This window comes from Pelodiscus sinensis, chromosome 6 (assembly GCF_052426305.1).
Source record: "Pelodiscus sinensis isolate ZL-2025 chromosome 6, ASM5242630v1, whole genome shotgun sequence".
NCBI lineage: Eukaryota > Metazoa > Chordata > Testudines > Trionychidae > Pelodiscus > Pelodiscus sinensis.
Window position 1 is genome coordinate 25,621,887 of NC_143057.1, and position 250,680 is coordinate 25,872,566.

Here is a 250,680-nt window from a genome sequence, read left to right on the forward strand (position 1 = left end):
GACTACTGGGCTGTCTACACTGGCTCTTTTCCGGAACAGTGTTCCGGAATAAGGACTTATGCCCGAGTGGGAGCAGAATAGTTTTTCCGGAATAGCGGCTGATTTTGTACAGTAGAGCATCGTTGCTTTTCCAGAAATTCAAGGGCCAGTGTAGACAGCTCGCAGCTTATTCCGGAAAAGCGGCTGATTTTCCGGAATAAGTGGCCCAGTGTAGACACAGCCAAGTCTTATAACTTGCTTCTATAGTGTCTGGTGTTGGGTGTATTGAGAGGGATAGGAGTTGGGCTGCAAGAAATGGTGTTGAGAGAGGAGCTATATCAAGGATCAAGAGTTAATGTGGTATTAATGCCTAGAATGTAAAAAGTTTTGGAGGTAAAAGTAGGATTGAGACGAGAGAGTATGTTTAGTTCACTACTTTTCATTCTTGTTATGGAGTTAATTGGCAGTAGAACGGAGCTTGTGAAGACCCAGAGAAAAATGTGTGCCGATGATCTGGCCCTTTTGTCTCATAAGAAAGAGGAATTGGTACACATGGCATCTGTCAGATTCTGCAGCAGAGTCAGTCTCCAGGCAACCTAACAAATTCATCTGGGCTACAGTAGGCTGCCTGAAAGGCTGCACCACCTGATTGGCTGGAACAATCCGCAACAACTCAGCATTTGCTCAGAGCTGCAGTAGTTCCTGCTACATCTCGCTTGCCTTATTCCAGATAACCTAGTTCTGACTCTTGGCTCTGATTCTTGAGTTCTAACCCCTGGCTCTTATATCAGAGTTGGACCCAATAACCTGACCAGAGTTCTGGCTATCAACTCCTGTACTAAACATTAGGTCTGACTCCTACTCTGACTAGTTACTAGTCATTCTCAACCTTTTTTTTTTATAAAGTACCCCCTTTAAAAAAAATTAAAAGTACTCCCCAGTACCTCCAATTTTCAGACACACAATTTTTTTCTACCATTGCAACACATTTGTTTAAACAACTTAATTGTAGCCTGGCTGGCGATGAAATTGTTGGGTGAAAAAGTGCAAAAATAACAAAGCTGTAAAACTTAAAAAAATAGTTTTCTCCAAATTTCAGTTGTTGATGTACTCCCCCCAGTCTTCTTTTGAGTACCCCGAAGGGTACTCGTACCACTGATTGAGAAACACTGGACTAGTAGGCATGATTGCCCACTTCCCGGTCATGTGAGAGTATGTGAGTGGACATCTATTTGAAAAGCAAGGTTCAAAGGAAAACACAAAAAACCCTGATATTACACAAGTGTGACAGGGTGGCCCAGCCCTGCACTGGCCAAGGGGGAAGCCTGCTGGGATATGCAGGCCCTGCCCCCACAGCAGTGCTGGGTGGGCTCCAACTGCGGGCCAGGTATAAAGGCCAGGGAGACCGCTCATTTGCTGCTGGCCTCTGGGGAGGGAGGAGCTCCTGCCCCACCTCTGGAGCCACAGCCAGACCAGACGCTGGAGCCACGGAACCTGCCGCCAGAGCAAGAGCCCCTGAACCAGCTGCCCTCACCGCTGCTGTCCCCAGACCAAGCGCGACCACAACGCCGACCCTGAAGGGCAACCCGCCCTGCCACAGTGGACAACCCCGGCGCCGCTGCCACAGATGTGGAGCCTAGCACCGTCACAGCTGCTACCAGCACCGCTTCTGCAGGTGGGGTCTCAGCCGGACCGGGGGCTGGGGTAGGAAGTGACGGGGCAGGGAACTCCCGGTGGGCTTGGTGCGTTTCGGGGAGAACTCCCCAACGAACCAGTGGTGGGAAGCACCCACCACTAATAGGGGCCTGGGTTGGGGTCTGGTGGAGAGGGAGGGCCCGGACTCCCCTACCCCAGAGCCTGGACTAGGCCTCAGGGCCTGCAGTGATTATGGACTAGGCCTCTGGCCTGCAGTTTGCTGGGGACTAGGCTGCGAGGCCCATGGGGGCAAAGGCCCGACCCCAGGGCTGAACGGTGCAGGGCAGGACACTCCGCAACAGCAGGTAAGGAAGAAGAGCTGTTGATTGAAGTTTCACACAAGCTGAGTTAGAAGGATGAATTTCTATTCATGGGAACTTCACTTAGTGCCACTGTTGAGAGTTCTGGAGATTTGAAAGAGGATCCCACTGCACATGGATGGTAGTAGGGGAGATGGCAGGAGTGCTTGGAACTGCAATTAAATAAAACAAAAGAAAGTATATGCTGCCTGTGTTTGATCCTGTTTGCTCTATAATTTGGGAACAATGAGTCTTAGAGAGATGGAAGACAAAAAGACCTGGATGAGGGGATGGAATTCACCTTCAACAAGTTTGCAGATGACACTAAGCCGAGGGAGAGTAGGGATAGGGATATGCTGGAGGGTAAGGATAGGATCCAGAGTGACCTAGACAAATTGGAGGGTTGGGTCAAAAGAAATCTGATGAGGTTGAACAAGGACAAGTGCAGAGTCCTGCCCTTTGGTCAGAAGAATCCAAAGCACTGCTACATGCTGGGGACCAACTGGATGTAATGGGGCGGAGTGACTGTGCCCCTCCCTGAGCCTTGGTGGGCAGCACTTGGCTCTAGTGACCACCTGACCAGAAGCCAGGAGGCGGGGCCAGAGATATAAAAGGCCTGCAGAGAGGCCAGTGCGAGCCCAGAGATAGAAGGAGCCAGAAGTCTCTCCTATGCACCCAAAAGAGGAGCTCAAGCCAGGATAGGTGGAGGACTGGCATTGACAGCTGGGGCCCCAACTGGACAATGGACTAAAGGGACTGCTGCCTGGCTGGGGGTTTAAGAGCTACAAAGCCCAGAAGACCTGTACTGAACACAGGTACTAACTGAGGGGGAGAAGGGAAGAAGCCCAGGGGTAGCTGACCATCGTTTGGCTGGGCCAGAATCGGGGCGGTGTGTTGCAGAGCGGATCCCCCCGACCCAGTAGCAGACTGCTCTGCTGCTACTAGGGCCCTGGGCTGGGACGCAGTAGAGTGGGTTGCCCTGTGTCCCCTCTGCCACCCTACTCTTGGGTGGCAGTCTTCCCCCTCGGCTGGTACAGGTACAAAGCCTGCACCTGCCGGCCCCCCCACCTGAGCAAGGGGACCTGCTGGGTGTGCATATTAAGACTGCTGAACTGTTTATTTGCCTGCTGCCCCACTCTGTGCAAGGGCTTGGCTTCTGAACTCTTTGCTTGCGGCCCTGCCCCAAACTGAGGTTTGGACCACTGAACTCTTTGCCTGTTGCCCTGTCTAAAACTGAGACTTAGGGTTCTGAACTCTTTACCTGTTTGCTGCCCTACCTTAAACTGTGTGCCTGGGCGCAGAACTGTTTGTTTACCGTCCTGCCCTCACCAGGGGCCTGGGCTCTGGACCCGTTATTGACCTTCCACCAGCCCTGCAGAGCTGAAGACCACAGTTAGTTCCCCAAGAAACTAAGCAGGGAGTAGTGGGGCGGAGTGGCTTCCCATTGACCCTGAGGGGGAGGCTCCCCTCCCCAAGCCCTACTGGTTTACACTGAATAAACAACGGTTAGGCAAAAAGGGCCTGGGGATTGCAGTGGATGAGAAGGTGGATATGAATCAACAGTGTGCCCTTGTAAGCAGGAAGGCTAATGGCATATCAGGGTGTATTAGGGGAGTGTTGCGAGCAGATCTAGGGAACTGATTATATCCCTTTATTCAACACTGGTGAGGTCACGTGGAGTATGGCATCAAATTCTGGGCTCTCCATTACAGAAAGAATGTGGACATATTGGAGAGTCCAGCGGAGAGCAACAAAAATGATTAGGGGGCTGGATACACATGACCTATAAGGAGAGGCTGAGGGATTTGGGTTTCTTTAGTCTGCAAAAGAGAAGAGTGAGGGGGGATTTGATAGTAGCCTTCAACTACCTGAAGGGGGATTCCAAAGAGGATGGAGAAAGGCTGTTTTCAGTGGTGACAGATGACAGAATGATGATCAATGTCGTCTCATGGGAAATCTAGGTTGGATATTAGGAAAAACTAGGAGGGTGATGATGAACTGGAATGGGTTATCTAGGGAGGTAGTGGAATAGAGGGTTTTATGTCCCAGCATGACAAAGGCCTGGCTGGGATGGTTTAGTAAGGGTTGCTCCTGCTTTTAGCAGGTAGTTGGACTCGGTGACCTCCTGAGGTCTCTTCCAACCCTCTGCTTCTAAGAAAATATACAGAAGATAATGGCACGCTACCAGAGGGTAGACAGAAGGTGAATGAAAGCAGTCAGGAGGAACATGAACATGCAACTTCCGGTAACAAGGGTGAAGAGAGGGCACAATAGAAGTCAGTTGTTCATATGATAGGAATGGAAGAATGAAGGCCATCAGAGAAAGTATTGAAGAAAAGACTGAAGATGTGATGGAAAGACACAGTCAAGAAATGTCTGTGGAGAATAGGACAAGAACTCTGAGATCATTGGAAGAAGTGGTAAAAAATTATGGGTTTCTCCAACCCCACATAAAAGGGGTTGAGGAGTGAAATGATTAATGGTAGTGAAGGCAGTACAAGAACCTATAATAGATCACAAATAGGGTATTTTTTCACATATTTGCTATCTTATGCTACTGGTCTAAAAGGATTCAGGCTCAGCAGGCATATTTCAATATAGATCCATTGACTTTAATGGAACTACACAGACTACACCAACTGAAGATCTGGCCCAAGTACTGCAGAGGCATGTGAACGTGGGAAATAATTAATCTAAAATGTATAAGTTTGGAATCCATTTGAATTTTAGGTCAGAGTTCTGTTCTTCCCTCTGCCTCGAATAAAATCCAAGATGATACTAACAAATGATTCTTTACAAATATCTCATATATAAAATATATGTGCTCATAGAGACAATCCTGGCAGTTCTGATAAACTCATTACTCAGAGAAACCTCCCAGGAATATTGCTGCAGGATAAGACCAAAAATACCTGCATTATTTTGCTGAACAAAGTAGAATCTACTCTTGGGCTCTTGTAAGCTAATGAGGCTGTGGTGAAGACTGGAGTTAAACCTATACAAAAATAATGAAGATCAGTTCATGGTGGACTAGTCATGGCCAAATTAGGTAATGAAATAATATACCGGTAGGAAATAAATGGGGCATGCCTTTCTGATGCACGCAAGCTGGTGCCCCTTTTCACATCACCCCCAATGAAGGGGAGTGGTAGTTATTAAAACATTAATTAATAAAAAGACTAATCTGCATGCATAAGAATTCTAAAACACCTATATCATTTTTAAACCTAAAAGAAAGTATTTGCAATTGGTGGCAACCCAGGATTTTAATGTGTGTAAGGTAAAAATGGATTTTTTTCTTTAGATATTTCGCTGTTTCATAAAAATCAAATATAAGAATCTTTCTCCCTTCCCTCACTTTATGCAAACCCTAAAGGAATGATTTGATGTGGGACACTAGATGGGGAGGGTTCTGAGTAAGTACTGTCAGTTCTTTTCCAGGTAGTCTGACTGTTAGGATGTCTCATATTCTGTGTCTAATGGATTAACATATTTGAAGTTCAGAAGGCATTTTCCCCCAGATCAGATTGAAAGAGACCATGGATTTAGGGATTTTTTTTCCTTCTGCAGCATGTGTCACTACTATAGTAAATGGTGGGTTTTCTTAAACTTGAAATCTTTACATCATGGTCTAGGGACTGCAGTAACTTATCCAAAGTTTATGGGGCTATTACAGAAATGGGTGGGTATGATCTGTATGTCTGTGATATGCAGGAAGTCAGATGAGATGAATGCTATGGTCTCTCTTGGCCTTCATATTTGAGTCTGGTTCTATCAACAAAGGACAGAAGCAAACTCTAGCTAATGTATTACAAATGGTATCAGTATTTTCCACAGAACCACAATTCTGATAGTACCTAGAAATTAATATTGTCCATGTCATTCTGTGCTATTCAACTACCGATCTAATAAGCAGTCTTGGGTTATACTAGTCTTGCACAAATAGGGGGAAAATATCCCTTTTGTCAGTTTTCTGGTCCCGCAATAACAGTTAACTCAGGAATGCTATTCCCAGCTCTGTTCTGACATCAAAGCAACACTTGTACTGAGAGTGCAAAACTGAAGATATTTTGGTGTGATAATCACCAACCACTTAATTAACAAGGTAAAATTCCTCTGAGACAAAGTCAAGGAGCTATCTAAAAGGAAGTGGTTTGCTACATGCAAAAAGTTGTGCTAATTTTAGCTCCATTAAAAACAGTTTTGATTTTTTTTTAAATAGCAACTGGTCTGCCAAACTGAAAAGGACAAAACTTGTGAGGAGATCTTATTTGAAGTTTCTAAAAGGTTATTACAAATGCAAACTTAAAAAAAATACATATTTAACTGCAAACTCATCTTTTTTAAATTATTAAAAAATGTGATGGCTTAGTTTTCAGTATTTATGTCATTTTCCCCCCAGCCCCAATTTGCGCAGTTTAAACAGTGAAGCTAGTCTGGCCAGTTTCTTTTTCAGGCTATAAAGGATTTCACTTTTCTATTGCTTTTCCCTTGCAAAAAAATGCTCTGTCCTAGGTTTCTAAGCGTATTGAAGAATGCATTCTTTGCTTGTTTTTAACAAGTCTTTTAAAGATTTAAAACTTTCTGAAAATTTAGATACATGGTTTTAATTCATTTTACTTCTTTAATATATTTTATTTTTGATACTCCTTTTAAAATCAGTTAACTACTTAATAGCTTTGAAAAGTATACACTTTGACCCTGCAGCTCTTCCTCCTATGAGGCCATATCTTAGGGTATGTCTACACTACAGCACTAATTCGAACTAACTTAATTCGAATTAGTTAATTCAATCTAAGATAATTCGAATTAGTGCATCTAGACCTAAAAACTAGTTCGAATTAGCATTTTGCTAATTCGAACTAGCATGTCCACATTGAGTGGACCCTGAACCGAGGTTAAGGATGGCTGGAAGCAGTGCCAGCAGGGCATCAGATTAGGACTTAGAGCGTGGAGCTGCTGTCTCAGGCTAGCAGAGGGCTGTGCTTAAAGGGTCCCGACCCCCACCCCGGACAGACAGTTCTCAGGGGTTCCCCGCCTGCAAAGCAGTCCTGTCTTGGAGTGCCCCAATTTGAGGACCCACCGCAGTCCTCCCCATCAGGGGCTCGTACCCCATTCCTCCCTCACCTTCTTCCACTTACCCCTCCCTAGCCTCCCTTCCTGATGTACAAAATAAAGGACACGTGTGTTCAAAAATAGAAACTCTCTAAAAGGAGGTGGGAGAGGGGAAGAGAGAGGGTGGGAGAGGGGAGGGCAACTAAAATGATCAGGGGTTTGGAACAGGTCCCATATGAAGAGAGGCTAAAGAGACTGGGACTTCTCAGCTTAGAAAAGAGGAGACTGAGGGGGGATATGATAGAGGTCTATAAAAGCATGAGTGGTGTAGAGAGGGTGCATAAAGAAAAGTTCTTCATTAGTTCCCATAATAGAAGGACTAGAGGACACCAAATGAAATGAATGGGTAGCAGGCTTCAAACTAGTAACAGAAAGTTCTTCTTCACAAAGCAAATAATCAACCTGTGGAACTCCTTGCTTCAGGAGGCTGTGAAGGCTAGAACTAGAACAGAGCTTAAAGAGAAGTTAGATAAATTCATGGAGGTTGGGTCCATGGAATGCTATTAGCCAGGGGGTAGAAATGGTGTCCCTGCCCAAAGTTTGTGGAAGGCTGGAGATGGATGGCACGAGACAAATGGCTTGGTCATTCTTTCGGTCCATCCCCTCCAGGGTTCCTAGTGTTGGCCACTGTCGGCAGACAGGCTACTGGGCTAGATGGATCTTTGGTCTGACCCAGTATGGCCATTTTAAGCTCAGGGTCGGGGGTCTCACTGGACCACCCTGATTTTCATGCAAACCTGCTCCAGGGTGGCCAGGCTGGCAGCTATCCTGCCCTAGACGGCGACTTTCCTGTGCCTAGTGCGGACATCGTGGATGTGGTCCACGATCTCCACACTAGACCAGGTGGGTGCCTGCCTCTTGCGGACCCGGGCAGGCTCCCGGGAGCTGCCAGCCTGGTCCCGGGAAGAGGCGGAGGGCTGGGTGGCAGCGGGTGGCTGGTTCGTGCCGTGCCAGATGCAGGGTCTGCTGGCTGGGTGCTGGCAGGCTTGCACCTGGCACGGGCACCGTAGCCAGACCGTGCCCCTTTAAAGGCTCCGGGGCCGGGAGGGGGGCAGACGAGTTTCCCTGGTGGTGCCCAGAGTGGCCACCAGGGTAAGCTGAGGAGGGCTAGCTTCCCACTAGTTCGAATTAAGTGGCCACACAGCCCTTAATTCGAACTGCTTAATTCGAACTAGGCGTTAGTCCTCGTGGAATGAGGTTTACCTAGTTCGTATTAAGCACTCTGCTAGTTCGAATTAAGTTCGAACTAGCGGTTTGTATGTGTAGCGCCTATGAAAGTTAATTCGAACTAATGTCTGTTAGTTCGAATTAACTTTGTAGTGTAGACATACCCTTAGCTATCTTTCTTGACTTAAATCAGGGGGAAATAATACAAATGGCTTCATCATTGCTAAGAGCACTCACAGCTTGCCACTCTAGGCTTGAGCAAAACTTAAAGATTAATATGACATAGCTACATCAGGAAGGACTGTGAAAACCTGCATCTCAAACTGACTGAGCAATGCTGTCCTACCCCCCATTGCGGAGGTACCTATGTCAAAGGCAGAAAACTTCGGTCAATATAGCTAACTTAATTTAGGGAAGTGACGGCTCAAAACACAATACTAAACCCTCCTCTGAGTGTCATCTAACTTCACATCTTGGGGTAATGCCATCATAGCTATGATATCACAGATGCATCTGTAGAGTCTCAGCTTCACAGTAGCAATGTATTGCCGCCAGTAAACGCAATGCAATTCCCTATCCACTGCTCTCAAATACCTCTGTTACAGTCTTCTAATGATGATTGTTGCAATCTTTGATGTGTTCTTGTTTATTGGCCTTTTAGCCAGGACAAAGTTGGTTCCTTACATTGCCCTTGCATTCTGATTGTTAAATCAGACAACAATGTTTTGTGTGTTTCTTGTGTAATATAATTGTTTAACTTCTCCTGGAAACTAGTTGCTTTCTTAGGTATCTGAGTGGTTGCAGGGAAGCAGGCATGAATCTTATTTGGAATAGCCCTCAGCCTCAGCCATTCCAGGTGGAGTTGGGGATTGATGTACGGTGACCATATTTTCTGAAACAAAAGGAGGGCACATTAGCCATATCCCTGGCCTCACTGGCCACACCCCCTAATCCCTTAGGCCACACCCACCTGTCACAAAGTCCCACCCCTGGAGGTAGTACTTCCGGGGTTAAGATGGACACGTGACTGGAAATAAACGGTGTCATGTGACCCCTCTAAGAACTCTTCCCACTGTCCTCTGCCGATTAGGAATATGTTTGTGCCACATAGAACTGACCTGACAGCAGATTGGACCAATCAAAGGGAGTTTCAGGGCAGGTGATTGGTCCAGAAGTGGGTCATGTTACCCCTCTAAGAACTCCTCTCACCACCCTTTAGCATTTGGGATAGGGTTGGGCCCCGAAGGAGACACTGCTGTGCTGAGTGAAGGTGCTGTTCTGAGTGAAGGTAACACAGCAGAGCACAGGCTATCCAATAAGTTTCTGGACTGCATTGGAGACAACTTTCTGTTTCAGAAGGTTGAAAAAGCTACCCGAGGAGAAGCTGTTCTGGATTTGATTTTAACAAATAGGGAAGAACTAGTTGAGAACTTGAAAGTGGAAGACAGTATAGGGGACAGTGATCATGAAATAATAGAGTTCATGATCTTAAGGAAAGGTAGAAGGGAGACCAGCACAATTGAGGTAATGGATTTCAGGAAGGCAGATTTTGATAAGCTCAGAGAACTTGTAGGTAAGGTCCCATGGGAAGCAAGACCTGAAGGGAAAAACAACTGAGGAAAGCTGGAAGTATTTCAAAGGGACGTTGTTAAGGGCCCAAAAGCAAACAATTCCGCTGTGTAGGAAAGATAGAAAATATGGCAAAAGACCAGCTTGGCTTAACAAGGAGATCTTGCATGATCTCAAAATAAAAAAGGAGTCATATAAAAAATGGAAACTAGGACAAATAACAAAGGATGAATATAGGCAAGCAACACGGGAATACAGGGGCAAGATTAGAAAGGCAAAGGCACAAAATGAGATCAACTAGCTACAGGCATAAAGGGAAACAAGAAGACCTTTTATAAATAAATTAAAAGCAAGAGGAAGACCAAGGAAAGGGTAGGCCCACTGCTCAGTGAGGAGGGAGAAGCAGTAACAGGAAACTTGGAAATGGCGGAGATGCTCAATGACTTCTTTGTTTCGGTCTTCACCGAGAAGTCTGGAGGTATGCCTAACGTAGTGAATACAAGCAGAGAGAGGGTAAGTTTAGAAGATAGGATACATAAAGAACAAGTTAAAAATCACTTAGGAAAGTTAGATGTCAGCAAGTCACCAGGTCCTGATGAAATGCATCCCAGGATACTCATGGAGCTGATAGAGGAGGTATCTGAGCCTTTAGCTATGAATCTTTGAAAAATCATGGAAGACAGGGGAGATTCCAGAAGACTGGAAAAGGGCAAATATTGTGCCCATCTATAAAAAGGGGAATAAGAACAACCCAGGAAACTACAGACCGGTCAGTTTAATGTCTGTCCCAGGGAAGATAATGGAGCAGGTAATTAAGGAAATCATATGCAAACACTTGGAGGGTAATAAAGTGATAGGGAATAGCCAGCATGGGTTTGTGAAGAACAAGTCATGCCAAACTAATCTGATAGCTTTCTTTGGTAGGATAACGAACCTTGTGGATAAGGGAGAAGCGGTGGATGTCATATACCTAGACTTTAGTAAGGCATTTGATACGGACTCGCATGATATTCTTATTGATAAACTAGGCAAATATAACTTAGATAGGGCCACGATAAGGTGGGTGCATAATTGGCTGGATAACCGTAGTCAGAGAGTTGTTGTTAACGGTGCTAAATCCTGCTGGAAAGGGATAACAGTGGTGGTTCTGATGTAGATATTGGGATAGAGAGTACACTTACTAAGTTTGCAGATGATACCAAACTGGGTGGGGTTGCAACTTCTTTGGAGGATAGGGACATAATTCAAAATGACCTTAGCAAGTTAGAGAAATGGTCAGAGGTAAACAGGATGAAGTTTAGTAAAGAGAAATGCAAAGTGCTCCACTTAGGAAGGAACAATCAGTTCCATACATACAATATGGGAAGCGACTATCTAGGAAGGAGCATGGCGGAAAGGGATCTAGGGGTCATAGTGGACCACAAGTTGAATATGAGTCAACAGTGTGATGCTGTTGCAAAAAAAGCAAATATGATTCTAGGTTGTATCAACAGGTGTATTGTAAGCAAAACTCGTGAAATCATTCTGCCTCTCTACTCTGCACTAGTTAGGCCTTAGCTGGAGTACTGTGTCCAGTTCTGGGCGCCACATTTCAAGAAAGATGTGGAGAAATTGGAAAGGGTACAGAGAAGAGCGACGAGAATGATTAAAGGTCTAGAGAACATGACCTATGAAGCCAGGCTTCATGAACTGGGCTTGTTTAGTTTGGAAAAAAGAAGATTAAGGGGGGACATGATAGCGGTTTTCAAATATCTAAAAGGGTGTCACAAGGAGGAAGGAGAAAATTTGTTCCTCTTGGTTTCTGAGGACAGGACAAGGAGTAATGGGCTTAAAGTGCAGCAAGAGAGGTTTAGATTGGCCATTAGGAAAAAATTCCTAACTGTCAGGGTAGTCAAATATTGGAATAAATTGCCAAGGGAGGTGGTGGAATCTCCCTCTCTGGAGATATTTAAGAACAGGTTAGATAGACATCTGTCAGGGATGGTGTAGACGGAGCTTGGTCCTGCCTTGAGGGCAGGGGGCTGGACTCGATGACCTCTCGAGGTCCCTTCCAGTCCTAAGATTCTATGATGTACTGTGTGTGGGGGGACATGGTTTATATTGTAGTGCTGAGTGAGTGTGTGTGTGTGCGCGTGTGTGTGTGTGTGTGTGTGTGTGTGTGTGTGTGTGTGTGTGTGGAGATGGTGGTGGCACTTTGTATTGGGAGAGGGTGTGTGGAGATGAAGTGTGCATAGGTAGGGTGTGTGAGGAGGTGGGTGTGCTGGTGGTGCTGTGCCTAGGATGATGGAGTGAGTGTGCTGGAGAAACTCCATGTAGTGGCAGGGTGTGTGGAAGTGGCACTAGATGGGCAGGATATGTGTGGTAACACTGGGCACAGGAACAGGATGTGTGAGCAGGCTCTGGTGGGCACAACAGGGTGTGGGGAGGAGTGGGTGTAGCACTGTGGGCAGGGGCAAAGAGTGTGGGCGTGGTGCTGGGCGCTACGGCAGTGTGTGTGGTGGCACTGTGTGCTGGGGCAGAGTATGTGCTGGTGCTGGTGGCTCTGTGCGTAGAAGCAAGGGGTTGTTGTGGGGAGCTGGTGCAGTCTGTTGTTCCTAGTCCCAGCGGTAATAATGTGTGGAGGTTTCAGTTTGCCATGTACAGTGCAGATCCGTTAATCAGATGGTTAGAGGCTGCCTCAGCCTGGCTGAGGACAAATCCTACCAGCCCTGAACCCCTAGTTACAGGCTGGTCATGCTCCAGGCCAGACGACCAGGAGGGTCCTAATCACCGGGGCCGCTCACCTCACGTAGGCGTCGTTGAGCATGGGGCACCTCTTGCCAGGCGGCAGCTCGCTGGGCCCCCCAGAACACACCTGGGGCTGGGCTCGTGCTGCAACCATGTCTCCTGCCACCACACAAACCCCGTCACTGCCTTGCCTGTGCATCACTGGACCCTGTGGGACGAGCCAGCTCCAGCCCCACCCCTCTGCTCAGGTTCTGACGTGCCGCCTCCAGAACCCACAGCAGCCACAGACTCTCAGCACTTTCTGGAGGCATTTCGCTTTGTTCCCATTGGCCAAACTCTGTGCACCACCCATTCCCTTCCCCAAGCTGGGATGAAGTCCCTGCAAGGCGTTCCCCTTTATTCCCATTGGTCAGATTCTGACCAATGGGAGCAAAGGGGAAGGACTCCAGGAAGTGCTGCAAGGCCGTCCCAGACGGGAAATGGCAGCATGTGCAAGCCGCATTGGTGGGGAACTGTGCGGCTTTCTCCCCTACCCACTGATTCCTGGGACATTTCAATACTCTATAAGACCAGCAGGACAGGCCATTTAAAATCATGACTGTCTTGGATTTTCCGGGACATATGGTCAGAGTAGGGTTGATGGTACGTGGATGGGAGTGGGACAGTCTGAAGCCCCAGATTGTTTTAATCATTCTTGTCTGTTCCACCCACCCATTTGATATTTCTAGCATGACTAATTTGTATCCCATGACTACCCTTAACTGCCCTCCTCTGAGCTGGGGAGCGATACAATATTCTTTATCTCAAGCTCACACAATTGGCCTGGAGCACCAACCAGGCCTTTGAAAGGAGGCTAGGGTGAGTGGCATATGAGAAACTGCTGTCAAGTTTGGGGTTAGTTATCCTAGCAGTGAGTCAACCAGCCGTTTGAATTCAGAATGAGAGAAGGGGAATGCTGGCAGTAAGGTTGTGCTAAGGCAGGCTCCCTACCTGTTCTGATTCACATCAGTCCCGGAAGTGGCTGGCACATCCCTGCAGCCCCTGAGAGTGTGGGCCAGGCAGCTCCTCATGCTGCCCCAACTCCGAATGCCAACTCCACAGCTACCAGTGGCCAGGAACAATGGCTAATGGGAACCGTGGGGATTGTTCCTGTAGGTAGGGCATTCGGGGGGGCCAACAGCCTCACTAGCCTCTGTGCAAGGTGGAGGGGCCAGTTTTGTGCTCCCAGAAGGGTGGGGCCTCAGGCAGGAGGCACGGGGATAAGCCTGCCAGCCCTCAGTGCTTCTCGGACCATGCTACACTCCCTCCCACTCTCACAATGACCTGGAGTATGCCGCATTTCACTCTGGCAGCGATTTAAAGGGCCTGGGGCTCTGGCTGCTATCGCGAGTCCTGGTCCCTTTTAAATTGCGAGGCTCCAGGGCAACTGCTTCCTTTTCTCCCCCTGTCAGTGGGCTTGGGGGCAGCACATAGAGCTGTGTCTCTCCCCCAGGAGCCAGACATGCTAGCCTCTTCTGGGAGTACCATAGGTCCAGGGCAAGCTGGGAGACTGCCTTACCCTGCTGCACCACCACTCAGGAGTCACCTGAGGTAAGCATGAACTGATTGGAGCCTGTTTGCCTTAAACCCTAATGCTCCCCAACCTCTGCCCCAGTCCCGAGTCCTCTCCAGTACCCAATCTCCTTCCCAGAGCCTGCACTCACAGCCTCTCCTGAATCGCAATACCTTGCAGCATCCCAGAGCCCCCTCCCGGATCCAAATTCCCTCCCAGAGCTTGCAACCGCTCTTGAACCCCTACCGCAGCTTCAGCCCAGAGTTTCTTCCCACACTCGTAACCCCTCAGGCCCAGCCCAGAGCCTGTACACCTCCAACACCCCAACCCACTGCCTCAGCCCAGTGAAAGTGAGGGAGAGTGGGGCAGACAGAGTGATGGAGAGGGCAGGGCTAGGTGTCAAGAAAGCAGAAGGCAAGGGTGTTGGGGTTTGTTTGATTAGATAGTTGCCAGCTCTATTTTTGTTTGCATGTTGGAAGGAGAAGGGACTAGGAAGGAGAGACTTATCTTTGAGAGAGTTTGCAGAGGACATGAGTTAATTTTAAAGGATTAAACTAAAATACTTATGTAGAATTGAGAATGAGATTTTCCTACTCTGTGTGGGTGTGTCTATTATGCACCCTTACCTCGAAATCAGCTACGCAATTTGAGCTATGCAAATTGCATGGTGAATTTTGAAGTAATTTCAAAATAGTTTATTTCATAATTTTATGCTGTATATACAGTGCCAAATTTCAAAATAAAGTGCTATTCCAAAATGTCCCTTAGCACTCATGGAATGAGGGTTGCAGGGATGCTGGAATAGCATGCCCGTTATTTCTAAGTCAATGCTCAAAGGTGTGGAATAGCTATTTTGGGATACTCCCTGTATCCCAAAATAGCATTGCAGTCTAGATGTAGCATATGAGGGTTATTCTTTAGAGGCTCAATCTTCTGCTGCACTCTGGAGGGATTTTTTTTTTTTTTTTTTTAGTTTTCAATAAGAGATGAGCAAAGCCCCATAAGATTCTGTTTTGGTTTATTACTGTATTCTGTACAAGTTCTTCTACTATGTCCATCATAGTAGAACTTATATCCTCACAGATCTGACTTTTGCATTACAATTAATTGTGTGCTTGTGCTCGGTGGTGGTTACTAGTGAAATATTCTGAAGGAGGCTAATTCTTGTGCGAGATTTTAAAAAGGGCCCTAAAACGGCTAAGTATCTTTGAAGGGAAATGCTATTCTGATTGGAAGGAATTTCCAGCCCAGGTTTCTTCAGTAGCATTTTCAGGTGCAGAAAAGACAGGAGGGGAGGTGACTGAGCACATTTCTCCATGTCACATTCATTTAGTTACATAAAGAAAGGTGCTGGCAGGCCCAGAAGAACAATTTTCAGGGATGCATCTCGTGTGCATGTGTGAGAGGAGGAATAAAATGCTGTCTAGATGGTTGACAGCTCCACAGCAATGATGTTGAATGCGGCTTGCATTTAGGCTTAGCTTTTGTTTTGTTCCTGACAAATTGCACAGACGAAAAGCCCAATCCTGTGGGGTTCTGAGCCTCCTCAGAACTCAACAGTATGAATAGGCACTGAGGGAACACAGTATTCTGAGTGATCAACGTTGGAATTTGAATGGAAGTTTTGGAAGAAAATGTTATGTTATCTTTGGAGAGGTAACAGTTGATTTTTAATGTTGAGTCTGTCTCATTACTGACCAATGGCCACGCAGGGTTGTAGTGAGTACTGTGGATCCTGGCCACCTGAGGTCATGAAAGATCCCATGACACCTTTTGGAAGAGCACCAGTAATAGTTTCCATAGCAAGAATGGTGGGATGGAAAAACAAAAAGAGAATAATTCTCAAATATTTTTGTGTATACAGGCAGTCCCCGACTTACGCAGATCCGACTTATGTTGGATCCGCACTTACGAACGGGGCTTTCTCGCCCCGGAGCTTGCAGGCAGCAGTCCGCCACCTCGACCTCCGGGGCGAGAAAAGCTGCTCCTGAGTCTCCAGCAGACCAGGGGCACCGGGAGCAAAGCCGCAGCGGCGGCGGGTCCCGCGCCAGAGCAAAGCCTCAGAGGCGCGGCACTCCGCCGCTGCGGCTTTGCTCCCTGTGTCCCTGGTCTGCTGGGGGGGAGAGGGCGCGCAGCTAGTGTGCCCCCCCCCCCCAGCAGACCAGGCTTTTGTTGTGGACCCTGGGGCAGAGCAGCTGGGGCGCTGCCGGTTGGTCCCGCAGCACCGCTCTGGGCACTACTGGACCAACCCGGCAGCACCCCAACTGCTCTGCCCCAGGCGTCCTGATTCAGCCGCTGCTGGTCAGTTTCAGCAGCGGCTGAATCAGGACACCTGGGGCAGAGAATCTGGGGTGCTGCTGGGTTGGTCCAGTAGCGCCGAGGAGCAGCGCTACTGGAGCAGCGCTACTGGAGCAACCCAGCTGCTCTGTCCCAGGCGTCCCCAAGTCAGTCGCTGCTGAAACTGACCAGCGCTGACTACAGGAAACCCGAGACACAGTTGCTCTGCCCCGGGTTTCCTGGAATCAGCTGCTGATCAGTTTCAGCAGCAGCTGACTTGGGGACTTGGGGTTCTTAAGTTGAATCTGTGTGTAATTCAGAACTGGCGGTCAGTTTCAGCAGCGGCTGAATCTTGACGCCAGTTCCGACTTACATACAGATTCAACTTAAGAACAAACCTACAGTCCCTATCTTGTAGTAACCCGGGGATGGCCTGTAGTCTTTTATTTTCTAACCAGCTCTAGTGATCGCTTTGGTACCTGGAAAAACTGCAGTTCAGTTAATTTCATTGAGTTTTACACTCACTGCTTTTTGCCTTAAACTGCTTTTTTGTTGCAATGTTGTAGGTAAGCAGTGTTGCTATTCACTACTTAACAGCTGTTCTGTGTGGGTGGTGGGTGAAATGATCTCTGTATATCCCTTACCTTCCCTACAGGGATGTTGTAAGGCTTAATTCAATTAGTTTTGCAAAGCTCTTTTGAGATCTTGAATTAAAGGCATTACAGATGTCTCGAATACTGTGTGAATTTTTCCATTCTTCATAGAACAAATTTGCATTGTGACCTTCTGTAGAAATAGAGGGGTTAGCAAAAAATTAACATAGTTGCTAATGCTGGCACAGCTCCATCCTTGATAGGTCAGGTATTAACAAGACTCCTGTGGTTAGAGGAGTCTTCTCACTTAGACCTGCTCTGATCAGTGTTAGCCAGTATACTGTTAACACCCACAGTGTCCATGGGAGCTTTGTCTATTCTATTGCTCCCATCATTGTTATGAAAGAGAAAGATGCCCTGGTTTGGGAGAGGGTAGGAAGCTTCCATCAAAGAACATAAAGCCCAGTCCTTACACAGCTCAGGAGGAGCAGCAATACAGGAGGCTTTGAGTCATGCTTGAACTAGTCTGTATTACACTGATCACTCAGCACCGGTTAGAGCAGCCAGTTCCTCCTCCAAGTGTGTAAAAATGCAGACCTTGATCCATGATTTTTCCAGGGATGAGGTGAGGCTGACCACTCTGTAATTCTCCAGATTCTCCTTCCATTTTTTTAAGATGGGCATTACATTTGTCTTATTCTAATCATACTTCAATGCACATGGAAAACAATTTATCACAATCCTCCTAATAATGCCTTTAATATATTTGAAGACTGTTCTCAGGTCCCCCTGCAATCTTTTCGTATCAATATCAAACATACATAGTATTTTAAACCTTACCTCATAAGCTATGTTTTCTATATCTTTTATCATTAATACATCACATGGGCAATATAAATAGATCATGTTGGCTGGGTCTAATCCACCAGCTGTATTTTTGACACCCTTGAGGTAGGGTTTGCCATGATTAGATAAGACATTTTTAAAACACGAATTGGTTGTTTGGAGGTGGGGGAGGGGGAGCTGGCTATATAGAGCTATACAGAGTAGATTTTACAACATGCTTGGGTTAAAAAACTGCTGTAAGTCCATCTCTTTGGTAACACTACTTTCACTTTCAAATTTTAAAGTAAAGTATATGTTTAAAAAAGTCTCTACAAAGCACTTACTTGTAAAATGCTGCTTTGCTTGGTTTTTCATCACTGAGAGTCATACCTTCAGCAGCATCACTCACTACACACTCACCATTTTATATCCAGGCCATTTATTAAGTGAAATCGTGTTTGATAAAAGAAATAAACCTGTTTGTGGAATAGATTTAGTGTACACCAAGGTGATGAATTAGAGGTGTCCAAACTCTCCAGTGTGTTCTATATTTCCTTGCCATTTAACACATTTCTTTGCAGGAGGAGAGGGGGAGCCAACAAACAAGAAATATTACTTTCCTCTTCCATCCTTATGAAAGCAAATTGAATCCAAATGAGAAATGTGATTCATAGATTAAGAAAATGCTGAACTTTTCTTTTAATTTTTATTTTTTTTGCTCTCCTATTTATGGACAACACATCCAGCAACACTAGTTTGTGCTTCAATGATTTTCTTCACCCTTCAGTTTTTCCAAAATATTAAAATTAATAATTCACAATTGATTAAGTGGATTATTTTCAAAATTAGACATGGACTGCAACTCATGACCATGACATCTAAGTTTAATTCCCAGGTTCGCTAGGGACTTCCTGGGTGAAAAATATTAGAACTGGAGAGCACTCAAAGTTTTGGCAAAGTTTTCAAAGGTTTATGACTCCTAATTAGGCATCAGAATAAATTGACAGATTTATCAATCTCATTGGATTATAAAATCATCAGAAAATTGGGCCATACTTTTATAGTAGGAATTTCTGGATAGTTAGGTATTTGCAGATGCTGGGCCCTCATATAACTGGCCTTCAGCTCTTTGAAAATCGAGTCCCAAATGTAGGGGCTTCAATATCCCATCTGCACAATAGGTTCATTAATATTTCCTTTCATCTACATTTGGTGAACTTGTTCCTCTAGGCTGAAAAAACTTTAATAAGTAGGGGCTGTCTCTTGTTATATATTTGTATCTAGCAAAATCAGGTTCTCATCTCAATGACTCTTGCTACTTTAATACAAGGACATATTTAAACAATTGATAGCAACTCTACAAATATCTATGGTGATTCAGAATTGACTACTCTTAAAATTAAACTGTTTTGGTTGTAAAATCAAGCCTATAAATGAAGAAACTTTCATTAAAGTTGACGTTGTCCAAGCAGCCCTAACTTGAACATGATGAACATCCTGTATATTCTATGGCAATACTAAGAACATAATATATCAAATGGCTTATACATAAAACAGAATAGGAAAAGTATCTCATATGCATCATTGTCAGAGCAATCTTAGAATTACCTGGCTTTTTAGTAAAAGTGGACAAATTCAGCGTTATATTTTCAGCATTGTATTTTCCACAAATATTCATTTGAATTTCAAATTGTATTGGCTTTTCTAGTGTACATTCCTTATTTACTCACTATCCATGGATGTTCTAGTGAATGAGTTACTCTCAGAACCATTTTCAAAATCATGACTTTTAAGAGAAATTTGGAGAGTATTAATGGAAAATGATTTTTTAATTAGTACACTGAGTATCAGAAACATACCTCTGAGAGCGACATTTTTAATATTAGACTAATGCTAAAACTTCTTTACATTTAAGTTTTTAAAGTTTGAAAGAAACAAGAACCTCTGGAATTAATCAGTTTATAATTTACTTCTAATACACTGGCAGAATCTGCAAATCCCTTGCTCCACATCTATTCATCTGAACACATGCCATTTTCTATTGCATTCACCTCCATAAGGTGCCTTGAAATACTTTAACCCCACAAGTAGTTCTCTGGGGGCTTTTCATTATTTGACCCAAGGTATAGTTTAACTCCTAACTTTAATCTTTTGCATTTCCTTCCTGGAGTTCATCTTGGGAGAGTCACCAACAGTATGTGAGCCTGGAGGAGAAGACTAATGACAGAGACTTGATACCAGTTGATGGGAGGGGGAGAGCGGGGGGAATGAAAAGATGGAATCATTTGAAGGAATTCTGAGCAATACTGGAAGCAAACTAGGAAAGGAAAACTGAGAAGAGAATGATGATCACTACTTAATTATTTTGTGTATTGCTGATGTATTAGGCACAGTTCTCAATTTGCATTCATTGAAAAAGATTGTGCACATAGTTCCACCAGAGACTTCAATTTGTATAGAATGAATTTTGTCTGTCTTCATGGTGTATTACAATTTTGCATGCTTAGGAGTTCTAAAATTGCACCCATTCGCTACCAGATAGATGCTGTAGACCATTCATTATGTGGGCACCAGACCAACCGTCTCACACTCTCAGCCTGTGGGCCATGCTCCACTGGAGCAGTTGCACAATCTGGCCCAGGAGTCCTGGCGGGCTGTCTGTGCATGGTGCAGCAGCAGTGGTCGGGCCCTCCTTGGAGCTGTGTCCTTGGCAGATGAGGGTGTCATGGAGGAGAGAAGGCAGGGACAGTGATAGGAAGGAATGTGGTTTGAGGAACAGGTAGCTCTCCACCCACACCCCAGATTATACAACTGCTCTGGCTGGGGATGGCCAATAGGCCAGGAGTTTAAGACCCCTGTGTTAAACAAATGATTATACATGCATATTGGATGCATAGGAAAACCACTTCTCCCTAAGTACCTTCCCATAAATTGGGGGTATTTCTGGGGTTAGAACAGTATGTTTCTCTGTTCCACCGAGTCTTCCCTACATAGATAATACTTTGATTAGTTTACATTTGCCCAGCTGCATTAGAATCTGCTGTTATTTCCCCCTGACAATTACAATGTGCAATTGCAACTGTCACTCATCCCACTCTTTTATCCTTTTACAGGGATTTCAGTATGAGAGTGTGGGCATGCCTAAGTGTTACGCACATATAACTCTGGGGAGCTCTCTGCTTGCATGCATTTGTATTCTATTTCCACTCATTATATCCCTCAGAGATTTGGAAATATAACGCTCTAGCCCCCCAGTGTTATGCCAGAGGCCAAACTTTGGCTGTAGTTGAGGCATACTTTGGAAAAGAGTAACTTACAGTGGAAAGGTGAGATGCCATAAGAAAATTCCACTCTTTTGTTACAGGTTAAGTAGTCAATCTGTTGCTTTCCCTTCTAGGCTCAGTTGTTTCTTTCTGTTAATTTCTCTACTTACTGTAATTTAATCTTGTCTTGGACTTTAGCAATACATATGTGCACTATAGCATTGTTGAGGGAAAGAATTGGTACCTTATTTATTGTCCTGGCTCCTGCTCCTTCAGTCACAAATGAAGGAGTCATGGTCGCATCACAAATTTCTCTCCAGCTTTCTTGGATATATTTTAATGTAAAGAATCCCTTTGTGTTTCTTTTTTCTGTGGAAGAAAACATGCAGCCCATCAAAAATAGGACTACGTAGCACTTTAAAGACTAACAAGATGGTTTACTGTATTAGGTGATGAGCTTTCGTGGGCCAGACCCACTTCCTCAGATCAAATAGTGGAAGAAAATTGGCACAACCATATATACCAAAGGATACAATTAAAAAAATGAACACATATGAAAAGGACAAATCAAATTTCAGAACAGAAGGGGAATGAGGGGGGGGAGGTAAATGTCTGTGAGCTAATGATATTAGAGGTGATAATTGGGGAAGCTATTGTCGTACCTCGGTGTTTTCGTACCTCGGTACCTTCGGTGGTCTGGACTGTCAGTGTCAGTGTCGTCTGGTCAGGGTTGTCCTGGCACGCTTCTGACAGGACCTCTACTCCGTTGTTAAACTTTTGGCTGCGTGCGTAACAATCGGTACTCCCTTTATCTAGAGTGTTAGACCCCATGCACTTGGGTCAACACAAGAGATCTCTGAGAGGCCCCGGAAACGACAGATGCAGGCAAGGTTTGAAATCAGTCGAGCAGGTTTATTGTCAAATGCGAAGCTCTACCAGTTGGTAACAGAGATCAGTACAATGTTACACCACTGGGCACTATGGCCCGCGTTGACAAGGTACCAACACCGGGCAGGCCTATTGCCATATATCAGATATTAACAGCACTTAGTCAAAGTTAAGCTACTGTGCATTCTGTAAGTTTAGGCAATGACACCTGCTGTTCAGGTGCCTAGTGCACCCCCCCCCCCCCAAGGTCGGCTGGAGAGCACCCTCTGCGGTGTCCTTTTATAGACAGGTACAAACAACTTACATCATTTCTTTAGATACCAGGTTACCACCCTCTGTTGCCTAGTTACCACCCCTCACCTTACGGAAGGGGGGGCTTACTTACTATCCTTCATGCTGTCAATTTCGACCCAGTCCTGAACCTAGGTCGGTATGTGCATTAGTTTTTAGGGAGTTTTTGTACCAAGACATTTCTTATTAAGATGTTCCATTACTCCCCTTTGGCTTACAGTCTGTACCCAGTGCCTCCCTGTGTCCTTCCATGCTCAACCTAACTTACACAATCACACAGTTATCAATAGGGCCTCTTTCTTAGCTCCTGTTACTGAACCAAAGTCTTGCTCACTAGATTGCAGGCCTGTTGCTGTTTTCATGTTACAGGCCTCTGTTTAGGCCTGCTGACTCCATGTTACTGACCCTCAATTTACTACAGCTATCTTTGTAATGGGTAAAATAATTAATGTCTTTGTTTAGACCTAGGCGTAAAGTGTTTAATTTAAGCATGAATGACAGTTCAGAGGATTCTCTTTCAAGTCTGGTGTTAAAAGGTCTTTGAAGCAGGATGCAGGTAATCAAGTCATTGAGACAATGCCCTTTCTGGTTGAAATGGCAAGAAACTGTTTTTAGTTTGTGATCCTGTCTAATATCTGTTTTGTGGGCATTGATTCTTTGGCGAAGTGTCCGAGACATTTGTCCAATGTACATAGCATACGGACACTTTCGGCACATGATAGCATAAATTATATTTCTGGATGAGCAGGAATATGTGTTCTTGATCTTATAACTCAATTGGTTGGGTCCAATAATGGTATCAGCAGAATGAATATGTGGACAAAGCTGGCAATGGGGTTTGTTGCAAGGGAAGGTTACAGGGTTGGTATTAGTGTGGTATGTCCTGTGGTTGTTGGTAAGAATCATCTTGAGGTTAGGTAGTTGTCTATAGTAGACTATTGGTCTGTCTCTCACAGCCTCTCGGAGTTTAGTATCCTGTTCTAGTTTAGGTTGTAGTTTATTGATAATGTGTTGGACAGGTTTAAGTTGGGGGCTGTAGGTGATGACAAGTGGTGTTCTATTGTTGGTTTTCTTGGGTCTGTCTTGAAGTAGATGGTTTCTGGGTGCTTGTCTGGCTCTGTCAATTTGTTTTTTTATTTCTCCAGGTGAGTAGTTGAGGTTTATAAATGCTTGGTAGAGATCCTGAAGTTTCTGGTCTCTGTCAGTGGGATTAGAGCAGATGTGGTTGTATCGAAGGGCTTGGCTATAGACGATGGATCGTATGGTGTGTTCTGGATGGGAGCTGGAGGCATGTAGGTAACTGTAGGAGTCTGTGCGTTTTCTGTAGAGAGTGGTGTCTAATTTTCCATTGGTGATTTGTACTGTGGTGTCCAGGAAATGGATCTCTCACGTAGAATGTCCAGGCTGAGAATGATGATGGGGTGTAGGTTGTTAAAATCTCTGTGGAATGTCTCCAGTGTTTCTTGGCCATGAGTCCAGATCATAAAGATGTCATTGATGTAGCGTAGGTAGAGAAGGGATAAAAGGGGGCAGGAGCTGAGGAAACGTCGTTCTAAGTCAGCCATAAAGATGTCAGCGTACTGTGGGGCCATGCGTGTACCCATGGCTGTGCCACTGATCTGGAGGTATAAGTTGTTCTCAAACTGGAAATAATTGTGGGTGAGGACAAAGTTATATAGGTCTGCTGTCAGACTGACAGTGGTGTCCTCTGGGATAGTGTTTCTAATTGCTTGTAATCCGCTTTCATGTGGGATGTTGGTGTAAAGAGCTTCCACATCCATGGTGGCAAGGATGGTGTTATCGGGGGGGTTATCGATGTTTTGTAGTTTCCTTAGGAAGTCAGTAGTATCTTGGAGATAGCTGGGGGTGTTGGTAGCGTAGGGTTTGAGAAGAGAGTCTACATAATTGGATAAACCAGTAGTAAGCATGCCGATACCTGAGATGATGGGACATCTGGGGTGTCCAGGTTTATGGATTTTGGGAAGCAGATAGAACAATCCTGGTCGGGGTTCAGAAGGTGTTTCTGTGTGGATTTGTTCCTGAGTAGCTGTAGGGAGGCTTTTAAGGAGACAGTGTAGTTTCTTTTGGTATTCCGAGGTGGGATCAGAGGAGAAAGGTTTGTAAAATATGGTGTTGGAGAGTTGTCTGGATGCCTCTTGGTTCTAGTCGGCCTTATTCATAATGAACACAGAATCCCCTTTGTCAGCTGGTTTGATTATAATGTCCAGGTTGTTTTTGAGACTCTGGATGGTATAGCGTTCAGCATGGCTGAGATTGTGTGTTGCTTGTTGTCATTTGTGAATGTCAGTCTGTGCATTGTTGCAGAAGCTTTGTATATAGAAATCCAGATTGTAATTCCGACCGTCAGGGGGAGTCCAAATAGAATTATTTTTTCTTTGGTGTTGCTGGGGGGATCTGGTAGGTCAGATTGATGTTCATTGGTGGTTTGGAAATATTCTCGGAGGCGGAGGCGGCGAAAAAAAGCCTCAAGGTCACCACAAAAATAGTGGTAGCTGGGCTTTACACAGGCGTAGTGTCTTCACATGTTCTGCATTTGAGGTAGTTTTAGCAGAAACGTATCAAATGTACACCACATACAAGCTAGCATTCAAAGTAGTTAAATGGCCCCTCCCCTCATAGTAATGAAGAACCCTGCTCTGCTCCCTATAGAATTTCTCTTATAGGATGCAAATGCTATTTTAACAATTTGTTCAAGTTTAATTTACTATTAATTAGGTCTGAGGCCAACTTCTGTGTTTCTACTTTGATAATATGTTTTTATTTGGGTCCGACTGAAGCAATTTTTTTTGTCAGTTCTAAAGATACTGAGCATTAAATCACATTGTTTGAATAAGCTTTCTGTCCCACAAATCGTTAATTCCCTGTTTCCCTTTTTTATTGTTATGAAGGCCGGGGTTTTCATTGCGGTTTCAAATACAAAGACAGAGGTATTGTTTCATTTCAGATTACTTTCATGGTGTGTTTTTTGTCTTTGACTCTGCTAACCTGGAATGGGGAAGAAGAGTGAAATTAGATATTTCCCCTTCATCCTCTAACTACAATAAAAAGTCTATGGGTGGGAGGAATAGGTCAGCAGCTGTGGCACATCAATGAACTTTAGACCTTGTTGTTTTTGAAGAGAGACTTTATACTGACACTATATTTCTATATATCAAATGTTTATTTCCAAGGATGTTGTCTGATTTAGTCCCCTAATCTTCTCATGTTTCATGTCAAAATTATGTAGGTCAGAAATGCAGAACCCTGCATTAATTGAAAGTTAATTGTGTACGCTAAAAGAAGAACCCAACAACATTTTAATTTGCGTGTGCATATGTTCCTCCTCCCAATTTTGAGTCTTTATCAGACATTGGGCCCTACATTTGGGCTTTGGCAAATCGAGAGTTACATTTGCTTAAGTTACATAAGCAAAATGCATGCTAACCAATGCTGTAACACAACTTGTAAGATGGAATTAATTTTTCTGGTAGCTGGCAATAGGAATTTTGGTATTTTTCATTAAATATATATCACTCCTTGAAACACACCTAATACAATAACCTGTGAAAGAAATGCAGGGACTCTGCCCCTCACAACTGTACATTTAAGAGGTCTTCATTGTATTGACCAGCATGTCAGATGCTTAATCCTTTTAATGAAGTGAACTGTCTTTGAAAGGGTAGCAATTGATTTTTTTAAGGAGCGTAGAAGGCTACAGAATGTTTTGAATTATTTAAAATATATATTGTAAAGCAGCAAAAGGGCAAGCTTGAAAAGGGATGTGGTTATAGCAAAGGATGCTGCTGCAGGATAATGCCACTGCTTGTTGGTGTTGGAGACAGCAGTGGTGAGAGAGAATTATTTTATTCAGCAGAGTTGCCCACTGATTTTTGCTACCAGTCTACCACTGAGGTCAAATTATTGTCTTTTTTTTGTTTTTTTTGCGCACAGAGACTTTGAAGAAAAGCAATTTTCACTCTTTTTACTTGAAAGGGAATATTTTTTTTAAAAAGTGTCATCTTAGTCTAGGGATATGTTGTTTTTGTTATGATTGGCTGACATTTAAAAATAGTGTTTTACATATTTCCTTTTGGATGCTTCAAAATCATCTTTCACTGATGCTTACCATGCATAAAGTAGGGGAGGGAAAGCAATCCTTCCCCAGGCCAGAAAAAATATGCAAACAAAGACTGATGGAGTGAGGAATTTTAAGTATTGTTGGGAAAATGGGAAGGAACATCTGCACCAAAACATGGAATCTTTTTTATCTGTTTTCACCAGAAAGTGAACCAGAAGTCAGTTTCCATGTGAGTTATTTTTTCCTACAGAGAAGCACAATTGTTCTCCTCACCCCCCAGGAGTATTGTGTTTTCAAAATCCCAGACTAATCCTTTCCTTCCAAAGGAATATTCCTTTCAGGTGACTGATGAATGGAGGCATCCATCAGCTTTTAAGTCATTGACAAGCAGACATCTAACAGAGGCAATGTGTAAAGCAGCATTATAGGAGAGCTGACCATTTGAGTACAGTTTGTGTCATTGCTGATAATTAGCTGTTACAGCTCAGTGACATGCAGTATTGTTCAGTTCCTAAAGGTATTTCACTCTTATAAAATTATTTCCAGATGTGTATCTACCATGTGCCCATGGCATTATCCTTACCTGTCCCCCTGGAAAGAAGGAATGCCACACACAAACAAGGGACAGACCTACAGACTAAGCTCAACAGCAGAAGAGGCTCTTTGCATTCTCAGTGGTATAGAGAGCTCTGAATTCTCCTTAGAGCTCTGTACTCTCCTAACTGACAGGATAGCATGTGTATTCTGCAGTGAGTGCCACGGTGCTCTTTCCTGTTCTCTCGTAAGAAATGCAACACACTCTTGACTGAAACGAAACACGTCACAATATAACATAACTTTTGTAGAAATGTGTTTTCATGTCAGTGAGGAAGCATTTTATATACCCTATGGGCAATGTATCACTATATTGAGAACTACAGAATCACGGCTGTTAAAATATGAAGAATAGAGGTAAGTTGCCAATACAGTCACAACACTAACCTTTGCAGCCTTTTGATTTGACCAGAAAGTATTAACAGAGTTTCTTATCAAACGTCAAGTAAGTACAGTATTTGTTCCCCCATTCCTCGCCAAAACAACTTCATTCCTCATATAGAAATAACTTGTTAACTGATAAAACTGATAAAGCAACTGATACACATGAGTTACAAACTGCAATTAAAATTCAGTAACTTCTTGATGAAAGATGGCAATTGTTCAGTGGGAAACAGACATAGAAGATGACTGTAGAGAACATGAAGTGAAGAATAAAGTATAATCCTTTTGCAAATGCAAACAATCCTCATTTTGTTGATTGTCTTTGAAAAGTCATGGAAGATGGGAGGAAAAATGGAAAATATAGTGCCCATCTATAAAAGGGGAAATAAGAACAACCTGGGGTATTGCAAACCAGTTATCTTAACTGTAGTACATGGAAAGATATTGGAGCAAATAATCTAGCAATAAATTTGCAAACACCTAGAATATAATGTCATAAATAACAGTAGGCATAGGGTTTTTTTTTTTTTTCAAGAACCATTCCTGTCAAACCAAATTAATAGCTTTCTTTGACAGACTAACAAGTCATGCAGCTAGATGGAAGTGATAGGTGTGGTATATCTTGAATTTAGTAAGGTTTTTTATTCTGTCTTACATGACCTTCTCATAAACAAACTAGGGAAATCCAACCTAGTGGGTGCAGGCCTGGTTGGAAAACCATTTCTAGATGGAATTACATATCAAGGAGGGTTCCACAGGGATCCATTCTAGTTCTGTTCTGTTCATTATCTTCATTGGTGATTTAGATAATGGCTGAGAGAGTGCACTTATATAGTTTGTGGACAATACCAAGCTGGAAGAGTATTTTGGGGGAAAAGATTAAAATTCAAAATAATCTGGAAAAACTGGAGAAACTGGTTGAAGTCAACAGGATGAAATTCAATAAGGACAAATGCCAAGTACTCCTCTTACCAGCAACAATCACTTGTGTACTTACAAATGGGAAATGACTGCCTAGGAAGCAGTACTGCAGAAAAGAAACTGGGGAACAACAGTGGACCACAAGCTAATGTGAATGAACACTATTGCTAAAAATACAAATATCTTCTGGGATATATTCGTAGGAGTATTGTGAACAAAACATGAGAAGTAAATTTTGCTCTACTGTGCACTGATTATGCCTCATCCGGGAGTACTTGGTCCATTTCTGGGAACCACATTTCAGGCAAGATATAGAGAAATTGAAGAAAGTGTACAAAAGAACAACAACGCTGATGAAAGAGCTAGAAAATTTGACCTATGTAGGAAGATTGAAAAACACAGGCTGCTTTAGTCTGGAGAAGAAAAGACTGAGAGGAGACACGATAATAGTTCTCAAGTAAAAAAAAGGTTGTTATAAGGAGGAAGGAGAAAAAAATATTCTCCTTTAATTTTGATAAGACGACAACCAATGGGCTTAAATCGCAGCAAGGGCAGTTTAGGATAGACATCAGGAAAAAACTTCTTGAGTGATTAAACAGTAGAATAAATGGAGAAATTTAGGAGCTTCCCTCCCTTTGCCAGGCAGCATCATTCCTTACAAAACATGAGCAGGAGACACAGTAGATATCAGTCCTAAAGTTTTGTGTGTTCTCATTGCCTAAAGATACAAAGGAAAAGGTTAGTAAAGGAATATGTGGGTGCATTTACCCCACTGTTAAAGGAAAAGCAGTAGAAATGGGATCAAATTGCATAAAAGAAAAAGATGACAAACCCCAAGAGCTCAAACTCTTCATTTGAAGCCTTTTGCATTTGAGTATAATTTAAAGAGGAGCTCCAAGAGTTATATTTTGTTCCTCGGGTATGACGACTTAATAGTGAGGATTTATGCTGAATCTAGTGGGATAGCCGGGTTAAGATATGAAAGAGAATTTAGTCAGAGTACAGGAGAAGCGACTGATTTATTCTGGGATAAAAATAGACCAGGAACTTTGACTGGAGGTATGTCTCTTTATTGCCTTGCCCAGCTGGCATTCTCAGGCAGCAGATTGCCAATGTCTAAATTTGCTTTTCAAAATACAGATATAAAAGGTATTGTGTAATTTGCATAATGATGGGAAACACTTTTGTTGCCAAAGTAGGCCAAACACTGCTGCAAAGATATGTGTGGGTCATGATAGTGCTATTTCTTTTTCTGGAAGCCAAAGATGGTTCCAACAGAGTTTTAGAAAAGGGGTCTTCTAAGACCCAGTGCTTCAGGAGATGTCACAGGGAGTGGCCGTAACCATGGAAAAGGCTCCTTCTTCAATTAAGGCGCGGGGCATAGAATTTGTCATTGAACTATCACAGCAAAAAGACGCAACATATTTATGGTATGGATATTTGGCCTGTTTTTAAATCCAATATGACGGCATGAGGTGCCAAACATAGGCAGAGAATTTGAAGTCCACTGCAGGCTTTCAGAATATAGAAAAGGTAGAGATGCTCTTGGAAGTTCCAGTGCTAGAATTGCACATGTCTCCACTGAGTGTATTAACGAACAGGGCAAAGGAGGAATATAGGCATGTCGACCACCTGCCCTTACCCCTGAGGCTCAGGCCTGCTGTTCACATATGGTGATGGCTGCTTCCTGACAAGGGTTCAATTCAGCTTAGTACTGCGTGGGGGAGGGGAGGGGAGAGAACTTGTGCTTGCTGCAGTCTTGACCCAGGTAAATTTGGTCCTTGTTCTTCCAGGTTAGAGGCAGTGACATCAACAGCTGTGGAAGCCTGTGCCAGGTGCAGGCCTTAGGACACTGGAAATCCAAGTGTTACAAGACTTACATCCACACCAAAGGAAAGACGGCAGATGATGGCAAAATGTCGTTAACTCAGTGTGTGTGTTTGTTTCAGAAGCTACCCTGAATATGTGCACTGTTTGGATTTGTGGGCACTGGTAGTGCATTGGGCTCACGAGCAGTCAGGATGGCAGCTGGAGCTTAGCTGGGCTTCAAGGCTGAAGAACAGCTTATGCTAATTCTGCACTCAGTGACAGTCAAGGGCTGAAAGCAGGTACAGCGCAGGTGGACAAGGCTGAAAAGAAAGAAAATGAGGTGACCAACATATTCCTGGAGAAAGGAGAATCAGTGATATAGCATAGGGATGTCGATTACAATTAGTTAGTCTTCAGGGATGATAGCAAATATCTGTCAGATGGAGGTGCTGACACATGGGTATGTCAAGCATGGACTAAGTGCTGTGATGTGAATCAAGGAGGTGTGACTGGGTAAGTAGGTAAGTTGCTACGCAACAGTCCATCAAGGCCTGTAGGGATGCTCAGCGTTACAGCAGAGAGCGAGGCCTCTTCCCTAGCCCCAAAGCTGCCACCATCTGGGAAAAGTGCCTCTACAGCTGTCCCAGAGCTGCCACTGCGAGGCAGAGGTGCCTCTACCCTAGCCCTGGATTTGCTGCAGCTAAGTAGAGGAATTTCTGACCCAGCCCCAATTCCAGCTCTGGAGCTGCCATGGTAGGGGGATAGGTGCTTCTCCCTTCCCCCGCTCCCAGCCCATGTGCTGCTGTGTGAAGAGAGGGCTGAGCATATCTTCTCTCCCTGCTGCAGCTTCAGGGAAGTCTACGCCCCAGACTTTCATCCCAGCCCCACTTCAGAGCCCACTTTCCCAACCAGACCTTCCCCCTGTATCACAATATTCTGCCCTAGCCCTGAGCCCTCTCCCACACTCTGAAACCCTCAGCCCCACCCTGCCACACATCACCTCCCTATCGGTGCATATAACAAAATTCATTCTGCACACATGTGGAAATGAGAGGAAACCCTGATGGGGAGGTTTCGTGCTATTCACTGGTGGCCCCAGTAACTGGTTTCCAGTGTAATTACAGGAATAAAATGAGTGGTTCCCACAGTAGAAGACCTGTATTCTAGCTGTTAGACCTTGGGCTCAAGCAGCAGGGTGAGACCAAGGTCCTCACCCTGTGTCCTCCTTTTAGAGGAAAGGATGACAGGTGCTGAGCCTAACTACTGGATTCAGCTCTCTTTTAAAGTCCTATCAGGCATTTTGAGTGGTATTGTAGGGAACCTTGTAACCTGGTACTCCAAAAAAATAAAATTTCTGGCTCAGGAGAGTGTGATGATGGTAGTGCCTCTTCCCTATATTTAATAAAAGTTGTGAACTGTCACGTAGTTCCATGCATTTGTCCATCCTCATTTTGATGCTGTGTCGACAGTACATGGAAACATTTGACGACGATAGACGTTTAGAAGCGTAAGGATGCTTATATGCCCAGTAATTACTCCATCTGGATTGTTCGTCAATGCCTCTCCCTTTTGGAACCTTGCTCAAAGGAATACACGTACTTAGCTACACTAAGGAAATTTGCAGCAAACACCACTGAACAGTATCAGTCACAAGGCAAACAAATTCATTTGTACATCGATTGTTCATCAGACAGATCCTGCAGCTGTGGTATATTCATTCAGTGCTGTAATGGAGAGAGTAATGACAGTGGTCAAAGATACTAATGCTTTATCAAGGAAAATGTTACCTGAAGTAGATGATACAAAGATAAAAGATCTTTTGCTTGGTATCAAAGCATCTCGAAAAATAACATCCATCTTGAGACAGTGGACAGGGCACACTACAGAAATGAAAATTAATAGAGATGGCACCAAGACATGAACACTCTTCAAGTTGTGTTGGGAACAGGCTTTAACACCTGCCCACACTTATGAATGTATTATTTTAAGGAACATTGTGCTCTTCAAATCAAAGCACTTACAAAAGACCCCATAAAGATTCTCCAAGTTCATTTTTAAACTTTATGGACATGAATGATTATTGTGTAACAAGACATAAACTTCAGGGGGAAACTCTTAGTAGGCTGCAAATTGACTCATCTGGCAATGTAAACAGGACAACTGAGATTTGAGGGTCTCCTTCAAAGTTCCCCCAAAAGATCTGTTTATCCCATAAGAAGTTGTGTGTGCTGTTATGTCAATACTAGCCAATTAGCCAGTCATAAGACTGGATTTTCAGGTCTCTCCTGAGCCTCCCGTCTCTCACTCAGTCTTTCTTTTTCTCTCTCCTCCTCCTACTGCCTCCCCCCCATCTCTCTCAGCTCTCCTCCACCTCCTGCCTCTCTCTCTCTCTTTCTCTTCTCCTGCCTCTCACTTGGGGGACCGCAGAGCCCAAACAGACATTTAGGCTCTGCACTCCCCGTCCTGCATGGGGAGCACAGAGCCCAAACGGTCGCTTGCGCCACTTGCTCCCACACGGCAGCCTGGCTGAGCAGCGCAGAAAGCAGCCAAGCACCACGGTGGGAGGTGAAGGGGGGCGGGGCGGTGACATTCAGAACAGGGGACGGGGCCTGGAGCCTCTATCACGCCACACGTCACCGTCTCTCCCCCCTTCCCCTCCCACTGTGGCGCTCGGCTGACTTCTGCATTGCTCAGTCAGGCCGCCGCAGGGGAGGAAGCGGAGCAAGCAGCCGTTTGGGCCCCGCACTCCCCATGCAGCAGAGGGAACAGCCGGCATTTCAGCAACAGCACCCCCCCCAGAGGGAACAGCCAGCGTTTCAGGCAACAGAGCCCCCCAGAAGGAACAGCCAGCATTTCAGCGTTACAGACTCTCAGGCATTGGGCTACTATCTATCTATCTATCTATCTATCTATCTGACTAGCCAATTAGCCCATCATAAGACAGGATTTTCAAGTCTCTCCTCCACATTGGTCTTTTCTCCTGAGCCTCCAGTCTCTCATTCCGTCTCTCTCTCTCAGCTCTCCTCTGCCTCCTGCCTCTCACTCGGGGGACCGTGGAGCCCAAATGGCTGTTTGGGCTCCTCACTCCCCATGCTACATGTAGGGCACGGAGGCCAAACGGTTGCTTGTGCTGCTTGCTCCCACGCGGCGGCCTGGCTGAGCAGCGCAGAAGTCAGCCAAATGCCATGGCGGGAGGCGAAAGGGGGTGGGGCGATGATGTTCATGGCCAGGGGGCGAGGCCTGGAGCTGCTGTCATGTCGCACATCACCGCCCCGCCCCCCTTCGCCTCCCACCGTGGTGCTCAGCTGACTTCTGCACCACTCGGCCAGGCTGCTGCGGGGGAGGAAGCGGCGCAAGCGGCCGCTTGGACACCGCACTCTCTATGCAGCACAGGCTGCCCAGGGGGAACAGCCAGCATTTCAGGCAACAGCGGCCCCCAGATGGAACAGCCAGCATTTCGGCGGTACAAGACTCTCTTACACTGGGCTACTATATATATGATGCAAACTTTAGAGTAAACTGTATCAGCAGTACCCAAACTCTAAGAATCCATGAACCACATTTACAAAAATGCCAAATCTCATAAACCCCATTCTAAAAATGAATATTTCCAGAATTTTCTCACTTGCTTGAGCATAAATTATAAAATCAGTTATCTGAAAATATAAAATATTTTATGATATGGTTATTACACAAAAATTATTATTACATTATTATTTATCATTACATTATTAATTTGAGAGAGGCAACACTCTTCCAAGATTTTACTTTTCTAGTTCATTTCACTGTGAATAAGCCTGTTATAGGACAAGAGTTCTATATGTTTCATCAAGGAATATCAGATACGAAGCAGCATGAAGGTATTTAATAAGTCAGTTTATATAAAAGTTCCTCCTAACTTACACATTCGGACCTTGAGCAATCCAGGCAAACACACACCTACAAGAAAGTTTATACTTATTCTTCATAATAATTATTTAAAAAATCCAGAAGCTTATTTAATATTACAAATAGCCACTTCCCTTTCCATTTCTCTTTAAGGACTATTGATATTTAAATCTCCTCACTGTGATGAATGTGCTTGCTATGGTCTGCACAGCTCTTGGAAGTTGGGAACCACTGGAGAAAGACTAAGTCCCATGTCTGGTTCAACATTGAATCTGTTTCTGTATTTGTTTTTCAGATGTGCATATGAGGAAAATGCTTTTTCTCATAAGTATGTTGTTAAAAATGGTAAAAAAGGTGGTACCTTTTTCTGCCAGCAGGGGATAGTTCTTAGTTCTAAACTAAGCCAAATGTTGATCAGTGAGAGACTTCTTTGAAATTCCTTTTCAATTTGTGGTCAGAAGAGATCTTGATCAATTTCACTTTTTTTCAGTATTTGATATCTGCTTTAAGAAAGTGGTATCATCAAAGGTGCTGTGAATCTAATCATTATTGCATGACATATCTGAAAAATATTCCCTCAACATGGTGCAAAGTCTCTTCAGGTATTTGGTTATATTTGTTTTAGTTCACTGATCCAACCAAAGTTAATGATCTACCAGGAGGTGATAAAGAGTATGAAACATTCAATTTGGTTGCTTTCCAAACACATTTCCCAGAACTTCAGCTTCTTTATCATGGTTTCCCCTTGCATGTTGAAAACCGTTACTTTGAGGTTTTGATGAGTTAAAATTTGGTCATTAATCCTGAAGAAAATATATGCGAAATAATGTTGGCCCAGGAGCCTGACATGATTTTCCATACAGCTGGCAAGTTGAAAAGAGTGGATGTTGAAAGAAAACCTCAAACAAGCATATAAGGATTTTGCTCTGTTAGAGCCATCAAACTTTGGTACGTCAACAGAAACTTACCCAATTCTTCACAAACTAGATGAAATATTGTGGAATTTTTTGCTTGTGATTTTATGAAATTCACCATTTTCACTGCATTATCAAGCACTTCTTTCCTTCAGGCATGTGTTTTGCCAGGAAGTCTTATCTCTGGCTAGGAGTAACTGAGGGACAGCACTGCCACTGCATTTACAATGACCTTGGTTCTGGGTTGGCACTCAAATACTTCCACTGTTATGGAATTTTGTCTGAGGATCCACTGTTAGATTTCACAAACCATTGTGGGTTTGCAAACCACAGTTTGGGAACTACTGGGATGTACGTATGTGTGAGCTACTGAGTTGCTGCATAGAGGTGACTCTTTAATAGATTATATTGTTTTTGTTTTACTTTGTATTGATGTTTAATCTGACAAAACTTGAGTTCATTTTGAAAACTTTAACTATATATTTGTGGTAAATTACAGGTCAAGAAAGTTATAGTTTTGTGTCTCTTTCCTGATTTAGATGACTGAATAATCAATCGCACATGAACCAGGGCACTGATCTTCTTTGAATGCAAACATATCCATTTTTGAAACTTCCATGAAAACAAAAACTAATCCATGCAACTGATGATAAATAGCAAACAAAAGGGGATCAAAACATGAATGAGATAAGCAGCCATTCAAAAATTCAAATGGATTTTTGTGAATACTGTTTTTCCCTCATTATTCAACTAGCTTTATTCCTTATTTGGACAGAACGCCCCTATTAGGTCCCTTATACAAACTGCTAGGATGAATTGTGCCTACAGATCTATTTTAAAAAGTCTAAAAACTGGTGAGCCTGTCAGCTTTCTTTTTAATTTGATTTGGGCAAGAAATAGTAGAAGAGATGCCTTTCCTTGTAACTTCTGTGTATTTCAGCCTTTAGTTGCATCCAGAAAGAAGTAGTAAACGGGTTATTAAATTGGCAAAATAAACAGTGTTTCTACTTACACTTGTAATCAATATGGTCTGGGGGAGAAAGATGTTCGATCTCCTGAAAAAAATTTTTATTTCATAGAGGTAGATGTTGCCTGTCTAATATACAATAGCTTCCCTGCCCCTCCTTGGAATTAGGCTATCAAAAGAATCATTGTCAATAAACCCATTATAAGCAACTGCTACATATATATAAAAACTTAGTTACCTAATACTCTCAGGTCTATGCTTCCAGCAGAGAATCATGTAATGCATTACCCTTGACACCAAATCTTTGTTACTCTTTGCAAACTTCCATCCTGAGCTGACAAGCTCTGTTGTTTGAAGACATGTATTGTGTTCTTTTCTGTTGAAGCTAAATCAGTTAGGCTAACTTTTTTGGACTTTATTTCAAGGTTCACTTCAACCCTTCAGTTATGTTTGAGTTGTTTCATTCAAACCAGTTCACCTGTGTCCATGCCAGATTTTTCATTGAAAACATTTTCAGGTGAAACTAAAAGATTCATGTGAATTTGTTACAAGGCAGAGTTTTGGAATTTTGCTGCTTTTTCCACAATTGTAAAGTGTTACATTGCTTATATCCCCGCAAAGTGCTTTTTTTAGAAATATATGAACACTACCTTTCACTTAAATGAGTAAAAACACTTCCAAAATTGATTTGAAATTCTAAAAATATTGATAAGTGATGAAACTGCATCTAGCTTTGCAGGTTAGATTACTTTTGAGACCAGAACTCTTGTATCTATCTAGGGCCCATCACTATGGGATAATCTGGTTAAATCCTCTAGGTAGTACCACATTCCAGCAGTTAATGGTGATAACCAGTGAAAACTGTGATTAACAGAAAGAGACAACCCATGTTATCTGTGCCATAGAGTTTAGTCTATCATTCTGACTGCAAAGACTTATGCATGTGCTTATTTATCTACGCGCTGAATAGAAGCCTCTGGAAGTTTAGGGACCACTTGCTGTGTAAAGTACACAGGTTCTCACACAAGTGTTTGTCACACATTTTATTTGTTTGAATTGTACAGCTCACCTGGATGTGGAATCCACCAATGAGACTATGTAACAATAGTACCATTAGAAAATCTAGAGCTTATTGTTGGAATTTAATTTAACAGATAAAAAGACTGAATATGGAATCATGCCGTAGCTGTCAGGGCTGGTGTGGCTCTTAACTTTTTGCTAGTGGCCTAATTATTGGTTAGGGTCTGATGTATTGTGGAAGTGCACGAAGTAATTCCCTAGCCTAATTTTCTTCAATCACTATTTCCTTTTGGGTCAAGCAGAATAAATTGCCACTACATAAGTCCCTGATGTGCCCAATATAGTTTCACACCTCTTTGGTTTCTTTCCAGTATACAATGGTTTTATCTTTCTCAACTGATTTATTAGGCAAGTTTCTCCAGAACCTATTACTGGGTTAATGTCTGAGAGAACCCATTTTCTCTGCATCAGCATATGTTGAGCAATGAAGCACAAAATTTGCAAATGGTTCCATAATTTCAGTACACAAATATAAACTGCTTTTAGCTTTTATGTATTGTCTTCCCCTTTCTTGCACAGGATATTTGATTGCATTTCTTAGCTCTAATTGAGAGGAGAAGAATAAAAACAAAGATTTTATTTTGAATGAATGATGATTTTCTATTACCAGAATTATCTTGAATAATAGGAACTACAGAACAAAGCAGGCAGAAATAGGGATTCCTGGTGGGAATTCTTCATAATAGAAATGTTTTTAAAAAAAAATAATTAAATGAGATGGTGACTTAAATGCCACTAGGAAAATATGCACTGAGTATTTCAAGTATAATTAGTTTTCTGAAAGCTTGCCTCTATTTTTGATTTCCGTTAATGCAGTAACACTGTCCAGTTAGACATGGTCTTTAAAGCAATTATAATACTTTAATTGTACAAAATTAGTAGATCTAATTATACTAATACCACTATATGTGGGGAGTACCATCAGTTTTAGCTACTACTGTATTTGTATTTAGTTTATTTACTTATCTTTCTGCCCTGTACTTCTAAGAACAATGACCTCTTGAATGTCTCCAGTACAACAACCAGAAAAATTTTTTCCCGTTACAACTAGAAAATTGAATATTCACTGTGACTTAGTGCAAGACTGTATACATGAACCATAGTGTGTTTTTGAACATAGTACAGTATTCTATGTCTCTCGTAAACACACAAACAAAATCATGTAATTGGCCTTGCTATTGGCTTTAGAAGATACTTAGGAGACCCACGGTTACAGTTTTCCCACTATTGCTAAGCTGCAACATGAAAGTGTACGTTTTAGAAGATTCTTGTTCTTTATGATTTTAAGAATACTCTGATAAAATTGCAATAAAAAGGTTTTCATTTTGCAAAAGAAAGGAACTGTTTGGTATATGGCATTGTGAAGAAACACCATGTTATCACAATGAAATCTGATTAAGCTTCTAAAGTTTATTTTATTTTAAAGCCATTTACTTAAATCATGGGTCTACAAGAGTCTAAAGGGAGGAAACTTTATCTTCATCTCAAAAAGAAGCAACAGAAATCATTGGTTGCAATGGGGTGGAGGGAGAAATGAGAGTCAGAGTTTTGGGGTCAGGAAAAAGAACACAGGCAGAAAGCAGTCAAGTTAACAAAGAAAAGAGAGAGGCTGCAGATGAGAAGGCTAAGTTTGAAATAAAATAATCCAAAGAGAGAGAGAGATGAAAAGAAGAGGGGAAATGAAAGAAAGCATTCCTGCAAATTGAATTTGTATTAACAGATGCTGAAAGGGATCAAATAAAATAGGATGCAAGATATTTTCAAAATACAACACGGTCTGTAAGAAAATCAGAAAAAAGTAGTTTCTTACCTTTAATAATTCTTGTCTATACCAGTATGTTTGTTATCTGTTGTTTCATACAAGCCATGTTTGAAGTGGAATTACTGACATGGCCAAACTCTTATCAACACCACTTAAGAAAAGGCTTCATCTTTACTAGGAAGTCAGAATAGCAATTCAGCAGCAGCAGCAACACTCAAGAGTTTTTACCATTTGTGTTGCTTATCCCTGTCCTGAACAAGGTTAGGTGACACTTCTCTGTGCTTCATTAGCAATTACTATTACTAGCTGAGAGTGACCAAACATGCTGGTGTAGACACAGCTGCTACAAGAGTCTCCTGGGTTCTGAATCAGTGCAAAATGAGGTTTACTCCTAACTGTGCGGGCACTGGTTCAGATGCTCTCATTGCTAACATCCATTTCACAGTGTAGGCAAGTCAGACCTGCCACTGTTTCCAACTCGCAGCTTTCTATTGTAGCAAAGGGATAGAAGCAAAAATGAGCATCTCTATTGGCAGACTGAAGATCATGGGGAAGTTTTATTTCACCTGGATTGGTATAGCCATTTCATTATATATTGGTATTTATGGCCTTAGCTGCACAGAAGGGATACTCCACCCTAACAGTAAGCAGTATATTAGTGTAGGATAACAGTAGTTGTCTGCAGTATGCCTGTGTATGGAGATGGGAGGGAGGTTTGTTGCTGACTTGCAAATGGTATTGTGTTCTGCTAAGACTCAGTATGAAGCGTACAGAATCTAAACTTGACTGTGGCTGTGTTTAGCAGGTACGAAGGATTCACAAAGGTTCTCTGTAGTCAGATTGTATCATTAAGGTGCTAGTTGTGCTGGGAACAAAGCAGTTCATCACCATCCAAGGTAGAGCTTGGGGAATTATGCCTCAGAAGGCCTGTGTGGTTGTGTAATTGCATCTGTGCTGACCCCAGAATATTAAACAGACAAGGTGATTGAGAGATCTTTTATTGGACTTTCACATTTTTTTGTTTCTCTTGCCTACTGAAGTTGTGCGAGTAAAAGATATTACCTCACCCATCTTGTCTCTCATAATCAATGTACCTTTTAGGGGGAATATATAGCTAATTTGTAGCCTGCCTTCCTGGTGTCGTGTGAGATGTGAGGTTACAGTATCACTTTGCCCTCTACCCTCAGGTATATGTGCAATACAGAAGCAGTCATGGGGTTGAAATCCCTAAGTTCTGGGATGTTATTATAATTAGCCTTTGTGCAAGATGTATAATCAGAGAAGCTGGATCTTTCCTCTTCTCCCCCATCTTGGAACCAGACACAGTCTGCCCTTTAGCTTTGCCAGTCCCTTTTCTGCAGGAGGCAATTCCAGTATATTTGGATAAGCACTGTACAAACATCTGAACTTCTGGATATTTAACCAATCTGTAACTTTTGAGTTTCTCCTGGCATTAAGCTGATCAAAGACTATTAATAGTTTGCCTGTGCAAAGAGATATGGATAAAGAGAAACTGAAACAGAACTTCAGTGGCATTTAAAACCATTACATGGGTTTTTTAAATACTTTTATTTTGTCCTCTATTTAGTGTTTTACTGTCTTCTGCATTGTGTGGTTGTGGATGGGAAATTTGATAAAGCAAAGAGAAAGTACTGGTGATCTCACAAATGGGTTTTCTTATCCAGTGCTATTGAATGAAGAAGCTCAGATAAGATTTGGATAAATTGTATTTATCCAAACCAAACTCAACTGCCACAGCTTTTGACTGCTTAATTTCCCTGTAATTAGTTAATAGCATGATTTTGCTATCATTCCAATAATTTCAATTAACAAATTAACATTTTGAGGCCATTTCCCGTTTGGTAATGATTCATCCTGTAACTTGAACTTACAACCTTTCAATGGTTTTATAGACCTGAAAAGCTATTATTATTGATTTTTTTCTTCATCTTGGAAGTGAATAATTACTACAGTCAAACCACTAACATCAGGTGTAACAGGACAGTATTGTTGACTCAACTGGCCTTTCATTCACATGTGAATGAAAAAATTAACATTCTTAGGAGAAGCTGAAGCCTAAAGAAAAGTAAAGCAGAGCATCTCAGAATATTCTGACACTAATTTGGAAAATAGTTTCTGAAGGAAAGACTCAGTATTTAGTTTTCACTCTCTTAAATGATTGAGCAAGGTAATATGCCCCCTCACCAACATTCTAGCCTCGAATCTGCATCATTTTAGTTCCTTGGGATCATGCTTTGCAATTCATGGTTCAATGGGTGGGAGGAGTTGTAATCCTGTATTGGGCAATGCTGTAAATTTAGAACTCAGGAAAACATTTAAGCACACCTTAAAATCACCTCCATAGAAGAAAAAAATCAGGAGCATAAAACTAACCATGTATTTAAGTATTTTCCTAAATAGGTGCCTTTTACTGAATCAGGGCCTAACTAGCTGACAGACATGTACTCTCAGGCAGGTGCTCCAGCTGTTTTAAATAGATGCTAAAAGCAAACTCTGTTTCTGTCGCGCAAGCTTGTTCTTAATACACTTTTATCTCCCTTTCTCTCACTAGAAAAGCTATTGTGATGTTGTTTTGGATGAAAAACACCATGTTGGGATAGGACTTCCATCAGATCATGGGCTGCATAAAAAGGTAAGTGTAGCTTAGGGCTGGTTTGACAAGAGTGGTTAATGCCTTAATGGAGGCTTATGCTTAAGTTCAATCAACTCGATGTAGCATTGCTATACGTACATTACAAAAAAAAAAACCCCAAAAATCTGAAGCTCAACTGTGTTTTATAATAAATGTTGAATTAATAAAATGCTTTTCCAAAACTGTACACGGTATTCTAAATAAGCCAAGTAAAAGATGGCTAAAAAAATTCCAACCATAAGAAATCAGCATCTTTCACTAAATTACCCCTCATTATTTGTTTCAATTTCTTAAGCTTCTATCTATCCCAACAGAGATATCCAGTTGAAAAATTTCACCTGCTTTTAACTGGCAAGACAGACAATGAGTTTATTACTGGATGGGGTCCTCCAAAAGACACCCACAGAGACCACCAGAAGACTTAAAATGGAATCTACCAAAACTACCATTATGCTATCACTCTAGCTTTAGGAAACACTCACCAGATGAAACTGTACACAACAGGCTGGGAGATGAAGAAATGAGTATACCTATGGATATCCCAAAGACACATGGGTGCGTCTAGACAGGCACGATTTTGCGCAAAAGCAGCCGATTTTGCTCAAAAACTTGCCAGCTGTCTACACTGGCTGTTTGAATTTGTGCAAAAGCACTGACTTTGTAATGTACAAAATCAGTGCTTCTTGCGCAAATACTTTCACGCTCCCGCTCAGGAAAAATCCCTTTTCCGCAAGAATACTTGCGCAAGAGGGCCAGGGTAGACAGAGAAGAACTGTTTTGCGCAAAAAAGCCCCGATGGCTAAAATGGCGATCAGGCCTTTCTTGCGCAAAATTGCGTCTAGACTGGCCATGGATGTTTTTGTGCAAAAGCACTTTTTGTGCAAAAGCATCCGTGCCAATCCAGATGTGCTTTTGCAGAAATACTTTTAACGGAAAAACTTTTCAGTTAAAAGTATTTCCGCAAAATCATGCCAGTCTAGACATAAGCACAAGAGGGACCCAAAATAAGTTGAATATAACCTTAATTTACAACTTTTCAGGTTTCAACATGTCATCTTGATGTCCTTTTCTCACAGAATTACAACTCACAATTTCACTGAGTCTTATGATACTCTGTGGTAAACAAATAATGATTTCATTTCTGCCATGAAATTCATGAATTTCACATTTAATCAAAATAGTTGACATTTCCCATTTCTTCCAATGAAAATTAAGTCAGAAGCTTCAGGGGAGAGCCGAGTTAGTCTGTTACAGAAAAAAACAACAAATGGTCTGGTAGCACTTTATAGATGTTGGGATTTTGTGGTTCCTAGAGAGTCAGGTGCTGGGCAGAATCAAGGGTCTTTGATACTTCAATTCAATTCAACAAGACTTTATTCAATGTGCAAAAAGGGAGAGCCCCGGTACTAAAATCAGCCAGAGACCCTCAAGCAAGGAGCCCCTCCCCTTGCTGTTTTATAGCACATGGCAGTTACATCACAGGTTACATAAGTTATAGAACACAAACTTCTAAACCAATCATATTCAACCTTTCCATATATGGCTTTGTTTGTCACATGCTTGTACTTCTCCACTCCACATGTTGAGTTCACCTCCCTTCCCTTGGCCTTTTCTAGACTGTTCCTAGCGTGGTGAGCCACAGCATGCTTCTTAATGCATATCTACTTTCCAAACCACATTTTGTTTAAAATGAACACATGCATACCCTTCATAGACTAACAAAACATGTAGATGGTATCAGGAGCTTTCATGATACCACAGCCCACTTCTTCAAATGACCAGATTTATGAGTAGTTAAAATAATAATCATTTTCCTTTTTGCCTCTGCATATTGAAGCAACACTACCCCAAGAAAAATGGTCACAATTTCTCATTTCAAGTGGGATTAAAGTCATGCTGTTTTGAGGGAAGTTGGTTTGCCCTCTGTGGCTTAGGAAACTAGTCAGTCAGCAAGCTATAATGACATAGGAATGTGAGGTAGAGGAGGTGTGAAGGTGAACAGATGCCTGGGGATGGTGTTGTGGAACACACACTAGCCAAGCCTATCTCTGTTCCTTCCCCTTCTTTGACTCAAAGACAGTAACTGCCTACTGCTACTAGCTAATGGATATTGTTCTTAGGTTGTTGTGATACAACTGAAGGACTGTGCTTTCAGACTAGACATCTTGGGTTCATTGTCACTAAGAACCCAAGTGGGGGGTTGTCACACATGATAGAGACTGAAAGTGTATTGGGGAACATGGGTTACAGCAGGAAACTGAGGCGGATCCTGATGAATAGGGATAAAAGACTTCTTCATAGATTTCAAAGCCAAAAGGGAACACTGTGATACTCTAATCTACATCCTATATAACACAGGACATAGAATGTATCCAAAATAATTCCCAGAACATACCTTCTAGGAAAACCATAAAATCCAACCTTGATGTAAAAAATGCCAGTGATGGAAAATCACTCCTTACTTCTTGGCAGTTTGTTCCAGCAGTTATACATCTGCACAGTTAAAAATGTACACCTTATTTCCAGGCTCAATTTGTCAACCTTTAGCCTGTAGATTTTCGTATATGTTATATCTTTCTCTGCGACACTGAAAATAACATAGTTAAATATTTGTTCTCCATGTAGGTACTTACAGACTTAATCTTCTCTTTGTCAAACTAAATAGATGGACCCCTTTGAGACTCACCATATGGTGTGTTTTCTATCCCTTAATCATTCTCATAACTCTTTTTTGAATCATCTCCAATTCATCAACTTCCTTTTTCAATTATGGACACCAGAACCACACACAGTATTTCATCAGTGGTCACAATAATGATAAATTCTGAGGAACATGTTAGGATAAGGAAAGAAAAATATTGAGGAAGTACACTTTCTGTTATGGGAATGGTGAAAAGATATAGATAGGATGGGAATAAGTGAAGATGATGGAGCAAGAGAGTGGCAGTCATTTCCAACCCAAGCATTAACAGAGGTTAAATGGAATCCTTTACATGGCAAGCTGGAAGGCTTACAAGTTTGTATGGGCATTTAAGATTGAGTTTTGGACTTGAACTGATCACATACAAATTGAAGAAAGATGTCTTTCCGCTAAAGGCTCAGTCTGTACAGAGCAGATAAAAATATAAGATCTCATAATGTAATTACATTTATAATTGCATTAAAATGAGAATTTTAAGCAAAACTGATGATTTTAGGGGTCTTTCATGTTTTTTTTTAAATACTCAAGGTTGGCAGTACTAATATAATTTTGTTATGCTGAATTATTTGGGAAAGTTATGAGCATGTGAAAATAAATTCTGTAGTTGATGTTTGAATGTAACTTTAATTATAGCTTCAAAGACCCAGAAATGCTATTTTGAATACATACACATGTGCATGTGAATAAGAGAGCAAGACAAACCGAATACAAACTATCGATATACATGGAAGTATTGTTAGAATCTCAGCTTCAGCACCTAATTCCCTGAAATCTATTTGCAATCAAAACTCTACTTCATCACTTGTGTTTTAACGTTATTCAGAACAAAAAGATCAGTTTATCAAATTCTACCTTCTGAAAACAGAAGACGTTGCTCAGGGTTCTCTGTTATATTATATTGGTATATCAGAGCTGACATGCCTGTACTAATAATCTGGGCCCTATAATTAGCAATCATTTATTACAAGCTGAAGAAACCATATAGCAGATTTACAATCCCAAAGGACTTAATTGTAAACTGTGGCTAGTGTTGTTTTATTATTGCAATAAATATAATCTATTGACTGTGATTTTATTATAGTTTGTAAAGAAAGAAATTGAGTGTCTCTTTCATTTTCTTCTGGACTTAGGGCATTTGCTGTCAGTCTTATTTTCTGGTACCATTAAAACTGAAAATAAAGCACAATAAAGTGTAGTTAAATGCATTTCTTCCTATCAGATGTGAAACTAGCAATGTGCAAGCAATTTGTGATATTTAAGATTAAATATGTTAATTTATTATGAATCTGCAATGTCCTTTTTCATTAATATACTTATAAACATATGGTTGCCTTTGTTTGTGGTGTCAGTTGGGTTGGGTGGGCAATACTTAGGCACAATATAAGACACTTATTCATTCTTAAAGGGTCTTTATTCACAGTTGAGCCAAAGCAGCTGGTGGAGGGCTAGAGAGCACTGAAGTCACCCAAATCTCTGGATATTGCTTTCCTCTGCACCATCTGTGTCCTGTTAAATATTCTTGATTTTTGCCAAGCTTGGGACAATTTATACATTAAAATAGTTACTCAAAATCAGATCCAGGAAGCTTCAGGGGGGAAAAATGGTATTAAACCGCACAACACTTATACATTAATCATTCACTTTGGAATAAAAAGTTCAAGTTCTGCCACGGTGAAGTGTTGAGACAAGCGGAAGGGGAATTCTTTTTCCAAAACACTTCATCCTCCCCATAGAAGAGCATCATCTCCTGCTTTCTTCAGTGTTGCCTGTGTCATTTTGTGGAGAGGGATGGCCTACAAAGGAGCTACAGAGTCAGTCCTGGTGACAAATACTTATTCATCTAATGCATACTCTGGAAGAATAAGGCTAGTTCCTCTAGTAGCGTCACATTTTAGTGTCTTGTACCTGATTACATGTTAAAGTAATACAGATTATTTTACAAAAGCATTACTATATGCAGGGGCAGATGACTGTTTTGCGGGGCCCCGGGCAGCGTAACTCCGCGGGGCCCCCCCTTTGCCATGGTGCATGCGCCGTGACGCCATGTGCATGCGCGGTGGTGCCACGGCGCATGCGCGGGGCTTTTTTAAGCGCGGGGCCCAGGGCGGCCGCCCCGTTCGCCCTGCCCTATATCCGCCCCTGACTATATACAGTTCAGAATCTTTGAGCACCTTAGCATGCTATAGCTGTCAGACTAGCATTTAAATTATTACATTTGGATAGTAAAGGTCTAGCCTTCAGAATATTGGCTTTAGTATAAACTGGCACTGTTACATCATGGTAATGGCTTCTCATCCTATGACATCAAGGCAAGTGTTTGAGGTCTAGCCTTCAGAATATTGGCTTTAGTATAAACTGGCACTGTTACATCATGGTAATGGCTTCTCATCCTATGACATCAAGGCAAGTGTTTGAGGTCTAGCCTTCAGAATATTGGCTTTAGTATAAACTGGCACTGTTACATCATGGTAATGGCTTCTCATCCTATGACATCAAGGCAAGTGTTTGAGCTGAAATTTTCAATTACCTGCATTTAGCAGTGTTTAAAAAAATACACCTCTTGATCTTTAACACAGAGGGATTTAAAAGCAAACAAAAATACTACTCTGGATCATTTTTATAATCCTTCATTTCCCCATCCTCCGGTTTCTGTTTTGCACACAAGATGCTGTAAACTCATGTGCCTGTTGAACATGGGATGACCCATAAATTGGAATCTTTAGGAATGCTCTGAACAATATGAGCTAACAAGCATATGGAACTATTGGCGTAACAAGATTGTAGTCTCACAAATATGTGGGCTTTTCTTACATAGTTATACCAAACTATTAAGAGAGAGCTTCTGCTTCCCCTTACTCATGCTTTATAAGGATTTCCATTAATTCCAATTAGATTAACCACATAACAAGATGATACTTGGCATGAGTAGGGGTGGCAGGTTAAATCCTTTAGAGACAATCTCATACAGCAATGTTTTGACATAATGCATGTATTTATTCCCAACATTTAGAAATGTCCTGACATAAGATTTCATTTTTGTTCCATTGTTAGGAGTCAATAGCAAAGTTTGGAGCTGAATCCAAATCCAGAATTGTAACATTTAAAATTAAATCATTTGAACCTGTTCTAATCAAAGTATGTTTTTGATCAGTGGTAAATTGGCTTTTATCAGGAAAAATATTTAGGGCCAGATCCTCATCTTGTAGAAAAGTCTGCTGAAGCATAGACCAGATGTGGAAATTCAAACCTTATCCTCAATGACACAGCAATGAATTTTCACAGATTACATTGTCAAAATTTAAGAATTCTTGTTGTGATGAAATATGTGCTTTTCCATATGAAGAATAATCTATTTATTATTTGGAATCTATATGAGGTGATGATCTGTAACTTCCTTGCATCTTGTAAATGACAGGCTGGATAAGCATATGGTTGTTACTAAGCAACCTTAATTGGATTCTGAAATCAAGCTTTTTTGTAATATTTCTAAGAATTGGATAAAATATTTCCTGCTGTAAATCCATTGACTTCAGTAGAGTTTTACCAAAGATAAATTTGGTCCAATGTGTGTCTGTGCACTTTCTTTACTAGGTTTACCAATAACAATTTACCCAAAGTGAAAATGCAAGTCTTGTAGCATTAGTACAAATACTGTAATGACTTCAGAAAATATAATTGCTTAACTGGTCATGAAATTTATTAAAAGCTACCTTCAGATTAGCCAGAGATGATAGCCTGTGTGTTTTGAAATTGGAGTCACAAAAGGGAAAAAATGAATAGCATATATTTTTAAATAGCAAGTGCAGAATTACTCATATTGCTTTCCAACAGTCAAGCAGGATTGTCACAGGTGGCGCCAATGCTTCATGTCAAGTGTTATATCAGAATTCAATAGAATGACACCATTATTTCATCATTGGGACTCAACCACCTAAATTAAATTGGACCTGTCAACTGCTCTGATTAGGTGATGATGGCTAATTTTCCAAAACTGTTCATAAGTCAGCAGATATTTATTGAAGAATTAGGATGCGCTATGAATACCATCTCTGAAATAAAATCATGCCAAGACCTCTAGTCTTATATGTTTTGCTGCATGAAATTGCACTGTTAATGTGAATTCATTCATGATTAATGGTCACAATATTTTCTAATACCTGATGAATACAGAAACAGTTTCTGCATCATTAATTCACTTGGACATCAATAAGGCTTAACATGAAGAAACTATTAATACCTTATAATTGCCTAGCATTCATGTGCCAGCTATTAAGCTATTACATATAAGTAATATCAACACTGTTTCCTGTTGTATAGCGTAGGTTTAGGTGCTTCTAAGTCCAAAGTATTTTTCTATTTTGTCTCAGTGCAAATATGAATGAAAAGATAAAGAAATATTATTTTACAGGACTATTCTATTTACAATTACAATTAATGTCTTTCATAGCACTGGTAATAGAAGAGGAACAGCTGTAGGGCTATTCTAGAAGTACTTACAGGGTTAGATTCACCAGTAGAATAAGTGGGCACACTCCACTGAAATTGCAGCAACTGTCTTTTAGAGTTGGCCAAATAACTGAATAGTTGATTCACTTGGTATTCTGGGGGGAAAAAATTGCATGGGATCAAACTAAAAACTAATTTTCTCATAATTTTCACTGAATCAACAAGTGAAAGAAAATTTTGTTTGGGGGGTTAAATGCTTTGAAAAAAAATTAAAATACTTTTTTTTAACTCTTTAATAACGTGTTTCAAGTATCCTGTAGTGTAGAGAAGGCTTAAGTAAATCATGTGAATTTAGCTGTATACTGTGTCCACCTTCCTAGGTTTTTATACCATCGCCATTGTTCTATTGTTCTCTGAAGTGCCTCAGAGAAGATGTTTAAGAACTCAGTTCAGGATTCAGATGTCAAACTACAGTAAGTTTGAAAGTTAGGTTTGCGGCTGTTCCACCAAGTAACTGTCACAACCACCTGTGATTATAAAGTTGAGGACAATATCCAGGCTAAATCTCTCCCTGTCTTACGTCCTGTCTGTGTCTTGCCCAATTTTCACATTCTGTGATTAATTATTTTATTCTTTCATCACAGTACACCTAAACACCTGTGGTATTGATCCTGGCAGGGGGAGAAAGGAGCAGTTCTGTGTGCTGCTGCTTCCCCTTCTCCACAACTGGGGGAAGAGCAGTACAACAATGTGCTTCCCCTGAGTCTTTCCCCTGATGCTCCCATAGCAGTGGGAAACAGTGCCTGGTACTGATGGGCTGTGGCACCACGTATCCTCCCAGGAGTGGGGCACCTATCCCACTCATGCCCAAACCCTGCGTCACACACCCTGTTTCCTAGGGTTGCTGGATTAAAGAGGTTCAAGTGTACTAATGAAGTCAATATTTTGGTTTGTTTTTTCACATTAACCTTTGTCTATGACCAATCATTTCTAATTTTATCAGGTTGCTAAAAGGGTTGAGGAGTGTATGGACTGGCATTCAAACTTTTTCCCACTTGCCATAAAGTGTGGTATTTTGTTTTTATAAAGTGGCTGTAAAAATGGTACAATGTGTCTTGTTTTTCTGCATTCATTACCATCATTGACTTCTATTAACACCTTTGTAAATTAACACTTTTTTAAATAATTATCAGCAACTGCAACTCATCCTCTTTCTGAAAATCAAGCTGAGTTTACTGTCTCATACTTCATTGCAACACTAAAGATTCTGGGATTAGAATTTAGCTGGCAGTTTTTGATAATGCATGGAACACAAACATGTGCATCTAATTCGTCCACTGCTTCATTGGTTCAGCATTGCTTATAATAGCAAAACATTTTGTTAGTAAATTAAGCAACTATGACAACATACACAGAAGTACGTCTGTGCAATAAAAAGTTTAAATATTTTTGCACTAACTTTTCAAACTCTAACAGTCAGTTCAATAAGCAGAATGTGTACTATAAAAGATTGCTCAGAAAATATTGGATGGAGATTTGGGTATTCCAGAGTCTCTCATAACACATTTCTACAGTATAGTGATCATTTGCCAGTGAGCTAAACTGAGCCAATCGGACACAGGCACAAGATACCAGGTTGCACATACTCATCCAGCAATTGCACTAGCCCAAAATAACAACATCTCAGCTCCCAAAAGTGAAATGAAGTTAATAAAAAAAAGTCCTCTGGCAAAACACTTTCATTAGCTACCATAGCTCTCAAACTTTCAAAGAAGAATTTTTTGGGCCTTTTTGAAAAATCTCCAACTAAGCAGCAGCTTGACCTGAAAGAAAAAGAGAACAGGAGAATAAATATCTTCCATGCCCCTTGTACATTTGTTATTTGATAAGAGCTGAGAGATTCTGAAATATATTTACCAGTCTCCAATGGAGGAGACAAGAGCCAGTTATTAACATTAAACTGTAGAACAATCCCCACCCTAATTTCTTTAAGGTGAAGGAATGGGAACCAGGAATGAAATGGACACCAGTTGTATAGGACTGCAGGGCCTGGTTTACACTAGGGAATAAGTTAGAATTAAGATATGCAACTTCAGCTTAATTGCATCGCTTAAATTGAAGTATCTTAACTCAAGTTTTGGCACCATCCATACTGTGGAAAGTCGAAGGGAGAACACGCTCCCTTCGATTTCCTTTGCTCCTTATGGAAGCAGGACTATAGGCATCGACTGGAGTTCCCCTCTGTTTGAATTAGTGTGTCTTCACTAGACCTGCTAATTTGAACTCTGAAAGATCAACTGTGGCTGCTTTGATCTTTTATCGGTAGTGTAGACACGGTCTAAGTGTTTCCTGGCACCATAACTGTGTAATTAATAGTAGAGGACTCCAGACTGGTTACAGTCAATTTTTTAAAAACTCTTTAATCAAAGTGGCTGTCCCTTTTAAGGAGAGTGGTCACCACATGAGGGGCAGAGACTCACCTCCTCTTCAAGACACAGCCACTGTTTGACATTCGGGAATCAGATGAATAACACGAATAGTATTTAGAACATACAGAAGTTATTGGTAATCTCAGAAATAGCTTGATGCTGAATTTTTCCCAGCAGAGGCTAGTCCATGCAATCAGAGTGATTAATTGAGGCTAAGCAAATTAGTAATACAAGTTGTCTAATTCCATAGTTTTGTCTGAACAGACCTGAAAGTTTTCTTTGTCAAATCTGAACTGATGATATTACGTTTGTGCTGTATTGTCATAATTGTTACTTGCCACTGTTTATTACAATGTATCTAATATATCTTTAATATGAAAAAACAGGATGGCAAAGCCAGGGATTCATAGGGTTGCCCTTCCCTGTCCCTTCTCTGAGGCCACACCCCACTTCTTCTATCCCTCTCCCTGCTTGGTTCTATCTCTTCCACCCTCATTCACTTTCATGAGGATTAGGCAAGGGATTGGGGTGAAGGTTCTGGAGTGGGGTCAAAGAGACTGGATGGCAATAGGGGCTCTGGGCTAAGCCTGGGACAGAGGTTTTGGGGGGGAAGGAGGAGTGCAGGGTCTGGGAAGGTGCTAGGGTATAGGAGGGAGCTCAAAGCTGGGGCAGAAGGTTCAGGGTGCAAGAAGGGCTCAGGGCTGGGACAGGGTTTGGAGTGCAGTGGTGGTGGAGGGCAGGGTCTTAGGGCTGGGGCAGGGAGTTGAGTTGCGATGAAGAGGGGTGTGGGCTCTGAGGCTATGTCTAGACTGCAGGCTTCTTTCGAAAGAGGCTCTTTCGAAAGCATCTTTCGAAAGAGCCTCTTTCGAAAGAGAGCGTCTAGACTGCACGGAGAAATTTCGAAAAAGCGGCTTGCTTTTTCGAAAGAAAGCATCCAGTGAGTCTGGATGCTCTCTTTTGAAGAAGCCCTATTTACATTGAAGAACGCCTTCTTTCGAAAGAGGAACTTTCGAAAGAAGGCGTTCTTCCTCGTAAATTGAGGTTTACCGCCATCGAAAGAAAAGCTGTGTTCTTTCGAATTAATTTCGAAAGAACGCGGCTTGAGTCTGGACACAGGGGAAGTTTTTTCTGGAAAAGGCTACTTTTCCCGAAAAAAACCCTGAGTCTGGACACAGCCTGAATGGATGGCTCCTGGTTTGTGGCACAGAGGGGCTAAGGCAGTCTCCCTACCTGACTTGGTTCCCCTTAGCCCCTAGGAGCAGCCAGAATGTCTCCTTGGCATGCCCCTGACCTGCAGGCACTGCTCCTGCCCACTGGCACCACCACCACAGATCATATTGACTGAGTTGTTGGCCAGTGGGAGCTTCAGAATCAACACAGAAGGCTGGGACAGCATGCAAAAACCCCTACTCCCTGCCCTACACCCCCTGTCATGTGGCCACAGGGATGTGCTGTCTGCTTCTGGCCATTGTGTGGAACCAGGGCAGGCAGGGAATCTGCTTTAGCCCTGCTGCATTGCAGGACTCTTAGTGATTTAAAATCTCCTGTATTATTTTCAGTAATCTCCAGGAGACTAAGCCTGATTCCGGGAGCCTCCTTCTGAAACCTGGAACGTTTTGCAGCCTTAGTGACACATCTTCTCTTTGGGTGCATCTACACAGCACCCTAAATTCGAAATAAGATACACAGTTTGCGCTACACAAATTGCGCATTTTATTTTGATTGAATTTCAAAATAGGCTATTTTGAAATTTGGCACACCTGCACAGTGCCAAATTTTGAAATGACGTACTATTTCAAAACATCCCTTAACCCTCATGGAGTGAGGGTTGCTGTGATGCTGAAATAGCGCACCCGTTATTTCAAAAAATATTTTGTCGTAACAGGTGGCTTGTTAAGCTGCAGGGTAGCTATTTTGGGATACCTCCAGGTTTTTCTGCACAGTTTCCACAGCTTTTCGACATATTGTTTTCAGGTGCTTTTGTTTTCACTTGTCTTCAGGTATCAATCTTATTGCTACTTCAGTGGTGACACACGTACAATCGATCTCCAATATCTCTTGGTAATGATGGTATTCATTTCTTTTTGGCTGCACTGTGTGACCAAAAGGTCTTGGGTTGAGATGGTTCTGGGTCAAAAGATACAGAGGATTTTTCTGAGGCAGATTGTATGGAATGAAGACAGTTTGGACATGTCATACTTTGTCATTCCCTGGCAATCTGCACTATAAAGTAGTTTTGGAAATACACAGCACTGATAGATCTTACATTTGGTTGTGGTGCTGGACTATATTTAAGTTCCTGGGCGTGTTCCTGGCTTTACTGATTCTGTTCTGGGTATCCTGGCTTCTCCTGGCTCTAGGTGCTATCCAATGATGTAAATGTTTCTACATTGGTGAAAACATGATCCTCTGTGTGTACAGGTGATGGTGAGGCAATATTAAATATTATGACTATGTATGATTGTGGTTGATTTTCAGTGCAATTTGTTCGCTTAATGTGTTGAGTTGACTTGTTTGTTCTTGCATGTGATGTTTGCTATGTGAAAGAAGAGAGAGATCTAGTCATAAATATTAAATAAAACTATCCACACTAAACAAAACATTCACTTCCCTCCCCCAAGACCTTTTTTACCCTTTTCCCAATGCTTTAATCTCTTGTACCAAGTTTCTCCCAGGCTGCAGTCCTAGTTCTCCCACTGAGCCATAGGATATCATTACAGGTTTCTCTGAGACTATAGCTATCCATCTACTCCTGCAGGAAATTCATATAATTCAGTCCCCAGATTCTCTCTCTCCCCCCCACCCCAATCCCACTCCCTTCTCTACCTCCCAGAGATGGGTGCTCTATAATGGGACTGAAATTTCCCCAAATTCCAGCCTCAAAAGGGCTATGGTCCGGTAACAGTCATGTTGGACTGTTCATATGCCTGAAGGAGCAGCTCCTGTTACATCATCCATGACATAAGTTGACTCCAGTGCAGCTAGATATATACATAATGAGAAAGAAGCAAAGGTGAAAAATAGGGCTCAGTAAAGAGATTGGTGAAAAATGCATGACTGCACTCAGCCTGATTATACTTGAGGTATTTGTCTAAGGGAGATGATAACTCCGTTAGACAAGTCAGATGGAGCAGGGCAGGGAAGAAAGTCAAGCTTATTTTTTGTTTTATTATAGTGTTACTAGAAGACTTATCCAGTGCTACTCAGGTCTTTCAGGAAAGGACTTTGGGGATGTGGGGTAGGGTGCTGGAATTAGGGTTAGGAGCATGTTCTCTTTCCCCCACCCCCCTAGCACTTCTCCCAGCCCACCTAGGGCATGTTCTCTTCCTTCCAGCCCTCCCCCCCCCCCACAGCCATCCCCCAAGCCTGCCTGGGCCCTGTTTTTCCCCCTCCCAGGCCATCCCCAGGCTGCCTGGGGCCTGTTTTCTCCCCCACTCCCAGCACTATGGCCAAGGGCTGGGAGAGAAGGAAAAGGGTTTGGGGCAAGAGGGCTATTTACCAGTGTGCTAGGAGGCAAAATGGTGGAACCCCAGCCCTCCTGGTCACTCTCTTGGTGGATACTTACAGGATAGCTTTCTCCTGTGGGCTGTCAGTCCCCAGTCGCCATTCTCATATCACATCCCTTCAAACAGCAGATCCTCCCCTTGCATGTTATGGAAAACTGTCCTTTTCCCAGATCTTCCAGTTCTCCTGGCACAACCAAACCTTGTCCTTGCTTTCAGTTAGAAGAAGAAACTGCATACCAAATTTGGTGGCCCTGTCACTTACAATGTAAGAGGAGATCTTAAACACACAGGCTCACAGACAGACACATTCTAATAGAGCGAGAGAGAATACTGCTGCAGCTGAATATAAATAATCAGATATTTATGTAAGTAATGAATAAGTGTTAGACTAGATTTGTAGATTTAAGTGATATATAAGGAGGTTTACACCACATGAGTATGGGATTAATATCCGTGTATCACTGATGACTATGTATTAACTATATATGTAAGCTAAGGCTGTATCACAAGGTCTAGAAGCCCTACGTCTCTAAGATATGTAGCTTGGCTATAGAAAAGCCTCAGGCCTATAAAAGATTAGCATGACTGACTGACTGACAAAGAGAATTCTGTCCCAGTAAGATGTAAGTTACAGAAAGATCAGTTTAAGTGCTGATGTTTCGAAAACTACGCAGCAATAAAGTGTAAAATGTGTTGCAGTGTCTCAGTTAATATTGTAAGATGACCGGCAACAGCTTGGGTGATTTTGCAAAGACAGCAAATTATCATAATAACTCATTCATATAAATGCTAATGAATACAAGAGAAACTAAGGAGTTAGCTTATGAAAAACAAGGAATTTTGAAATTAGCGGAGTGTAGCCGTGCAGGTAGGGAACAGGGCTCAGGAGATAAAACTGTTATTTATAAAATAAAGAGTGAGTAGTAGCATAATATACTATAAAGTCTATTCCATGGTCTGAGTGTGGGAAGGAGAGGCCAGAGTGACAAGCCATAGTGAATCAAATGACAGTGGGCATAATGATAGGCACCTCAAGGTCTAGCAGGAAATGGAAGTAAGATTACTCCTTTATTACCTGTTGTATTGTAGGGTTTCTGATATTGTTTCTGTGTAGTACAATTAATAATGAAAGCATGGTTGAGAACTTATACATACCTCAGCTGTTCCTTGTGTTCTAGAGTCTCTAAAATTAATGATTCTTACCCCTCTAATGATGATACCATAGGTTTTAGGAGGTCAAATGCTTAACATGGTTTAATTCAGAAATTCATAAGGCTACATAGGCCTTTACATGCAGATGGTGAGAAAAGATCTCTGAGATACAAAGTTTCCAAACCTGCAGTGCCTAGCATGCTCCTGATGCTATACACAACTTTAAATTATATCAAGTATTGGCCACATTAAGGCAATATGGGGCTTTTGGCACATCATGACCAGGGCCTCTTGCAAACCACTTCTGTGGCACTATCTTCTGTGCCATAACATTTCTTACAAATCAGAGCCTGGATTACCATTTGGCATAATAGGGCAGGAACATCCCTTCTTTCTTAGAAAGGCAGAAGCAGCACAAGGGTGAGAATCAGGGCTAAAAACTTGCTTTTGATGTGGAAGGTAAACAGAAACCAGTGAGAAGATTTTGTTATGGGAGTGGCAGAGTGAGAAAGGTGGCAGAAGATGGCAACGTGTTGGACAGCGTGGAGGATAGAATGAATGGTAAAAGGCTGGTCAGGAAGAAGAGAAAAGTTCAAGAACCAAGGCAGGAGAGGGTCATATTCAGATTCCTAAGACTAATGTACCACTGGAGGTGGGCTGGAAAAAAAAAACCTAGCTGAATTGAAAACTATTTTTTGAGTCCACCTGGAATAGAAATAATCACATAAATAATGTCCAGGCAGTGCTGTTTGCCTTGCAAATATAGTTGTTTTAAAGTTATTCTACTGTATATTAGGTCTGATCAAACATCATCTTAGTATAAATTTTATTTCACATTCTCACAAGCCACTAGTGTACAGGGCACAAACACAAATTTGTATAGGAAATATACAGATCAGTATTTTATCACCCAAAAAATTCAGACATCACTGAATCATTCATGTTGACATAGGTTAGACATTATTTTAACAAATTAACATGCTTACAGCTTTCACTCAATAATACATCCCCAAATGGCATCATGTTGTGATCTTTTTCCAATAAGATTTCCTGAAGCTCTATTTGAAGTGCATTATTAGATATACATACATACACCAACATGACCTCCCACACAGAAAGCAACTTTGATATCATTGCTTCTTTAAATGACACTGTCAGATATTCAATAATTAGTAAACACAGTAATCTGTGACACATAAGCAACACATTTTCCAACACTACAAAGTTCATCTTTTTGCCTAATGTTTCCACCTTCCATTAATAGACTTTATAGTCACTTTTTGAATTTGTCAGCTATAGGACCTGCAATGCTAGAGGTTTTTTGTGTTTTCTTTTTAATTTATTTTTGTAGAACCTACCACATTCACCATCTATATTTCAGGTAAGATAAATTGTAATCTTGTTTTTTTCCCAGTGAACAACTGAAATTAGCTTGAGAGCTGGAAAGGCTAGTTTCTTTTCAATGTTTTATTTAATTGTCTTGCTAAATTTAAGGGTTGGCATTTCTAGCAGACATTATATAAAATGATAGAGTATTTTTCCAAAATAACTATTGCTGAAATCTCCACAGTCCATTATTACCTTAAGGGAAAGATGCTTTACAGTCTTGTCAACCAATTTTTGAGCCACAGTCTCATTGGGGTAAATCAATATAGCTCTGTTTACTTCAGTGGAGCTTTGCTGGTTTACATGTGATGAGGATCTGTCTCAGATCATTTTGTATTCCCATTGCATGGATTTAAGGCATCAGTTCTCAAATTCCAGACTACAGACCACTAGTGGTTTGCGGGTGCCTTCCAGGTGGTCTGTGTCTCAAGCTTATCCCTCCCTCCCTTCCCTCACAGCAAGGAGCCTATTCTGATGCTCCAGCATTGTGCCCCTTCCCTGCATGGTTGGAACATCAATGCTGGCTTTCCGCTGGGAGAGGGCTTCCTGCTGGTGGGCGGAGAAGAAAGCTCCGAGCCTACCTGCCAGATTCGGTTCATGGGAGAGAAGCAGAGCTAGAAGCATCTCCACGTGCTTCCCCTTTCCCACCTGTGGCTGGGAGAACAGCAGCCCATGAACATGTTGCCCGGAGGCTGTTCCTAGGACATGTTGCTGGGAATGATTCAGGGCATGAGAGCAAGTAAATTCCCCTCCCCCGACCCCCATGCTCAGACCCCGCACTCACACCCTGCTTCTGAACCACCCTCCACCGAGACCCTGTACCTCCATCCCATTCCTGCATCCTCCCTCCTGGCTACACACGCTACCCTCACCCTGCTCCTGTACCCTCTCTCCTGGCTACCCACTGCACCTTCCCTTGCTCTTGCCCCCTTCCTCTGGCCAGATACCCTACTCCCAGCCTGCTCCTGCACCCCAGTTCCTGCCCAAATCCTGCACTCCCATCCCTACCCCACTAGCTGACATCCCTGTCCCACACACTGAACCACTCATTTTTGTCCCCACCCTGGAGTCTAGGGGAATCCACAAAATCCACTAACCCCAGAAAAGTAAATATGGCCTATGGGAAGTCCTGAACCTCACTCCACCCTGCCCCTCCCCCTCATCCTGTGGGGCTGGAGCACCAGAGGAATGAGGGGTCTCCGTTGAGAACCGCATCAGTGAGGATTGGTGGTTTTTGGAGGAGATTTTTTGCTTCACACTTCTGTGGTCCCCAACAGATTTTTCTGTGGGTCAGTGGCTCCTGACCCAAAAAAGGCTCCCCACCTCTGCCATAAATAAAGACAATGTTGAAAGCTTTTGTGTTGGACTATAAATATTTTACTTTATTTACAATGAAGTTTGATAAATTAACATGCAAAAGTTAAAATGCTTGATCTGTTCAATAATTTAAATTAAACTGTTCTCCCAGCTGCCACACTAGCAAAATGGCTGAGGCATAACTATGTAATTAATGTCGCGTTTCCATTAGCAACTGATGGTCTGCGGAAAAGTTTGCATTGAGCCAGCTGTGCCATCGACCAAAATGTTTGAGAACCACTGGTTTAATGGGAATTACTGATAGTTTCTATTGCAAATGCTGACATTGTACCTATTACTCTTTTTACTGAAATGTGATTGGAACTATATGTTGCATCTTATCATATTGGTTATTTATATGCATTATGGAAAAAAGTTGGGAGGAAAGCAATTTGAAACTGGTAACTAAAAAAACGACAAATCTTGTTTCTCCTTAAAGAATCCTGGAAGATCATGGGGGAATGGATTTCAAATGGAATTACACTGATCTTTAGCTCTGAATCCCGTTTTGAAAGAGGGTCTCAGTTTAAGTGGCTCTAAACTTACCACTTCAATTTTATGCATATATACTGCATGCACAATCTTAGATCTTGTGCCAAAAATTAATGGCTCACTTTACAGTTGCAATAGTGGCTGTAAAACCCAGCCTTTGGCCCATGCTAGAGAATCCACAGACACTCTAAAACAAGACAGTGGTCCAAACTACTGTAGTAGTTTAGTAAGCTTCAATGCATTTGTGCTTATGCAAGCCAGAGAATCATAGGTTGTGAATGGCCAGCAACGATTAATGGTAAAATTAACTATTACTGTTTGTCAGCCGACGGTCAGGGCAGTGTGTGTGTGTATGCTTCCGAGAAAAGGTTTAACGTCCGTGTCTTTACTGCTAGGACCGGGGTCCCGTCGCAGAGGGTGGCCAGCAGGCCAACAGACGCCCCGTTATATAGGAAGAGCTTATTACACCTTAGATTTTAACTGCTAGAACACAAAGTTCCTTCGCAGCGGGCAGCCTGGGAAAGGCTGGAAAGGTGCCCCAACGGATCTTGTCACCTGGGAGTGACACAGATCCAAACGCCCAAGCTCTCCCTATGTCTGTCCCTTTATGACCGGCTGAAGTTCTTTTAAATTGTGCTTGGTTCTGTTACAGCAACTGAAGGAGTCAGGTTAAAGCTTAAACAGTTACAGGTTTATTAAAAGACTTATAAAAGCATATGGTTACAATGGCTATTGCTCTATTTCTTAAATGCTAACAAATACAGATTTTAAAAATGGTTACAAAGAAAATAAAGATAGAAAATAGAAATAATGGTACCAAGTGACAGCTTAATCTTTAAAGAGCTCTAAGTCTATGTATATATATACTTAAACAAAGGACCACATCCAGGTACAATTTTTACCCCTTTCTGTGCCTCTCGACTCCAGCGTGTCAGGCCAGGGCCGGTCTCTCAATTCCTAGGAAAGACGAATACGAGGTGGGCGTCCCCTTGGAACCTCGGGAGATCAAACACCAAACCCGACCAGCAGATAGATGGTAGATTGACACTCAGAGAAAATGCGCTGCTGGACCTATCTTTATACCCCTGGGGGCCCGTATTCTCTTTCTTATCTAAGATGCCAAATTGTACTGGTCCGTTTTGTGGCGCCAGTTCTTACAAGCAAGTTTCAAGTTAATTTACACTTGCAAAAGAGATAACTAAATTGTGAGCACTAGACATTTTTTACTGGGCGAGAGATTCCTCCCCCCGCGGATGGATGTGTGTTCGTATCAATATGGGTTTCAGTCAAGGGCACTCCTTGGCAGCCTCTTGGTCAGCAATTGGCGTATCTCTGTTTACAGCCATTCATGGTCACACAGCCTGGGCCTTCTGCTCTGTGTGCCCTGTATGCTCCAGGCAAGCAAAAATGGATGTTACAAGGGGGGGTTCCTGTCTGGCTACACTGTTCAAGGAAAAAAGATGAGGAAAGGACAAACAACAGATACACTTTTTCATTCTAGACACCAAACGATTCACAGCACTTTATAGGAAAAGGATGTTACCATTTTAGAACTATGGGACAATACATACATTAATCAGACCCAGGACCATATCAAGAACTTTTTCTTATTATTAGATCTCAACATATTTTATGTAATTTTGGAAATAAAAATAATAAAATATACAAAGATGAAATTCCAGAAAAGAATATGTAGGGTGGAACAAAGCATGTGCTGTGATAGACTATATAATAGGAATTTTTTGAATATTCCTAATAAAATAAAATGAATCATAAAATAATAAGGTTCCACTTAGTCATAATAATTGTATCTGACTCAAAATGATTAACAATGTGACTGTATTTCTGCTTCATTAATACTTAATAAGATCAAGTGAAGGGGTGTCATAAGGAGGAGGGAGAAAACTTGTTCATCTTGGCCTCTGGGGATAGAATAAGAAGCAATGGGCTTAAACTGCAGCAAGGGAGGTTTAGGTTGGACATTAGGAAAAAGTTCCTAACTGTCAGGGTAGTCAAACATTGGAATAAATTGCCCAGGGAGGTTGTGGAATCTCCATCTCTGGAGATATTTAAGAGTAGGTTAGATAAATGTCTATCAGGGATGGTCTAGACAGTACTTGGTCCTGACATGAGGACATGAGTCCTCAGACTCGATGACCTGAGGTCCTTTCCAGTCCTAGAATTCTATGGTATTCAGAATCATCCTAACTGAAACCAAGACACTTCCATTCAACCCATAATTATCCATATTTTGGCAAGAATAAAATGACTATTTCTGCACCAAGTATAAAGACCCTTACCCTTTTAGCAGCCTCGAAGTAGGGAGGTGAGGAGAAAACTCTCTCATGCACACACATACAGAATAGTCTTCCTGTTTAGGCAGCCTCCTGTCAATAACATGGCCTCAAATGATGGAAGAAGTACTTCAAGTTCTGTGGCAGCATGGGCTGTGCAGCTCTTTAATGAGACCCACCTGACCCTACTGGCTGGCAGAGAGCTGCTATTCGGTCTTCAGTAGGGAGCTGCTGCTGTAGCTGAGAGAGAAGTGTCCCTCCCCCAGCCAGACAGCTGCATGCGTGGCAGCCCTGAGCCCCTGGGCAGGGCTCATTAAGCAGCTGTGGAGACAAGTGTTCTCCTTTCTTTCTTTAAAAAGGCTGATTATCCTCACACTGCAGGTGTCACACCCGTTTTCCATGGTTCAGTCCTAGTGTGTAAAAACACTTTGTTCTGCACCAAAATATCAGAAACAGCCTTTAAAATCTATTAGCTTTCTGAAAAGGACTGAATTTCATTGCTTGCTGTAGTTACCCCTACTTCACATGCAAACGTTCCCACTTCTGCTCTAGATAATAGTGGAGGGCCAGACATTTTGGCCTTTTATCTGGGATGAGAAATAAATTGGTAATACCCTCCCCCTACCCCCCAAACCTAGAACTTAACTCAGATGGAGATTTTGTAGAGACTTGAGGGGAAAGGTAGCTCTTTTTATTTTTTCCAACTTTTGCTCCTCTTAGATCTAAGTAGGAGCAAAGATAGAGTTAAATATTTTGTGAGAGCCTGTTCCTGAAGCCATTTATAACCTGAACAGAAGCTGCAAATCTCTTATGAGAAATCTCACAAGAACATTCACTTTGAGACTCCTAGTCTAACTGTGCACAACCAAGCAGTTTGATGAATATTTAATCTTTAGGGTTCTTAACTGTAGCAACTTAGGTATCTCTCCTTGTATTTTGATATGAGACTGTTGTTCTACGAATTCTGAGGATGGGCTGTAATATTCTCCCATGAGTGTTAAAAGTGGATGAAAACAGTTTTTCACAGGTTTTGCCAGTAGTGCAAATGTTTTTGTCACTGCATAGTTCTACCATTGGGTACCTTTATAGATGTGAGAGAAATTCAAAGAAGCAAAGGATTTGAAACCCGCACCTGAACTAAATCAAGGGTGTTAACAAAAAACAGCAAGAGCTGTGGAAAACTTCTCTGAAGACGAAATTCTCCTCTATGCAGAGGGCCAACATAAGACCAGTGGGCCATTTAAATAAAACCTCTTCTAAGAATATAAATGGTACTAAATGGTGAATCGGTGGTGCTGGATCTCAACAGAGGGTTAAATTTTGCCCCCAGTGAGGAAGCTCTGCTTTGTTTAAATCTCTCCAAGTTCACCACTTTGCATCTGAAGCTTGCTCCTGCTCCCTTTGACATGAAGGGAAAGCTCCATTGACTTCAATTGCGTCACGATAGCATGAGGCAATACATCTAGTTGCATTTGTGCATATGAGAGAGCAAGAGAATGTCTATCCTTTCCTGGGTTCCTCCTGCATTTTAGATGTTTTTACCATGCTTCCTAATTTAAGAGCAGGTTGGTTATGGTGGCTTTTACTCAGGGGACGAGCCCTTTTTGCAAGACTCATTTGCGTGCCTGTCACAACTACAGTGTCTGCAACTGGGATATGTAGGGTATCCTCCCTCTGTGGCTATGTCTACACAGCAGGCTTCTTGCTCAACAAAAACTTCTTGCGCAAGAGAACGTCCACACTGCAAAAGCGCATCATAAAAGCTATGTGCTTTTGCGCAAGAGTGTATGCAGACTGCATAGACGCGCTCTCAAAAGAAAGCACTGATTGCTATCCACAGAATGGCTACCAGGCACCTGTGCTTTTTCCTCTTTCCTGTTTTGCTACAAAAAAACCCCTCTTGCCTGTCCCTACACACCTTTTTGCTCAAGAACTCTTACGCAAAAAAGGACTTATTCCTCATAGAAGGAGGAATACCTACACCAGAAAAACCCCTCTGTTCTGTCATTTTACTTGTGCAAAAATGCACTTGAGGTGTGGACGCTCCATGAGATTTTGCACAAAAATGGCCGTTTTTGCACTAAAATTCTGTAGTGTAGACATAGCCTGTGAACCCAGGCGTGCTGGAACAATTTGTACAGTGGGGTGATGAGAACCATTGAACCAAAATGTAAGCCTTTTATGTAATTCAAGAAAGGGGGTGTGGCAGCAACCTCATCACTTCTAGTTCCAACAGCTCTGATACACACTGCTCCAAAGGAGAAAATATGAAGGGTGTGTGATCTAGAATGATGCAACTGGCACACTCCCTCTGGATATGAGGAAAGCTTGGGGAAGGAATGTGGCTTATGGGCACAGTTTGATGCTCAATATTTAGTGGGTCTGTTACATAAAAACTCAGTATGTTAAAGCCATGTTAATTATTCCCTTTTTGAGCTTTCACTTAGATATAATTATCCTGTTAAACAATACTATTGGCAAAACTACTGGCAAAGAAAATACTGTTTCTAAATAAAATGTACCTTTAGGGATAACCGAGTATATACCTAGAACTGTAATCATGTCTAAAACAATTCCAATTGGACTTTTATCCGAAGTGCTATTGTGTTAAAATGAGGGAATGAATTACCTGATCTTTTTTTAATGTTTTTATTTTTCCAGTGTAGTTAAAGCTTCATGTTTATATTCAGGAAACTCGCCTGGTACCCAAGAAAAATAACATTCTTTTGTTTAAAAGAGGAAGTGGGATTTTGCCTGTTTGGCTGCCTTTGAATAGAACAGATTGCCTGTCTTTTTGAAGATTGCACACAGGCTAATGGGCTTTACATCAAAATTGTTTACCTTTTTTTTTTAAATCAACCTTGCCAATATTTTATGGATTGCATCATTTTGAAGGGGGTGTTGTTTATTTTGCACATACGTGGTTGTTTTTACTTTTAAAGTTGTTGTTTTTATGTGATTTTAACAGTATTGATATTTTGCAATTAAAGGGTATGAATGATGTATACTGACACCATTTGGCTAGATGTTTTCTCTCCCCTACAGGGGAGCAGGCTCCAGATATTAGCGGTTTCAGCATATAGCTCAAATACTGATGATCTTAGGCCTTGTTGTTCTGGTTTAAGAATCTCTTCTCACATAGCTGCTGATGTAGTTCATCCAAGGAATACATGGACCATTTTTCCAGCATATGGTCCATAGCAACTTTTCTCTACCCATCTGGTACAGGTGTCCAAACCATTTCACATGGCTTCCTTCCAAATTCTGCTCAGATGTAAAGTCAAGTTTGTTAACGTCACCTGACGAATGGAATTCAGTTTCTTTTCCTTTCCTCTCTTTTTTCAACAAGAACATCATACAAATACAGACAAAGATTAGGCAAATAATTATCTTATTTTTTGCTAGATTTACCAAAGGGTTTAAGTGCCTGACTGCTGCTTCAGGCACCAAAGTCCAACATTTAGATACTACTGGCATTCACAAGATTCTTGTTCAGCTGCTTCCTAAAGTTCCTAGGCATCCACGTTTCCACAGTTAAAATCCCACATAAATGTCATCTGCTGAGCATGTATCCAGCAATTTAAATCCTAACACTGCCCAGCAGCTTTGCATGCAAGTCACGCCTAAGCTTCAGGGGGGTTCATAAATTAGGTATTCCTTGCCTCTTTTGCCTTTGAGATCTGATCCAGTTTTCAGCACGTTGACATGTATAGAAAATGACCAGAGAAGGATGGTTGTGATTGTGACAGGTTCTGTGACAGAGTTCCCCTTCAGACTGTCACCTGATGTGAAGAAATATCATTGAGCCCTCTTACCTATTCTCTAGGGCACCCTTCCACTGTGTCCTGCTGAGCCTAGGAGCCCTAGTTATCCTCTGTAAATTAAAAGAAATATTTAAAAATCACCATCTGTGATATTTGAAGTAGATGAAAAATGCAGCCCCTATTATGAATGATTGGCACTCCTTTGATCAACTAAGAGATGGGATGTCCATCTCACTGGTGTTTACACAAAGTGACATGAGAGAGCAGGGTGGTTAAGGAAAATCTTGTCATTTTACAACCCCCGCCCCCAAGGATTATGATACAACAATATCCATAAGAACTTTAAGGGTGGGTTTGAGTGGGGGGAGCTCAAGACAGGAGGATGATGGGTTGTGGGAGGTTTCAGGGAAGGGGGTGAGAATGTGGGGGGTACAGGAGTCAAGTCAGGGGCTTGTGGATGTATGGGGCTCAGGGCAGGGGGTGTGTGGGATGCAGGAGTCAGAGTGAGGGGTGCAAGGAGGGGCTCAGGGCAGGGGGGCTGAAGCCTCCTCCCCAGATTCATACCAGGAGGTTGCATGCTCTTCCCCTTCCTGTCCCTGTCAGGAAGTAAGAAGAAAGTGCATAGCTCACCTGCTCCCTGCCCTGCTCAGGGAGAGTAAGAGAAATTCAACAAACTGTACACTTTCCCCTTCCCATCAGGGAGTGAGGGGAACAGCAAGCAACATCTTGGTAGGAATCCTACAGAGGGAGCTGCATCTCCCTTAGCCTTCTCTAATTGGAGCTTGGGGGAGGCTGGAGACTGGGGCAGTCCTGGACTGGGGGAGGAGAGGTGGCCCGAATGAGCTCCTTTCACCTGCGTGGCTGCCTGCAGAAGAGCCATGGGATTCAGGATGGGAGTGCATCCCACCCCCTTTTGCAGTTGAGCACCCTTGCTGGCTGGCTCCTTTGTATTGGAGTAGTGCACTAACTCACTTTCATAAAGCATCATAAGCTTCAGCTACAGTTGGGCATTATATTCCATTTGCCAAGAAAAGTGAGTTACTGTTTTTCATCTTAACATTCTTTAGGATGACTGCAAAAGAGCAGACGTGACCACGGGGACGGAGCAGACTTACACTGTCTATGGACAATGGATCCTGGACAATGTTCCCTCTAATTTTTTCCACACAAGTATGGAATACATTTTATGTGCACTGAGGCATGTGTGGATGTGCAACAATAGAAACACATGCTGCCAGCTGTGGGCACTTCCGTCACTCTTCTAATCAGCTGGGAAGCATTTGAATCTTTCCTGGGTGGCTGCCCAAGCACGCAGCTTACAGGGAACACTGGTCCTGGGCCTCATATACAATTCAGGTGGCATTTACCATTTGTTTATGCCACCTCTACAAGAAGGATCTGCTTCCAAGGACAACGTTCTGCACAGAAACCCAAAAAATTAAATCCACTAGTTACACAAGGTATCTTCTAAAGAGGTATCAACTAAAATTGGATATTCCTATGTGTATATAGCATATCTTTTTTTTAGCAAAATCAAAGTGTACAAAAATACAATATATATTTTTTAAAAGTGCTAATTAATTCTCATCCATTAAAGCCTAGCCTAGAGCTTCATAACCAACACACAAAGAGAGATGTAGAACTGCTTCATGATCATGTTTTCTCACCCTCCCTAAGTTTTAAAAATTAAATGTGCAGTCTCTTTTGATAGTTTTGGCAACTTTGACTTAAAATGATTCCATGCCTCCTGCACATGCTCTAATTCCACTATTTTTAAAAATCTAATCTTTTGAAATCCCAGGGGAACCTCCGGTAGCTTTTTTTCCAAATTGATTTTGACCCAAACAGACTTTCCTGTCTATTCCTTCACTTCTAATTGCTTTACAGTCTATCTCATTTTTAATGTACTCCACTACCCTTACCTTTAATTCTGTCTTTCCTGAACAAGCACCCAGATTTAAAAAGTGAGAGCTCTATCTCCACATTTTATTTTTTTTATTTTCCATCTCTGGTAATACCTCTGCTTTTTGATCGCTCATTCTAATGGAGCTGTGAAGAATGGGAAAAATTATCTTGTCTTTCTGTAGGACTTCTGACTCAACCCATCCAGTATGAAAACTATGGGTCTGAGGGAGGCCTAAACTATTACAGCATCCTCCATTTTCTTTGTGGGCCCAATATTTATATTTCTAGTTGCTCTGAAACAGGACATTTTCTTGGTTTTCCTAGTCACATGTGAATAAGGACTTAGCTCAACAAAGCAGCTTTGTAGCACTATCTCAGACTGGCTAGTTGACTGGTTCTTCAGGATTGTAACCACTCCCTGCCTGCCATAACTGGAAATTCTGATTACTGCCCCTATGAAGCTGCATTTAGTAAAACCCATTATAATGGATCTGTGGTCTTTCTAGCTAGAAGAAACAAAAAATAAGGTAAAAGTCTTCTCCATCTAAATGTTGTAGATTCTTTCTAAATAACATAGATACAGTCTTGCCTTCCCAACCACCTTGCTATTACTCTCATCCAGGCTTTCACCTTCTATCTTAATCACTACAGCATCTTTTCCCCTGACCTTGACACATTTAACCTTGATCCACTAGTATCTATTCAGAACACTACTGCAAAGATCAGTCTCCTAATCCATTACTTTCACTATGCCATCTTTCTTTTTGAATCCTGCTGCTGCTTGCCCTTCACTGTCACGTCAAACATAAGCTACTTGTCTCCACCTTCATGGCTTATCCCTACCCTACTATCTTTTCTTACTTGCTATCAAGATGTGAGCTTTCACATCCAGTCAACCTATGATGCCAGCCTTCATTATAACAAGTACTTTTGCACTTTTCCCCTTGCTGCCCCTAACACTGGGGAGAAGTTTCCTCTAAACATCCACAAAACGAATACATTAGCCCTCTTCAAAACAAATGCATTAGCCCGCTTCAAAACCATACGTATAGTTTTCCTGTTCCGTGTTTCCTGTGAAAAACTTGACAACAGTTAAGCTATTAGTGTACTGAGACCTCTGACCAATACTGTCTTGTTGTTTCTTTGTACTCCCACATATATGTATTACTATTGTTCTTAGATGATAAAATCTTGGGAGCAGAGACTGGTTTTGTTTTTCTGTTTTCTCCACACCTTTCACAATGCGATCCTGATCCATGATTAGTGCTCCCAGATGCTACAGCAATATGACTAATAATAATATAAGCTATGGTAAACATGCAATAAATACCTTTTCTCCAAGGCTGGTGCAAATGAGAGTAGAACTGGTTCAGACAAAATCACTAATTGTGGCAATATCATGCCATGTCAATGCTGGCAGATAAAATTGACAATTACGTAGCTGGAGTCGACCTATCTTGCATTGATTTTCTGGGGAGGTCCCACAGCAGGAGGTTGATGAGAGAAATGATCCTGTTAACTTCCCTTATTCCTTGTGATTGCTGTCAGATTTCAATTTAGCAGGTCTTTACTAGACAGCCTAAATTGAGCGCCAGAATATCGATCACTGCAGCATCCATTTCTGTGGTAGTGAAGACAAGCCCTAAGAAACTGGCCTTCTGGAACAGAGAAATGTTATTCATGTGCTAGTTCTTTCCTCTTTTAGCTGTGTTGTCTGTTGCATTTTAATTTTGTTTTTAGCATGTGACCTCATGGGAAGACTTCTGATGTTTTATGGCATGTTCTAAAGCATTTTGGAAATTTTGGTGATTAACCTCTTTTATGCTGTTTGTATAATCTGTAATGTATTGAGATTCACCCCCTGGGGGAAAAAAACCCAGGCAAGTAGATCCAGCTTAAGAAAGAAGATTTCAGAGTGGCACGTAGGCCCTGTGCTATTTCTATGAATTTCACATCCTATTGCCTTTATTTTATCAATACATTTTCCTATTTGCTTTGTGATGAGACTATTTGTATTTCAAAACCAGAAGATCTCTTGATGGAAAGAGCCTCTTCATTTTTATTTCTAATGTTTCCACATTGAGGATATATATTTTAAGCTGAGACTGGCATTCTAATGGTCTTTTATTTTGCTCCAAACACTGCTAGATTTCAATGCTAGATGTGAACTCTCCTAATGTTTTAGGTAGTTGAAAAAAACATACACTTCTTTTTTATGAGATGTGTCCTAAATTTCCAAATTACCACATTCAGTTGGACACTATGCCTTAAAGAAGATGTATACTTTTTGCTGCAGAGGAGAGTTTTGTATTTAAACTGATCTAATTGAAAATATTCTTGATCAAGCTACCTACCCAATTTATTAAAATAACTCTTTCCATTACTAGTGCCAGAAACTAATGATAAAGTCCCAATTAATGATAATTAGATAAAATCCTCTAACTTTAATAACTCATTAGGAAGTCACCCCATGAAATCCACGAGACTTCTTTTAAGTTCCATGTCAATGCAGCTAGCACTAAGGCTAGAATAGCAATAGCAGTAAAATCATGGGCAACTTGCTCATGACCTTAGGTATGTACTCAAGATTAGCGCACATTCCTGTGACAAGCTAAATCAAAGATAGCTATCGTAGATCTATTTATTCTTTGGTCCCCTGTCCCCCGATTGAAATATAAACATACACTGAGGGTGGGAAACTTGGACCCTTTGTCTCTTTTTCTGTTCATGGAAGATTCACAAGCAGATTGTGAAGACCTCACGCTTATTCATTATCCAAAAATATTTGAATGGTGTTGTTATGACTCTATAATTTGAGAACTGATTAAGTATTTGAAAATCCAGAGGTGTTGTTTGTTTAAGATTGGTTATATGAGTAATATGGTGTTGCATCCATTTCGTGATTTGCCGAAAGTGCAAGCACTTCCTATGTAGGTACATCATGCATCTATTTTTATTTCTACAAATAGTTTTGCTACTGAATATTCACTCTTTCAGATATTTGTGCCAGTCAATCACAAGAGCTCAAACGTTTGTGGAAAGCAAAAACAAAAAAAGGAACCAAGTGAATTCATTTACAAATTGTGACAAATATTAATGGGAAAATATTGTATTTCCCCCTTATCTCTATGGAAACATATGTTGGCAATTTTTTATTTTCTTCCAGAGTATGAGCCTTCCTATTTCCTGCTAGTTTGAACTCAGTTTACTCAGGTATACTGATCAATTATATCAAGATGAGTGAATTCCCCCTTCTTTTTAATCAATGTAACTACTTGGGGTCACTTTCTTGGATTCTTTGTAAATGAAATTATTTTTCCAAGTCTAGTAAAGACAATATGTGCTAATATTCAAAAGTAATTTAAAGGCTTTGCTTGTGTTTTTATCTTTTCTTTATTCAATTCCAATGAACCTTACTGCAAATAGGTTTAGATTCTATATTTACTTCATACCTCAGGACAGAGAGCGTAAGATGCATAATATCTCTATCGTAGATTGCTGGTTTGACCTTGTCTGACGGTATGATAAGTAGCTAACTAAAGATTATTGGAGCTACACACTTCTAAAACCCTGACTCTATATTTTTAATATACCTGAAAATGTGATCATAATGATTTCACTATAGATATTTACAATAGGAAATTGGATCAATTTGCTTTTTTCATTTTAAAGGAGACGCAATATTTTTCTGTACTGTAGCTTTTTTTAGGAATGATGGATGTGTGTGTTATTAAACATGTCTTTCTGCTGAGTAGAATATCTAAGCAACTCCCAAGCTTCCTGGACCCAAGTTTCTAGGTAATATGAAACAAACAAAATCTAATCCTACCTGCCATTTTGTTCCATTCACTTATTACAAAACCAATTGCAGCCAAAAGAATGGAAGATTCTACTTCAATTTCAGCAATGATGCAAATAATTATGTATGTTGCACTTTGTGGTTAAAGGGAAAAATTATGCAATTTCTATAACATTCTGCCTTCAAGGGTAAATTACATGCAAAATAGGTCTGTGTTTTTGGGAGGAAGTGGATGAAATGTAACAGAAAATGAAACCAACACAAAGTCCCTCCCTAGACTTCCTAGCCACAAAACATGTGCATGCGTTGACTTGAAATTAATTGATTTGAAAACACTTCTTATCTTATTCCCCTCACCATCATCTACACCCCTGCAGTGGTAAATTCAGATTGGAATTAGCAGGTGCTGTGAATGAGAAACCACGGTAAAAAAACATATCTAAATTCAGGAAATGTAATATTCATTTGCAGTGCGAGATGGCTCTGAGAGTGCTCATTGCAATTTTGATTGTCATATCTGAAAAGACAGTCCCTCTCAAAATGGCTGTGGGATGACTGCAGATGGAATATTTTGCACTCAGATCTAGATAATACATTTCCAGAAAGATGCTGACAAATCAGAGAATGTCCTATGAAAGGCAATATAAATTATGAGTGTCTTTATGAGGCGAGCTTGAAAAAAATTAAAGGGGCATAGTGTACTTTAAAAATAAAGGATAAACATAAAAAATACTTGAATTGTTTTAACACCACGAAGAGGGGGATTCTATAGCATGATACACAGGTGTATTACAAGAAGAGGATATGTTTTAACATTTTTAGAAGGAAAAATTAGGCAATAGATCAGTAAGACTTCCTGATCAGACATGTGTTTTTGTCTGGTGTTGTCTTTCATGGGTGATCCCCTGCTGTCTCCTAGCCGTTCTCAGTATCTCTGAGAGCTACAGGAATTTAACCCTCCATAATAAGGGAAGGCTGTCAATGGCTGATTCCCAGGGGTGTGGCATCCTTAATTAAGCATACCTATAACAGTATGATCACACACACTAGAAATCCTTTTTAACAACCTTAATGGGTTTATTTTTTTTCATTTTTGTTTCTTCCCCTTTATGTATTCTGGTTGGGATTTTAACACTTCATGTGTCCCTTTGATCACCAGAAATACTAATAAAACTCAGTGGAAATTTTTGATTATTTAATACGTCTTATTTATCAATACATTACAATACATATTACTGGGTGCTATCCTATTATGGTTAGCCACAGCCTATGCTTTAGTCTGTTGACAATGAATGTATGTCACTTATGCTGACAGACTCTTGTTTCTATGCAACACAACAAGGAGTTGCAACTTCAAGGAATCTGCTCACTTTCACATTCAAAATTTTTGTAAAATCTTCAAAAAGCGAGACTTTTGTTGTCTGTCAAAGCTCTGACATAAACAATAATCAACATGGTATCAGAATATAAAAGAAACCTAAGTGGCTCTGCATTTAAAAGAGGCTAAGGTGTTTATTGAATTCTGAAGACAGAAAGCTCATTATTTTCAAGTTTACACAAAAAAAGTCTCAATTATCACCTACTGTTATATCCATTTTAATTCTCAATTGACAACACAAAACTATCTCATTCAAGTGGTGCTATAAAACAGTAAGTCATCAAAATGGAAGAGAATTCCATAATGTTAAAGCCAATCATTCCTTCTGCAAGCTCTGTGACTTTATTTTAACATATTTACTACACTTTAAAATGTGCATCCCTTTTTGTCATTCCCGAGCAATTTGACTCTCTTTTTAAAAACAGATAAATGTAAAAAGGTGCTGTTATAAAGTCAATTGATGACTTTGTCACATTTTTCCATACTTCAAATCAGTTATTTATGGTATTTTGAAATGAATACAGGTCCATAGGAAAATACTAAACTAAGTTGCTAATCGGGCAAAAGTGGTGAATAGTTTTTCAATGCCAGGTAAGCCAGAGTCAGAGGGGTTAACTTTTTCAGCAATCTTCCCAACTTGAAATACTGAAAGAGAAATCACTGTTAGAATTAGGAGTAAAAGCATGGCATGCTGTTTAAACTAGCTTCTGTATTACCTACTTAAAACCACCAGCATTTTCCATGAACAAAGTGTACCCATATTTGTGTACTTGAAAAGCACATGTGGTTTAAGTCAAAATATTAACAACTAACTACTTCAGGCTCAGTATAATAAACTGGTTCCTTCCAGTTTGTGTCCTTCCATGACACAAAGCATGTAGAAAAATAAGTGCCTGTCATTTACAGAAATGTCATATTCCACTGTTCAAAGGAAACCTACAAGATGGCTTCCAGATAATGCAGATTGTTCAGAGCAGTGGGAAGAAATCAGTTACACTTTGGTTTTCTTTCAGAAGATTTCAGGACTTACTGGAGATGGAAAACATTACTACTGTCAGAACTCAGCTTAATCCAGACACTGATTAGACTGTCAATCTGAAAAAAAAAATCATTTGGCAGAATGGTCTTATCCTACCTTGATCAAGCAAAAGCTAGTGATTATGAAACTTGTACTCTCTGGTGCTTCTCTCATAGGAAAAAAAATCTACATATTTAAGGCCTGATCTGTGCTAATGCTTTAAATGAAGTAGCATAACTTAGATTTATTTATGTTAAGTTAGGTAAATTGAAGTTAACATAACTCAGGTTGTCTAGCAGGTCTACACCATGCTATGTGAATGGGAAATGGTTTCCTGTCAACATAGCTTCTACTTCTCAGAGAGGTGGGATATGGGAGAGTGCTGGCTGCTTTACCATCAACTCAGCATGTCTTAATCAACCTACTATATAGACACCACTGCACTGATCGCAACTGTGTCAAACTAGCCAGTAGTAAAAACTTGGCCTTAGTTTGTGGGCATAACCTATTGGGGTTTTTCTTGGCTTTCTCATATTTGTGCGAAAAAGACCAGGGTCAGACTATAAATAAGAGGCTGAGCATTTGATGCTCAGACCTAATGCTAGTAAAGAAAATATAAAATTAATAAAAAATAAATTGACAAATGACAGAGAAATAATTAACTCCAACTTGTAGCTAATCATCAAGTCACAATATAAATAGCAAAAAGTAAAAAAAATTAAATATAGATAGTCATTCTCCAAATTTTTGTGATTAATCAATATCAGTTTTGCTTACAAAGGAACTTGCATAATAAAGAAAGCTGAAAGCTTTAATTCCATTGGAAGTTTTGCACTGAACTTTGTGATGCAGTAGGTTTAATGCTTTGTTCATCTTAAATATCGCTATTTTGTACTTTTACATAAAGTATACTTAAAAACAAAACCTGCTTTACAGAGAGAAGTGTAAACATGAAAATCCTTTACTTTGTACATTACTGTCAGTATACCACTAGTAAATATTAGAAGCATGTTAAAAAACATGTCAAAGAGAATGAAATAATTTCATTCTGAAGGTATTTGCTTCAAGTTGCACTTGTGCGTATATTATAGAAATGCACTCGGGAGGGCCAAATGCTTACACACCCCCAGGCAAGGTGTATGGAGGAGTCTGGCCCCATAATCTGAGAAGGTTTGGGGACTCAGGTGGAAGGGGCTGGGTTGCGGCAGCCAGCCCTCAGTGCTGCCTGAATCATGACACTAGACTCCTCCTTCAAGCCCCCAGAGCCACTCTGAACCATGCTCCAACAGCAATTTAAGGAGGCAATTTAAAGCAACAGTAGCAGGAATGGCAGCTGAGGGTCCCATGTCCCTTTGAATCACCAGGTGAAAGCACAATTGCCTCCTTTGTTCCCCTGTCACTCGTCGGCAAGCCTGAATACGCTGATTATACTCTGCTATAGTAAGATTTCTTTCATTTCTAAACTAACTCCCCCTTTGTTTGTTTTTTTCCAGTCACTCAGAACTTTCTTCAAGTTTTACCATGTAGTAGAAATGGGGAGGAGATGTTAGAGCAAAAGCTGTTCATGCATGAAAACAGCAAAATAAATAAATAGTTTGGGGAATTTTTTGAGTATTTCTATTGCTGCTCAAAACTATAGGTTTGAAAATTGACATTTAGTAAGGGAATTACTTTCTTTGAAGATCAGCACAAAGTTTTCTTCCAGAGAAAAATGGCTTTGATTTCACTGAGCTGTGAATATTCACAAATAGCATGGGATGTGATTTTCAGATGTGCTTATTATTGCCTTAACTCTTCTATTGAAATTATTGATAAAATTATTTACAATGGGAGCAAATTTAACCCATTACTGAGAGTTCCTGTATATATATACAGGAGATGCAATTACAATTTAAAAGGCTGCATAGCAGTAGATAATTTTGTTTCACATTAGAATTTAGTTTGCTTCAAAAAAAGTCAAAATTACAAACAAAATAAAGCTCTGAACAAATTGAAACATCTTTGACATAACTTCATCTATAATAGTATGGTTTGCTGTCTTCCACAGCAATAAGAGAAAGATATGTTGAAGCGTGTGACCCTGGGCAACATATCATAAAGAGAGACAGTGCTTTTGCTTTACTGCAGGCTGATCTAATATTATATTACAATAGTGTTTACTGTATCATAGAATATAGGTACTTTACATCTGCAACCAATGTATCTTTTTTCCCAGTCTTTAATATTTCAGACTCTATTTTTGTCTTTCTTCCTTATTGTAGCTCTTATTAATATGAAATACGGAAGAGAGAGAAAACAAACTAAAATGGAGAATATTGTCGATGAGAGGCAAGGTAAGTGAGGTAAAACCTTTTATTGGGCCAATTTCTGTTGGTGAGAGAAACAAGCTCTCAAGAAGAATTGCTCTATGTAACTTGAAAGCTTATTTCTCTTACCATTGAAGTTGATCCAATAAAATATATTACCTTGCCCACTTTGTATCTCTAATATCTTGGGACCAGGATGGCTACCACAACACAGTATGCAACACAATAGATGGCCAGGCATCCTATAATGAATTGCTATAAAAACTGTGGATATCTAGAATTTCACACTACGCTGTCAGATTGGATGAGATCTTTTGCATTAGATGTCCAGAAAATTGCCAATCTCTGCTCAGTAAGGCAAAAGTAATACTGAAATATGTAGTGAAGATAACTCTCAGTGGTCTTATGGCAGCACGGGGTATATCAGAAGCCTGTTTTGTCATTGCACATCAGAAATCGCAATTGCATGGATATGTGCTATTTTATTTACCTGCCCCAAATGGTGTAGTAGTGACACGTTTTTGCAATGCCAGATAAACCAGGGTCAGAGGCTTGATTCACTTTGATAAACATATTAATTTATTGTGTATTTGTCAAAAAGGGCCTATCCACATACCATGATAACAGACCAAAATGCAATAAAATTGCATCCAGAGGCCAAAACTGGTAAATCAATTTTGGAAAGGTATATCATAGCTTGATTTACATTAGCTGTCACCGTAATCAGTCTGCAATACAGAAAAAGGGTTAGCTCCATCTCTGCCTCCTGTTCACTGACGATTAGGTTCATCGCTGAAAAGGGGAATCAGCTAATGTGTTACTTCTATCTTCTTGCCTGCTTTTTAGTAATTAAACTGTTTATATTACTACTAAATTTTGATGGTGCTTACCAAAACCTCAGGGGGTGAAGTTGTTTGAGTAACTCAGGATCAGTCCTTCTGAGTTCAACATAGCCAATGAAGCTCATCTCTGAGAGAAAAAAAGGGCTTTTATCTTTAATGAACAACACTATCATCCAGCTTCTCATCTCATGTCTTGAGTAGTGCAACATCCTTCTCTTGGTCACGGGAAATGAATTCATATGCTTTCAAAATGCTTCTGCTAAAATCATTTCTCCAGCCCAGGGGTGGGCAAAAGAGCTTCTGTGGACTGGATCCTGCCCCACTAAGTGAGTTGATCTGGCCCATGGAGGTCCTGCCGCTCTCCCGCCCCCTGTCCAATCAAGGAGTAGGGATGGGGGAGCGCGCAGCACTTAAGTCAGCCCTGACAGTTGACTCTAAAGCCCACATGCCAGAGGGCAGGGAGCAAGAGACTCGGAGTGAGAGAGGGCAGGGAATGAGAGGGCAGGATCTGGGAGCAAGGGGAAGTGCACAAAGTCTCTTCCCACCCTGCAAAGGGCTTGGCCCTTAGAATCATTTGCCAGCTGCTGCTCGACTGGCGGGTGACTCTAAGCGCCGTGCTCCCTTGCAGGGTGGGGGCAGACTTTGAGTGCTCCACCCAGAGCCTGATTGACCTGCAGTGGCAGAGGGGGAGAGAGTACAAAGTCTCCTCCAACTTCCAGGGGCATGGGCACTTAGAGGGAACCACCAGCTATTCAGAACTTCATGCTCTCCTCTACCCCCAGACCAGTCAAGGTCTGTGGGTGGGGAAGCATGGATGTGTCCTTCCACCTGAGGCCCCGCCCCTTCCAGGGCAGCCTGGGGCAACTTCAAAAATTTCCGAAGTGGCCCTCAATCAAAAATTATTGCTCACCCCTGACCTAGCTTATTCTTTTGAAGATGTCACCACTGTCTTTGCATTCCTCCACTGATTCCATTTTCTCTACTACAGCAAACTCTCTGTATTTAATTTCAAGACCTTTCATGACCTATCTATCATTCAATACTGAGCTGCCACCTCCTGCCTATGATTTCAAACAAACACTTTTGTGCTTTCTCCTATGCTGTCCCACATGCTTGGGAGATGCCGCTCATAAACATCCATAAAGCTATATCATCCACCTTTAAATCCCCACTATCAATTCTTTTGTGCTGTGACACCTACCAAACCAAAGCAAAGCACAAAACAAACAAAATAAAAAAAAATAGGTGGCTGATGTGCTCAGTCTGACCACTGCCATATATGCTGATATATATTATGAATTTTTTTTAATCTATCAGATGTCTCTTGCCGTAAACTGAGATTGAAAGCCTCCCCAGATAGGGACTGGTGTTTTTTTTTTTCCTGTTTGTACATCACTTTAGTACAGTGAAGTCCCCAGTCCATGGCTAGGAATTCAAGATGCCATGGTAATACCAGTAATGACAAGAACCACCTTTGTTTGCTTCCAAAGGGATTCTCAATAATTCATGCCTGTGCAAAAAAAATCTATGCATCCTCAAATCCCACATAAGCCTTGCTTTGAGATCTTACATGGGACTTGGTAATCCAGCTAAAGTCAATGAGAGTATTTAATTGCTCTTCAAAAGATTTTGGATCCAGCACCAAATACCAGAATGACTTTATGACTTTGTGGTGCTTCAGGAATCAATTGAAAGAAAGTGTACATGTTCAAAGGAGCTGCAGCTGCCATCGAATGTATAAACAATCTGAAAATAGTAACAGCAAAAATCAAGTATGTAGGTACAAAGAGGATGGGGGCATAAAAATAAAAGCCTTTTAGTTGAATTGACACAAAAGAATAGGTCATACTGTACAACATTTGAAAATTTCTGAGCTCACAGAAAATAAGGCAACTTTGACTAGTACAGTTCTAGTTCCAAAAAATAATTGTATTAGTTATCTATAAATGTGGTTGAAAATATCCAGCAGCACCAAAATATAGTATGCATTCTTCCCTTCATGGACAAGGTAAGTTACAAGAGTGTAATTCTTTCCTTGCAAACATTTTGAATGTTTAGATCCTTCAGTTAAATAAGTCCACAGCAAGTGATAGAGCCTGTGGTATAAATTATAATGAATATGGACTCCCTTTGAGATGCAAAATAATAACCATCACAGGCCTTTTAAAAGAAGATGTCAGAAGCTTCAAATCACAAGAGATTCATCATTTTCTGTCAAGTAAGAACAATGCTATTTGAATTGTTTGAAGGAGGCTCTTACTACAGCAAGGGAAACACTGGGAAATGTGACTGAACTGTTGTGCAAGCCCATCAGGGAAAAACAGAGTTCTACCAAGAATAATTTTTACCAGATATCTCTCAAATCCTTTCTTCATCTCACAGATTATTAAGAAGTAAGGAGAAAAGACGATTGACAACAAGGTGATTTAGGTCTTCTGTTTGACACCATGCATTTTTCACTCAACCAAATAAGTAATGAAGTACCCTGCAGCAGATTTCTCCATATCAGATTTTAATATATAGAGATGACAGTGATCCCATTGTTGCTTTCTTTGCATTGAGGCTACCGTAAAGTGAAACCAAATAGTCTATCCCTTTCAGTTCTTAGCAGCAAAACTCTGACACACACATACGTCTACTCAGACAAGTCCCATCTTGATTTTTCGTATTGAAAACTCTTTCTGAGTTAAACCATGAATTAAATGACAATATTTATTCTTCCCGTAGCTTCTATATGATTAATCATGAAATACAGAATGTGGGATTGCTTAAAAAAAAAAAAAAAAAACCACCTCCAAATCATTGGGAGTGAAAACATGTAATTTTATGAGCCGTTGAAAGACTGCACACACTGCATGTAGTTTCTTTTACCTATCCATTTCTCTTCTGTATGGGCTGTCACACATCCCTTAAAGGATTAAGGTCTGATATTCACACCAAATACTGGAATTTTAAGTCTATCCTTTTTATGATACTTCAAAAGCAACTCAACATGATTTGGTTTGATTAATGCCTGGCAGTATTTTGAAAGTATGTACCAAAGGGAATACTAAGAGATAATCATAGGAATCAAGAGTTCATGTTACCTTATTTCAGTTGAGCTACCAGTAAAGGAACTGCCATTGACAAGGGTGTTTAACTAGAAATTGGGGAACAAATACTATATTTTATAGGGAATTTGAGATCTTAGAATGAGCAGTTTTTTCACAGTGTTTACATCACAAATTATATGTAAATACTTTTCATTCTGAAAGAATTGCCTGGTGATTTTTTTTTTTATTTGGTGATTTAATCATGTGCTTTTTGCAGGAACAGACAATAACCTGAATAATTTTTTTTCATCATTTAAAGAGAGCTTGTCAGGATTGAAATATAAAATTGTAGACTCACAGCAACCGTGACCTGCTTTGCAGATGAACACATGTACAGTCGACAGTTCCTATATTTGGTTTGCCTGTTTCATTTATGGAAGGAGGCTGAACAAAAAGCAGAAGTCTTACATAATCTACCAATCTGAAATATATAAGATCATGAAGAAACACAGTGATGTTAAGTTTCCGAGAAACCTGAAATTGTTGGTACATGGGGCGGTGGATGAACTGTATCTCTTATATTGGTTCAGGGGGTATTGCAACTAAAACAAACTCACAGGTTTACTTGGAGCTATGTCTTAGCCAAAATTAAACTCCATGAAAATAAATTATTTCATCATCCATAATAGTTCTCAGAGATGTCATCATTGGACGATTGTACTTTGTGAACCAAATTCTGATTGGTTCCTCACATGGATGCATGATGTAGAGAGAAATAAGGATCCTCTCTGTAGCCCCATGTGTACACCCATACAATGGTCAGATACAATTAAGAGCTTGTATTGCCTGTTCATCTTCTATTTTCTCTGGGATGGGAGGGGTCATAGAATCATAGAACACTAGAACTGGAAGAGATCTCGTGGGGTCATCGAGTCCAGTCTCCTGCCCTCATGGCAACACCCAGTACCATCTTAACCATAGCTGATAGATGTCTATCCAACCTGCTCTTAAATAACTCCAGAGATGGAGATTCCACAACCTTCCTAGGCAACTTATTGCAGTGTTTAACCAACCTGTCAGTTAGGAATTTTTTCCTAAAGTCCAGCCTAAACCTCCCGTGCTGCAGTTTAAGCCCATTGCTTCTTGTCCTATTATTAGAGACTAAGTAGAACGATTTTTCTTCCTCCTCCTCCTAACACCCTTTTAAATACCTGAAAACCGCTATCAAGTCCCTTCTTAGTCTTCTCCTTTCCAAAATAAACAAGCCCAATTCTTTCCGTCTTCCTTTATAGATCATGTTCTCTAGACCTTGAATAGTTCTTGTGTCTCTTCTCTGGACTTTCTCCAATTTCTCCACATCGTTCTTGAAATGTGGTGCCCAGAATTGGACATAATACCCCAATTGAAGCCTAATCAGCGCAGAGTAGAGCAGAAGGATGACTTCTCGTGTCTTCTCCACTATGACCCCTAGATCCATTTCTGCAATACTCCTTCCTAGACAATTGCTTCTCATTCTGTACGTGTGAGACTGATCATTCCTTCAAAATTGGAGTACTTTGCATTTGTCCTTATTAAACTTCATCCTATTTACTTCAGACCATTTCTCCAGGTTGTTCAGATCATTTTGAATTATGACCCTATCCTCCAAAGCGGTTGTAACCCCTCTCAGCTTCATATAACCTCAAACTTAATAAGCATACTCTCTATGCCAATATCTAAATCGTTGATGAAGATATTGAGTAGAACCAGTCCCAAAACAGACCCATGCAGAACCCCACTTGTTATGCCCTTCCAGCAGTATTGAGAACCATTAATAACTACTCTCTGAGAATGGTTATCCAGCCAGTTATGCACCCACCTTATAGTAACCCCATCTCAGTTGTATTTGCCTAGATTATTGATCAGAAGATCATGAGAGACGGTATCAAATGCTTTGCTGAAGTCTAGGTATACCACGTCCACTGCTTCTCCCTTATCCACAAGACTTGTTATCCTATCAAAGAAAGCTATCAGATTGGTTTGACATGATTTCTCCTTTACAAATCCAAGCTGGCTGTTACCTATCACCTTATTATCTTCCAGGTGTTTGCAGATGAATTCCTTAACTACTTGCTCCATTATCTTTGCTGGCACAGAAGTCAAACTGACTGGTCTGTAGTTTTGTGGGTTGTTCTTATTTCCCTTTTTATAGATGGGCATTATATTTGCCCTTTTCCAGTCTTCTGGAATCTCTTCCATCTCCTATGATTTTTCAAAGATAACTAAAGGCTCAGATACCTCGTCTATCAGCTCATTGAGTGTATTCTAGGATGCATTTAATCAGGCCCTGGTGACTTGTAGATGTCTAACTTTTCTAAGTGATTATTAACTTGTTTTTTATTGTATCTTCTAAACTTACCCCCATCCCACTAGCATTCACTATGTTAGGCATTCCTTTATCATCAAACTTCTTTGTTTCGGTCTTCACCAAGAAGTCATTAAAAGCACCTATGCAATTTCCAGGTTTCCTGTTACAGTTTCTCCCTTCTCACTGAGCAGTGGGCCTATCCTTTCCCTGGTCTTCCTCTTGCTTCTAATATATTTATAGAATGTCTTCTTGTTTCCTTTTGTCTGTAGCTAGTTTGAACTTGTTTGTGCCTGATAACTCTTGCTATTGTGGAATCTTCAAATGTGACTATTTTTGGGAAATTGGTAAAGAAATCCATTATTATTAGGTGATCGTTTCTTTCTTAACACATGAATTCCAGCTTTATCCCACATAATTGCAAGCTGATCATATGGTATTACTGGTTGTTTCTGCTGGGAATCTCTTTACTTCTGATGGGTTCCAAGTCTTTTTTTATCACTCTGCTTTTGTGGCCAGAATATAATTCTGTAACTCTCCTTTTGGATTCAGTGATTTCCAGGTGCTCTGTGTGCATTCATCAAAATATTTTTCTTTTCATCACCATGGGAACCATGGTCAGTGCTCCCTTTTAAGACTCCTGAGATCATTGGAAGTTTATTCTTCTGGTAAGAATTGGCAAATTGGAAGGTTTTGTTTTTTTCTACTTTACTTGTAGCACTGCTTGCATCTTTAGCTGTTTCTGTCTCCAGTTCATCCCATATGCCTGGTGCTACTGGAAATTACACTTTTATCATGCTCATATACATGTTTACTGCTTGTTCCAAATCATCAAGCTGTGTATTATTAAATGGAGCATATGCTCTGCCATTAACAAGTGGCACATGGGTTGGAACTCCAGGATCAACTCATACTTTTGTGTATTCCAAAGTAGTCTCTATATCTTTAATAGTCCTTCTCTAGTCCCTTTTTTTCTGCATTGCAATCAGGGGTTTGGGTTCAGTTTCTGTGTTGAAGCACAAAGCACAAAGAAAGTAAAAAAAAAATCTTGTAATCCATATACTGGACCTTGTTGTTTTTTCTGTTTGTACATACATCATCTCTACAGCTGTCACAGTCCTAGATGCATGAGAGACTGGCAACTAATCAGTTCCATGACACTGTAAAAGAACTGCTTCCAGGCCACTTTTGAGGCATCTGTGGAGATTTTGATGCCATTCAATTGGTCAAAATAATTTCAGCACTGGAATTGGTGTCAGAATGTGTCTTAAATCAATGAGCTCTCTTTTATGCTTGGCATCCATGACTGTTCACTGACCTTGTGGAGGAGATGTTTTAAGTGAGTTGTGCAAGATGTATACTTAGGTGTGAATTTCTGATATAATTCAATGTATCTAGCAGCCTTTGAATTCCATTTTAATCTTCTGATCTTGTCATGTTCAGTATTGCTTGAATCTTTGATTCATCTTGTGAGGTTCCTGGGAGGTCAGTCTCTCTCCCAAGTATGCTTTTTCCATTGTTTTGATATTGACGTTTTACTTCATTCCGTTTAAGATTATTAGCTCTCTCAATATCCAGTACCCTCATCAGAGATTCCTGATGTTCAGTTGCAGTCCTCCACACAAATTTTATCATGTCATCAGTGTACACTATCACACCTGTTAGGCCTTCTAGCATTAGGATCATTGCATAGTGAAATATTTTGGAACCCAAACATATTCCAAAAAGCAGTTCTTGGGAGTTAATATCTTTCAAATGGTGTGTTGAAAGTTCAGATCTTGGAACTGTAGGGGATCTGCCAGAATATAATCAGAATATCTAATCTACTGAAGAATGTATCTTGTGGCATCTCAGAGAGTATTTCACTTGTTGTGGACATGTGAACAGGTTGTCTTTGTTACGTTTTTGTTCTCCTATATCCTTGTCAATCTACTCTTTTTTTCTCTATGTAGTTAAGGAGTAAATCCAGTTCATTAGTGGTTCTAATTTCTGAATTATACCATTTACTTTCATGTTTTTCAGCTCTTCTCTTAGCTTCCTTCTTAAGGCTTGTCGAACTTTTCATATAGCATGTTCCACAGGTTCTGATCTTCTCTTAAACGAGCCATGTATGTTACTAGAAGGCATCCATATATTCAGAATATATTTTCATATTATAATAGTTTCCTAATTGGTTCCATGTTGTCTTTCTGTTTCTCTATACATGTTTGTTTTGTTTTTCCTTCATATTTATGTTGCTGTGCACTCTTTCAACAATGGAATTGTTCCTTACTTATAATCTTTCATACACATTTTTGACTCTTCCACTCTTACTTTTCTTTGTTTCAGTGTCTGTTGTAATGTTTACTTGTACCCCGGTGTTTATCTTGCATGTCACATAGGTGCCATTTGTGTATATTTTGATTAACAAATCTGACTTTTGCAGCCTTTTCCATTCTTGTGCTTACAAATAGCTTTTCCTTTTCAACAGAGTATTCCCTTTCTGCACTTAATACATACATTTTACTGCTTTCTCTGGACATTTTAGCATAATAATTGGGTTTATTACAGTTTCTTCTTATTTGCTTGCAAGCTGGGCATTTCCTATACCTGTGCTGGTTTCCACATATCTGGGACTGGTTTTTACTTTTATATGTCTGTACTTGGCCAATTTAATTTGTTAACTTTTCTTTTGCTAATATAGCTATGCTGCTCACAGTCATAAACTCTGTGGCTTTCTGTAGGCTTTTGTGCTTTTGATTGTTCCACTGCTTCACATAACATATGGCCCTTTCTAGTTTCAGGTCCATCTCCCTTCCTAACCATTTCAGACTTTTTTTTTTTATTGTTACACTCCAGGACAATCTGGTCTTTAACGTGAGAATCTTTTTATATTCCATATTGATATTTTAAGTTTATGACAAACTTCTACAATTTTTCCTCTTCATTCATTCCTCTTCCCCTCATAAATAACTCTTTTTTCAAGGGGGACATAATGCTCATCATACATTCTCATTGTTTCTTTAAAGCTTTTCTCTCTTTTCCAACCACCACCATCTGTATGGAATGCATTGCATACATCTGGGGCATCGGCGTCCGTTACAAACAGCAGACTCTTTTGCCCATCCTTCAGGTTATTTGCCCCGTGTCTGTCATATACAACTCTGTTAGGCATTTCGATCCTTTCCAGACGTAGTCAAAATTGTTTGGTGGGGAGTTATGTTCAGTTGCACAGAATCTGTAGCAGCTGTTGCAACCTTATGTCACACTCAGTCTTCTGTGTCTACCACTTCTGGGACCGCTGACAAAAAGATTGCTGTCAGTGGCACTGAAATTATTTTTACAGGAAGGTGCTGAACTGGAGTGACAGGCACTGTGGTCAACTCTCCCAGATTAGACAGACAGGATGCCATTGCTGGTCCAGGAGAGTTGGTAACCTAGCCAAAGCTGGAGGCAGTTCTGGAGCCCCGGTTTAAGGCCAGGAGCAGAGTCCATGCCATGGCAGGCCCCCAAGCAGCAGTGGAGCCTCCAGAATGAGTGGCCTGGACCTGGTGACAGAAAGCTGCAGAACCCATGGGGAGGGAAGGCGGCGAGATACTGGGGTGTGGTGAGGCTGGTGGGATCTCAGAGGGGCTGTCTGGAAGCTTGGAGTCGAGGCTGGCACAGCTGGCAGCAAGTCAGCAATAAGACCAGTCCTAGGCCTGAGGAAGCTGTGTTCAAAACTTCTACTTCCCATGAGATGACTGATGTAGGAATAAATCCTGCTATGTACAGCCATGAGATAAAACATTTCCTGCTACTCTGCAGCTACACTTATGACTGCCCTTTTCTAGGCTTTCTTGTTTTTACTGTGACAAGAAGTCATGGTTCCAGGCAACCTAAGATTGTATTTAGAATATATAGGAAGACTTGCATCTCTACACTTCCTAGAGCAGGCCTTCTGATGGGGCTCTGGGTTGGACAAAGGGGGGCAATTGTCCTGGGCCCCTTTCAGTCGCCACTGGAGCACCACTATGTGCAGCTCTGAGGGTAGTGGGAAGTGCAGACACCTCCACACACTTTGCCCTGAGGCCTGTCATGGCTGTCCGTCCCACTGTCCTAGAAGACTTATTCCATAGCATAATACTTCCCTCACTCATAACCATATTGTGAGGATCACATCCATTAATGATTGTGATCTGCTGAAATGCTTCAGTGATAAGGAGAATGAGAGCATCTTTATATGTAAATCTGCCTGTTTCAGTCTTTGTATGGAAAAAGTTTATTAATGAAACATCCCCAAGAACTTCCTGCTGCCAGAATTTTGCATACAATTTTGTGTAAATTGTGGATTGGAAAAGACTGATGCTATTCTGTAGAAGGATGACAAAGCACATCTTAAGTAAAATGGGGACTAGAAAACAGCAACCAAACTTTTCCTAGGCTTCCTGTAGTGAGACATATCGGAAAATAGCTTGTCAAAAATTAAAGTTGTGATGCCAAAATTCTATAGTGAATTTAACCAAAAAATTGTTTTCTATATGGCTAGAGATGATTCATAATCTCTCACAAAATTTGAATAAATCTAAGATAAATTTCAATATGTTAGCTCCAAAAGACAGCATCGAGACCATTGTGCTTTTTATTTATTTATTTGAAAAGTAAGCTAATGGCATTAAAACAATCTAACACTAAGGGTGTGTCTAGACTACATGCCTCCTTCGACGGAGGCATGTAGATTAGCCAGATCGGAAGAGGGAAATGAAGCCGCGATTAAAATAATCGCGGCTTCATTTAAATTTAAATGGCTGCCCCGATCTGCCGATCAGCTGTTTGTCGGCAGATCGGGGCAGTCTGGACGCGATGCGCCGACAAAGAAGCCTTTCTTCATCGGCACAGGTAAACCTGGTTTCACGAGGCTTACCTGTGCCGATGAAGAAAGGCTTCTTTGTCGGCGCATCGCGTCCAGACTGCCCCGATCTGCCGACAAACAGCTGATCGGCAGATCGGGGCAGCCATTTAAATTTAAATGAAGCCGCGATTATTTTAATCGCGGCTTCATTTCCCTCTTCCGATCTGGCTAATCTACATGCCTCCGTCGAAGGAGGCATGTAGTCTAGACACACCCTAAGCCTACTCTTCCTAGTAGCTACGTCTACACTGCAGGCTTCTTGCATAAGAACTGTTTTGCACAAGAGTTCTTGCACAAAAGGTCTTGTACAAGAGCACGTCCACACTGCTATGTGCTTTTTGTGCAAGAGCGTCCATGGCAGTGTGGATGCTCTCTTGTGCAAGAAAGCTCTGATGGTCATTTTAGCCATAGGGGTTTCTTGTCCAAGAAACTGCAGTAGCCTGTTCACACTGCCTTCTTGCTCAAGAGCTCTTGCACTAGAAGGCTTATTTCTCATGGGGAGAGGAATAACTCTTGCGCAAGAAGCCCTCTTTTCTGATGATTTACTGTAAATTTACTTGTGCAAGAACATGCGTGCAGTGTAGACATTCTGCAAGTTTTTGCACAAAAAGCCTGTGGTGTAGATGTAGCCTATATGTTCTACCTCCACTATGAAGCAGAGAAACATTCTGCCGTGGACTTCTGTAAAGTGTGTCAATTTCCAGTTTGTGTGTTTTCTATTTTCAGTGCACAATCTACTCGAGAAAGCATTGATTTGAAAACAAAAATGTTCTCCATCAGCTAAGGATCCTGAAAATAAGGCAGATAATATACTTCCTTGTGAACATGCTTAGGAACAAGAATAAAAAAGGAGGAGGACATCCTTTGTTCTCTCAAACGTAACTATGAGGAACTCAAAGACAAAACATTTTACTGAATCTGTACCTTGCTAATTGAACCTTTACGTAGATGTTGTATCGTGAGTAGAGCTGTGTGAAATTATTGTGAAACTTGTCCCTTTTCCATTTCAGATGGAAAAAAATAATTTCCACCCAAAGGAATTTGCATCCATTCTGCCCAAGAAACTTTTCTTCATACAGAAACTGCTTTTTATTTTTTCCATAACAGAACACACATCCAATTGGTGATAGGCTGGTAGATCCAGGGGAGATGACAGTCTCTGCAAGCCCCCAAGTGAAGTGTGAGGGGCTGGCTCCACACACTCCTGGAATGGGCAGGTCCTCAGCAGAAGGTGCAGGTCTGGGTGCAGTCATCTTTCCATGTCATCCATTGTGCGGTGCGCCCCACCAGCCCTCTGTGCCACATGCAACATGAAGCCTGGAGCACTGGCAGCTATTTAAAGAGCCCGGGACCCCAGTTGCCGCTACTGCCTCAGTAGCAGCAGCAATGCCCATGAGCTCTGGGCCCTCTTGAATCACCGGGTCCAGGGCAACTGCTGTCTTTGCCTCTTCCCCCCATTGGAGGACCCAGGTAGAACTGAAAGTCAAATTAATATTTCTCGGAGTTATCTTCAGAGTGTTAGTTCATTTTCTTCTGATCCTTGCATTGGGGTTGAAGTGTTCCTCCATGCTCAGATCTCAGCTGCCCAACATGCAAACAGGGTTCAGTGAGCTCCATGGAACAGCTCTTTCCTATTCATGGTACCCCATGGAGAGTCCTACTTCGGGATCAATGTAGAGGGCAGATAGACTAGGGGTTCAGGAGTTGGAGGGTGCTGGGGCATGAAGGGTCCTAGAAGACATGCACCTTTCCTCTCCCAGTTCTAGGGGTTTACCAAACTAAAAATTATACTGCCCAGAATGTATTCATTCACTTCTTGAGAGCTGTATTTTTTCTTACCCCTTCTGATTTAAATGAATTCAGGCAAGAACAAGTAAGCTACTCAGTCTTCTTGTTGATCAGCACATTGCTACACTGAGAATTCTACTTTTAGAAATAGTGCTGTTGAATATAGTGCTTGTGGAACCTGCCAGATTGTGACATACTTGAAGGCTGAAATCCTCTGTATACATAGAAGCTTGAGGCACCACTTGTGGGGGTGGTAAGATAGTTGAGTTTTTATGTCATACATTTGTCTACATGTTAATATGCCAGTGACTGCCAACTTCACAAGTTTTGTGACATTCACGGGGACTAGGAATACCTTCTCTTCTTTTTGAAAAGTGGCATTTTATTTTGTTCTAGATTGCCACCAAGAATGGACAGAAGAAACCTTAGTTTAACAATTTAGGAGAACAGTTATACGTCTGAGCACTTCAGTCCCATATGTCCATACCACAATGGTTCAAGCAGTCCATACCAGAATGATACAATCCCCCGCCTCTCATTTTCAAATATTACTGTCTTACTGTCTTCAGCAGCTCTGTTAATTATAATGGAAAAAAATTAGAAGACACGGTGGGAAGAAAATAAAAAATAAGAAAATTAAAATGCAGCTTTCAGGCTAAAGTTTCAAGTAAGCATCTCTAAATTTTTGACCAGTTGTACAAATGGAACTTTGCTCGTGATGGGCAACTGAGCATTATATTTGCTTTAGAAGAGGCTGATACTATAGGCTGAAAATATAGGTTGATCTATATTAGTCCATTCATGGGTGATTCCATTTCCAATGTCAGTTGTTACACTTTCTAATGTAGTGATGAATTTCATTATATATTACAATATAGTTACAGTACACAGTATTGTTGTTCTAGCCATGTCGGTCCCAAGATACTAGTGAGACAAGGTAGGTGAACTAGTGTGTTTCACTGATCAACTTCTGTTTGTGAGAAACACAAGTTTTCAAGCTTACACAGGGTTTGTTTTCTGGTCTTGGAAGTGTGTGTAGCTATGACTCTTGAGCTCGTTTCTCATACCTGAAAAAAATGGCTTGGTGTAAGCTCAAAAGCTTCTCTCTTAACAATATAATTTTGTCTAGTAAAAGATATTACTTCATCCACCTTGTGTTTCTAATGTAATTACAGTGTAGTTACAATATAGTTATACATTGTGACACATTAATTTGTGATAAATATATGTAACTTGATGGTTAGCTAAATGACTAAAATATTTGCCAGTATAAACACTATCAAGTTTATACACTTGCATGCTAAAATATATATGCCTTACAAATATCATCAAGGGAGAAGTAATAAGGAATTCAACCATGTAGACAATCTTTAGATTCTATTAATTAGAGTTAATCAGTTACCGAAAACAAAACAAAATTGTAATTGCAATGTAAGTATGTTGTAATTAATCACTATGTTACAAAGTGTAACTATCACGTACAATTACAAATTTTAAAGGAACATAGAATGTATCCCTAAAGAGGTGACCTCATTCTAACCTAGTTCATCATGAGAGAATCTGAGGGTCTCCCCCACACTGAGTAGTGATATTTACATACAGTACTAATATCTAAGCACAACATCTAACCTTATATTAGATTATAATGAGAGTTTTAGTGGTTTTCTTTATGTAAAAGAAATGAGCAGAAGAGCTGTTGCAGAATAAGTTATTCTCCAAGGGCTATTCTGATCAATTTATCTATTTTAATTTTTGATTCTTGGCCATTTGGGTTCAAATTTATCTTTTAATATCTTAAATTGCAAAGCTATTTTTGTGGATTGATTAGTTGTCTAGCAAGCACTCCCTGACTATGTCTAGACTACAGGGTTTTTTCAAAAAAAGTGGCCTTTTTTGAAAAAACATCACTTGCATCTAGACTGCTGCCCGTTCTTTCAAAATTAAATCAAAAGAATTTGGTAGATTTTTCGACAGTGGTAAACCTCATTTTACGAGGAAGAACGCAAACAGAGCTTTCTCGAAAGAAAGCATCCAGATTGCCTGGGTGCTCTCTTTAGAAAAAGCAGATCGCTTTTTCGAAAAAAGTGGTGGCTGTCTAGATGATCTCTTTTGAAAGAAGCTTTTTCCAAGGATTATTTCAAAAAAGCTTCTTTTGAAATAACTGTGTAGTCTAGACCTAACCCATGAGTAAGCAATGGTGTTGCTACAGACTCTAAGATTGTGCACATCCCATGCAGTCTGTAGGGGGAAACCCCTTCAGTGCAGTAGCCCCTTCTCAGGGGTTCATTCTCTGTTGGGATTTAAACCCATCCACCTCCTGGGACTGCACCTCTCTGAGCCTCGAGGACACTGTCTTTCACCATGGGCTCCTCAGGGAGACCCCTCTCTCTAAACACCCAGGGCCTCCTCTCCCAGAGTGAAAAATGCAAGGTGATTTTCTAGACTGGAGAGACTTGCATCCAGCTTAAAAGAGGAGAGTTTATTGAGCATAGGAACTCTCAGGGCCTGTAGGCTTGGACTCCCTCACCACTGCACATGTGAGTCTCCTCTAAATCCAGGTGGGTTCTGCCTGATCCCTCTGCCCTGACCACAAGCCACTTCCTTCAGACCGAGCATCCACTATCCCTCCCTGTTCAACTCATTAAACAAGCAACACCCAGGGACACTGATTGTCACCCCCTCTGCATGTAATCCCTTCAAGCCCATCCCACCCCCCAAAAAAATCCCTCCACTTTGTCACAGGCATAACTTGCGCCAAAATGCAACTGGTATTTTTCCTGACCAAACAGCAATAGAACAGATACTGGAACAGAAATTAACGTGATATGACATGTTTCTGAGAACTCGGGGATCTTCTGGTCTCTTGCTATTACTTATTTGAAGCAATCATGATTTAAGTCATAGCCAAAGGACTTGAGAAGGCTGCAGTAATTGCAATATATTTAAAATGAAATAACTTTTACATACATTAATGTTCTACCATGGCAAAAAAAAGAATAGTTAAATAATCAAAAGAGCACTCTATCAGTGTTAGGCAGTTCACCCAATGAAATGAAAACTTCACCATGCTCCTTTTATATGCATTACTTCAGAGTAATGTTCCTTGGTTCCTCCATGGAGTTTGGCATGACATGGGACATGCAGTCCTATAGCTATTTGCTAGTTATAATTAATTCTGCTATAAGTGTTTCTCATGGACTTCCAAATCATCTGATTTACCACGCAAAATAGTAATATGCAAAAAAGCCATGTTAAATTAATAGTGAATGTATGCAACAGAATTAATCCCTGGGCAGGTTTATTTTTTTTAAACAAGTGAGAAAATCATCATATGCAACAATGACTTCCACTGATGATGCACAGTAGATTTACTTGTGTATTCCCTTAACAAATCTAATAATAATTACACATACTGTGCAATACACAGTTTTACCTGTGAGGCATTCATTCAGTCATTCCCTAGTGCAGCCTTTCAGCATGGTATTTGTTTGAAATGGATTTTTACTATGAAAAAGTTTTAAAGGGCAGGATGAAGAAGAGCTGTTTCAGCAAAAACATTTAGTCTTCTGTCAGCTTCTCAGACACTTGAGGAGTCTCACGGTACTGAGTTTTATGAACGGATAAAAGGGATAACAGAACTGGGGTACGTCGTTGCTGACAGTTCCTCACTCACATGTGTATAATACTTCTTATTTCCTGTGCTCTACCCTTGCCAATGTGGAAATGATCAATAACTGCAACAATTACTCTTCCTGTTGTGTTTAACCTCATCAAAGTGCTTTTTATTATGTGTTTTTTTAAAGACCAAAAAAAAAGGGGGCCCAACCAAACCTTACTTTTCTTCATCAGTGAAAGGACAGGATGCTATCTGTGAAATCCCACCTAGTTAGCAACACATAAAAAAAAAACATTTTCACACCATCAACATATTTTAAAACTCGCAGGCTTCTCTTTGCTCCATATTCTACATTATATAAATATTTAAATGTTCATTTAGTGCTGTTGAAAGGTGCCAGATTGACAGTCTTGGAGCAACAATGACTTCAATGGAGCTGTGCCAATTTCTACCAGATGAAAACTTTCCCCAAGATATCTAATAGCTAGAAAAGAATTCAAAGAAGGACTTTCAGCATTTAAGATACTGTTTCATGACAGCCTGTCCAGTATTAAATGCAAAAGATTTATCAGCACCATTCTTTTGGTTATGGCTTTTCTAGGCATTAATGCATGGATAAGAGCTTTGCTTAATTAGTGATAAAAGAGATACGATGCTCAAGCAATTAGATGTAAGGGCTCAAGCATTAGTTTTACTTTCCTATCTGACATGGCAAGTCTACGTGTTCCAGGGCTATGGATTGTCAAGCCTAGAAGTGCCTGAGCTCAGTCCTGGCAAAACCCTGGCACAAATTAAACATCAAGTAAGAATCTAGACCAGTTATTGATTATACTAAAAATACCAACACACTGAAATAAAGCCGTGTTCAGTCTAAAGCCAGGTCTACACTAGACCCAACAGCTTGGCTTAATGTACGCAACTTACCTTAAACTGAGCTTGGCAGTGTCCCCAAAGCAGGAGGCCAATAAGAGCAAATACTCTTGTCCAGTTCCTTGCCTCCTTGCAAGAGCAGAGGAACCAGACACTGGCAAAGATACCTTCTGAGTTTGATTTAGTGAGTCTTAACTAGACTCATTAAATCAAACTCTGGAAAATTGATTACAACAGCATTGATATTTCATGGAATGAAGACATGACCAAGAAAGCACATGTAAAATTCAGAGGTACTTAAAAATAAAAGCCTGAACTTTTCTCTGATGTTAATGTTGAAACCTGAATTGACTTCAGTGGAAACAAGATTGGAATCCATTACCTAAAAACCGAACACCTTCATACAGACAGACAATATCATAACATTTTTTGTACTGTTGAAATAAGTTAAAAGTGGTCCAGATATGAACAGAATGTCCTACAACAGCAGCACAAAAAGGATCTAATACTTTTGGCTGTTGCTGTGTGAACTGGTAGACAGAATTCAAATGGGAAGTACCCTACAGTAAAATAAATATCTCGTCACACATTGATCTATTAGTATGGTTGTTAATCTTTGTGGGGGAACATTCTGGAAGTTGTGTTCTTATTTTATAGTTCTTCAGTGTATCTCCTTTGTAAACAATACTATAGCATGCAACTGGTTACTGACAAGCTAATGAATTAAAAAGAAAATGTATACCTGCATGTAATTAAATTAGATGTGATGAAAATTGTAGAGGTTAATGCATACCGAGGTGTGCCGGTAGTTTGGAATAGGAAGCCTAGTCCAAACTACCTAGTTCGAGCCCCGTGTAGCCGCGCTGCACGGGGTTCAAACCAGCGGGGTTTTAAAAATGGCGGCTCCCCGCTTATGCAAATGAAGCCCGGGAAATTCAAATCCTGGGCTTCATTTGCAAGTGCGGTATGCCTACATTACCCTCCTAGTTCGAAGTAGGAGGGTAGTGTAGACATACCCTAAGAGCTAAGACGACCAAATGTACTATGCATAACTTATCATAACTTAAAGTATTGTAAGGGTTTAGTTGCATGGAGTGAGCGGGGTGGGTGAAACTCACTCTTCTGATTCATACAAGAATGCATAAAAGTATTCCTCCTCAATGATACAAGCTAGGACCAGAAAATGTGATATGCAACTTCCTCTTATAACTTAAAGAAAGGACAACAAATGGTCTGGTAGCACTTTATAGACTAGCAAAACATGTAGAATTATAATAGAGATGTAGCCGTGTTAGTCTGGTCTTGCTGAAAAAAAAGACAGGACTATGTAGCACTTTAAAGACTAACAAGATGGTTTATTAGATGATGAGCTTTCGTGGGCCAGACCCACTTCCTTAGATCAAATTGTGGAAGAAAATTGGCATGACCATATATACCATGTTTTAACAAAACATGTAGATGGTATCATGCGCTTTCATGGACACAGCCCATTTCTTCAGTTGATCGGAATTAGAGTTTAGGATGTGCAGACCCAAAATAAATAGGAGAGGAGAAGGGAAGAGAGGAGGGAAAAAAGGAAAGGGGAGTGGGAGACAGGGAGCTAAAGGGAATCAGTAAGTATCTGAAGATTGGGTAGGTAAAATGAAGGAGATAAGAATCAAAGTCAATTGATAGTATCCTTCCTGATTTAGGAGTCTACATAAAGAGCTATTTGCACCTTCAATGGCTGTTAAGGTGTTAGTGCCCCAACCAACTTTCATTACGATTGAGTCCATTAGCATGCGAATTGAGTTTGCATCTCTGTGGATCTGGCTAGTAGAACTGGTTTGTGACAAGACAGCTACTTGAAGATCTTTTAAACAGTGATTCAGAAGACTGAAGTGTTCCCCAATAGGTTTCTGTATGTTTCCTTTATGTATATCTGATTTGTGTCCATTGATTCTTTCCCGCAGATACTGTCCAGTTTGTCCAATATATATAGCTGTAGGGCATTGCTGGCATTTGATGGCATAGATCAAATTACCGGATGAGCAGACAAATGGCCCTTTGATTTGGTAGCTTATGTTGCTGACTCTAGTGATGAATTTACCAATATAGATATGTGGGCAGAGTTGGCATTGTTTTTGGTTGTAGGGCTGGGTTCCTGGATGCTTATGATGTGGTTATGTGGCATGGTTACCACAAAGAATTTGTTTCAGGTTGGGGGATTGTCTGTAAGTGAGAAAAGGCTTTTCTCCCAAGGCCTCTGAGAGTGAGGGATCATGTTCCAAAATCAAGTTCCGAACCCACAGATAGACAATCACCTACAGGATCTTTACAGAGCATTCCTAAAACTGAAATACCCACCTGGAGAAGTGAAAAAACAAACTGACAGAGCCAAAGAAGTACCCAGACACAAACTACTTCAAGACAGACCCAAAATAGAAAATAACAGAACTGCTCTTGTTGTTACCTATAGTCCACAACTCAGACCCCTCCAGCACATTATACACAATCTACAACCCATCTTGGAACATGATCCCTCACTCTCACAGGCCATGGGAGAAAAGACTATTCTTGCTTACACACATCTACATGTTTTGTTAGTCTATAAAGTGCTACCAGAGAATTTGTTGGTTGTTTTTTTTTTTTTTTTTTTTTTTTTTTGCAGACTAACTCAGCTACCCCCTGAAGCTAAAGAAAGGGGTTTGGTTGTGTGGGGGGGGGGGGAGGAGGGGAGGGCAGGAGGTGAAATAAAACCCCATAGAAATAGAAAGATTCACAAGGCAGGTGAGAGGTGTCCCCCCCACCTCAAATCTGGGACTGCCTTAGCCCCAGAGCTCCAAACCAAAGGTGCCATTTATGGAGGGAAAGGTCGCCTTCATATGGAAACATTGCTGGCTCTTTACCATCATTCCCTGACAAATGGTAAGTGCACAGTTTGCTGCATTCCTCACTCTGGCTGTGGATTGCAGAGGGCAGATGAACTTGGGTCTGCCCTTGCTAGGGGATATGCCCCCTCTCCACTGGCTGTGCCCGCTGGAGCTGCAGGGGCCATGGAGAGGCATTTCTGACCTGCTGTGGTGAGAGAGGGCTGGGGAAGTCCTCTGTAACCTGCATACTGAATCCCTCATCCTCAGCCCCACCTCAGAGCAATGGTTCAAATGAAGAAAAACAAAAACTTATTGAGTTAAGGACCCAAGCAATGTCAGGTAAATGTTTTAGTTATAAGCAAAGTGTGAGAAGTTAGGCTAACTAAATGCTTTATGTTCTCACCATTCTGTTCACCCGTGCCAACTATCCCATAACACATTACAGAGCAAATAGGAAACATGTCCAAGGTAAAATACATTAATGTTCTGCCATGGTACAGGCTGGGAAAGTACCTTCACGGACATGTGATGTAGTATCTGAAAGAGAGGGAAGAAAGGTTCAGACCAAGTTAAGGATTTCGGACAGTTGTGGTTTGGAATTTAATGATGTAAGTTTTGTAACTCATAAAATCATCCCATTCCATCACTAGCTGAAATGTGTATCTTTGAAGCACAATTTCTGTGCAAGGTCACCATGCTACAAGAATTTGATTCTCAGGAGGAGGGTATGTATGTCTGTTTCTTGTGATTATAGAATCATAGAATCCTTGGGCTGGAAGAGATCTCAGGAGTTCATTGAGTCCAATCCTCTGCCCAAAGCAGGACCAATTCTAAATAAATCATCCCAACCAGGGCTTTGTCAGGCTGGGACTTAAAAACCCCTAGGGATGGAGATTCCACCACCTCCCTAGGTAACCCATTCCAGTGCTTCAACACATTGCTAGTGAAATAGTTTAACCTAATATCCAACCTAGACCTCCCCCACTGGATCTTGAGACCATTGTCCCTTGTTTTGCCATCTGTCACTACTGAGAACAGCCTCTCTATCCTCTTTGGAACCTCCCTTCAGGTAGTTAAAGGCTGCTATCAAATCCCCTCTCACTCTTCTCTTCTGCAGACTAAATAAGCCCAAATCCCTCAGCCTTTCCTCATAGGTCATGTGCTCCAGCTCCCTAATCATTTTGGTTGCTCTCCGCTGGACCCTCTCCAATGCGTCTGCATCTTTTCTGTAGTGGGGAGGGGGGGCCTAGAACTGGACGGAATACTCCAGATGTGGCCTCACCAGAGCCGAATAAAGGGGAATAATCACTCCTCTAGATCTGCAGGCAATGCTCCTCCTAATGCACCCTAATATACCATGTATTTCTTTGTCTCTAGACAATATAAATGGGCAAGTAGGGTCTTACGCCATTCCTTTTCTAATCAATGCCAAAACTCCCATTTGATTTTAATAAGAACAGATCTGCAGGTGTAGCCCTTTGTGAATAATGGCTATCTCCTCTTGGTCCACAGAGACTCCATCTGCTGGTCAAAATACCAAACTAAAATATCTCTTCATATTACATTACAGTCATAAAACAATGAACTGTAATATATTTTGCCACGATTTCAAAAGATTTAAGGACAGCTTTGTAACATTACTAGGTATTACATAGAAACAGAATCTCCCCACACTAGCAGCTCAGCTCTGGATGTCATGTGGCAGGCAAAGTCTTGATTCATGGGAAAGTGCCTGGTCACCTCTTGTCATGTGACTGCCACAGAATCACAGAAGTCATTTTCCTCTAAAACTGAACAAAGTACTTTATTGACTATGGAATATGGAAAAAAAAATTTTTTTGCCTAAATATGTTCTTTTTTTCCTATCTCTAATTTTTCTCTCTGCTTCACTGTGGAACTTAGTCATAGAATCTTCAGAGCAACGGCGGGGCCAGTGGGGCAAGCAGCCTGCCCCAGCCAGGACAGGGCTAGGACTGATGCCCCAAAGGGGCTGGTGGCAGTGCAGGACCTTGAGCTAGGCAAATTGTGTATAGCTTATTTCATAATTTGGTGCTGTCTACACAGTGCCAAATTTTGAAATAACCCGCTATTCCAGAACATCCCTTACTCCTCGTGGAATGAGGTTTACATGGACATCAGAATAGTGAACCTGTTATATTTCAAAATGGGCTTGCTGTGAAGACGTGGGATAGCTATTTTGAGATACTCTGGTATCCCAAAATAACATTAAAGTGTAGACATAGCCCAACAGATGTTGGTGTGATAAAATACGTTACCGCACACTCCTGGTCTTGCCATCTCCTCCTAATTTTGTTTGTCAGTAACTGAATTGCTATGTGCAGTATTCTTTGTGGAAAGGCTTGTGATATATTTTATAACAGAGAAGGAAGGAGAAAGATTATAGAAGTGAGGATTTGTATGATATTCTGTTAACTAATCATTTTCATACTATTTGGCTATGGCTACACTGCTCCCATTTTACACAAAAAATATGCAAATGAGGTAAAGTGGGGAATATCACATGCCTCATTTGCATAATTAATGAGACTCTGTTTTTGTGCAAGAGGAGGCTTTTGTGCAAAAAGGAGCCATCTGCACAGCTCCTTTTTGTGCAAAACCCTCCTCTTGCGCAAGAGCTGTTCTTCCTGAAAAAAAATGCGGAAGAAAGGCTCTTGAGCAAGAGGGGGGGTTTGCACAAAAACTGAGCCTCATTAATTATGCAAATGAGGCACAGCAATATTCCATGCTTCACCTCATTTGCATATTTGCACAAAATGGGGGCTGTGTAGAGAGCCTAGATGTGTTATCGTAGTCTTCGTTAATCATAAGATACTTTAGATCCCTCCAGATAGGTACCAATATCAATTTCTATATAGGTTGGAGGACCTCTGGTCCTCTTGGTCCTTTGTTTCCTGGTAGATTTTTAGACAACTCAGAGGCTTGCAGTGAGCCTCCCCCCACCCCTTCCCAATGTGTTTCAGTTCTTTTAGAGGCAAGGGTTCCCTGCTTAATGATCCCTTTTCATCATCAGCCAGTCACTAGCTTGCAGGGTCCAGAAGTCCCTTTTTTCCTGGTGGCAGCCAACAGAGCATGGTGAGGGCTGGGGGGGAACCCAGTCCCACAAACCTCTGTCTGTCTGTACTTCCTCCTCTGCTGCAGTCCATGCCTCTTCTCCTTCCCTCTCCTTGCCTGAGGGGAAACCTTTCATAATGGACCAGCAGACCCTAACTGGCTGCAGGTGTCCCACTAGCCTGCTGCTGCAGGGCTCTTAGGATGTGTCTACACTACAAAGTTAATTCGAACTAACGGATGTTAGTTCGAATTAACTTTGATAGGTGCTACACTAGCGCTCCGCTAGTTTGAACTTAATTCGAACTAGCGGAGCGCTTAGTTCGAACTAGGTAAACCTCATTCTACAAGGACTAAGCCTAGTTCGAACTTACTAGTTCGAATTAAGGGGTGTGTAGCCCCTTAATTCGAACTAGTGGGAGGCTAGCCCTCCCCAGCTTTCCCTGGTGGCCACTCTGGTCAACACCAGGGAAACTCTATTGCCCCCCTTCCGGCCCCGGCCCCCTTAAAGGGGCACAGGCTGTCTACGATGCCCGTGCCAGGTGCAAGCCTGCCAGCACCCAGCTAGCAGACCCTGCACCTGGCACAGCTCGAGCCAGCCACCCGATGCCACCCAGCCCTCCCTCTCTTCCTGGGACCAGGCTGGCGGCTACCGGGAGCTTGCCCGGGACCGCAAGAGGCGGGCACCTGCCTGGTCTAGTGCAGACATCGTGGACCTCGTCCACGACCTCCGTACTAGGCATAGGAAAGTGGTCATCTAGAGCAGGAGAGCTGCCAGCCTGGCCACCCAGGAGCAGGTGTGCATGAAAACAAAGGTGGTCCACTGAGACCCCCGGCCCTGAGCCCTGAGCTTGCAGTGGCCGTACTGGGTCAGACCAAAGGTCCATCTAGCCCAGTAGCCTGTCTGCCAACAGCAGCCAACCCTAGGGACCCTGGAGGGGATGGACCAAAGACAGTGACCAAGCCATTTGTCTCGTGCCATCCCTCTCCAGACTTCCACAAACTTTGGGCAGGGACACCACTCCTACCCCCTGGCTAATACCACTCCATGGACCCAACCTCCATCACTTTATCTCACTTCTCTTTAAACTCTGTTCTCGTTCTAGCCTTCACAGCCTCCTGCAGCAAGGAGTTCCACAGGTTGACTCTTTGCTTTGTGAAAAACAACTTTCTGTTACTAGTTTGAAGCCTGCTACCCATTCCTTTCCTTTGGTGTCCTCTAGTCCTTCTATTATGGGAACTAATGAAGAACTTTTCTGTATGCACCCTCTCCACCCCACTCATGCTTTTATAGACCTCTATCCTATCCCCCCTCAGTCTCCTCTTTTCTAAACTGAAAAGTCCCAATCTCTTTAGCCTCTCTTCATATGGGTCCTGTTCCAAACCTCTTTATTTTGTACATCAGGAAGGGGGTTTAGGGAAGGAGGTGAGGGAGGAATGGGGTACGTGCCCCCGATGGGGAGGACTGTGCTGGCTCTGCCGGCTTCTGGGGGCGAAGCTGTCCTGAAGCCCCCCAATTACCCCCTCTCCCCAGATGGCAGCCTGCGGCAAGTGCAGCCAGTCTGATGGCCGAGTGCTGTGATGTGCCCAGTGTGGGCACTCAGGGCACTCCAAGCCAGGACTGCTTTGCAAGCAGGGAACCCTTGAGAACTGTCTGTCCGGGGTGGGTGTCGGGACCCTTTAAGCAGAGCCCTCGGCTAGCCTGAGGCAGCAGCTCCACACTCTAAGTCCTCGTCTGATGCCCTGCCGGCACTGCTTCCAGACATCCTTAACCCCGGTTCAGGATCCAGTTAATGTGGACATGCTAGTTCGAATTAACACAACGCTAATTCAAACTAGTTTTTTAGTCTGGATCCGTTAGTTCGAATTAGCTTAGTTCGAATGAACTAATTCGAACTAAGTTAGTTCGAATTAGCGCTGTAGTGTAGACATACCCCTAGAGTCCCAGGGGCCTGCCTAACTTAATTGTTGGAAGGAGTCTCTGGCAGCCTACGCAGGAACCTGGTAACCCAACTGCCCTTTATAGCTGCCCTCCATCATACTACCGCAGCCTATTTGCCTTTGGTCTGCCACAATAGTAAATACATTTTTTTGTTTAGCTTGTTAAGACAGTCGTTAATACTTGCGCTTAATGTAGATGTTCTTTGTTGACTGTAACTTATTTTTTTTCCTCCTCTCACACCAGCAACAAAACTAATAATAAACTGAACTCTGGGGGTTATTTATAATTAAACTTTGGGATTAGCTTGTGAACTATGAGGAAGCTATAGTTAGGGCAGTTTTCCCTTTTCTAAAGAAACAAGCTGCTGCCTGGGAAGGTCCTAACCCATAGTTGTTGACTGAGAGTAGAATAAAAAATTAACCTGTCAAAAAAGGAAAACAGCAGCAAAAAACGGCCCTGGCAACAATCTATTTGCTATGCTGGCTCAATATATTCTTATTGCAGACCACAGTGACCTTAGTGAAGAATGATCTTTAACGGTTTCTCTGACACTTCACCAGATCTGAGCTTTAACTAGGGAGGAGGATATTACTGATTTAGATTCCAAAATATTCAGTCAGTCCGTTTCACTCTGCATTACCCTGCATATACTGTATCTAATCTGTTACTTTGGAAGGGCCTGCAGCTGCTGTTAAGTGATTTATCTCAAGTAACCTCTGTGCTATGACAGCTCTGAGATAGGAGATAGTCCCAGTAGTGATAAGAGCAGCCACACAGTACAAAGCGCAGAACTGCACTAAGCTGGGTTTCCCAAATAAAATTTGTGATGCCATAATTAGTCGTTTCTTACACTATACTCATTAAGGGAACAATGCAGCTTTGAATGCTTTGCTGGGATAACTGTTATCTTGAGCACGGGTGCAAATTTTGTACTCAGAGAGAGAAGAGTTTATTTTATTCTATAACTAAAAACCTACCATTCAAAAGTAGTGGATTGTGTTATGAAATTTATTCTTTACATTTTTAAGATCTCCAGCTGTATTTTAACAGCAGTAATCTGAGATAATGTCTTAGGAGCTAAAGTTCCGTAATCCTTGAATATTTTGTAAAAATACCCAGAATAAATTCTGCATATACCTCTGTCTAAGCAATAAATTACTTGCTAATGATATTATTTTTCAAATTAAATATTCAAGCAAACAAAAAGGGAAAAAATCAAATAAAAGTCCTGCCGTATATTGAGAGTAAATGGAGTTTGTAGTTGAGTAAGAAGTGGGGAAACACAAAAAGTTAACAGACAATTATTTAAGGTGGTCAGATTTTTTTTTCTTGTGGACAATTTTGACTTTTTTGTAAAAGTCTGAAAATTTTAGGCTGAAATAATTAACAGTTTATTTCAAACATGCCACTACAGTGCCTTATAAGAGACTGGGCTCTCATTTCCCCCTATAAGAATAGGCCCCTGGCCAGATTCTATATTATATGATGCAACGTGATTTTCCCTCTTGATGAATCGCCATACTCTCAGAGGATCTTCCTGACCAGGAAGCATCATGGACATTTAATCTAAATGGGGATCCTTACCCATAGAGATGAATGCAGATGTGAGGCATCACTCAATTGCAATTCCAATGAGACACCAAATGCCATTTTCAAATAAAAATATTTGATCTTTGGTGGAAAATCAAAATGTTTTGAGACATTCTGTTTGCTAAAAAATAAAACCTGTCCATGGAAAGTGGACACCCTTTGCAAAAATAAATGGATAAAAATAAAATTGTCAATCAAAAATAATCTTGTCTAACTTTTCAACCAGTCCTATGCATTAATTATCATCAAAATTCCGATAAAGTTGCCTTTGTTGCTGCTGTTCAAGCAAAGACATCTGACACAGTAGCTACTGAGTGACTCTACTACCATTCTAGAGCTAGAAGGGAGTGGAAGACTCATTTATCCAATGGTTAGCCAAGTTAAGTGGCTAAACATCAAACTTTACATAATTAGAATTATGGTGTCACATTAACCCTTTATCTTCCATGCCTGAGACCTGCATAAGGAAGGTGGTGGAACTTTTAATGAAAATGAAGGCTCTGTGCTATGTTTAAAAGTTGTGTTGTTCTCTGATGTCCCATCAACAGCACCAATTTCTATCTAAAGATTTGGCTTAAATTTGGTGATGACCTGTGTCAACAAGCATCCAGAAAGAAATAGTACATGTAAGTAAAACATCCCAAACCAATTCTCTTTTCAATGGGAGTTAGCCACCTACCTCCTATTTGGTCTTTTGACAATCTCCTCTACTATTTATGTCACAGGCTGTGTTGTTTTAATGTGTGTTTATAATCAAAACCAGAATCCAAATATGTATACCTTTTTTTCCTCCCTAATTTAAAAAGGTGAAGGACTGTAAAGTTTGGAGTTGAATCTAAACTTTTCTAAAATTATGGGAGGGGAGGTCAGATCTGGACTTTTGCTATGGATCCATCTTTTCTTCTAGGAAAAATATAATATCATATTCAGGCATTTTGCTGTGTTACCAAAAAATTCAATAGTCTTTTATCCACTTAAAGTAACTGAAATTTTCTCTTTTCTTTTATGTTTCTTTCCTGGCCATAAAAGATCTCTCACTCCCATATGTACTCTTGTTCATCTCTCACTGTAGCTGTAACTGTACTTGTACATCTGGCAAATTTAGCATTCTTCCAAACCAATATGTGGATTACTCAGTAAAGGGCAATGAAAGACATCATACCTGACCCACATTACCCTATAGATTATGTGTGTATCATTTCTGCAATGCACCTTGCATACATCTGCCAGCCACGGGTCTTTACATCTCAAGTCCAGTCTGAAATAGCCTCCCTTGTGTAGGAACATGTTCACCTTTATACATATTTTACCATCTACTCTTGTTTTAGCTGAACCTAGATGATCTTCTGACACTGACTGATTTTAAAATACCTTTGTCTATCAAATTCCCAAAGCTTCCAAGAACAGAGAAACGGGGATATCTTTAAAAAAGGCAGAAACCATTTGTGAGCATGTTAGCAGTAAGTGTCACAAGGAGCCAAGTGAATCTTTTCCAGGTACTTCAATGCAGTTTTGTTTCCATACTATGTTTATACTGTACTTTAAAGAAGGTTACTGACATTTTGAGCATGAATGGGAATGCATTTCCTAGTCTAGGCTCCAATGTCGCATTTTGATCTATGTGGATGAACAGCAAAGCTCATGTGAAACATAATAGAGGATGAGAACATTAGAAACTTCCGATTTATATTATAAATTTGAGTATCTTAACTAGGCAAGCCACAACAGAAGTAATCTAATTTTAAAGTGAAACTGACTTTTTCTGTTTATCCTTTCCTGTTTCTAAATATATATAAAATAAATAAATAAATAAAAGCAGAATTAGAAGTTTCTAGTTGTCACTTCCCTTTCTTTGCTGCTGGAGGACCTGGGTTTTACTGTAGCAACAAAGTGTGATGGCACATCAGGCTATAATATGAGCTGCTTTTTCTTCCACCCTGTATGAGGGAATGCTGAGTCTTGCTGTCTGAAACTCAGCATCACTTCCCAACATTAGTGGGGGTGGGAAAGATGAGGGAAATATGCAGCTCAAATTACAACTTTGGATATAATGGGCAGAAACATTTTTAAAATGTTGTTTTGCAATTCACATTTAATACACATTACCCTCAATTTAAAGCCACAGAGGGAAGTAATTAAAATTTAATAAGAGAGACAGTTGTTAAACAAATGTTTTGTGCCCCCCCCTTTAGAATATTATAGCAAGGAGAAGACAAGTTTAAAATGTATATTCTTCACATTATATATCAGTCCCTCTCCCTCTCCCTCCTTACAATCTTGCAGGAAACATTGTTACAAATGTTTTTAGGTAAACTGTTGGTTCAGCAAGTTTAAATTGAAAACCACAGGAAAATAAACCACCAATAAATGTAACTAATACAGAGAAGTGCAATGTCTAATTCTGTGGTACAAACCTGAAAGCATATTCCTTCCGTCACATTAGGAGCATAGTCTGCCCTTGAAAACTCATTTGAAACATGGCCAGAGAAATAAAAATCAAAAGACTCCCTTCCCGGCCTTTGTATTATTCTGTTTTTTTCTCCTTAAGTTGCACTTTTTTTAATATCTAGAGGTACCTTCAGTAATTAAAGAATTATTTAGCATATTTACTACATATCATACTGATGAAATCATTAATGTGGTCTGGGAAAGGCTTTTGCTCAGTCTAGCATCATGAGTATTCTACAAAATAATCTAGGTGTTCTTGCTAGCACACAATAATTTGATTTCCTCACCAACAGTGGGCCGAAAAGAAGGTGGGGGTCAGTGCCTGAACAATAGGCATCAAGAATCAGCTATCCTATTGTTGGTTACTGTCACGCCACGTTAACAAACGGGCTGCAGTTCATAGTTGCCTGACTCTGTTGAACATTGGCTGTATGTGAGGGCTATTTATAGATGCAGGGTGGAGACAGAATCCCTCCTTCCTTCATCCTTCTCATATAGCTCAGACAAGCTCAGGGATCATGGTGTCTTCTAGTAAAAGGTACCTGCAGGTATGCATATAGTACTATGGTTTGTTACACAGAGTTAAAAAGGTAACCAGTGGCCTTTTCTGTGATTTATTTCCTTGTGTGCCAAAAAGGCTATGTATTTGCAATATTAGTATTAATTATATTGGGTGCTAACAATCAGAGCTTCTCACTGTTTGCATATTATCAGGAGTGATTTGCCAGGCTTCTACAGTTTTGAATATCTCTAGCCTTTTTAAATCAATGAACCCATCTAGTTCCATGGCACTACCTCCCCCAGAACTTGGACACTAGCCTTCTGGTTAAAAGTGCAATATACTCTTATTCATCGTAGATCTTACCTACTGGCCTTGTACGGAATCTGTTCAAAACTGAAACGAAGTAGATTCTTCTGACTGTATTATGGAAGCTATCATCCAGAAGCCTTATGTGAGCCATCGTGAATATAAACTAATCACAGATCATCTTTGGCTACTGTGCATGATGTCTTAAGAAAGAAAAATTTCCCAAAGAGAGAGTGACAGTTACTGACAGCAAGCAGGTCTCCAGTGAAAAAATAAGCAGTAATATACAGTCTGACCAATTTAAAATAAATGGTGTGAATCTTCTGATTCATCAGAGGAATCAATAAACTGGTTTCCTGTTGCCACAGTGTCTGGCTATAGCCAGGTATCCATGGTGTGGGCAAGTTTCTGAAAAAAACAATTTAGCTATTAATAGAATCAAACTGGATATTCTCTATGGCTACGTCTACACTGGCCCCTTTTCCGGAAGGGGCATGTAAATTTCACCTATCGTAGTAGGGAAATCCGCGGGGGATTTAAATATCCCCCGCGGCATTTAAATAAAAATGTCCGCCGCTTTTTTCCGGCTTTTAGAAAAGCCGGAAAAGAGCGTCTACACTGGCCCCGATCCTCCGGAAAAAGCGCCCTTTTCCGGAGGCTCTTATCCCTCTTCAAAGTAGGAATAAGAGCCTCCGGAAAAGGGCGCTTTTTCCGGAGGATCGGGGCCAGTGTAGACGCTCTTTTCCGGCTTTTCTAAAAGCCGGAAAAAAGCGGCGGACATTTTTATTTAAATGCCACGGGGGATATTTAAATCCCCCGCGGATTTCCCTACTACGATAGGTGAAATTTACATGCCCCTTCCGGAAAAGGGGCCAGTGTAGACGTAGCCTATCAGATTATGTAGCATAGGAGATTACAATTCAGGAACTACAGACGCATCCAATGTGGGTGTAAACAAGAAGGAGCTGACATATATAAAAACAATGCCTCTGATATTTCTCCCCTTTCCCATCTATGAACATTTTCCATTTCTTAGATGGTAATTCACATTGGAGTACTTGTGATCATCCAAGCTACTGCAATAGATTGTAAAAACTTGTTTGAGTTTTTAAGTTTGAGACAGACACAGAGCGATCTTAGTATAACGTCGTTCACCTCCAGCTATTCCATGAACAGCTTGAATTTTGAAATTAGAGCACATACATTTTCCTCCTGGACCACAGGAAATCACGGATCTGGTGGGTCTTGCTCCCTAGTAGTGTATAGGGTTTTCCTCAACATCTGGAATATCTGAGTTACTTGCAAAATCCAGTGGGAATAGAAGTCTGTCGTCAAACAAGGCATGATTAAGTACCACCCAATATTCTCAGGAAGATTAGGGATTCCTAATATCTTGCTGTTCCTCTCATTCTAATCCAGTCATCTGTTGGGCATCTTTGTTTCACATTCATTTTTTTTATTACAGCTGGTGGAGAAAACATCCAAGTTAGAGGCTGTTTAATGCTGACAAATAGGAAGGAACGGGTTGAGAATTTGAAGGTAGAAAGCAGTTTGGTTGAAACAGCAGAATAAAGACAACAGGCTACAAGAATGCCAGCTTTAGCAAACTCATAGAATAGCTAGGTAAGGTCCCGTGGGAAGTAAGTCTAAGGGAAAAGAAGATTTCAAGAGAGTTGACAGTATCTCAGATACATTGTTAAGGGCATGTGATGAGATGTATCCACGTGCACTGGACAAGCAGAGGTTAATCAATTACATTGGGACTAAGAGGACAAGCCCCCTCATCATTGCTTGGCATTCTGCAGGTGGAAGAAGCATATAAAATGAAGCAGGTCATTTCAGTCTGGGCTGAATGAGGAAAGTTGGACATATGCTTCAGGCTACAAGAAGCCATGACTGTGGAAACTGAGCACCCTCAATCTGTTGTATGTCTGAACTCAACCATGAAGACGAAAGGGGCCAGAGAGCTGCTACTCATGGGAAAACTGGCAGAACTGGGATCAGGGCAGGAAATGGCTCAGGGGACACATTTGTTGATATAGAGACCCAAACCACAAAATTACTAGCTTCACAGGGCCCTGGATTAGGACCCAGTGAAGCAAAGTGAGCCAGGATCCCATAACCCCACCCTTCATCTGCCATGGGGCACTGCATGTGCTCAAGATAATCATAAAATACTAGAACTGGAAGGGACCTTGAGAGGTCATCAAGTCCAGTCTCTTGCCCTCATGGTAGGATCAAGCACCTGCTAGATCATCCCAACCTGCTCTTAAATATCTCCAGTAATAGAGATTTCCAAGACAATTTATTCCAGTTTTTAACCACCCTGCTACTTAGGAAGTTTTTCCTAATGTCCAACCTAAACCTCCTTTGCTACAATTTAAGCCCATAGCTTCTTCTATCATCAGAAGCCAAGGAGAACAATTTTTCTCCCTCCTCCTTGTAATACCCTTTTAAATACTTGATGCCATTGCCTGATCCTGTGGATTTTAGGTGCTGCTGCCTGATTTTGTGGGTGTTAGTTACTGCCAGGAGGTATGGATGCTAGGTGCTATGACCTGGGGCTACTGACAGTAGCTTCAGGCTGTACTGCTGTCGGGGAACAAAGTTTTGATGATATTTTCTACTGGGGTTTGCTAGGAAGGAGAAACTTTGAACACACAATGAAAAGGAAAGCACAATGACAGAAAACAGCAGTGGCAGAAATGTTAAATGCTTTTTTTGTTTCAGTTTTCACCAAAAGGTTATTATTGATTGGCTGACTAACATAGCTATCAGCAGTGTAAATAGGGTAGGATCTGAGGCTCAAATATGGACAGAACAAGTTAAGAACTGCAAGTTAGATAACAAGTTAGATGTCTTTGAGTTGGCAGGGCCTGACTAAACGGATCCTAGAATATTTAAGGAACTAGCTGATGAAATCTCTGAGACTATAGTGATTATCTCTGGGAACTCATGGAGGGATGGGAGAGATACCTGAGGACATTATAGATCAGTTAGCCTAAATTTGATACCCAGCCTTATAATGTACCAAATAATCAATCAATCAATTTCTAAGCACCGAGTATAATATAAGCAACAATCAATATGGATTTATCAAGAACAAATAGTGTCAAAACAACCTGCTATTTTTATTTGACAGTAATAGGTCTTATGGCTAAGAGGTAACACAGCAGATAGATAATATCTTGACTGTAGATGGGAAATATAGCTTAGAAGAATTTATTATATAACAAGTACACAACTGGCTGGAAAAAAGGTACTCAGAGTAGTTATTGTTCATTTTCAAATGAGAAGGGCATACCTAGTGTGGTCCCCCTAGGATCTCTGTGGCTACGTCTACACTGGCCCTTTTTCCGAAAGGGGCATGTTAATTTCACAGGTCGTAATAGGGAAATCCGCGGGGGATTTAAATATCCCCCGCGGCATTTAAATAAAAATGTCCGCCGCTTTTTTCCGGCTTTTAGAAAAGCCGGAAAAGAGCGTCTACACTGGCCCCGATCCTCCGGAAAAAAAACTTCAAAGTAGGAATAAGATCCGCCGGAAAAGGGCTTTTTTCCGGAGGATCGGGGCCAGTGTAGACGCTCTTTTCCGGCTTTTCTAAAAGCCGGAAAAAAGTGGCGGACATTTTTATTTAAATGCCGCGGGGGATATTTAAATCCCCCGCGGATTTCCCTATTACGACCTGTGAAATTAACATGCCCCTTTTGGAAAAGGGGCCAGTGTAGACGTAGCCCTTGGATCTTATTCTATTCAGTATCTTCATAAATGATTTGGAGAAGGGCATATTTATAAAGCTTCCAGATAATACCAACCTGGGAGGAGATGCAAGCGCTTTGGAGGGCAAGATTAGAATTCAAAATGACCTTGACAAACTGGAAAAATGGCCAGACACAAATATTTAAAACTCTTTAAGCACAAATGAAAAATATTACGCTTGAGATAGAATAATCTATTGCTCAAATACCAAATGAGAAATGACTATTTTGGAACATGAAGTACAGTAGAAAACAGTCTGGGGATTATAGAGCATCACAAACAAAATATGCATAAAAATGTAAGGCTGTTGCAAAAAAAAAGTGCATCTTATTCTTGGATGTATTAGGAGACGTGTTATAAACAAGGCACAAGAAGCCTTTCTTCCACTCACCTCCACACTCAGAATGCCTCAACCGGTACACTGTGCCAAGTTCTTTTCTCCATACATCAGGAAAGAGGTGGACAAATTGAAGAAAGTCCATAGAAGAACAAAAAGGATTGAAGTCCAGAAAACATAACTTACATAGAAAGATTGAAAAATATAGGTTTGTTTAGTCTGGAGAAAAGAAGACTGAGAAGGTGGGACACAGTCTTCGAGTATGTAAAAGGTTGTTATAAAGAGATGAAAAACTGTTCTCCTGAACTACTGAGGAGAAGACAAGAAATAATTAGCTTTAATTGCAATAAGGGAGATTTAGGTTGGACATTAGCAAAAACTTTCAAACTGTAAAGCAAGTTAAGCATTGTAGCAAATTACATAGGGAGGTTGTGGAATCTTAGGCTCTAGAGGCTTTTCAGAACAGGTTAGACCAGTGGGTTTCAATCTTTTTTTTTTTTTTTCCATTTTTGACCCTTACAAATTTCAAATAGAGATGTGGACCTTTTGGCAATTTTAGACATAGTCTCTGGACCCTCAGAGCTTTGTGGACCACAGGTTTAAAATGGCTGGATTAGACAAACACCTGTCATAGATGGGCCAGGTGATACCGCATCCTAAGTGTACAGGACTGGACTAGATGATCTATCCAGCTTCCATTTTTGTGGACAGAAAATTTCAGCCATAATAAATCACATTTCATAATTTCTGTGACATTTTCAACTCTTTACATACCAAAATATTTCTGGTTTTGCCCTACTCAATCCAATGTGAGTGTTCACGTGAAGAGATTATACTGTTTTGATTTAATTGAATGTAATTTATTTCAGAAATTGATCTAGTTGAATTGGTGCAACTCCTATGTGCAGGCCAGGACTTTTTGTATAGTACTTAACCTCTGAAGACTTCAGTGAATGAGATATTCAGCATATTTTGCTTGTTTGGACTCAATCATCACTTAAATGAAAATTCTAGATTCAGCTCCTCAATTCCTGATTTCTACTTTTAGGGTCTTGAAGGCATGGTGAAATTGGGATAGACCTTAAGATTACTCATTGTTCAACATAAGTAATTATAAGCATTTAAAAAAACAAGCATATTTCATTTACAGTATGTAATGGACATAATTTGGCTGTGTGAATGCCATTTCTATTGCAGTGACTACAGCCCTGTCAGGCGTTAGGAAATGTTTGCTTACTCCAGTACCATGCAAGTCTGACTTTCACGGTCCTTGAGTGTGCTGGTGGAGAGTATGTCTTCTGAAAGTGACTCTGATACATTGATTTATGAAAATGTTGCAGAAATAAAACAGGAACAATGGGGGCAACTAAAAGGATGATGCACAGCGGTGTAAATGCAGAGGCCAAGCAAAATATGTTGGAGTATACATCATATGCTGAAGTTTAAGTCTTCCAGTTCTCTCCTGCAGATGAAAATATACAGTGCAGATTGACTCAGATCCGGACAATGTTAGCACTGGTCTGAATGGAACTCATGGTAAATTACACAGATTTTCCCGGGACAGGAACTTGTGGTCTGATACATTTTTGTCAAAATTTCTGTGCTTTCCTCTCTGTCATTGTAATTTTCCATGAAGAGTTTTGGGGATTTTTGGAAATGCATATGTGGATAAAGGAAAATATAGAGGTTATATGGAAAATGAAGGTGACTATATGCTGTCTTAATGTTATAGAGGCCTTGTGCTGGCTTTCTGGATTGGGATGCATTTCAGCCTCTCTAATTAATTCATTTATGGGTAATATAGTCTAATTGTTTTGAGGTTTGAAAGATCAAGATGCAAAGGCCTGGTTTTGGAAGTGGACTATAGAAATAAAACCCTAACACAGGGAATGAATTAATTGATATGTATTTGTGGACATGCACATAAGTCAAGGAATTTTTATTAGAAAGTGTTCAGTAAATGTATTAATTACCCACTTCTTCATTTCCTATCCCTCATGCATATATAAACTTGACACATACATGAAGAATAAAAACAACAAAAATAAAGATAGTAGCAAGCTGGAATTCTTGTATGGGGAGCTTGAAATTCAATGAACATAGATATACTGAAGATTTGTTGATGTTTTGTTTATATAGCCATTAATAAATAATTTTGTGAATTGTAAAATAGGAAGAGTTGCTTTCCCATTCTTTAAAATAAATATTTAAAACTTGGATTCAATCACTAAGAGCTTCCATTAAATATTCCTTGAAAATAGAGGCATTAAGACTTTGATCCTGTACCAATAAAATTAATGTCATTTTTTTCATTGGCCTTAAGAGATAACAGACTTGAGCCCAAATATCTAGATTGTTCAACAATGAAAGCAAGGAGAGTTTTGTTTTTGGCTGCAGTCAGAGTAGTATCAAGCTCTAACTACTTAAGAAGATAGGAGTAACAGATTGATTTTTCAACATTATAGTATATTTTGAGATGGAACTATATTAGCCATAGGCTAGGACATGGGTGATTTTAGGCGGAGCAAGAGTCAATAGCCAGGAATAGGAGCTAAGAGGTAAAACTGGAGTCAGTGGCTAGATGCAAGAACCAACATTCAGAGCAGAAATCAGGAATTGGAGTCAAGGGTCAGAGCAGGGTTACCAGGAGTGAGGAATAGCTACCAACAGGCAATAAGAATGCAGTAGCAAAACTGGGAACAAGCAGGCCAGAAGATATTCTGGCCAGAGGTGAATGCTTTGAACAGCTGCCAAGCTAGTCAATCAGGAATTCTACTTTGCCAGCTGTGGATATAAGGAAAGCCATGGACGTGATATACCTTGACTATAGCTAACCTTTTGATATGATCTTCCACAGTATACTTGCCAGCAAGTTAAAGAAGTATATCTTGGATGAATGGACTAGAAGGTGAATAGAAAAGTGGCTGGATTGTCAGGCTCAACAGGTAGTGATCAATGGCTTAATGTTTAGTTGGCAGCTGGTATCAAATGGATTGCCCCAGAGATCAGTTCTGAGGCTGGTTTTGTTCAACATCTTCATTAATTATTTGGATGATAGGATGGATTGCAGCATCGGCAAGTTTGTGGACACCACAATAGTGGGGAGAGGTACATAAGCTGGAGGGTAGGAATAGGGTCCAGAGTGAGTTAGACAAATTGGAGGATTGGTCCAAGAGAAATACAGAGTTCTGCACTTAGGATGGAAGAATCCCAGTCCCAGCTGGGGAGCAGGTGATGGTCAGAGTGTAATACATGAGCAAACACTGGAAGGCTGCCTGGTTTCTTATTCAAGCCACAGTCAAGCAATCAGTTGGGAGGGGCAAAGGTGGATGTGGGGAGGCATAAGACGCACTAAAGGACCAAAGAAATGCCTGCCTTTACTCCCTACCCCTCTCATGGGGTACAAAAGAGGTGGGATGAAGACCCAGGCCCACAACCCCCCCAATAGAACATGACCATAATTTGTAGGAGGTGTGAATTGCAGCTATATTTGGGCCTGCTAAGAAAGAGGATGGGGATACTGGGAGTTTGGAACAGAGGAATGAGGAACTGGGACACAGGCAACGCTCAGTACCATCAGATCTGGGAAGGGGGATGTAGGCTAAAGGCTCCGTGGCATCAGAGCTGGGAACAGAACACAGGGGAACAGACTCTATCAATGTATACAGATAAGACTGATTGGTGTGAACGGCTTCTTGTTAGGCTTGCTTGGTAACTAAACCCCATAATTATTGTATTGCGTGCACATTGGACTTTTTATCTGCTGCTTTCTGTTTGTGCAACAAGAATTAGGGAAGAGGGTGAAGGAAAAGCCCTCTAATAGTAGACTTACCAGTCCATCAGGTGTTGGGACCTTCCTCTAACTTACTGAAAGTCAAAGATTCAGTGGACTTAGTACTCCTCCTACACATGGGCGGGTTGGAGCAGTTTGAGTACAGGATATCCATGTAGGTCTTTAAAAGGGAGATGTGAAAGATCATAGAATCATAGAACAGGCAGGACCAAGCACTGTCTAGATCATCCCTGATAGCTGTCTATCCAACTTCCTCTTAAATATCTCCAGTGATGGAGATACCACAACCTCCCTAGGCAATTTATTACAGTATTTAGCCACCCTGACAGGAAGTCTTTCCTAATGTCCAATCTAAATCTCCTTTGCTACAATTTAAGCTCATTGCTTCTTGTCCTATCATTAGAGGTCAAGAAGAAAATTTTTCTCCCTCCTCCTTGTAACACCCTTTTAAATACTTGAAAACCACTATCATGTCCCCCTTCAGAAGATCATGTGGATGTTCAGTGACTAAAGCAACTGTAACCTGAAGGCCACTAAATTCACCTGTTCTATAATCTTGATGGGTCCCAGGAATTAGACTCATATAATTTAAGGCCACAAGGGACTGTCGTGATTCTTTGTCTGACCTTCTGCCCATTACAGGTCAAAAAAGTGATGGCTGGGAGCCTGAAACCTTAAGTGAGTGCCCTAGAGTCACCATGTAGGAGGAATTACAGGTGCAATTGCCTCTAAAACTCTGACAAACCTATCTACAAAATTGTCAAACTTTCTAGGAAGGAAAGGCTCACTCTCGCCTCAGTGCCATTAGAGAATGTTCTGCCAAAATGAGTCACACTGAGAAGCAGGTGTAATAGCTGACATGTTTGGAGTGTTTCTATAAGTAAACAGGCTTATAATACTTATTTTCTGACACTTTAGAGAAGCACTTGAAACTTGCCACAAGGAAATAAATAGAAAATTGTTCAGAGTAAACTAAACTTATTGAGGAGAACGAGGTTACAGGGGAGACAGTGCTAGCTGTTATGCAAAAGCTGACTTATGACATGTATCTTGGAGATTGTGATCTCATGATGAAAATCAAGATTCACAGCAAAACATTCACTGGAGAGGATATAGACTATTTACTTGAGGTAATGGGATTGAGTGTTAGTATATCTGAACCCACTGTCACTCTGTAAAACATTGAAAAGATTGTCCAGTGTTTTATTATAAAGTGGATACACGGTAAAATAGCAATATCTATAAAAGAGCCCTTCTGGACATAGGGTCATCCTTTACGTGGACAAGAAGCTTGGCTTGGATTAAAAGTAACCGATCTACCACTTGAACCATGGGAGAATGAAGCTTATTTAAGATCTGCCAAAGCTATATTACAAGGACTACATTAGTTTGTACCCTTCAGGGATGGATATTTCAACACAGAGTAATATTTATTCCAAGTACGCCATTAAATATGTTGCAGGTTTAGGAACTGATTATTTTAATACAAACGTGATGCACCCATCAACTTTATGTTCAGAATAACAAGAGACTTGAAATTCAATATGTACTGAGATCAAGCTGATGCTGTGCAGGCTACAGAAGGAGTGCAGTTAGAATAATAGATAAGTTGTGTTAAGAACCGTATAAGAAAAGCTTAAACCTGCAAGAGCAAAACTAACTCAACACTTAATGACATTTCTGTTAAAGTTATGATAAAACTTAGTAGATTCAATGGCTAAAATATTGCTGATATTGGACTGGTCAAAAACCCTAGACTGACCATATGAAATACTTAAACTTACTACTTATTTAAGGGGAAAAGTCCATGCAGAAAATGGAACTCAGTAGATCCAATGGAGATTAGACATGTGCAAGAACTAAAATATCTTATCTCTGAAGAACAGTAATTACTGTACCGCAAAACTATTCACAGGTAATAAAAATACTGTACTTTGTACTTTGATTGGGACAAGAGCCCTCAGATCCTTGCAAGATCAATGTCCTAGAAAGCAAACACTTGAGCATGCGCTTGACTTTGAGCACAGGAGCAGGGACTAGTCTGACACTTAAATCTGTTGTTAAGTATTCGCAGGATTAGATATTGAATAGTCAGCACTTTGCAGGATCAAATTCAAAAATCTGAATGAAAACATTTTGGGTTTGCTTCTCTTCCAAATTTGATAAATGGTATTGGCTTCAATAGCATTAAACTTCTAATATATATACACTGCAAAAAAAAGAATCAGTTTTTGGCCAACAGGACTACATTACAGGACTTTTGCATGCAATTATTGTTAACAAGGAATGACAATTCAGGAATTAGTATCAAGAGTAGACACTCAGGATAGTTTTAACATATTTATGAATCAAGGCACTTGGCTAAGCATTTCTGGACATTCAAATAGTTACATCACTACCAATTACATGCTGATGAACAAGAACAGCAAGTTGTTGCTCAAGAACAAGAACTTGAAGATGTTACAAGGACTGGTAACTCCATTATTAAAACTGCATCTAAATTTGTGAGTAGAGAAGGACTAAACTCTTGAGGTGATCAGAATTTTCCAAAATAAGTTTTGACAACAATTTTTGTTCAAAATTTATTTTAATTATCCCCCTCCCCCCAACACAAAACCTTTAAAATGTTCAGGTTTTGATCAGTTCTACTAAAGTCTCTTAAGTGCTTTGAATTTTAGTCTCCAAATTTGCCACAGCTCTTAAAAAAAAAACATTGAATTTTCCATCCCATTTTTCCTTTTAGAAATAATATGAAAATGTTATCTAAACATTGAAAATATTTTAAAATGATATCTTTATCAAATGTGCCCTACAAGTAATGCTTTTTCCTCTCCACCTCACTGGAAAACAGTCACAGTCCCCTCAAATGAATATGCCATTATTAGGCAGACATAGACCACTTTTTACTGAATTCATATGACTTCTCTTAGCTGAACCAGTTTAAAGCTGATTATACTGCTAGAATTTAGCAGCTACTGTAAACTTCCAGTAATCCGGCACCTTTAGGAACCAGGGGATGCTGGATTATCAGATATGCTGGACTATCGGAAGGAGGGGCTACGAGGGATCTAGGGTGGTGTGGGGAGGGATGCCACCCCAGATCCCTCATAGCCACCCCTTCTGATAGTCCAGCTCTGCACCAGGCATCCCCAATTCAGCCGCTGCTGGTCAGCTTCAGCAGTAGCTGAATAGGGGCGCCTGCGGCAGAGCAGCTGGGGTGCTGCCGGGTTGGTCCGGTAGTGCCGCCCCTTGGCGCTGTAAGACCAACCCGGCAGCACCCCAGTTGCTCTGCCCCAGGCGTACCCAAGTCAGCCGCTGCTGAAATTGACCAAGAGCTGACTCCAGGAAGCCCGGGGCAGAGCAGCTCTGCTTCGGGCTTCCTGGAGTCAGCTGCTGATCAGTATCAGCAACGTCTGACTTGGGGACGCCTGACGCAGAGCAGCCAGGGTGCTGCCGGGTTGATCCAGTAGCGCCAAGGAGTGGCGCTGCGGGACCAACCCAGCAGCACCCCAGCTGCTCTGCCCCAGGCGTCCCCAAGAGCAGCTGGGGTGCTGCCTGGTTGGTCTCACCGTGCCAAGGGTCGGCATTACCCCGACCAACCCGGCAGCACTCCAGCTGCTCTGCCCCAGGTGTCTCCGATTCTGCCGCTGCTGGTCAGTTTCAGCAGCGGCTGAATCAGGGACGCCTGGGGCAGAGCCAGACTATCGGAAGGGGGGGCTATGAGGGGTCTAGGGTGGCACCCCCCCACCCCAGACCCCTCATAGCCCCCCCTTCCAATAGTCCGGCATATCTGATAATCCGGCACCCCCTGGGTCCCAAAGGTGCCGGATTATCGGAAGTTTACTGTAATATAACCACTACCTCTGAGCTTTTCTGGCAACGTTGAAAAAAAGAACCATACTGAAGCAAACTACAAATTTATTTATATAAAGTTAGATAAATTGGTCAGCAGAATATGTAATCCTAGATGTTTTCAAAGTACCTAGGAAGCATAGTTTCAAATGTTCATATTTGAGCAAATAATTTGTACTTCCCTTCTCAAGTACAATATGTGATATAAAAACCAAATTAGGGCCCATAGTTTTTAAAATCAATGATATAGCTAAAATTGACTTCAGGAGAGACAGCAAGAAGCAAGTGGTCTCAGTCATGAGCCACCTAACATGCTTTTCCACTGGGATGAAAGTAGCTGGCTGCCTAGGTCATCAGTCTATGCAGGGTGGAAAAAGCAATACAACAAGGTTGCTGCTACTCCCTGTCCTGTGAAAGCCGGTGTAAAAAAGTGTGGAGTAGAACATTGATAACGCTCCTTTCCTTACTCAAATTAGAAGCAAAAACACCAGCTTGGTCCAATATTATCTTAGGATTTTGGAATCCCGCCCATATGAAAACTTACACTAGAATGAGACAGATTGTGACAACTTGTGTCTAGAGGAGCTGCAGCTAAAGCAGTGGTTAGTCAGAGGAAACATGCTGTTCCAGCTAGCCTATTTTTGAAAAAAAGAACACTGCAGTGAGAAATTGTTAAAAATAAGAGCTGTACCTCTCTCTCTCTCTCTCTCTCTCTCTCTGTCAGGTTTATTTGTCTCACAAAATATATTAAATATAGACTCTAGACTATCATATAGTACACTGGAAATAAGGAAATTGATTCAGCTGCTCTGCCTGTTCCCTGTGGTGGCTACTGTTCAATATCCACTTACAAGTGTTAAATTTCACCTTGAGTGGGATGCCAGATGAATTTATAGTCCTATATAAACTAAAACGTACATTTAATATAAAAGTCCAGGTCAACATATCGGCATTTCAGACATTTTATGAAGAGGCAAGCGTGTGGATATGAAAATGTGAAGGAGCCTCAGATTAAGCACTGTTGTGAATATAAAGTCTTATTTAAATGTGATTAGGATCACTGTAATAACATGTATTTACATGGCTAGCCTCATGACGACTCTCTGCAATTTACACTATTTGTTCAGATTCAGGTGTTAAACTGATGTTCCACTGATTCCTTCGGCTATTTGAAGTTATATGGATTTCTGGTCTGATCTTCCATTCAGGGACCCACCAGAATGCTAAAGAAATGAGTCAAAACTAGATGCTAGAATAATATTGCTGGTAGAGAACCCCTTTAGGCAAGATGGTTTTAGATGTCTTTGCCCACCCTGCTGCCCAAAATTAAATAAACAGTGCACAATTATCTCACAACAAACATTTATTCACATTGTAATGACAATAGGCCAAAATACAAGAATCTCTTTCCTGTGTGCAGTGGACTTTCGGGCAGCAGAAACAATAGCAGTATGCTGTATAATGAAAGACTGCTAGATTCCAGAATGCGAGATGGGAGAAGCTGGAATCATGCTGGGCACAGGACAGGGTTGAAGGATCTTCAGTGTGTGGCTCTTCCTATCACAAGCCCACAAAGGGCAGCCGTCTGCTCCCGCCGTTCTTCTTTCTTTTCTCTCAGCTGATTGGCGCAGTCCGACAGCACTGTGTAGAGGATTCTAGGCATAATGGTACTCACTTGGTAGCTACGTGGTACTTACAGTATTAATTCTCTGTTCTGGTGTTTGGGAAGCTTTTAAAATGGTTAGTACACAGGTATATTTTTCTATATCTTCTTTTCGATTCTTTTAAACAGCTAATGAACATTGTGTTGGGGATGTGGCACACATAGCAGATGCAGAGCATATTTAATTTATAATTTATACATTAAAAGAACCACATGACTGTGTGTGCTTCCCTACATTGCTCCATCACTATAGTCCTCAGTGCCCAGTGAGTCCTTGGCCTCTCTGATGGGATGACATATAATAGTACCATTTATGGTGGGGTTTGTTTGGGTTTCTTTTTAATTTTTTAAGGAAATATGAAGAGATACTCAATTCCTTGTGGATTTTATGATTGAGACATTATAATATTTAACAAATATTCAGATGTGTAGTGAATAAAATATAGGATGAATAATTAATTGAGCCCCTTCTTTGTTCACAAATCATTTGTGAATAATTCCAAATTTCTGCTTTCCTTTTTTGTTTAATCTTTGTATTGTTCACTGGAACATACATCCAATCATTTGTGTTACTAAACTTCTGCATGCTTAATCCAACTTTCATTTTTTGTGGAGATTGTTCACCTAAATCAGAGAACATTATTTTTCCTCACTGGTATTATCACTGAAACCTTTTAAACAGCTGAATAATGAACAATTCTTTCACAGTCGGAATTTTCAGATACATATTTGTGCAGAAATCTGTCAAGTGTTAGGATCATAAACATTTTCAAGAACAAACTGGTGGCCATATAAATTCTTGTGAGCAATGAATAACATGACCCATAAATAACAGAGAGGTAAACTCAACATATGTATTTTCTCACGTCATTGTGACACTGAATTATTTCTACTTAAGGCAAATCTATCCCACAAAATTAAGCCAACCAAAGTTACTTCAATATTATAACTGCCACAGTCATTGAATTGGTTGTACGTATCCATGCTCCTAGTTTTGCTAGTGTGGGTCCTTATCAGGAGAGTTTGCAATGATTCCACTTGCCAGTGTGAGGCATTGTGGAATGTTTCTGAAAGGCAGCAATGCTCAGTCTAAACCATGTAGAGTCATACAGTGATACCCCATGAACCTAACTACATCAGCTTAAGCACTACTGTAACAATATAGTTTTTTATAGCCATATTGGAAGGCCTAAAGCCTTCCTCTGCAGCCAGATTGAGAAGCAGCAGACGTTAGTTATAAAGCTTGGAGTCACATACTCACATTCCATCTAAATGTCATAAGTGTCATATCAGGCTGTTAAAAAGGCGATCCCTGTCCTAATGGCACCCTCTGTCACCAGATAAAGAAACAGATCTCAAGATGGGTAAAGAAAACTTAATTTAACAGCATTTCATCTGGCAAGAAACTTTATCATTCTATGATTATGGTCCTCACTTTCCTATTGTCTGTGTGATTTCTGTCTGATTTTTAATTGTTTCTGTCTACTGGATAATTAATTTTTCTAGGTGTAAATCAACTAAGGTGGTGAGGTCTGATTGGTTAGGTAATTGTGTTACAGTATGTTATGATTGGTTAGTAAAATTATACTGAAATATTTGTTTAAGATATAATTAAGCAGGACTCAAGTTTCACTATGTAAACTGAGGTCCCAGAAGGAGACCAGCAGAAAAGGAAAAAGGAAGGGGGAAAGGAAGAAAGAAATAGAAAGAAAAAGGAAAGAACAACTCACCTCCTTTGGGTATCTAAAAGGGTGTCATAAGGAGGAGGGAGAAAACTTGTTCATCTTGGCCTCTGAGGATAGAGCAAGAAGCAATGGGCTTAAACTGCAGCAAGGGAGGTTTAGGTTGGACATTAGGGAGAAGTTCCTAGCTGTCAGGGTAGTTAAACACTGGAATAAATTGCCCAGGGAGGTTGTGGAATCTCCATCTGTGGAGATATTTAAGAGTAGGTTAGATAAATTTCTATCTGGGATGGTCTAGTAGACAGTATTTGGTCTTGCCATGGGGCAGGTGACGACTCGATGACCTCTTGAGGTCCCTTCCAGTCCTAGTATTCTATGATTCTATGATTCTATTCCTGGAAAAATAACTCACCTCCAAGTCTCAGTCTAAGACGAGAGCTGCCAGAAATCCTCTGCATGACTATGACATTCAGCAACCAAAAAAATTGCCCTTGCCTGGCCAACAGGGGAAGTTTGCCTGTCTTTATCAGGATTGGTGAACATGACACTGTATGCTTAACATGTGTATTCTGTTTGCTTGGTAATTGTCAATAAATACAGAATAAGGATATTACTGTGTAAGACTCCTTCAGTGGTAAAAGTTCCTACAGACCCACAGGAAGTTATGCCCTGAGTCCTAGGAATTGGATAAGGATGGGTGTTTAAATTAACTGGGTTTCGCCTTGAACAAAGGTGGAATTTCAAGGAGGGGGGGAGTGGAAGAGATGCACCCCAAAACATAGCTTGCTTTTCATCCCATTCCCCAGACTACTAGGGACTGAGGGGAGGAAAGTACCTGCATTCCTTGTCATGCCTCTTACACATGGCTGAGGAAAGGAGATCATCAGCCAGGTATGAGAGGCATGCACAGAACGCAAGTACTTCCCCCTCCCTCCCTTAGTGTCTGGGGAGTGTGATGAAAAGCAAGTCACATTCCAGAGCACACGGCTTCACCCCCACCTCCCCTCCCTTCCCGAATGGCACCCTTGACCTTGAGCCTTAGGAAGTGGGTAAAGGATTGTGTTCCTAGTATGTGGGAATGTCAGAGAAATCTCTGCAGGTAACTCTACATCTCTTGCTCATGTTGATGTAGTGGGCAAGTTATATTGGTAGGAGTTACATTTTAGTGCAGTTGCTTACAGAATTAGGTTAATATAAGGCTGTGTTATGTTGACCCAACACTGTAGTGCAGACCAGGCCTCATAGTTGGACCAGTCAGAAAAGAAGGCACAACCTTTACTTTAACCACATAAACACTTGATTCTGTGTGAAGAATCTTCCAGAAATATCTAGGTTACATTAGGCATGCACAGAACTTTAACAAGACTGCTATATTAAGACCATGTTGCCTCTTCAACTGTTATCCCATACTAGTAACTGATAGCTTCCCTTATCGATACCTATTAACTAGGAACTGGACTGATACCAGCCACCAGGCAATAGTTGATTTCTGCTCAGTGTTTCTGAGCCATGTTATATTTGTATGAAATTATAATTTTCTTGGGACAGGGGCCCTTCCATATATTTGTACAGAGCCAAGCATGTTAGCACCACTCTTTAAGTGAAAGGTTCTATTTAGAACTGAAAGGTTCCATATACCATTACCTATAACCTAAGCCATCCAGAACCTGTACACAAGGGTTATTTTTAGTCATAAATAAGAGGAGGAGTGGGGAGTAACAACATTTGTTGTGTCAAGTAAAATTCTGCAATGCTTGGGAGGTAGTTTCTTTGTGAAGGTGCTTGGTAAGAGGAACTGGTGTGGGGCCCTTCAGAGAGAGACATAATTTAAGTCTGGGTGATCAGAAATGGCAAAACTCCTACTAGAGCCCCTTGTCAGAAGGCAGGAAGGAACCATACACTTGACAGATGGAAGTAGTGGAGTCTGTAACATTTATTTTATTTTATTGACTCAGATGGTGATAGCAGTTATCAGTGGCGGGCTCAAAAAGAGCAATGCTAGTTCCTCAGCAACCAACCACAGCTTAATGTCAGATGATCCTATATCTTCCAGTAGAAATGACAACTTCTACAATGAAGTTTCCGGAAATAATTAAGAGTCTATTTGAGAGGGAAAAGTTTGAGTACAGAAGGAGACATAAGAAACATGAATATATTGGCTGCATTAGGATTTCAAAAAACACTGGATTTTCTTTAAGGAGAATGATAGGGTTAATGATAGAGATAGAAATGTAGCCGTGTTAGTCTGGGGTAGTTGAAGCAAAATGCAGGACAATGTAGCACTTTAAAGACTAACAAGATGGTTTATGGGATTAAATAAGCTTCCCCAGTCTAGAAGTAATGATTTCTGTTATATCAGAGACATTTTTAAATTGGGAATATTTCTTAGGGCTAGAGAGTAGAGAAGCCTTTCTGACCAGTTATGCAGCAGTTCTGAATTCATTTTTCTAAACTCCTCTCCCTAAACACAGTATAACTTACTGTTGAATAATGCCTTTAGCTAGGCCAGTAAAACAAAAATATACTCAGTTTTGCAATAATAACATTTTGCTGATCAGTCAGAGTGAAATTGGTAATGAAAGGTGTAACCCACAGCTTTTCTTGACACTGTAATGAGCCTTCTTTTTTATACTGAGTTTCCAAAGTATCTGGGTTCTTCCATTTTTAAAGGTCCAGCCTAAGTGAAAACCCAGAAGAGTACAAATATCACTAGGAGGAAGATAAAGCTCCATCTTCATAGAATCATGCTTTAATATTAGAAGGGATGCTGAGAATAAAGCTACAGATTATGTTTTCTATTCACTTTATAAAATTGTGAGTGCATTCCAATGAAGTGAGAAAAAGGATAGTCCTTTTCAACAGTGCTTTAAGCATTCAGGTGATAAGGAGATAAGATACTATATATAACTGTAGATGGTTTGTTAACAATACCAGGTGTTATAGCCCATCTGTTTATAATTTTTTAAAACACAGAGTCAACACTCCTTTTGTTCTGAACAAAAAGTTCATTTTGATATGTCATAAATCAGTGATTCAGTTTCTTGCAAGAACAAATATGAAAAGCTACTTTTCCCCCACCTGAACACCATTCCATATGGGATCCTCCTCCCTCCCTCATGCACACACATATTTCAGTTTGAGACTTTAAGTAATGCTGCTCATTGAGGCATTATTCCTCACACCCTCTATGCCCCCCATATTACTCATAGGCATGTGCAACTGTGATTTAATTATGGATATGACTTCTGTGAGTTTGGGTTATACTAAAGGTTTTCTCATTCAAAGGGAATGAATGTATTATTCCAGGCACCTTGGGCCTGACTCTGACCTCACTTACACTGCTAGAATTCAGGACCCTTTATTTATTTGACTTTGTTCATCCTTACAGAGCTGATTCAAAGCCCAGAGTAGTTAATGTGAGTCTTTCCATTGCTTATAAAAGGTTACAGAGCATGCCCTTTATGCCTCATTCTGCCAGCCTTACACACATACCTTATTCTGTGAGTAGCCCCATTGCAGTCAAGGGGACTACTCACAGAGCAGAGGGCTTCTCAACACAAGTACAGTTGGCCAAGTCTATAGCAATTATAGGTGTTGCTTACATTAGGAAGTGAGTTGTGTGTGGGTTAGGGATGTGTTGTTTTTGTTAAATTTTAAAAAAGGATGGTGCTTTATTTTTTGTGTAAGAAAATATATAACTTTTTAAGATATCTTTTTTAAAGATTTTTAAGATGCTTCTTTTTTCCTAATTATTTTTATTTTCAGGTCCAAATTGTTTAACCATTTGCAGTTAAAGAATGTGAAGATGGAATACTTAAATCACTTTACCTGATATCTTCTTCGGTTGCTATAGTAATTACCCATCTGCTTATAATACTTAAAAATAGTGATTCAGTGTTCCTTCTTATGAGAAAAGGATTACTAATTCATAATTACCAAAGTAATCTGTTTTCTTCCTTGATTTAATATACTGGAAAGATAAGGCACAATTTTAGGAAGACAAAAAGGTTTTATTGGAATCATATAGAAAATATTCCTTACCCCTAGACTTTCTGCATGTTTTCATTCTGCAAGATATATATTTTTCTCTATCAGAAAATGAATCAGAAGAAAAAACTTAAAAGAGCCTTCACAAAGCTCAAATTTAGGTAGCAAGATCGTTGGCAATGATGAGACTATAGAAGTTGGATTGTGAAATTTTCCTACCTGAGTTTATTCAGTAAGACATCACAAATAAATTTGAATGTATTTGCAGGAACATTGCTTCCACCTTTGCCACCTCATCAGCTCTCACAAACTAAGGTGGGTCAGGTTGAGTAAGTCGATGGATGTGAGAGCTGTAAGCAAGTGTTGGGGATTTAGTAAGTGGCATGGTTCCGTCTTAGTCAGGGTACATCTAGACTGTGGGGTTTTTCCGGGATGCCAGAGGTATCCCAGAAAAACTCTGCTGCATGCAGGAAACGTGTTTGCTTTTCTGCTTTTTTTTGCAGAAGTGCAAACATGTTCTTTCAGAAGCTTTGTCTTCCTCATTTCACGAGGAAGAAGGGATCTTCCAAAAGAGGGGGATTTTCTGAAATTTGGCCCAGTTTAGATGGGCCAAATATCAGAAAAGCCTCTCCTGAAAAAAATTTGAAAAATGTACGCAAAATGCTAAGCACATTTTGCATAGCTTTTTCCAAAAAAAAAAAAAAGCTGTAATGTAGACCTAACCTCAGTAGTGAACCAGTGATTAGTAAGTGTAGAATTAGGGGTCATCTTTCAAAGGAGATCTCACAGCACATTTTGCAAGCAACAAAATTTTTCTTTCTTTCCTCTCTGTGCTTGGGCCCTGGATTGCAGGGTATTACAATCACTATCAAACTTGATTTATGTCTAGTCAACTTACACCAAATTCATGCACAGTATGGGATGTCTACACTGCAAAGTTAATTTGGAATAACAGCTGTTATTCTGAATTAACTTCCATAGTGTCTACACAAACAAACTGCTATTTCAAATTAAAATTGAAATAGCAGGGTGCTTAATTCGAGTTTGGTAAACCTCATTCTACGAGGAGTAATGCCAAACTCGAATTAGCTAATTCGGAATAAGAGCCGTGTAGATGCTTAGTCCGAATTAGCTGGCCTCCAGGCTTCCCAGTTCCCTCTGGTGGCCACTCTGGGCCAAACCAGGAAAACTGTACTGCGCTTCCTGCCCCCCCAGCCCCAGCTCCGGAGCCCTTAAAGGGGCAGAGTCCATTTGGCCACAGGGCCTGTGCCTGTTGCAGGCCTGTCAGCCCAGAGCCCGCAGGCACTGCCCCTGACCCAGGTGCCAGCATGAGCCAGCAACCCAGTGCCAGCCAGCCCTCCACCACTCCCCAGAACCAGTCTGGCAGCTCCCAGGAGCCTGCCAGGGGACGGAAAAGGCGGGCGCCATCCTGGCCCAGTGAGGAGATCATAGACCTGATTGAGCTTTGGAGAGGATGCCTCCAACATCCATGATCTCTGCACTAGATGCAGGAATGCAGCCGTCTACTGAAGGAAGGCAGACAGCCTAGCCACCAAAGGCCACGTGCGCAACCAGGAGCAGGTGCACTCTAAAATTAAATAGCTGAGGCAGGCCTATGCCAGGGCTGCAGTGGGCAGCTCCCAACCAGGGGCAGACCCAGACCCCTTCCCATATTTTGATGCCCTGGACCGCATCCTGGGGTCAGACGGTCCGTGCCCCCCAGGCGGTCATCGACCCTGGGGCCAAGGGCCCTGAGCAGGGCACGGAGGAGGAGGAAGACGATGGCCAGGAGTCCCAGAAGCCTGGAGGGAGTATGCCACGCACCCCGGAACCCAAAGCCATGCCAGCAAGCCTATAGCCTCTGTCGTCCGATGCCAGGTAGGCCTCAACGTGTGAGTGCCATCACTGTACCCTTATGCGGGGCGGGGCAGAGCGGGGAGAGGGGAAGAAGGAGCCCAGGGACAGTGCGTGTGGGCCTTGCTGACCACAGATCATGCAGGAACCTGTGTATGTGCCATGCCAGCCGGGGCATATGGCCCCAGCTGCCTGCCACACAGGAGCCCTGGCCTCTTACCCACACGCATGTATGTATGAAGGCACATGATATGCTCCTGACCCCAGAAGCCCCCTCTATGCAGAGGCAGCGCACATCTCCCCTCCTCCCCCCACCACACACACACTATATATACAGCACAGGGGCATGAGTGCAGTCCTGGGCCAGCTCACACTCATGAGGATAGCAGGACATGATGGTGTGGTGACCTGCCATCCTCGCCTTGCAGAGGGGGGCTGGGTTTCACCCACTGTGTCCCCAGGGATTACAGAGCACGTCTTTGGTTTCTCCACAGCCGCACCAGCTGTGAGTGCAGGGCGTACCACCCCTCCCAGGACAGCCTCCCACACCCGGGCCAGCAGGATGACCCACCATCTGGAGGGGTACCACCGGTAGCACCTGGCACTCTATGCTAGGCAGGTCTGCTGCCAGGAGTGCTGGGTGAAGGAAGACCTGCAGCTGCAGCAGGAGGGCTTGCGGGAGCTGTTTGCCCAGGGCTGTGCCATACGGGATCACCAGCAGACCATGGTGCAGAAATTGGTGCCTGCTGCTGCTCCAGCCACTGTGGCCCCCACAGCTATCGCTCCTCCTCCCACTTCTTCCTCCCTCCCACCCCCTCTCCCCACCTGCCATACCCACTCCCCACCAGGGATGCCAACGCCCCCGCGCACACAGTGCTGCAAGACAGGAGGGATGGCAAGACACCCAACTCTGAGCTTCTCCTCCCCCTACATCCTCTTGTCTCCCCCTTCCAGGTCCCTCCTCCCAGATGTCCCCCTCTCCTCTCCCACCTTCTGTCCTCCCATTTCCTGCCTCCTTTCCCAAGTCTCACCAGGGTTTCATTCCCTTTCCCCCCAGTTTTCTGAAATAAACAGAGTTTGAGTTTATGGAAATACGTGTATTTTATTTGACATTAGGAAGGGGGCTAGGGAGGGGTAAATGGAAGGACATGAGGGAGGAATGAGGCACAAGTCCCCAGTGGGGCAGACCAGGGAGGCTCTTAGTGCTCCTCAGGGTTGACTCTCTCCCGCAGGGCTTCCTGGATACTGACAGCCCGCCAATGGACATTCCAGATGACAGCCTGCATCAGGTGCAGCCAGACTGATGGCAACACATCCACAAGATGCACCAGAGTGCCTAGGGGCAGCTCTGTCTCCATGTTGCAGAGTGCTATGGTGTCTTGAGTGAGTGCAACCAAAGCACTCCAAGACGCAAATGCTTTGCTTTCCCACAGTGAGACAGGCAAGCAAGCAGGGACACCTGAGAATTGGGGAGGGGGGGTGTCCCTTTAAGCACAAGCCTCAGATAGCCTCAGGCAACAGCCACACACAGACACTCCTAACCTGATGCCCTGCTTGACCTGGTTCTGGCCGGCCTTAAATCCGATTCAGTGTCCACTCTGTGTGGACGCGGTAGTACAAATTAGCAAAATGCTAATTCGAACTGCAATTTGTGTGTAGATGCATTAATCCGAATTAGCTTAATTCAGATTAACTAATTTGAATTAAGATAACTCGAATTAATGCTGTAGTGTAGACATACACTATGGTATTTTTATCTGTAATTATTTTCAATCTAGTGGCCCCAACCCTACATGCTCTCTCTCTCTCTCTCTCTCTCTCTCTCTCTCTCTCTCTCTATATATATATATATATATATATATATAGGCACAGAATATCAGAACAAGTACACCTCTCTGTTAGAATTCTCCAACATCTATGGTTGTTTTGGTGTCTTGCTTCTCTATTCCCTCATGTCATCTATCTTTTCTTTCTACTCCCCATCCTGATCTTATGTTGTTAAAAGGAGGAGGGACTATTGTCGTTTTTCATGATTTGAAAAATGTATTTAACTCTAGTACCTTGGCCAAATTCTAAGCTTTATAACTTCATTTTGCATATGTGTTTCTAAAGTACCTGCCATATCACTTTATGGACTTTATGGACTTTATTTTCAAATATTAAGTTATAACTGAAGTCTAGTCTATAATTTCCACTGGATTGGGACTGGTTAATCTTATTTGTCTGTGAAGTGCTTTGTTTGTCTATTGCAATGTATAAATAATTTTAGACATGGTGTCTGTGAGATAGGGAAGTAAAGCCATTCCCACTTTAAAGACAAACACTAAGTGACCTACTAACACAGTGATTCCCAACTTTTTTATACAGTGGACCGGCAAACTCATTCAAAAACTGCTGGTAGACCTGCACAGAAATATTTGCATATTCATCATAAGTTTAGCCCTTGGTATATCAGGCAAATCAAAGGAAGAGGAATATGATGGTTAACAAGAAGTTGAAAAACTGTGCGCACACATTTAAAAATAATAATAAAATAAAAACAAATAAAATAAAAATAATAGTTGTTAATACTTGTTAAAGAGGATTCTCCAGTCCAACATTTTGCCTCAATCACACCAGAATTAAAAAGGCAGTCTGACAGTGCTGACACATTCTGCACATTCATATTTTCCTATGCATTAATAATGCATGCTGACTGGGAGCAGCTTGATGCCAGGGGGAGGTTCCTGCTAAGCAGGAAGGAAGGAGAATGTGGTTACAGGGGCAGCCGCTCTCCACACGGCACTTAGCTGCAGCTGAGTGCCACAGCTGCCCTCCAGGCGGCCCCACCAGCTGGGCCGCCTAGCAGCTGCTGGAGCTAGAACCAAGGCCGTGATGAGGCTGCCCCAGTATAGACAGCCTCACCACAACCACAGCCTCAGCACACCTGGCTGACAGCCACACCACTCACCCTGCTGCTATGTGTATGGCCAATAACATCCTTAGTCCTCCTTGTTATTCCCTTGTTTACATATTGAAGGGTTGTAGTAATACTTTTAGGTACTTCACCAGACTAGAAGTTCATGGTCAGTTCTCATAGACTTTAAGGTCAGAAGGGACCATTATGATAATCTAGTCTGACCCCCTGCACAATGCAGGCCACAAAATCTCACCCACCCCTCCTAGAATAATCCTCTCACCTATATCTCAGGTATTGAAGCCTTCAAATACTTTGAAGACCCCAAGATGCAGAGAATCCTCCAGCTGTGATTTGCACCACATGCTACAGAGGAAGGCGAAAAACCTCCAGGGCCTCTGCCAATCTACCCTGGAGGAAAATTCCTTCCCGACCCCAAATATGGCGATCAGCTAAACCCTGAGCATGTGGGCAAGACTCATCAGCCAGACACTCAGAAAGTTCTCTATAGTAACTCCTATCATCCCTCCATTGACCTATTTCCCACTGATAATGAATGGTCAATTAGCTACCAAGATCATGTTATCAAACCATCCCCTTCATAAACCCATCTAGTTTGTTCTTGAAACCAGATAGATCTTTTGCCCCCACTACTTCCCTTGGAAGGCCGTTCCAGAATCTCACTCCTCTAATGGTTAGAAACCTTCGTTTAATCTCAAGTCTAAACTTCCTACTAGCCAGCTTATATCCATTTGTTCTTGTGTCCACATTGGTATTAAACTTAAATAATTCCTCTCCCTCTCTGGTATTTATCCCTCTAATATATTTAAAAAGTGCAATCATGTCCCCCCCTCAGCCTTCTTTTGGTTAAAGTAAACAAGCCAAGTTCCCTGAGTCTCCTTTCATAAGACAGGTTTTCCATTCATCGGATCATCCTAGTGGCCCATCTTTGTACATGTTCCAGTTTGAATTCATCCTTCTTAAACATGGGAGACCAGAACTGCACACAGTATTCCAAATGGGGTCTCACCAATGCCTTGTATAATGGCACTAACACCTCCTTATCCCTACTGGAAATACCTCGCCTAATACATCCCAAGATCGTATTAGCCTTTTTCACGGCCATGTCACAGTGGAGGCTCATAGTCATTCTATAATCAACCAGGACTCCGAGGTCCTTCTCCTCCTCCGTTACTTCCAACTGATGTGTCCCCAGCTTATAACTAAAATTCTTGTTATTAATACCTAAATGCATAACCTTACACTTCTCACTATTAAATTTCATCCTATTGCTATCACTTCAATTTACAAGATCATCCAAATCTTCCTGTGTGATATCCCGATCCTTTTCTGAATTGGCAATAGCTCCCAACTTTTTGTCATCTGCAAATTTTATTAGAACACTTCCACTTTTGGTGCCAAGATCAGCAATAAAAAGATTAAATAAAATTGGCCCCAAAACTGATCCTTGAGGAACTCTGCTAGTAACCTTCCTCCAACCTGACAGTTCACCTTTCAATATGACCCGCTGTAGTCTCCCCTTTAACCAGTTGCTTATCCACCTCTCAACTTTTATATTAATCCCTATCTTTTCCAATTTAACCAATAATTCCCCATGTGGTACTGTATCAAATGCCTTACTAAAGTTGACGTAGATTAGATCCACTGCATTTCCTTTATCTAAAAAATCTGTTACTTTCTCAAAAAAGGAGATCAGATTGGTTTGGCACAATCTACCTTTTGTAAAACCATGTTGTAATTTGTCCCAATTGCCATTAGCCTCAATGTCTCTAACTACTTTCTCCTTCAAAATTTTTTCCAGGATCTTTCCAGATGTCAAACTAACAGGCCTAGTTACCCAGGTCGCTTTTTTTCCCTTTCTTAAAAATCGGAACTATATTAGCAATTCTCCAGTCAAATGGTACAACCCCTGAGTTTAGAGATTTATTAAAAAATTTTGCTAATGGACTTGCAAGTTCATGTGCCAGTTCCTTTAATATTCTTGGATGAAGATTAACTGGGCCCCCCGATTTACTCCCATTAAGCTGTTCAAGTTTGGCTTTTACCTGGGATATGGTAATATCTACCTCCTTATCTTTAATCCCATTTGTTAACTTACCATTATCCCTAAGCACTTCATAAGCCTCATTAAAGACTGAAGCAAAGTATTTGTTCAAATACTGGGCCATTCCTAGATTATCCTTAACCTCCACTCCATCCTTAGTATTTAGAGGTCCTACTTCTTCTTTTTTTTTGTTTTTTTCCTATTTATATGGCTATAAAACCTTTTACTATTGGTTTTAATTCCCTTTGCAAGGTCCAACTCTACCTGACTTTTAGCCTCTCTCACTTTATCCCTACATGCTCTAACCTCAATAAGGTAGCCTTCTTTACTAATCCCTCCCATTTTCCACTCCTTATATGCTTTCTGCTTTTTCTTAATCACCTCTCTGAGATGCTTGCTCATCCAGCTTGGTCTAACACACCTGCCTATAATTTTTTTCCCTTCTCTAGGGATACAGGCTTCTGACAGTTTCTGCAACTTTAACTTAAAATAATTCCAGGCCTCCTCCACTTTAAGATCCATAATTTCTTTAGTCCAATCAACTTCCCTAACTAATTTCCTTAATTTACTAAAGTTAGCTCTTTTGAAATCAAAAACCCTAGTCTCAGATTTATTTTTGTTTATCCTTCCATTTAATTTAAACTGAATTAGCTCATGATCACTCGAGCCAAGGTTGTCTCCTACAACCATTTCATCTATGAGGTCCTCGCTACTCACCAAAACCAAATCTAAAATAGCATCCCCCCTTGTTGGTTCAGCAACTACTTGATGAAGGAATTCATCAGCTATCACATCTAGGAAAATCTGAGCCCTATCATTATTACTAGCACTTGTTCTCCAGTCTATATCTGGAAAGTTGAAATCTCCCATGATTACGCAGTTTCCATGAGTATTTACTTCATTAAAAACATTAAAGAAGTCTCTATCCATGTTCAAATTGGATCCTGGTGGTCTATAACACACCCCAAGCACTATCCCAGGGGAGGATCTGATAGTTTTCTTCCCCAGTGTGATTTTTGCCCAAACGGACTCTATCTTCTCCATTCCATCACTTTTTATTTCTTTACAATCTACCTCATTTTTGATATACAATGTGACTCCACCACCTTTACCCTTATTTCTGTCTTTCCTAAACAGCACATACCCTTCAATACCTGTACTCCAGTCATGCCTAGTATTCCACCATGTTTCTGTTATTCCTATAATATCTGGTTTCACTGCCTGGACTAATAACTCTAGTTCCTCCTTTTTGTTACCTAGGCTCCTCGCATTGGTGTACAAACATCTGAATTTTTGCTGTTTGGCCTCATTCACATTCTTTACCCAATTTGGCACAGATGTTATACCTCCAATATGACCTATTAGACTAGTATCCACCCCACCCTTCCTCATGTTCATTCTCCTACCCCCAGCTATATCCTTTCTTACTTCGTTTTCCTCCCTCTCAGTGTTAAAATCTGGTGTAGAGATTACCTGGGCATCTCCCAACCGTCTCCCCCAAATTCCTAGTTTAAAGCTCTCTTAATAAGTTGAGCCAGCCTCCATCCTAGAAGTCTATTTCCCTCCCTACTTAGGTGAAGTCCATCTCTAGAGAACAGCTTCTGTCCATAAATGCCTCCCAGTGACCATACATCCCAAAGCCCTCCTTATAGCACCACTGCCTAAGCCATCTATTGATCATCATAATCCTGTCACATCTTAGTTGCCCTTCTCTAGGAACAGGCAGAATCTCACTAAAGATCACCTGCGCCTCAATTTCCTTGAGCATCTTCCCCAGCCTAGCATAGTCTCCCTTAATTCGTTCCAGCGAGAATCTAGCCGTATCATTTGTTCCTACATGAAGGATGATCAATGGATTCCTTCCTGCTCCCTTAATAATTCTCTTCAACCTCAGTTTCACATCTCTTATCTTAGCACCTGGCAGACAGCACACCCTTCTATTCTCTGGATCAGCTCTGGTTACAGGCCTATCTATTCTTCTCAATAAGGAGTCCCCAATCACATAGACCTGCCTTTTCCTAGTGACAGTGAAATTCTCTGGTCTATCTCTAGCTTCCTCTGGCTGCAAGTCCTTGCCATTCCTATTTTCCCTTGTAATCCTAATGCTCATTATTGGTGTTGTCTCCATTAAGTCTTCCCCTTTATCTATGGGACTAGCCACTCTTCTCTTCTTCCTTACCCTTCCATCTTCATTATCTACCTGCTGTACCCCTTCTACATTTTCCAGCTCCACATACCTGTTCTTGAGCTCTATTTTTCCTTCACTGACCCATCTTTTCCTCTGCCTGGTCCTTTGAGTCACATGCTTCCACTGTCCATTTTCTTCGCCCAGCAGTCCCCCCTCTGAGGCCCTTGATCCTGCTTCCATCTGCATATCTAAGCTTTCCCCTTCAGCCACGTCATGCCTTTGCCCCATCATCTGCTCAAACCCCCTTCTAAACTCGACCAGAGTTTCCAGCTTCATCTCCAGTCCTCGGATCTTTTCTTCCATCAGCTCTATCAGGCGGCACTTCATGCAAACAAAACTCCTTTCAGGTACCCCCTCCAGAATCATGTACATACCGCAGCTACCACATCCAATCATCCTCTTTGTGTTCTCTACTACTTGGACCATGGCCACTAATGCCTCTGTGTTTTATCTACTTTCTCACCAAAATCCTATTAGTCCGGTGAACGCAAAAACAAACCAAAACACCCTCTCCACAGCAAAAACAAACTCCAAACAAGTCCCACAATCCAAATTCCCACTCAAACTCCCCTGTTTACAGCTCTGTTTGCTTGGCTCCTGTGCCGCTTATCTATGGTGACAACTGACTTCTTTTCAACATCAGTGCTTTTCACCATACCTTCCCTCACTCTGTACATATCACCTAGATTCTGTGTTCCTCACTATATATTGTCATGTAATTGGCTGATTAAAGCCCGCAGTACTATATTGCATCCAGTGTGACAGATAAGCAATTTCTTACAGTATTCTAAAAAGTGTTTTGTTATTAAGTTGATACATTATTGAGGAGCACGTTTAATTATACATTTTTATGGGGAAAATGTGACAAATATTGCAACCCTATGCAGTGCCTTTTGTACTCAATATTTTAAATGAGTGTTTTATGCATGTTTGGGTTCTATTTTATGATAGATGGCTACCTTAGCTCCCGCAAAGGCTAAAAATGGTGGGTGGTCTCTAAAGCAAATCATCCAGGTTGTACTCCTTCCTGCAAGGTACCACTTCTTAGGATTCCAGGGAAGCTGTTCAAACTACATTCTTCAGAAACCAAGAGTCAAAGAGAGAACATTTGGATAAATAGTCTGAGTTTAAGCTGGCCTCTTTCTGAGTCAGTAAGTTCACAGAACTTTCTGTCCACAGGTATCCCAATCTTTCCAGAAAGAGGCTGGAAGGACTTTGGCCTACTAAGGCCCCATAAGACAGATAGGTGACATCAGGTAAACTTCTAGCATGTGCATAAGAATGTTTGTTTTAATATCTGTTTTCTAAACTTGCCTGCACACAGCATTATTTGCCATTCCACCAATCAGCAATGATTTTATATTTTCCTTTATATTGTTGATAAGAATATTGTTTAGCATTTAGCCAAGAACCGACCCACTAGAAGCAACTCCATAGATTGATGATTTCCCATTATTTATTGAGATCTATCAGTTATCCAGTTTTTAATGTTTTAACTATTAAACAAACATTTAATTAAAGGTTTAATATTAACAAAAAACGAATCCCTCCTTTTCACATGAAATTTAGCATGTGTTAAGAGAATCATTTTTCATCTAGATGTAAAAAGCCAAGTTCTTTGTTATGCATGGGTTTTGGGGGCCTACGGGAAATTATTGACATTTGGACTTTTTTCAGTGTTGGTCAAAAATCCATTTATTTTTCATCCATATTTTACTTTCATATACAGTCAATTAGCATGTAGATGTCCCAGCAGCAAAAAATGAGGAGGGATCTAAAGCATCAGTTGAATAAAACATGACTCTCTGATTTAAATGGGTTAATAATAATTGTTGTTGTTAATAATTTGCACTTACATGGCTTTTTGAGGTAGTGATCTTGAAGCACTTGACAAGGTAGGCAAGCATCATCATCTCCATTTTTCTAATGTTAACCCCAAAGAGTGCATCATCTGTCATGAACTGTGCAATATAAACCAGCTCATTTTGTTTCTTTTCATTCACTCTGGAAGCAGAGCACAAAATAGTCCCTTTGGCATGTTCATCAAAACTGTGATCTGGCTGATTAAAATGCAGAGATTCTGGCATTTGCCTTTTATCTGCAGTCCATCATAGCTGTATGATTTAAATCTCATTAACAGTGTTTCCAATCTCTCTTCGGAATTGTTTTCCACTTTACAGGCAACTAGTTAAATAGATATAACTTGAAGTATGGTGTTTAGATTTCTTGTGTGAATTTCTCTTGTAATATTTGAAACCTGTTTTACTAGTAGTGTAGTCTTCAAGCATATTCTCCAGGCATAAAGCACAATTTAGAGTTATTCAAAATTACATTCCTTTTGTGTGAAAATCATCTGATCTTATATATTTTTGAAGTCTACCTATGCCCTCTATTTGATCTTCTCTCCTCTCCCTTTTTCGGATCTCTCTGATTGGAGTGAGTGTGTGTGTGTGTGTGTGTGTGTGTGTGTGTGTGTGTGTGTGTGTGTGAGAGTGAGTTTTGAATTTGTCTACATTACTTTAGCTAATTTACTGCCTGTGCTTCATCACTCTTTAATTTCAGTTCTTATTTGAAGTTTTGTTACTTGTCCTGCAGGATGCTAACCATAAATACAATATTAGTTAGCCTTTTTCATATCTTTTCATTAATCTGTTTACTATAAGCTCGATTTCATTAGCACTACTAGGTGCTATTTTTTTCAGTTTGACCACATAATTGTAAGAGCATTATAAACTTCTTCCAAATTTGTTAATTGTCAAAAATGAATATGGTCTTCCAATTAATAATGAAAATAGAGCCCATAGAAAACTATTTTATGAGTAAATTGTCCCCCCAGTGATCCATGCACAGAGGGAGCATGCTACATGTGGGTTCCTCTGTCTTCATGGAAGTAGAGGAGGTACCAGTTTAACATCTTCATATCCCTCTGCTAAGCTTACATGCAAAGTGAGTGTCTGAATTCTGAGGGACTGAGTGAAGCAGGGGAGAATCCATTATATGATGTATTCTCCTTTACTAAGACCCACATTTCGGCGAAGAAAAATTTCACATTTTCCCCATCCGACTTGAAACTGAGAAGTTTCCAAAGTGAAAACACAGGCAGGATGATATACTAACAGTGTGCTGAATGCAGGACAAGAAGACCAAGGACAAAAGAAGAAACTGCTTTTCCATCGACAATGGTGCCTCTGCTGGGACTCCTTGCAGGTGGAAGAACCTGCGTGGAGCCTTATTGCTGGGGTTTTTTGGGGTTTTTTTTGCCATCTCTTTTCAAGGCAAATAAAGAGAATCATTGTAAACTTCTTACTGCAGCCACCAGCTAGATAGATTTCATTAAAAAGATTCAGTCCAATAAGGGCTGAGTAATCTGTAAGTAGTGCTGAGTGCTCTCAACTCTCACTGGAGTTAATGGGAATTGAGAGTTGTCAATACTTTTGGGGACTTGGCTGTTCGCTAGCTGAGAATATCATGAATTTATTGGTGGTTGTAGCGGTGGGGAACATTTTGAAGTTTTATTACATTTATTTTTCTCTTACGCCTTCTATCCAAAATACATGTTTATTTAAATATTTTCTTTTAAAATGTAGAGATGAAGCCCAAACCAAGATCAGTACACTGCTTGATCTAACTGCTCTGAATATGGGGATTTTCAGAATCTAGATCTTTGTCTAAATTTTGCAGCTTAATCCCATCCTGATTTAAAAATAAAATGCAGGACAATGTAGCACTTTAAAGACTAACAAGATGGTTTATTAGATGATGAGCTTTCGTGTGCCAGACCCATAGTCTCCTATAGACAACCACCTAACCTCAAGATGATTCTTACCAACAACCACAGGACATACCACACTAATACCAACCCTGGTACCTTCCCCTGCAACAAACCCCGTTGCCAGCTTTGTCCACATATTCATTCTGCTGATACAATTATTGGACCTAACCAAGTGAGTTATAAGATCAAGAACACATATTCCTGCGCATCCAGAAATATAATTTATGCTATCATGTACCGAAAGTGTCCGTCTGCTATGTACATTGGACAAACATCTCAGACACTTCGCCAAAGGATTAATGCCCACAAAACAGATATCAGACAAGATCACAAAGAAAAACCAATTTCTTGCCATTTTAACCAGAAAGGACACTCTCTCAATGACTTAACCACCTGCATTCTGCTACAAAGACCTTTTACATCTGCACTTGAAAGAGAATCCTCTGAACTGTCATTCATGTTAAAATTCGACACTCTCCGGGAAGGAATGAACAAATGCGCAAACTATCTTACCCATTACCAAGATAGCTTCCCCAATTATCACCTCTAATACCATTATCTCACAGACGTCCCACTCTCCCCACCTCTAATATCATCAATTCACAGACACTTACCTTCCTTCCCCCCCCCCCCCCCCGCATCCCCCTCCTGTTCTGAAATGTGATTTGTCCTTTTCATATGTGTTCATTTTTTTTAATTGTATCCTTTGGTATATATGGTTGCGACTATTTTCTTCCACTATTTGATCTGAGGAAGTGGGTCTGGCCCACGAAAGCTCATCATCTAATAAACCATCTTGTTAGTCTTTAAAGTGCTACATTGTCCTGCATTTTGCTTCAGCTACCCCAGACTAACACAGCTACATTTCTATCATAATTTCAGTAGAATCCATTGCTAATGTAACTTAGCTCAACGTATCCACTTCCAACACATCTCAAAGCCAGTAAAATCCCTCAATTTCTGTTCCATTACATGACATCAGTCACCTCAGTTGTAACTTTAACTGCTCTTTTCTTTCAATTCAAATATTTTTTTCATCGAAAAATGCATACATTTATGACTAAGATGTAGGAGTAATACACAAAAATGACAGAACAAGTGCCACTCAAGAGTTCATCATTCATAAACAGCTCTTAGAAAACATGTATCTTCCCAAGTTGTTGTTTCTATACGTTCCTGTGACATAATGTCAGGTAATAATGTTTACAAATCAAGAAATCATAAGATATTATCTATATGGCATTATAAAAAACCCCATGAAGTACCAATTCTCAACGCCCAACTCAGCTGAGTTAAGCTTGGGGTGTGGAGTTAACAATTGTAGTGTAGATGTGCTCAGGCTTGAGCATCTACTTGAGACATGCCTCCTTGTCAGTGTGACCAAGCCCAGGCTGCAGCACAGGATCAAACACTACAATTTTATAGTTCCATACCCCAAGACTCACAAGCCTAAGGTGGTTAACCTGGGCCATCTGCTACCGTTCTGTGGGTCCTTAGTGAAGCATCAATAATAGCCATAGACAATAATGTAATGAAAATACCAAAGGTGCTTAAAATTTCAATTTGATATAGAAAGAGAAATGAGTATGCTCTTCCAAAAACTGAACAGGTCTTGAGAAAAATGGTTGTGATAAATGATGTCATTATATTCCATGGTGAGTAAAGGAAAAGTCATAAAAGAAAGAAATATTATATTAGAAGTCTACAGCCTGAAGTAGCAAATTACATAATTAGGCAACAACTGATTTTTTTCTGGATTATAGGAGAATCACGAGGAAAATCCTCAGAATAAATAAGTAAAAACAGAGGAAAATTATGCAGAATTTGCTGATGTGTAAAATTATCTGAGTCACTCATCAGCTCCAGTTCCCTAATATTATTTTTGATTCTCTAAGATAAAACAAATCTTTCACCTTTCACTCTCAATTGAATCCTACCATATAATACTCGAGCAAAATCCCTTAGTTAGAGAGGATACTAATTTATAGGTATTTTGGGTTGATATAGGATTAATATGTTATAAAAGTGCTATTACCTTCACCAGTGTTAGCTGCCTCTGGCCATTGCTCTCATATAAAGTCCCCGTACATCTGGGTTTCTAGGAATACCCTATGGGGCAGGACACTGAAGTAAATCTCTATTTTCCTGCCTCTGGCCATGTCTCTCTCCTTCTACAGCACCAGTACAATAGGTTTCTAATCTTGTTGGAGCTGCTAGGTGTTATTGTAATAGATAGATTTTACAGAACATAAAAGATGTTAACCATCTAACAATAATGCTTCTAGAAAATCTGGTGAAGGTATTCTATTACCTAAATTACAAAATGGAGAACAAATAATGCTATTTGATTTGATAACACTCAGTTATATTCTTGGAATCTATGACTGTGCAAACCTCTCTCAGATAGCTTGTGTTTTCTCTTTATAAAAGAGAGAACCTCTTTCTAGCACTTCCCTGAAACACAGTATTTCCTACCTCTGAAAATCAATTTATGTGGACCGACATATCCCATCCCATCTGTTTGCTCTGTTATCATCCAGAAATCCCTTTCTGAGTTTCCACCTGTGCTCTTTAATGTTTCAATATTCTGGATTATTTTTTAGTTTTTTATTTATCAAGTCTACCAAAGCTGTTATTGGAGTTGTTTCTGTGGAAGAATTGTTCCATAGACACTTGAGAGCAACTTAGGATGCCTCGGATGATACTGGTAAGAGCTGGAAGGATTTTGTGATCAGTATTACTATTAGAACAGTCCATATAGACCCCAATTGGATTGAGGCCACATTGCGTTCAGTACTGTACAATCACAGTGATGAGAGACCTTCGGATTTTACAATTTACAAAGACACAGCAAAGAATGGGAGAGAGGGAATATTATCCCCATTTTTAGATGGGGAAAGGAAGTACATATACTGGGATTTTCATACATCATTGAAAAGCCTTAGAGCCCTTTGAATAGCTCAATCAGAGGAAGTCAATACGACTTAGCTTTCTAGCTAAGTAACTTTTGAAAATGGAAATTAAGCCTTTACACAATGACCAGACTTTTAAAAATCATTCTTTGCATCACTTGCCTAGGAAGTCTGTAGCAAATTGGGGGTGTCTAAGCCAAACTCCAGTCTAGTGCCTTAACTACGAGACTAGCCTTGTTAAGTTTTATCAGCAACTGTAAGCATATATTTTTTTGCATGTTCCTCTGCCTGAGGGTATTCATTTCTACACCAGCTTTCCAATAGCTTGTGCTTGTAGGATTTAAGAGGAACTAACATTTTCAGTTTGAAATTTTTCACTTTTAATATTTAAAGTGAATATCTGTCTTTTCTTAACAATAGGAAACATAACTGCAAACAGAGTCAATTAATACTCATAGACATAGGCCCAAGCTGCAACATACACAATCTATGTAGAGATTTTGAAAGCTACTCCCATTTCCAAAGTACCAAAGACAGATCTAAAAGGTGTAGCAGTGTTGGATTTGCATTAGGCCCATTATATCTTTCCTCAGGAATTGGCGGAGAGTTGCTAGCTTGTGGGGGCCCTTTGAGGTAGGAAAGGAAAAAAAGGGCCTGATCCAAAGCCCACAGGAGTCCATGGAAGGATTTTCATTAGTTTCTATGGACATTTAATCAGATCCAAAAGGAGAAAATCAGAGAATACCGTATGACTCCCCACACCCTCCCTGACACTCTCATCCCAAAAGCTGGTCCTGGTTTGTGAGTTAGGTTTGTGTTCTGTACAAAACTGTAACCCACCAGTCAGGAAAAAAAAGGAACCCAAACTTGTTCTGTGTTTCTGAACTAATATAAACAGTATTGCCCACTAGAATTGCATTACATTGCTGTAGGGAGTTGAAGGCAATACAATTTCCCTTTGTAATTTTTTGCTGGAGAGAGTTTCATTATAACTATATGCAGTTCTTTCCTGTGGTGTAACTAGCGAACATTACCAATCATAGCCTTAATGCAAGCTCTTTTTGTTCAGATGGAAACCTCTAACAAATAAATCATGTCACCAGGGGAGTGACATTGCTTGAGGGAGAGAGAGAGAGCTGCATGTAACAGGGAGTTCCTGCAAGAGATTGTGTAAGACCTTCCCCAGCATTGCACTAGATAGGGGGTGTGCTTGATTGTGCAGCTTTCTACCTTTATAGATCCTGGGCCAACCCACTGGCAGGTGAAGAAAGAGGGCGTTGCCTGTTGCTCTCCACTATTCTCCCTGCCTGTCTTCACCCTGCTTGAAGGAAATGACACCCACAGGAACACACAGAGAACAGTGCTTGTGTTCACCTGACTATGGGGACTATGATCCACGAGACACAGAATTATTAGCAAAGCAGATCCCAAGGTCACTAATTGCCAAAGGGCCTGGTATTCCTTTAGTTTATGCACTACATTTAAATCAGAATAAAAATAGTATCAAAACTTGAACATTAGCACTTTGCCAGTTCAAGCACCCCCATTAATTTTTATATTATGTCTCTGTTGGATGTCTGAAATGCAACATGATTTCAAATAAATGTATGGCAATAAAAAGCTGCAAAGGGTTGCAGGATTATACATAGGTAATTGGTTATCTATCATTTACAAAACAAGTAGAGCTGAAGCAGATCCAAATTACAGAGGATATGTCAGGATCTGGTAGAAACATGATTAATGGGTTGTTTATCCTGACCCCAAGGCTTGACTGGATTCATAATGCTTTATAAAAATAAGGATTATCATATAATTGTGACACGGAAATAATCACAAACTAAGGACTGAGAAGAAAAACAACATGAGCAGATTTAGCACTTCATGCAGATACTTCTCAAAAGAAGGGTATAAAAATGGTGCTTATTTGAAAAATGACTGTTCACTGCCTTATTAACTGTAAGCAAACTGCTCAAGCTAATTTGATTACATGATATGGTAAGCATACAAGGAGAAACAACAAGAATGTCTGGAATTAACCTACTCTAATTTTGAAAGGAGAAAAGGGAAGACATAGGTTGTACAAAAACAAAAAGCAGAGTAAACAAAACTAGGCATTCAAATAGGCAGTACATAACAGAACAATGCTTTTGGGGTAAGGGAAGAAAGATGTACCTGACAGATGTAATCCTGCCATTCTTATGGTTTAGGAACCCTCAGTATTATTTATATAAAATAGATAGGTAGCCACAGTACTTCACATCTTGTCTAGTCTAATGGAAACTTATAATTTATTATGTGTGATCTCAGGAGGATATGATAAAAAAGCTATGCAAAATTGTCATGTGGTGTAAAATTTGTATTCATGGGAGATACAGAGTGAGATCTGTGCATGTCTTCCTTTCATTTCAAAGAGGTAGACAGTTCAAGATCACTATACCACAGAAATCACAAATGAATAGTAACGTCTAGTATAAGACATAATGCCATAGAAGCCATTCATTACATTATCTATTAAAATTTAGGGAAGACAGTGATCCGGAAAGTCATATTCACAGTACATATTCTAACATAGTTTCTGATCAGCTTCCTTGGATATATAATGTGTCATTTTAATTAGATCAGGAGCTGGTTTTGCAGTTAGCTAAAGCGGAGGTTTTTTATACACTATAGTTCTATGTGTATAACATCTACAAAACATTGACATATGAGTAGAAATTTGTTCTACGCTATCAGTAGAGAATGAGCTTATATGAACAACTGTCCATGTACATTGGTGTATTGATATAGAGGCAAAACATTGAAAGTAATGTTTCATGAAACTAACCATCTCTGTTGTAATAAAAGGCACCTAATTGTTCTACTGGGAATGCAAATGCAACTACTATTAGCTAATGTATTTTTTTAAGAAAAACAAACATTTGCAGAAACCAATTGAACCTATTTATAAAACTAAATCTGTCATCCAAGAATCAGGCCGAGATGATAAGATGATACAATTCAGAAACAATGGTAAAACAAAATAAATTCTGTTTTCATTAACAGGGCTTTGGTCTGGATTAATGAGAAAAATAGTGTCTCCTTTCTACAGGGTAAATAACAGAGTTTTGAGACATTCACTGATCACTCTTTTCTTCACAAAGAGAGGGGAAGGTTGCACTAGAGGACAAGAGATGAGAGCACTCTTGATATTTCTGAGAGAGCATTACTGAGAGGCAGTAGGGATGAGAGTCCCTATCTGAAAAAGAATAGTTCTGCTTGGGGAAATGATTGCTGTATTAAACCCTATACTATAGAACTTGCCCATAAATATCCTTCAGAAGCAATAATCTCTAGTGTTAGCAGATAAATCTGGAAGATACTTAGCATTTAGTTATTATGGAGAAGCTATTTGGAGTAGGTCACAGCTAGAAAAACAGCGTAGTGTCTTAACCCTCTTGGGAGCTAGTAGGTGCATTTCTGTCATTTGCTGTGATTTGAGTGTAGGTGACTATGTCTGAAATGGAAGTGTGAAGTTATTGGATCTCAACATGCTAAGCTGGGGGTTACATCTCTGCTAAGGAAAAACTAGCGAGAAAATGTTTGAGTGACCTATAACTGTTCAGCTGCTACACTAAGTGGCATTGGTCAATGATCTAGTGAGCAATTATTCTGGATTTGAGACATTACATCTGAGGGTTCTATGTAGGGGTGGAGCCTGTTCAGTAAGATGTTGTCTGAGACAAACTCTTTGAGGTATATTTTATTTTACATTTAATTCATGCCTTTTATTCTAAACAATGACATAGAGTCCTAGAAATTCTGTATGGTTCATACAGCATTATAGCAAGGCAGTACCCTTTGTGGGACAGAGGGCAACAACCAACTTGCATGCAATACTGTGCAAAAGAAGAGCAAATTTCAGCCAATGGCCTGGGACAAATTGCTGTTCTTATAAAGAGTCCTAGGGCACTGGCTCTGAAAATTTAACAATCTGTGAACAATTTGCACAAAGCCCCTCTTAAAACTGGATATTTTCAGGGATTTTTTCCCTTACCTGAGCATAAATTATAAAAGCAGTGATCTTGGGAATATGAAATATTTTAATGACATGCATGTTACACAATATTTATTACATTATTATATTATCCTAAAATTAATTTTATTACATGAAAGAAAAAGCAACCATCTTCCAAGATTTCATTTTTTGTAGATTGTAGCACTTCGATTAAGCCAGTTATTGGTCAATACTTCTACATATTTCATCAAGAAGTATCAAATGTAAAACAGCATGAAAGTATTTAAGAAACCAAATCACATAAAAATTTCAAAGAACCCTAGCAACCTGTATCAGGGTTGACTCACTGATGTGGTGCCTACTGCTTGTCACAACTGTCCATTGAAGTGTGCAGTCTTCTAGCTGCTTTCTCGCTTGTCGTCACACTGCTCCACTGTCTCCACCATATCTCTGAGTACCCGCATCATACCCCAATCTGTGGCATCCTCTTCAGAACACTGGCCTTCACCCACCCTTCTGTTTCCCCTATCCTCCTTTTCTGGATGTGTCACCATTCCTCAATCAGGACACTTGCCACCAAGGCCAACTGCAGCCCCAAAGTATAGTCCTTTGCCCTTTGAGCAAGCTGCAGTCTGTAAAGGCCACGCTCATTGATGTCAAACTGTGGTAAAAGTGAAAGGAGGAGACCCAGGCCTGCCATTACTCTGGGTCCTGATTCAGGGACCCTTTGGTGGCAACCTTGCCCTGCCCTCCTTCATTCTCTTTAACTGCCCTCAATGTTTCCTGGGCGACTTCCCTGTGATCTTTGCACCTTCTTGGTCCTCGTACCCAGGCCACAGCCTGGGAGGTAAGAGCCTCTTGCTCTGTCTCTCTCTGCTCCCATTTAGTGGGCCCAGCACTGCTCCACCCAAGGTGTTTTACCCTGGCAACCAGTCTTTCACCCTTGTTGATCAGGATCCAATTGTCTACTCCTCTGCTTCCCTAACCCACTGGACCCCAGCCCAGGACCCTCTTAGTGGCTTCCTCTAGCCACTGAATCAGCGGAGGAAAATTCCAGACACAACATGCAGCTCTCTGCCCTCAGCTCGCTCACTCAGAAGCCATAGCTGTTGCCATCCCTGGGCTGCTTCCCACTTCCAGTGTCACTGCTTACTGATAAATTTCCGGCTCCCTTCTATCTGGGAATCCGGTTGCTTCTGCTGGTATCTGGAACCTGCGAGGTCTCTAGACATGTCTGGCTTTCAGCCTTCATTGGCAGTGCCTCAGCATTTGGGAAGTCTCTGCAGTTTGCCAGGTGCTGACAAGGCACATTCTTTCTCTCCAGCCGCCAGCCCCCAACTGAGCTAAGCTGCTCTCTTTTATAGCAGAGCAGCTCAAAGCATGTCCAGTAAGGCACAGAGGGTGGAGTCTTCTCTTCTCTCAAGGCTGGTTTAACCCCCTCCTGCTCAGTGTGGGGAGAGAATGCCTCATCAGAGTGCTGAAGTTTAAATCTCCTCAGTGTGATGGAAGGGCTTGCTGTGATCTGCATAGGTCTGGGAAGTCTGGAATCACTGGAGAAAGATAAAGTCTCAGGTCTAGTTCAACGCTAAGTCTACTTCCGTACTTGGTTTTCAGATTTGGTTACAAGGAAAATGATTTCTCACATAAATATAATAAAAAAGATAACAAAGCTGTAATAATTTTTTTTTGGCAGCAGGGGGAACTTGTTTTCCTTAATTCACACAAAATGTGGTCAATGACAGTCTTCTCTGAAACTCCTGTTCATAATCAGAGGAGATCTTGACCAAATTTTCTTTTTCCTACTTGCTCAACATCTGCATTGAGAAAATGGTATAATCAGAGGGGTTCCAAATCTCACAATTATCATCGCTTGACATAGCTGGAAGGTATTCAGTGAATGTTGTGCAAAGTCCTTTTAGATGTGCAGTAATATTGGTTTAAGTGCATGGATCCAACCAAAGTTTATGTTCTGCCAAGAGGTCATGAAGAGTACTGAAACATGAAGATTGCTTTCCAGACACCTTTCTCAGAACTGCAACTTCTTTATCATGGATTCAGTTTGATGTTGAAAACTATTACACTGAGGCCTTGAAGAGACACATGATCATTAATCCTTGAGAAAATATCTGCTAAATAAGCTTGGTTCTGGAGTCAGCCATGATTTTCCATACAGCCGCCCAGGTGGAAAGGTGTCTATTGACAAAACCCTAGGGTATCCATGCTAACCTAAAACAAGTACATAAACATTTTGCCCTGTGAGATCCATCTAACTTTATCAGTCAACAGAAAATTGTGTACACTACCCATTTCTTCACAAAGTATGTGGTTCTGTTCAGTCATATGTGAGAATCCTAAAACTCCTTTTGAAGAGGTAGGGTCTCATCAGCCTTTTGACAAGCCCACACTATGGAATAGAACTCTTTTTTATGACAAATTAATTCTGCTCAGTGAGGTACAGGTTTTTACTTGGGAAGGCAATCGGGTGTTTCTTGTTGTTTTCCACAGTCTATATAATCTCAGCCCCCAAGAAGCCCAAGAAACATGTAATGCAACCTTTTTTGTTTGAGCTACATATCTGGTATACTTCCCCATTATTGATGTAGCCCAATCAATGCAAATACCTAGGCAATGAAACCATTCTATTCCTTTTCTTAAAAATGCATTAGATTGAAGCTATCCCCTCTATTTGTAGGTGCTTTCAATGGTCGGCAAAAGAAGTCTTCTTCAACCATATCTTCATTCACACATCGTACAAACATTAGCAACATCGGTTAATTCATGCACCTGTGTAGCATCATATGGACTATTCTTCACTCGAGGTACAATAGTCGTCTCTACATTACTTTACATCTTATTAATTCTTTGAAACAATAGGGCTACGTCTACACTGGCCCCTTTTCCGAAAGGGGCATGCTAATTTCACAGGTCGTAATAGGGAAATCCGCGGGGGATTTAAATATCCCCCGCGGCATTTAAATAAAAATTCCTACTGAAGGAATAAGAGATCCTCCGGAAAAGGGCTTTTTTCCGGAGGATCGGGGCCAGTGTAGATGCTCTTTTCCGACTTTTCTACAAGCCGGAGAAAAGCGGCGGACATTTTTATTTAAATGCCGCGGGGGATATTTAAATCCCCCACGGATTTCCCTATTACGACCTGTGAAATTAGCATGCCCCTTTCGGAAAAGGAGCCAGTGTAGACGTAGCCTACATGATTAGACAAAGGTATTACAACAAGCCTTTTTGCAGCCTTTCCTCTGAACATGCAGTAAACTACATCTTTTACACACGAACCCGTCAAACTCTCTGCTATGGTGCTTTTGCTGCTCAGTAACTCACTTGATACTGATGCTTCATGTGCATTTTGCTACTTAGTAGCTCACTTGGTTTGAGTGCATTTTCATTTTCAATACTTGTTTTGAACACAAAACTGTTAATGTCACTTTTCCACTTGGCTAATTTTTGCTTGAAAAACTCATCCAGCTTTTTGAGTTGCACCGGGTGCCTAGTTTCCAAGTGGTGCCAAAATACAGAAAGTCTGAGGCTGCTATTTGGTAGAACATCAACCCCATTTACACACCATGGTTTTGAACATCCTTGATAACCAATGCATGTAAAGCCATATTTTTGTATTTGTCATAATTGTCATGATATTTTCTTCATAAATGACTTTCCAGGACCACCATGCTCATGTGACTTAGATTTGCCATACTTTGGACTTGACAAAACATTAGCTGATGTCAAACATTCATTTCCTTGAGTCTACACTTTCCGTTTTCAGTCACTAGTCCGTTATTGGGTGTACAACAGTTTAAATACAAATAACACACTGAAAAATGCTAACAAATTAACAAAAAAGTTAACAAAATGATTTGCTTGTATCTTGCTAGAGCAGAACAACATGCCACAGTGAGTATTGACTAACTGAAGACCATTACTGCTCTGCATTGGTTACAATGACCTTGGTTCCGGTTTGGCGTGTAAGCACTTTTTGTACCACCATTACAGAATTTTTCTGAGAACCCCTTGTAACATTTTGCTGATCCTCCAGGGTTTGCAAAACATAGTTGTGGAAACACTAGAGTCTTTAATATCCACTTGTAGCAGAGAGAACCTTTGTAGCAGAGAGAGCTGTTGAAATATTGAGTTGATCCTTCAGGGACATAAACCCGTGTTTCCAATGATTCTAGCTATTCCCAGTGTGATGTGTCTTAACTATCTATTATATTGTGTCACCATTGCATTACATGCTTTACAAATCTACATTAAGAATCTCTGCCCAGTCTACTATACCACTTAACAGTTCAAACCAACTGTAAAACTGTGTTTAAGAAGAACAAAAAAAAAATAAGCTTCAGATACCAGTTTTTTTTGTTTGTTTGTTTTGTTTTGTTTTGTTTCAAATTTCAGGCCATATATTGTATCATAAATAACTAGCACAAAAATAATTATAGAAAATTAAGAGGGAGACACTGTTCATCCTTAAATTAGCTACACTCACTTGTAAATGTTTAAAAATATAGAATCGATATTGTGGAATATATAGAAAAAGAAAGAAGGTGTTTCTGGACATGAAGAGAGTGATGGTAGAATTATATATTTTTATGAAAAAATATGTATGCAACACTGTAAAATCAGATCCTGAAGTCACAAGATCCTCTTGCCAAGCAGTAGTGCTTTTATAAGGCTGCATGTGTTGTAAACAGACCAGACGGATATAAACAGAAATAGAAGGCTTCAAGGAAAGTGTTTGAATTTCATGCTTTGCTTTAATAACAATATCAAGCTCTTTTTTGAAGTGGATCAGTCTTCTAAGTAGGTGCCCTGGTGGTGCCATCAGGCATCAAAATTCCACACAGTGCTTGAAAGCATGCCAGCTTGAAGGCCATTAATTGACAAACTGTGAGAGTCCAGCAGTTTATCCAGGAAAATTACACAAAAGGTGAGACTTTCTTCATAGCATCATACAATGAGAAACAGCAGAGGGAGCTGTCAATCTTCACAGAAACAAAAGGAATGCAATACCTTACATCAAAGATGGCCATTTGTTATCCAGTGGTTAGTCAGTGGTGCTATAATACACAGCTTACTTGAGAATCTGGGAGACAGTCAACTTGCTATTTTAAATTTAAAGTATTTCACAAGGATTTTTTTAAAAAATTATTCCATTTTTTATCAAATACATAAAATCTCATTTTTGCCTGCTTGGGTATGGAATTCAAAGCCTCATTTGCAGTACTGGTGTCTAGAGCTCCATTTGACTCCAAGGCATTGGTGCTCAAACCAGCATGCATAGTAGTGTCAGCTATAAGAATAAATCACACTGGCAGACTTAGCACCTATAGTAGACAGTGCCCAGCTTATTCTGCTTATAGACTTTGCAGGATGCAGGCTGAGTAGCAAACAGCTTTTCTAAATCCTTTTTCTAGGCTTTTAATACAAATGCCCCCTCCCCTTTCTTCTCCAGCAGCCCTGGAAATGTGAATAACAGTCTTTCCAGGGAAGCAAGATTTGTAAGTGAGACTACTGAGCCATTGTGAAGAGCTTCGGTTAGAGTTTTTAAGCCCTGGAAAATGGTCATTATATCAGAACAGACAGAGTTATTCAGTGTTGACTCAATGCTATTTGAGATGCAGTACAGATAATTTTGGACTTCTCTTGGCTGTTAATTTGCAAATGTTCTTAAAATCATGCATAGTGGTAAATTACATAATAGCAAAAAAAATATGTAGGTACTCAATCAAAGAAGTCCTTTTAGGAAAATAATGTTCTAGAAAAAACATAAAATAAAATATTTTAAATTGTATGCTACTATGAACCTATTTTTTTTTAATGAATATTAGAAGTTGATGGAAATTAACAGGCGTTTAAACCATAAAACTCCTGGGGGAAGGAGGGGATGTTAAACTTAGTAATGACAAAAGATAGATTTCTTTTTAAAAAAGAAAATAACTTAGTGTTGTTAAAACTGAGCAGATAATTACACTGCATTCTTTCTGTGTCTATGATGCAGCCAGTATCCTTTGACATAGTAATGTACTTGCCTGTTGAAGTTGGGAGGGGGAAGGGAAACAGGTGGAAATATTACAGACAGAGGCATATCACTCCTGTAACCTTGTGTATTCAGTCAATCATCTCTGCAATAACAAATATCATGAGAAATGTGTTCCTTTTTCCTTCTCTCAGCATCTGTGGTCCAGTCTTACCTGTTGTTTTATTATGGTTCGTCGGAACATAAGAAAAAACAACAGTGATAGGAAATGAGGAAAATATTGCTCGTACACTCTGAAAAGCAGTTGTAGGAGAGATTTAATATTTATTTATTATTTTCTAGTTTTCCTCAAACTATATAAGATGAATTCGATCCACATGTCACTCAAGAGAACTAAGCCCTTCAAATTTTAATGAATTTTTCTTTAAATTAAGCTGTGGGAAAAAAAGCCCTAGATAACATATTGAAAAATCTTGTCAGTTTAAAAAGTAAGTAAATCTAGTCATTCAGGAATTCAAACTGAGAGGGTCTTTCCAGGAAAAAAAAAGTAGGTATGTTATGAAGGAGCTTATATAGTACCATAAATGTGCATGGCACTTTCTGTATCTATATAGCAAATATAATTCTGTAAATTTTAGTGTTATTTGACTGGGGAGAAACATGAGCACAAAACCTTTATTTTTGTCTTATATGAGATTTATTTATATTTTGTCTTTTTATTGGGAATTTCATAAATTGATTACTGCAAATATCAGAAATTAAATACATTTTAAAATCCTAAACCTCTACACTTAATTAGAATATCAAAGCAGGTAGATCTACACTTAGCCTTTTTGTACATCAACTTCTTATCTGTAAAATAGGGCATCTTACTGCTTTCCTACCTCACAGAAATGTTGTGAGGATACATATGTTACAGATTGTGAAGAGTTCAGATACTAATATGATGGAAGGGCTATAAAATGCCTGAGGTGCACAATGGGTCTATTTTACTTCTGTAGTTAGGCAAATCTTCAATAATTAAACTGTGATACCACAGAACCAATGCCACCAGGAAATGATGGACACCTCTGCTCAGAAGTCTCTGGCTTCCTGAGGATTGGGAATCTCTAGGGTTTAGGGTGAACCAGGATTCTACTGTAAAGAGGGGCACCTCATTGAAACAGTGTATGAGAAACCTTGCCAATGGAAGCTCATGGAGTTTTCTTTCCTTTTAATTTTTCCACAGGAAGTTGAACTGTGGGGGAAGGGAAACTTTTTCTTCTGTTGGAGGGATAAGGCGAAATGGCTGATTTTTGTCTATGAAACATGAGTTTTATGTCCAACTCCTGATTTTGTTGGACCATAACATAATCTTTGTAGATATGAAGCAGTTTCTTGGAGGGGATATTGAATACATTAAACTTTCTGTACATTATGTATAAGAATACCAAAACATTTATTTGCAGAATTCTTCCATCAACTTCATGTTTGTATAGTCCAATATCCAAGCTATGACGTTTAACAGTTTCAGCAACCATTTTGACTACATAGTTGCCAGGAATAGATTTCTGAATTTATTACAATGGTTTGTTACAACAATGACAATTATTAGAATATGGCATTTGTAAGTTGTTGTTGTAGTCTGGGATTCTTGTTGTCTTTTGACAGTATTTGTTGGCATCAGACTCTTCAAATAGCTTTAACTTGATCAGCAAAGGAACATCCATCTACCACTATCTCAGTGCAGCTGTAGGGTCGTCTTTTGCAGGCGATGAGTTTTGTTCAACAATTGGGATAAAAGTGGCAATAACAAAAGGAGAGGCAATGTTGTCTTTGGGTCATACTACTGCGCTGAGAGTTGGGACCTGTGTCTATTCTCTGTTTTTTCTATAGTCTTCCTGTGAACCCTTGGTTAAATCACTTAAGCCTAATTCAAAGACAACTGAATTAATTGGCTCTAAAGAGATTTGATGAGGCTCTTGATCTTTTTGTCTTTATTTCCCCATGAGCAAAATGAGAATAATACTTATTTGCTTCACTGGCTGTTGTGACACCTAATTCAATGAATGAATTGCTCTAGTTCTGGTAACCAGAATGAGAAGCACATTAACATCAAAATCTGTAATGCTTCTGTTTAATGGAATACTACTCAGCCACTCAGATATTTAGTTCAGCTCAGAAATTCATATTAATTATGGAATAGTCCATCAGGAAGAGGAACATTGGTCCTCCTAAAACAAAGGCCAGTTACATTGTGCAATTTTCAGTTGGCAAATAAAAAAAATTCTCCTTTGAGTATTTACCTAGGCTACATCTACACTGCCATTCCACATCTTAAAGAGCAGTGCCAAATTTTGAATTAAGCTATTTCAAAATAACATCGACATAAGCTATACAATTTGCATACCGCAAATTGTGTAGCTTATTTTGAGGTAAGGGCACTGTGTAGACACACCCCTAGTTAGAAATAATTTTCATATTATCCATACCGTTAATTATCTTAGCTACTATTTCAAGGCTTTCTGGGAACAGAGACACAGTAAGGAAATTACTGTATCAGAAAGCATAATTCTATCACAGGTGTGGCTCAAGAAACCTTGGTATATTACTAGTGGTCAGGGATGAGCAGTTTGAAATTTGACACTGAGCTTTTGCCTTTAGTACTGGGGATTGTGTGTCACTGAACATATAGACATAGTTTAACCAACATCTTCCAGTTTATATTTGCTTTTACTTTTTATTGTACCAATGCCTTTAGGCCACATTATCAAATGATATGTCAGCTATTCTGATTGATGCTAGCTATAAATATAGCCCACAGACATATACAATATTCTATGTATAACAAGGCTGAGAATCCAAAGCATCCCGAATGCATTTTCAAAGCAATTTAGAAGCCACAAAATAAACAACATCATTTATGGGGTCAAATGCTGCCTTACTCTCACAAGTAGCCCATTGTTTTCTATGGAATGATACTCATGAGTAAAGTGTGCAGGGCAGTAGGTGAAGCTTGTATATTTTAACAAAAATATCGTCTTTGTTTTTATCAAAATAAATATTCAGGGCAATAGCCAGTACTTTAGCTACCTCATCTAATGATTAGAGATCATAACTGCATTGTTACTAAGGTTTTTTCCCTTTTATTTTTCATATTTTCTATTTTCCATCAACCCTGCAATGGGAGTTTGCCAAAATGTGAAGAAGAAAAAAGGAATTAAAGCCGTTAAAAAAGACTATTTGAACAGATACATCAAGTTGTAATAAGATACTGTCCACTTAGCCTGTCATTTGGCAGAAAAAAATAATTACAGTTTTCGAAAGATCTTCAATTCATATTAGATATTCATAAACTGAAAAAAATCCTGAAAAATGGCAGTTCAGCATGTAAATCTCAATGTTATCCACATGTGAATTGCTGTAAAATGAGGAATAAATGTGATTGAAGCACTGCTGTAACAGCTGCATAAATCATCTGCTCTATCTTGATTCTTGTTGCTGTATAGGTTTATCACAGGAAAAGGGTAGTCAGCTTTCAGTGTAATGTCAGAATCTGCAAACACTAGCATTTTCTTTCTTTCCTTAGTCTTTCACATACTGTATATGAAAAGCTAGTGTTCATGTACGATGCTGCTGTAACCATAATATAAAGGGAATATATACCTTTAGCTCTGCAAACATGGAAATAGCTACAAAACCATGAAATAAACTGCAGCACCTGGAAAAAATTTCATTTATCTGGCACTTGAGACCAGAGTTCAAATTGGAAAACAGAAGTTTATGGAATGCCCCAAAGGGACCTCACCTAGCAGTAACTACAGGTTGAAACTGTCTAGTGTGGCACCCTTGGGACCTGGCCGATGCGGAACCACAGGAGGTCAATATTGTCTAGCAGCTTTACCAACACTTTGTCTGCTTACTGGGCTCTTAGAAGAACTCTGGGGGTAAACTAGAGCTAAATAACAGCACAGAACACAGAGCCAGGACTGGTGGCGGCAAATAAACTTTATTAGGCTGTGGGAAACTTGACTAAGATAAGCAAACATCCCGCTAAAATCATGCTTGATCATGGAAGTTGCTGGACTAGAGAGGTTCAACCTGTAGCAGCAATGACATAGCTGCTTGTTACTCCTTCCCCAGTTCAAGTACCATCTTTGTCCTTCTCACTTGCACTCTGCCCATTGATCCCTGTCAACATGGCATCTAACATTGTAAGCCTTTATACCCCTTTCAAACATCCACCAGTTGACTTTTTTTTAATTGTAATTGTAAAACAAACAAAAGTCACTGCCTGTCAAATGTGTCTGAGATTAAAAAACAGAGGTGAAAATTATACTCGTCTGAGGTCCACAAATTAGTAATTTGTATGATTGGACCAATAGCTATATTCAAACTAGCCAATTTGCCCGTCATAAGACGGGATTTTCAGGTCTCTCCTCCACGTCGGTCTTTGCTCCTGAGCCTCCAGTCTCTCGTTCTGTCTCTCTCTCTCTCTCTCTCTCTCCCTCCCCTACTCCTACTTCCTCCCCCTCTCTCTCTCTCTCAGTTCTCCTCCACCTCCTGCATCTCTCTCTGTCTCTCTCTTTCACTTCTCCTCCCCCTCCTGCCTCTCCCTCGGGGGACCGCGGATCCCAAATGACTGTTTGGGCTCCTCACTCCCCGTGCTGCATGGAGGGCGTGAAGCCCAAACGGCCACTTGCTCCGCTTGCTCCCACACGGCGGCCTGGCTGAGCAGCGCAGAAGTCAGCCGTGTGCCACGGTGGGAGCCGAAGGGGGGCGGGGCGATGATGTTCACAGCCAAGGGGTGGGGCCTGGAGCCGCTGTCATGCCACACATCACTGCCCCGCCCCCCTTCGCCTCCCACCGTGGCACTCGGCTGACTTCTGCGTCGCTCAGCCGGGCTGCTGCGAGGGAGCAAGAGTCGCAAGTGGCCATTTGGGCTCCGCACTCCCCAAGCAGCACAGGACACCCAGAGGGAACAGACAGCATTTCAGGCAACAGCACCCCCCAGAGTGAACAGCTAGCATTTCAGCGTTACAGATTCTCAGACACTGGGCTACTATATATATGATAACCATCATATCATAGCTAGCTAGAAATGTTTCCTTTTATGCTGCAACAAAGCTGCAATTCCTAGCTCTATGATGTGGATGTGTAGATGTACAACAGTGATTTCTTATGAATTCATGAAATATTGTAGATTTTACATTAAAACCATATAGCTATGTAGGTAGAAAATGGTATTGAGGTGATTTTACAGGTTTTATTATACATTAATCATGTTTTAAATATTCTTCTAACTTCTGTACATTTTAATTAATACCACCTGGCTCCATAGTCAAAAAAGCTACAAAAATAACAACTTTATCATTTCTAAAGCTCTAATGTTCTAATATTGTTAAATGAATAAAATGCACAATGAGTCATGACAGCAAGAATGTATTTTAAAGTAATTTTGGATGACCTGCCTAATTTACCCTATTAAAAATCATCTCATTGCACTCTCTGTACTACCATACTTTCTATCAAGTATTTTATAATTTACACAAACATTCACAGTTGTGTTATTCAGAACTGAGTGTCAAAAGCACAATTTAACCTCTTTGAGATTAGCTGTTTAAACTTTTTTATATTAGAAACTTTTATATAATAAGAGTTCTAATTTGGAGGGAAGGGGGAATCTCACTTAGGCTGGGACACACATGAACCAATTTAAAAATAAACAGTCACCTATTGTGCTCTTGACTTTTCTGTTTCTTTCCTACATGGGCTGGTTGTAAAAAGTGAAGTCACCTGATGTTTAAAATATATCCCAGATCAACTCCCAATTGAAAGTTAGACCTCTTGGATATGCTACCATAGTAAGAATTTTTAACTGACAGACACATTTGAGTGCTGTAAGTTATACTGACCTAAGCTCCAGTGTAGACAGCACTATGTGAGAGGGAGAAACTCTCCCACCAACACAGCTTCTGCCTCTCATGAAGTCAGGAGTTATCAAGCCAGTGGAGAGTTCCCTCTTATCAACAAAGTCTTTTTCTACACTACACTTTCTTCAGTAAAAATGTGTCAATCAGGAATGTGAAAAAAACCATCCTCCTGACATACAGAAGTTTTACCGATGAAAAGCATCAGTGTGGAAAGCTTTGTCAGCAGGAGACACTTCCCTGACAAAAAAGCTGTTTCTTCTCATTGGACTTGGTTTTCTTTTGTCAGAAGGAGCGCTTACTTCTGCTGACAAACGCTAGCCATTCTGTGTGCCTTAGTCCTTGTCCTCGCTAAAAGGAAGATCACCGCTGCTGTCATCAGTTTTCCAGAGTTCGATTTAGGGAGTCAAGTTAAGACTTGCTAAATTGAACACAGTGGGTACCCCCACCAGTGTCTGGTACTCCTCTTTTTTTGAGAAGTAAGGGAAGCCGATGGGAGCGGTTGCTCCCATCAGCCTCCTGCTGTGGGGATTCGCCAGGCTTGGCTTACGGGAAAGCTGACACCAGCTAAGTCTAGTTAGCTGTGGTGCTGTATGGTGCATAGTGTAGACGCAGTTTGAGAGTGCCTCTACTACACATGCTACAGCATCTCACTATAAATACTTTAGTGTAGATGTAGCCTTAGTCCAAAGCGATCACTCTGCTATGCTACATTGTTTAATATAGTCCTCTGCTTAGCCAGGCCCACCATAATGCATATTTGCATGTAATGCAATAGACTTCTAAGATACTTCGGCTTAATTCCATAGGTTTTAAAAGGATATCATAGGCCATTGTCATATTGGTCATTAGTCTATGTTTCAATAAGTCCTTTCCCTCCTCTTGTGACTATTAAAATGTAAAGACATCTTAATCTTAATTCTTTAGAACTGATCCAAAGCAGTCTCAGGAGCTTATCCCTCCTTATATGGAGCGGTATGAGGGGGGAGCATGGGTTGTTCTGACTGAGGGAAATAGAGTATTTCCCTCAGACCAGGATTTTAAATGGCAGACCTTACTTACAAAAGAAAGTATCATTATTCCTTTCAAAAAATTATTCATTCTCCTAATCAAAGATAATCTGTTTATATACAGCTAGCTTCCTGAGTGCACTAAGAGAACTGTGTGTTTATTTTAATTATTTTCTTTGAGAAAAAATAGCTTTTGGAAAGTAAATCCTACAGTGCCAATACCTGTCACATTCTTATTTTACAGGAATGGGAAGTGACCAATCTCCCAGTTTGATTAACTGGGTAATGAAAAATGCTTTTATTTCTCTAATTAGCAAGCTGTTTAACTTCTTGTGCTAATCATACATGGGGTGGGTTTTTTTAAACAAACAGTAAGTTTGCAGTGCTATTGATCCTAGTACTTGCTATGGCATATGACATATGCATGTGTCCAAGATGCTTGCTTGTCAGCTCCTGCTGGCATGAAAAGAATTAGAAAGGAAACTCTCCAGATCAGTATGAGAAATCTTTAATGCTTGCTTTACCACACATAGAGATACATATTCCCTTTTTTAAATCAAAGGAAGACTAAGATATACCAAGAATTCTGGACATGAAATGTAAGTGACATGTAGATCAGGATATAGGTGGCCTTTCATATCAACTTATTAGCATAGGAAAATGTCCACTGGAATACATCACTTTATACTATAAAAAAAGCCCTGGGTATTGATTTCATAAGAACTAGCAGAAGGCTTTTGGCAAGTACATACCTATAACCACTTATGAATTCTGAACATAATATGAGAAAAGATTTAAAAAAATGTAAGTTAGGAAGGGCATTTGGACAATCAAAACTGCACTTGCACATATACCTAGATGCTGCTGCTTCTGTTGGGAGAACAGATTCTAGGACTTGGCATCTGTGTCTCCTGCTGTCAAGAGTCTAGTGTTGTACAGTCACAGTTGTCAAAAACATTGCTGAGGAAAGATAAAGCAAGAGAACGACAACAAGCTTGTTGGATGATGAAATTGAAGTTGTGACCATATCTCCACTTGCAATCGTCTTATTAGTTGGTATAAAATGAAATAAATATGATGTGTACATGTAAGTAAGAGATTAAATTGAAAAGGAATTTTGATTATAGATGCTGCTTAGCACCAGAGAACCAAATACATTTTATTCTGTTTTTGAGGCTTGAAACAATTACAAAAGGGGACTTTGTGCACATACAACAGGCTCATATTAATGTTCATGATCATAGACTGCTGTGATGAGATGAGGTGCTAGGATCCTGTGGATCAGGTTCTTATTTATACCAACTCAGGAAATCAAAAGGATCTTCATAAAACCCAGGGAATTAGGGTATAAAACAATAGGGTCCTCTAGAGACAAGCACAGAAACAATGGAGCTCAGTAAGAAACTGAGGCCAAGATTTATTGTTTAAGATTACACCAATGGAAAAGTTGAGAAAGAGATATTTCTGGATAATGTGTAGTTGTGTCTGCACTGTTACAAGCAAGGTAGGAAAGCTATTGATTCACATAAAAATACAATATATATAATTACAACAGTAACAAAGGTTTTGTGTATGTATACACACATACACATACATAATATTTGTTACTATTGTAATAATAAGCCTTACAGAAAAGTCCTAAATAGCTTAATAGCAAGGAAACCTGTAGGTATAGGAATTGTATATGGTTCAGTCAAAATTACTCCATAACTCTAAAAAATTACCTAGAAATAAAATCCAAAACTTCTATAGAAACTTTTTAGGGTTGACATAAGTAACTTTATAAACCTGTGGGACTTGATCTTTCCCCCACTGAAGTCAATTGTTAAACTTCCATTGCAAGTGCAGGATGAGACCCATGGAATGTAATAGATAATAATGTATTTTTTTACAATTTTTTTTATTGATTGTTTATTTTTAGTCCTCTTCCAGAATTTATTAGCAAGGATATCATATTGCATTGCATTTTATAGGATTGTTGAAAAATACCTATAGAAAGACAAATATTTTAATTACTTTTTCTAGAACTTCTCCAGAAGGCATACTGGTTGTTGATAATTCACCTGAGGTATCTGTCTTCCAAAGTATTTTTCATCCACAAAATCCATTATTATAGATTACCCTAATGATTTATGAGTACTTAAATTCCCCTGATAGTAGGATCCTGTGGGTTAGAATTCCTCTCAAAATTTAATCTCCTGAAGTCCTGGAAAATCTACAGCAGATGATTACCATGGTTTTTCTTTTGTTCTCTAGCGACACGCTAACCTAAATACATGTTGTACCTGCCTGGTTTGGCACCCTTGGGACCTGACTGATCCTGATGAGGGATTTTTCCAGACCAGTGGGGTAATTTCTGGCTCCCTTCACTTTGCCCCACCCTGCCCTGCTGCTCCCAGCACCCCTGCTGCTCCCAGCACCCCAACACCGGCTCCCAGCACCCCTCCCAACAGCCCAACTGAGCTGAGTGTTGGGCTTTCCAGTTCCTGGCACTCACATCCTCCCCCAGTAGCCCACCTAGGTCATGCATCGAGCTCCTTCCCGTCTTCCCCCCCATCTTGCATTGTGACAGGACCATCTGACTCTGGAACATCCATGGTCCAATCCCCTGACCAGAGAGTCCCAGCTTATAGAACTGTAATCTGTAGTTTGAGACTCCTGTCTTCATTTTCAAAAGTACCTCATTGGTTTTGTTAAAAAAAAAAAAAGATCTGTATAGTCCGACCATCATTCCTCTTTCTGTTCTTTAGTATTTACATTCATGTGTGAGAATCATCTCATCAAATGTTAGTGATTATGCGGAGACAAGATTGTTTTTAGACAAGAGTGTTTTGCATTATATTGTTTTAGCTTTGTACTGAAGTATGCATGAGTAGCTCTGAGTGACTATTATCCCCCCCGGTACCATCACAAAAATGAGATGTGTGTCTCATAAGACTATTCCAGTGAGAGATGTTTTAAATAAATATTCTTCTTCACTTACAATCACTTATCATCTTGTTTGTTTCCCTGATGTACGCTCATACTCCCTTTTTAGTCATATATTTTGCATCAGGTCTTTCATTTCTAGCTTAGTCTTATTGGAAGTATGCATCCGAATTTGAGATAAGAAAACTCATTAGAAATCTCTGGGAAGAAGCAAAAGGAGGCAGGGGGGACTTCTGCAACTTTCTTAGCATGGAGATTTTTCCTCGGTTGTTAAGGGAGGAGTTCTTCACATGGCCTCCCCAAAAATCTGGTGGATGGCTTCCCTTGAAGATGGCGTCCCCTGAGCCTAAGGCTAGTAGTATTCTGCTCCCTGTTAGCATGGCTCCTACAACCAGTCTGCCTCGTGACCTCATTCAATGGAGAACTCTGAGAGGTCACAGAAAGACTTGAGTGGTCTCATCTATTTGCTCTGAGGACTGTGCTTTTATTGGAGTACATTTTGCTTTCCTTCTTCAGTTTTCCTACTTTCTCCCAGATGGAATCTTATACCCAGGCAATACCCTGTTCTGTCTCTGTGACATTGTGGGCTTCCCTAGAGGAAGAAGCATGTCTGTGTGGAGGACTCTTCTGTACATAGATTTTGGGGTAATGGTCTGGCTCATTGTTTTTAAGTAATTGATATGAATAATTCTGTACTAAAGCATATCTCTGCAGTCATTGTTTTATAGTAATTTTTAAACGAATGTTTCAATAATCTCACAGATGGAATATGAGGTATTGGTTTTATCTGCGTAGGTATTTATTTGGCTTGTATTACCATATCATTTCAATGCCTCAAAACCATTAATAGAGTTTATTCTGTGAGAGAGGGATGTGTAATTATTTCACTTTTACCTGAACGACTGACATGCAGGGCTGATAAAGAGACTTGCTGAGATCACACAGGCAGTCTAATTAACCAGTGCTGAACCAAAGAATTTGCTGAGCCACAGGGGTCAATATTGTTTAGCAGTATTACCAACACTTCCACTGCTTGCTGGGCTCCTAGACATTTAGAGGTACATTAGTGCTAAATAACAGTACAGAACACTGAGGGCATGCCTAAGCTATGTTCTATTTTCGAAAGAGGATCTCACTTTCGAAAGTGAAAGTAGTCTGTATGCGTTTTTTTCGGGAAAAAGTGAAAGTAGTCTCTACGGGGGGTTTTTTTTCCAGAAAAAACCCTTTTTCAAAAAAAAATGTGCAAACCTCATTTTTTAAGGAAGAGCGTTTTTTTTCCGAAAAAACCTTGTACAGACTACTTTCACTTTTGAAAGATCCGCTTTCAAAAGTGAGATTGGAAGAAGATATGCAAATTCCAGCAGAAAATAGAGCATAGTCTAGACAAAGCCTGAGAACCAGGACTGGTGACTCTAAACACATTTTATGGGATGGCAGGAAACTTGACCACATCCATGAGAGGTGGGCATCTGACTAACTAAAATCATGTCGGACCACAGATGTTGCCAGACCAGAGAATGTTGCACTGGAGAGGTTCAAATTGTACTTCCATGCTTATGGTTTTAACCTGTAAAACTTTAAATGGACCAGCGTATCTGAGCAACCCCCTATTTGCCCACAACAGTTCAGATCAGCAGAAGCACTCCTGCTGGAATTCCTGTGATAGGGAATTCCTGTGGCTAGGTGGGGCATTTTACTGCTAAGGCTTCATTTGTGAAGCAGTGATTAATTAAAGGAGTAAGATCACCTGGACAGGAACTGGACAGATTTCTATTAAGCCAGGTAGCAAGAGGAAGAAAAAGGCTGAAGGGAGAAGTCTGGCAATCATTTTGAAGTTAAGGGAAGAAAGGAGGTTGGCCTGGAGGGAAGGGCATGTCCAGAAAGTTTTCTTAAGTTCTGTGCAATAATACTATTGGTTGTAAATATTCTCATCCTATTGCCTAAAAAAAGGGTGATTATGGAAATTGTCATTTACATTGTAAGGCATTCACAATAAGAAATTATATATGGAAAAGAGTTTTTAGTTAACCTGCTCTGCCACTTGCCAGTTCCTTACACTATTTGAGTATAGTCCATATAGATTCTTATGTTGTGCTCATCACTGAATACACTACTGAAGTTAATGAGTTTCTGCTTCTCTCAAAAGATTGTTTAGCCAATGTGATTTTACTATTAGTATTCCATCTGTTACCTGGAGAATGTTACTTCGCATCTCTATTTCTAATACAGCTGTCCACAGAACAAAAATTCCCTAGCTCAGAAACTGAGATTTTGAAATGTTGCTTTCATTCCAATGCAGAATTAAAGAAAAAATCTTTCAAACTTTTTTGGAAATGTAATTGTCTCAAAAAAACGCACCTATGCTAGTTAGGTGTCTCTCTGGAGAGTTCATTGTGGATTTCAGGAATCTTGTCAAAAACTTCATGGGAATTGACACATCTCTAGGAAAATTTTTGATTTGGATGCAGTAGTAGTCTTTGACAAAAAGCATTTTAATTAAAAATGTTGTGACCAATTCTAATTCCGTCCATTCCTCTTCTGTAAAAGGAGCTAATACTACTCAACTTTGTAAAGCACTTTAGGATTATTGTATAACTAATCCTATATAAATATAAAATATCATTTATCACAGTTTCAAAAAGCTTTTCTCTGAATTTAAACCCCAAGATTACCCAACAAATACCGGATGTCACATTAGGATTATTTTCATCTTTAGACTTGAAAAACAATATCCTCAAATTTTTCCTCGAAAACATGGCCTTTATTACCTGTAGGTTTCACAGTATTATTGGTTTGCATGGCAATATATTAAAGACAGGTCACTTACCTATGCAGACACATTTCACAACACAACCACTGATACGGATGCCTCCAATTTAGGCGCTCAATTTAACATAGTTTGGGCTTCATTCTTAAATAGGCAGAGCAGCTGCAGTTCATGTAAGTGTCACTATGTATATTCAAAAATGGAGAACTCATTTCAGTGACACTTTGGAATGTTTTGTTCACACTGCAAAAAGATTTAGACAGCTTACGTATTTAAATTTACATTATATACTTAACTGTACATTATTATCTTAACTGCATGGGATATACAAAGCTAAGGTATCAGAGGTATATCCCTCTCTCAAATACAAACGTAGAAAGAATGAAGTAAAAAAAGTATAATGGTGAATTTAGAGCCATATAATCCTCTCGGTGTTTTCAACTGTTCAGCCATCCTGGGAACAACAAACAATTGAATGCCTTTGCATAAGTGCATCTTCCTATGCCAGTGAGTTCTCTTTTTATTTGATCTGCTACTTATCTCACATGGTAACTGCTTGTTTTTAACCATTGTTTTTAAAAGGCTTTCTTTAAAACACTCATAACATAATAGGGCTAATGGAACCCTAAGGACTTTATTTGAAATCCTGACTTATTTGCATTTTGCCTTGTAATTGATTTAGGCCACAATTGGATTATTGCCTTGTATAACAGTGTGATCAAATCACCATTGTTTCATTAGAGATGCACAATATGCACATCATATTAACATGTATATCTGGTGCATAAAAAGGGCATGCTAGATAGATGGACTAGGTTGTCTATAGACTTCTTTTTTACTCAGTTCAATGATGTGTTTTTAATACACTGCCATTTGCCCTAACAATATGATGCTTGGTACCTGATAATGTTAACATTCCACATCACAGAATGCAAAATGACATACTGACATTAACTATATCTGACACAACATCCTGATGAGACAAGTCCAAGAAATGTTCAAAGATGAATTTTTTAAACAAAACTCAGTGCAATGCTACCCAGAGATTACCAAGTCCTCGCTCTCCTTGTTTCCTTGTTTAGAGACCAGCACCAGAGGTTCCTAAAGAAACATTGGCATCTCTCTCTATTGGGAATTTCTTCAACACTAGTATATCCTTTGGCACTGGAAAGATGACACAGAGTATGAAAAATGTTTGAAGTTTTTTTGGCTAACACCTTATCCTTTCTGTTTTAAGCATCCCCAAGGTGTTCAGCACAGAGAGTGGAACTTTATTATAGTTATACAGAATATAAATTACTCTATTTTAAAATGTCATTGATGCTTCCTAATAGAGATTGGCCTAAACCACAGAACTAAAAATCAGGAGCAGCCATACATCTTATTGAACATGATCTCCTCACAGCAGTGCCATCACCACTCCCTGCCACAAGCCTGTCAGAAGCTAGAGGAGCAGGGGAAAGATTGCACCTAAGCCTGCTTTGGCATTGAAGATGCATAAACCCTAGTGCCTGTGCAAAGATGACTTTGCACCTCTATCCTTTATTGATCCAGGTGTGCATAGATATGTCAGTTCAACAGTATCATATTAACTGCAGTAGAACTGAGAGGCCTGGTCATCCTGGACTCATTGTGCTAGACTGTGTACAAATGTACATGAAAAGACAATTCTTCCATCAAAGTGTTAGAAATCTAAGGCCCTCATTCTGCAGACACTTGTGCATGTGAGTAATTTTACACACATGAATAGTTTCATTAATATAATGCATGTATTTGAGGGAGCTGAGCCTTAGAACAGGGTGTTAGAACAATGCCTGTTCCCCCACTCTCTGCTGGACAGCACATGTCCAGCACCTTAGCAGTGATTCAAGGAGATTATTTCACCACAGCACTGAAATGCCAGGCTTCTGTTGGCTTAGGCCAAAATCTTAATGCTATTTTAATATGGTTTGTTTTAAATCACAAGAGGCATTACAGTCGATCATATTTATGATTATTTGGAGGCTTTTAAGTATGCAGATTATAGCTGGCACATATGTGCACTAATGAAATTACACTAAATATAGAGCAAATTGTTATGCAGAACATTTTTCTCAATATTTTTAGTATGCACATCCATACTGGGACTTTATGTATCCTATTAATTATGTTATATTAATTATACTATAGTGAATGTATTTTCTGTAAAGAAACCATTTGAAAGAGACATTTTCCTGCAATGCTTAATGAGACAAACACAAAGATGTTTGTCATAAATTGCATTGCTTAACATTTTTAAATTACAAATTTCCCACATATTTGTATAAGCCCCCTCCACTTGTGACTTCTATAGTGGATTTGTATTCAGTGGCACTAATTAATCAAAGACAATTGGCACTCATTCAGACTTTATAAACTCACTAAGGGTATGTCTTCACAGCAGGGCTAAAGTTGGAATAAGCTATGCAACTTCAGCTATGTCATTTGCATCACTTAGGTTGAAATAGCTTATTTCGGCTATTGGTGCTATCTACACAGCAGGAAGTTGAAAGAAAAACAATTTTCCTTTGACTTCCCTTGCTCCTCATGAAATAAGGGTTACAGGAGTTGGAATAAGAAGTCCTCCAGCTCAACATTATTTTTAAATAAAGGCTTGTAGTGTAGATGCGCTCTTTGTTATTCTGGAATAACATCAGTTATTCTGAAATGATGCTGCTGTGTAGACGTACTCTAATCCTACATCTGCACTGCCCAGTCTTGCACAAGAACATATGCAAATGAGGTGTGGTGATGAATATCACTGTGCCTCATTTGCATACTTAATGAGGCGCCATTTTGCTCAAGGGGCTTTTGCACAAGAAGGAGAAGTCTACACTGCTCTTTCTTACACAAAAGCCCCTTGTGCAAAAATAGCGCTTCATTGAGTATGAAATGAGCTGCAAAAATGGTAGCTCATTAAGTATGAAAATGAGGCGTGGGGATATTTATCGCCGCACCTCATTTGCATATGTTCTTGCACAAGACTGGGCAGTGTAGATGTAGCCTAAGAATTGTAAGGTGATCACACAATTCAAGTGATCATCTCAAGTTAATTGGGCCTTGAAAGGAGAGTTAGACCAGAATGTTCTAATTTGTATTGCGGAATATTAATAAATGGAATGATGAAGGGGACTTTTAAACTTACCTATTTGCTGTCTGAATCAGAATAAGGAATTTGGGATACAAAATGGATTTTTAATATTTATGAGCTAAATCTTGCTATTACAAATGTTAAAGACACATAAGCAGGGGACTATGAAAATTTTTCTTTAACTTTCCTATCTGAAAACAGGCCAAAATGACTGATTAATAATACAATGCAAGTGACAGAATACAATAGTTAGGATTCTGATTAGACATGATTTAATATGCAATACATATTTTAATACTTTATTCCATTATTTTTTGCAATAATTCAGATACTAAATTATGTGACTAACTGTTTTTGACCAACTACACAGCTGGGAGTTGCAGCCAATGTCGTTCTCCCAAAGCTTGTGGGGCACCTCACCTCTACCCGATATTAGTGTGAAGGCTTTCATGTGCCTCCTCAGCATCCTAAAACCACAAGCCACTGGCACCTCAAGAACTATCTTCCAGGTTCCTGGAGGCCTCATTCTCTCTGTACACATAGCGACAGTCACACATGACTGTGAGCATTCCTGTAGTATCCAGCTCCTTATCCACTGAACACTTACAGAAATACTAAGCCTGCAATTCCCACAGGAAGGGTACACAGCAGCTTCAAAGTTTCAGCTCAACACTAGTACTTTCCTTAACACTGCAGTACAGAGATATGTTTATAGTGAGAACAAGACTAAGTTTGTTACCAAACACTAGAGATTCAGGGGTGAGTGCGTAAGGCTACTGGAAATTCGCACATAGAAGGTTAAAATTGGAAAAAAATTCAAAAGGGCCTGGAGCTCCTGGCTGCACTGTGACTACCACAGGAGTAGTGGCAGCCAGATCCCAAGGCCCTTTAACTCACCACAAGAGTGACACACGGTTCACACTCAGGAGTATAGAGCTCCCCCCCCCCCCCCCCGCCATACACACACCTTGCCCAGAGGCCCAGCAAATCTGTCAGCTCCCCCTGAGCAGGACAAACCCCAACTAAATCATTCCATCTAGCGGTTTGTCAGTACCACACTTTTACCACCATTTCACGAGGGGTAACAGTTGAGGACTTAGTTCGGATTAACTTTAAACTTCTGTGTGTAGCCGCGGGCAGGTATTTTGAACTATGGGGGATTTAAAAATGGCGGTGCTTGGGGACATGCTAATCAAGCCCGGGATATTTTAATCCCGGGCTTCATTTGCAAGTTCGAATGACTACATTAGCCACCCTAGTTCGAACTAGGGTGGCAGTGTAGACATACCCTTAGACTCCTCTCATAAACCTTGTGCCTCAATCCCTTAATCATTTTTGTGGCCCTTCAGTGGACTCTGCAATATGTCCACATCCTTTTTATAGTGTGAGCCCAAAGCAGGATGCAGTAATCCAAATGTAGTGTCATCAGTGCACAATAGCAGGGAATAAACACTTCCTTTGATCTGCAAAGCTCCTGATAATGTAGCTTAATATGTTAATAGCCTTCTTGTCTACAAGGCACACTGTTGACTCATATCCAGTGTCTCACCCACTGTAATCCCCAGGTCATTTTCTGCCGAACTGCTGCTTAGCCAGTTGGTCATCAGACTGTAGCAGTACATGGGTTTCTTCAGTTTGACCTCATCAGATTTCTTTTGGCCAAGTCCTCCAATTTGTCTAGGAGACTCTGGACCCTATCCCTGACCTTTACCATATCCACCTCTCCCCCCAGCCTAGAGTCATCTGTGAACTTGCTGAGGGTGCAATCCATCCCCTCATCCAGATCATTATTGAAGATGTTGAACTAATGGCCCCAGGATTTACCCTTGGGCCACGCTGCTTGGTACCAGCTACCAACTAGACAATAACCCATTGATTGCTACTCATTGAGCCCAACAATCTAGCTAGCTTTCTATCCAGATTACAGTCCATTCATTGAAGCCAGCCTTCTTTAACTACATTGCACATAGACTGGGATCCTTTCAATTTTATTGCTAAGAGCGGTTTACTTCAGAAACCAAGACTCACAAAGAAGTTGTGAAAAGGGTTGTAAACACTAAGGCTACATCTAGACAGCGGCACTATTTCGGGATACTTGTGGTGTCCCAAAATAGCTATTCCATGTCTTTTAAGCAAGCCCATTATTTTGAACATTCTATTCTAACATTCCTGTAAATCTCATTCCAGAAGGATTCAGGGATATTTTAGAATAGCGGTTTATTTGTCCTTGAGGTAGTTCATTGTCCCTGAGGATAGGACAAGAAGCAATGGGCTTAAACAGAAGCAAGGGAGGTTTAGGTTGGACATTAAGAAAAACTTCCTAACTGTCAGGGTGGTAAAACATTGGAATAAATTACACAGGAAGGTTCTGGAATCTCCATCTCTGGAGATATTTAAGAGCAAAGTTAGATAGACATCTGTCAGGGATGGCCCAGATGATGATTGGTCCTGCTGTGAGGGCAGGGGACTGGACTCAATGACCTGTTGAGATCCCTTTCAGTTCTAGTGTTCTATGATTTTATTTTGAAATTTGGCGCAATGCCAAATTATAAAATAAGCTATTTCAAAATTAACTCAAAATAAGCTATCCAATTTGCATAACTCAAATAGCATAACTTATTTTGAGCTAAGGGTGCAGTGTAGATGCACCCTAAATAAGTGACTTCCACAGCACTTTAAGCTTCCTGTTTATCATTTCTTTTATATCCCTCATTTTTGGATTTTCTCATGTTTTGTCCCAAATTCGGGATTTGGCGAAGAGAAAGATATGTGACTGGGAAATAGCACAAAATGTATAGGAGAGAAACACTGGCTTCCCTCAGCAGTCTTGGTGACCAAGAGGAGTCATTGCAGAATGACCCTAAACCTTTCCCGGTTCTACAATGGAGCAGGATGCATGAGATTCCAGAAATGTGGTAGTTTGCCCAGAGGGAGGGACACAGGCTACAGGAGGGAAGAGTTTGCAGGAGCCACCAGAAACTTAATTCCTATGCATTAGCTACCATTACAGCATCTTTCTACATAGTTATCTTGATAAAGAGCCGGTTTATTTCCAGAGTATAGAGTGTGATCATGTTTTCTGTATGGTATGGTTGGTAATAACAAGCAGGGTTGTGAGCAAGTATAACAGGTTGGGGGATCAACAAACATGTGAATGTGAAATACAACGTGTAACACCTGGCACACTTGTGGTGAATAATTGCCCCTTCCACTCTTACCTGATTTCTGAGCCTGGTCTCTAGGCCAAGCTGTTTAGCACAAGCCTGAGTAATTTGACTAGAGCTCTGAGAAGTGCTGCTATGGGAAGGCCTGCCAATGTGGGAGGGGGCCAGGAGGAGGCAACTGCCCGGAGCCCAGGCAATTCAAAAGAGCCTGGGATTTCTGGCTGCTCCCACTGCTACTGCAACAGCTGGAGCCACAGCTCTTTAAATTGCCTTTGGAGCTCTGCACTGCATGCTCTAGGCAGTAATTTTTGCAGGGGGCTACTTCATGAATGTTGGTGTGTGGCCAAGGGCCAGCTTCACCCCCAGAAGGGGTAGGGCCTGGGGCAGAAGAGGCAGGGCTGGGGACTTGATTCCCCCCCAGAGTTGTCTGAGGCCAGAGGCTTTGAATTAAAAACACAGTCCTGCCACTACTGCATTGCCTAGCAGCCGCCCAGCATGGCTGTGGCTGTTGAAAGGACTTGCAGCTCCAATCTCTGCTGTGGTAATACCGCAATAGAGATATGTGAGCCATTTACATATGATTCTGCTGCCTGGACCACTGCCTGGAATTTGATTTGGTGACATGGGCAGGCAGATATAAATAGAAAGTGTCCAGATACAGTCTGTGGACTGGATCAAAGTGTTAGGTGGGCCAGCTTCATCCCCTGGCCCACATCTTGCCCAGCCCTGCTCTAGCTGGTGCTAAAAAAACCCCCTCTCTATGCCTATTCAAATTCCCCTGTTTATACATATAGCATCATCCTTACCTTTTTTTGGTCACAGCATTATATTGGGATCTCATATTTAGCTGTTTATCCAGATGACCTCCACCAGAGGTTTTTTCCAGAGTTGCTGCCTTTCAGCACAGACTCCCCCAGCCTGGGCTACATTCTTTGTTCCTAGTTGTCTAAATCTATATTTATCCATACCAAAACACATGGGCTACGTCTACATTGGCCCCTATTCCGTAATAGGGATGCAAATGTAGTACTTTGGAATAGGCAAATCCGCGGGGGATTTAAATATCCCCCGCGGGATTTGCATTTTCATGGCTGCCGCTTTTTTCCGGCTTGTAGATAAGCCGGAGAAAAGCGCCAGTCTGGACGTGATCCTCCAGAAAATAAGCTCTTTTCCGGAGGATTGAGTCCAGACTGGCACTTTTCTCCGGCTTATCTACAAGCTGGAAAAAAGCGGCAGCCATGAAAATGCAAATCCCGTGGGGAATATTTAAATCCCCCGCAGATTTGCCTATTCCAAAGTGCTACATTTGCATCCCTATTACGGAATAGGGGCCAATGTAGACACAGCCATGTTGTTTGCTAGAGCTTAACTTACCAAATGAGCCAGACTACTCTCAATGGCCCACCCTCTTGTTTGGGGAAATATTGGCTGCACAGCAGAATACTTTGGCCACAGACAGTACTGGAATATCAATTATTTTTTTATTGCCAAGAGAAACACCTCTAAGGCCTTTGACGAAGCCTTTGCAAAAACTAAGGCAAAGTCAGGAGGGATGGGCCAGAGGTCACAAGGACTGAGCCTGACTCTGTATTTTCCCTGGCATGCTAAGGTAAGCATCTGTGAAAACTGGAAGTTCATTATGTTTGAGTCTATGAGACTATAAATTCTGTATAATTAGTGGCTTAAAAAGAGCTTGCTTAACGGTTTTTGTTTGTTGATATGTTGTTGATCCAATTACAGCAGTTACCAACATAAAAGAGGTTGATAGGTCTGACTACTTTGAGGCAGACCTTCTGGGTATCTTTTTGGGGCCCTGAGCAATAGGCAGATAGCTGGCACTCAAACCTTTCTGTTTGACTACTCACAACCCCACCCAGACTGTGGATAACTACTCTTTGGGGATGTCCTATAACCTATTGTGTTTGTAAGTGCTTGAGACTAAATAAAGCAGAGACTTTGAGCAAAGGCATTCTTGTGTGAGGGCTGGAGACTAATGAAGTAAAGTCTTTAAGTGACAGCATTTGACTTCTTTGTGATTTATGCCAGCCTACTAGCAACTGGATATGTTTCATCTCCACTGATTTATTTCCTGTCATCACCTCAAAGAGTAAAGTTACTGGGGTCTTTGGGTTTAGAAAACCCTGGGTAATACTCAACATTAATTACTCCTACCCCCAATGTTTGTGTCCTCTGAAAGCTTTAACAGCAATGATTTTATGTGTCTTTCATTTTGTTGACTAAAATATTAAATAGTACAGAGCCAAGAACTGATCCCAGTGGGACCCAACTAGAAATACAGCTGCTCAATGATTATTTCCTAATTTACATTTACATTTGGGATACGTCTACACAGCAGGGCTAAACTTGAAATAAGCTTCAGAACTTGAGCTCTGCTAATTGCATAGCTTAAGTCGAAATAACTTATTTCGACTTTTGGCACTGTCTACACCGCAGATATTTTGAGATAGAGAACTCCTCCCAACTTTTCTTACTCCTCATAGAATGAGGGTTACAGGAGTTGGAGTAAGCAGCCCTCCAGCTCAACATTATTTTAACATGTTGAAATAACTGCTTCTGTGTAGGCACAGACCATGTTATTTTAGAATAATGCCAATTATTCCAAAATAACACTGCTGTGTAAACAGAGCCTTGGAGAACTATCAGCTAGCTAGCTTTTGATCCATTTAATGGGTGCTATGTTAATTTTATATTGTATTAGGTTTTTAATCCAAATGTTCTATGTTAACAATGAAAATGCTTTTCTCTTTGTTTTCATTGCTGCTGCTAGCCTTAGATTTTTCCTTATTCATTTTGCTTCCTTTATCAATTTTATTTTCTATACCTATTCATTACTTTTTGCTGGATACTGCAGATAAGAAAAGGGGAAAAATTGATAATACATATGGAGAAACAGACAGAATAAAAATTGACAAGGGAAGCTAAGGCACACACAAAAAAATTTGGCAACAAGCAAAACTGAAGAAAATAAGGAAGAGTTTTTACAGTATATTAGAAACCAAAAGTATTCTAATATTTGTTTTAGCTGTTATATGCCATTAATTTGTAATGCTCTGATCAGTTACTCTTTATATATTGGACAATATGGAAGGACTCTGTTGAATACAACACTTTATCTGTGACTAGTTTAGCATGCACAAATAACTAGACTAAAAATGTTTGATTATCCTTGCAAGAATTATGTTTATTTGCTCTTTGTTCATATACCAGAAAATGTTATGTATCCCAAATGAAAGCTTTGAATCTCCCCTTTCACTGATACATCACTAACATTTCTAGCTTTCTAGTGTCACATGAGACATCAGAGCTTAGGCACTACAAAGTATAGGATGGGATGTTGTCTGTCCTGAGCCTTGGGTCAGTGTAGTTTGGCAGGAACACTGCTTATTTAAAATGGCAGTAAAGTAAGGAAACAATAATCTGCCAAGTTGATTGTTCAAATTAAATTCAATTTGTCATGGACTCTGAAATGCATAATTTGGCTCCATAAATTATGTAATGTGCATGTTGTGGTATGTGTATATGAAAGAGCTATAGCTCTCTAAACCTATTTGAAAATGTTGTTAAATTGTTTATCTGGAGTCTTTTCTTTATATATTACTGAAAACAGATTATGAAAACCTACAGCATGCTACACATTCAATATTAAGGCTTTCATTAACATTCCCAAATAATTGTATAATACAATCAACACATACTGTTTGGCAAACCAGCATACATTCTGTTAGCACAAATCACAATTTGTTAGTCAAACCAGCTCTGGTAATTTTTATTTCAGTCATGATCACTGGCTCAAAAAAGTTTACAAGCAGAATTACAATAATGACCATGTGGCTGACAAGTGAGTGAGTGACTGGATAGTTATGCTAAATGTTAGCATAGCTGTGTTAACAGCATTTTGCGAGCTGATGCAAACAGATGCTTACGTGAAAGGCTTTTGCCTTTGGTTTAATAAAATATTCAGTTATGTAACAAGTGTGCTGTATAGCAAAATAATAACACAAGTTGTCATGGTTTCAGGCTATTTTTTACCATACTTTTGAGTCATAGAGATAACTGAGGTTTGAAGTGGACAAATAAATTCAAATCTTTTTTTCCTTTTTTTATTAGGTTGGTGGTTCTCAATACTTAAAAAGAGAGTGTTGTACAGTATAGCTGACCAATCTATATAGATAGCCAGTTTAGAATGGGAGCTAGCTAAATTACTTTAAATGAGTAATTTAAATGAGTCATGGTTAGAATTACTTTGGCCTCCTTTTAAGGCTCCAGTCGCTCAGATTATTTGAGTTAGAAGAGGCAAGTTGAAGAACAATTTGATCCTAATGTGATAGATGATGTAAGGGGCCAAGTAATTTCCCTTGTATATTTAAAGGAAATGTAATGGGAAGTCATAATCAGAGTTTTGATCCTGCTACCTTCTTCTCCAGCAAACATGGTCTGTAGTAAGTGTAATAGTTGGGAAATGTGGAAGTTGGGTTTTTTGTACAACTTTATTCTCTTAGCCCCATCCTGTAGCTTGTGTTCATGCAGAAGTAACATATCTCCTCTCCAATTTGATAGTTGACAATATTTTTTAGTATTTGGCCAAAAATGAAAGCCACAGAAATGGCATTTCTGCCGTTTTAAAGGACAGTTATTTATCTTGCTTTACACTAGGTTATACAATCAAGGCTCAGTTGATTTCCTCCAGTAATGTCAATCCCCTCGCCCAGTCTCCTTCCACTTCAACCAGAAAGCTAAAGATAGATAGGTACACATGGTGTTCATGAATGTTGCCATCTTTCTACTCAATGCATAGTTCCCAACCTAGTCACAATTTTTATCAATTGAACTCAGTTTGATTCTTCTCCAAGCATGGGGAGGTAGTGATAAGACAAATGAGTGGCATACCAGCATGTAAATATAGGCCACAATTTGAATATACGAATCCAGTACCAGCAACCTGAATTCTTGCATTTCCTAACATTTAAATACGTGTCTACAACCTTGCCATTCTTATAAAATAATTTATAGATAAATAGATGTATGTGGAGACTATATATGTATCAAATATGTGTTTAACCTAGAATTACTGAACATTGCTCTTGGATTAAAAGAACAGTCCTAACATTCTCTGTCTCTAAATTTTCATTTGTATTTGAACTGAAGGGATAGAGTAGGAGCATAGCTTAACCATTTTAAATTCACATATTGTAGTCCTACTGTCCCCAGGAGTCTTTGACTGTTTTACCATGCTTCTGTAATGAGAATATACTGACACATTTTCATTATTAGATCAAAGGAGTAGGGCATTACATGAAGCCACTTGCAAATGAAATATCAAAATTGGCTGGAGTATACACTTTCATTCTAATCAAATATCATTCTCTTTTTCAGAAATCAATAGAGGAAACCAAAGAAAGGAGACAGAGGGTCTGAAATTAATACAGCTAGTGAAATCAGACTTAAAGTAGGTTCATTAATACATGGTTGACTGGAATAACTGAAACATAGATTTTATAATTTAGAATGCCTTTTCAAAATTTCTTCCTAATTTATAGGACACTCTTAAAAAGCAATGTTTAACTTAGGTTTATTATATATTGAAACAAACTATATACTCATTTCATGTTGAAATATGCATGAGACTCCTACCTATACATTTCCATTAACTTAAAATCGGAATGTATTCAAGTCTCTTTATTTCTTAAAATGGATAGAAGTGCTGCATTTAAACACTATCTTGAGATTGCTGCCTTTTAGGCAATATGATTCAAAGTCAATTGAGGGCATATAATTGGATTAGTGCTCATTACTATTGTCATAGGCTGTGACACATCACATGAACTCCTGATTAGCAACTAGCAAGAAGTAAATTTGTGAGATCATCCAGTATCAATAAGCATTAATCAGTCTTCATACATTTACATGCTCAATCCTCTTTTTCTTTAGGACATATTCTCAAAGAAAATGCTTACGTTGCAGCAAATTAAGGAGAGTAGAAATGCTCTAAAAACCTGTCTTGATTTGCCAATATGTAATACAGTGAAGGTGCTCTAAAAAACAAATGCCTAGCTGTATGTAGAAACATGTATGACTGATTGGAATAGCTCTTAGCTTAAACGGGTTGTGCAGCTGCAACCCCAAGAGGAATTTTTATAAAACCTTATTACGCACTCACTGTAGTGATCAGCATTCCAAATCTGAGGTAAAACAAGAGGGAAAACAGCATAGAATAAGGCACTTTGCCACTTTTATAGTCTTATGATGGCCGAGGCAACTTCATAGTTGCCAATTCTATATTAAATCATGCACCTGCTGGAACTTGGGCAGCTACAAGAAAGCATTGTGATAACTCTAGGCCATGTTCTGCTGCTTTTATTTACACTGAGTCATATTTCACTGAGAGAGAAACCTCAATAGGACTGCTTAAGGAATTAAGGTAATAGTTAATGGTTAATAATTTCCACTCCAAACCTTGGCTCTTTTCACACTGCATCAAAGAGTTGAGGAAGTTTAAAGGAGTCCAGAGAGCACTGAATGCAGCCAAGGGAGAATTCCCCTGGCATAGGGACTGAGGAAGAAAGCTATAAGTGCGCTTTCTAAAGACCCCGGCCCCTCATAAATGCCCTGACATAAGAGGTGTGCCAAGGTTAGGGCTGGTGGCAGAAGGAGAATGTTAGGGCTGGCATTATAACATGTTGCCTTGACTAATATAACCCTTGAAGCAGCTCAGAATTGAATATAAGAACATGAGAATGGCCATTCTGGGTCAGACCAAAGGTTCATCTAGCCCAGTATCCTTTTTTCAGATAGTGGCCAATGCCAGATGTCCCAGAGGGAGTGAACAGAACTGGTAATTTTCAAGTGATTCCTTTCCATACATTTCCAACCTCTGACAAAGCGAGGCTAAGGACACCATTCCTACCGATTCTGGCAAATAAGTATTGATAGACCTAACCTCCATGAATTTATTGAGGGTTTTTTTGAACCCTGTTAAATTCTGGTCTTCACAATGCCATCTGGCAAGGTGCTCCAGAGGTTGACGGTGTGATGCGTAAAGAAAAACATCCTTTATTTGTTTTAAACCTGATATCTATTAAAATTGGTAGTGTGTAAAAATGAAGGTACTTGCTGTAAGGGACCCAACACAGAATTCCATCTGACATATACAGGTATATCATAGTCTTACCCTGTACTTAGCCATTTTTATTTTACCAGTGATGTCATCAAAATTTATATTAATTGTAACCAACAGAGTGCTAGTAATAGGTGCTACTAATAAGTGCTACTAATAGATTCTGTCAATTTTTTCCAGAAAAAAAACAAAAGCAGCACTCCACACAATACTATTTTGATCTGTATTCTTCTGGTATAAAGAAGTGAGAATAGTGTTTTAGTCCTAATAAAAGATACCATGGGTAAAGGCAGTAAGTGTATGAGTGATCCAGCAAAAGGGCTAACAAATGAATTTTTTATGCTTGTGAGAGAGAAAAGAAACATGAAGTAGGTTTGAATATGAGAAATTTGGTTTTGAAGTTTGGGATAACTGTTCTAAAATGGACACATTCAATGGTTTCAAGGTTAATTAAAGCTCTATTCCCTTATTTTGCATATGACTGACTACCCTGTGCAACCTTGAAAAACATGTAAGCCACAAACAAGGTGGATGAACCTCAAGAAAGGGAGAAACCTGTTCCCCTCTAAGGAACAAACTGCACACATTTAAAAAAAACAACAAAAACCACAAAATCTTTGAACACGGTACAAAAAGGACAAAGCATAAATTAAAAGCTCCCAAGGGCAACTCCAGCTTGCAGCCAAAACCAAGTTTTGTTACTTTGTTCAGTCAGCTGGTCTCTAAATGTGCAACTCGATGAAAATAATTAATAACTACAAATGCTCCGCAACAACATGGCAAAGATACGGGGCTGCAATGCAATATTACAAAATACTTACCTGTGGATAATCACTACAAACTAAGGCGGATAATAACTGCTCTAGTGACTAGGAAATTTACTCGTAAAAGAATCTTCATTAAAGTAACATTAAGAAATGTGTTCTTTGTGGTGTTTTGGGATTTAGCTGCATGATTCCCTTTAATTTCCTTCAATGGGTCTTCTCAGGCTAAATCCACACATGTTGCAATGAAAATCTGCACATAAGATTTCAACCTAAATCCACAAAAGGAAACAAATTCAAACTAAAGACTTCAGTATGTTGTGCCCACTTACTGCTAATAATATGGAATGACAGATAGGCACATTACATTGTTGTACCTGTAATAAACATGCTATTGTACCTAACTTCTTTTAACTGCTTAAAGAGAGAATGAAGGCTTACCTCATACATAACAGTGATCGTAACAATTAGATAGAATATCTGCTGAATTTTGTGAAATGATTCTATATTCTAAATAATTCATACAGAAAGTTGTAACACTGTGCTATTAGTAAGATGGAAGAACAATTGTCCCAGATTCAAAGAGAAGGGGATTAAAATAATTAATGCTAAGGTATCCTATGTCACAAGCTCTCTAGTGAAAACTCCTACTTAAGTCTAAGGTTGCAACATAATGTAAAACCACCTGCCTTTAATAAGGATTTCTATGATACCCTTGGAAGCCACTTGCAAGTTTACACAAAAGTATGGTATCAAAGTCTAGCCGGTTCATTCTTCAGCTATTTTACCACAGACTGGTATTAATAAATCACGAACTGGGCCAGAGTAACACAGATACCTCTTATCACAAACTGAAGTATCTTGGTAAAACAAATGCGAACACAGTGGTGATGAAGGAAGGAAGAAAAATGTTAAGTTGCTCTGGACTAGCAGCACCCGTACAAACTGACAGACCTTGTAGCAGGTCGCAGTAAAATAGTCCTAATGATACACCTAATAATGGCTGGAAAATTATGTTTTAGTACTTCAAATGTTTTTAGCCCCAACTTGGGAAATGCTGGATGTTTGAAAATCAAGCCACTTATGTAAGCACCTGTATAAGGATTAAGTATCCTAACTTTAGGCACTCATTTTTTTTAAACTTCTTGGCCCTAGTAATCATCTTTCACTAAAGTAGCATTTTTCTGTTTGATAGGGTACATCTAGACTACATCCCTTTTTCGGTAAAGGGATGTAAATTAGGCATGTTGATATTGCAAATAAAGCCGGGATTTAAATATCCCGTGCTTCATTTGCATAATGGCAGCTGCCGCTTTTTTTCGAAATGGGGCGTTTTCGGGAAAAAAAATATATCAAACCCTGGCAGTTTAGATAGGAATCTTTTGAAAATAAAACCCTTTTTAGAAAGATCCTATATGCCTCAAAAATTAGGTTTATAGGATCTTTTGAAAAAACGTTTTATTTTCGAAAGATTCCTGTCTAAACTGCTGGGTTTTTTTCAAAAAAGCCCCATTTAAAAAAAAAACGGCAGCTGCCATTATGCAAATGAAGTATGGGATATTTAAATCCTGGCTTTATTTGCAATATCAATGTGCCTAATTTACATCCCTTTCTCGAAAAAGGGATGTAGTCTAGACACACCCTTAGAGGCGTAATGATAGCAGAGCTTAGGCTGACAGACTTTTCTGTCTCCCTGCTAAAGACATCAAGGAGCAATCAACCTGACTATACTTTTTGGACTAAATTTGGTCTTGATTTCAAGTCTTTGGGGTGGGATGGGGTGGGGAGGGGGGGATATCAATCCTGTAAAGTTCTGAGCATTGTCACAGTGGAGGGAAGGGTAATCCACCCTTCTCAAAACAGAACCCTAACATAATGAGTATGGACTGCTAGATCTTAGTGGACGCACAATGTGCCTTAGTGGCACGTGACCAGATTCATCACCAAATGTAGTCCCCTGGCTAGACTTTTCCTGACATGGGCTGGTTACTATTGGGGAATGTAGTGTTAATACTGAGCCATGGCCCCACTTGCTTGATATTAAGCATGTAATTACAAGCTTTGCTTAACTGGAAACCTGATTGTTCTTGCAAATATCCGTATACTTGAAGAGTTGATTTTCTTTTCCTGATAGTGATAATGAAACTGATGTACAAACTCAGAATTGGTTATTTTGCAGTCAATATATAGTTAATTATGATGTGTCATAACTAGGGCTTATATATTTATCTTAGGATTCCATATTAATGCCATAGCCCCAGAACTCTAGAAGTCCAGAAAAGTGACAGGTGTGCATTTAAGTGAGCATTTCCCAGTTACATCATTATGGAATGAGGGGTTATCAGACATGTCTTCAAAATATACAATATTGGGTAAGAGGAGGTCCGTACAAACTTGCCAGCACTACAGAAACTCAGTATGTTATAAGAATAAATAGTTGTTCCCTGAACTCCCTGGACAGTGAGAATGAATTTCAGCCTTCTACAACCATCTAGCAACAGTCTCAAGATCTGGATAAAGAAAGACCAATTTAACTACAGTGGTGCAATTCTTCTCTGATTTCATGGTAACTTTGAAGCTAACTATACCTTTCTGACTAAAGTTGGTCTTGACTTCATCTTTTAAAAAAAAAAAAAAAACTTCAAGCTTGAAATCTGTTAGAAGCTGCACTTCCTCAAAAGATATACACAGGTATATGTTTGCAAATCTAACTGAAATAACAGAAACTTGCTTGATTGAAATAGGCTTGTGTTTTTCATGCTTTTTCTAAATACAAATACTACGTGTGTCACTTTTAAAAAATGTATATTTTATACAGCTGAAAAGTATGTTATAAAAATGTTTGCTGTACAGATTGCAGTTTGTTTTGTAAGGGTTTCTTTTTTTGTGTGGCAAGTTTACAAAAAAAATCCATAAAATCACAGCATTGTACGTCTATACAAATGGAAATAATCATGCATTAGCTGTCAAATTGGAAATAATTGCAAAAAGTTTTGAAATTTCGAAGTTGTTCCATACAGTGGAACAACAATAGACCCAGTTGCCAGTTTTCCAATATTTCAATTATTTTAATGAATTTTTATTATGTTAGAAATCTGCATTAAAACATTTTAAAAAAAATTACTAAAAATTTCCTTGTTGAAAACTAGGATTTCAGTAAATGAAAAGTTGAATCAGTTTTATATTATATAATCATGGCATATGCAAACACAATTTAATATTGAGACATGTAAAACTGTGGGTTTTGGAAGAAAAATCCATTTTGTGTTACAAAAATACTTGAGTGAAAAACTTTGACCAACTGTACATGAAAACTTTGTAATTATACTATAAGGTCTAACAAACATTATGCTATGCGCTGTAGTGTGGTCCTAACTAAGCCATATCTAATATTTGCAACACATCATGAGTTGGGGAGAAAAATATAATAATCTTCCTTCACGGGTAGTTAAATATTTTGGTCAAATCCACACAAGTTATTGTCAGATCAGATCAGATTCGACATCTCATATATTTTTCCTCCTAAAATTATTTTTAATGAAATTTTTCAATTAAAAAATGCTCCTCTTCCATTCCAATGTAACAATAGACTTCGATTGCTTCGCTATGAATTATAAGGACAAGTAGGAACCAGTGTGAGCTAGTCTAGCCTTCTGAATAAACAGCGGGGACTGACAGACTAGCCAGGCTCCTGGTGTAGGGGGGGGGGGAGGAGAGCAGCTCTGCACTTCTGGAAGGGGTGGAGCCTCAGGCAGAAGAGTAAGGTCTGGAGGCAGCCAACTTTCCATGCTGCCTGGAGTGTACTACTCTGGTCCCCCCATCACCCGTGTTGTGCTCTGATGGCAATTTAAAGGGCCTAGTGCTCCAGCTGCCACTGCTCCTGCATAAGCAACCATAGTAGTTGTGAACCCCAGACTCTTTTGAATCATCTGGTGCTAGGATAAATGTCACTTCTCCCCCTCTCTGTTCCCACTGTCAGTAGGCCTGTGCATAAATCATGTGCTAGGGCTTTCAGCAATTAATTCTATGTATATATACCTCTGAGAAAAACATACAGTAATATTTTTAAAATTTCCATGGATAAAAAAATCCACCAGAGTTTGTTCCAATGTTTAATTACCTTCACTGTTCAAAATTTGCAATTTATTTCTAGTCTGAATTTATGCAGCTTCAACTTCAAATAATTGGATCTTGTTATACCTTTTACAGCTAGAATGAGCTACCTATTAAATTTCTGTTCCATGTATGTACTTAAAACTTGTCACCCTTCACCTTTATTATAAGTTTAAATAGAGTGATCTCCTTGATGCTTTCACTAACAAGCATATTTTCCAATAATTTAATCATTCTCACGGCTCTTCCCTGAACCGTCCACAATTTATCAACATTCTCCTTCAATTATGGGTACCACATCAGGACCTAGTATGATGACAGTGGTTGCACCAGTGCCAAATACGAAGGTGACATAACCTGTGTACTCTCACTTGATGTCCCCCTAATTATACAACCCAAGATCACATTACCCCTTTTGACTATAGGCCTTTACTGGGAGCCCATATGCAGCTTATTATTAATGTGGAACCCCCAAGTTCCTTTCAGAGCCATTGCTTCCCAGAATAATATCCCTCAATCTGTAAATATGACTGTACAGCCTCTTCCTGAGTTACGAACTAGTTACGGACCAAACACTTGGCCGTAACTCGATCCGTTCGTAACTCGGACCCCATTGAGTTACACGCGACCGCACTGTTCGTATGCGCAGGTCACGTTCGTAACTCGGGGACCACCTTTACGACCGCTCCACGGGAGCTTTGGTCGTAAGTGTGAATGGTCGTAACTCAACTGTTCCTAACTCGGGGAGTGGCTGTATCTGTGCATTCATGGATCATAACTGAAAATGCCAAATTCAGGTCATACTGCTGGGAAACGGAAAATGTATCCAAAAGGGTTGGCGGTTATTATACATAAGTTATTTTTAGGCTAGTTTAGTATATATTATGTCTCACTACATTGGCTAATAAGATGTCATAAAAGCAGTTCCTGAGGTATTCCAGTCTTATAACTCCATCCAAAACACTAGTTTCCAATATCAGTGGTTCCTTATAACCAGTCTTATCAAAAAAATGGTTTCTGCTGATATCAAAGGATCGGCCACACAATCAGGTCAATATACAACTCAGTTCTTACCCCAAAATCATGCTGTTGTCAGTCATTTACTATCTAAAATCTAAAAGTTAATTTATGAAAAGGAAGGAAAAGTAAGAGTCAAAACTAGTTATAGTCCTCAAAACATGAATAAAGTTCTGCAATCAGATTCAGAGAGTTGTTGAACTTAGTAATTGCAAATGGATCTTTCAGCACCTGTTCAGAGTTAAGTTAACTTCCAATATAGGAGCACCAGGATATCCTGGGATCTCATCCCCTATGGATTGTAGCTTTCCCCATGAGCATCGAAAGCAGATATGAGATGAAAAAGGCTCATGTCCAAAGGGCCTTTATATTTAATTTCCAGCAGCCTCTTAGCCTGGGAGAACAATAGGCTTTTGAAGTAAACTTCTGTTTCCCAAACATGTTGTCAATTAGCATAGGTAATTTATCCATTGAACAGTTCGTATACAGTTTGCCACAAGCTTCAAAGAAACATGTAGACAATAATACTAATTTGATTGTTTCATTATTAATGTTAATATTCCATTTTGATCTTGCATTGAGAGCTGTAATAATAGACAAGAACTGTTTGTTCATATCACAATTCTCAGCACATGCCTGCCATCCTAATGCTCTAACAATACAGGTTTGCATGTCAATCGTCTACTCTAGCTTAATGGAATAGTCCTAACTATCATTTACTTCTCTTTCTAACAAGACCTCAAAGGTTGACCCTGAGCCATTCAGCCTATGAGTTGGTTAACCCTTTCTGGCCATATGCCACATCTTAATTAGATGCCTAACAGTTCAATCAGATAACATCACAATAACATCCATTCTTTTTACTTAGAATATAATTTTGCATTTGATCATATTAAAATGAATATTGTGCATAGATTGTGTTTAGCTTTCCAACTTTCCAACTTTAGTATCAGTCATGCATTCTCTTCAATATTTACTACTTTCCAATCTTTATCTGCAAAATTGATCAGTGATGAGTTTTGTTTTCTTCCAGTTCATTGTTACAGCATAGGGCCAAGACCAATCACTATGGGTACATCTACACTAAAGAAAAGGTTGAAGCTGCTGCTGTTGATCTTCCAGGGTTCGAATGAGTGGGGATAGTTAAACAGCTAATTCAAACTGAGAGGAAGCAAAATGCAGGACAATGTAGCACTTTAAAGACTAACAAGTTGGTTTATTAGATGATGAGCTTTCGTGGGCCAGACCCACTTCCTCAGATCAAATAGTGGAAGAAAATAGTAACAACCATATATACCAAAGGATACAATTAAAAAAAATGAACACATATGAAAAGGACAAATCACATTTCAGAACAGGAGGGGAGTGCGGGGGGGGGGGGGGGGAGGAAGGAAGGTAAGTGTCTGTGAATTGATGATATTAGAGGTGGGGAGAGTGGGATGTTTATGAGTTAATGGTATTAGAGGTGATAATTGGGGAAGCTATCTTGGTAATGGGTAAGATAACTTGAGTGGTTGTTCATTCCTTGAACTGAGAGGGGCACTCTGGTGAATGTTGCTAGTCCTGCTTCCATGAGAAGTAAGGGAAGTCGAAGGAAGTGTGTTCTCCCTTCTACTTTCTGCAGTGTGGACAACACTAAAAGATGCGTTAAGGTACTTGGACTTCAGCTACACAATTATTGTAGCTGAAGTTACATTTCTTAATTCAACCTTGTTCCGTATTGTAGACATACCCTACGGGACCCCATTAGACAACTCATCGATTCCTTGTTTATAATTTCATTATGAAGCCTATCAGTTTGCAGTTTTTAATTCACTAAACTCAGTATTTTCAAGATTCAACCTATCAATAAACCCCCAAACAGCTTATTCTTACTTCCTTTGACCTTCATGAGGTTTTTTTACTAGGAATTTTGTAAGGCCAGATTTAGACTTTGTACTCCTTGTTCCCAATCCTTCAAATTTTTAATCTTTAAATTACATACATTTATTTAAACTTAAAAAAAAATACTCACAGTTCTAGGAAGACACCTTGGGTATGTCTAGACTACATGGCTCCATCAATGGAGCTATGTAAACTAGTTTACCCGGCATAGGAAAAGAAGCAGGGATTTAAATAATCCCCGCTTCATTAAAATAAACATGGTCGCCGCACTGTGCCGACGATCAGCTGATCCGGCACAACGTGGCAGTCTAGATGTGGATCTGTCGGCTGGGGAAGCCTTTCCCAACCAACTCCTTATGCCTTGTGAAATGAGGTTTACAGGATCGGTTGTCAAAGGCTTCCCCAGGCAACAGATCTGCGTCTAGACTGCCGCGCTGTGCCGGATCAGCTGATTGTCAGCACAGCACGGCGGCCATGTTTATTTTAATGAAGTGGGGACTATTTAAATCCCTGCTTCTTTGCCTCTGCCGGGTAAACTAGTTTACAGGGCTCCGTCGATGGAGCCATGTAGTCTAGACATACCCCTTGTGTTTTAAATTTCAGTGCATGGTGAATTTTAAAGACAATGTTGCTCAAAAAAACATTGTTTGACGATCATTTTTGTAATATGCTGAAAACCCTCTATTGAAGTCATTGGGATCTGAGGACACTTAAGAGTTAATGTTAGATATTCAATTATATTCACATTCTTAGGCACCCCTACGTTACCAGAGGCATTAATGTGAAGAAGAAGCTGTGCATATAAAGCTCTTATTGTACCTTTTATTTTTAAAGCACTGCTACGAGCACTTACTATTTCTATTAAATGATTGACACAGTAAGTGTTTTACTTTAATTGGCGCTTCTGTGATTTATCGCTATCATGTTGGGAATACACCGTTAGGCCATTTGTAAGCGAATAGTAGGGTATTATACATTTGACAGTGCTTTAAGACTTTTAATGATAGCTCCCAAAAAGACCAAGAAACCTACTAAGAGTTCATAGCACCATTTGATCTAATTAATGAATTAGATCAAATTGCAAACTCCCCTTTTGAGCAGAAATACAGCCATCACCATTCCAGAGGTCCCTGGAGCCATCACATTGTCATGTTTTCCTTTACTGCAACAGTGTGAACAATAGGATTTCAGAGTCTAAACTGGGGAGAAGACCAGGCAGTCTCATCCCATCAAAAATAATTGCCTTGACCGTCTCAGCTCATTACTTGCAATATAAGCAGAGCAGTCTGTGCAGGCTATATCAGTACAATCATATGTTTGGCAAACAAGGGACCATTTCACATCTTGCTTTCAGATTATGTGAGTAGTCTTATGATATTGAGATTTGAAAACCTATATTAAGGCACCCCTGCTGTCACTCCTGTGCTTCTCATATAGAATTTATTATATTTCCTCCCCAAACCTGTTCAATCAAATGCTGAGAAGCTGGTGACCAATCAAAGCCTGAAAAATATCAGTTCCAGCTATCAATGCAAAACCTTATATCACTGAGTTCCTAACAATATCCTCTCTATTTTCTTAATCATTCTATATATTATTAAAAAGATTAAAGATTCCCAGTACAACCTGAATGACTCAATATTAATTTGGACCATACTGTTCTGGAAGGAATCACCCCAGTTTAGATTTTTGGGGCTTAGAACTTTAGCAGGGGCATGAAGTAACAGTTAATCCTGACACACTTTGATATATGTATTATTTCCTTGGCATGTCTCAAATGAGTTATTTTCAGCTTCTACATTGGATATCACATGTTTTACATTAGCACCTTTAACTTGTCAAACCATCTGACTTTATCAACACTTAGCTTGCACAGATGTGCTATTAGTGTGAAAATATTGGAAATTCACTTAACCTGCTCCATTGTACATACTATATTAATAGTAACTTGCATCATATCAACAGTTAAAACTTACTTCTGTTTGTTTCAAGATTTTTGAGTGTTATAGTTGTCATTACAACAAAATCCTGTTATAGAAAAAGCAGGTAAGAAAATAAAATTCTTATTGTAAATCCCAAATTATATACTATATGGTTAAAGCTGATATATGTAAACTAATTCAATTCCAGAAGGAAAATCTGAAACTACTTAAAATACTGCTGACACTGATGTTATGATCTGGGGCATTTCAAGGTTATTTTTTATTCATTTTTATTTTTGTTTTAGTGCCAGTAAGCTGTTCTGTCAAGAATCGGAGTTTTAATGAAAAATAAACACCATGAATGGAGTCTTGCCAGGAAAGTTGATATAACAATCTCTTAGAATGGATGCAGGCTACTACAGTTTTTGCCAAAATGACTTTTCTCATCTCTACATGAATAGTGCTTATATAGATTATGTACATATAGCCTAAGAACTCTTTACTTTAGCTGCTTTAATCAAAATAACTTATCAGGCACCCTTTCACAGATATTGTGTTGGTTTAGTACATGCATGTGTACATGGCTGTGGGGTAATTAGTATTGATTTAGGGATAGTCTAATAATAAACTTGTTATATCCTTGAGCAACATAGTTAAGCTGACCTAAGTCTCTATGGAAAAACGCTAAGCCAATGGAAGGATTCTTCCATCAACATAGGTACACCATCTAGGCATAAGTAGTATGCACACTAATATGCTATAATGGCCCAACTGCAGCACAGCTACTGTAGTTTTAAGTGCAGACAAGATGTTCTAGAGTCACTGTTATCCTGCACCTCACATACTCTTCATTCCAGTGCAAAGTGAATATTAAATAATGCTACTAAATCAGAATGTAATGATTTACACAAATGCAAAGTGAGTGTAAATAATTCTGCAAGGTAGTAGAAAACCTGATCTATAGTAAGTTTTGTGTATGTGCACACACATTATTCATCCATAATTTCATAGACTCACACCCAATAGTGAGTTCATAACTATCCCAAATAAAATGTGAGCATTTTTGTAGTAGAAGACTGATGCATGAGGACCAAAAGTTGTAAATAGTCAACAGTTGTTAGAGGTGTGTGTGATGCACAGATATATGTGTATATAATACTAGATTTTGAACATTTTATTTAAAATAGCCATCTCAACCAGATACTCAAAATCTGGAATTATATATACCTTATGTATGCACACACAGCTCTAACTATTGACTATTTACAGCTTTATAGAAAAACACCAAACATCTATTTTCAGAGTGTCCTAAAGATAAACTAAATGCTTAAAATGGCACCTTGTATTCTGACTCCTATGAAACCAGGTTTCTTCTTTGCCATGAGTCTAAGCCAATGGCCTACACTAGAGAGTTTTTTCAATATCCCCCCCCCCCCATTTTAAAATAATAAGTGGAGAGTACATACTGCCAAGACCATTATTTTGAAAGAAGGGTCTGGTTATTTTGAAATCTATACTCCTGCTTTCCTTGGGGAATAATGTTTATTTTGAAATAGTTATTGCAAAATAGCGATACTGGAGCGTCGACCATAATATTATTTTGAAATAACTACTCCCCAGAGTAATTTGAACTAGTTACTCTCCCAGTGCTCCCTGGGGCTTTAAGTTGAGGTAGTGCATTCACAATAATGGAACCTGCCTTGGACTAATTTTGAGGCACTCCTGGAGACCCATTATTTCAGAGTTATAATTTTGAATTATCACCTCTGATATTATTATTCCATGCCCTAACTGTGGGAAGTTCAGGAGGGGAACATTATAACCAACACACTTTAGAACACATCTGAACATTGCCTAAAATACCTTTGCTATAGTTTGAAATATTTTAACTCCAATATCTGAACTTTCAAGAACTAACATCAGGGAATTTCCTCTTTCTAATGGTACAAATCTGCTATATCTAGCTTCAATGTTTCACAGGTTTTTTGAAAGACCCTCAGTCGAATTTCAGTCATTTACTCTAGCAAAGACCTTGGCCATTATGTATTGATTCCTACTGCCCATCCCACTTTTTATGATGTTTTATACTTATAGGCTGTGTCTAGACTGGCAAGTTTTTCTGCAAAAGCAATTGCTTTTGCGGAAAAACTTGCCAGCTATCTACACTGGCCGCTTGAATTTCCGCAAGAACACTGACGATCTCATGTAAGACATCAGTGCTTCTTGCGGAAATACTATGCTGCTCCCATTCAGGCAAAAGTCCTTTTGCGCAAAAGGGCCAGTGTAGACAGCTCAGATTTTTTTTTTTTTTTTTTTTTTTGCGCAAAAAAGCCCTGATTGCAAAAATGGCGATCAGGGGGTTTTTTTGTGCAAAAGCACATATAAATTGGCCACAGATGCTTTTGCGCAAAAATGCTTTTGCGGAAAAGCGTCCATGCCAATCTACACACTCTTTTCCACAAATGCTTTTAACGGAAAACTTTTTCATTAAAAGCATTTGCGGAAAATCATTCCAGTCTAGATGTAGCCATATAGTTTGTTAGGCATAAACCTTGACCAAAAAAAAGCCCTAGCTTGTCATTGTACTGCTTACACAATATAAAGCAACTACAGCAGATAAGTGGCATCAATGTGTCTGAAAATTGTGATTGGAGAACTCCCTCTTTGGGAAAGAATTGTTCTGGAGGCAATCTGAAGGAGGTGGTCCTGTGGCATCTGATGCTAGCCATTTACTTGTAGAGTAGAGATAAGGACGGACTGAGTAAAGAATCTTTCCTTGAGCAGGTAAGCTAAAGGGAGGTGGGAATGGTTCCAATAATATCCATTCCACTAGTGTTAAAATAAACTTTTTAAAATGAATACTGAGTCCAGATTCTGAAATAAAGCTAAGGCTTTGGTGGTTGATAACTAGACTTTTTTGGTGAAGTTGTCCCCAAGCACCCAGTTGTTCAAATATGGAAAGACAACAATGCGTCCCATTGCTGGGAGCACTGTTATAAAGAGTCTCAGGTTCTTGGAGAGGCCCAAGGAGAGAACTTGTTTTTGGTAAAGTTCAACAACAACTTGAAAGTAGGCATGTGGAGGCTGAGGGTAACAAAATGGTCCCCTGAAGTGCTGCAATAGGATATAAGCATTCAGTTACCTACAGTGTAATATTGGCCTCCTACCATTGCCTTTTTTGGACCAGAAATATATGGAATACAACTCTCTTCTGACATGTGGGGAGGAGGAAGAATTAGCTTGATTGCCTCCAAATGTTGGAGGGATTGGTCTTGCTGCTTCAAGAAAGATTCATTGAGAGGGATCATTAAAAAGAGATGGGAAGAGGAGATCTGTGGGTGTGCAACAGATTGTTCCTTCCTAAGTGGAATACTTTGCAGTTGTCTCTGTTAAATTTCATCTTATTTACTCCATACCATTCCTCCTATTGATCCCAATCATTCTGAATTATTATCTATCCTCTAAAGTACTTGCAACCTCACCCAGCCTGGTATCATCTGCAAACTTTAAGTTTACTCTATGTTAGTATCTACATAATTGATTAAGATACTGAACAGACCAAGACGCAGAAGTGATTCCTATAGGATTTCACTTGTTATGCCCTTCTGGTATTACTATGAACCATTCATTAATACTCTCTGAACAGTCATACAAGTTACACATTAAATTTATAGTAGCTCCATCTAGGTTGCATTTCTGTAGTTTATTAATGAAAAGATCTTGCAAGAGTAAATCAAAAGCCTTACTAAAGATTAGATATATCATACGTACAGCTTCTCCACCCCCAACTACTAGGCCTGTTACCCTATCAAAGAAAGCTTTAGATTGGTTTGACATAAATTGTTCTTGAAAAATCCATGCTAACTCTTACTTATGACCTTACTATTATCTACCTAATTACTTGGATGTTTCCAAACTGAATTGCTTGATTGTTTTCTCCATTATCTATCTTTCCTGGTACATATATTAAGCTGATTGATCTTTAGTTTCTTGAGTTGTACTTATTCCAACTTTTATAGATGCCCTTTTCCAGTCTTTTGGAATCTCTCCTGTATTCCATGACTTATCTTTCAAAGATAAGAAAGAACAGCTTAGATATCTCCTCAGTCAGCATCTTGTCTATTCCAGGATGCCTTTCATCGGGCCCTGGTGATTTGAAGACATCTCACTTGTCTGAATAATTTTGAATTTGTGCTTTGAATCTGTGGCCTAGACAGTGAGCCCTTTCCTATAGAGGCTCAGCTGTCCCCAAGGGAGCAGCCTCACCACCCCCACAGCCCAGGGACAAGCAGGCATGGGAAGTTGCCAGTCACACCAGGATCCTGCAGGTGGCAGGGGGACTATGGGCTGGCTGTGATTGCCTCAGTGCTGCACACATGCTGGGTCCAGAAGGGGTAGCATATCAAGGGGAGAGGACTTGTATCCCTGGCCTCTAGAAGAGAGGGAGGGTCAGAGTATGGGGGAAGAGTACGAGCGGCAGACACTCCTGCGCCTCGCTGCACTGTCCCCGGGAGAGTGTTGTTCAAGCATGTAAAGCAATCCTGAGTGTGTATGTGTGTGGGAGGGGGGGGCATGTCTCCAGCCTCTTTCTAGTGGTGGCTTGTGGTGAGAGGGTGGACCGCCCGGGTGCCAGAAACATGGCCAGCTTGCCCAGACCCTGTGAGCAAGAGCCCAGGGGTGCTTTGATGCAGCCTCCTGGGGCTGCGTGGCCCAGACTGGCACTGCACATGCATGGACTGCAGTACAAACCCTAGGCCGAGAAGGCCAAGCGAGGAGTGTGTCCAAGCCCCTCACTGCCTGCCACTCCATGCTGACTTTGTCAGGCAATGAAGGTCACTCACTTGATGTTCCTTCCCTGGCCTCGGTGGATGCCTGGGACACATATAGGTTGTGGGGTACCAGCTCCAGGGTCAGCATGGAGAAGGTGCTGGCTGTGTTGAAGTCCTTCCCACAACTAGTTGTGACACCCCCCCTCCCCCCCGAGAGGGTGATGACAGGTGTCTCCAGCCCTGATTCGACTACCAGGGATAGGGAAGGGACGGCACCAGCCCCCAGGATGTGGCGCAGGTCCTGGTAATAGGGGCAGGAGTGGGGTTCTTCCGTGGAGTTGGAGCTGCATCTGGGCGGAACTGCTTTACTTTAATCTGGACCTGCTTCTGGTTCCAGATGTGGCCCTTTGTGGCCAGGCTGTTGGCCATGCGGCCGTATGTGTTGGCATTGTGCCATCTGGTGTGGAGATCCTGGAGGATTTCCTCCTCGCCCCAAACCTCTATGCGGGCCAGGATCTCTGCCCCGGCCCAGGACAGCATGCACCTCTTGAAGCACCTGGCAGGCTCCTGGGGGCTGTCAGAGTGCTCCCTGGGAGCGGTGCAGGGCTCTTGGGGAGCTCATGAGTCACTCATGATGGCCCAATGAGTTGCTGTGGCACCTGTAGTGTGGCTGTAGGCTGTCAGGCCCAGCTTCCTGCCATAAGCCCTTTCCCCTGAGGCTGCAGCTTTAAGGGCTGCACAGGAAGGGGAACTATAGAGTCCTGATGAGTGTGGATGGAGTGGCCAGCAGAGCCCCTGTGGGATTTCCTGGAGGCCCCTTATTTCAAAATAACATCAGCTGCTGTGACTACACACACACACCCTATTTTGAAATAGCTATTTCAGAAGAGGCATTATTCCTCGTGGAATGAGGTTTATAGAAGTCAAAATAAGCCATCCATTATTTTGAAATAACAGAATGCCTGTGTAGATGCTCACCTTGTTATTTCGGAATAATGGCCATTATTCCAAAATAACACTTCTGTGTAGACACACCCTCATTGTCAGGGAGTGTAATAGTTCTGGATATAAAGCTGGATGTGAATAAACAGTGTGCCTTTGTTGCCAAGAAGAGTAACAGCATATTGGGCTGCATTAGTAGGAGCATTGCCAACTGATCAAAGGAAGTAATTATTGCTCTCTATTCCACACTGGTGAGGTGACATCTGGAGTATTATGTACAGTTTTGGGCACCCTACTACAGAAAGAATGTGGAAAATTTGGAGAGAGTCCTGCAGAAGGCAATGAAAATTATTAGTTTGGAACACGTGACTTATGAGGAGAGTCTGAGAAAGCTGGTCTTATTTGATCTGCAGAAGAGAAGAATGAGGAGATATTTAATAGCAACCTTCAACCACCTGAAGAGGATTGCAAAGTAAATGGAGCTAGGTTGTTCTCACTGGTGGCAGATGACAAAATAAACAGTAGTCTCAAATTGCAGCAGACATTAGGTTGTACATTAGGAAAAACTATTTCAGTAGGAGGGTGGTGAAGTACTGGAATGGGTTACCTAGGCAGATGGTGGAATCTGTCCTTAGATGTTTTTATGGCCAGATTTGAAAAAGCCTTGGCTGGAATGAGTTAGGTGGGATTTATCCTGCTTTGACCAGGAGGATGGGAGTAGATCACTTGCACCTGAGCTACCACTAATTTAGTTCAGTGATAAATGTTCTTTATCTGCTAAGACAAGACTAATATACATTACCTTCATGTAGGATGCATGAGTTTTGGAGTTAGGAAATTGTCATATTAGAAATTCAGAGGATCTTGAATTTGGAAATGCAGAAGCAAAATAAGAATCAGACCTTCAACACATATCCCTGAGATTGAAGTCCCCCAGGACAAAACAGGCATACTACCCTGCCCCTCATATGGTATAAACAAGTCCTTCTGGTGATAGACATTCTGATTTCTAGTGTTCTGTAGCAGATATCAACTGTTACCTCATTTTGTACATTCTGTAATAGAACAGAGATCCATAAGTATTCAAGATCACTGGCTTGTGAGTTGTCTATGGCTCAGAAACAGGTAATGCCATTTTTGTAAAGTTCTATTCACCCTCCCCTATTGCCCTATTTTTGCCTCATAAATAGATTTTAACCACTGATTACTAACATTCCTAACAGAAAACAATAACACCACATTAACATGATTTTATATTCATAAAAGAACAATTCCTTTTATTTTTTCCCCAGGTTCATAGCATTGGCGTACAGGCTATTCATGATTTTTTTCTCTTCATATCCTTTGTTCTCAACTTCTTGATTTTTTTGGGGGGGGCGGGGGGGTAAATGAGTGTGCATTTGTTCCCATTTCTCACCCTCCCTTTTGTTATAAAAGCTGTACTGCTTTTCAAGGAACCTTTAAAATTTACGCTTTGAACCATTGTTATGGATAACATGTCTATGTGCGAGAAAATAAATTGATTGTGTGTCATGGTCTACACCTGAAGCATAGATTTTACAATATATGCAGTTGAGTGAGGTCATACTATAAGCTTCCATTGTAGAAGAATAGTAAGATGACCAACACAAAGCAGAGTAACCGCAATGGAATTTTTTTTAAAGAAAAAAACCACAACCTTCTGTCATGTTATCCTGGCATTCAGGGATATTTTTGTCTAGCTGAGATATTCACTTAAATGGGGAAAATATTAATTACTATTTCATTTTGTCTAGAGATGGTTGAAAAGTTAAACAAATTAAGTACGCACAGTTCATTTAAAAATATTGTGACATTCTTTATACCCACTGTATGTTTAAATGTATGTGTACAATTTATTCAAGAACATATTCACCTTTCTTTGGGAGCATATAGATAACTACTATGTTAGTGCATCTCGGAACTAATCTTCACATGGCATTATGGAAGAAACTGCTATATCAAAGCCTGCTGTTGCCACTCTGTGACCTTCTCCTACAGTACATCTGATGTGCCTGCTGCTACTATTGCCGCGTTCCAAGTAGAAGTTATTGCTACAACATCTTCTGCTACATTAGCTTCATTTCAAGACTAAATGACAGCTCAAGGATCACACTTTGTTTTTGGCATGCAGAACCCAAAGGGAGGGAATTCTATTTTAGACCATGAGAGACTATAAGGCAGGTTTAAAATAGAATGATACCAAACATTATCTTCCACTCCTTTGAGGATGTAGCTTTGGAACCTTATCCTTTTAGTAAGTATTGAGAGTGTATTATTTTTGTGCAGTCTGCTAAAACTCTTGGCAGACCAGTGGAGCAGTCTCAGGAGCAGAAGAGAAACCATGGCAATTATATGCATAATGTCAATGCTTATTTTCTGTAAATGGAGCGTTAGCGTTTTTGTTGTGATTCCCCACATTGTAGCTTGCAACTTTGCTGTGAGTTGAAGCTTAGCATCCCATCCATGGTTTCTAACAGGCCAAGGTTCTGGTTCTGGGCCATTCTGTATAATGTTGTAAAAGAAAAAAAAAAGCCAGCTGAAATATTTAACAGTGACAGTGGTTAGAAACTAATAAATTGTGAATATATGCTTTATCAGATATGATTTATCTTAATTGTGTCCAGAGTAAAAACTATCAGGTACAAGATGTGATTGGGATCATCAAAGTATTTTTAGGTGCAGAAACCATACAGAGTTGAGCAGTTAGAGAAAAGGGCTGAGACACAGCTCCTCAAAACTATTTAGTCATCTAAATCTCATTAATTTGAGTGGGAGTGAATCACTTAAATATCTTAGAGGATCCCAGTCCACCGGACTATTGTCAACTACTGCATGTGCTGAGGAAAAGAATTACCCATATCCTATGTGAGAAAAGGTTCCAAAATCATGAAATAGCTGCACATGATTATTATTTGAGCCATATCATATTATTTTTCAGTCCCATCTCCTCCTTCAGAAGGACACAAATAAGGGGTTAAAGGTGTAGAAAATGGAAAAAAATGGTAAGGTTTTAGGACACTGGACTTCATGACCTCTCGGGGTCCCTTCGGGCACATCTACACAGCAGGGCTAAACTTGAAATAAGTTCCGCAACTTGAGCTACGCTAATTGTGTAGCTTATTTTGATTTTTGTCACTATCTACACAGCAGATATCTTGAGACAGAGCACTGTTCCCCCATAGTACGCGTACATTGAGCATTACAGGAGTCGGAGTAAGCAGCCCTCTAGCTCAACATTATTTCTACGTTATGTTGAAATAACTGCTTGTGTGTAGACGCGGACTATGTTATTTTGGAATAATATCTGTTATTCAGAAATAACACTGCTGAGTAGACATAACTTTCTAGTCCTATGATTTTTGCGTTAAAGTAAAATAGAAAAAACAGGAAAGCTTGATCATATAAACCCACACATCACATCCTCTGTGCTGCTACAGATACTCTATGACTCACTTATATATAGCACCTAGAAGTAAATGGAACACTTTATAGTATGTAAGTGCTCCATAAATTAATAGGTAGCACCAGTGTTGTTCATGGTCTTTCTATTTATAACCACAAAACCCTGCTTTATTCCACTATATCAAATAGGACAATAATGAATTTATCTGCTTTGTATCAAAGGCATTGTCTCCATTATTGCATTGTTTCTGGAACTATTGGGTCTAACAAAGTAAACAAAGGCTAAGATTGCCAGTTAATTCAGAAGAAAAAAGAAATAATCCAGTTTTGGAATAACTACAGTTCTGATAATTTTTCTGGTCCATCTCTATTATTAGCAAAGTGAGCATCTGTGAATATTAGGCAATTCCATGTATTTGCTGTGAATATTAGGCAATTGTGTATTTGCTTATTTGTTTTTATGTACTTCGTGGACTTTTTCAATACCATAGGGAATCATTTAAGAGATGAAAATATTTTTAGATCTGGGCTTCTCACAGTAATTCCATTAATGGACAGTGGAATATCATGGAAAGACTAGATCACTCCTTATTTTGGCCCCATAATTGGCTCCCTAAGGTTAAAGAACCTCATGGAAAAAAACCCCCATGATTACCACTATATTTAGGTGCATTCAAAAATACAGCCCCAACAAATATAATTTGTTCACTTAAATGTAATACCGTAATCTAAAAAAAGTCTATCCTACCCACTAAGTTTTCTTAATGTTAACTTAAAAAATACAATACAAAAATCATTCCAAAACCAAAACATCAGAAGATTTCTCTCTGCACCTACTTCATAAAATAAGCACTAGACAGGACACAGCACAAATCAGAATTTCCCACTCCTGATCTTTCTCAGCAGTGGAAGTCTATCAACTACTGCAACCAGAACAGTCTTTCTGCATCAACCAAGAATGCCTTTGAGACAAAGATTGAACCCGTACTTCCTTTAAGGAAATCAGAATCCTTCTTAAGCACAGATGAAGTTCTTCCTGGGCATTCAAATAATTCATAAACAATAATTTGTATTCAAGCTGAGAAAGTCTAGCATATTATCTTCCCTCCCACTTCAAAAGTTGCCAAGCTTCCATTTCTGAAGATAGTTGAATCCAAATCCAATCAAATCTATTGACTGGTAAGCAGAAATCACCTCACAGTTGCAGAAACCTGCATTAGCAAATAAATGAAGACAGTTCCTCTCACAACGCTGCCTGAAACAAATCCTTCATTTGAGACCTTGGAGGTGCTATATATAATCTGTCAGCATTGCCATGAGAGTTCTGCCATAGTGCTTCAACCCTTCTGACACTTTCAGTGCCTAAATCCAAAATGTAAGTCCTGAAGATCTCCACTGAGTTGCTATCTAACTCTGTAAAGGCCTACATTTTCACTGTAAAAAACTGTCAAATGGTGGTGGTGGGGAGTGCTCTAATTTTTGGATTCAAGGTTGTGGGGAAGGAAGATCTCTTTATTTGCAATTATTTTCACTTAGCTCAAATGTGTGGATCATTTTAAAAAGGAATGTATCATAGCTGGCAACTCCATTCATTATCACTTAATGATGAGGTTGGCATTCCACATTTTCCTTTTGCTGTTTTTTGTTGCTTCTCCTCACTGTGTGATAGAGTTATAAATATATATGTTTGTACTGTGTGCTATCAGGGACATCCAAGATATTGGACAAACAACATTCAATTTCTCTTTATTCTTCCCATAGGTTTTGTGGGATGGATTAAAATAAAGCAACTAGGGTGATGCCTCATGTCTATTACAAATGGAGACCTCTAAATACTATAGTTTGGCATAGGATGGCAACATTTCTTACCAGAAGCTCAAGTGATTCACTGCTTAAATAATTAATTGTTTTATATATTTTTTTGTGTGAAGGAGCAAGACACTTGTTTTAGCAAAGGCATAATCATCAAATTCTCAGCCCAGTAGATAAAAGAGCTAAACTATCTTTATGTTTTTGTTTGCAAAAGTTGAGTGGAAAAACAGAACATTACCTGAAACAAAAGACAGAACTATGCAGCACTTTAAAGACTAACAAAACGGTTTATTAGGTGTTGAGCTTTCGTGGGCCAGACCCACTTCCTCAGATCAAATTGTGGAAGAAAATTGGCCTGAGGAAGTGGGTCTGGCCCACGAAAGCTCATCAGCTAATAAAACATCTTGTTAGTCTTTAAAGTGCTCCATAGTCCTGTCTTTTGTTTCAGCAAGACCAGACTAACACGACTACATCTCTATTACTATAGAACATTACCTGTAATTCTTGAGCTAAGAGGTAATTCACAGAAAGGTACATTCTTGGGCACCTGTAATGGAAAAAATCCTATATAATTTAATAGGAAATAAAATCAATAGGATGCTAGAGAAATATACTAGATTCTTAGACTAGAAATGACTTTAAAAAGCGTTTACCAGAGAGTGATTGTATCTTATAGTTTGTTAGGTTTTCTTTTCAATGAGCCCATTGACTGGATTTAATTGTTTGTTAAATTCAATCAAATGGTTTCAACACACATACAAAAAAAGCTATAATTTATTAAATTCTATGAGACATGTCTACAGGTCAAAGAATGATAGATTCTCCAAAGAACAGATATTTGGAATCCTGCTATTGGAGACTAAGTAGCTCAAGGGAGATCACTAAATATAGAACAGAAAATGGGAAAGTGCTATAATAGTCAGACTTGCTGACAGCAATTCCGGGCTCCAGGCCAGAAGAGACAATGAGACCCCACTGTTGTCCAGCCAGCTGGGTGGGCTCTTCCAGGACCCTGGCACATGAGCCTGGGCAGGGAGCAGAAATTACCTCCCCACCCAAGTGCTCTCTGACAGCTGATACACAAGACAGCAGCAGAGAAAAATCTCAGTCCCTGCCCCGTCTCTTCCCAACACTACTCCTCTCTCTCCTTGCAGGACTTCTGGCCCTAAATGAATCACAGCAAAATGAAGCAGCAAGCAGTTTTTTTTAATCCAAAATTTCTTATTGGGTGAACTCTTTAGACAACACACCAGTAATTTATCACCTGCGTTATATTTTTTTTGTACTCCCTGTTTCTTTTTGTATCTGTCTTTTCATGTGTATACTGCTTCTAGGCATGGTGATAACTTTTTGACTATATTTCCCAGGAGTCAGGAAAATATATTCTTATAACTAATTTATAAAAAGTCCAGGTAATTACCAGCAATTCACCATTCTAATTTTGTTGGTGCTAGGGAAATAGTGCTGTTTTAGATTAAAAATGAACAAATGAGGGTTTTTTAAGTACTTGACATTGGGTTAATATTAGAAAATGGTTAAAGCTTGACCAGTTTATACAAAACATGAGAAACTATGGTGGATGGAGGACTAAGGTACAAATAACCCTGGTTTTGGTTTGATAAAAAACTATCAATCTACAGTTTTGCCTTTACTTAGTTTTTAGTAGTATTAAGGTTCTCTAGAGTAGAGCATAAAATGAGAGCTTGAAATGTTGGCTACCTTTATGACTTGAAAGAAATATGAATATAATAACATTGTAGTTGAAAAATGTTAACTTCCTAGTGTTTTATAAACAGTAAGGGCCACACACTGACACTTTCACACATGTTCTAACAGATCTTTTATTGGTGTAAATCAATGAGTCTCAACTTTTGCACAATATTGTACCCCTTTTAAGAGTCTAATTTGTCATGTGTACTCAAGTTTTACCTCAGTTAGGGTATGTCTACACTACCCCGCTAGTTCGAACTAGCGGGGTAATGTATGCATACCACACTTGCTAATGAAGCCCGGGATTTGAATTTCCCGGGCTTCATTAGCATAAGCGGGGAGCCGCCATTTTTAAATCCCCGCTGCTTCGAACCCCGTGCAGCGCTGCTACACGGGGCTCGAACTAGGTAGTTCGGACTAGGTGCCTATTCCGAACTACCGTTACTCCTCGTGAAACGAGGTGTACCGGTAGTTCGGAATAGGCACCTAGTCCGAACTACCTAGTTCGAGCCCCGTGTAGCAGCGCTGCACGGGGTTCGAAGCAGCGGGGATTTAAAAATGGCGGCTCCCCACTTATGCTAATGAAGCCCGGGAAATTCAAATCCCGGGCTTCATTAGCAAGTGCGGTATGCATACATTACCCCGCTAGTTCGAACTAGTGGGGTAGTGTAGACATACCCTTAGAAACTACTTTCTTATAAAATCCGACCTAAAAATAACAAAAAGATCACAACACACTTGTTACTGAAAAAGTGCTTACTGTCTCTTCTTAGGAATCTAATGAAATTTTAGTTTAGTACTTTTGTATGTAACTTGTAAATTTAGGCAAATATCTAGATGAGTTGATGTCCTCCCTAGAAGACTTGCATATCCCCAGGGGTACATAGAATCTTCTCATAGATTGCCATAGCTCCACTGACTTCATGGTGATCCTTTGACTTCACTTTAATGGAACTATGACAATTTACAACTGCTAAGGATCTGCTCCTGTGACTTCAACACAATTAAAAATTAAAAAATGTGAGTCTAAATCTGCGTTTACAGGTAAGAAAACAGAGGACAAGTACAAAACCTCCAAGTGTGCTGATTTTTGGTGTTCTCTTTTTTGAGTGCCCATCTTTCGATACTGCAGTTACTGAACACCCAGTTTCAAATGAAGCAAAGTGGAACTGTGGGTGTTCAGTATTTCTAAAACTCAGGCACTGTATGACTAAAGTCAAGAAATCAAAAACAGAAGTACCTAAAGCGAGTGGACAAATGCTTCAAAATATAGAATTTGTTTCTTAAAATCAGTGACTCATGAAACTCAAACTATGTCTAACAGTCAAATTATTATTTTTAATGGTACATTCCTGAACATTCCCAGATCTTTGTTGGGGGGGGCCTTAAGACACTTCCTTTCCACCATAACACAAATTTTCACATTGTGAGTCACATGTAGGGAGAGAGGACCCTCCACAGGGCTATTGCTATTTGCATGTAGGTGAGTAGGCTGTGGATAGAGCTTTGACTCTATTCCCCCACTCCTCATGTACTGACCAGCACAGCTGAGCCACTGGTGTAAGCTACACCAGGTAAAATGACAATGTCTTTTTATTCCTACTAGCTCAAGGCAAAACAAGGCATCAGTCTATGTCTCCGTGTAACAATTTCCTCTCTTATGGCCTCTTGAAGCAACACAACTGCACTCAGGGCTTTACAAAGCCACCCAAAAACTACTGTAAACATGGTGGATTCTATAAGAAATGCAACATTAAGTATGGAAATGCTTGTGGTCACTGTTGCCAAAGAACACTGGCTCTCAAAATCAGGATGAATGTACCCTTTAATACTTACTGATTGAATTTATTTAATTAGGTTCAATAATACTTGCCTTCTACTTAAGGTTTTTGTGAGTTTTAACTAAGTAAATATCTTAAAGTACTCTCAACTCAATAAAGGAGCTGTAAGAAAGCAGAAGACTATAATACAGTATTGTAGTTGCTAAAAATGCATATGTGTTTTTATTAAAAACAAACAAACAAAGCTGAGCTTCCACATGAATCCCCCTCTTCAAAACACAACAATCATAAAATATCTGAGCCCTTACTCAGCTTTACAGGAAAGTGAGGGAATTGAAGGCTGCAGGGAGGCATCTGTCTCTGCTAGCAATTAGAGAATGGGAACCTGCAACCTGGAGTCACGTGGTTTAGATGCCTAAAAAGTTGGTGGTGGGAATGGGTTGGCACTGGCCTTGCTCACAGGTGTTTGTGATAGTCGTCTTCACTTTTAGCCCAGTGGTTAGAGCACTTACCTGTGATCTGTAAGACCCATGTTCAATTCCCCCTTCTCTACCTGAGGGACAGAAAAGGTAAGATCCCTTTTCAGATCTTCTCTGGAGAGTACTCTTACCACTGAATTGTGGCATATTTCCATGGGGAGAGGTGCCCTGTCACTGTGTCCTCTTCAAGCTATTTCCCTTTGGATAAATAATGAAAGACTGATTGGAGGAGGGGGACTGGACTCTAGTTTTCCCACCATCAGGCTATTAGAAGGAAATTTTACCCTGACAACTCTGGCACTGAGTGAATATGGGCACCTACTGGATTTGGTGGAAGTTTTGTGGATCGCCATGGAGCCTAAAATCAGCATTTTGATACCTAAACATGAGATTTAGGAGCCCAAGTATCTTCATGGGTTGGGGACCATGTTTCTCCAGCTGAACTTAATGATTAACCTTCTAAGTGAAAGCAAAGACTCAAATAGAGACAATGCTTATGGCCTCAAAAAATTTCTGACAGGATTTCATTCTTGTGCTGTTGTTCAAGAACAGTGATCTATTTTACCAGCATTTCTAAAGTACCTATCACCATCATATCCACGCACAGAATATAGTTTTGAAGAAATGTGGGGATATCTGTGAAAAATATGGCAACATTTGGAAATATCTTGGGTGAACTTTACTGAATTAAATTTAAGTATGTAAAGAGTTCTTTATATTAAAAACTTACATTAATATATATTGTGGGATTTTATGGAACTTCTCCAGTAGGGAAAAGTGACAGATGTATACATAGGGGCTACGTCTACACTGGCCCCTTTTCCGAAAGGGGCATGCTAATTTCACCGCTTTTAGAAAAGCCGGAAAAGAGCGTCTACACTGGCCCCGATCCTCCAGAAAAGGGCTTTTTTCCCTTTTCCGGAGGATCTCTTATTCCTACTTCAAAGTAGGATTTAAAGTAGGAGTAAGAGATTTAAAGTAGGAATAAGAGATCCTCCAGAAAAGGGCTTTTTTCCGGAGGATCGGGGCCAGTGTAGACGCTTTTTTCCGGCTTTTAGAAAAGCCGGAAAAAAGCGGCGGACATTTTTATTTAAATGCTGCGGGGGATATTTAAATCCCCCGCGGATTTCCCTATTACGACCTGTGAAATTAGCATGCCCCTTTCGGAAAAGGGGCCATTGTAGACGAGCCCAGGAAGTGCAATGAGCTACAAAGGACTATTTTAAACAATGGTCAATCCAAGAATGAGCTTTTGGTTGAGTAGGTTTCCTAAGCAACTTGGGAGGATGAGAATGCCAATTTCCACACCTAGACCCAAACCTTTGAAGTTGTACCTTAAGGAGAAACCCAGTGTCCGATGATTACATGTTGCCAGGTCCAAAAACTGTATAGAAGAGTAACTTGAAAATTAATATGAGTGGCTGTTCTGTGGAAAAAATGTGGACTGTTCACCAGTCAGAATTCATGCTAGAGCTGTAGTGATCTCTAATCAGCTTATTAACATGAGTGTAGGTTCTTTCTTTGTTTTTATTGTTTAGTGGTTCTGATTTTTTTAGTTGTTTTTTTATGTTCAGAATAAACATGCTTGCTTTGAGAGATCTGTGGGGTAACTTTGCTGTGGATAATTATTCTGTTTGTGTCCTCTCAGAATATTCTGAAAATAACCTACTGAAAAGGGAGAGAAATTCCAGTTTCTTCCAAGAGAGGTTGCAACTAAGAAGCCAGAAACCTAAGTGTGAGTGCCATTTCCAGACCAAAGAGGGTAAATACAGTTATAGTTGCTGTGAGTTGTGACACTTATCCTGATTGCATCCAGAAATGTTGGGATCTCTCATTATACATCTGTCAGTTCTCCATTCTGCCCTTTGACTTGATCATTTGGGTTCTGCAGTAACTTTTGAGAGCACTGCCAGGTTCAATTCTGCTTGAACATGCTATGATGACAAGGTGCGATTAATAATATGATCTAAAGACAAGGAAGAAGTGGTGTTTCTTCCTGATTTCACTTCGCTGGGTGGCACAGAGCCTTCATTGAAAACATTCTTCCTTTATTTCTCTCCAACTTACATCTCAGCTTTTTTTTCCCCTAAGGGTACATATACTCTGAACACTTATTTCAAAATAAGCTATTCCAGAATAGTTATTCCAAAATAGCTCATTTTGAAATAGCACATCTACACTGCAAGGAATCTTCCCTAGTGTAGATGTGCTATCTCAATTTAGAGCCCCAGGAGGCACTGGGGAGAAATAACTTAGAATGGCCCTGGTGAAGGGCTATTTTGAAATACGAGTACTGAAGCATCTACACATGGTTTTTTTTCAAAATAACTGTTTCAGAATAGGCATTATTCCTTGTAGAATGGAGTTTACAGATTTCAGAATAGGCCGTCTGTTATTTCAAAATTATTTTGGAAGAAGAGAATGGTTATGTAGATGCTCACATTGTTATTTCAAAATAATGCTAGAACAACGAGAAGTCCTGTGGCACCTTATAGACTAACAGATTTATTGGAGCATAAGCTTTCGTGGGCAAAGTTGCATCTGATGAAGTGGGTCTTTGCCCACAAAAGCTTATGCTCCAATAAATGTTAGTCTATAAGGTGCCACAGGACTTCTCATTGTTCTTGCAGATTCAGACGAACTCCTCTGAAATAATGCTAGTTATCTCGAAATAACAGTGCAGTGTAGACACGCCCTAATTGAGGAAGATGGCTTTGGTATGTTCTGGAAAAAGAGATAATCCTTGAAACAGCATAATATTCTCTCATTAAAGGCTTCATAAATTGGAACTGGAGCCTAGTAGTGAATGGAAAGCCAATGCAGGTTATGGATCAGTGGTATTATACAGTCTCCTTGGTTCATTACATTAAGGAGATGGGCTGTTGAGTTATGCTGAGTTTTCTTTGTGAATTTCTTCTGTAGGTCCAAGGAGAGTGAATTACAATAGTCTAGTTTGGAGAGTATCAATACATGAGCTAATAGGGCCAGGTCCTCATCTAGAAAGAAGGTTAATATTGTAATAATGAAGCTCCATATTATTAATGGGATTTTGATTCACTTTCTATTTAGCTTTCTTAGGAAATTGATAATTATCAGATACCTTTAATATCTGGAGTACAATATCTCATACCACTGTGTTAGTGGAGAACATGAAGAAAATATACTTTCTTGATAGGCTAGATATGACAAAAAATGTTGAAATGCAATGTATTATGACAATAGTTTGTTCTTATTTATATATATAGTTTTTACCTTGAGTAACATTTCAATTGTCTAAATCACTTCTGAAAATAGGATTTATGCTCTCATATCTTTAAAACACTTCCAGAAATATCAGCCCTTTGAAACTTTTACCCAAATACACAAGTAAATATGTATATTTTTATTTGGGTCATTAATTCTACCAAGGTTGTAAGTTGAAAGTCTTTATTGTAACACTAAGAAACATTGCCTTTTGCAATGACATGTAGCATGACCTTCAGCTAGAAATAATCTAGTAGTAGTTCAAGGCCAACTGTTCATACATATCAATGCCTAAAATATACATTGTTCTTCAGAAAAGTAAGGCACCAGGGAAAAATAATCTGTATCAGTCACTATGACAAATGCCCTTATGCTGGAGATGGCTGCAAAGCACAGTTTTAACTTATTGATAACACTGGCACAGCAATGATAAGGTTGTTCTCCCATGAAATAGCACCAGCGAATTTTGCCAGTTCAAAATTGCATACAGTGCGTTGCTCAGAACTGAAGATTACAAGAAAAAGGATCAACTTCAAGCAGAATAAATGAGAAATTTTGAACAAAATGTAATCTCATCTTCTGTGAATTTGAATAAAAACAAAAAATAATCTTGTCTTCAACTCCCACATTAAAAATAATTATTCAACTCTTCTCATTACTTCCTGGATATATTTTAATTAGTATATTAAAATGATTAAATGAAACTTTCTATAACTTGTCTATGATTTTTAAATGTTTTCTTTGACGCCGTACTTAATGTGCAATAATGATATCTGTATCCCTCTTAATGTAGAAATATTCAGTATTGCTTTGTTACAGACAAGAAAAGTGAAATCAGTGAAACCACTCAGGAAAATGAAGGCACAGACTGACAGAAAATGCAAATCTGATGTTGATAAAAAAGACAGAATCATCTTAATTTTTTAAAAAAAGATTTATATGCTGGTTTTAAAAATTGGTCCTCTGTAAAATCAGCCTTGTAAGAATTTCTGTGGCAATTAACTAGAAATGTATCATAGCAGTGAATGACTTATCTATGTGGGGTACAATGAGTATCTTTAACTTTATAGGTAATACAGTCATGTTCCTCTAGGCAGGTGTGAGTTTCTTACAGAAACAATGGCTTTCAGTTACCACGGTCTGATGCAACATACCATGTGGCAGCTAAAAAGAGAGCACAGATTATCACTGCATGTCTGAAGTGTGTTGCATCTGGGTTTGTGTAGATAAATCCATACATCACTGGTAAAGTTTAAGATCTTGTAGAGCTTATAATTGAAATGTACTAGTTGGAAGCAAGTCCCTACCTGCGTGAAAATTGTATTTTTTTAATGTGATTTGTACGCCTACCATCACTCTTGATTTCTTCCCTTTCCACCCCACGTGCATATTTTAAAGTAAATCTTAGTGCTCCTGAAGGACAAACTCAGAGCAGTAGATTTGGGGCCATGCGTAATACAAGTTTTGCGTCACAGTTTTACAGATGAATTTCAGCCCCAAATTGTGCTAACACTGCTAGTCCAGGACTACATTCTTTTGATTAATTGATAATTGTGTCAGATAGCACAATGAGTAGTTTTGTAATGCATTGTTCCAGGTTAATTTATAACATTAGTTTAACATGCATCTCCACAATTGATTTGAAAGGTACCTTTTATTACAGGTGGAAATATTTCCTTGATATTTTAGCCATCATAGAGCCTTTTACAGATACAGAATCACAGAATTTCATCTCTTTCATATAAAAATAACTTATGAGTTTATCACTTTTATCAAGTTACATAGCATTTTCTTTACTTTGTTAAAAACTTCATTTCTAGGTCCAGTATGCTAAAGTTAAATTAAAAGGAAACTGCAAGAAATTCTTCATATTTTTGTTCATCTTCATTTGTTCATTAAAATTCAATCTCTTCTTCATTAAAATTACATCTTTAACACATGTTCTTGTTACTCATTTCTTCTAATATCACCCACTCAATTTTCTATACTTAAAAAACCTAAAGGAAATCAATATATATCAAATGTAATCCTGCTCTTCTCTCACTTCATTCCCCTTCCTCAATCTCTCATGTCTTTTGCTTTGTCCTGTAAGGGCAAATGTATTATATATTTCTAGTACACTAGTAATATAACTTATAAACCTACACAATTTTTTCCTAGATGTAAATTCTAAAAAAAAAAAGTTACTTACTTATAATTCCAGTTAGTTGATTTGTTCATGTAAACCAGACTTTCATCGTAGAGCAGAATTGAGCATGCAAATGGAGGCTTATTCCATATCAGGGACGTACCTAGAATCACTGAGCTCCGCTTCTTGTCAGTCTCCTAAGAAATTGTTTCCCTACGTCTGTGGTCATACTTTTCCTATTCATAGCACTCCTATTACTGTGACCGATTCCTGCTGTATACTGTGATTAAACCTTCTCCTCCATCATTCCATCTAGGGGTGCGTCTAGACTACATGGCTCCTTCGACGGAGCCATATAAAGTAGTTTACTCGGTATAGTCAAAGAAGCAAGGATTTAAATAATCCCCGCTTCATTAATAAATATTAATGAATATTAATGATCTGACACAGTGCAGCAGTCTAGACGTGGCGCGGTCGACGAAGACTTTATCGACCACGCTGCACTTAGAATGCCGCGCTGTGCCGGATCAGCTGATTGTCAGCACTGCACGGTGGCCATTTTTATTTTAATGAAGCAGGGATTATTTAAATCCCAGCTTCTTTGACTATGCTGAGTAAACTACTTTACATGGCTCCGTCAATAGAGCCATGTAGTGTAGACGCGCCCTAACAGTCCCATGGTCCTGTACAATAGCAGTTAACGATCTCACACAGTTTGTGCCCTGTCATGTGCTCATAATGCGCATCCTTAGTCTGCCCCAAAAGTATCAGCATTATGGATCTACTGCCAAAGAAGTGCCTTGCCCCCCTTGTCTTGCTTTCCGTCATCACGCTGTCCAAGAGCACATATCCATTAGGACTTATTTAGGGAAATTCTCTCCTTATTAATCTTCAACTGCCTAGGCAAAATTAAACAATTCTCTAGGGAAATTCTCATTTTCCACTGTTACATTTGAGAATTATCCACTGGAAATTAAATTTCTAGAAAGTCTATTTTGACCAACACTCCCTGCTACAAACCTAGCATTTAGAATTTATTGCTCATAAAATAGAAAAAATAGGCAGAGGCCCTATCCAGGGTTTAAAAGTTACACAGAAATTACTGGTAACTGAGATCCCATGGACATTTGTGGGCTTGGGTGCGGACAGAAAATTGTTTAAATATGTTTGCAAGGAGATCAGAAACAGAATAATTTTTATCTAGTAAAATATTGTATTGCGATTGGATTGGATTTTTTTTCTGGACCCAGTTCAGTCTCTCTCTCTCTCTGAGTGTAAAGTGTAAAAGCTGTATATAAAAGCAAAAGATTGTTTTATTAATGAGAGAGTATTTTATTGTACAAATGTTAATTTAACAAATACTTAGCAATGATACAATGATAATGTGACTTAAATCACGATTCAGAAAAGCACTGTAGTATGTGATACTTTTTTTACCTGGAAGAGGAAATGCCATGAATACTGAAATGGTTTTCCAAGGGTAAGGCTTATCCATTCTATCACAAGTACACTGACCTTCTCAATTTCTTGAAATGTTGGAAAAACCACTGTATGATTTGTGGTTGGGTCACAGGACTGCATTTCAAGCTCCCCTGGCTTTGTATAAAGAGGAAATGGGACACAGCACAGTACCTGGAATCAGAAGACCTGGATTCTGTACTTGACCTTTTTTCAAAGGGTATGTCTCACTATTTCAAAATAACTTTACTATTGTCTACACAGCCAAACCGCTATTTCGAAATTAATTCAAAATAGCAGAGTGCTTATTTTGAATTTGGTAAACCTCATTTCACTAGGAATAACACGAAGTTTGAAATAGCTATTTCAAAATAAGTGCTGTGTAGACACTTTTTTTCGAAATAGGGAACCTCCAGCCTTCCGAGGGTGCTCTGGTGGCCATTCAAGCCTCAACTAAGAACACTCCTCTCCCTCTCTCCTCCCCAGAGCCCATAAAGGGATAGATTCTGGCCACAGTGTCTGTGCCAGTTCCAAGCCTGCCAGCCCAGAGCCAGCAGTCACTGGCCCTGACCCAGTGGCCCCAAAACATGAGCCAGCAAGCCACTGGCAGCCAGCCCTCCACCGCTCAGCAGGAGCAGTCTGCCAGGGCCCAGAGAAGATGGGCGCCTTCCTAGTCCAGGGTGGAGATCATGGACCTTATTCAGGTTTGGGGGGGATGCCCCGAATGTCCATGATCTCTGCACTAGATGGAGGAACACAGCCATCTGTGGCAGGATAGCTGCCAGCCTGGCCACCAAAGTCCACATGCGAACCCAGGAGTATGACAATCAAGTTGGTCCGGCGAGACCCCCAAACCTGAGCCCTGAGCTTTCCCTCTCCCTTCTTCCCCTTGCTTCCAGCTCCCTCCTCCCAGGTTTCCCCCTCCCCTCTCCCACTCTCTCTTCTCCCCTCTCCCACCTCCTTTCCCCAATCTCACCAGAGTTTCATTCCCTCCCCCCCCCATTTTGTAAAATAAAGAGAGTTTGTGTTCATGGAAATACATGTATTTTATTTGACATCAGGAAGGGAGGGGTAAGTGGAAGGATATGAGGGAGGAATGAAGCACAAGCCTCCAGTGGGGCAGACCAGGGAGGCTCTTAGTGGTCCTCAGGGTGGAAGCTTTCCCACAGGGCCTTCTAGATACTAACAGCCCTGCTGGACCTCCCAGATAGCAGCCTGCAGAAAGTGCAGCCAGGCTCTCAGCAACGCATCCACGACAAGCTCCAGAGTGCCATGGGGCAGCGTGCTGTGGTGTCCCGAGTGAAGGCAACCAGAGCACTCAGAGACAAAATGCTCTGCTGTCCCTTATTGATGTAGGCAAGCAAGCAGGGAAAGCTGAGAACTGGCTGTCCAGGGGGATCCCTTTAAGCACAGGTCTCAGATACTTTGTGTGGCTGCTGCCTGAAGCTAACTCTTGACCTGATGCCCTGCCAGACCTGGTTCTGGCCAGCCTTAAATGCGATTCAGAGTCCACTCAGTGTGGATGCGCTATTTTGAAATAGCAAAAAGCTATTTCGAAATGCATTTTGTGTATAGACACGTTATTTCAAAATAAGCTATTTCAAAATAACTATTTTGAAATAATGCTGTAGTGTAGACATACCCAAAGTTACCAGCAGGACAGGGGCAGTCATTTTATAGCTCTGTGCCTCAATTTGCCTAGGCTACAGATGAAGAGAGATATAAGAATGGGATGATATGATTAAAGTTAAGCATTCGCTTAAGTAGATTCCTGAATCATGGTCTTATTTGTTTGCACTTCTGTATAGCAAAAATGATTTTGTATGCCTCAATCAAAATTATACCCCAAATCAGTTACAATTGTATTTAATGTAACTCATTTGACTTCAGTAGGACTTTCAGTGGAATTATGTGTGTATAAAATTACTCAGATAATTTGCAGAACAAGCACATGCATAAATGTTTGCAAGATTTGGGCATGACTTATACTTAAGTGGAAACCATTAGAATGCCACTTATCTGGGTCAATGGGTGGAACACTGGACTGGAGCTGAAGGGATTGGGAGACCCTCAGAAGAAAAGAGTGGAGGAATACATGCTAGGGATGTAGCCACTCCTCCTGCAGAAGCCCTATCCATGACTTGATCAGCAGGGGGAAGAAGGGAGCTGAATGCCCTCCTCCCCCATTGTCCCTTTGTATTACTTATACCTTATACCTCAGCTCAGGTGAATGGGAGCTATTACCTCCAGTTTTAGCAGTCTCCATCACTCTGCTCAGAACTGTGATATCAGAACTGAGGAGTCTGATATAGTGGGTCTGAGGATGGAATATTTTTGTCTTCCTGTTGGTGGGGAAAAACTGATAGAGGCCTGTTTTTTGCTCCCTCCCCCACATCTTCCTTGCAGCATCTCAAAGCTTAGGTTGGAGTAGGACTTGCTAATTGATGGTATATTTAGTTCATCACAACTTGTGGACTGTTTAAAGTATGGTTAAAAGGCTAAAAGGGGTAGGTCCTAGATGTAAAAGATCTGGGATTTTGCTTCTGGGTTTTATGCTTATGGGACGAGGGAGACCCCTTGGCCTCCACAGGCCAAGTCTTCCTTTTCTTTTTTTTGTCTCTTCTGTCTCAGTGGACAGGGGCTTTGTGGGCAGTGGGAGTAAAATCTACCTAATGTTCTTACACTTATTTAAAGTTCCAGAGGCTGTGCATTTGGGCAAAGGGGTATGGCCTGACCACTTTTAAGCAGTGGTTCTATACTAAATCAGTACAGCTGCTTCCAAATGTTAGTGAGTGACTAGGCTCATGGGAAGTCTTTTTTTTTCTTATATGACAGGATCCAGAGGAGTCTGCCAAGATCTCGAATCCTATCAGCATCTGCACATGTGCTTTGTGGGTGAGTGAGAGGGGAGACTCCCACAGTGAGGGAGAAGCAGTGTCCCTGTGAGAGGAAGTGGGGATGAGCAAGGACAAGAACAAGGTCCCTGCTGGAGTGAGGGGGAGAAAGGGACCAGAATTATTTGTCCCTCTTGCCTCCCTCAAGAAATATCCAAATTAGTGCCACTGCTTTGAATCATAGAATCATAGAATACTAGGACTGGAAGTGATCTCGAGAGGGCATCGAGTCCAGTGCCCTGCCCTCATGGCAGAACCAAATATTGTCTAGACCATTCCTGATAGACATTTATCTAACCTACTCTTAAATATCTCCAGAAATGGAGATTCCACAACCTCCCTGGGCAATTTATTCCAATGTCAGACTACCATGACAGGGACTTTTTCCTAATGTCCAACCTAAACCTCCCTTGCTGCAGTTTAAGCCCATTGCTTCTTGTTCTATCCCCAGAGGCCAAGATGAACAAGTTTTCTCCCTCCTCCTCATGACACCCTTTTAGGGTACGTCTAGATTATACGCCTCTGTCGCCAGAGGCATGTAGATTAGGCTACCAGGCATAGGAAAATGAAGCGGCGATTTAAATACATGGCTGCCGCGCTGAGCCGATCAGCTGTTTTTCGACTCAGCATGGTAGTCTGGACTCACGGGTGTCGACATCAAAGGCATTTGTCAACCACCCAGGTATGCCTCCTGGGATGAGGTTTACCTGGGTGGTCGATAAATGCTTTTGATGTCGACACCCGCGCATTCAGACTACCGCGCTGAGCTGACAGACAGCTGATCGGCTCAGCGCGGCAGCCATGTAAATTTAAATGAAGCGGCGATTATTTAAATCGCCGCTTCATTTTCCTATGCCTGGTAGCCTAATCTACATGTAGTCTAGTTGTACCCTTAGATATCTGAAAACTGCCATCACGTCCCCCCTCAATCTTCTCTTTTCTAAACTAAACAAACCCAATTCCTTCAGTCTTCCCTCATAGGTCATGTTCTCTAGACTTTTAATCATTCTCATAGCTCTTCTCTGGATCCTCTCCAATTTGTCCACATCTTTCTTGAAATGCAGTGCCCAGAACTGGACACAATACTCCAACTGAGGCCTAACCAGCGCAGAGTAGAGCGGAAGAATAACTTCTCATGTCTTGTTCACAACACACCTGTTAATGCATCCCAGAATCACGTTTGCTTTCTTTGCAACAGCATCACACTGCTGACTGATATTCAACTTGTGGTCCACTATAACCCCTAGATCTCTTTCTGCCCTAGTCCTTCCTAGACAGTTGCTTCCCATTCTGTATGTATGAAACTGATTGTTCCTTCCTAAGCGGAGCACTTGGCATTTGTCTTTATTAAATTTCAACCTATTTACCTCAGACCATTTCTCCAATTTGTCCAGGTCATTTTGAATTATGACCCTGTCTTCCAGAGCAATCACAACCCCTCCCACCTTGGTATCATCTGTAAACTTAATAAACGTACTTTCTATACCAATATCTAAATCGTTGAGGAAGCTATTAAACAGAGCCAGTCCCAAAACAGACCCCTGCGGAACCCCACTTGTTATGCCTTTCCAGCAGAATTGTGAACCATTAATAACTACTCTCTGAGTACGGTTATCCAGCCAGTTATGCACCCACCTTATAGTAGCCCCATCTAAGTTGTATTTGCCTAGTTTATTGATAAGAATATCATGCGAGACCGTATCAAATGCCTTACTAAAGTGTAGGTATACCACATCCACCGCTTCTCCCTTATGCACAAGACTCGTTATCCTATTAAAGAAAGCTATCAGATTGGTTTGACATGATTTGTTCTTTACAAATCCATGCTGGCTGTTCCCTATCACCTTGCCACTTTCCAAGTGTTTACAGATGATTTCCTTAATTACTTGCTCCATTATCTTCCCTGGCAAAGAAGTTAAACTAACTGGTCTGTAGTTTCTTGGGTTGTTCTTATTTCCCTTTTTTTTAATGGGCACTATATTTGCCTTTTTCCAGTCTTCTGGAATCTCTCCTGTCTCCCATGATTTTCCAAAGATGATAGCTAGGGGCTCAGATACCTCCTCTATCAGCTCCTTGAGTATTCTAGGATGCATTTCGTCAAGCCCTGGTGACTTGAAGGCATCTAACTTTTCTAGGTGATTTTTAACTTGTTCTTTTTTTATTTTATCTTCTAAACCTACTCCTTCCCACTAGCATTCCCTACGTTAGGCATTCCTTCAGACTTCTTGGTGAAGACCAAAACAAAGAAGTCATTAAGCATCTCTGACATTTCCAAGTTTCCTGTTACTGTTTCTCCCTCCTCACTGACCAGTGGGCCTACCCTCTCCTTGGTATTCCTCTTGCTTCTGATGTATTTATAGAACGTCTTCTTCTTTCCTTTATTCCGGTAGTTTGAGCTCCATCTGTGCCTTTGCCTTTCTAATCTTGCCCCTGCATTCCTGTGCTGTTTGCCTATATTCGTCCTTTGTAATTTGTCCTACTTTCCATTTTTCATATGACTCCTTTTTTATTTTTAGATCATGCAAGATCTTGTGCTTAAGCCAAGGTGGTATTTTGCTGTATTTTCTATCTTTCAGTCACATCGGAATAGCTTGCTTTTGGGCCCTTAACAATGTCCCTTTGAAAAACTGCCAAGTCCTCTTAGTTGTTTTCCCCCTCAGTCTCAATTCCCATGGGACCTTACCTATCAGCTCTCCGAGCTTACCAAAATCCACCTTCCTGAAATCCATTGTCTCTATTTTGCTGTTCTCCCTTCTACCCTTCCTTAGAATTGTGAACTCTATGATTTCATGATCACTTTCACCCAAGCTGCCTTCCACTTTCAAATTATCAACTAGTTTCTCTCTATTTGTTAGGATCAAATCTAGAACAGCTTCCCCCCGGTAGCTTTTTCAACCTTCTGAAATAAAAAGTTGTCTCCAATGCAGTCCAAGAACTTATTGGATAGTCTGTGCCCTGCAGTGTTATTTTCCCAACATATATCAGAGGTGGCTGAATGAGGTACACCTAAAGACTTACTGTAGACAGGAAGTTCCTTTCTTTATAAATTTCAGCATGAGCATAACTAGTTAAAACTAATGAGGGTGAAAGAATATGATTTGAGGTGAGCACAAGTTTAGTTTAAAGCATTCTGTGGGGGACTGTGTAAAACTGGAGTGCTGGTACACTGACACTTTCATGCTGGTTACAAGAAATCTGAAGTATCAGAGGGTTAGTCTGAATCTGCAAAAGCAGCGAGGAGTCCTGTGGCAACTTAGGGTATGTCTACACTACAATGTTAATTCGAACGAACTTAGTTCGAATTAGTTAATTCGAACTAAGCTAATTCGAACTAACGGATCTAGACTAAAAAACTAGTTCGAATTAGCGTTTTGCTAATTCGAACTAGCATGTCCACATTAAGTGGACCCTGAACCAGGCTTAAGGATGGCCGGAAGCAGTGCCAGCAGGGCATCAGAGGAGGACTTAGAGCGTGGAGATGCTGTCTCAGGCTAGCCGAGGGCTGCGCTTAAAGGGTCCCGACCCCCACCCCGGACAGACAGTTCTCAGGGGTGCCCCGCTTGCAAAGCTGTCCTGGCTTGGAGTGCCCGGAGTACCCACACTGGGCACATCACAGCACTTGGCCATCAGCCCAGTTGCACTTGCCGCAGGCTGCCATCTGGGGAGAGGGGGCAATCGGGGGGCTGCAGGAGAGGTTCCACCCCAAAAGCACGCAGAGCCAGCCCAGTCCTCCCCATCAGGGGCACGTACCCCATTCCTCCCTCACCTCCTTCCACTTACACTTCCCTAGCCCCCCTTCCTGATGTACAAAATAAAGGACAATTGTGTTCAAAAATGGAATCTGTCTTTATTGAACAAAACTGGGGGAGACTGGGAAAAGGAGGTGGGAGAGGGGAAGAGAGAGGGTGGGAGAGGGGAGGGCAACTAAAATGATCAGGGGTTGGGAACAGGTCCCATATGAAGAGAGGCTAAAGAGACTGGGACTTTTCAGCTTAGAAAAGAGGAGACGGAGGGGGGACAGGATAGAGGTCTCTAAAAGCAGGAGTTGGGTGGAGAGGGTGCATACAGAAAAGTTCTTCATTAGTTCCCATAAAGAAGGACTAGAGGACACCAAAGGAAAGGAATGGGTAACAGGCTTCAAACTAGTAACAGAAAGTTGTTCTTCACAAAGCAAAGAGTCAGCCTGTGGATCTCCTTGCTGCAGGAGGCTGTGAAGGCTAGAACGAGAACAGAGTTTAAAGGGAAGTGAGATCAAGTCATGGAGGTTGGGTCCATGGAGTGGTATTAGCCAGGGGGTAGGAGTGGTGTCCCTGCCAAGCTTTGTGGAAGGCTGGAGAGGGATGGCACGAGACAAATGGCTTGGTCACTGCCATCAGTCCATCCCCTCCAGGGTCCCTAGGGTTGGCCGCTGTCGGCAGACAGGCTCCTGGGCTAGATGGACTTTTGATCTGACCCAGGACGGCCATTGTAAGCTCAGGGCTCAGGGTCAGGGGTCTCAGTGGACCACCTTGATTTTCATGCACTCCTGCTCCTGGGTGGCCAGGCTGGCAGCTCTCCTGCCCTAGATGGTCACGTTCCTGTGCCTAGTGCGGAGATCATGGATGAGGTCCATGATGTCCGCACTAGCCCAGGTGGGTGCCCGCCTCTTGCAGTCCCGGGCAAGCTCCCAGGAGCCGCCAGCCTGGTCCCGGGAAGAGGAGGAGGGCTGGGGGGCATCGGGTAGGTGGCTCGATCCGTGCCAGGTGCAGGGTCTGCTGGCTGGGTGCTGGCAGGCTTGCACCTGGCACGGGCACCGTAGCCAGCCCATGCCCCTTTAAGGGGTCTGGGGCTGGGAGGGGGGCAGATGAGTTTCCCTGGTGTTGGCCAGAGTGGCCACCAGGGAAAGCTGGGGAGGGCTAGCCTCCCACTAGGTCGAATTAAGGGGCTACACAGCCCTTAATTCGAACTAGTAAGTTCGATCTAGGCTTAATCCTCGTGGAATGAGGATTACCTAGTTCGAACTAAATGCTCCGTTAGTTCGAATTAAATTCTAACTAACGGAGCACTAGTGTAGCACCTATGAAAGTTAGTTCGAACTAACGTCTGTTAGTTCGAACTAACTTTGTAGTGTAGACATACCCTTATAGACTAACTGAAGTGTTGGAGCATAAGCTTTCGAGGGCAAAGACCCACTTCCTCAGATGCATATAGTGGAAATTTCCAGGGAAACCTGGGGAGGGCTAGCCTCCCACTAGTTCGAAGTAAGGGGCTACACAGCCCTTAATTTGAACTAGTAAGTTCGAACTAGGCTTAATCCTCGTGGAATGAGGATTACCTAGTTCGAACTAACGGAGCGCTAGTGTAGCACCTACGAAAGTTATTTCGAACTAACGTCTGTTAGTTCAAACTAACTTTGTAGTGTAGACATACCCTTATAGACTAACTGAAGTGTTGGAGCATAAGCTTTCAAGGGCAAAGACCCACTTCCTCAGATGCATATAGTAGAAATTTCTAGAGGCAGGTATAAATATGCAGGCCAGAATCAGGCTGGAGATGACGATTGGATCCAATCAGGGAGGATGAGGCCCACTTCTAGTAGCTGATCTGGAGGTGTGAATTCCAAGAGAGGAGAAGCTGCTTTTGTAGTTAGCTAGCCATTCACAGTCTTTGTTTAATCCTGAGTTCATTGTGTCAAACTTGAAGATGAACTGTAGCTCAGCAGTTTCTCTTTGAAGTCTGGTCCTGAAGTTTTTTTGCCGTAGGATGGCTACCTTTAGATCTGCAATTGTGTATCCAGGGAGATTGAAGTGTTCCCCTACAGGTTTTTGTATGTTGCCATTCCTAATATCTGATTTATGTCCATTGATTCTTTTACGTAGGGACTGTCCAGTTTGGCCGATGTAGATAGCAGTGGGGCATTGTTGGCACATGATGGCATATATTTTGTTAGTAGATGTGCAGGTGAATGACCCAGTCACAGTATGGCCGATCTGGTTAGGTCCTGTGATGGTGTTGCTAGTGTATATATGTGGGCAGAGTTGGCACCAAGGTTTGTTGCATGGTTTGGTTCCTGAGTTAGAGTTATTATGATGTGGTGTGCAGTTGCTGATGAGAATATGCTTCAGGTTGGCGGGTTGTCTGTGGGCAAGGACTGGCCTGCCTCCCAAGACCTGTGAAAGTGAGGGATCATTGTCCGGGATGGGTTGTAGATCACTAATGATGCGTTGGAAAGGTTTTAGCTGGGGACTGTAGGTGATGGCCAGTGGTGTTCTGTTGGTTTCTTTCTTGGGCTTGTCCCGTAGCAGGAGGCTTCTGGGTACACGTCTGGCTCTGTCAGTCTGTCTCCTCACTTCCTCATGTGGGTATCATAGTTTACAGAATTAGCAAGTCCTACTCCAACCTAAGCTATTGAAATCATGGTGAAATTCTTCCAGAGTCTCCTTCCCATGGGTCCAGATGATGAAGATGTCATCGATGTAGCATAGGTAGAGAAGGGGCGTAAGTGGACGAGAGCTGAGGAAGCGTTGTTCCAGGTGAGCCATAAAAATGTTGGCGTATTGTGGGGCCATGCGGGTGCCCATAGCAGTGCCACTGGTCTGGAGGTATATATTGTCACCAAATCTGAAATAGTTGTGTGTGAGGATAAACTGACAGAGTTCAGCCACCAGTTGTGCTGTGGAATCATCAAGGATACTGTTCCTGACAGCTTGTAGTCCATCTACATGTGGGATGTTAGTGTAGAGAGCCTCTACATCCATGGTGGCCAGGATGGTGTTTTCTGGAAGATCACCAATGCATTGTAGTTTTCTCAGGAAATCCGTACTGTCACACAGGTAGCTGGGAGTGCTGGTGGCGTAGGGTCTGAGTAGAGAGTCCACATAGCCAGACAGTCCTTCAATGAGAGTGCCAATGCCCGAGACGATGGGGGGTCCGGGATTTCCAGGTTTGTGGATCTTGGGTAATAGATAGAACAACCCTGGTCGGGGCTCTAAGGGTGTGTTGATTTTTTCCTGTGTTTGTGTAGGGAGTGTCCTGAGCAGATGGTGCAGTTTCTTAGTGTATTCCTTAGTGGGATCTGAGGAAAGAGGCCTGTATAATTTGATATTGGAGAGTTGTCTGGCAGACTCTTTTAGGTAGTCAGGCCTTTCCATGATGACAAGAGCACCTCCTTTGTCAGCCTCTTTGATTATAATGTCAGAGTTGTTCCGGAGGCTGTGAATGGCATTGCGTTCTGCATGACTGAGGTTACCAGGCAAGCGATGCTGTTTTTCCATAATTTCTGCCTGTGCACGTTGGCGGAAGCATTCTATGTAGAGGTCCAGATTGTCATTTCGGCCCTCAGGAGGACTCCATGTGGAGTTCTTCTTCTTGTGCTGTTGGTGGGAAGGTATCTGTGTGTCAGTGCACTGTTCAGTGTTGTGTTGGAAGTATTCCTTGAGACTAAGACAGCGAAAGTAGGCTTCCAGATCAGCACAGAACTGTATTATGTTAGTGGGGGTGGCGGGGCAAAAAGAGAGTCCCCGAGATAGAACAGACTCTTCTGCCGGGCTGAGTGTGTAGTTGGAAAGATTGACGATATTGCTGGGTGAGTTAGCAGTACCACTGTTGTGGCCCCATGTGGTACGTAGGATTTTAAAAATCTGAAGTAAATTAAAAAGACTTACATAAATCCAACAATGTATCTGTAGTCCCGATCAGCACCATGGAAAAACACACAAATATGTAGCACCATGACAAAACAGAGTTCAATTCCTTCAGAAAGTATACTGCTGATATTTGGATGGGGAATTTGTGTTTTGGGGGAGAAAATTATCTTTCTGAAGCCAAAACAGCAGTTTCCTCATCCTAATTTTGTGTGGATTTACTAGTACCTGGAGCCAATTCTGTTACTACTGGTGCTACTGGTATTAAGGACAGGGAATGGAGCTGGTACTGGTATGGCAGTATCAGACCCAGATACAATAAAAGATGCTGTTTGATTAAAAAGCCTGCCATTGGCAGATGGAGTCGAAACAAAATCACTATCATGACTGCTGAGAAAAATAAGGCAAGTGTTTCTATGGCAGGAAATGAAGAGATGCGGCTGGAGCTAAATTTTCCAAGGAAGTTTTGAGAAGCCATGCTGCTATATGAGGTAGGGGAAGACGAAAATGTAAGCCTATAAAAAAGGAACAAGAGAAAGCATATAAAGCACTTATTTCCTCAGGGAATATTACTCTGTTTGTGCAGGGTAGCTGTACTTAAAAGTAGTAAAACTCTACAATAAGAATTCATTCATTTGTGGAATCTTATGACTAGAATATATTTCCAACAGCATAGTATATAATTAAAAAAACCCACTGTCTACACTTTTAATGCTTTCTGTAGGCTGTCTACACATACATACTAGTAGTCTAAGTTTATAAGAAATTAGTATTTAATTGGCATCACAGAGACTTGCTAAAAGAAGTCTCATGACTGAATTATAGGCGTAGGGGAATACAGCTTGCTTGAGAAGACAGGCTGGATATAAATAGAGGAGGTGTTGCATTATGTATCAAGAATACATAAACTTGTTCTGAGGTCCAGAAGGCAGTGAAAGGTAGATGGCTTCAGTATTTCTGGGCAGTGATAAAAGGGGTAAAAGCAGGGGTTATGTCTTGGTAGGGGCCTATGGAGAAGATAATCAGAAGCATTTTAGACTTGATTCTGATCAACAGAAAGCAATTGATTGCAAATCTGATAACGAAAGATAATGTGTCTGAATGTGAAATAATAGTTTCCTTCATTCTAGAGAAAGCATGAGACAATGGAGTTCAAAAAAGCAAGGGTTTTGTTGTTGTTGTTGTTTTAATGAGGAAACCGTTGGGAAAAAATCTCAGGAAAAAGAAGTTCAGCACAGCTGTCAATTTCCTGAGAAAACAGTATTAAAGACACAACCACAAACTAGTCTCATCTGAAGGAAAGTTAGTAAAAAGAGTAAGATGACAATGTGGATCCACCAGCAGCTCTTTAACAACCTTAAAGACAGAAAGAAATCCTAGAGAAAGTAGAAACACAGAAGAGTTGCTAAAAAGTCATGCAAAAGAATAGCATAAACATTTATGGCCAAAATCAGAAAAGCTAAGGAACATAACGAATTACACACATTAAGGGCTGCAAAAACTAATAAGAGGTTCTCTGAATGTATTACGAATGAGAGAGAGATGAAGGAAACTGTAGATCATCTACTTAGTGGAGAAGGTGAGCTAATAACTGATGACATCCAGACGGCTGATCTGTTCAATGCCTGTCTTCCTTCATTCTCACTAAAAAGGTTAATGATGACCAGCTACTCAACACAATTAATATTAACAACAAGAGGGGAGGAACACAAGCCAAAATTAGTGGAAAGATGCGAGAAAACTAATTTTAAAAATAAGCTCTTATACTAATTATACCTTTTATATAATAGGGTTGTAAAGAATAACCAGCATGGATTTGTCAAGATCAAATAATACCAAATCAACCTATTTCCTTCTTTAACAGGGTAACTAGCCTAGATGACATCATAATAAGGAGGGTGCACAACTGGTTGGAAGATCATACTCAGAATAGTTATCAATATTTCACTATCCAATTGGAATGCTGTATTCAGTGGGACTTCAGAAATCGATCCTGCATCTAGTACTAGTGAATATTTTCATTCATGACAGGATAGTGGAGTAGAGAGTATGCTTATAAAATGTATAGATTACAGCATGATGGGAGAAGTTGCAAGGCACTTTAGAGGTGAGGATTAATCAAAATAACCTTGACAAAGAGGAGAATTAGTCTGAAATCAGAAAGATGAAATTCAATAAAGACAAATGCTAAGCATTGCACCTTGAAAGGAAAAATCAAATGAAGAACTGCACAATAATTTGTTAGATGGTAGTACTGTAAAAAGAATCTGGGAATTACAGTGGATCAAAATTTAATGAGAGGCAATGATAGGATGCAGTTGTGAAAAAAGGCTAGTAAAATTCCACTATTTAGTTACAGGAGTGCCACGTGAAGATAATTACCCTACTCTTCTTGGCCCTAGTAAGGCCTGAGTTGGGATATTGTGTCTAGTTCTCCATGCCAGATTTTGGGAAAGAAGTGGATAAGCTGGAAAGAGTATAGAGGAGAGCAGCAAAAAATGATGAAAGGTTTAGAAAAAAAGTGGCATATGAGAGGTTAAAAAAACCTAGAATGAGGCATGTTTAGTTGGAGACAGAGGCTATGTCTTCACTACAGAGTTTTTCCAGGACACCAGAGGTATCCCAGAAAAACTCTGCCGTGTCCAGGGAACACGTTCGCTTTTTCAGAACAGTTTCCGAAAAAGTGGGCACATTCTTTCAGAAGCCCTGTATTTCTCATTTTATGAGGAATAAGGGAACTTCTGAAATAGGAGGTTTTTCCACACATTTGGTCCCATGTAGATGGGCCAAATGATGGAAAAGCCTCTTCAGGAAAAAAAAGTGGAAAAGGTATGCGAATTGTGGTTCTCAATTTGCATATCTTTTTCCTGAAAAAGAACACAGCATAGACATAGCCAGAGTAAGCAGGTGTGCCCTGGTACATAGCTCTGGCAAGAGATGGCTGAGCTGTGGCAAAAGCCAACAGGGAGGTATTTAAAGAGTTGGCAGGTTGCAGTACGGCAGTCAGTACCAGTAAGAAATTTTAAATTACTTTCACCACTGGTTTGGGGAAAGAAGACTGTAGGTTGGAGCACCTGATAACAGTCTTTAGATATGTTAGGACTGGGAACAATTTTCTCCATGTCCACTAACTGTAAATAATACACTTAAACTTCAGCATAGGAGATTCAGTCTAGATATTAGGAAAAAAAGTATTAACTATAAAGGTAGTTAAGCACTACAATAGGCTTCCAATGGAGAATATGGAATCCACAAAATTCTAAAAACCAGGCCACTTATTTAGCCACCTAAATATGGATTTAGAAATTTAATCTTAAGCTCTTCTTTTTGAAAATGGTGGCCTCAGTAATATAAGATGCATTTTGTTTCCCCTTACATTACACTTCTTAAAACATTAGAAGAATTTATTTCAGAATTTAGTGCAATGCAAAACAAATGCTAATTTGACACAAATGTGTGCAGAATTAGTACAAAGTGTTTTGCTGAAATTTGTGATTGTGTTGGCTGAAAGGTTTTCAACAAAAGAATTCTTTTCATGAGAGGTTTACTATAGCACAATAAGTAATAATGCTAGCTAAATGAAAGTAGGTCTTTAACTGCAATACTCTACTAGCACATAAAACCTAATTAAAAACAAAACATTGATTTGTTTAAATTGAAGAGAATCTGTTTCTCTCTGAACCCGTTAAAATGCCAAGAGAGAGAACCAAATTCATCTGCATCCTATAATGCAGTTCAAGAATGCAGTCACTTGCACTATCAAGAATCAACTATTTGGCTCTTGAAAAAATATGCCAATAATTGCCCCTAATTCTTTGTTGCTGCTATTCTGATTATTTTTCTTCATGTTAACAGTTGTACTCATCCCTTAGCTGCCATAATTTCTCCTCAGATATTTTCTTTAAAGGGCCATCTCTTAGAACTTACTCAAGAAAATCATTTCTGAAAGGAGTGGGTCTCCAGAGTAATAGTTAGTGATTGCTCAAAGAACAAATAGAGTGAGAAAGAACAAAATCATATGTAGATTTTAATATTCTGAGGACAGAGAGAATTGGACCTGACTTTTCTTGATGTCTTTCGAGTTATATCAATGTAAGCTTGATGTAACTGAGCTGTATTAGGCCCTGCGTCTTTTACGGAGCTGAGGATATTATTGGCACTTAAGAGGTACCTGGCTGGTGTGTCTTGCACACATGTTCAGGGTCAAACTGATCATATTTGCAAATAGGAAGGAATTTTCCCTAGCTCAGACTGGCAGACTGCTTGGGGCAGAGGTCCCTTGCAGGTTTAAACTAGCGTAAATGGTGGATTCTCTGAAACTTGAAATCTTTAAATCATTATTTGAGAACTTCCATAACTCAGCCAGAGGTTAGAGGTCTATTGCAAGACTGGGTGGTTGAGATTCTGTGGCTTTCAATGTGCAGGAAGTCAGACTAGATGATCATAATGGTTCCTTCTGGCCTTGAGATCGAAGGTCAGAAGAGACTATTATGATCTCTTGTAGAACCTACAGCATAACACAGGCTATTTAATTTGACCAAGAAATTCCTGCATCATTCCCATGAACCTCTAGTAAAAGTTTACCATATCTTTCAGAAAGACATTAAATCCTGATTTCAAGATTCAAAGTGCCATCCCTTGTTAAAAGGCTTCAATAATCTACCCCACTGTAGTAATCTAGGTCTCAGAACTGGATTGATATCATGCATGTCCAGGTCCCTTTGAAAACAAATATAATTCCTTTGCCTTCAAGGATGTGTGTCTGCATACGAGTACCACAATTCTACCACAGCAGCAATCCTGAAAGATTAAAATCTACTTCTAAACTCATATGATGAAAACAGTGATGGAAAAGATCAAAATGCAGAGTTGTTATGGCAACTGGCATGCAAAGGATAAGTGTGCGGAACAAAATTGCAAGTAATGCCAAAGAAAAGTACAGGAATCAAAGGGATTACTAATATAAATGTTCAGTGGAACAAGGGGAGCAGCATGCTCACCACTACTGGCCAACCAGCAATGTATAGAAGCAGGTATCATGATCCTATTGGTGGCCATTCCTAGTACCCTAGGGAACAGAGAGGAAATAGATTTAGGAAACATAGTCATTGCAGTTGTGACCACTGCTCAGAAGTACATGGAGGATTCCTTGCATCCTCATCCTTCCTCCTTTGTGTAGCTGGGGACCAACAGAGCACAATATGTCCCTAAATGTCACTCATCCATATACACAGTATTTTCAAGTACTTATAGAAGAGGTACTGTAACCTCCTAGTGTAACCCACACATCTAGTGGGTGTGGTTCACTGTCCCATGTAGTGGCACTTAGACCAATTACAGAGAGAGAGAGACCGAGTTTCCTCTACAGCCTTAGCTGAGAGGGCAGCTGGCTTTTTAGCTTAACAGGTAGAGGCTCATGCACTAAGTTCTACAGGTCGCAGATTTGGTTCTGCCTGTCAGCACTACACTAGCACCTACTAGTTAATGTCTCTCGTTAATATGTAATGCCATGAAGTATCTTTTTTCTTCAAGCACTAGCTGCATAGATGTCTCGTCTTGGCACACAAGTACTCATTGAAGGTTTTGGTGTCCATTTGGGTACCCTGCATATATCCAGGTATCCATCAATGCACGATCTATTACATACAAACAAACTGCATTACGCACTATTAAGGTTGCAGAGCCCAGCATTCAGAAGTTAGGAAGCACCAGAATTTGTTAGTTAGATTTGGCCGCCTGTAAATATGCATTATGATACAGTTTGTAATTATATGCTCACATACTATTTTTTCTTAATGCCCAGCCAGTAACCCTTGGTGTTCTGTTTATATACTTCTTTGCATGTAATTTGTAGGGTTTTTTTAAAAGGGGAAATTGAAAAAACCCACAAGAATTCCATCTGTGCGGTATCATATTGACATCCACATGAATCATGATCAGAGTTGGAATCTTTAGATCCATTTCGCAGAGCTCTTTCACCTGAACAAATGAAATTACCTATCACAGTAGTAAGCTGTCCTCCTGCTTTTGGACTCGTACTGGAGGGAGCTGGGATACTTTACCAATGGGTTCTATACTGGACCTTGTAGGGGAATGGGAGGAGCAAGCAGCATAGTTTCCCTGAGCAACAACTTCCAGAGGATATCAAAACATTAGCCTGTTGCTGGGTTTTATTTTTAACCTTTGCCGTGCTAAGTTGACTGTTTCTGTTCAACTCTGATTCATTTGCTAGTATTTTTTTCTCTCCCCCATCTCTGTGAGGGTATGTCTACACTACCTTCCTAGTTCGAACTAGGAGGGTAATGTAGGCATACCGCACTTGCAAATGAAGCCCGGGATTTGAATTTCCCGGGCTTCATTTGCATAAGCCGGGCGCCGCCATTTTTAAATCCTGGCTTGTTCGAACCCCGTGGCGCGCGGCCTCCATTCTCTATGTATACATGCCTAGCCTCCAGTTACTTCCAAACCTACTCTCATCATCCCCACCAGCTCCTACTTCTGGTGTTTCCTCTGTGCTCCTTGTTCCTATCTCTTTGCTCAGCAAACTCCATGCACCATGGTTCTTACTAGATCTGTCTCCCTTTCTTCTTCCAGATCCCAGTTCCAGTTTTCTCCACCATCGCTACTACCACACAGGACTGTTGCCCAAATAACCTCTTCGTATCTACTAGTCTGGAACTTGTCCTCTCTGAACTTCAGTTGGACAGCTATCTCCTGCCAGAGACCAGCAGAGTGGGCATTGAGCCTACAGGGAGATGGGGTTCTGCTCTCAATTCAGTTTCCTTGACCCAGACCCAACTTGCCTTGCAGCAGCTAGAACTGAGATTGTATCGAAAGTTCTGCTGAGCCCAAGACTGGATCAAATAGAATATTTGGGGAATTTAGCCATGAAGCTCTAGTAAATGTCGTTTGTGAACTGCATTTTTTTCATAAGCTCATAACTTGGCTAAATTTGGGAGAATTTTCGTGGGGATGTCATACACCAGAGCCCAACACAAAGGCCATCTGTCTGACAAATTTCAAATACTTGCACCAAAAAGGAACAGGATGTGAAAGCTCCTCAAAGAAAAAGTCACCAGTTAACAGAGCCAAAATTGTTAGGATTGGTCCTGCCTTGGGAAGGGGCTGGACTTGATGACCTCCTGAGGTCTCTTCCAGCTCTATGATTCTATGTACTTATCCCTAACCTCATTCTTGTAAATGGCTGGACCATTTTCACTGAATTTTTCCAAAACTATTCTTCCTGAGACAGTTACCCAGAATAGACATTTTAGCCTAAATACTTAAAGTCTGGCAAAGTTTTGAGCAACTGAATGTAGTGCCTTATAGTAGGAACTCAAGCAAACTTTGATAATCAGTAATGTTACAATTTCTGCTCATAATAAGGAGATTTAACCCAAAATGCTATTCCTTTTCTGTCAAAAACCAGTGGGAATTCAGTAGCTTACATTGTTGCCCCATCCTTCCTTTTTAGAAAAATCAATTATTTCTTCTTTTATTAGCTTACATTTAGCAAAATGTAGTTTATGCAGTTTGCGAAGCTAGCCATGTGTTTTGATCCCATTGGGCTTTTTCTTTCATTTAGCTGAATTAAGCCTGCTTCGTTCTGAATTTCCTTTTCCTCATTGAACTTTGCGAGAGTGTTGATGAAATCCACTGGCTTCAAGCCATGTCCCTCCAGCACTAGTGCTATGTGTGTAATTTGCAGCCTTTGCAAAGTCAGGGTAAAGAAATGTGTCTGGAGTTTCTAAATGGGAGCAAGTTTGAGGGGAAATAAATTACAGAGAATCTGTTACTATTAATGCCTTGCCTCTGGTACCTGTGAGCATCATGCTTGGGGCAGTTAGTACAAGTCTTCTGGGTACTCGCAGTAGATGGAGTGATGGGTCAGATTAGAGAGTTATTATTAAGTAACTAGGGCATAGGGCTTGCAGAAATCATGGAAATGGTTTCCTCAAGTCAGATAAAGTCTTAATTACTATTATACATATGCACCCTTTCATATCGGTCAGAATTCAAAGAAGCAGTAACTTTATGTGCAGTGTGTGAAAGCATCAGCTTCCCAAATAGTCTGCATGATTTTGCCTACTCCAGGCAAAGCAGCTGGCTCACTGAATCTTTCTGAAGATGCCAATTAAAGACAATAACAAGTCATTCTAAAACTCAAATATATACAGCAATTATATAATTAGCTTTTACCTTTCTATGGCAATAATCTGATTAAAAACTTGTCATTGCATCCACTCAGAAATTATTCCTTTTATAAAAGAGTAACATTTAAGAGTAATAATTACATTATTTCATAATTATCTTAGATAGTAAAATTTCTAAATAGATTTCTGAGTCACTTTCATTTTTAGCCGAAGGGCTGCTGTAGTTACCTGAATAATTGCCTTGAAAAAAAAAGTGTACCTTTCAATTCATTTTGCAGAAAAGAAAACAATAAAAATCTCTTCTCAGTTAACATGTGGGCCTATGGTGCCTCATTGCATGATTTCTACTGCACTGTGAAAACATTTCATAGCTGGAGAAGACTTCTGGTGCCAAATGTCCTCTGGGATATGCTGTTCTACAGCCAGTATTTATAATATTTCACAATTGTGCAGAGAACAATCATGTATGACCTCGGGGGAGACAAAGTTCATCTCACCTATTTTTATGACCTTTAGTTGAATTGGTTGTGTGCTTGCCACAGCACATTAAGCAGATATTCCTGTCTGCTGTTTCTACTATGATCGTATCAAAGCCATAGAATATCACAGGAACCATGCAACATTGTATATTGATTGATATGGAAGAGACCACATTGGTGTCAAATCAATTCAGCAGTCAGAGAAACAATTTGGTGAGCAGCTTATCCTAGGAGAGTCTAATTCTGTAAAAAACATACTAATACTTGGGTGGACAATAAGCAGTCTGCAGGCCAGATGCAAGGGTTAGCTTTTGATAGGCCACAGGTACAGCCGCTCACCATTCCTGTTGGCCATGGTCTGCTGTTTTGGTTGCTGGGAGCTGCAGGAAGCAGTGCAGGCTGGGTTGCTGCTTCCCACAGATCCCATTGGCTGGAAATGGTGATTGGCCGACACGGGAGCTGTGAGCAGTCACACCTGCAGATGTACAGATGAATAATGGGCCTAGGTGGCCTGCCAGTGCCTAACCCTGGTAAATTGCATCCAGCCCATGGGCCACTTCTTGCCCACCCTTGTACTAATGAGAGTAGTGCTCACTGTTGTGACCAATCCTGTTGTAACCTTAATCAGGCGCTTAGGACCAGGTAAGTTTCTCAGTTGTAGTTTTGCAGAGGTTAGGAGCAGCTGAGGAGTGAGGATGCTAAGAAGTTTTTTGTCCATTCACCCTTTCCTATATGTCACAAGCTGCCAGTTACCTCAATGGGCTCTTTCAGCAATTTGAGACTGCCAAGGCTTAGGACACCACATTCAACCACATTTCTCTTCTTTGGTCATGGCCTCTGTACTTGTATCTAGGATGTGGGTGCTTCGGAAAACACAGTAATGGTTTTACACTATGTAGAAATTCCCCTTTATGAAAGTATTTATGAGTACTCTGCATCTCTTTCTTTCATGCTGTAGGGAAGGTTTGTGCACTTACATGAATGTGATTTGGGGGGATGTTAGTGAAGGAAGGCTAGGTACAACATTTGGTTGTGATGTGCTGCAGTTCATAGTGATACCAGTGTCTTCTGGAAACAGTTTTCTTCAGTCATGGGGCCAGTGACTGAGAAAGTGTTGACTGCTGCATATGTCAATCTCGGTTTTTGAGAGCTCCCTTTTTAGAGGAACTAAGGTATAGAACCTCATCAATATTTAGGTGCCTGGTTCCTACTAAAATCAATAGAGATTAGTTGCCAAAATACATTTTGCGGATCTAGGCTTTAAGTGATCCTGCAAGTCATGATGCTGTACTGCTGACATCACACAAGTCATTTGAATCAGCCGTGCTAAGGGCTTTAAATGAGGCAGCACTCCTAAACTTGTACATTTAATGCTGTCAGAACTGGTGACCTAACAAATTACATCCTTATCAGTTTCAATGAAAGCAAAACATTTTGTTGTGTTGGCTAGCTACAGAGTGATGCAGGGGGGGCTCCGTCATTAAACAGGACATGTCCCTTTGGGATTTGCAATGAGGATTTTATTGCATTGCTTTCCAGAAAAAGGAAACAAATGATTATTATCATGGAAAAACAAAGATGAAAGAAGAATCCTGAGTTGATCCCAGGTGGAGGTAATTATCTGTGCAGAAAGTTGTTTCCTGGTTGAAATGGGCAGATGAGTTCTGCTCTAATGTTAGGAGAACATGAACCAAAGACCAATTAAGTGTCTACAAATATCTCTATTAAACTTCAATGGATTTTGATTCATGCAGTTAGTAACAAGTAACAGTCAAGGAGAGTTGTGCAGAGGTTTGTTTGCCAAGGCCTCCTGAATTTTAATACTCCGAGGCTATGTCTACATTGGCATTATCTTGTGCAAATACTCTTTAATGCAAGAGTTCTTGCGTTAAAGTATTTGCGCAAGAGAGAGTCTACAATGCATGTGCCTTTGCGCAAGAGATGTGCTTTTGCGCAAGAGCATCCGTGCCAGTGTAGACTCTCTCTTGCGCAAGAAAGCTCCAATGGCCATTCTAGCCATCGGGTTCTCTTGTGCAAGAAAGCTCCAATGGCCATTTTAGCCATCAGGTTCTCTTGCACAAGAAATTCATGTTGCCTGTCTATACTGGCCTCTTGCACAAGAACAGTTGCACAAGAGGACTTATTCCTGAGCCGGAGCATCATAGTTCTTGTGCAAGAAGCGCTGATGTCACACATTAGAACGTCAGTGTTCTTGCGCAAGAACTCCTCGCCAGTGTAGACAGGCAACATGTTTTTGCGCAAAAGTGGCCGCTTTGGTGCAAGATCACGCCAATGTAGACACAGCCCTACTGAAATTGATTTGCTGTACGGTCTGAGGCAAATTGCTGAATCTCTGCTTCAGTTTCACCATCTGTAAAATGGGAATAGTATTGTGGGGAAGATTTTCAGTCACAAAGGGAACATAGGCACAAGTCCCCACTGACTTTCAATAGGAGTTGAGCCTATTTTAACAATCTCGATCACAGGTCCCAATCCTATATAGACTTACTTGCATGCTTAATCAGTAGAATTAGGGCAACTTACTGATCTATGTAATGGACATTTGTAAAATGGCTTCAAAGATAAAGCCTAGTAAGTATTGCTATTGTAAATATTACACGGGCAAGTCATTTACCAAATGTTTTTAGATACATGAATAGTTGGATTTGCTTTAAACTGTAAACAAGAGTCAACATCTTAACATGCAGTCATATCCTCATCAGGTGTGAATCAGCATAACTCCATTGGCTTCAATCACGGGGAATATTGACATCAACAAAGTGGCTGAGGGTGTGGCACACAGTTCTTACATGTAGAAAATATATGGAGTTTCACAAAATTCAATATTAGTAAAATGTAAAAAAATAAAATAAAAAGAGCAGTTTTAGTTTAGATTCAAACATTTTCATGCAATATTTGCTTCCCAACTATCACAGCATTTTGACAGTAGGTGACTTTGAGAATACAATGCAAGCCTTTTATTTAGAGATGTGTGACGTAATAAAGTATCTTGTATGCATCACACAGTGAATTGTTTGTCACATCATTGACTGTATGACTTTTAGCCAAATCCCCTTGAGGATATTTTGAAGCAGTGAGCTGAACATTCTAGGGAGGCATTTTCAAAGTCAGAAAGTCACCCAATGCCCACTGACTTTCTGCCCTTAATTGCTCTCTGTGTGAATGAGAATCTCCTCCCTCCCCCTGAGTACTTATCTGATTTTTTAAAAAAAGATGGCAATGTCCCTTTAAAAAATACAGAAAAACTGTTTACATGTGTGTGGGCCCTGTAAATTCAGCAGTAGCAGTATATGGTTCACTAGTGTCTATATGATATCTGTTCCAGGCAGTAAGTAAAGGTGGGGAAAAGAGTGATGTTTCCTCTGTACCAGAACCAAAATGTGGTGAAGAAAATGGTGCTTGGCTGTGATATTATTCTCCTGGCAAGTATTGTGTGTTTTCTATGATACAGTTTTATTAAATAACCCTGGAGGGAGGGGTCTCCTTCTGTTCCCAGCTGTGCAGTAATTTAGCAGATCCCTAAATTACCTCAGATTTTCTAAAGGGCTTTCTAAATTCTTAACTATCTGGAAGCTGGGAAAAATCGGCCTGAGTGAAAGCTTTTCCTTAACAGAGAGTACATGGATAGATCTCAACCACAAATGTATTTGAAACTAAGCAAGCCCCTCTTTAATGAAAAGAATGAAAAGGTGAGTTTGGGGGGTTTGGTTTGTTTGTTTGTTTTTCTTTGAGGCTTTGTCTGAGGAACTATTTTTCACAAAAAAAGGAAAAATAAAACATTTTTGCCATGTGAGGTTCTGTGCACTCTTGGTTATAAAAAAGTATCATTGTTTAAAGGGAGGGAACTTAAATCCTTCCTTGTTTTAGGGAACTGGACTAGATTACTTCTTGAGGTCCTTTCTTCAGGCCTATATTTTTATGAGTCCTTTGTTTCTCCCCATTCTTCTTTATGGGCACATAATGATCATGTTCATTATGGGTTAAGTGAAGAGAATTTTGGTGAAATCCTCTCCAAGACTAAAAATGCTTTAGTAAAGCGCTCTAACAAAAAAACCCAAAAATCATACCCTATAAGCTTGTGATTTTAAAACCCCTTTACTTGAAGGATGTCAAGTGACACATGTACTAGCTGAGGAGAAACAGATCAATATTTTTTTCCCCATTAAACATTTTTTTATGTAATCACAACCAAAGAGGGAGGCAATAACAGTTTTCTTGTCAAGTATTGAGGCCCACATCCTGCAGTTACTTGTACTCAGATAGATGTCAATGGGACTGCTTTCATAAGTCAAACCTAGGTCTTGCAGGATGGGGGCCAAAGCACCGGTGCAGAATACACATGTTTAGAATTGAAATGCGCTATGTACCCATTGTGTAATGTTAAATGTTTGTAAAGTTGAGTTGGTATGAGTGGCAATCCAAAGTGGTATGATGTGGTTTTATGTCTCCCCTTCCCCCTTTGGGATTCTGTATTTTACTTTTATATATCTATGTGATATTTATTGTGCTTTTAAAATTTTGAAAGTTGCCTCGACTATTTTAAATAGAGAGGCAGGGTAAAAATATTTAAAAATAATAATAATAATAATAAATAATCCTCTAGAGAAGATGCATGTAGCATCTCTCATAAAGTAATTTTATAAAAATTATACTTTATGAAATGCAATTTAGTTCTTTTCAATGGCCAAAAACCTCCACTTCCAGAGCTCACTGCAGAAGTGGTTTTGAGCTTCAGAAATAATGTTGTTAATTTTAAGAAGGCGCTCCCACAAGCCCCTTTCAGTCCACGGTGAACAGACTTGTGTTGCAGTTCTAACCCGCACACCTTCTGGGTGTGTTTTACTCTCCCATGTAGTGGCACTTAGACCACTTACAGAGAGAAAGGAATGTGTGTTCTAGGGCCTTAGCTAAACTAGTTGGCTTTATCACTCAAGCTGTAGAGGCTTATGCCCTAAGTTCCATAGGTCCTAGGTTTGGTTCTGCCTGTCTGTTACATAATCATTAGGTTAATTATCATTTATTACAAGTTCAGATCACAGGTGGCCTTCAGAAAAGTGGCCTTCAAACTGGAACTTTGTAAACAAGCCAGGCTTCAGCCCTTCATTTCCAAAAGTACTGCTGTCCAAGTTCCCTTAAATGATGACACAATAAAATAACACAAGCTGCCCCTCCATGCTAACTGTACCTTCACCCCTGATTTTTTCCACTATCTATAGCTCTCTGAGGGCCTCTTCTGCAGTATGGTAGTCTCTGTTTAAAATATTTAAATTTGCATTTTATTACCAACATGCTTTCACCCTTTCCTACATATAAAGTATGTTGAGCCGAGCCAAGCCAAGTCATGAACCATGCGATGCATTCACTCAGGGCAATAAGGAACCTTCCTTTCCCTGTGTCTGCTACCACTGAATACTGCGGCTCACTGGCTGTTGTTCTGCCTCTGACAGTGTACTCCATCTTCCTCTCTACATACCAGTCAGTGTAGCTGAAAGGAAGTTAACTGTGCTTACTAAGGATGTAAAACGTTGGTTAAGATAACCATGTAACTACTGAAGAACTCAGTAATTACCCAGTTACTCATGCTGTGGGCTTTACAGCATAGAGCTTAAATAAGCTTTATACATCAGAACCTGCAGTGATACCTCCCTGAGAGCCAGAACAGCAGGGGCTGCTGGCCCCATTCCTGTGGTGGGGGTGCTGGGCCAGACAGAACAGGGGTTGCTCTGGCTAGCTGGCCAGAGCATTCCTGATCTGCAGCAGACCCGTGGGCTAAAGCAGCCTCCTGCCTTAGGCTGGCGGGGAGATGCTCCAGCCCCTATGGTTAACCAGAATACATTATCCATTTAGGGTGATGCTTACCAGTTAGCAGGTTAACCTTTCACTTCCCTAGTGTTTACTGGCTTATGTAGCTTGCTACCTTTGGAACAAGGGGAAGAAAAGACCAACCTGTGATCCTCTGAGTTTCACTCCCCCTTATTCAGGTAGATTGTAAGATTACTAGATAGTCACCAAGGAGTAAAACTCTTCCATTTAGGAATTAGGTAAGATATTTAAATATTTGTAATGATGACTTGGTCATAGTGATTACACAGGGAGATGATGGGCCACCCTGACTTGCACCATACAAGTGAACTCAACACAAACTGGAGTAGGTAAAACTACTTGCTTGCAGCTTTACTTCTTCTTAGGCAGGAGTTTTAACTTTGCAGCAGCCTCTTGAAAAACTGACTTGTGAATTTTGTGCTTGTGAGAGGTGCCAAAATTAAATGCTCTGGAAGAGAAGAGCTCTATGTGGCTATAGAAAAATTACTGCATGAATAATTTTGGAGCAGAGTAGCCCACGCTGGCTTAAGTGCCTCAGCCGTGGTCACCTCTAAGCCCTGGTCTACACTAGGAAGTTATACGAAATAACCCCCCTTACTTAGAAATAATAAGCGGAGCATCCACTCTACAACGCCCGTTATTTCCAAACAACAGGCTGGTTATTTCAAAATCTGTACTCCTGCTTTCCTTAGGGAATAAGCTTATTTCAAAATAGTTATTTCAGGGGTTATTATTTCAAATTTAGTTATTTTGAAATAATTTTCTAGGGTAGACATGCCTTTAGAGTGTATCCTTTCGGTCTTTAACCTGGATTCTGAGACTGCCAACAAATGTGCCTTTTGTGATTGCTGAGGTTAATTAACCCCCATCAACTTCAATCTGAATTATTCACTTAACTCATTACACATTGCTGACAGACCCCTGAGTGTTCCTCTATTGCATGGAATGTCCCCTACTACTTTTGAACTTCAATGAAAATTTCTATAACTAGAATTTGCTAAAGATTTAGGGACAGGTATTCCCCTCTGCAACTAATCAACATAGTCTCTATCTAAAATATATAAATTTGCATGTTATTACCACCACAGTATTCTGCCCTCTTTGTATATTAAAGATATTGTGTTCAATCATGAACCATGCTATGCACCCATTCAGGGCAATAGGTATTCTGCCACCACAGAAGTCAGTTGACAGGAGGCTGCTGATCTGTCTGTGTGTGTGTGTGTGTGTGTGTGTACTTCACTTTCACATACTTTCAGCTGCACTGGCTGGCAAGTAAGCACAGCTTTTACATTTCATTTAAAGCCAGGGATCTGCTTTATCTCAATTGGGGATCCAGTTTTATTTTAAATGTATATTAAAGGTTGCACATCACTGGCATGGTCTCCTTTCAAGGGAGACGGGTTTTATTCTAGTAGAGATGAATCTATACTCAGTGGATGTTGTATTAGACACTGAAAACAAAAAGCTCACACTTGCAGTTGGAAGAGATGGTGACAGTACATCTGAGGAAATCTCTAAACTACTGCAAGTAGTTAATCATAATCATGAGAGCTGTGTCCCCCCCAGGATGATTGCCTATGTAGCATGTAGTCCTTTATAAGACAGAGATGCAAAAGAAAGAAAGGAAATGGAGCTTCTGGACTGGGGGGCGGGGGGGCAGAGCTGAGCACAAGTAACAATTTTTTTGAAAGTTCATTTTCAAACCTTTGAAAAATGAAAAAAGCTCCCCTGAGGCCTTGCAAAAAGAAACGTGTTTTCTAATGTTTTATTTTTATTCTATGTTATATGGTTTTCCAGGCTAAGATGTCTGATTCTGAGATAGCAAGTGAATACATCTTTCATCCTGTATTTAAAACAGATCTTCAGTGCCTTGATGTATGTATGTGTGTGTTTGTGTGAGAGAGACAGGGAGGAAGAAAAGGGGGAGAGGAAGATAATATTATATTTATTTACTTTTTCTGCTTGAGACCAAATAAGAAATGTGAGAATAGTCTACAAATACTTTCTCACCTGAAAAACAAATTGATTTCTGTAGTACTTATTTATCCAGATATTCATCTTAAACACCAATTTGCTTATACACATACAAATGCAAACATATTTTCCAACACTTTCCATGTTCAGTGGTTGGTAGGAAAAGTAATAAGAAATAAACAAACTTGTCTGAGATGCCACCAGCACTTGTCAAATTCAAATACTCCAAATATAATTTATCATCAGTGCTACATTCCTTTTTAAGGTTTTTTTCTCCGGGTTTTTTTTCTTTTTTAATTCCCATCCTCTGCTGTTATTCCAAAAATGCTTCAAATGCTCATACAAAATTTTGCTCATGCACTGCTTATAAATTGATCTATGCCAAGGAAGACATAGAATTATCTGTTATGTCTCATGTGCCAGAACAACGGAGGTTGGGATTGTGGGTAAGAACAGATGCATCATAGAAAGAAGTGGGAGATTGTTTGATCTATTTAATGAATGTATGAATTTAAGTCTTATCAAAATAAACCAGACAAAGAGTTCACATGATTCCATTATAAGAGAGAAATGTCTTGGGATAATATATTGGGGGGTAGAACTTATGTTTCTTTATTGAGTAACATACTGATGACGAAAGTACTTAGCCCAGGACAGTGATCTTTTTCATTGAGATGGTCCTTCTAACAGAGAGGTCACGGCCATTGCCTGGACAGAAAAAGGGAATTCAGTTTGCATGCTTCTTGCTCATCTGTTTAGCCAGAAAGCAGATTCACAAGTATTAGCTGTGCTTTAATTTTACCACTGTTGCAACTCAGGTGTGCATTCAAATCTGATATTTCTTGAGGTGTTTGAGAGTAGTTCATCCACAATGCTCAGTTGGTTCTTGGTTTGTCTTCTGATAAAGATAACAAAGATGCCAGTTGGGTGAGTTTTGTGCTGTCAATATCTCACTAGAACCTAGTCTGAGAGCAACTCCAGCATGGAACTACTAACAATCAGGGGAAAACTTACGGTTTTTTTTGGATGGAATTTCAAAATAATTCCCCCTTCCCCAAGAAGAACTGATTGTCACCATAATCCACCTCCAGAGATACCTAACTTGACTGATTCATGTTGCATTACAAATGAGGATATTTGGAATCTTTAAGCCTCTTTCTCGAGTATCTTCTCCTCACATATAAATGCACATACGCACACATATATTTCCTATTTGAGAAATGAGCATCTTCTTCTGCTGGGGTCTGTACATACTGTCACTTACAGCACTCAAACATGGTTCAGATTTAGAAAAGTAATCACTGATCAAATTCTCTGTGTCACATTGTTCAGCCTTTTTGATCCATCATATACTTGGGGAGGGGTGTGGGGGGGGGGGGGGGAGAATTGCCTATTACTCTAGTTATAGTTTTATATTGAAATCAGGAAAAAAGATGGAGAATGAAAGTGTGAGCAGTTCCGTTCAGGCTTCCAGAGCATTTGGAAAATAATTATTCTTATGCACATTCTTTGGGTACTTGCATGCAAAGAGGGCAGGTGGACTATCTTACTTGTGTCGTCATTTCCTGTTCCCACCTGTAAATACTCCTAAGAATATCTGAGTTGCCATGCTGTGGGGTCTGGGGACAATTTGTAAAAGGAGCAAACATGATATGAAAAATGAGAGAATAAAGTTTGGGAAGCCATTTTTTCCAGTCACTTTTCTGAATATCACTGCATTTGGAGAGAGTTGTCAGAGTACTGTCATCTTTATTTTACAGTTGTGGAACTGAGATACAGTGAGACTAAGTGATTTGCCCAAGATCTGAACCAGGAAGTTTCACATGGTTATAGCACAAAAGTTTTACTCAGCAGTAATTTTACTCCTAGATTGCATTTTGTAGAGTAAAATATTTAACACATTACACAGCGGGTTCAGAATCTCCTGTTCCATAACCAGTTCAACCCCTTGATGGAAAAAAAAGTGTCATATAGCTGAACTGGTACAGGAAAGCAAACTCTGGCTCATAATATTGAATTTATTCTCCAAATCAAGTTGTACACAGTACTTTATGTGCACTCTTGTCTTTTGTGTGACATTGTATCAACAATTTCTCTAAAATTATACTCTGTTATATTCCTAACACTTTTATTTAAAAACTTTATCTACCTTCTGTGAATTCATGCTGATTATCTTTAATTAAATTATAGCTCTGTAAGTATTCCACTATATCCCTGGTGACTTGAGTTTCCAATATTTTTACCCATTGCTGAATTTAATCTTACGGCCATGTATATTCACCGATCATCCCTAAATCCTTTCTTAAATATGGTGTAATATAAGCTTCTCATATGTGTCTCTTCTGTTTTCAATTACTTTTCTTGCACAAAAATGATTGAATTGCTGCTTTCAAAAAAATCTTGACAGCAAAATCTGATACTATATAAAAGGCTCTCCTTTTCTGAGAGTTTAAGTGGTGTGAATGTTGGTGGTGCTTCTGAGAGGAACCCAAGCTGCTACTTTCTCTTCAAAGTGCCAGGCTACCACTATATTTAAAACCACACATCATTGCTGCTCTTGTGTGAGTCTGCTTAGGATTTCCTCTTTCCCTCTGAAGCAAAATGCAGGACAATGTAGCACTTTAAAGACTAACAAGATGGTTTATTAGATGATGAGTTTCGTGGGCCAGACCCACTTCCTCAGATCAAATAATGGAAGAAAATAGTCACAACCATATATATCAAAGGATACAATTAAAAAAATGAACACATATGAAAAGGACAAATCACATTTCAGAACAGGAGGGAGGTACGGGGGGGCGGGGGAAGGAAGGAAGGAAGGTAAGTGTCTGTGAATTGATATTAGAGGTGGGGAGAGGGGGATGTTTGTGAGCTAATGGTATTAGAGGTGATAATTGGGGAAGCTATCTTGGTAATGGGTAAGATAGTTTGAGTGTTTGTTCATTCCTTCTCGGAGAGTGTCGAATTTTAACATGAATGACAGTTCAGAGGATTCCCATTCAAGTGCAGATGTAAAAGGTCTTTGTAGCAGAATGCAGGTGGTTAAGTCATTGAGAGAGTGTCCTTTCTGGTTAAAATGGCAAGAAACTGTTTTTTCTTTGTGATCTTGTCTGATATCTGTTTTGTGGGCATTAATCCTTTGGCGAAGTGTCAGAGATGTTTGTCCAATGTACATAGCAGACGGACACTTTCAGCACATGATAGCATAAATTATATTTCTGGATGTGCAGGAATATGTGTTCTTGAACTTATAACTCACTTGGTTAGGTCCAATAATGGTATCATGTGCCGAAAGTGTCCGTCTGCTATGTACAGACGGACGCAGGACAGAAGAATCCTATGCACTGCTAGAGGCTTGAAAATGACTAAGTGGCAGTTTTTTTAGAAAAGGACCAGGGGATTACAGTGGGCAATAATCTGGATATGAGTCAACTATGTGTCCTTGTTGCCAAGAAGGGTAACAATACATTGGGCTGCCAGCAGATTGAGGGAAGTGATTGTTTCCCTCTATTGGGCACTGGTGAGGCCACTTCTGGAGTATTGTGTCTATTTACACACACCACCCTCAACACCCTCCCCCCCCCCCCCCCCCCCCCCCCCCCCCCCCCGAAAGGATGTGGACCAAATGGAGAGTTTCCAACAAAGGACATCAAAATTTTAGGGGGCTGGGGTGCATGACTTATGAGAAAAGGCTGAGAGACCTAACCTTATTTACTCAGAAAAAGAGAAGAATACTTGGGAATTTTATAGCAGGTTTCAACTACCTGAAAAGAGATTCTAAAGAGGATGGAGAGAGATTCTCAATGGTGGCAGATGACAGAATGAGGAGCAATGGTCTCAAGTTGCAGTGGGGGATGTCTAGATTGGATAGTAGAAAAAATTATTTTACTGGGAGAGCGATGAAACACTAGCATGGGATACCTAGGGAGGTGGTTAGGATGATTTAGTTGGGATTGGTCTTGCTTTGAGCAGGAGGCTGGTCTAGATGACCTCCTGAGGTCTCTTCCAACCCCTAATCTATGATTTTATGATACTCAGGCATATCTCAATCACCATTTTTCAACGTGTAGGAAGTACACAGCATCTCCCAAGAAGTAACTGGGGAGTAGTAGATAGGCCTTTCAATTGTCCTTCAGCTGTAGCTTTCATATTTCTCTGTGACAAAGTTTTCAGCTGTTATGGCTTATGAAGTTTCCAAATATGAGCAGAATGTATCTGACACAGAGGTGTCTACCTGATTTTTCACAGACCCTGAAACAGTAACTCTGATATATGAACTCTCCTATTCATTTCAGCGGGGACTGTCTCAGATGGCAATGATGATACTTTAAATGTCAACATTAACTGTTTCTCTGCTCCTCTTCACTTTCAAATAAGGGGAGACAGCAGATTGTGAGTCAGCTTTTTAACACACAGTGGGACTGAAGGGAAACTCTTATTTCAATAAGGTAGATTAAATCCTGTCATAAGTTTGTGTTGTGTAATTGTCTAGGAGTGGACATTGGATGCCACATCAGCTGGCTGGTAGTAAAGGGATCTAATATTACATTAAAATATTGCTAAAAAGAGGAGGAAAGTTATCCTGGATCACGAGTCCTTACTCAATAAGCATCAGTAAAGGAGAACAAAATATGCACAGAGGACTTAAATGTCAATATCTGGTTTAAATAAAATTCTGATGGAAGAAATGTGTAAGATGTCAATATTGCTGTTTGTCAGATCATTCATTTTTACTTAAGTGAAACCTAACACACTTTCTCAGGTTTGGATGTTAGGAATGGGAAGTTTCATCTTAATTAATGATTCAGTGATATACTCATTTTAATAAAGTAAATAAGGCCCCATTTTAGGCAAGCATTGAAACATAACTGTAAGACCAGCATTGTCCTCTTCAGATTTTTGTATAGTGTCTCAACATTGTTTGGTCTCAAAGATTTAGATCCTGGAGTAATTGGAGTATGAGAAATACTCCATTTAATTGGAGGGGGAGGGGGAGTTGCTTCTGTGGTTGGGAAGAAATTCTTGAAAACAAATCCTGAAAGAAGAAGGTAGATAAAAATGACATTCAAATAAAACCTTTAAGATTCTTAAAACAATCTTGACTTTTTAGGGACTGATTCATCAGTACTGCCAGCTCCCAGCCATTCAAAATTCAAGTCCATGACTATTCAGGATAGTAATGCTATAACTTTAAGCATCTGTTTATGCAGGCTAGTCCCACTGACTTCAAAGGAAGCTAACTAAGCATGTGCTTAAATGTTACACTGTATGAGTATCTTTCTGAGTCAGCATGAGCACTGGCAGCTACTACTGCAAAGAACTGCCCATGATTGGTCATTGTAAAATTTTAATAATTGCATTATGGCCTTATTGAAAGTACATCCAGGTAAATAGACTCTCATTGACAGATACTGGATTGTGCCTTTGTGGCTCTACTGGCATTGTACACCCACTGCTGGCCTATGCCAGTTGATTCAGACTCACATGACCATGGCACTGTTTAATTTTGGTCCAGAAACTCAGGCTGCAGCCTAGACTCTAGGATCCTGTGAGGGGGCAGAATACCAGAACCCAAACCTGAACATCTACACAGCAGTTAAACAGTGTCTCACTCCAAGCTTCAGGAGCCCAAATCATATGCCAGCTGCAAGTATCTAATGCAATTTCTCTCAAAGAGGTCAGCAAAACCACTTTGAGAAATGTGCTAATGGACACGCTGGTCAGTTTACTTATCAGTGTTGTGGCCACAGAGCCTCATGGTTCCCATTAGCTCCAGTTCACTGTTTTCAGCCAGTGGGAACTGCGGGAAGTGGTGAGGGATGTGCCACGACTTTCCGCAGCTCTCCTTGTCTACAAACGGCAAACCAAAGCCAATGGGAGCTGTGAGGCACTGTGGCGCTGGTAAGTAAGCACACTGCTAACAGGGACACGGCCAGCTAGCAGGTTTGTCAAAGTGGTTTTGCAGACCACTTTGAGAAACACTGACCTCACTGCAGTATAGGCCTATAAAAGAGCTTACTGAAGGAAGGAAAATATCTACTGTTGTGTTTGTACTGCACAAAGGGCCTTTACCCTTATTGGGACGCGGGGTGGTACCATAACATATGGTAGCATTATCGATAATTAATCATTGTATTCTGACTTGGCTTGCATTCCTCTTGTATTAACTTCACTCATGAGATTTTTTACTGGCACAGCGATTCATGTAAGTGAATTTCAGAGTTGTATGCATTAGCATTCTTAAACTGCATTTTAATGTCTCATGCATACAAATACTTCAGACACAAATACACACTTGCCCAATGAGAATAGAAATAATACCATGAGTTTTGACCAATTAGATCTACCCAACAAAACTGGAATTCAACTATGATATTTGCTCAATTAGAGTGAGAGGATATATATTTGTTGGGGGGGACAGAGGTCTGGCATAGGAGAATTAAAAAATCTTTGTTATAAGAATATGAACGGCCGTACACATTCAGACCAAAGGTCCATCTAGCCCAGTATCCTGTCTACTGACAGTCCTGTCTGGCCAATGCCAGATGCCCCTGCGGGAGTGAGCAGAACAGGTAATCATCACACAATCCTTCTCTGTTATCCATTTTCAGCCTCTTACAAACAGAAGCTAGGGACATCATTCCTAGCCATTCTGGCTAATAGCCATTGATGGACCTAACCTCCATGAATGTTATCTAGTTCTTTCTTGAACCCTGTTAAAGTCCTGGTCTTCACAAACTCCTCTGGCAAGGAGTTCCACATATTGATTCTGCACTGTATGAAGAAAAACTTCCTTTTGTTTCTTTTAAACCTGCTACCTATTAATTTCATTTGGTGACCCCTAGTTCTTATGTTATGGGAACAAGTAAATAACTTTTCCTTATTCACTTTTTCCACACCACTCATGATTTTATAGACCTGTATCATATCTCCTCTTATTCTCCTCTTTTCTAAGATGAAAAGTTCCTGTCTTTTTAATCTCTTTTCAAAAGTCTGTGAAACCACTTTGAGAAACTTGCTAACTGGGCCGTGCCGGTGTGTTTACTTGTCAAATAAATTTTGAAGAAATTGTGCTTTGCTTTCCATGAATAGAAATTGACACAAAATGAATTCTTGCAGATAATTTGCTTAGCCAGTATGTCATCTATAGTGATCTCTCTTAGTATCATTAAAAGCATATCGTCTATTACAAATCTTCTTGACAAGTTTTAATATCTTTGTGCTGTTATCCCTTGTGTAAGCCTGACAAATTGTGATTGTCAAAGTGTTTCTCCCTTTCATCCCAACTAGACTTTAATGTTGGAGCTGTATTGTGTGCGTATGTGTTTTGTTGTTGTTTTGGCAGGGGTCACTGATCTCAATAGAATGACTTATTTTTCTTTCCACTTTTCTATATCAACTTTTGCAAAATTTGTGGTAAAGAGAAAATAGATAAAAGGGTATGTTGAAGAGGAAACCCTGGGTATCGTTCTTTTTGCCACCAAATCTAATGAAAAAGAAGGGAAGGGAAAGATTGAGAGAGAAAAACCTTAATGCTTCAGAATATCTACATTTTTCAAAAAAAAAAAAGAATTTCATTTTAGAATAAAAATGGCTTTGAAATCTTCATATTTTGTGAAACCATTCAATTTTTATACCAGTTATAATTCATACTAAATAAAATGTTAAAATGTACTTAATGTTTCCTTCTCCAATTATATGCTGATTACTTCTCATCACTGATTTGTTTTTAAGTTCCTGCTCCTGAAATACACTTTGAAAATATTTCCTTCTCCCATGTATGTGGCTATAAGAGAGCAAGAGTGTCCCATGGGGAGAGACAGGAAAATATAGAGGCAATGATGGGTACAATTCTGCAGAACTGGTCTGCAGATCTCCTAACCCAAGTGAACCAGTCCAATATAACCTTTCTTCACCATCATTTGCCCCCATTGCATTAGCTAGGTGCAGGGTAGCGGGGTGAGTACACATGGCCTCTTCCCTCCCCACTGTTCTGAGGGGCACGGAGGCTTGGGCCAGCTCTTGCCACATGGCCACTCCCTTCCTGCTGCCCCGGGGTCTGGAAGTCTGGAGCCATGTAGCTTTCTCCCTCCCAGGGCCGGGGAGGCTTGGGCCGACTTGGGCCATGCAGACTCTTTCCTCCCTGCTGCTCGCGGGGGTGGGATTGTGGCTATACATCCTCTTCCCTCCTCACTGCTCCAGGCATGCTGGGGCACGTGCGCGTGTACTCTTCTCCTCCCTGTGGCGTGTGCACTCGGTGTGCTGCTCCTTCTCCTCCTCTTCTCAGGGTGGGTGTGGGGCCTCAGCAGAGGGGGCAGGGCTGTAGGTGGGGCTGGGGGCCTTCCTACCCCTTGAAACTTCTCAAGTCTTCTCAAATGTTCTCTCTGACAGACAGCGTGACAGATGCCTCTCCTTTTATTATAGTGTATATTAATTCCTCTAGGCTACAGATGTATTCTTTAATTAAAGCTGAACACAAAATGTTATGATGTGGTGAAAATTCAGTGTAGAGGGAATGTTTTTATATGTTGAGCTACTCACATATTTTTAGCTATGACCTGGCCTACAATCACTTTCAAACAAACAGAATGGGGGCTGGGAGAGAGAAAAAAAGTGCAGTCCACAGTGTGTTTTCCTTCATTTCCTTATGTGAGGCATGTCTTCTCCATTATGAGGCCCTTCCAAAACTGTTCCCTGTACACTACAGGACAAAAGCTTTTTCTCTGAATAAATGCGGCAGTGGGCAAAGGGGGGAATCATGAGTTTGACTGGGTTGTATCCTAATTAATATGATTTTACAATTAGGCAAGTGTTTTGAGTGGTAGGTTTGGAGTTGTATTGAAGCTCTCTCAAAGCTCTGTGTTCACAGTTTTTCCTGGACAGTCCCCACATAACTTTCCTCAGGATATTTGCCACATCAGATTCTTTCTAGATGGGAAGGCTGTTTGAAGGTTCCTGTGTGGTTCAGAAATAGCTTTGGTGGGACAGACAGGCTATCAGGATTGCATGAAAGCAATGTAGTGTCTTCCCTGCCAAAGATGTTTCTCAGGGGAGCACAAGGCAGAGGGTGAATTTTGAACTTGGGCCAATTTCATTGCTTTGTGTGTTGCCACCGTTGAATTTGTATTTTTCAATTAATTCTAGCAAACTATTGTTACAACATATAGAATGATATTTTTATCATATGAATGAACCTTTCTAAATTCTGTTTGGAGAATTTAATCTCACAGATCACACCCCTGTGTAAACTGTGGAGAATAACTCCTAACATGGATGGAGTCATCCATCTGCCATCCAAAGCAGAAAAATCAAAGTGTGCTGCTTGCCTGGAACTAGAATTCAGTGTCTGCAAAGAATGATCAAGCCATCAGACCACTACCCCTTCCTATTTCTCCACATGGGCACCAATGATGCTGCCAAGAATGACCTTGAGCAGATCACTGCATACAGGGCTGGATTAAGAAAGGGCCGTTAGGGGCTGCAGTCCAGAGCCCTGGGCTAGATCTCTGAGCTGCCACACATACAGATCTTTTTTCAAGGTCCCCTTAGCTCAGAGGCCTGAGACGCAGGCATTATAGCCTCTATGCGTTATCTGGCCTTGCCTGGACAGTGGGGGAGGTGGCTCTGTGCATGCTGTTTCCCTTGCTGTTCTGGAGCCACATTGCCATGAGTGCTGGGGGAAGCTCCATCCCCATGCTACCCTCATCTACAGGCTCGGTCCCTGCAGCTGCTGGAGGATGATGCTGCAAGTGAGTGCAGTGCAGCATGGGCTGCACTGAGTCACGCTCTGCCTCCCAACCAAAGGGGATCTTCCCCAGGCAAGATTAGGGCAAACAGGTGATAGAATGAATAAATCAGGGGACCAGTTTGAAGGTTTTTCAGCACCAATTCAAATCCAAACTAGGTCAACAAGCACTAAAAATATTGCCATCTAGTGACTGCATAATGATCTATAAGCCATAAATAGTCTTGAAATTAATTTCATGTGGTATTGAGTCAATAGGACGGATATGCTAGATAATTCTTTGCTGAATTCAACTTACTCAAACATGCCTCTGACTTGTTTACTAAGAGACAGGCTGTATTGACTGTGTATGAAATACTGGGAGTGGTACATGGAGAACATGAATTCAATAATCATGGTTCTTTAAAAGCAAGGCAGTGACTGAATATAAAAGGGGTTATAAATGGGTTTCAAAAACTTCTTAGCTTTCTAACGTGGCTTCAAAAGGTGAGTTGGGGTACACAGACTTTTGGGGAGATGACAAATGAATAGTATAGCATCGGAGAAAATAATTGTCACAATGCTTTCCTTGATGTGTGAGAAACTGGATACTCAAAAGGCTTTAGGAATGTGAACAAAAAAGGTCTTTATCTCTGGTATAATTCTATACTCTGTTCCACAGGTATTATGCCTGTGTAGTGGAGCTCTTTATAGGATCTGACTAAGGATCTGATCCTGCAGCACTGCAGTTAGTGAGAGCTTTAATATTGACTTCCAACAGGTGCAGACTCTAGATACATTTATTTCAAGACTTTTTAATGTCTACAATTTGTCAATAGAATCTCCTGTTGTTTAAAGGTGAGGTACTAATGGGAAAAAATTGGACTTGTGCCATTCTTTGTTTGTCTGATTCTGTATGATGTATAAAGAATACCTGAATGCTTTTTTTTCCAGTAAAAAAACAAAACAAAACAAAAACCCTCTTCATCTTTTACAGTAGATGTTAGGGCTGTGTCTAACACAAAAGTCCCTCTGACTCGAGAAGTCATGAAATAAAATTACTTCATAGGTGCAATATTAAAAGCTGAACAATTAAGAGGTGAAATTTTTTATTAGCAGAGCAGGCCAGAAAATGTGTGTGTGTTTCCCTCCTCCTCCCTACCTTGAAAATGTTCATTTTTTGTGGCAGACGGGGGGAAGTGGGAGAGGGGCTAATTCAATTTTTGACAGAAGTCAGAGGATGAATTTGAGTTTTCCATTTCACAAATATTAGTTTTAATAAGATAAATTTTGAGCAGCTCTAACTTTTAGTCACCCTGTTTAAAACTTGCTGGGTCAGATTAACATCATCTAAAAACTAGCATAGCTTTGGTGCTATATTGACATAACTCAGGTCTTTTAAGTCAATTAATGCAGTGGTTTTCAAACATTTTTTTTCTCATGACCCCATTGAAGAAAATTATTGATGCCCATAATGCAACATAATTTGACTAGAGTGTGGGCTCTGAGGTGGGGCTGAGAACAAGAGATTTGGCATGTAGGAGGGGGCTCTAGGCCTGCATAGGAGGGGCTTAGCATGAGCAGCTATTGGCCAGCAGTGCAGCAAGGTTGCTAAGGCAGGCTTCCTGCAGCTCCAGGCATCACAGACCATGCTGCATCTGGTTCTCAACCAATGGGACTACAGAGCTAGTGTTCCAGGCAGGGGCAGTGCACAGAGCTCTCTTTCTCTAAGGGTGTGTCTAGACTACCTAGTTTTGTCGACAAAAGTGGACTTTTGTGGACAAAACTATACCAGCGTCTACACTACTGCTGAGTTCTGTCGACATAACGTCGACAGAACTCAGCAGTTTTGTCGACGCTGGTATACCTCATTTTACGAGGCATAACACCTTCTGTCGACAGAACTCTGTCGACAGAAGGTGTTATTGCCTGTAACATTGCGTCCAGACTACGGAGTTCTGTCGACAAAGCAGCTTGCTTTGTCGACAGAACTCAATGTGTCTGGACGCTCTTTGTCGACGGAAGTTTTGTCGACAGTATTTGTCGACAAAACTTCCGTCGACAAAACGCGGTAGTCTAGACGTACCCTTAGAGCCAATCCTGTTGTGGCACAGCACAGTCTGAGGTGCTAGAATAGGTAGGAAGCCTATCTTAGCACTCCCACTGGTCTCCTGTCATTTCATGACCTAGCATTAGGCTGCAACCCATAGCTTGAAAACCTCTGAATTAACGGAGCCCTGCATCCATGCAGAACCCCATAAATTTAATCTTGTGAAAATTGGGGATGTAAACAAGTAGTCAAATATAAACAAGTAGTCAAATAAGCCTAGGCTTATCGGTTAATCTTCTTGCCTATTCACATTTCTCCCCCCACCCCTTGCTGCCTCTGTGTCATAGTGCCTCCATATAAATCAATGGTACACCCATATCTTGAATACTGCAGGCAGATGTGGTCACCCTATCTCAAAATGATGTATTGTAAAAGGCTCAGAAAAGGGCAAAAATGATTAGGGGTATGTAATGGTTTCCATATGAGGAGAGATTAACACAGCGGGGACTTTTGATCTTGGGAAAGATTTGACTAAGAGAGAATATGATAGAGATCTATTAATCATGACTGCTGTGAAGAAAGGAAGTGTTATTTACTCCTTATCATAACACAAGAAGCAGGGGTCACCAAATGAAATTAATGGGCAGCAGAAGTTAAAACAAACAAGAAGAAAGCATTTTTTTTCACACAACACATACTCAATCATGGTACCCATCTTTCCAGAAGATGTGATAAAGAACAAGGCTATAACAGGATTCGAAAAAGTTCTAAATAAATTAATGGAGGATTGGGCCATCCGATGGCTATTAGCCAGAAGGGAGAAGGATGGTGTCTTATCCTCCATCTGTCAGAAGCTGGGAATATGGAACAAATTATGGATCACTTGATTATTAACTGTTCTGTTCATTCCCGTTGGGGGCACCTGGCATTGGCCACTATTGGAAGACAGGACCCTGGGCTAGATAGACCCTTGATCTGACACAGTATGACTGTTCTTGTGTACTTCCGTGAAACATCTGGGGAAGACAAGAGCTGACATTCTTTGTAATATAAAGCTAAATGGCAAGTAGGAAAAAAATCCCTCTTTCAGTTCTTCTTTATATACCATTAGACAATTTATTCAATGTTGCTTGGGTCCTTCACTGAACTATTAGTTTTTGTTTTTCTTCATTTAAATTATTGCTCTATAATGGGGCTTGGGAGGAGGGGTTGAGTATGCAGGCTGCCCTGGAAAGAGAAGACAACCCCAGTCCTCCATCACCACAGCAGCTTAGGGACAGGTGAGAAGCACTTGTCCATACTGCTGCAGCTGCAGTGGCCACAACTGGAAGAGGGATGCATGTCCCTGGCTGTGGGGCAGACAGACACAAAAACATTCTCTCAAATATATATAGTAGATACTGCTACCCCACTGAGGTTATGGCTGTCCCATTCCCCATCTCTGGCCCTTGCTGCCCCGTGTGGTCTCTATACAGTATAATTATGCCTGCTAGCAGACCCCTTCATTTCCATTTATGAGAAAAAATCACATTCCAGGCGTATCCCATTGTCCTGGCACAACCAAACCCTTTCAGTGCTTTAAGTTATGGTAAGAGGAAGCTGCATATCAAATGTGGTGGTCCTTATTCTTACTATTTAGGAGGAGTTATTGAACAAAAAGACTCACAGACCAACAGACACACAAGCTCTCTGAAATATATAGTAGATAAAAAGATAACCCCAGACTTCCAATTTACAGAAATGTTCTTTGCAGGTCACTTTGAAGGCATGTCAATTCTGACTGTTATTAGTGGACATAATAACTCACTGGCCATCTCCAGAAGAAAATGAACTATGACTTAGCTAAAATGGCATTTGAAGTGGGTAATAACCTGAATGCAATGCCAGTAGTGAAGGAGCTAGGAATAAGCCGGTTTGATACACCTACAGTGAAGTAACCTTGGAAATATTAAGTCATGATTGGTGTTAAATGTCCTGGCAGACTTGTTTCCGCTGTATTGAGTGTTAGAAAATGATCACAAATTTAAAGTTCCAAATACAGGTTTAACGTCTGTCCTTTTTTTTTTTTTTTTTTTTTTTTTGGCCAGGCTATGAATTATGTTCTATCCCTTTTATTTGTATCTACATCAAATGTTTGCATTGCACAGGTGAAAAGAATATGACCGAAGAAATATAGGGAACTGGAGATGACTGGATTCAGACACCAAATTTTGAAGGGCTGAAAAGCAGTCAACAATGATCTGCAGAGAAAGAAAACTAAAAAATTTGGGCAAGCTGGTGATAGTCACACATTGTTTGGAAATAAACCTCTTTTATGGAACTTGACAAGCAAGATTGAAAAGTGTGCGGCTACTAGCAGAAATTGCTGCTCCATAAGGTTTTTAAATGCCAGTTGGAGCAACAGCCACTCTTCCAAATTCCTCAGAATTACAGCTATTCACCTAAAAAAGCGACGAGGAGTCCTGTGGCACCTGATAGACTAACTGAAGTGTTGGAGCATAAGCTTTCGTGGGCAAAGACCCACTTCGTCAGATGCATGTAGTGGAAATTTCCAGAGGCAGGTATAAATATGCACGCTAGAATCAGGCTGGAGCTGATGAGGTCTATTAACCTAAACATTCTGAAAGAAAAAGAAGGGACAATTGTAGAGTTATGACCATCACCCTTCCAAAAATAAATTATACAGAGGCATGAGTCCAACATGTGCATTGACTAGCCTTGCTTATTTCTCTTCAGTTTATGAGTAAAACATAAGTTTAGACAGAAAAGTAGTCTACTGTTCAAGAAAAAAAATCCTCAAATCTTGTAGATTCTTGCAACGAGATGCTTTTTTAAACAGTGTTCACTATGCAAACGACCAAGAAAGTTATTTCCTGAAGGTACATTATATGACAACACAATGTTACACACTAACATAAGGCACACTAGTACTCAGTACAGTATCTTGTATTTTATTGAAACAAAAAACAGGACTATGTAGCACTTTAAAGACTAACAAGATGGTTTATTAGGTGATGAGCTTTTGTGGGCCAGACCCACTTCCTCAGATCAAATAGTGGAAGAAAATCGTTGCAACCATATATACCAAAGGATACAATTAAAAAAATGAACATATATGAAAAGGACAAATCAAATTTCAGAACAAATGGGAGATGGGGGGGAGGTAAATTCCTGTGAACTAATGATATTAGAGGTGATAATTGGGGAAGCTATCTTTGTAATGGGTAAGATAATTAGAGTCTTTTTTCAAACTTATGCGTAAAGTGTCAAATTTAAGCATGAATGACAGTTCAGAGGATTCTCTTTCAAGTGTAGTCTTAAAAGGCCTTTGAAGCAGGATGCAGGTAATCAAGTCATTGAGACAATGTCCTTTCTGGTTGAAATGGCAAGAAACTGTTTTTTCTTTGTGATCCTGTCTAATATCTGTTTTGTGGGCATTGATCCTTTGCCAAAGTGTATGAGACGTTTGTCCAATGTACATAGCAGATGGACACTTTTGGCACACGAGAGCATAAATTATATTTCTGGATGCGCAGGAATATGTGTTCTTGATCTTATAACTCACTTCGTTAGGTCCAATAATGGTATCAGGAGAGTGAATATGTGGACAAAGCTGGCAATGGGGTTTGTTGCAAGGGAAGGTACCAGGGTTGGTATTAGTGTGGTATGTTCTGTGTGTGTTGGTAAGAATCATCTTGAGGTTAGGTGGTTGTCTTCCACGTAAAATCTGTTCACATCAAAATGATGGTTTCTTCCTCTTCTCCCACAGCTTCCAGGGTTTCAAATTCACCTGGAGTTTTGGAAGTCAAATGTTGCTGTTGTTTGTTGTTTCTGGTTTATATGTACAACTATTACTAACGATTCTAGAATTAGAAATAGGACAGCAATTCTTGATTGCAAGTCAGAAAAAAAAATCTAGCTTACTTCCCATGGCTGTATTGGCAATGCAGTGCTAAATATAGCACATCCTTCTATGGAGCTATTTATCTCAAAGAATGTTACATATTTTAATGAAATTAAGCTTTCTAATAACCACAGGTGTATATAGTATTAACTTATTTTTTCTATAGATTGAGGGTGCAAGGTAGGAGGGGTGAGTACAATTTTTTTTCAAGGTCTAATAGCAAGTTCTTAGCATATTCAGAAAATAGTACTGTGTTTCCAGCCCTGAACTATAGGCATACAATTCTCCTTCTTTTCCTAGTCCTCCCAACTTTATAATTTAAAAAAGTTGGGGTTTTTTGTTTTGTGTTGTTTTTTGCTTTTATGTTTTGTCAGTTATTCTGATTTCAGTCTACAGAGCCAAATTCTGATCTTGGTTATATTGGTATGTCAGTGGATTTACAACTTGATTACAGCTATTCAGCAGTTGAAAATTTGTCAAAGGGAAGATATGAGTTGCATTAGAAGACACCATTGTTACAATCCAGTTTT

At 40.5% G+C, this 250,680-nt stretch overlaps 2 long non-coding RNA genes across 3 annotated transcripts; one reads left to right on the forward strand and one right to left on the reverse strand.

The window, feature by feature from the left end:
* Positions 1-16,774: 16,774 nt before the first annotated feature.
* LOC142829821 (uncharacterized) lies at positions 16,775-34,622 on the reverse strand. The gene is made up of 3 exons (XR_016349855.1): positions 34,276-34,622; positions 31,814-31,906; positions 16,775-21,430 (listed from the first exon to the last, which is right to left on the reverse strand). It is a non-coding gene; the product is annotated as an uncharacterized LOC142829821 (long non-coding RNA).
* Positions 34,623-34,627: 5 nt separating this feature from the next.
* LOC149524131 (uncharacterized) lies at positions 34,628-230,408 on the forward strand. Of its 2 annotated transcripts, none has more exons than XR_016349854.1 (4): positions 34,628-34,862; positions 41,210-41,290; positions 202,323-202,436; positions 224,614-230,408. It is a non-coding gene; the product is annotated as an uncharacterized LOC149524131 (long non-coding RNA). The 2 variants fall into 2 exon arrangements; XR_016349853.1 differs by lacking the exon at positions 34,628-34,862 and adding an exon at positions 34,874-35,215.
* The last annotated feature ends 20,272 nt before the right edge of the window (positions 230,409-250,680 follow it).